At 39.5% G+C, this 288,358-nt stretch overlaps 1 protein-coding gene and 1 pseudogene across 1 annotated transcript; one reads left to right on the top strand and one right to left on the bottom strand.

The window, feature by feature from the left end:
- Positions 1-64,164: 64,164 nt before the first annotated feature.
- Positions 64,165-65,049, bottom strand: LOC106985376 (40S ribosomal protein S2-like; annotated as a pseudogene).
- An 11,549-nt stretch (positions 65,050-76,598) lies between these two features.
- HUWE1 (HECT, UBA and WWE domain containing E3 ubiquitin protein ligase 1) lies at positions 76,599-241,087 on the top strand. The gene is made up of 84 exons (XM_027053498.2): positions 76,599-78,728; positions 82,089-82,228; positions 108,013-108,081; positions 113,871-113,969; positions 114,680-114,886; positions 116,261-116,413; positions 137,370-137,432; positions 139,961-140,038; positions 141,092-141,139; positions 141,222-141,290; positions 141,896-141,995; positions 143,304-143,404; positions 143,697-143,847; positions 143,983-144,110; positions 144,705-144,845; positions 145,056-145,161; positions 146,670-146,804; positions 147,297-147,398; positions 147,887-147,967; positions 156,682-156,788; positions 156,962-157,139; positions 164,769-164,860; positions 165,465-165,676; positions 168,639-168,696; positions 169,738-169,914; positions 172,953-173,198; positions 174,197-174,330; positions 175,199-175,293; positions 185,091-185,282; positions 187,410-187,626; positions 188,035-188,157; positions 189,102-189,339; positions 189,729-189,959; positions 191,242-191,364; positions 191,863-191,958; positions 192,545-192,814; positions 194,730-194,882; positions 196,450-196,577; positions 196,804-196,885; positions 197,540-197,716; positions 198,177-198,336; positions 198,613-198,971; positions 201,839-202,034; positions 203,259-203,426; positions 204,510-204,655; positions 205,073-205,139; positions 206,114-206,328; positions 209,887-210,098; positions 210,541-210,723; positions 213,310-213,482; positions 213,836-213,984; positions 214,742-214,817; positions 215,653-215,751; positions 216,340-216,473; positions 216,661-216,829; positions 218,165-218,393; positions 219,028-219,206; positions 219,491-219,580; positions 219,740-219,894; positions 221,035-221,080; positions 223,039-223,323; positions 224,158-224,413; positions 224,614-224,744; positions 225,272-225,486; positions 225,562-225,850; positions 225,989-226,091; positions 226,841-227,387; positions 228,071-228,674; positions 229,364-229,485; positions 229,598-229,754; positions 230,999-231,131; positions 231,408-231,610; positions 232,211-232,338; positions 233,630-233,726; positions 234,278-234,433; positions 235,081-235,326; positions 235,627-235,744; positions 236,551-236,691; positions 237,634-237,921; positions 238,037-238,142; positions 238,797-238,914; positions 239,215-239,396; positions 239,685-239,875; positions 240,463-241,087. Exons 3-84 carry the CDS (start codon positions 108,037-108,039, stop codon positions 240,563-240,565), a joined length of 13,260 nt encoding a protein of 4,419 aa, XP_026909299.2. The 5' UTR covers positions 76,599-78,728; positions 82,089-82,228; positions 108,013-108,036; the 3' UTR covers positions 240,566-241,087.
- The last annotated feature ends 47,271 nt before the right edge of the window (positions 241,088-288,358 follow it).

The raw sequence follows: 288,358 nt of genomic DNA, 5'->3' as shown, positions 1-288,358 counted from the left end.
TAGAAAATCCAAGAAAATCTACACATCATTAGATCTAATAAGAAATTTCACTAGGATTTCTGGATAAAGATCAACATATAAAAATAGCACCCCTTGGGGCGCCTGGGTGGCTCAGTCGGTCAAGCATACGACTTCGGGTCAAGTCACGATCTCGTGGTTTGTGGGTTCAAGCCCCACGTGGGGCTCTGTGCTGACAGCTTGGAGCCTGGAGCCTGCTTGGGAGTCTGGTCTCCTCTCTCTGCCCATCCGCCGCTTGTGCTCTGTCTCTCTCTGTGTCTCAAAAATAAATAAACAAATGTAAAAAAAATAGCACCCTTGCCTAAGTGGTTCAGTCAGTTAAGCATAAGACTCTTAATCTCAGCTCAAATCTTGATCTCAGGGTCATGAGTTCAAGCCCCATGTTGGGCTCTGCACTGGATGTGAAGCCTACTTAAAAAAAAATAGCACCCCTATAACCAGTAATAACTATTCTAAAATGAAATTTTAAAAAGAACTCATTCACAGTGACAAGGAAACAAACCCATTCACAGTAATAAGGGGGGATAAAATGATATACCTCATGTATATGTTTTTTAATGCTGCATAATAAGTTAAAATAAATTTAGAGGCTTAAAACAGCACACACTTATTTTCTCACAGTTTCTGTGGATCAGGAGTCTGGGCACAGCTGAGATGGATCCTATGTTCAGGGTCTCACCAGAATGGAGTCAAGGTGTTGGCAGAGTCTATGGTCTCATCGTGGTCTCAGGGTCCTTTTCTAATCTTACATGGTTATTAGCAGAATTCAGTTCCTTGCTATTGTAGAGCTGAGGGCTCTAATTTCTTGCTGTCACCTGAGGCCTTGCTCTCATTTCCTAAAAGCCATCCTCAGGTACTAGCTCTGATGCCTCCTTTTTATAGCATAGCAGCTTGCTTCTTACTTCAAAGCCAGCAGGAGAATCTCATTTCAGTCTGCTATAATGGAGTCTTACATAATGTAATGTAATCATAGAAGTGACTATTCCATCACTTTTGTCACATAATGTCATCTAATCAAGGGAGCAACTATCCTATCATACTCATATCCACGTGCAAGGGAAGGTGAAGGTGATTATACAGGATATGCATACCAGGAGGTGGAAATCTTGGGGGCCATCTTAGAATTGTACCTACTCACTTAAGAATAAATATAACAAAAATTGTGGTAAATATATTTGAGAAATATATGAAACATAGGCCATCAAAAAGAACCTACTTGAATAAGTGGAGAACTATCACAAATTTTGTGTGGTAAGACTCAGTATCATAAAGCTATGAACTTTCCCTAATTAATCTCTGAATTAAGTTAAATTCTAATCCAATAGGATTTTTATGGAATTTTTCAAGCCGATTCTAAAATTCATATGGAATAGATTTGTTGAAGAATAATTATTGAGTTATGAAAAGTAATGAGGAGAAAAATTGACTTGTTTTACCAGATATCAACATTTATTTTACAGTTATAGTGATTAGAACAATGTGATTCTGGTGCAGAAATAGACAAATGGATTACTGGAAGGGAATAGAAAACCCAGAAATAAGTTCATGGAACTTAGAATATTGTAAAAGTGACATTTCAAACACTGGGGAAAGGAAAGAATAGTCAATAAATGATATTGGAACAACATATTTTTACATGGAAAAAATAAAATTTGATCACTACTTTGTATCTTACACAGAGAATAATTCTAGATGGACAAAACTCTAAATATGAAAAGCAAACTTTTAAACCTATTAGAAGAAAATATCTGAAAATGTAATATGACCTTGGAGTAGGAAAGTTTTCCTTAACCAAGTTATAAAAAGCCCAAACCATAGACAAAAAGAATTATTTTTACTTTATTAAAATTAAACCTTCTATAAAATAAAAGCATATAAATAAAATATTAAGATGGGTGCCAGTTTGGGGCGCCTGGGTGGCTCAGTTGGTTAAGCGTCCGACTTCGGCTCAGGTCATGATCTCGAAGTTCGTGGGTTTGAGCCCCACGTCGGGCTCTGGGCTGACAGCTCAGAGCCTGGAGCCTGCTTCGGATTCTATGTCTCCTTCTCTCTCTGCCCCTCCCACACTTGTGCTCTGTCTCTGTCTCTCAAAAATAAATAAATGTAAAAAAAAATTTTTTTTTAAAGATGGGTGCCAGTTTGGGAAAAGATATTTGCAACACACATAACAGACAAAAATTAAAAACTGGTATGAAGAATTCCCACAGCACAATAAGAAAAAGATGAACAAAACTCAACAGATAAAGAAACAGTATATTAAAAGTCTATTACAGAAAAGGAAAATAAAATGAAAAGATACTCAACCTCACTAAATATCAAGAAAATATTAAATAAAACAATGAAAAACCATTTCATATCCACCACACTGGCAAAAAGTTTATCTTCTGATACAGAATAGGTGGAACAGCAGAAATCCTCATGTTCTGCTATTGGAAGTGTAAATGGAGACAACCACTTTGGAAAGAATTTTGACACTATTTAATGATACACAAGGTATGTTTACCATACTACCCAGTAATTTCACTTCTAGCTAATTTCCCTAGAGAAATTCTCCAACATGTGGACAAGGAGAATGTACTAAGATGCCCATCACAGCATTGTAATAGTGTAAAACTGGATAATATGTAAATGTCCTTCAATAAATAAATGGGTAAATAAAATGTGGTACGGTCTTACAGTCAAATGCTACACAACAGCCAAAAGAAATTAACTGGATCTATGTATTATCAACACTTGACTGAAAAGAAGCAAGTTGCAATGTAATATACATCATTAACATATTATGCAATAATATATATTAAATATGTATGTACAGTCTGAAGCTTTTTTTGTAAAGTTAAAAATGCACAATACCATACTTTACTGCCTATAGAGATATACATTTATGTAAATATTATTAAATTTAATGTTTACTTATTAAATAATATTAAATTTGATACTATGAACACCAAATTCACAATAGCGTTTTTATCTGAGTAGGAATAGAGGAACAGGATTGAGGATGGGTGGACAAAGCACACTTCAACTTAATTGCTTAATTGCTTTTATCACTTTTAAAAGCATAGATTTGAAGTAGATGTGATAAAATGTTAACAATGAAGAATCCTGGGTGTATGGTTGTTTGTTATATTATTCTTTCTACTTTTCTGAATTTTTAAATTATAAAATAAAATATACCATAGAAGGAAAAATTGGAAATTCTTCCCAAATTATGCTGGCAGCCAATTCCAGGATGTCTGTGCTGAGCAGCAACCAAAAAGGTAAAGGGAATGAAAGGAAAAGGAGCTGGTATGCCCATCACCATACAGTTCCCATGCTATTCAAGTGTTCTTGTCTATTTGTAAATCTTATTAGTCCTCCCAAAGCTCAAAAAAATATAAGATGACTAATACATCATTAATATTCCTATGTGTTCTATGAAAACAAAACTGTAAGGCTCTGGGCAGCAACTTCATAAAATGTCAAATTTTATAGGAAAATAAAGTATATATGTACAGAATTATTGAAAACTTGTTGGGATGAGCACTGGTTGTTGTATGTAAGTGATAAATCAATGGGTTCTACTCCTGAAACCAATAATACACTGTATGTTAACTAACTTGAGTTTAAATAAATAAATCATGTACTTTAAGAAAACCTTGCATATTAAAACAAGATTCTCAAAGAAGGATCTGGTAGAATAGAAGCTCTTTTATCTGATGCAATTATAACTGTAGTCAATCAGCAAATGGGAAAAGTCAGTAAAGCAGAGAATCACATACATATTCATATATTAAAACTTTTACTTTAAGCTAAAACATATAAATGTACATTCATTCACCAATCTTTATTTAAGATCAAGGACTTTTCTTTGTGTATGTTCCCACTAATTGGCCTTCTTCTTCATTTTTCCTACAGAAACCATAGTTGGTGCATTATCTGTGAGTGACAGTTTTGGTTTCTTCAAAGTGGAGCAAGAACTTGAAGAGGATTCTAATGCAATCCTTTCAGAATTTTAAGAGGGGCTAATAATGTTGAATGTGCTTTCATATCCTCATTTGCCATCCCTTTTCTTGCAAAAAGAAATCTCTTCATGTGTGTTTCCGTTTAACACCCCGTTTAATACATATTGTTGGTTCATTATCATTGAACTCACAGCCAACAGCACTATAACTCACGCCCAAATGAAGCTTACCTAACATGTGTGATTCCTTTATATAAGGTATATCACAGCCTTCTTTTGCTGAGAAACACTAGACAGCATTTAAGCATTAAGCTTGGAGGCCATTTTAAACAGTAAGCCACCAACAAAAGTCACAAAAATGTGAAAAACATGGCACTAAATATACCAGAAAGAGGACACTAGTTTACAGTATGAGAATCCAAACAAAAAGTCAGAACATCATCTTGTTTGACCTCAACTAGTCACATGTACATTAGGCAACCCAAATTTTTTGCCACTGTGCTCATCCACATGTCTGCAAATAACTATGAGAGTATTGCAAGTATTGATTTCAGGGCTACATATTAATTTTAGAGAGTAAGTGAATTCACAAGTATATGATTCATGAATAATGAGAATTGACTGAATATCCAAGATCACTCCATAGGAAGTCTAATAAGGATGCCACTCCTGGCATGCCACCACTGTCAAAGGTCACTTCATGCTACTGTCAGTTCTGAGAATAATTTTTCAACATTGTGCATCTGTTTCTCTTAAGGTTCAATGATGTAACGGAAGCATATTGTGAGAAAAACCCAGGGCCCTGTCTCTTATCAAGACTCATAATAGGGGGTTGCCTGAATGGCTCAGTCAGTTAAGCGTCTGACTTCAGCCCAGGTCATGATTTCATGGTTCGTGAGTTTGAACCCTGCATCGGGCTGTATGCTGACAGCTCAGAGCCTGGAGCCTGCTTCAGATTCTGAGTCTCCCTCTTTCCCTGCCCTTCCGTCACTTGTGCTCTCTCTTGCCCTCTCTCTCTTTCCCTCAAAAATAGACATTAAAAATATATATATTTAAATTTAAAAAAATTTTAAAGACTCATAATGGGAAATGATTTTTACATACAAAGGGTGTTCTGATGTTAGATAGTACCCACAATGATAAATACTCAGTAAAGTTTATTACTTTGCTCAAAGTCTGCATACACCATACTTTCCATGTTTACAGTTTGTGTTTCAAATTGTTCCCACCTAAAATAATGCAGCTAAAGTTCCAACAACTGAAAATAGGCTCGTTCTCTCCCTAAAATGAGGGGCATCTCAAAGTCTTATCACTTATTATATCCGGCTCCAGTTCCAGAATATCTGTGTAATGTTCATCCCTCCTCCAGCTCTGATGCAATACTATCACAATATTCTGAAACTATGGTGTGAAAGCTAAAGTTCACTCTCACTACCAGCATTCCCCACATGAAGTAATGGTAAAAAAAAAAAAAAAAAAAAGAAGAAGAAAAGAAAGAAAATGGAGATTTGTTAAAATAGATTAAAACATATGTGGCATAATAAAAAATAAATTCAGGTGGAGTCTATAATTCTTGGTTTTACACTTGGTAAAGATGTAATTTGTACAAAAATAATGATACAAAGGAGAAGGGGAAACAGGAGTATATTAGTGCACAGCCTAGTTGAAATTAGGCTGGAATCAATCCAAAGTCTATTGTTTAAAATACAGGTGTTAATTGTAACTCCCAGAGAAATTACTTAGAAAATACCTCAAAAATGTAGTAAAGATGGCTCTGGTCCAAGATTGTGATTTAGGAAGACCCTAAACTCTCCTCCTCCATGGAACACACCAAATTACACCTATTTATAGAATAACGCCTCCTGAAGAACAACAGAGGGGCAACTGAACAGCTTCTGCACAAAATAAGATAGAGAGAATGGCAAAAGAGAACAGCAAGGGAGATACAGACAGGGGTGCCCACTGTATGGAATGTCCCAGGACCCCCAGATCACACTAGCCACAGATCCAGCCAGGGAACAAAAGTCATCAATCACACACAGTCTACATAGGGGAGAATCATACACAAGATCATTCCTTCAAGTTAAGGAGAAGCAGCTGTTTCATCTAATCCATAGAAAGAAACACAGAAAGTCAAGCAAAATGAGGAGACAAAGGAATATGCCTCAAAAAAAACAACACAAAACCTCAGAAAAAGAACTAAATGGAACAGAAATAAGCAATATACCTGATAAAGAATTAGGGGTGCCTGAATGGTCAGTTGCTTGAACATCCAACTCTTGATTTTGGCTCAGGTCATGATCCCAGAATCCTGGCATTGGGCTCCACACTGAGCATGGAGCCTACTTAAGGTTATCTCTCTCCCTCTGCCTCTCTCCTCCACTCATGCTCTCTGTCTCTCTAAAATAAAAAAAAAATTTAAATAATGCTCATAAAGATACTCACTGAACTATAGAGAAGAGTGGAAGAACTCAGTGAGACCTTCAATAAAGAGATAGAAAATATTTAAAAAGAATCAATTAGAGTTGATAAATGCACTAGAAATAAAAAAAAACACTAGAGGGAATCAGCAGTAGATTCATGGATGCAGAAGAACATATCAGCAATCTGGAAGATAGGGTAATGGAGAGCACCCAAGTTGAACAGCAAAAAGAGAAAAGAAATTTTTTTAATGAGGATAGGTTAACAGATTTTTTAGACAAAATCAAGCAAACATTTGCGTTATAGAGATCCCAGAAGGAGAAGAGAGACAGAAAGTGATAGAAAACTTATTTGAAGAGATAATAGCTGAAAACTCCACTAACCTAAGGAAAGAAATAGATATCCAGACTGAGGAAGCACAGAAGTCCAAACAAGGTGAACCCAAAAAGATCCACACCATCACACATAATAATTAAAATGCCAAACGTTCAACATAGAGACTTTTTTTTTAACATTTATTTATTTTTGAGAGACAGAGAGAGACAGAGTATGAGCAGGGGAGGGGCAGAGAGAGAGGGAGACACAGAATTCGAAGCAGGCTCCGGGCTCCGAGCTGTCAGCACAGAGCCCGACGCAGGGCTCGAACCCACACACTGCGAGATCATGACCTGAGCCGAAGTCGGACACTTAACCGCCTGAGCCACCCAGGCGCCCCCAACATAGAGACTTTTAAAAGCAGCAAGGGAGAAGCAAAAAGTTACCTACAAGGAAAAACCTATAAGGTTATCAGCTGACTTTTCAGCAGGAATTTTGCAAGCCAGAGGGAATGGCATAATATATTCAAAGTGTTGAAAGGAAAAATCGTATCAACAAGAATATTCTAGTTGATAAAATTATCACTCAGATTTGAAGAATGTATAGTTTCCCAGACAAACAAAAGATAAAGTTTATCACCATCAAACTAGCCTTGCACAAAATACTAAAGGTAATTTATTAAGTGCAAAAGAAATGGCCATAAATAGATATAAGAAATTCATGAATAAAAATGTGTAAAATATGATAGCATATACACAAAACATGGAGGAGGGAGTAAAAAAATAGAAAGAAGTGTTTTTTGGAACACTTACGTTTTTGAACGTAAATAACTATCATATTAATATAGACTGCTATATACTTAAGGTGCTACGTAATAACCTCATGGTAACCACAAATCCCAAACCTATAATGGATACATAAAAAAATAAAGAGGAAGAAAGCCAAACATAACACTATAGAAACTCATCAATCACAAAGAAAAAGAATGTGAGAAAAATAAAAGGAACAGAGAAGAACTACAAAAGCAATGAAAAAACACATAACAAAATATCAATACATTACTTATTGATTTAAATGAAATGGCCTACATTCTTCAATTGAATAGGGTGGAAGAATGGATAAATAAACAAGACCCATCTATATGTTGCCTACAAGAGACTCACCTTAGACCTAAAGGCACATGCAGACTGAAAGTGAAGAGATGGAAAAATATTTACCATGAAAATGGAAGCAGAAAAAGAGCCATCATAGCAATATTTATATCAGACAAAATAAAACTTGAAGAATGTAATAAGACAAAGAAGGGCATTGAATAATGATAAAAAGAACAATCCAACAAGAGGATGTAATCGTTGTAAATATCTACACACCCAACACTGGAGAATCTAAGTACATAAGGCAAATATTAACAGATATAAAAAAGAAAAAATGATAGTAATAGAATAATAGTAGGGGACTTTAACACCTCACTTACATCAGTGAATGGATCATCCAGAAAGAAAATCAACAAGGAAAGAGTGTTTTAGAAATATGCATTAGACCAAATGGCCATAACATATACAGAACAGTCCATTCAAAAACAGCAGAATGTACATTATTTTCAAGTGCACATGGTACATTCTCTATAATAGATCACACGTTAGGCCACAAAACAAGCCTCAATAAATTTAAGAAAATTGAAATCATACCATGCATCTTTTCTGACTACAACAGTATGAACCTAGAAAGAAATCACAAGAAAAAAAAAACTAGAAGAAACACAGTCACGTGGAGGCTAAACAAAATGATATTAAACCACCAATGGTGTCAGGAGAGGAATTAAGATGGTGGGGTAGTAAGGGGGGCCTACACTTGCCTCTTCATCCCTCAAACACAGCTAGATAAATGTTAAATCATTCTGAACACATGAGAAATTGATCGGAGGACTAAAGAACAAACTGCACAACCAGAGGGAAAAAAGAGGCCACATTGTGGAAGGTAGGAAGTGCATAGACGTAATCTGGTAGAAAAAATAAACACAAGTGCTACAGAGGGGAGGGAGCCCTCTCATGAAGGGAGGGTAGAAAGAGAGAGAGAGGGTGCTGTGTGCAGGAGATTGCACAAGAAAAACACTTCCCCCAAACCATTGGCTGGTAAAAGGAGAGGGGCTGATTATCACAAGTTTTTATAAGCATCAGAGCTCAAAGTCTGAAGTTTTAGAAGCCTGTGCCATCACCAGGGTGGAGCCTGGCAGGCATAGTGGTACTCCTGTCGAGAAGGAGGGCAGAGGTCTGGGAGCAGACAGTGTGGTCTCAGGATCCCCTGGGTCACACTGGGATATACAGTTCCCCTTCTTGGAGTGCATTTCAGAGAGGTGGTGTTGTCTCCAAGGGGACAAAAACTGCTGGTGGTCACTACTGAGCTGCCCCATATATTAGCATAGCATCAGAGGCACCTACTGAGGGCAGCTAACCTGGACACCAACTTTTTGCTGCACTTTACCACAAACTCCAAGCCCCTGAGCATCCATGCAACTGCCCTCCAGGGACAAAACAGCACCAGCTGCAGCTCAGTGAGACCCTCCTACAGAGGATCAGTGAGGGTCCATGCTGCACCCAGTCCCTAAAATTTGGCATTTAAAAACACAGCCAGTGTGCCTGAAATTAAAAAAAAAAGGAGTAATGCACCGCTGTTGTGTGGGCAGACAGCTCCAACACGGACAAGGTGAAGGCAGGGATCTGAGGGATCCTTGGGAAACATGAGGGGAGATTGTTCACTTTTCTGTGAGGGCTTCCTGAACAATGGCAGGTGCAAATTCCCCTCTCCTGGGATGAATGAGTGGGTTGATGCCATTTTTACCCCCCATCCATTATCTGGGACGGACTTCAGTGAGTAGAACTGCACCTACAGTGGAGGTTTGAGGTGCTTACACTTATTCCCACCCCCTGCCTTCTGCAGGCAGTTTTTTACAGGGCAAGTGTGCATGAAAGCAAGAGAAGCAGCAAGCCCTTCTCCCAGAAGACCAGCACAAACCCCCCCACACACACACACGCACCAAGTCTACTGGCCATAGAATGTTACAAAACTTCAGCTCTAGTGGAAATAGGATCTAGCCTCTTTTAACAAGCAGACCAAAACACACCTAGTTAAAACTTGCCACACACTTTACAAGGTCCAAATACTCCTCAATGCGGGCAAGGAGAAATTCTGGAAAGGACAGACCTGAGGGAAAGAGCAGCCAAAACACAACAGCAGAGTGCACACAGCATATACCAGACACACTTCCTGAAGCATCAGGCCCTGGTCAGTATATGACATCTTTTTAATATAATCATTACTCTCAGGAGCAGGAAACATAACAGTCTTTCTTAACATGCAGAAGACAGAGTTGTAGGCAAAATACCAAGATGGAAGATTTCATCCTAAAAGAAAGAACAAGAAAAAGTCGTGGCCAGGGATCTAATTGAAACAGATATAATTAATTTGCCTGATCAAGAATTTAAAGGAGCAATCATAAGGATACTAGCTGGGCTTGAGAAAAGCATACAAGACACCAGGGAGTCCCTTACAATACAGATAAAAAACCTAAAAACTAGTCAGACCACAATAAAAAATGCTATAAATGAGATGCAAAACCAACTGGATGTAATGACCACAGAATGGAAGAAGCAGATGAAGGAATACGTGATATAGAAGATCAAATTATGGAAAATAATGAAGCTGAAAAGAGGAAGGAAAGAAAAATATTGGATAACAAATGCAGACTAGGGAACTCAGAGACTCCATAAAGCATAATAAAATTTGTATCATAGGAGTACCAGAAGAAGAAGAGATGGAAAAAGAAGCAGAAGGTTTATTTGAGCAAATTATAGCTGAAAATTTCCCTGATCTTGGAAAGAAAGCACACATCCAAATCCAAGAGGCACAGAGAGATCCCATCAAAAGCAACAAAAGTAGTCCAACACCAAGATATATCATACAAAAATTTGCAAAATACAGAGATAAGGAAAACATCCTTAGAGCAGCAAAAGAAAAGAAAACCATAACTTACAAGGGAAGACAAATAAAGTTAGCAGCAGACTTATCAACAGAAACCTGGCAGGCCAGAAGGGAATGGCATGATATATTTAATGTACTGAATGGGAAAAATATGCAGCCAAGAATACTCTAGGCAGCAAGGCTGTCATTCAGAACAGAAGGAGAGATTCCCAGGCAAACAAAAGCTAAGAGTTTGTGACCTCTAAACCAGCCCTGCAAGAAATACTAAAGGGGACTCTTTGAGTGGGAAAGTAAGACCAAAAGCAACAAAGAACAGAGAAAAGAACAGAGAAAAATCTCCAGAAACAATGATTTATAGGTAATACAATGGCACTGAATTCATAACTATCAATAATCACTCTGAATGTTAATAGACTAAATGCTCCAATAAAAGGACATTGGGTATTAAAATGGATTAAAAAAACAAGACCCATATATGAGTCTGCCTACAAGAGACTCACTTTAGACCTAAAGACACATAGAGACTGAAAGTAAAGTGATAGAAAACCATTTATCATGCTAATGGATGTCAAAAGAAAAATCCAGAAAAACTGAATTTTTAAACCAAAGAGTATAACAAAAGATGAAGAAGGGCACTATATCATGATAAAGGAGTCTATCTTACAAGAAGATCTAACAATTTTAAATATTTATGCCCCCAAATTGAAAACACCCTGATATATAAAACAACTAATATGAAACATAAAGGAACTCATGGATAATAATACAATAATAGTAGGGGGATTTAACACTCCACTTATATCAATGGACAGATCATCTAGCAGAAAACAACAAGGAAACAATGTCTTTGAATGACACACTGGACCAGATACACTTAGCAGATATATTCAGAACATTTCATCCTAAAGCAACAGAATGCACATTATTTTCCAGTACACATGTGTGACATTCTCCAGAATAGATCACATACTGGGTTACAAATCAGGCTTCCAGAAGTACAAAAAGATTGAGATCATACCATGCATATTTTCTGACCACAATGATATGAAACTTGAAGCCAACCACAAGAACAAATTTGGAAAGACCACAAATACATGGAGACTAAAGAACACCCTACTAAAGAATGAATAGGTTGGCCAGGAAATTAAAGAAGACATAAAGAAATACATGGAAACAAAATGAAAACACAACAGTCCAAAACTTTTGGGATACAGCAAAAGTGGTCATAACAGAGAAGTATATAGCAATACAGGTCTACCTCAAGAAGCAAGAAAAGCTTCAAAAACATAACTTAACCTTTCACCTAAAGGAGCTAGAAAAGGAACAGCAAATGAAGCATAAAACCAGCAGAAGAAGAGAAATAATAAAGATTAGAGCAGAGATAAATAATACAGAAACAAACAAACAAATAAACAAAAAACCACAGTACAGCAGATCAGTAAAAGTAGGAGCTTGTTTTTTGAAAGAATTAATAAAATTGATAAACCCCTAGCGAGATGTATCAATAACAAAAGAGAAAGGGCCCAAATAATTACAATCATGAATTAGAAGAGATCACAACCAATACCACAGAAATACAAATAATTATAAGAGAATATTATGAAAAATTATATGCAAACAAATTGGGCAATCTGGAAGAAACGCATAAATTTTTAGAAACATATAAACCAACAAAACTGAAACAGGAAGAAATAGAAACCTTGTGCAGGCCAAAAGCCAGCAAGGAAATTGAATCAGTAACCAAAACTCTCCCAACAAACAAAACTCCTGGGCCAGATGGCTTCACAGGGGAATTCTACCAAACATTTAAGGAAAACTTAATACCTATTCTTCTCAAACTGTTCCCAAAATGGAGGAAATGGAGGAAAACTTCCAATTCATTCTATGAGGCCAGAATTATCTTGATTCCCACAAGACAAAGACCCCAATAAAAAGGACAATTAGAAGTGAATATCCCTGATGAACATAGATGCAAAAATTCTCCACGAAATACTAGTAAATCATATCCAACAGTACATTAAAATAATCATTCACCATGATCAAATGGGATTTATTCCAGGGCTGCAAGGGTGGTTCAATATTCACAAATCAATCAACGTGATACACAACATTAATAAAGGAAAGGAAAAGAATTATATGATCCTCTCATTAGACACAGAAAAATCATTTGACAAAGTACAGCATCTATTCTTGAAAAAAAAAACTTTAACAAAGTAGGGATAGATGGAACATACTTCAATATAATAAAGGCCATACACTAAAAACCCATAGCTAATATTATCCTCAATGGGAAAAAAACTGAGAGCTTTTCCTCTAAGGTTAGGAACAAGACAGGGATGCCCGCTCACAACATTGTTATTTAATATAGCACTAGAAGTCCTAACCTCGGCAATCAGAAAACCAAAAGAAATAAAAGGCTTCCAAACCAATAAAAAAGAAGTAAAACTTTCACTATTTGCAGACAACATAATACTCTATGTGGAAAATCTGAAAGACTCCACCAAACAATTGCTAGAACTGATACACAAAACCAGCAAAGTCCCAGGATACAAAATCAATGTACAGAAATTTGGCGCGTTTCTGTACACCAATAATGAAACAACAGAAAGAGAAATCAAGAAATTGGTCTCATTTATAATTGCACCAAAATCCAGAAGATACCTGAGAATAAACCTAACTAAAGTGGCAAAAGATCTGTACTCTGAAAACTATAGAACACTTATGAACAAAATTGAAGATGATACAAAGAATTGGAAAAACATTCCATGCTTATGAATTGGAAGAACAAATATTGTTAAAATGTCTATACATCCCAAAGCAATATACATATTTAATGTAATCCCTATCAAAATATCACTAGCATTTTTTACAGAGCTAGAACAAACAATCCTAAAATTTGTATGGAACCACAGAAGACCCCAAATAGCCAAAGCAATCTTGAGAAAGCAAAGCAAAGCAAAGCTGGAGGCATCACAATTCCAAACTTGAAGCTCTGTTACAAAGCTATAGTGATCAAGACAGTATGGTACTGGCACAAAAACAGACACATAGATCAATGGAACAGAATAGAAAACCCAGAAATATACCCATAACTATATGGTCAACTAATCTTTGACAGAGTGAGAAGGAATATCCAATAGATAAAAGACAGTTTCTTCAACAAATGGTGTGGGGAAAACTGGAAAGCAACATGCAAAACAATGAAACTGGACAACTTTCTTACACCATACAAAAAAATAACTTCAAAATCGATGAAAAACCTTAATGTGAGATATAAACCATCAAAATCCTAGAGGACAACACAGGCAGCAACTTCTTTGACATAGGCCGCAGCAACTTCTTACTAGACACATCTCCAGAGGCAAGGGAAAGAAAAGCAAAAATGAACTATTGGGACTTCATCAAGATGAAAAGCCTCTGCACAACAAAGGAAACAATCAACAAAACTAAAAGGCAACCCACGGAATGGGAAAAGATATTTGCAAATGATATATCTAATAAAGGGTTAGTATACAAAATCTATAAAGAACTAATCAAATTCAACACCCAAAGAACAAATAATCCAGTGAAGAAATGGGCAGAAGACATGAATAGACTTTTTTCAAAGAAGACATCCATATGGCTAACAGACACATGAAAAGATGCTCAACAGCACTCATTATCATGAAAATAGAAATCAAAACAACGAGATACCACCTCACACCTGTCAGAATGGTTAAAACTAACAACACAGTAAGCAACAGGTATTGGCGAGGATATGGAGAAAGGGGAACCCTCTTGCACTGTTGGTGGGAATGCAAACTGGTACAGCCACTCTAGAAAATGTATGTAGGTTTCTCAAAAAGCTAAAACTAGGACCACCTTATGACTCAGCAATTACACTACTATGTATTTACCCAAGGGATGCAAAAATACTGATTCAAAGGGACACACGCATCTGATGTTTATAGCATCATTATCAACAATAGTCAAATTATTGAAAGAGTCCAAATGTCCATTAACTGATGAATGGATAAAGAAGATATTGTGTTTATATATACAATGGAATATTACTCAGCCATTAGAAAGAATGAAATCTTGTGCGCCTAGGTGGCTCAGTCGGTTAAGTGTCTGACTTTGGCTCAGGTCACGATCTTGTGGTTCGTGAGTACAAGCCCCACATATGGGTTCTCTGCTGTGAGTGCAGGGCCTGCTTCATATCCTATCTCCCTCTCTCTCTGCCCCTCTGCCCACTTGCTCTCTCTCTCTCGCTCTCGCTCTCTCTCCAAAATAAATAAATAAACATTAAAAAATTAAAAAGAAAAAAAAGAAAAGATGAAATCTTGCCTTTTGGAACAACATGGAAGGAGCTAGAGAGTATTATGCTACATGGAATTAGTCAGAGAAAGACAGATACCTATGATTTCATTCATATGTAGACTATAAGAAACAAAACAGATGAACATAGGAGAAAGAAAAAAAGGAGAGAAAGGCAAACCATAAGAGACCCTTAATGACAGAGAACAAATTGAAGGTTGCTGGCGAGGAGGTGGGTGGGACACAGGCTAAATTGTGATGGATATTAAAGAGGACACTTGTGATGAACACTGTATGTTATATGTAAGTGGTGAATCACTAAATTCTACTCCTGAAACCAGTATTACACTGTATGTTAACTAAGTAGAATACAAATAAAAACTTGAAACAAGCAAACAAAAATAACCAACAACCAAATGGTCAATCAAGCAATCAAATAAGAAATTAAAAAATACATGGAAACAAATGAAAATGAAAACACAATAGTCAAAAATCTTTGGGACACAGTGAAAGTGGTTCTAGAAGGATAACATATAGTGATTCAGGCCTACTTCAAGAAACAAGAAAAGGCTCAAACTGTCTAACCTTACACCTAAAGAAACTAGAAAAAGAAGAACAGACAAAGTCAAAGATGAGTAGAATGAAGGTAATAATAAAAATCAGAACAGAAATAAATGACAGAGACTAAAACAATTTTTTAAACAAAATCAATGAAACCAAGAGCTGGGTCTTTGAAAAGATAAACAAAATTGACAAACCCTTAGCCAGACTCATGAAGAACAAAATGAGAAAGAATCCAAATAAATAAAATCAGAAACAAAAGAGGGGCAACAACTAACACCACAGAAATACAAATAATTACAAGAAAATACTTTGAAAAATTATATGCCAACAAATTGGACAACCTAGAAGAAATGGATAAATTCCTAGAAGCATATAAATAGAAAATATGGACAGGCCAATTGCTAGTAACAAAATGGAATTGTCTATTTTAAAAAACTACCAAAAAATAGAAGTTCAGGACCATATAGACACACAGATGAATTCTACCAAACATTTAAAGAAAAAATACTATGTATTTTCCTCAAACTATTACAAAGAAAAAAAAAGAAGATAAAGGAAAGCTTCCAAATATATTCTATGAGGCCAGCATTACCCTGATACCAAAACCAGACAAAGATAACAAAAATAAAGAAAACTAAAGGCCAATATCCCCGATGAACATAGATACGAAAATACTCAACAAAGTATTAGCAAACTGCATTCAACAATATATTAAAAAGTTCATTCACCACAATTGAGTGGAATTTGTTCTGGGGATGCAAAGGTGGTTCAATATTCACAAATCAATCAACATAATACACTACATCAACTAAACAAAGAATAAAAATCATATGATCAGGGGCGCATGGGTGGCTCAGTCGGTTAAGCGTCTGACTTCAGCTCAGGTCATGATCTTGCGGTCATGAGTTTGATCACCGCATAGGGCTCTGTGCTGACAGCTGAGAGCCTGGAGCCTGCTTTGGATTCTGTGTCTCCCTCTCTCTATATGCCCCCCTCCCTCCCCACATGTTCGCTCTCTCTCTCTCTCTCTCTCTCTCTCAAAAATAAACAAGCATCAAAAAATTTTTTAAAAATCATATCATTTCAATAGCTACAGAAAAAGAATTTGACAAAATTCAATATGCATTCATGATACAAACTCTCAGCAAGGAGAGAACATACCTCAATATAATAAAGGCCACACATGAAGAATCCACAAGTAATATCTTACTCAATGGAGAAAAACTGAGAACTTGTTCTGTGTATTTAAGAGTCTCTTATGGTTTGCCTCCCTCTGTTTTTATTTTTCCTTCCCTTCCCCTATGGTCATCTGTTGTGTTTCTTAAATTCCACATATGAGTGAAATCATATATTTGTCTTTCTCTGATTGACTTACTTCACTTAGTATAATACACTCTAGTTTCATCCATGCTGTTGCAAATGGCAAGATTTTATTCTTTTTGATCGCTGAGTAGTATTCCATTGTATATATCTACCACATCTTCTTTATCCATTCATCAGTTGATGGATATTTGAGCTCTTTCTATAATTTGGCTATTGTTGATAGCACTGCTATAAACATTGGGGTGCATGTGCCCCTTGAAATCAGCATTTGTGTATCCTTAGATAAATGCCTACTAGTGCAATTATTGGTTTACAAGGTGGTTCTATTTTTAATTTTGGGGTGGAACCTCCATACTGTTTTCTGAAGTGACTATGCCAGTCAACATTCCCACCAACAGTGCAAAAGGGTTCCCCTTTCTCCTCATTCTTGTCAACATCTGTTGTTTCTTGAGTTGTTAATTTTGGCCATTCTTGACAGGTGTGAGGTGGTACCTCATTGTGGTTTTGATATGTATTTCCCTGGTAATGAGTGGTGGTGAGCATCTTTTCATGTGTCTGTTAGCCATCTGGATGTCTTACTCAGAAAAGTGTCTAGCCATGTCTTCTGCCCATTTCTTAACTGGGTTATTTGTTTTTTGGGGTGTTGAATTTGATAAGTTTTTAGATTGACATAGATTTATATGTCATTTAGATTTTGGATACTAACCCTTTATCAGATATGTAATTTACAAATATCTTCTCCCATTCCATTGGTTGCCTTTTAGTTTTGTTGATTGTTTTCATCACCGTGCAGAAACTTTTTATCTTGATGTGGTCCCAATAGTTCATTTCTGGAGGTAACATTTCTTATATGAGGCCTGATGCTAAAACCAATGACATCATTAGGAAAGAAAACTATAGACCGATATCCCTTAATATAGATGCAAAAATACTCAACAAAATACTAGCAAACTGAATTTAGCAGCAAATAAAAAAGATTATACACCATGACCAAGTAGGAGTTAGTCCAGGAAGGTAAGGTTGGTTTAATATACAAAAATCAAGCAATAAAGAACAAAAGTCATATGGTCATCACAGTAGACACATAAATTCATTTGACGAAATACAACACCCTTTCATAATAAAAACATGCAGCAGACTAGGAATAAAGTGGAACTTCTTGAACCTGATAAAGGTCATTATGAAAACCCTACCTCTAATACATACATAATGGTGAAGGACTGAGTGTTTACCCCTAAGATAAAGAAAAAGACAAGGATATCTACTCTTGCCATTTCTGTTCAACATTGTACTGAAGGTGCTAGCCAGTGTAATTAGTCAACCAAAGAAACAAAAAGCATCCAGATTGAAAAGGAAGAAGTTAAACCACATGTATCATAGATGATATGATCTTGTATATAGAAAATACTGAATAATCTATAATACCATTAGAACTAATAAGCAAGTTCACCAAGGTCACAGGATACAAGATCCATATATAAAAATCAATTGTTTTTCCATATACTGGCAATAAACAATTCAAAAATAAATTAAGACAATAATTCCAGTTTTGAAAGCATCAAAAAGTATAAAATACAAAAAACTTTAACAAAGAGTGCAAGAATTACACTCTGAAAGCTATATAACGTCATTGAACGAGATTTTAAGACCTATATAAATGGAGGGGTGCCTGAATGGCTCAGTTGGTTAAGCATCCGACTTTGGCTCAGGTCATAATCTCACGGTTTGTGAATTCGAACCCTGTGTCGTGCTCTGTGCTGACAGCTCAGAGCCTGGAGCCTGCTTCAGATTCTGTGTGTGTGTGTGTGTGTGTGTGTGTGTGTGTGTGTGTCCACCTCCCCCTCCCCGTCTCTCTCTCAAAAATAAATAATTGTTAAAAAAATTTTTAATAAAATACAAAAATTTAAAAAGACCTACACAAACGGTAAGAATACTGTGAAAGATTTAATGAAGATGTCGATTTTCCTAAAATTAGGGTACATATTTAGTGAAATTCTTATCAAAATCCCAGCAAGATTTTTTTGTACATATAAACAATATTACCCTAAAATTTATATAAGTAAAGGCAAAGGAACCACAATAGTTAAAACAACTTGGAAAAAATAATAAAATAGGAGGACCCACTCCACCTGATTTCAAGACATATTACATAGCTACAATTAGCAAGACTATGTGTTATTGGTGGAAGGATAGACACATAGATCAATGGAACAGATAGAAAACCCAGAAACAGACCCACAAAAGTCCTGTCAACTTATTTTTGACAAAGATGAAAAATAAATTCAATGGAGGAAAGATAGCCTCTTCAACAAAAAGTGCTGAAGCAATAAGATATCCATAAGCAGATAGATGAACTTCTACCTAAACCTCAAACTTTATACAAAAATTAACTAAAATGGTTCATAGATTTAAATATAAAATGTAAAATTATAATCATTTTAGAAGAAAATATTGAAGAAAATCTTCAGAATCTAGGGGTTGTTGAAGTGTTCTTAGGCTTGACACAAAAAAACATGACCCATAAAAGAAAAATATCAACAAATTGGACTTTATCAAAACTTAAAACTTTTGTTCTACAAAAGAACTTGTTAAGAGGATAAAAAGACAAACTATAAATTAGGACAAATATTTTCAAACCACATATTTGATAAAGGACTTCTATCTAAAATTCATAAAGAAATCTCAAAACTCAGCAGTAAAAAATAGATAATCCAATTAGAAAATAAGCAAAAGATATGAAGAGACATTTTACTAAAAATGATATATGGATGACACATAAGCAAAGGAAAATATATTGAACAGCATCAACCATTAGACAAAAGCAAATTAAAATCATAAAGGGGTACCACTACTTACCTATTAAAACAACTAAAATAAAAAATAGTGACAAACCAAATGCTGGCAAGGATGTGGAAAAACTGGATCTCTTATGCAATCCTGTTAGAGCCACTCTCAAAATGGTAGAGCCACTCTCAAAAATAGTTTAACAGTTTATTATAAAACTAAACATGCAATTACTATGTGACTCAGGAATTGCACTCTTGGACATTTATCCCAGAAAAATGAAAACTTTTGTTCACATAAAAACCTGTACATAAACATTCATAAGCACTTTATTCCTAATGGCAAAAGTACTGGAAACAATCCAAGTATCTTTCCATGAGTGAATGGTTGAACAAATTCTGATACAGCCATATAATGGTATAATGCTCAACAATTAAATTGATATATGCAAAATATTGATGCATGGATAATGAAACAAAGTCAATACCTAGGAGTCACACACTGTATGATTCTTTTTATATCATATTCTTCAAATTACAGAATTACAGAGATGGAGAACAGATTAATGGCTGCAAAGGATTAGGGATGGTAGGGGTAAGAAACAGATGGATGTATCTATAAAGGCATAGCATCAGGGGATTATTGTGGTTATGGAATAGTACTGTGTGTTGATTGCAATGGTGGCTACACATATCTACGTACTTTATACTAATGTCATTTGGGGAAACTGAGTGAAGGGTACACTTAACCTATTTGTACTACCTTTTTAACTTCCTATGAATCTAAGTTGGTTCAAAATAAAAAGTTTCCTTAACAAACAAAAATGTTTGTTTATAAATCAGGCTGATCTTCCCTGTAACACTAAATGCCAGAAGACAATAGATCTATGTCTACAGTTTTGAATGGAAATGGCTGTGACTCCAAAATTTTATACTTAGCCAAATTGCCTTTCATATGTAAAGGAAATAGAAAGGCATGCTCAACTTCATTCATTTATTCCACAAGATATTTTGAGTTCAGGTAAGATATTCTGTACCAGGTAATATGCTAGGTGCTGGGGATAAAAAGGTAAAAATATAAATATGTTTCCTTCCCTTATAAAGCCCTCCAAAAGTATTGTGTGGTGCTTAGAATAAATTAGCACAGAAACAAATGTAGAAATACTTTAAAACTGAAATCATTTCCATAAAGAATAGAGTGCCATTATTTAGAATAATGTGGGAGAACCTAATTTAGAATGTGTGACCAGTACTATTGGTTTGCCATCCCAAATCATTCCCAGCCCCTTTCTTCTCATCACATAAACTGAGAGAGCTAAATGTTCACTTTGGCAGCCTCCTTCACAACTAAGGAGTGGGCATGGACCTGAGAAATCTGTTCTGAGGCTTCTTGGAAAGATTTCCTTTCCTGATAGAAATGCAAAGAAAACTTTTTCTTTCCTATTTTTTGATGACTGAAGCTATGGCAGACCCCTGAAGGGAATAGGTTGATAACAAAAGCCAAAACGTTTTCTGGTGTTAGGCCATTATTTTCCTGGTCCTTTGGCTAGGAGAACAGGCTTTTCTTGAAGTTTTTTTGTCTGGGCCTGTTGGCAATTCAGAGTTGGAGGCTTCTGCAGTATTCTATCCAATCAGGACATAGGGGAGGCACTAAGGAAACAAAGGGACTCACTGCTGTGTTGTTCCTCAAGTCCCAAGGTCCCTAGGCAGTTTATCTCCTTTCCACCATTCAGAGTCTTCATATGCTTGTTTGTTGCATACATCCAGCATTTATTAGTTGTAAGAGCGAAGACCTGGAAAGAATAAGCTATTCCATCTGGGAGAACTGGAAGTCCAGAAACTAGTTTAAATGTTCATTCTGGCTCTGTAGAGCCTGGCTTATATAGAGGCAAGGATAGAGCATGTACATTTATTAGGAAACTGTTGCATTGTTCCCAGACAGGTGATGGCAGTAGAATCAGATAGACACCAACAAATCTGAAATATATGTTAGAAATAGAATTAAATGGACTTGCTATCGGATTAGGAATGGGGGATAAGGAAAAGAAAGGAATCAAACAGAAATCATTTAATATCTGGCATTTTCAGAGATGGAGGAGACTGGGGCAGGGATGGCTTTCAAGAGGAGGGGAAAGGAAAGCAGCATTTTCATTTTGAACGTGTTAAATTTGAAATGTCTGTTCCAAAAAACTAGCAGAGATGTCATGTAGACATCTAGATCCTGGAAGAGTGGCCTAGGCTAGAGAATTTAAATTGGGAATCTTCAGATTAAAACCTTGGTACTAAAGAAAGTCACTTAAGGAGAACATATAGAAAGAGAAGAGAGCCAGGACCAAGTCCTGAGAAGCTCCAATATGTAGAGGCAGAAAAGTCATAAAAGAATTATAAGAAGAGGCTAGTGATGTAGGCAGCAAGCCTGCAAGTCTTCTGTGACTCTGGTGTCACAGAAGTTGAGAAAGGAAAACATTTCAAAAAGAAAGGAGTAGTAAATGGTGCCAAATCATGATGGAAACAGAAATTAGAAGTCAGCAAGGGAGCCACTGGATTTGGCAACATGGAATCCACTTGTCATATTGACAAAAGCAGTTTAAGTTGGATTATGAGGTTGGAAGCCAAATTTGAATGAACTGACGAATAAAGGGAAATTAAGAGTTGGTAACCATAAAGAAGAGCATAGACAACCATTTTTGGAGGGGTGGCTGTGAAGGAGAACAGGGATTTTCATTCATTCACTCTGCAAATAGTTACTGAATGATTAATATAGTCTGGGTATTATTCTAGGCTCTGGGAATATATCTGTGAACAAAACACAGTGGGAAAGCCCTAATGTGGAAAATTATCCGGATAAAGTTTCAAAGGAGGATTTTGAGGTTAGAAAAGCTAGAATATGTCAATAATCTACTTGAAAGAAAAATACTGTTCTGCAGAATAGTGGATAACACAAGAAGAAAAGTCCTTGAAAAGGCAAAACATTAATCATAGGCTCAGAAAATATATATCACCAGTACCTTGTGAAAATTACTTGAAAATGATCTCCAAACAATGAGGCAAAGTTAAGTTTAAGAATCAACTTCTAGGGATGCCTGGGTGGCTCAGTTAATCGTCTGAATTCTGCTCAGGTCATGATCTCACAGTTTGTGAGTTCAAGCCCCGTGTAGGGCTCTGGGCTGACAGCTTTGAGCCTAGAGCCTGCTTCAGATTCTGTGTCTTCCTCTCTCTCTGCCCCTCCCCTGCTTGTGCTCTCTTTCTCTCAAAAATAAATAAATAAACATTTAAAAAGGAATCAACTTCTAGTTTGAAAATAATAAATTTTCAACATTTATTGTGTTTTTTTCAAGCATACAGAAAAATTATAAGAATGATACATTGAACACTCATATATTCACCATCTAGATTCTATAATTAATATTTAGCTAAATTTGTTTTGTCACTATCTATAGCAACTCATACTACTTTTTTAAATTGTTTTAACATTTATTTATTTTTGAGAGAGAGACAGAGCATGAGTGGGATCAGGGCAGAGAGAGAGGGAGACACATAATCTGAAGCAAGCTCCAGGTTCTGAGCTGTCAGCACAGAGCCTGATGCGGGGCTCGAACTCATGAACCATGAGATCATGACCTGAGCTGAAGTCGGACGATTAACTGACTGAGTCACCCAGGTATCCCTCATATTACTTTTTGATGCATTTCAAAGTGCTAGAGACATCAATACACTCATCTCCAAGCACTTCAGAATGCATAAAAGGTAATGATTTCAGCACATGTGTTTAAGTCCCTTCTTTTCATAATCCCATTGAAACAACCTAAGAACTATAAAGATAGGAAAAGCTCTTTATAGGTGAACAACGAACAGATTAGAAACTTTTAAAAGCATCTACAAGACTGTCAGATAAAAGCAGTGAGTAACCTAAATTCAACTCAAAACAAAGTAGAGGTTCATGTAAGAAGTAAGAGGACTGTTCTCTCAGAAGAGCTTTGGAAATGTCCAAAGTTAGCAGCTGAGACTGGAAACAGAGGCAGGCTACAAGATAGATACAAGGGAGAAAACCAAACAACTGGGGTAACTGTTTCAGCATCCCACATGTGGACCAACTGGCTCAAGTCTGACTCCAGCCTTCATTTGCTTCAGATGGTGAGGAAAGTGGGCGGCATTACCATAGGAAGATTCTAAAATAGGTAGGTGAACCAGTTAGAGAAGGTGTGATGTGCCCCAATTAGCTGCAGGCTGTCACAATTATCATTGGCACATCAGGAACTTCCTTGCACTGTGGGCTCCCTATTTTCCATGGGAAACTGCACTTAGGACCCAATACAAGAGCTCTAAATCTCAGACAGCAGGAGCCTGAGGCGAGAGTGGAATAAAAGATCACTCTAGGGAAAAATTCAAATCAAGAGAGACATTGGGTACCACCCACCATGTTGCTGGCACATAGAATAGCTGAGGGAAAAAACTAGTCATTTGACAAAATACTTAACCTCCTTGATATATGACTACATTTTGGTAGTTCATTCCATACTCTTCATGTCTTAATTGAATTCCCCCAATACAATAAAATAAAACTACAGAAAATACAAGCTTTCAATTTTCTTGTTTGTCTAGAGTATCATCTCAGAGGGAATCTGTCTCAAATGTCAGGAAGAGACAAACATAGGCTCCCTCTTCAGAATTACCAGTCAGAGACCAGTAATGAACTTGTGAAAAAAAATTCAAAAAATTTTAGAGAGAAGACCATTCCAAGGAAATGTTTACCTTTGAGATAGACTTGATGGGATGAATAGGTGATAACTTTAGAAAATTGTAAATTAGTATTCTCAATGAGCTTTTAGAGGACATTCCATTTCTACAGAGGGAACAATCGAAGCTTAATTTCAGATGAAAAACATAATTGCTGAATTTGAAAACATAATGGTGATAGTGAACAGTACATTGGATATTGCAGCAAAAAGTCAGTTACTTAGAATAAAAGCTAAAGAAATTCTTTTATAATCTAAAAATTAAAAAAAAAGATGATGATAATGAGTCAAAAGAAAAACCACATGAAAGAATTTCATGAGTAAGGAATGAAATCCTATAAGAATCCAGAAGGAAAAGAGTAGGTTAACCACAAATGGAAAAAAATTAGGCCACCATCAGATTTCTTTTCCACATCATAAAATGTGAGAACTGAGCATTATCTATAGAGTTTAGGGGAAGCCAAAGTTGTGATCCAAGAACTCTATATCCCACCAAGTTATCGCTCATGTATGAGGGTAGAAAAAAAGACATTCCCAGATAGTCAGGGACTCAGAAGGCATACACATTTATTTCCCCCATGCCCAATCCTGCTTTGTAGAAAAAATTTTCTGTGCACAGACCATGGAAAATGTCCCCAAACACCTGGCTCTATGGACCATGCCCCAAAACTGAACATATCAGATTATTCAGAGAACTGGAAATGGGACCCTGAGAGACTGGTCAGGGAGAGAGCTCTGGGCATTTGAAGCAAAAGGTCATTTAGAGTCAAGGTGGGAATCGCCATTATTGCAAACCTGCAAGTTCAAATTATGGTGGAGCAGTGAGGCTCTGAGGGAGAGGAAGAATCTGATTTGCAGAAAGAAGCAGGAGAATGAAGTGGATCCAGAGAGAGAGAAAAAAGAAAGACAATGACTTATTTTCCTGTCTTTGGTTATGTAAAGATGCTGTTGTTTTTGTTTTATAAAACCCCTTTTTGTCATTTTTCATGTTTTATTTCTGTATTGGTTAATGTTCTTGTAGTTGAAGTAACAGAAACAAACTAGGATTAGCTTATACAAGAAAGAGGATACTTTATAAAGATGTAAGAGTGGCTTGAGAAATCCAAAGGAAAAATGAAACCAGACCTCAGGAAACAAAGTCTTAAACACCCAGGAAGTAACCTCTTTCCATCGCTAATCTCTGCTTCTCAATATATATTTGTTTCATTCTTCTCTCTCTTGTTGCCAATTGATTCTCACTGCTTCCTAGTCTACCTGTTGGGAAATGATTACCAACAGCTCTAGACTTTCCATCTCCTCCATTGTTTAAGATAGCTTTCAGACTGAGATGGGAATCTCTTAGACTCAATTCCAAGGGCTGCAGGGAAAAGGATTATTGGTTCTGTTTGGATCAGATGCCCACTCCCAGTCTAATCACATGTATCCAGGGTGATTCCCAAAATATTCCTAAGAAGTGTCGACTATAGACTATCTTATTTTATTTTTCTTTAAAATTTTTAAATGTTTATTTATTTTTGAGAAAGACAGAGACAGAGCACAAGCGGGGAAGGGCAGAGAGAGACAGGGAGACATAGAATCTGAAGCAGGCTCCAGGCTCTGAACTGTCAGCACAGAGCCTGATGCAGGTCTCGAACTCATGAGCCGTTGATCATGATCTGACCTGAGCCAAAGTCAGACGCTCAACCTACTAAGCCACCCAGGTGCCCTTAGACTATTTTAATTACAAATATGAATATGTTGGATGATAACAACTGTTGGCAAGGATGTGGAGAAATCAGAACCCTCATACATTGCTAGTGGGAATGGAAATGGTGCAACTGCTTTAAAAAACAGTTCAGCAACGTCTTAAATGGTACAGCACAGAGTTACCATATGACCCAGAAATTCCACTCCTGGGCATATAGTCAAAAGAATTGAAAACATATGCCCACATTAACACTTATACACAAATGTTCATAGCAGCATTATTCATAATAGCCCCAAAGTGGAAGAAAAACAAATGTCCACCAATTGACAAACAGATAAACAAAATGTGATATACCTATGGAATTTAACATGATTTAACCATAAAAAAGAATGAAGTATTGGTATATGATATAACATGGATAAATCTTAAAAACATGCTAAGTAACAGAAGCCAACATAAAAGGCCACATGTTGTATGATTTCATTTATATATAATGTACAGAAAAGACAAGTCTATAGAGACAAGAAGTGATTGCCAGGGTCTAGAGGAAGGAGAAGTGGGTAGTGAATGCTAAGTGGTATGGGGTTTCCTTATGGGATGAAGAAAATATTCTAGAACATTTAATACCCTGAATTAGTTATTGGTGATGGTTGCACAACCTTGTAAATACACCAAAAAATCATTAAATTGTACACTTTAAAAGGATGAATTTTTTGATATGTGAATATGTCTCAACAAAATAATTGTATGGGAAAAAATGAAAGAAACCTTTAAAAACAATGCTTATTCTTCTTTAAAAATCTGAACAATAAGGAACCCCATAAAGGAAAAAGGCAGTAGTTTTCTGATCACCTCTAAGGAGTAACCATTGTTAGCAGGTTGTTGTATATTCTCCCAGACCTTTTGTTATACATATAAAATGTACGTATACTCTCCATAAGTAAGTTTAGTGAGGTTTTTTTTTTTCTTTCACAAGGTTCAAATAGATAGAATCATACTATATGCTGTTTTAAAATTTTCTCTGCACCTTGCATGAGTTCTACATTGTGTTGACCAAAGCCTGCACTCAGTGTTGGGTAGGATGGATATGGTCCACATGCTGATGGACAGAGTGCACCCTTAGGTAGTCCTCTGGGGGTAGGAAAATTCCTTGCCTTCCAGGGGACATCAGTTGCCTGGGTACTACCTTATCTCTGCATCCCAAGGGCTTCAGCTCACACAGCTGCCCTTGTTTCATCCTTCACCCTTGGCTCTCTTTTGCTATGTTTCTATTATATCTAAATTTGGAACACCCCCTTCTTCAAGATGCCTCCACCTTTTGCTTTATTAATTTTTAAAAATTTGTTAAAGTTTATTTATTTATTTTGAGAGAGACAGAGACAACGTGAGCAGTGGAGGGACAGAGAGAGAGGGACAGGGAGAATCCCCAGCAGGCTCGGCACCATCAGAATAGAGCCTGATGCAGGGCCTGAACTCACGAAACCATGAGATCATGACCTGAGCCCAAACCGAGAGTCGGATGCTTAACGGATTGAGCCATCCAGGTGCCCCAAGATGCCTCCACCTTTTGTAGCATTTGTTGCCTGATTGTGTGATTCAAGTATTTGGTTTCCTTCATCTTTCCAATCACATTTGCCTTCTCTCTTTCACAGATTCCTCATAATTCTAGATCTTCTGGGAGTATCTATTTCAGTTTTCAAGCACCACATCTATTTATTTTAGAAATATGTAATTTCTGGGGCTCCTGGTGGCTCAGCCAGTTCAGTGTCCAACTCTTGATTTCACCTCAGGTCATGATCTCACAGTTCATGAGACTGAGCCCTGCATCAGGCTCTGTGTTGACAGCAAGGAGCCTGCTTGGGATTCTCTCTCTGTCTCCCTCAAAACAAATAAATAAACTTAAAAAAAAAAATATATATATATATATATATATATATATATATATATATATATATATATATATCTCGGGGCGCCTGGGTGGCTCAGTCGGTTAAGCGTCCGACTTCGGCTCAGGTGATGATCTTACGGTCCGTGAGTTCGAGCCCCGTGTAGGGCTCTGTGCTGACGGCTCAGAGCCTGGAGCCCGTTTCAGATTCTGTGTCTCCCTCTCTCTCTGCCCCTCCCCTGTTCATGCTCTCTCTCTGTCCCAAAAATAAATAAACGTTAAAAAATTTTATATATATATATATATAATTTCTATAATTTCCAAATAGAGTAGGAGGAAGATGCTGGATCATGTGCTTAGTCCTCCATCTTGATCTACTCTCCTTCATACTGCTTTATGACTTATCTTTTTCATTCAGCAATATATAATGGGGTATTGGTTAAGATCCCTTGATTACAAGCCACCAAACCCGATTTATTTTAACAAAATAAAAAAAGGGAATTTACTGAAAGAAGAATGAGATAACTCACAGAATCAAAGAAAAGCTTAACAACTGAACCTGAGAAAAGACAAGAACCAGGACAACTTGTAGGATCTCGGTAATCAGTTCTAATGAACAGGATGTCACTGTTGAGAGAGGTTTGCTCCTATAATAATTTTCCTATTTTTGTGTGATTACACCCAAGATTCAAGTTCTTGAGAGAGTTTTATTGGCCTAAACTAGATCACATGCTCAGTCCTTCAGCATGGTAAATAAGAGGATTTAATGGGTAGTTTCATCAAGAGTTGGTGGGTTCTTGCCCCCATATCCAACTTTGTGCTGAACCACAGTGCTTCAATGGTTCTGTGTTGAACCACAGTCCTGTGTTGAACTACGGTTGGTGGTTTCAAGCCCCATATCCAGCTTTGTGCTGACAGTGTGGAGCCTGCTTCAGATTCTCTGTCTCCCTCACTCTCTGCCCCTCCCCAACTTGCTCTCTCTCTCTTTCTCTCTCAAAAATAAATAAACATTAAAAAAGACTGATGTAATTTTTGGGATGGGATAGTTTTTCACATGAAAAAGGAGGAGTTATTACTAAAGGAAGTATACTATACAGACAAGAAACGATAGCTGCCCACCAAAGGCCCATCCTCATCTGCCCAATAACCACCTTCCTATACCTACAATTTCAAAAAATTCCCCCTTATATAATGCAACTGTTCCGTGTACAATTGAAAGCACACTCAGCCCTTTCCCCTAGAGTCAACTGAAGTCTCATCAGTTACTACACCCAGATCCAAGTCTAGGATCTCTGCATGATAACTTTCTTTCCCCACTTCCATGCTGATCCGTATATTCTGTAATCCATGGACTAAATAATAGCATTCACTATCACATCCATCACTTCTACATAGAGCAATGGAGGAGAGTTTAAAAAATATTTAAATATATGTAAATATAGACAAATGTATGTGTAAAACATGAAGTATAATATTTAAGTGAAAATGTAAATATTCATTTTTACAACTGGCCAGGAGGTTGTGGTTGGTATTTATGATTTCCCTTCCCCATTACCCATTCTAAATTTTGAGCTATTGGTGAGCCTGTCTACATGGAGTTGTTTTAGTCTTCCACTAGCTTTTACTTCTGGACACAGTAGTAGCAGAAAGTGCCCCAGAAGATTTGCTGGCAGGGGAGCAACATACTCAACCATACCCCATTGGGTAGTAGCAATCCTGTTTCACCTTGATAGAGTCAGTCATTCCAACCTAATCGGTAAGTCCCTTCCTTTTTCTGGCTTGTCTTCCCAGCAGCATGAGAAGCTTGAAATGACAACGTGGCTGTTGTCAAATATACTTCAGGGGAAGCATTCCTTTCTTCAGTATTAAAACCTCTAAACTGATAGAGTTCAAATCGCAGAAACAGGAAGCAACATTTTTACAAGTGATGCATTAAGTATAATAGTAAGAAGGATCACTCCTATTTACATCCCCTGGTTCCTTGGTCCCTGTGTTCTAGCTATGAAATAAAAGCACCATATATTTATCAGTTACTATAGAATGGCATCCTGTCTTAACAAGATGCTGCCTACCAACTGAGGCACAACTATCCTTCCCATTCTATAAAGCTAGTTGGTTTTGGTTGATGGGAAATGTGGTAACACCAGTGCACGTCAGTTCCTTGCCTGACTTTTTCTTCTGTAAGGTAAGTTTCTTGGTCAGTGACATCTTTCTATGTACCTGTCATAATGGATAAGGTATTCAATAAGCCCATGGATAGTGAAATTTGCAGAAGCACAGTGAGCAAGGGAGGTAGATATGTTTCCAGAATAATTAGACATTACAGAGACAACAAATCACTGCCTGCTCCATGAGGGAAGGGGTCTAGCATAATCAACATGCCACTGTAGCTGGTTTGTCCTCTTGAGCCATAATCCCTCATTGAAAGCTTATGACAAGCAATCTGGGTTAACAACATGGTCACTCAGCAAAGACCAATTCAAACTTAGCAGGGGGAGTTGGATTTTTGTTCATGAGTCCATTTAGCAAGTGCTGGGTTGGCTGAAAAGGGAGGTTGACTGATGTTCATAGAATGGTGCATCTTGTCCACCTGCTTATTGAGAGCCTCCTCTGTAGTTGGGTGCATTGGTGAGTATTCTAGGAGTATACAAACACTCCCAAAATCTGGGACCATTTTGAGAGTTCTGTGTGCATGTTTCTTCCTTAGATCTCTATTTCCCTTTCATTATGGAATATTTGTGGGAACACCAATTTTATTGCTTGTTAGAGCCTTGTTATATCAGAAAAAAAATAATGACAAGCAGCTTAGGTTGTATGCCTAAGGATGTTGTATGCCTAAGATCAGGTATTCAGTCTCCACCAGAGCAAACCATGATGTGCTACTAAAAAGGAGATCACTGTTTGATGAGAGGGGCACAGATTTATTCCAAACTCTTAAACATCTCAGTTGTGATTTCCCTGTCAGGGCTTTCCATAGAATCCCTTCCCATTGCACATTAAGCTGTTTGTTCCATAATGGAGATAGGGGAAAGAATCTGAATGGATTTTGGATTTTGAAATGGTTGATGTTCCCTTCCTCCAGCCAGCACCAGAGGGAGAGAGAGAGAGTGTGTGCGCTTTCTTTGGATTCTTCTCATTCTATATATAGAACCTGTGGTGGGGGAATTCCTGGATGAAAATGCAGCAATAATGCCCCTGTCACTCCCACAAGATCCATACTCTCATGCTGGCTCACACTCCAGCAATTGCCCCCAGCAATTCATCAAAACTTCTAGTTTAATGTTCTTACTTCTTGCCAGCTTTTTTCATTTTTTAATATTTTATTTATTTATTTTGAGAGAGAGAGAGAGAGAGAGAGGAGCAGGGGAGGGGCAGAGGGAGAGAGAGGGAAAGAGAGAATCCTGAGCAGCCTTCATGCTCAGCACAGAGCCTGAAGCGGACCTGACCTCAAGAACCATGAGATCATGACCTAAGCCAAAATCAAGACTTGACGCTTAACCCAAATGAGCCACCCAGGTGCCTCCAGCTTTTTCTGATAAGGGTTAAGAGTGACATCTTTCTAGCTCTCAACATCTCCAAGTTGAAACTGGACATTCATTGGAGACTGAAATTTGAATTTCATGTGATTTTCATATGTCACAAAACTTTATTCTTCCTTTGATTTTTTTCATCTCTTGAAAAATTTAAAACTACTGTTAGCTCACATCCTGTACAAAAGCAGGCAACAGGCTGGATTTGGCCCACTAGTGGTAGTTTACCAATCCTGATCTGAGGGATTTATGCTACCTTATGGTCATGTGATATGGGAAAAGGTCTACCGAGTATCTTCCAAGAAAGGTTCTGGATGTGTCCTTACTCTGAGAGGCACATAAAAAAGACAGTCCAGATTCTTCCTTTTGATGTTGCATGACTGAATGTGATACACAGAACTTGAGAAGCCACATTGCAACTGTGAAGGGACTAGCCTCAGGAAGCTGAGGGTGGCAGAACAGAAAGATAACAAGATTCTCGGGTCCTTGATGACATTGTTGAGCAGTTAAATTAACAAACACTGGAGCCATCCTACCTCATAACATATTATATAATACAATTTATCTTTAATTATATCTTTAATTATTTAATTTATTATAATTATATCTTTAATATCTTTAATTATAGGTATTTTAGAGTTATATTTTCTGTTAGACATTCTAACTAAAACAATAAGTCAAAAGTTCATGTTTTTTAGAGAGAGACAAACAAAAGAAAGACTCTTAACTATAGAGAACAAACTGATGGCTGCCAGAGTGGTGGGGTATGGGTGAAATAGATAAAGAGGATCAAGAGTACACTTACTGGGAATGCAAGCTGGTGCAGACACTCTGGAAAACAGTATATAAAGTTTCCTCAAAAAACTAAAAATAGAACTACTCTACAACCCAGCAATTGCACTACTAGGCATTTATCCACGGGATACAGGTGTGCTGTTTCAAAGAGACACATGCACCCCCATGTTTATAGCAGCACTATCAACAATAGCCAAAGTATGGAAAGAGTCCAAATGTCCATCGATGGATGAGTGGATAAAGAAGATGTGGTATATATATATATATATATATATATATATATATATATACACACACACACACACAATAGAGTATTACTCGGCAATCAAAAAGAATGAAATCTTGCCATTTGCAACTACATGGATGGAACTGGAGGGTATTATGCTAAGTGAAATTAGTCAGAGAAAGACAAAAATCATATGACTTCACTCATATGAGGACTTTAAGAGACAAAACAGATGAACATAAGGGAAGGGAAACAAAAATCATGTAAAAACAGGGAGGGGGACAAAACAGAAGAAACTCACAAATATGGAGAACAAACTGAGGATTACTGGAGGGGTTGTGGGAGGGGCGATGGGCTAAATGGGTAAAAGGCATTAAGTAATCTACTCCTGAAATCATTGTTGCACTATATGCTAACTAATTTGGATGTAAATTTTTTTAATATGAAATTTATTGTCAAATTGGTTTCCATACAACACCCAGTGCTCATCCCAACAGGTGCCCTCCTCCATACCCATCACCCACCCTCCCCTCCCTCCCACCCTCCATCAACCCTCAGTTTGTTCTCAGTTTTTAAGAGTCTCTTATGTTTGGATGTAAATTTTTAAAAATAAAACAAGTTAAAAATAAAGAAAGGAAAAGAAAAGAAAAGAAAAGAAAAGAAAAGAAAAGAAAGAAAAGAAAAGAAAAGAAAAGAAAGAAAAGAAAAAAAGAAAAGAAAAGAAAAAGAAAGTGATGTAAGGTGGTGGTTGCTGTATGAGTATAGAAGTCTTATGGAAGGTGAAGGTATTAAAAATTATATGCTTTCCTAGAATATGCCAATGACTTTTCATGCTTGTCACTTTTACCATATTGTGAAACTTTTTAGGATAAATAAATGGATTAAGTAATATGAATAAAAAAGAGTACACTTACCAAAAAAAAAAGTTCTATTATTATGATGAGCAATGAGTAATGTACAGAATTGTTAAATCACTATATTGTACACCTAAAACTAACATAACACTGTAAATATACCCGATATAAAAATAATAAATTAAAAAAATTCTTTTACTTCATCAATATATATATTATATATACATATATGATATATATGAGATATATATATATATATCTCACATCTTCTTTATCCATTCATCAATCAGTGAAAACTGGGGCTACTTCTATATCTTGGCTACTGTAAGTAATGCTGCTATAAATATAGGGGTGCACGTATCCCTTTGAATTAGGATTCTTTTATTCCTTGGGTAAATACCCAGTAGTGTGCTTGCTGGATCATAAGGTAGTTCTATTTTTAACACTTTGAGGAACATCCATACTAATTGCCACAGCGGCTGCACAAGTTTGCATTCCCACCAACTGTGCACGAGTGTTTCTTTTTCTCTACATTCTCCCCAATGACTGTTGTTTCTTGTGTTGTTGATTTTGCCCATTCTGACAGGTGTGAGGTGATGTCTCATTGTAGTTTTGATTGACATTTCCCTGATGATTAGTGATGTTGAGCCACTTTTCATGTGTCTGTTGGCCATCTGCATGTCTTCTTTGGAAAAGTATCTGTTCATGACTTCTGTCCATTTTTTATCTGGATTATTTGGTTTGTGTGTGTCAAGTTGTGTCAGTTCTTTATACATTTTGGATACTAACCCTTTATTGGATATGTCATGTGCAAAAATCTCCCATTTCCTAGGCTGCCTTTTAGTTTGTTGATTGTTTCCTTCACTGTGAAAAAGTTTTTATTTTCATCAAGTCCCAATAGTTTATTTTTGCTTTTGTTTCCCAGGCCTCAGGAGACATATCTTGAAAGAATTTGCTACAGATGATATCAGAGATTTACTGCCTATGTTCTCCTCTAAGATTTTTATGGTTTCAGGTCTCACATTTAGGTCTTTAATCCATTTTGAATTTGTTCTTATGTATGGGTGAAAGAAAGTGGTCCAGTTTCAGTATTTTGCATGTTGCTGTCCAGTTTTTCCAATAGTATTTTTTGAAGAGACTGTCCTTTTCCCATTGGATAGTCTTTCCTGCTTTGTCAAGATTAATTGACCATATAGTTGTGAGTTCACTTTTGGGTTTTCTGTTTTGTTCCATTGATCTATGTGCCTATATTTGTACCAGTATCACACAGTTTTGACTACTACAACTTTTTAAAAACATTTTAAAAGTTTATTTATTTTTGAGAGAGAGAGAAAGAGAGAGAGAGAGAGAGAGAGAGAGAGAGAGAGAGAGAGAGAGAGAACCCGAAGCAGGCTTCAGGCTCCAAGCTGTCAGCACAGAGACCAATGCGGGGCTCAAACCCACGAACTGTGACAACATGACTTGAGTGGAAGTCAGACGCTTAATCAACTGAGCCACCCAGGTACCCCCAATTACTACAGCCTTAAAATATAAGTTGAAGTCTGGAATTGTGATGCCTCCAGCTTTGTTTTCCTTTTTCAATATTGCTTTGGCTATTCAGAGTCTTCAGTGGCTCCATACAAATTTTAGGATTGTTTATTACAGCTCTGTGAAAAATGTTATTGTTATTTTGATAGGGGTTGTATTAAATGCTTAGATTGCTTTGGACAGTATAGACATTTAAACAACATTTGTTCTACCAAGCCATGAGCATTTCCATTTCTTTGTGTCATCTTCAATTTCTTTCATCAGTGTTTTATAGTTTACAGAGTACAGGTCTTTCACCTCTTTGGTTATGTGTATTCCTAGGAATCATATTACTTTTTGGTGTAATTGTAAATGGGATTCTTGTCTTCATTTTTCTTTCTGATGGTTCATTATTGGTGTATAGAAATGCAAGAGATTTCTGTACATTGATTTTGTATCCTGTGACTACTGAATTTGTAGATCAGTTCTAGCAGTTTTTTGGTGGAGTCTTTTGGGTTTTCTATATAGAGTATCATGTCATTGTCAAATGCTTCTTCCTTACTGATTGAATGCCTTGTATTTCTTTTGGTTGTCTGATTGCTGTGGCTAGGACTTCCAGTATTATGTTGAATAAAAGTGGTGAGAGTAGGGGTGCCTGGGTGGCTCAGTTGGTTAAACGTTTGACTCTTGATTTTGGCTCAGGTCAGGATCTCACGGTTCACGAGTTTGTGCTGACAGTGTGGAGCCTGCTTGGGATTCTCTCTCTCCCTCTCTCTGCCCCTCCTGTGCTCTCCCTCCCTAAAAAACAAAACAAAACAAAACAAAACTTTAAAAAACGTGGTAAGAGTAGACATCCATGTCTTGATTGTGACCTTAGAGGAAAAGCTTTCAGTTTTTCTCCATTAAGGATGATGTTAATTGTGGGGTTTTCATATATGAACTTTATTATGTTGAGGTATGTTCCCTATAAACCTATTTTGTTGAGGGTTTTTATCATGAATGGATGTTGTACTTTGTCAAATGCTTTTTTTGAGTCTATTGAAATGATCCTATGGTGCCTATCCTTTCTCTTATTGAGGTGATATATGACTTTGATTGACTTGCCTATATTGAACCCAGGAATAAATTCTACTTGATCGTGGTGAACAATTTTTTTAAATGTATTGTTGAATTTGGTTTGATAGTATTTTATTAAGAATTTTTGCATCATGGGGCGCCTGGGTGGCTCAGTTGTTGGAGATCTGACTTCAGTTCAGGTCATGATCTCGTGGTCCATGAGTTTGAGCCCTGCGTTGGGCTCTGTGCTGACAACTTGGAGCCTGGACCCTGCTTCAGATTCTGTGTCTCCCTCTCTCTCTCTCTCTCTGCCCCTCCCCCACTCATGCTCTGTCTCTCATTCTCAAAAATGAATAAATGTGAAAAAATATTTTTAAAAAAGAATTTTGCATCTATTTTCATCAGGGATATTGGCCTGTAGTTCTCTTTTTTACTGGTGTCTTTATCTGGTTTTGGTATTAGGGTACTGGGTTCATAGAATAAATTTGGAAGTTTTCCCTTTTTTCTATATTTTGGAATAGTTTAAGAAGAACAAATATTAACTCTTGTTTAAAAGTTTGGTAGAATTTGCCTGTGAAGCCACCTGGTCCTGGACTTTTGTTTGTTGGGAGTTTTTTGATTACTGACTCAAATTCTTTGCTGGTTATCAGTATGTTCAAATGTTCTATATCCTCCAGTTTCAGTTTTGGTAGTTTAAAATGTTTCTAAAAATTCATCCGTTTCTTCTATGCTATCCAATTTGTTGGCATATAGTTTTTCATAATATTCTCTTAAGATTATTTGTATTTCTGGGGCTCCTGGGTGGCTCAGTCGGTTAAGTGTCTGACTTCGGCTCAGGTCATGATCTTGCGGTTTGTGAGTTTGAGACCTGCATCGGGCTCTGTGCTGACAGTTTGGAGCCTGGAGCCTGCTTCGGATTCTGTGTCTCCTTCTCTCTCTGCCCCTCCCCCACTTGTGCTCGGTCTCTTTTTATCTATCAAAAATAAATAAATGTAAAAATTTTTTTTAAGATTATTTATATTTCTGTGGTGTTGGTTATTTCTTCTGTCTCATTTGTCATTTTATTTATTTGAGTCCTTTCTCTTTTTTCCTTGATAAATCTGCTTGGAGGTTTATCGCATATGAGAGAGGAGAAATGGATAAATTCCTAGAAACATATAACTACCAAAACTGAATCAGGAAGAAATAGAAAACTAGAACAGGCCAATAACCAGCAAAGAAATTGAATCAGTAATCAAAACTTACCCAAAAAACAAAAGTCTAGGGCCAGGTGGCTTTCCAGGGGAATTCTACCAAACTTTTAAAGAAATGTTAATACCTACTCTTCTCAAACTATTGCAAAAATTAGAAATGGAAGGAAAGCTTCCAAATTCATTCTATGAGGCCAGCATTACTATGATTCCAAAACCAAAGACGCCACTAAGACAGAGAACTACAGGGGTGCCTGGGTGTCTCAGTTGGTTAAGCATTCAACTCTTGATTTTGACTCAGGTCATGCTCTCACGGTTTGTGAGATCAAGCCCTGCATCAGGCTCTGCACTGACAGCAAGGAGCCTGCTTGGGATTCTCTCTCTCCCTCACTCTCTCTGTCTATCTCTCTCTGTGTCAAAATATATAACATCTAAACAAACAAAAAAGAGAACTACAAGCCAATATCCCTGATGAACATGTATGCAAAAATTCTCAAGAAAATACTAGCTAATCAAATCCAACAGTACATTAAAAAAAACATTCACCATGATTAAGTAGGATTTATTCCTGGGCTGCAGGGGTGGTTAAACATTCACAAATCAATCAACATGATGTGCCACATTAATAAAAGAAAAGATAATAAAGAAGTTATCAAACTCAACACCCAAAAAACAAATAATCCAGTGAAGAAATGGGCAAAAGACATGAATAGACACTTCTCCAAAGAAAACATCCAGATAGCCAACTGATACATGAAAAAATGCTCAACATCACTCATCATCAGGGAAATACAAATCAAAACCACAATGAGATATGACCTTACACCTGTAAGAATGGCTTTGGTTCAGGTCATGATCTCATAGTCTGTGGGTTTGAGTCCCACATCAGGCTCTGTGCTGACAGAATCGAGCCTGCTTGGAATTCTCTCTCTCTCTCTGTCTCTCCCTCTCTGTCTTCCCCTCCACCTCTTGAGCATGCTCTCTCTCTCTCTCTCAATAAATAAATAATCTTTTAAAAAACTCAATAATAAAAAAAGCAATTAAATAAAAAACAGGCAAATGATTTGACCAGACACTTTACCACAGAAGATATATAGATGTCAATAAGCAAATAAAAAGATACTCAAGGGGCACCTGGGTGGGTCAGTCAATTGAGCGTCCAACTATTGATTTTGGGTCAGATTATAAAACTGTAGTTCATGGGATCAGGCCCCTTGGCAGCCTCCATGCTGACAGCATGGAGCCTGCTAGGAATTCTTTCTCTCCCTCTCTCTCTCTCTCTCTGCCCTCACCCCGCTAGTGTGCGCTCTCTTCCTCTCTCTCAAAATCAATAAATAAACTTTAAAAAAAGAGACTTAAGATCATTAGCCACTAGGGAAGTGCAAATTAAAATTACGATGTGATACCACTAGTCTCTTATTAGAATGGCTAAAGTTAAAAAGACTACTAAAACCAATTGTGGAATATGTGGAGGAACTGGAACTCTCACACAATGCTAGCAGAATGTAAAGTGGTACGGCCTCTTTGGAAAACAGTTCAGTAGTCTTTTGAAATGTTAAATATACATCTGCCATATGATTCAATCATTCTTCTCCTAAGAATTTACCCTCAAAAAAAAAAAAGTATTTTCACACACGGACATGTAGAAGAGTGCTTATAGCCGCTTTATTTTTAACAGTCACCAACTAGAAATAGTCCAAAGGTCCATCAACAGGTAAATGGATGAACTAATTGTGGTACAACTATACAATGGAATTCTACTCAGCAATAAAAATGAATGAACTGGGGCGCCTGGGTGGCTCAGTCGGTTAAGTGTCCGACTTCAGCTCAGGTCACGATCTCGCGGTCCGTGAGTTCGAGCCCCGTGTCGGGCTCTGGGCTGATGGCTCAGAGCCTGGAGCCTGCTTCCGATTCTGTCTCCCTCTCTCTGTGTCCCTCCCCCATCCATGCTCTGTCTCTCTCTGTCTCAAAAATAAATAAACGTCAAAAAAATTAAAAAAAAATGAATGAACTACTGATACAACAGCATGGATGAATCCCAAAATAAAGTGCACTGAGTAAAAGAAGCCAGACAAAAAAGACTACATACTGCATGACTCCATTCCTATAAAGGGCTAGAATATGAAAGCTAATCAAGCCATAAAAGGACATGGAGGAATCTTAAATTCACTCTGCTGAGTAAAAGAAGCCAGGCCACAGAATGTATGATTCCAAATATATGACAACCCTGAAAAAGCGGAACTATGGAGTGAACAGTAAAAAGATCAGTGGTTGCCAAGGGTTTGGGGAGAGGAAGTGAGGGATGAATAGGTAGAAAACCAGGGATTCTTAGGGCAGAGAAACCATTCTGTATGATACTGTAATGGTGGATGACATTACACATTTGTCAAAACCAAGAGAACTACACAACACAGAGTGAACCCAAATGTAAACTACGGTTTTAGCTAATAGTGTTATCAATATCAGTTCAATTGTAACAAATGTACTATGCTAATGCCAAATGTTATGAATAGGGGAGAATGGGGACATAGAGGAGAGGGGGTATATGGAAACTGTATTTTCTGCACAATGTTTGTGCATACATAAAACTGCTCTAAAAAATAAAGTTTATTAATTTACTTTTAAAAAAAGAGAAAGTTCAAGCTAATCTATAGTGACAGAAACAGAGCAGTGGTTGCTAGGATAGGGGTAGAGGGAGCCAGGGTAGGTAGGAGTGATTACAAAGGGGCTAGGGAAATTTTGGTGGTGATGGATATACTCATTATATAGATTGTGTTGATGGTTTCATTGGCATACACATATGTCAAAACTTATCAAATTGTGCACTCTAAATATGTGCAGTTTATTAAATCCATTAGTTCTCAATAAAACTCTTAAAAAACTCTTGGCTTACACAAGTTAAGATGGGTTTTCTATTGCTTTTAACAATTTTTAAAATTTATTTTAAATGTTGTATTTATTTTTGAGAGAGAGTGCGAGCAAGTGGGGGGGCAGAGAGAGAGGGAGACACAGAATCCAAAGCATGATCCAGGCTCTGAGCTATCAGCACAGAGCCTGATGCGGGGCTCCAACCCACGATCTGTGAGGTCATGACCTGAGCCAAAGTAGGGCCCTCAACCGACTGAGCCACTCAGGCACCCCAACGATTTTTAAATTTTTTAATGTTTTGGAGAGACAGAGAGAGAGAGAGCACAAACAGGGGAAGGGCAGAGAGAGTAAGACACAGAATCCAAAGCAGGCTCTAGGCTCTGAGATATCAGCACAGAGCCGGAGGCAGGGCTCAAACTCACGAGCCATGAGGTCATTACCTGAGCTGAAGTCAGACACTTAACCAACTGAGCCACTGAGTTGCCCTGCTTTGTAACTAAAATTTTTGCCTGATACAATCATCATAGTTAAGCAAACTATGTCTAAATGATACATTTAACCAACCTTCAATGCACCCAGTTGCACAGTGGTAGAAGAAAAACTAAGTAGCTAAAATTAAAACTTGCATTTGAAGCAGAGAAAAGGAAATAGCACACAGCAGTTACTACTTGGCCAAAGTCCGGACTCTAGTGGGGGTAACAAGGATTCCATTCCCTCGGTACAGTACATTCTTTGATCCACCAATCTGTCTGTTCCTACCTCTGGGTCTGTCTTGGGAGAATTACCCTGGCTTATTAACCCCCTTTGTCCCGTTTGGGATTATTGGGAAGAAATCCTCTTCTTGAGGCTGTATCACTTTAATGGCACACTTTTTGTTGGCAGATTCAGTGTTTCTGAAAGTATGATACCTTATCCACCTGCACTAGAATCCCCTGTTTAAAATGCAGGCTCACCTGGGTCTCACCTCTGACCTACTGAATCATAATCACTGGGAGTATGGCCTAGAAATCTACATTTTATCAATCATTCTAGGTGATTCTTAGGTATACTGTAGTTTAAAAACATTGGTTCAAGCCTTGAATTTCTTTGTATGAAATTCTCATTTCATACAAAGGAAAGTTTAATTTAGGTTTCAATATTATTTATTCTCATATTGATAATCCCTTCTGAGAGTGTCCTAACATGGCTTCTCAAACTAGGGTCCGTGGCCTGGAGTCCCCCCTTCCCAGGGGTTCAAAAGTGTATTCTCAGTCGTTCATAAATACTTCATTTTTAAAATTTTTCTTTTGATGATAATCTAAATGCAACAATTATAATTCTAGATTTGGATGATCGCCTCATAGTAAAGTCCGGCTATATAATTTTGGTAGCCATGTTACCACTGATTTTGTTATAAAGTTGGTACCCAGGCATATTATTTCAGTTGTCAGGTGTATAATAGTGTCTGTGGCCCTCTGTCCCTAGCTAGTGATGTGCTCATATGTCCCATTCCTTGTCTCGAAGTGTAGATATAGGACTTCCTCTTTGACACAGTACAGTAGATGCCCAAGGTAACCTGAAAGCACCCCTTCAAGTGCTAGAGCTAAGGGTCTTCACACATTAGCTAGATGATAGTGATATAGGGTCTTGAGGCACAGACAGGATCTTGTTTCCATTCATGTCACAAGAGGGCAGTAAGAAGATGAGGTCCTGGGGTACAGAGAGGGCAACTGTTTTGTCATGAAGATGCCTAGGAGGCAAGATCTCAAAGAACAAAGTGATGTTTCATTCATGGGATGGATACCTTTGAGACTTAGTCCCTGGCCATGGTTTGGGTTTGGTTCCCTGGTCCAAATCAGTGTTTCTCATGACAATACTCCTCACCCATTGACAGGCCCTTCTCAGGCTATGTAACTACAGCCAGTGGCTGGTTTTCATTACCTTAAAGGATGAGTAAATGTTTTCATTTTTTCAAGATCTCAACCTAGCCTCAAGAAGGACTTCTTGCCACAATGTGTGTGTCACAATTGGAGCTCTCACAATTTACTATGCTATGCTCCCAGTAAAAATCTTTGTGTCTCCACAAGGAAAATTCATTCCCCATCCCAAGAGAAAAAGGAATGTGTCATTTTCTAAAACTGATTCAAAAATTCCCGTGTGGTGGTTTCAGAGATGATTGAATTAACAACCAACACCATCAAAGGCACAGGGTCTTCCATTCTTCTTTCTGTCTTCCTCTACTGACAGCAGATCTTTCTTCCTGGTTGCAAGGTGGCTGCAGCAGTTCTAGCATTGCATGCAGACACAGAAACGTCCTGTTAAGAAGAGGGGAGTCTCCTTCTATACATCTCCTTTTATTAGTGAGGAAACCTATTCCCAAAAGTCCCCCAATAGACTTCCCCTCAGATCCTAGGACATGATCCCCTCAGATCCTAGATCACATGCCCATACCTAAACCGATCATTGACCGGGAGAATGAGCCCATTAATGATTGGCATTGACTATTCAAGATTTCACCATCACCTCAAAAGAGGGCTGGGGTAAGGCCCCTTCCCTAAGCACATGACCACTTCAGGACTATGCCAGCAAGGAAGAAGAGAAAGAAATGAATTTAAGCAATTAGCGTCGTCTACTTTACCTACCTACCTTCAGATTTCCCTCATATGGATTGGTCCAAAGGGTGCTGCACAGGATCCCCCAGAGGTGTAGATGGGTGGGCATCTTGGTAACTGGCTGTCTCCATCTTCCCACTTGAATTCACCACCAAGCTCCCTCACACCTGATATTTTGGGTTCTGTTTCCCTCAATTTCGTACACAGCTGAATCCCTCAAAGAATTTGTTCCTACCTTCTGTTACGGATGTGGCAAGATTGTTCCCTGTCTACATTGGGGTATGTGGAGGTAGTTTTTCTAATCAGTTCCTTTATAAGCAATAAGCTATTTTGGTAGATCACTTTATCTGGACTTGACTACATTTCTGACTACACTTTGTACACAGTAATGGTACCCAAGTTACCTTAACACGTGCTAGGAAGTAGCTGTCTAGTGATGGCTCACAGAGCAGCCCCAAATTTCACAGCAGCACTCAGGCCCCTTATCCTGTCATTTCCCTTGCCTTTTCCTCTTCTTGCTTATGATGAGAGACAGTAGTAGCTAGCTTACCAACCACTACTAAGGGTATTAAGGGTAGATGAACACTGAATGAAGTTACCTGTAGTCTTGCCTCCCTCACCTATTCCAAATCAGAGATCAGTGAGCAGCTAAGTATGTTATCTAAATACAAAAAAGCAGTGGCAAATCCTATGGCATTAATTCATCCTGGTGTATTTCAGATGTGTGCCAAGAATGCCTCATATTGGTTCTACTGCATTTTCTCATCAGGCCTGAGCATCCCAAATATATCTAATATAAGTCATTTAAACCCCTCTGGTTATGGGTCTCCCCAGGGATGGTAGGGCTCAGTCCTGAACTTCTGTACCCTAGCTATTCAAAGTATTGTCGTTGGCAAATGTAAATTTAGAGGATAGCTCCTATACTGAGAATTTTAGAACAGAAACTCCCTAAAGTTATTATACATAGATTTCTTATCTTTGGCACCAAATGGCTGCTATCAGAAAATATACTCTGGTGCCTGATTTTGTCTCCAGGTGTGTTTGGGTGCATCCCATTGAGGGATCAAAGGCAATGACTTGCTGAGAAAAGTACTCTAAATTCTCTCCCTCCACCCACCACCACCACCTACTTGCTCCCAGATCACCCAAGTCATCATGCCAGGGCCTCTAAACAAGGAAGTTATATTCTAAGGCCAATACTAATTGCTTTCTCTGCCTTGTATAGGGGACTGAAACTCCTGGTCCTGCCCCCGCTCCCAACCATTAGGCAGTTCTCATTCACTCCAATCTGGCAGCAAAATATTAAGGCCCTGAGGGAAATAGAACCCTTGTTCTTTTTTTTTTTTTTTTTTTTTTTTTTTTTTGGATCACTTTCCTCAGCTCAGGGTCAGCCCACTCTGCCTTCTGCTACTCTACCCCCAAATGAGGTAGCGATGACTAACTTGGTGCCACGTGACACCAGGCAGCGCCCCCCCTAACCATCAGCCTGTACTCTGTCTCTTGCTACTCTTTTTGCGTGTACATTTGAACCCACTTCCTCTGGTTAGGGACTTACCCATCTTATGATTCTTGGAAGGAGGCAGGCTCTGACTGCCTCCACGGACTTAAGAATGCCACATTTACTCTCCCTTGCAGCTAGGGTGTTGGCACATAACCTAGACCAATCACCCTAGACTTTGTCTTAAAAGTTAGAGACTCGTAAAACTGAGTCTCTCTCTCAGGCAGCACTAGGATTCACGGCCACACAGAGCTTCCTGCAGGGAAACAGTGGTGAAAGCTACAGACTGGAGTGCTCAGAGGTGCTGCAGTGGGCTCCTCACCAGACCAGTTCTGCGATGTGGTTTGAGTGTTGTTCCTGCCTGCAAACCTACTTCTCCAGCCTGCCTGCTCGTTCTGGGAGCTGCCCAATATCCTTTTCTTTTAATATGAAATTTATTGTCAAATCGGTTTCCATACAACACCCAGTGCTCATCCCAAACGGTGCCCTCCTCAATACCCATCACCCACCCACCACTCCCTCCCACCCCCCTTCAACCCTCAGTTTATTCTCAGTTTTTAAGAGTCTCTTATGGTTTGCCTCCTTCCCTCTCTGTAACTTTTTTTTCCTCTTCCCCTCCCCATGGTATTCTGTTAAGTTTCTCAGGATCCCCATAAGAGTGAAAACATATGGTATCTGTCTTTCTCTGTATGGCTTATTTCACTTAGCATCACACTCTCCAGTTCCATCCATGTTGCTACAAAAGGCCATATTTCATTCTTTCTCATTGCCAAGTAGTATTCCATTGTATATATAAACGACAACTTCTTTATCCATTCATCGATTGATGGACATTTAGGCTCTTTCCATAATTTGGCTATTGTTGAAAGTGCTGCTATAAACATTGGGGTACAAGTGCCCCTATGAATCAGCGCTCCTGTATCCCTTGGGTAAATTCCTAGCAGTGCTATTGCTGGGTCATAGGGTAGGTCTATTTTTAATTTTTTGAGGAACCTCCACACTGTTTTCCAAAGTGGCTGCACCAGTTTGCATTCCCACCAACAGTACAAGAGGGTTCCTGTTTCTCCACATCCTCTCCAGCATCTATAGTCAATATCTTTTTAATGAATTCTTTTTCTACCTAAATCAGCCAGAGTCCAATTCTGTTGCTTGCAATCAAGGATCTGTGCTGTTACACAGCTGCCTCTCCTTCAGCAATTTGTCCTAGTTCCAAGAAGACCCCAAAGGCTTTCTTTGTCCCCAGGGAGAGTTGAAGGGGATTCTTCATAGATTTCCATTTTGTTATACATACTAAAATTATAAACAGTAAAGCTACCCACTATTGTCCCATGGTATCTAGTTTACTATCAGTGAACACATATGTTCTGAGCAATGCCAGAAAGCCCCTTTTAAAGAGATTTCGTCCTGGCAAAAGACCTTATGCTTCTTGAAATAATTAGTTTCATGATGTCCTGTACATAGTAGACCTGATCTTTGTGAACACATTATTTTGAAATGGGGATTTAAAATGTACTTTGGCAGGAAATAAATATTCAAATGTAATGAGTAAAATTGATTGTGTTTCTTTTGAGATGACGCAATAGCTGCCTGGTATTGAGCCTGCTTCTCCAGTGTGTGCTGGCAGGAAGGTTTTCAAAGTTTACCTTGGTACCTTTGAAACCTAGTAAGCGACTAGTTCCCTTTCTAAGCTCTGGGGCAGAATCTAGCCCTTAATGATAAGGCACTAACAATGTCCTCAAACCTGACCAAAATAGGGCCACACCTTGCTGGAAATTGGAATTTTAGCCATGTCAGTCTGTCTGGGAAGACAGTGGGGCCAGCCCTTCTGTCATCACTGCCAGGATCCACCTTTCCCATTTATTTCCACCTGCTGTGCCCACTTTAGGAGGGTCAAATGTGGCTGCATTGGATGTTGTACCAAAGCTGTCCCTACAGGCACTAAGCACCTGGGGCTTGAGGGGATGGATGCAAGGTTTCTGCAAGTCAAGAATATATGAGCTGGTACAGGAATTTGGGGGAATGATAGAACTGTTATATATCTTGATTATGGTGGTGGTTGTAAGACTGACTCTAGGCTCTGTCTAAACTTGTAGAACTATACACTAATAAGAGTAAATTTTATTGTATATAAGTTATAGAGAAGTTCAGGGGGTTTTTTTCTTTAAAGAATAAGAGTGCTGGAACATCTATTTTCCATATGTAAATTGTGGCTGTGCAGTAACACAGCAAGCAGGCACATGACCACCATAAAGGACAGTGCCTCCAGCTAATCTGAAAGCACTATGTGACTGTCAGTTCACACTTAAATAGCCACCTCAAACATGAACTTCTAACACTTGTGACTGACTGCACAATTTAGGGAAAGGAATTCAAATTTGTGAGGAGGTTATTGGGCATCTTTCTTTCAGGCTCCTGCTGGAAGCTGAAAGAATCTGTTCCCCTTTGTCTTGATATAGAACTATTTATTCCTAGACCCAAAAAGCTAACACCTATGTGCATAATGAAAGGCTTTGTAGGATCACCTAATGCTGAGAAAGCAATTTTCACTGAACAGCCCATAAGACCCAAATTCCCAGTAATAGGACCAACTTTCCCTAAAAGTTTTATGGAGTGGCTGGATTCCCACTATTCTGCTACTTAGTCGGTAAAGCCCTGGTCCCAATCACCTTCAGGTGCTGTGTCAACTCTTGGTTGACCTCCTATCCCAGTAGTTCTCAGCCTTGGCTGCAGTTTAGAATCACTTGATACCCAGACTACCACTCAGAGCAGTTAGGTAAGAATCTCTGGGGTGTGGGACGTAACATCAGTGCTATTTTTTTAAAAATACCTCAGGTGATGTCTCTACTTTGGAAAGGGGACATGCTAGTGGTGCCTGGGTGGCTCAGTCAGTTGAGCATCTGACTCTTGATTTCGGCTCAGGTCATGATCTCACAGTTCTTGTGTTTGAGCCCGGCGTCAGGCTCAGTGCTGATGGCATGGACTTCTCTCACACCGTCTCTGTCTGCCCCTCCCCTGCTTGTGCTCTCTCTCTCTCTCTCTCTCTCTCTCAAAATAAATAGATGAAAATGGAAAGGGGGCATCCTTCCATTTCATGGACTGGCAGAAACACAGGAAAAGGAATGTATTAGTCTGCTCAGGCCACCATAACAAAATATCTCAGACTGGGTGGCTTACACCACAGAAATTTATTTTCTCACAGTTCTAGAGGCTAGAAGTCCAAGATCAAGGTGCCAGCAAGGTTGGTTTCCCCTGAGCTCTCTTTTTGGCTTGTACATGGACACCCTCTTGCTGCCTCTTCACGAAGTGATCTCTCTGTGTCATGCGCCCTGGCATCTCTTTGTGTGTCCTCATCTCCTCTACTTATAAGGACACCAGTCAGATTAGATTAGAGTCCACCCTAATGGCCTCATTTAAAAATTTGTTTTTGTTTTTTTATTTTAATGTTTATTTTTGAGAGCAAGAGAGAGACAGAGCATGAGCGGGGGAGGGGCAGAGAGGCATCCCCCCTAGTGGCCTCATTTTAACTTAATTTCCTTTTTGAGGCACTGGGTGGCTCAGTAGGTTAAGTGTCCCACTACGGCTCAGGTCCTGATCTCGCACTCCGTGAGTTTGGGCCCCTCATCAGGCTCTGTGCTGACAGCTCAGAGCTTGGAGCCTGCTTCGAATTCTGGGTCTCCCTCTCTCTGCCCTTTCCTCACTCATGCTCTCTCTCTCTCTCTCTCTCTCTCTCTCTCTCTCTCTCTTTCTCTCTGTCAAATACAAATAAACATTAAAAAAATTAAAGGCTCTATCTCCAAATACAGTAATGTTCTGAGGTACTGAAGGTTAGGGCTTTATATGAGATGGGGATGGGGGACATAATTCAGCCTATAACAAAGGAGATCATGGTTCCTGGTAATACTCCTTAACTTTTTTAGCTTAACCTGTTGGGCTTAATAGACAAACTCATGGTACTTTGAGAGTGTGGTTGCCTGAATCAAGGGTAGGAGACTAGAATTCAACAGGCCAGTCCAGTTTCTATCTTCACAAGACAATTCTCTCAATACCAACCACTGTTTCTCTTAGGACCAATGTTGGGCACTTCTGCTTTGTCTCCAGAAGTCTCTGAGGTGGATAAGCATAGGACATTAATCAAATTAACTTCAAATTCCCTGCTGCACCCTAAGCTGTAAAGTCTATCCCTGTCATATCTCCCTACCAGATTATACCCACATTGTCTAAAACAGTTCACCAGAAGTTACATGTTCAGCCCAAATGTAGTATTAAAATGTCACAAATAATGTATCAATGTCCAAATTCTGAACAATGTGAAATTTCTCCTCTCCTGAAATTCTTAGGAGGAAAGTAAATTTCAAAATTCCGAGGAAATTTAGGTCCAAAATTATTTCCTTCCCTTTTACTATTTCTGCTCACTCTCAGCTAGAAGGGTCTCACTCTGCGGTGGGAAGAGAATGGAGGTTCCTTTGACAACTTAAACCTGGGCTGCCATCCACTGGAATAGGTGAAGTTCACTCAGGATCCCCTAAAAAGAATTAATCCAACTCCAAGATTCTCATAAATCCCATTGTGTAAGAGTTAAAAAAATTGCTTAGACACATAAGATTTTCCCATCTCCGATGCCACATGTACAACTTCAGAAGAACATAATGCAAAGAAGCAACCAGACAAAAAAATTCTGCAGAACCATCGGCCTGGTATCCTCAGCAAATCAGTATTATTAAAGATGGTCTGTGATAGATTAAAAGAGACTTAAGGGACATAAGAGCAAAATGTAATGCATGGTCTGGATTGGGTACTGCTTTGGATGAAGCAACTGCAAGGGACATTTTTAGGTCATTTGGGGAAATATAAATATGATCTTGGTGTTAAGTCAGTTGAAATTTTACTGAAATAGCAAAACAGAGGTTGATAACTAAAAAAAGAACAGGGTAATACAACAGTATATGTAGTAAGATCTCAGTTTGTTGATAAAACAAAAGCACGTATAGACACACACATGCTCATGCGCGCGCACACACACACACAGAGAGAGAGAGAGAGAGAGAGAGAGAGAGAGAGAGAGAGAAAGGAGAGATCCTGAAAACAATGCACCAGGGTCTTACAGTGGTGATTGCTGGGTAGTAGAAATTTTACTTACGTAATTATTTATCATATTTCTGCTTGTCTATATAGTCTCATTTCCTATAATGCATTGGGACTGCTTCTGTATTAATAAAATATTATTAAAAAAATTCTTAGTCACAAGCAAATCTCAGCCACTGAAGCATTGTCCCAAGCAAAATTATGATGCTAGAAAGTAGTATATAATACAGTCCAGACCCACACCGCCGTCAGAAAGCAAAGCGTATGTCTATCAGAGACAGCAATATCTGGAGGAAAGAAGAGTAACCACAGAAAACGTGAGAGAAAGAGGAAATTGTCTTGCTTTCAGTCTCAACAGGAGGCAACTTACATCGTGCTATTTGTCTAGGGTCCACAACCTTTCACTTTGAACTCTGCTGGGATTTATCAAGAGATTAACAGTAGCACTCAGTTTACCCTATGGTAGAGGATGAAGTTCCATGCATGTTTGCTGTTACCTCTCTCAGAGAGTGGCATTTGAGACAATCCTGTCTTCTTGAAAAGTTAAAAGATATTTTGCGGTGGCACCCTAGTCCTTAGGTCATCTTTGTGGCTCCTTTCCTCAACCTCTACTCTATTTGAAACCACATAATTCCCCATTTTGAACCCTGTGCTCCTGGCATCCCGCATTCCCCTAAGGATGGGCTTTTTGTGGTGACCCAGCCTCCACACTGTGAGCAGTTACAAGTAGTAAGCATGGCTCTGAGCATGGTTCAGAACCTTACTGCAGGAATTTTCTATTGCTGCGGAAACAAATTACCACAAACTTACTGGCTTAAAACACACATGCATTCTCTTACAGTTCCAGTGGTCAGACATCCCACATAAGTCTCACTGGCTGAAAATCAAGTGTTACCGGCCCCATTCCCTGTCTGCAGGCTCCAGAGGAGAATCCATTTTGTGCTCATTTGAACTGTTGGCAGAATTCAGGTTTTTAAAAAATTTTTTCAATGTTTATTTTATTTTTGAGAGAGAGAGCTGAGCAAGGGAGGGCAGAGAGAGAGAGTGAGACACAGAATCTGAAGCAGGCTCCAAGCTGCCAGCACAGAACCTGACACAGGGCTCAAACCCACAAACCGTGAGATCGTGATCTAAGCCAAAGTTGGATGATTAACTGACTGAGCCACCCGGGTGCCCCAGAGTTCAGGGTTTTTTTTGAAGTTGTTGAACAGAGGTTCCCATTTTCTTGCTAGCTACAAACTAAAGCTGACTACATTCCTTGGTTTGCAGCCCCTCCTCCACCTTCAAACTCAGCAACACTGAATCTCTCAGACCCACTTTTCCTCCACTTTTAAAGACTGGTGTGTTTAGACTGGGCTATCTCTGTTTCTGACCCCTGGAGAGCTCCTTTTTTATAGTTTTCAAGCTCAGCCATCCATTTTTTTAACTTTAAAAATATTTTATAAAACTGTGGGACAACTGTTTCAAATTTAAACTAAAGAGACATAAGATGCAATGCATGAAACTCGACTGGATACTGGTTTTTAAGAAAGCTATGAAAATTATAATAAGATATTTGTGATAGAGGATAAAGAATTTCCCAAATGGAAAGCTAAAGGACAGTTTCAAATAAGTCCCAACAGCTATATATGTCTCTGGACTACCTCATTGTCCTTGCCGACTAACAGTATATAGATTTTATAAGATGCTGTGTGTTTTTAGGCTTGTGTATTATTTAGTGTTCATTTGGAGAGAAGCTTGCTTTCTTTTTCTCCTTCAATCAGTAAGTGACCAAGTGATACTGACACTTGGTATCATGAGGCCCTGAATATTTCAGAATGTTCTGGGTGCTTGATAAAAGAGTCAGAAAGTTCAACATTAATGGAGATTGTTAAATTGGGGGGGGTGCGGAATATAACTTTAATTCACTGTTTTTATGACAGCATTTAGAATAGTGTATCAGGGTTAGAGAAAATAGGTTAAGTATATTAATAAGATCTCATGAAAACCAGGTAATAATTTTATGGGATTGGAACTATCTGCTTGAACACATGCCTTATTCTTATCTTCTTATGTTATTTTTTGAGATGACTCTTGTTATACGTTTAATTAGCTTCTTTCCTAATGTTATTACCCATGAATTCAGTAGTAATGAGAAGCTGTATACTCTGCTCCAACAATAATGCTGATATGATATTGAAAATGGCTTTCTAACTAAAAGGATTCGAGAGTCCTTGATACTTTATATAGTACAGAAGAATTCAAGATGATCATGTGATCTCTTGCTATTATCAGAAATCAAGGACACACTGAGAGGTAGCAAGATATCCTTAAAAACAACAATATGGCCATCATCTACAGAGAACTGATATAGTGACAATTTGAGCATCCAAAAGGAAATGATAATGAAAGCTAAGTGCATCTACTTTGGTGTGTGTAAAGTAATAAAGTATGATGCTTTAAAGAACACCCAAATATAAATTGTACTAGAAATAATCCTATATGCCCAATTCTCACTGTAAATATGTGGGACAAATCACTCAAATGATAAATTTGCAGTGTTTTAAGTTGTAAAACCAATACAATATCTTTCTTACATGAGGAAGTTTAAATAGACATTATGGTGAAGTGGTAATATATTTATTTTGTTTTCTTCCTACAATACACGAAGTGGTAAATTTTAGAAACATTCCCCAGTATAAATGGGTTTGTTTCATTTTATCTTTATTTATTTATTTATAAAACTATTTATTTATTTATGTAATTTATTGTCAAATTGGCTTCCATACAACATCCAGTGCTCATCCTAACAAGTGCCCTCATTTTGTCTTTATTTATATAGTCACTTAGATTTCAACTTTCTCAGTTAACAATTGTTCAGCTGCTTTCCACCTTTAAAATTTTTGTTGGTGTCTACTACTGACCTTATTTACTTCTCCTTTTCCTTAATTGTAATTTTTTTATTTGAGAGAGAAAGAGAATTAACAGGAGAGGGGCAGAGGGAGAAAGAGAGAGAGAGGAGAGAGAGAGAGAGAGAGAGAGAGAGAGAGAGAGAGAGAGAGAGAGAATCCTAAGCAGGCTCCACGCTAAGCACAGAGCCGGATTCAGAGTTCAATCCCACCACCCTGGGATCAGGACCTGAGCCAATATCAAGAGTTGGATGCTCAGCCAATGGAACCACCCAGGCACCCCTCCTTAATTGTATTTTTTGTAGAGTTGGAATGAGAAATAACAATGTAAATGAATATCCATTTAATTATGTTTAGTGTGTAAGTAAGAGGGGTTTTTTAGAAATAAAGTATTTCAATTATAAATAAAAACAGAAGCTATTAAAGACATTTTGGGGACAACCAGGGAAATCTTAATATGGCCTAGATGATATTATTAGATATTAAAATATTATTGTGAGGATACTATTGTTAATTTCCTTCGCTATGACAAAGGTTTTGTGATTATATAGGAGAATATTCTTTCAAGATGCACACTGAAGTTTTTAGGAATAATGTAAGTCAACTCACTTTCAGATGTTTCAAAAAATTAGATATATGATGATAGATAAAGCAAATATGGCATAATGTTAACAACTGAAACTGAGTGGTGAGCATAATGATATTCACTGTATTAATTTGGATTTTTCTATGCATTTGAGATTCTTCACAATTAAAAACTGGGAACATTTTACAGTAGCTTTCTAGGTATTTGAAACAGGGCTGAGGGGAGGTTTTAGCAAATGCCCAAGTCACCATCTTGATCCAGAAGCTCAGCTAAATTTTTCATATTTTAATCTGCTTCTTAGGTTGGTTACCTCTCCTTCTCTAAAGTGCACATGGCTATATTCACTAGGGTATAGGTTCAGTTTCTTGTAACAGACATACAAATTGACAGAGGCATAAATAAAGCAGAAATTTATTTCCCTTGGATGTAACAGACCAGAAGAAGGCAGTTCAGGACTAGTGTGGTAGCTGTTCTATAAGATTTTTCAGAGATTCAATCACCAGAATCGTGCTCCTAACCATATGATACAAAATGGCTCACATTTCAGCCAGTAGGATGAAGAAGGGAAGAGCTCTTACATTAAGGGCTCTATCCGAAAGTTGTACACATCATTTCCAGTCACATCCCATCCACTAATATTTAGCCACACCTAGCTGCAATGGAGAATAGGAAATGCAATCTTTAGCTGGGCAGGTATGTGCATACCTAAAAAGATAATTACCTTGAAAGAAGGTGAGAACAGATATTGAAGGACAATTAGCAATGTCTGACGCATTAGTTACTACTTTTTGAATCACAGTGCATTCCTTCCTTTTTCTTTAATTTCGGATTCAGACTCAGCCACTTGGTTTTCCTAAAAAAATCCTCTATCTTTTGTCTTGTGAAATTCATCATAGTGAAAAACAAGTACTCGAGAAATTGTGGTTAACTAAACCTATTGTGGCAATCATTTTACAATATATACATATATCAAATTATTATCATGTATGCCTTAAAGTAATAAGATGTTATATGTCCATTATATCTCAATAAAACTTGGAGGGGGAGAAATTCTGGAGCTGGCAAAAGTATCTACAGTTCAACAATTCTTGTCTACCTTCACCTTCCAGAATTGGATAATTCCACCAGAAGATATTCTCCCATTAAAATCAACATTTATTCCAGACTTAACTCAATCCATTATTTTCTTGCCTGATTTCCCTGTTGTATGTCATCTTCCCCATTTCTTTCTCTTGGAGTCCTAACCCTACACAGGTTCTAAGCTTGTGCCCACAAGGACATGTCATACTTGTTCTCCCACTCATATTTGTGTTGCCTTGAAGCTCATCTAAAATGCTTGAAGTATTTTACAATGATCCTTAGTCTCTCTTTCATAAATCTGTCCAAATTTTTGTATTCACTTAATGTTACAGTTTATAGTAGTTTTCTATTACCACAAACTTCCAGGCTTAACAATACAAATTTATTATCTCATTATTCTGTAGATCAGCAGTCCAGATTGGCCCAACTGGTTTCTCTGCTCCAGATTTCACAAGGCCAGAATCAAGGTATCGGCCAGCTGAGCTCTTACTGAGAGGCTCTGGAAGTAATCTGCTTCCAAAGCTCACTCAGGCTGTTGTTAAAATCTAGTTTTTTGCACTAGAAATTTTCTTGTTGGCAGTCAGATGGGAGTGGCCCTTAGTTTAAAGGCCTATTTCCAGTCCTTGCGCGTTGATCCTTACATCTTACACTTGGAATCTTTCTGATTTCTCCTTCTGCCATATCTCTCTTGCTGCCAGCAGTAGGTTCTTTGATTTTAAGGGCTATCATATTGGGTCTACCTGGAAAATCCAGGATAATCTCCCTGTCTTAAAGTCTGTATCCTTAATTATGTCTGCAAAATCCCTTTTGTCATGTAATACATCATATTCACAGTTTCTCAGGATTAGAGTGTAAACATCTTGGGGGAGGGGGCATTTTGCCTACTAAGCTGAAGTCTCTAAGGTCAGCTTTCAGAGAACACCTTTATATGCAAATACTTGCCCATAGCATTGTAGATCTGGACTCTCACTGGTAGAGTAATTCCAGTGTGTTTTTGTTCTCTACCTATCTCTTTTTGGTTTCTTTGGGACTCAGAAAAGCTCTCTGACCTAGTAACAATTAAAATATCTCCCTGTTGTCTAGTTACATCTTTAAAAGCTTTTAGATCTGAGTATCTCTTTTTCCCTTTCATCTCTGTTTAGCTCATTATCCAGTTTTCCTAAGATCACATTTTTCAAGACAATCCCTCTCTTTCTCCAGCTTAAATAGCATAACATTTTGTATCTTTTTCTTTCATTCTCCTACTGCTCTTGTTCTGACAGTAATGCTTATTTTTATTTTTCTAACGTTTTATTATGGGAAATTTCAAACATACACAAAATTAGAGAGATACTATAATGAACCCCTAAGAATAGTATAATGAATCACTCAGCTTCAATAATTATCGACACTTTGCCAATTTTATTTTTTTTAAGTTTTTAAAAGTTTATCTATTTATTTTGAGAGAAAGAGACAGAGAGAGCGCAAGCAGGGGAGGGGCAGAGAAAGGGAGAGACAGAATCCCAAGCAGGCTCTGTCAGCAGGACTCGAACACACAAACTGTGACATAATGACCGGAGTGGACATCAAGAGTCAGACGCTTAACCACTGAGCCACACAGGCACCCTGGCACTTTGCCAATTTTAATTCATCTATTCATACTGTTTTTCTGGAATATTTCAAAGCAAATCTCAGAAATGTCATATCACTCACACATAAATTAGAATAAAGCATTATTTTGAAGGAAATCCAGTGCCTCCTTGATTTCGCAAGCAAACCCTATTCCTAGAGATGGTGGTCTTTACATTTTTTGGTTTAGTCTTTGGAACTTTAATAATTTTAAGACTTGTTTCTTCACCTCAATACAAGAAGATGTTATAGCATAGCATATATATACTTTATATGGTAGGGGCTCCCATTTCTCTATCTATACCTTGATAAAAATCACCTGCCTTCCTAGGTTAAAACCAGAGTCTGGGTCTTTAAAATCCAAAGTCATAATCATGTTTCATGTAATTAATAAGTCCAGTGCCAACCTGACACCAGGCGGAGATGGTGGTGGTGTTGGGGGGAAAGAGGATGAGTCTAGGAGTCTGTGGACATGCCACAAAAATTCAAGAAGGCAGCTCCTCCATATTTTTTCCTTGCCTCTGTAACAAGATGCAATTCAAATCAAGATAGAGGGATGGTACTGATAGAATGTCACCTACTAAATGCAAAATATATAATGTCACTCTTTAGTACTTTGTGGTTCACATGGAATTTAGCTACTTTTGCAGTTAAAAGCCTCAGACTATAGTTCTGAGAAATAGGGAAAAACAGGAGCAAAAATGTTTTAGCCCTCTGATTGTTAAAGCTGTTTTCAACACTGTAATTAATGTAACATTGTGTGTCAATTATACTTCAAAAAACTGTTTTGAGTGAACCTAACCAAGGCCAAAATATTCTTTTCCTGATACTCCAATCCCTTTCTCAGCCACAAAAGCATGCACAGTCTGTTCTTACTAGGGTTCACTTGGTTCTACCTGCTTTTAGACACCTGCCACAGTTGTAAGGTCAAAGACCTCTAGGGCCTGTGATTTCTAAAGCTGCTGTCTATTAAAAGCAGTGGCATGTCTGCAGACACCAATCATAATGTTAACTGCTACAAACTCCCAAAGTCAATGATGAGCATGGCCAGTGCTTTCCAAGGCTTGACCTTATGGCAAAAACCAAAAAAGAAAGAAAGAAAGAGAAAGAAAAGAAAGAAAACCAGCTGCAACACATGTGCACACCGGCCACCACACTCCCACAAAGAGAACTGCTTCCCTCAAATGTTATTCTAGATCTCAAATGCCAGTCATTGCATTTGTTTCTTGAGATTTCTCAACCCAGACACCATGGGGGTACCTCTAAAGGTCCTATCTATAATCATATCACTTTCTCCCCTGAATTCCAAACTAGTTATGAAATAGACACAAGAGGGGTGCCTCGGTGGCTCAGTCAGTTAAGTGTTCGACTTCGGCTCAGGTCATGATCTCGCCATTCAGAGAGTTCGGAACCCCACATTGGGCTCTGTGCTGACAGCTCGGAACCTGGAGCCTGCTTCAGATTCTATGTCTCCCTATCTCTCTGCCCCTCCCCTGCTCGCTCTCTCTCTCTCTCTCTCTCTCTCAAAAATAAATAGAACATTAAAAAAATAAACAGACACAAAGGTCAAAGAGGGATCTGAATATTGAGATTTATTGTTGATAAGACTGATTTGGAGAATGGATCCGTGGCCTGCAGCCTGAATTGGGTTTTCAACTTTTTTATCCCAAACCTAGATTTTTGTGCCTTCCTGAGGGAATAGATGTGTCTGTGCAGCGGAGCCTTACCCCGCTAAGCTGGCCTTAGTAAGGCTTGGCCACATGGAAGGGCAGATAGGAGGACATAGCATGCTATATAGGCAAGGGAGCTCTAAAAAACATGGCAGGGAGCTTAGCAGGGGCTGAGCAATAAGCCCTCAATTAAATTTTGAAATCTCACCAATCAGTCACTGTGGGGAGGAGGTGGTGAGTGAAAGAGGTGGCGTGACACATAGTGGGGACTGGAAAGCTCTCATCCCAACACTTCTGAAAGGGCAGAAATTTCTAGTTCATGTACAGATGGAAATACTAGAAAGGGAAACATCACATAACTAATAAATATGGTCAACGGGGAAGAAGCAAGAGAAGGGCTCCTTCCCCACAAGGCCAGGGCTTTCTCCAGTGGCCAGCCTTACATACTCACTGCATGACTGGAACAAACCAGAATTCAGTAATATGTAGAAATGGGTACTCCAGTGCCCAGTAGAAACACTGGAACATACAGGTTTCGCTCCATGAACATCTCTTAAAGAGTCTTGCCTGATTACTGTGGCCATATGGGAGGGAGAGAACTTTAGAGCTAATTTAAGCCCAGTTATTGGTGGTTTGTGGTTTTTTTTTTTTTTTTTGCCCCAGATGGCAGAAGACAATCAAGTCCAAATGCAAGACAGAGAATAAAAGAGAGCTTAAAACAGAGCTTGCAAAATGGTAGCCTGCTGAACAGATCCAGTCCACAGATGTGCTTGAATTGGCCTGTAAGACTTTAAAGATCTTTTTAAGTTTATTTATTTATTTTGAGAGAGAGCGTGTGTGCACACGCGCATGAGCAGGTGAAGGGCAGAGAGAGAAGGAGAGAGGGAATCCCAAGCAGACTCCACACTGACAGTGCAGAGCCCAATGCAGGGTTCAAACTCACAAACCGTGAGATCAAGCCGTAAATTGAAATCAAGAGTCGGATGCTTAACTGACTGAGCCACCCAGGCACCCCTAAAAAGATATTTTTCAAATTAATTGTCAGCACCTAAAAATTGGTAGAGTTCATATAAAAACCCAGATTTTATGGCCTCTCTGGAAAAGTTGGAAGATTCTGGCCATGCCAATGTGCATTTCTGTATGGCAAAATCAGCTGGACAGAGTAGCCACTGCTTCTTTTAGGAAGGGGCACAGTCCCCACCTAGGCTTTTGTGTGACTTGCCTACATTTGGGTTTGTGATCTCTGATTTAAATTGACCAGCATTAGCGATTGTTTGTGATCTGAAAGAAATGCAAATCACCCATCTCTGGGAGTGTTTAATCATGTCAGAGTGAGCATTTGGCAATGTAGAGAGTGCCAAGGAGGTGTGTGCCAAGAATCTGACCATCCATCAGCAAGGGGAGGGATGAGAAGACATCTGTCTATGTAACAAGGATGAAGAAATTGTTATGAGAGGCAGGAGAAAAGGGGGCCACAGCCCGCAGTGTGGAGAAGCAGGCTAGGCTGGAGCAGGTGACAGCAGGAGTCAATTACAGCCAAGTGTTGCTAGGGTAACTCAGTCTCCATGAACAGCCTGGAGGGCCTCTGGCCCTCTCACTGCTAAGGCAGCTGATTTAGGAGGCTAGAGCTCTGAGGTCAGGGAAGCTTATGGGGGAAAAGATAAGGCTGCTGAAGCATTGTCCTGGGTTAGGGCTCCAGTCTTGGTAACAGGTACAGAGGGAGCCACAACATCCCACACAAGAGTTACTGATGGCTACTCTAAAGGCCTCTGGAATTTAGAACCATTACGTCTCCACCCTTCAGGCCACTTCTTTCCAAACTGCAGGTTGTAACTCATTGGTGGGCTATGCAATTAATTTCGTGGGACAAGATCAGCATTTAAAATTTTTTTAATGTTTATTTATTTTTGAGAGAGAGAGAGTGCGAGCAGGGGAGGGGCAGAGAGAGAGAGAGAGAGAGACAGAATCTAAAGCAGGCCCCAGGTTCGAGCTGAGCTGTCAGCACAGAGCCCAACGCGGGGCTGGAACCCATGAACCACGAGATCATGACCTGAGTCGAAGTTGATGCTTAACCGACTGAGCCACCCAGGCGCCCCCGATCAGCATTTTTAGAAACAAAACAAATGAATACAATATTTTATAATTTTCTAAATTTTTTTTGCTTAAAAATACTTAAATTCTATTTGTTTGTTTATTTATAATTTATATCCAAGTTAGTTAGCATATGGTGTAATAATAATTTCAGGGGTAGATTCCTTAATGCCCCTTACCTATTTAGCCCATCCTCCCTCCCACAACTCCTCCAGTAACCCTCTGTTCTCCATATAAAATGTTTATTTTTGAGAGAGAGAGAGAGAGAGAGAGAGAGAGCGCGCGCGCGCAAGTGGGGGAGGGGCAGAGAGCGAGGGGGACAGAGGATCTGAAGCAGGCTCTTGGCTGACAGCAGAGAGCCCGATGCGGGGCTCGAACTCAAGAATCGTGAGATCGTGATACGAGCTGAAGTCCCACGCTTAACTGACTGAGCCACCCAGGCACCCCTAAATGCAAAATTTAAACAACAGAGTGCATTACACACAGTAAATACTGTTTTGTGAAACAGTGGTTTCAGATGTATCTGAGTGTACGTGTGCATGCATGTACTGAATTGTGATGTCAAATGTTTCTTATTATGTAAATTGAGCACAAAGAAGTTTGAAAGCCTCTGTCACAGGCTACAGTCAGTCACCGTGGCCAGCTGATTGGATGTGCCTCATTTGGCATGTCTAGTGGAGCTTTTTGCTCTTTTGTTTTTGTTATTGTGAGCAAGAATGGCAGATGTAGGCCAATTATAACCTTCTAAGGAGGACTCTCTGGTATCAGAAAAAATACAGGTTATGTTGGGCCAGCTGGGAAACAGGTTTTGAGGTGTGGCTTCTCAGAAGAAGTGCAACTCCACCTGACTGCTCGAGACTGTACCCACTAGGAGTGGGAGCACTGCAGGTGATTGTGCAGGTGAAGCCAAAAGGAGAGCCTGCTCCACAGTAGTGGACCCAAATTATGCTTTTGTCGGGAATTTTCCAGGTTTTTTGCCTTAAATTTTTATTTAAATTCCAGTTAGTTAATAGATAGTGTAATATTAGTTTCAGGTGTAGAATTTAGTGATTCAATACTTCCATACAACACCCGGTGCTCATCACAAGTCCCCTCCTTAATGTCCATCACCTATTTCACCCATCCCCCACCCACCTCCCTTCTGGTAACCATCAGTTTATTCTCTACAGTTGAGAGTCTGTTTCTTGGTTTTCCTCTCTTCCCCCCACCATGTTCGTTTGTTTTGTTTCTTAAATTCCACATATGAGTGAAACCATATATTTGTCTTTCTCTGACTGACTTATTTCACTTAGCATAATACTCTGTAGCTCCACCCACGTCATTGCAAATGGCAAGATTCCATTCTTTTTTATGGGTGAGTAACATTCCATTGTGTGTGTGTGTGTGTGCGTATGTGTGTGTGTGTGTGTGTATTTATGTGTGTGTGTGTGTGTGTGTGTGTATACATACCACATCTTCTTTATCCATTCATCAGTCAATGGACATTTGGGTTCTTTCCATAATTTGGCTACTATATAGATAATGCTGTAAACATCAGGGTGCACGTATCCCTTCAAATTAGTATTTTTGCGGTTTTGGGGTAACTACCTAGTAGTGCTATTGCTGGATCACAGAGTAGTTCTATTGTTAACTTTTTGAGGAACCTCCATACTGTTTTCCAGAGTAGCTGTACCAGTTTGCATTCCCACTAACTGTGTAAAAGGGTTCCCCTTTCTCCATATCCTTGCCAACACCTGTTGTTTCCTGTGTTAATTTTAGCCATTCTGACTGGTGTGAGGTGATATTTCATTGTAGTTTTCATTTGTGTTTCCTTGATGATGAGTGATGTTGAACATCTTTTCACGTGTCTGTTAGCCATCTATATGTCTTCTTTGGAAAAATGTCTATTTATGTCTTCTGCCCATTTTTTGAATGGATTATTTGTTTTTTGGGTGTTGAGTTGTGTAAGTTCTTTATATATTTTGTATTCTAACCCTTTATCAGGTATGTCATTTGCAAATATTTTCTCCCATTCTCTGGGTTGCCTTTTAGTTTTATTGATTGTTTCCTTTGCTGTGCAGAAGCTTTTTATCTTGATGAAGTCCAAATGATTTATTTTTGCTTTTGTTTCCCTTGCCTCCAGAGACAAGAAGAAGTTGCTAGAAGTAAGAAGTTGCTACAACTGACGTAAAAGAGGTTGCTATGTTCTCTAGAATTCTGATGGTTTCCAATCTCACATTAAGGATTTTCATCCATTTTGAATTTATTTTTCTGTATGGTGTAAGAAAGTGGTCCAGTTTCATTCTTTTGCATATTGCTGTCCAGTTTTCCCAACACCATTTGTTGAAGAGACTTTCTCCCATTGCATATTCTTTTCTACTTTGTTGAAGATTAATTGACCATATAGTTGTGGGTTCATTTCTGGGTTTTTTATTCTGTTCCACTGACCTATGTGTTTGTTTTTGTGCCAGTACCATATAGTCTTGATCACTACAACTTTGTAATATAACTTGAAGTCTGAAATCATGATGCCTCCAGCTTTTCTTTTCTTTTTCAAGATTGCTTCGACTATTCAGGGTCTTTTGTGGTTCCATACAAATGTTAGGACTGTTTGTTTTAGCTCTGTGAAAAATGCTGGTGATTAATAGGGATTACATTAAACGTGTAGATTGCTTTGGGTAATACAGACATTTTAACAATATTCTTTATTTCAATCCATAAGCACGGAATGTCTTTCCATTTCTTTTTGTCAACTTCAATTTCTTTCATCAGTGCTTTATAGTTTTCAGACTACAGGTCTTTCACTTCTTTGATTAGGTTTATTCCAACATATGCTTTGGTTTTTGGTGCAATTGTAAGTGGGACTGGTTCCTTAATTTCTCTTTCTGCTAGTTCATTATTGGTGTATAGAAATGCAACAGATTTCTGTACCTTGATTTTGTATTCTGCAACTTTACTGAATTCGTGTATCAGTTTTAGCAATTTTTTGGTGCAGTCTTTGGGGTTTTCTATATAGAGTATCATGTCATCTGTAAGCAGTAGAAGTTTGACCTCTTCCTGTCTGATTTGGATGACTTTCATTTCTTTGTGTTGTCTGCTGTGGCGAGGACTTTCCAGAACCATGTTAAATAACAATGGTGACAGTGGACATCCCTGTCTTGTTCCTAACTTTAGAGGAAAAGCTCTGTTTTCCCCCCACTGAGGATGATATTAGCTGTGCATTTTTTATATATGGCCTTTATAAGGCCTTTCATATATGGCCTTTATTTCATATATGGCCATATATGACATTATTTCATATATGGCCTTTATGCATATATGAAATATGCATATTTCATATATGGCCATTATGGCCATATTATATACGTCCATTTTCATAATGGCCATTATTATTCATATATGGCCTCCCTCTATCACTACTTTGTTGAGGTTTTCTATCATGAATGAACGTTGTAGTTTTTCAAATGCTTTTTCTGCATCTATTGAGAGGATCATATGGTTCTTATCCTTTCTTTTATTAAGGTTGTGTATCACATTGACTAATTTGTGAATATTGAACCACCCCTGCAGCCCACTTGATCGTGGTGAATGATTCTTTTAATGTACTGTTGGATTTGATTTGCTATTGTTTTGTTGAGAATTTTTGCATCTACGTTCTTCAGGGATATTGGCCTGTAGTTCTCATTTTTAGTGGGATCTTTGTCTGATTTTGGAATCAGGGTAATGCTGGCCTCATAGAATGAGTTTGGAATTTTTCCTTCCTTTTCCATTTTTTGCAATAGTTTGAGAATAGGTATTAACTCTTCTTTAAATGTTTGGTAGAATTTCCCTGTGAAGCCATCTGGCCTTGGACTTTTGTTTTTTGGGAGATTTTTGATTACCAATTCAATTTCTTTGCTGGTTATCAGTCTGTTCAAGTTTTCTATTTCTTCCTGTTTCAGTTTTGGTAGTTTGTATGTGTCTAGGAATTTGTCCATTTCTCACAGGCTGTCTGATTTGTTGGCATATAGAATTTCATAATATTATAACTGTTTGTATTTCTGTGGTGTTAGTTCTTATTTCTCCTCTTTCGTTTGTGATTTTATTTATTTGGGTCCCTTCTTTTTTGTTTTTGATAAGTCTGACTAGGGGTTTATCAATTTTATTAATTTTTTCAAAGACCAGCTCCTGGTTCCATTGATCTGTTCTAATTTTTTTTTAGTTTCGGTATCATTTATTTCTGCTCTTATCTTTATAAGATAAAGATAAGATAAAGCCTTCTTCTGCTGGCTTAGGCTTCATTTGTTGTTCTATTCCTAGCTCCTTTAGATGCAAGATTAGATTATTTATTTGAGATTGTTCTTTCTTCTTGAGGTAGGTCTGTATTGCAATATACTATGGAATTTTCCAGGGTTTTTAGGAGTCACATCATTTGCATCATTGATTTTTCATGTCCCACATTGTTGGTACCCTACCCAATGGCCATCCTTCAGTTTCTCCCTCCCTGATACACCCCCATTTCTGTTGATATTTAGGGAAATCCTAGACTTCACGGGAGCTGGGATCTCAAATGAAGACCCACAAAATGTCAGCCCCCAATTTTTATTACATTCAAAAGACATCACAATTACTTAGTCAGCTTGTTATAAAAGTTTCTACATGTGTAATCTCAATTTCTGCACTTAGTTTGTCTTGGACTAGTAACCAACAGTTTGTAGATTAGCACCAGCCCAGGGGCCAGACTATGAGTGGCACTGGTCTGAGCTAACTAATCATGGTAATTCTAATTCCCTCACCAAATGATTGGTTTGGGCATGGACAAAAAACAGGGACAAGAGGGTATGTTTACTGGGGATGCCTAGGAAAATTTCTCTTAGTCTTAATAAGGGACACATGATATTTATAATCTTTCTTCCAGCCTTTTGATGTTAGTGTATGTGATGCCTGAGTAGCTACAGCTATCCTGGCGTCATAAGGTGAAGGACCAACAGGCAGAGGATAGTGGAACAAGATGGCAAGGATGAAAAATGGTTGAACAAAGCTGCAATTGTGTACTGATTCACCAGACATACCAGGTGTCATTCTAAATCTAGCTTCATTTTTTTGTATTTTTATTTTTTTTCAAGCTTCCATTCACTTTATTTTTCTTGTGAGGTGACCACAGCCAGAGCCTGGGTCCTCTGCACAGAGACTCTGGGTTGGGTCTTTACAAGACCCAGTGAATTCCTGATAGGGAGACTTGGTGAACACAGTCTCTTTCCAAAGGTCAGGCATGAGATAGCTGTAGGTCTTGGAAATGGCATCAAAAGTAGCCTTGGTGAAGTTGCCCAGGGTGGCAGTGCACCCCCGGGCTGAGGTGTAGTAGTCAATACCAGCCAGCAGCAGCAACTTCTTGGGCACAGGGACTGAGACAATGCCAGTGCCTCTCGGGGGCAGGGATGAGGTGCACCAGCACAGAGCCACAGCAACCTGTCACTTTGCATGGGACAGTGTGGGGCTTGCAGATCTTGTTCCCCCAGTAGCCTCACCACACGGGAACCATGGAAAGCTTGGACAGGATGATGGCCCCACGGATGGCAGTGGCTACCTCTTTGGAGCACTTAACACCCAGACCGACGTGTCCATTGTAATCTCCGATGGCAACAAATGCCTTGAACCTGGTTCGCTGGCCAGCGTGGGTCTGCTTTCGCAAAGGTATAATCTTTGAAACCTCGTCCTTGAGGGACACCCCCAGGAAAAAGTCAATGATCTCAGATTCCTTGATGGGCAGGGAGAAGAGATAGATCTCCTCCAGGTATTTGATCTTCATGTCCTTGACCAGGTGGCCCAGCTTGGTGATGGGGATCCACTCCTCGTTCTCAGCCTTGCCTCCATGAGCTCCGCTGCCCCGGCCCCAGCCCGGGATGCCGCTGCCTGCCGAAGCCTCCGCGGAAGCCGCCAAAGCCTCCCATTCCAGGGCCTCGGGGCCCTCCAGGGCCTCGGGGCCCTCCCCGCCCTCCAGCAGGACCGGCGTCATCCGCCATTTGGTGTTTTCCCAGAGAAGCAACTGTATTTTAATTTTAAATTAATATACAGTAAATTTGATTTTTTGTGTGTACAGTTCCATGAATTTTAATACATAGAGATTCATGTAACCACCAACATAATCAGGATACCGAATAGTTCCATCATCCCATAAAACTCCATCATGCTATTGCTTTGAAGTCACACCCTCTCTCTACTCCTAACCACTGATCTGTTCTCCATCGCTATATTTTTGTCCTTTCAAAAATGTCATATAAATGGAAGCAAACAGTACATAACATTTTGAAGTCATCTTCTTTCACTCAGTACAATGCTTCTGAGATTCATTCAAGTTCTTGCATATTCATTCCTTTTTATTGATAAGTAGTATTCCATTGGATGGACATATCACAGTTTATCCATTCATCACTTAAAGGGTATTTGGGTTGTTTCCAACTTTTGGTGATTATGAATAGAACACTTCTAAAGATTTTATGTACAGGTTTTGTGTGAACACAGGTTTTTATTTCTCTAGGGCAAATAACTAGGCTTGGCATTGCTGGGTTATACAGTAAGTATATATTTAACTTTATAAGCTGCCTGTTTTCCAGGGTGTCTATAGCATTTTGCATCCTCACCAGCAATATGAGAAAGTTCCAGATGTTTCCCTATATTTTCCTTTAAAAATCTTATAGTTTTATGATTTACATTCAGATCTGTGATCCATTCTGAGGTAATTTTGGTATTAAGTATGAGGTTTTAGTCAAAGTTCATTTCTTATATATGGATGTCCAATTGTTCTAATATCATTTGTTGAAAAGACTGTCATTTCCCCCATTGAATTCTTTGTACCTTTGTCACAAATTAATTGACCATATTTGTGTGGGTCTATTTCTGAATTCCCTATTCTGTTGCATTGTTCTATATGTCTGTCCCTTCACCAACACCACACTGTCTTGATTGCTGTAGCTATTTGGTAAGTCTTAAATTCGGGTGGTGTGACTCCTCCAAGTTTATTAATCTTTTCAAAATCATTTTGGTTATTCTACTTCCTTTACCATTCTATATGAATTTTAGACTCAACCCAACTCTATTTTACAAAAAATCTTGAGATTTTTATAGGAACTGCATTAAATCTATAGACCAACTTAGGGAGAACTGACATCTTTAATATTTTGAGTGTTCCAGTCCATAAAAAATGGTATGTTTCTCCAGTTATTTAGGTCTTTGGAAATTTCTTTCATCAGAATTTTATAGGTTTAAGCATATAGACCCTGTATATGTTTTTTTCTTTTTTAAATTTTTTTTTATTTTTGAGAGAGAGAGACAGAGCACAAGCAGGGGAGGGGCAGAGAGAGAGAGAGGGAGACACGGAATATGAAGCAGGCTATAGGCTCTGAGCTATCAGCACAGAGCCCAATGTGGGGCTTGAACCCACGAGCCATGAGATCATGACCTGAGCCAAAGTCGGATACTTAACCGATTGAGCCACCTAGGCGCCCCAAGATCCTATACATGTTAGATTTTTCCCTAAGTATTTCATTTTCTAGAGCTACTATAAATAGTACTGTTTATTGCTAGTATACAGAAATGTGATTGATATCTGTGTGTTGATCTTGTATTCGGCAACCTTGCTAAATTTACTTATTAGTTCTAGGTGTGTGTGTGTGTGTGTGTATGTGTGTGTTATTTTGGGTTGTCATCTGTAAATAGGGATGGTTTTATTCATCCCCTCTCCTTTCTTCTCCTCTCCATCCCTAACTGCCTACAGTTGAGCTGCCTAATTCAGATGAAATATAAGAGTGGAGGATAAATAGAGTTGTTATAGGTCATCTGCAAATTATTCAAGTTGCTTTGAAGTCATTCTACAGCAAGGTGACAAAAATATTACATGCAAATGATGTGATCATGTACTATGAAAAATGGTAAAGCAATAATAAAAATTTTACAATAATAAATATTACAAAAATACCAGTACTTATGTGCCAGGGACTGTTCCAATTATTGTACATAAACAAACTTTTGTAATCACAACCCTATGATGTGGGTACTATTATCCCCATCTTACAGATGTGTAAACTATAAATGGCAGAGGTGGGCACAAACCCAGGTAGTCTGGCTCCATTGCTTACACCCTTAATCATTACCCATTGGAACAGAAGTTTCTAGAAATGGACTCTACAATATCTGAGATATTAGTATGATTTCAAATGAGTAAAACATTGACTATTCAACAATTATATAGAAATAACTGGATAGCTATTGGGAAAAATTAAAGTTGGAAACCTACATTTATACTACACATCAAAATAAAACCCATATGGAACATGCATTTAAAGGTGAAAATTAAAACCATAAAGGTGCTAAAAGAAAACATAGAGAAAGAATTTTATAATCTTAAGGTGGGGAAAGGTTTTCAAGTACAGCACATAAGCCATCTATTATACATGAAATAATCAGGGGTGCCTGGGTGGCTCAGTCAGTTAAGTGAACAGCTCAGAGCCTGGAGCCTGCTTCAGATTCTGTGTCTCCCTCTCTCTCTGCCCCTTCCCCACTTGCGTTCTCTCTGTCTCTTAAAAAGAAATAAACATTAAAAAAAAGAAATAATCAGTAATTTGATTATATAAAATATTTTAAATTTGTATATTCTAAGAAATTTACAAGTTAAAAGACAAACTGAGGAAAGTATCTGTGACAGGAAGCCAAAGTGTTATTATCCACAATATAAACAGAACTATTCCAAATCAATAAGAAAATACTAAATTCAATAAAAACCTGGGCAAGCAACACAAACAGGCTACATATTTGAAAAAAGAAGAATACAAATGGCTAAGAAACAAATTAAGAGGTGTTCAATTTCACCAAAACATCAAAAACATGAAAATGAAAGCAATGACATATCACCTTGTATCAGATTAGCAATGATAAAATAAGGGAAAATACACAGCTTTGGTAAGGGTATGGGGAAAAAAACATTCTCATACTCTGGTACTAGGAATATAAATATGTATAATATCTTTGGGAGGGAGAACTGGCAATATCTATCCAGTTGCAAAATGTGCATACCCATTGCAGCAATTTCATTTCCAGGCATTTGTTTTACAGAAGTACATACGTGTACAAAGCTATTTACAAGGATGTTCATTTTAGCACTCTATAATGATGAAAGCTCAGTAACAATCCAAAGAAGCATCTACCCTATGCAAATAATTAAAAACCAGTGTATACCTTTAAATATTGACATATTAAGAAACTCATAACTGAGTGTTATCTATTTCTGAGGATTCTCAAGGGATTTCATATAGGGTGACTAAAATGGGCATAATCATAATGCTTGCCTTACAGGGTTTTTTATTCATTCAATCTTTCAAAAAATATTTATTGAAAAGATACAATTGTCAGGCACTATGATAGGTGCTGGGGTACAAATATAAACAAAAATGACATGGACCCTGCTCTTAAGAAGATCACTGTTTAGTGTAGGGTGTATGTGGGGTGTGTGTGTGTGGGCAGGGAGAAGGAACAGACCTTAATCACACAACTGTACAGTTGTCTTGGGTGCCTAGGAAGGCAAGTAGTAGAATACTATGAAAGTATTACAGGGTGCCCTGATCCAGTTTTGGGGGGTCAGGGAAGGCTTCTCTGAAGTATTTGAATTAAAAAGAAAGATAGTGATAGGCCAAGCACTTGTATAAATGCCAGCTCCAGAGATTAGTTTAAAATAATACACACACACGCGCACACACACACACACACACACACACACACACTGACATAGAAAGAATGTCAAGAATACACCAAGTCATTCATCAGTCAATGGACATTTGGGCTCCTTCCATAATTTGGCTATTGCTGACAATGCTGCTGTAAACATTGGGGTGCATGTGTACCTTGGAATTAGTATTTTTGTGATCTTTGGTAACTACCTGGTAGTGCAATTGCTGGACCATAGGGTAGTTCTAATTTTAACTTTCTGAGGAACCTCCATACTGTTTTCTAGAGTGACTGCACCAGTTTTCATTCCCACCAACAATGTAACAGAGGGGAGGTAGGTGGGAGGATGGGTTAAATATATAATGGGAATTAAGGAGTGCACTTGTGATGAGCACCAGGTATTGTATGTTAAGTGTTGAATCTCTAAATGTACACCTGAAACTAACATTACACTTTATGTTAACTAACTGGAATTTAAATTAGAACTTAAAAAATACATTAAGTCAATAAAGCAGGTTGTAAAGCATATATGGCATGATTCTCCCCTTTTTTATGGTTTAAAAAGTCCTATATTATAATACACATATGTATCAATATATAGATAGAATACAATCTGGAAGAATATAAACCATACTAACGGTTGTTAACTCTATTTGAGTAGTTTATGAGTTTGACATTCTGTAATCAGAAAAACCAATAAAGATATATATGAGGAGTGATAGCATCAACATTAGAAATATTAGTATTCAAGGCAAAATGTTTTAAAAAGGGTAAAGAGAGATACGGATAAAAGAAACTATCTACCAAGAATATCTTCTATCATAAACATACATACTGAACAATATTACATAAAAATATATGAAAACAGAAAATCAGATAAGTTATACCTTATAATGTGTATTTTTTAAACAATGCCTATACAGCACTTGCAAAAATTGATCATATACTGAGTCACAAAAGAAAGCACAATACATTTCCAATAGTAGAAACCATAAAAGTCACATTATTGGACCACAGTGCAATACAACTAACTTATAACCACAAAAACAGAAAAAAAAAGTTGAGTCACTTCAAATATCAAATAACACTTCTAAATAACTCATGGTCAAAGAATAAATCAAAACCAAAATTATAGACTAGAAATTAATAAGAATTAAAGCACTACATATTAAGGTCAAACACAGAAAAAGGTTATAACTTTAGATGCTTTTAGAAATAAATGACTGAAAATGAATAAACCACATGTTTCATGTAAGCCATTACAAAGAAAGCAGCAAAATACACTTGAGAGAACTAGAGGAATATATTAATAACTATAAAGCTGAAAATAATTATTTCTCGAGTAGAGAGTGGGGAAAATGGTGGAATAGGAAAATAAATCCAAGAAATGGTCCTTTGTAAATATCAACAAAGCAGAAAAACCTCTACGGTCTAGTTAAAAGAGAAAGAAAGAAATGCATCAAAAAATAAGACTGTTTAATTCATGGATAGATGATAGCTATGTGATAAAGCAAGTGTATTAAAACATTAATGGTAAAATGTATGTTTGTGGGTATGCAGGTATTTACTATAAGATTCTTTCAACTTTTCTATATGTTTGAAAACGTTCATAATAAAATATATGAAAATCTATTATCATCCAGAACATAAGTTTTGGGAACATTGCATTAGAAGTTTCATTAAAACCAGGGAAGAGACAAAGATACCCACTGTTACCTCTATATTTAACATTTTTCTAGAAATCAATAAAATGTAATATGTCAAGTCATTGCACATAAGAATTATAACCATGAAACAGAGGGGAATTATTTGCAGATAATATCATGATCTACCTCTAAAACTAAAGAGAGTGAAGATAAAAACCATTAGAACTGATAAAGAAGGTAGGTAGGGTCACCAGTTACAAAAAGATGTCCCATTATGCACAAAAAATATAAAGGCTACTTCCAAATAGAGGTTGTAGCGCGAAGAGATGTGTGAAAGGTGTCTTTCATGTTTTGCTCCATGCTCAGTACTTCTGTGATATTTGAATCTTTTATAACCAGAATGATTCACGTAGTTGTTTGAAAAAGGGAAAATAAATCTATGGTAGGCAGATTCCTAAAATGCTCCCTTCCTCAGATTTTCAGACTGTGAATATGATAATACCTGTGATTATGTTATATTACCTGCCAAAAGGGATTTTGCAGATGTAATTAAAGTTCCCCTTAAAATGGGGAAATTATTCTGGATTATCCCAATGGCCTTAATCTAATTGCATAAGCCTTTTAAAAGCAGAAAGCTTTCTCAGGTTAGTGGCAGAAGAGAAAGGCAGAGAGATCCTAAGCAAAAGAAGGATTCAGCATGCCACTGCTGGCTTGAAGATGGAAAGAGGTAAGTAAGGAGAAGAAAGTGTGGGTGACCTCTAGAAGGTGGGAGCATGGGGATCCTACAATGGCAAGGAACTAAATATTGACAACAGCTTGAATGAAGTTGGAAATGGATTCTTCCCCAGAGCCTCCAGATAAAAGCCAAGTCTGGAGACACCTTGATTTTGGCAATTGTTTGATCCAAAACAAAGAACTCAGACAAGCTCACCAAGACTTCTCACATACAGAACTGTGAGACAATAGGTATTATTTTAAACTGCTAAATACGTAGTGATTTGTTATGCAAAAATAGAAAACAAATACAAAATACTTTACATGTGCAAAACAATGAAATATGTAGCCTATCAAATTTTCAAAGGTTTAAAACCCTTTAATGACCCAGTCATGCAAGCAGGATGGGGAAATGACTCACCTACATGCCCCAAGGGAATGTAAATTGGTAAAATCTTTCCCAAAGTACACTGGGCCCCTAAAATGTGGATATGTTTTACTTTGTTGAAATTTATTGTAGTTGAATAAATAGTGGTGAGCAAAGATTTTTCTGAATATCCTTTACAGAACTACTTATAACAGTGGACAATTACAAACAACATGAGTGGGGCACCTGGGTGGCTCACTTGGTTGAGCGTCTGACTCTTGGTTTTGGCTCAGGTTATAATTTCACGGTTCGTGGGTTCGAGACCCATGTCAGGCTCTGTGCTGGTCATTCGGAGCCTGCTTGGGATTCCCTGTTCTCCCTCTCTCTCTGCCCCTCCCCTGCTCGCTCTCTCTCTCTCTCTCTCTCTCTCTCTCAAAATAAATGAATAAACATTAAAAAAAAAAAAAAAGAAACGGGCACCTGTGTGGGTGGCTCAGTTGGTTAAGTGTTCGACTTCAGCTCAGGTCATGATCTCAAAGGTTGTGGGTTCTAGCCCAGCATTGGGCTCTGTGTTGACAGCTCTGAGCCTGGAGCCTGCCTCAGATTCTGTGTCTCCCTCTCTCTCTGCTCCTCCCCCACTCACACTCTATCTCTCTCTTTCTCAAAAATAAATAAACATTAAAAAAAAAGAAAATATGATTATACAGCAATAGAAGACTGGTTTGTCAAATGTAATATCATACAACCATTTGATGAAGTAAACTTATGCAAATAGAAGGCCGATAGGAATTCTTATAGAACTCTACAAGCTAATTTTAGAATTCATCTGGGAAAGAAAATGCACAAGAAAAGTCAAGAAATTCGTGGGAAAAAAAGAGAGGGGCTTGCCCTAGCAGATATGAAATAATAATTTAAAGCTCAAGTGCTTAAAAAATGTGTGGTATTGATGCTCATATGGATTTTAGGACTATTGAACTGATGATTTACATTAAAACCTATGTCTATACTTAGGAATTTGGTTTTGATAAGGGGAAAAGAATGATCTGTTCAATAAATGTTTAGGGCCTAATGAAAAATACTAATAAGTAATTAATTAGTATTACAAGGGAATAATAGTCACGTATTAAGCATAATATTGTTAGAATGTTTAATGACTTAGAAAAATGTTTACCAGAAAAATTCCAGATAATTAAAGAGCTAAACATAAAAAAATCTAAAATATTACAAGGAAATACAGAACAATGTTTCTAATCTTGGAGTAGAAAGCAAGATTCAAAATGCAAAAGCCATGAAAGAAATGACTGATAAATCTGAATACACCAACTTTAAAAACATCTATGCCCAAAAAGACCCCACGAGCAAAGTTTAAAAATAAGCAGAGGTCTGCGAAAAGTTTCCCACACATGTAACAAAGATTTATATCCAGACTACATAGTTCAATAACAAGAAGCCAAATAATGCAACTGGAAAACAGATAAAAGATATGAACAGGCAAGTCACAAACCAACACAAGCAAGTAGCCCACCAACATATGAAACTATCCCTTAACCTCACTAACAATCAGCAAAATGCAAATAATAAGACATTTTTCACCCATCACATTGGCAAAATATTCAAACAATTGGTTAATATTGAGTGTGGATAAAAATTTAGGGGAATGGTTATTCTTATTCACTGCTGGTGGAGGTATAAACTGAGTCATTCTGCATGGCAATTTGGCATTAAATATTAAAATTTCAAAATGTGCTGTCTTTGAGCTATCTATTTCACTTTTCCATATTTGTCTTACAGAAATATTTTAGCATATGCACAAAAAATGTACAAGGATTTTCACTGCAGCACTGTCAATAGTAAGAAAAAATAACACTCTAATAGTAAAAAATTGAAAACAATATATATTTATCAATGGGTGACTATATCAATAGTTAACTATAGTACACTCACTCAATGGAATACTATGCAGTACATAAAATAATTGAGGTAGATTTATATACACTGACATGGAAAGATCTTCAAGCCACAGAAAGTGAATACAGCAATGAACAGAACAATACATAAAATAGGATGTCATTTATATCTTCAAAAAGGACAAAACACAAAACAAAGCTATGTATTTCTATATGTGTATATGAATCTAAGAGGAACTTTAGATTTATCTGTGTTAAGTGTTTTGCAATAATGTATTCATTCATGTGTAATTAGGAAAACCTTTGTAAAATGAAAAAAGGACAAAAAGCTAAAGAAAGGAATGTTTCATGTCATTAAAATGATGTTATAAAATAAAATAAAATTAAAATAAAATAAAATAAAATGTTATAGACAAATATTTAATTATATGGAAAATATTTACTAGGTTATTAAATAACAGCATGCCATACTTTTGTTTAAAACTATAGGGGCGCCTGGGTGGCTCAGTCAGTTAAGCATCCAACTTCAGCCCAGGTCATGATCTCGCAGTCTGTGAGTTCGAGCCCCGCGTCGGGCTCTGTGCTGACAGCTCAGAGCCTGGAGCCTGCTTCTGATTCTGTGTCTCCCTCTCTTTCTGCCCCTCCCCTACTCATGCTCTGTCTCTCTCTGTCTCAGAAATAAATAAACATTAAAAAAAACTATAAATACATATATAATGCATAGTAAAAGGCAAGGAGGACAAAACTAAAGCATTAATAGTGGTCCTCGCTAGGTGGTGAGATTACAAGTTTTTTATCTTTTGGTATTTTCTTTATGCTTTCATATATTTTCTGAATATTCTACAATAAGAAAAATAGAAGTGTGTGTGTGTGTGTGTGTGTGTGTGTAAGGGGATGCTGGTTGGAATTAAGACTATAAAAGGAGTGCAATTGCCAAGAGAACTAAAGGATGCTACAGATTGAAATGATAACGAGGATTGTGGAGGTAAGTGGGATTTTAGAATTAGGAGTTGGAAAACTAGACTTTATGGGGCCTAGGAATTAACAGTAGAAATGTAGGGGTTAGAATTAGGCATAGAGCCCATGGATTATTAGAATTAATGCAGTTGCTGTGAGAGATTGGAATTAGAGTCAAAAGCCTTACTAAATTAAAAGGTTTTTTGAAGACTATAAGCACTATTGATGAGGATATTGGAATATCCAAATAAATTGGAATTCTCACATATTTCTGGTGGGACCGTATATTGTTAAAATTGTTCTGAAAAGCCTGTCATGTGCTTGTGGGAGGAGTGACCTTTTGACCCTATCCCACTTCTACAAATTTCTCCTCGAGAAAAATCTTAGAAATATGCACATATTTAGTTATATCAAAGTTCATGTCTGAGGGCGCCTGGGTGGCGCAGTCGGTTAAGCGTCCGACTTCAGCCAGGTCACTTTCTCGCGGTCCGTGAGTTCGAGCCCCGCATCAGGCTCTGGGCTGATGGCTCGGAGCCTGGAGCCTGTTTCCGATTCTGTGTTTCCCTCTCTCTCTGCCCCTCCCCCGTTCATGCTCTGTCTCTCTCTGTCCCAAAAATTAAAAAAAAAAAAAAAAAGGTTGAAGAAAGTTCATGTCTGTATTTCTTTTAATTAAAAAAACCTAAAAGTAGAATCCTGGTTAAATAATTAACATTACAATGGAATAACATTCACCCATTAAATATTTAATGGATCAATCTCTCTGAAAAGGGGCCTCCATAAAGCAGAGATCATACACAAAATTTTATGTATAAATATTTATTTGGCAGGCAGTGGATCCATTCATCAGATTCTCAATTCGAGGCATGAACCACTGTTCTGGAGGGCTAGAATTAGAACTGGAAGGTATAATTATAGTTTTTATTTCCTCTATGTCTCAAGAGTACTTTGGATAGTGCGTTTTGTCTTTATGCTTTAAAATACTAAGTTAATACATGCTTTAAAAAAACTCAAACCTTATCGAAGTATTTAAAGTTGCGATTCAAAATTCCCCTCTTTTCACCTTCTAATCTCATTCTGCAACCCAGATGAAGCGCGATTAATAGGGGTATCTCCTACCAGATCCTTTTTAATTCCTATGCATTCACAGGTGCAGATCCTCTATAAATTCTGCCAATCGCACTACCACCCCAAATAGTACCAAGGAGAACAATAAAGAGGCTGTTTATTGAGAGCTTACTACGTGCCTGAAGTACGTGTTCTAAGGGTTTGCCGCGGGGGGTGGGGGGGAGGGATTCACTGTGGTCAGCGTCCCCGTCGTCTCCAGCCCTCCACACCGTGTCCCCGCTTGCCCTCTTGTCCCCCATTCTTCACAAGGCGGCCGGAGAGATTGTTAATTTTTAAACGTAAATCAAATCAAATCAAATCACGTCACCCTTCAGCGGCTCACATCGTGCCTCGAATCAGATCCCAATTCCTTAGCGACCCTACTACCCTCTACTGTTGGATATGCTGGACAGGGAATAAATAGCTCAGGCGCAGTCCGCTATAGGGGACTCTACTCCACCGCGGAGGGAGTGCCCTCTAGAGGGGCAGGGGCGGGGCTTCTCAAGCGGGGGGGTGGAGCCTCAGATCGGGTGTGAGGAGAGCCAGAGGGGTAGGTTTTCCGCGGAGGGCGAGCGAAGGGAGCAGGGCCGAAGCAGGGCCGCGGACCGGGCACGCTCTCGCGGGCCCCGCGGAGCTACTGCCACCGAGGTAAGCGTCTTTTCCCCGGGTCGGGGGGGGGGGGGGCGGCCTTTGCTCGCGAGGCCGTCCTCGGCTCCTCGCGGAGGGTTGTTCCCACGGGACCCTGCGCAGAGTCGCGGAGGTGGCGGCCTTGGGGAGCCAGCAGGGGAGGCTGGTGAAGGGGCCCGGCGGCCTGCCCCAGCCCTCCCTCAACCCCGCCTTCTCTCCCCTCCCCCAGGCCTTGGCAAGCGCCAGCCCAAAGCTAGCCGCATCTTCTGGGGCAGCGGGGCAGCGGCAGGCAGCGCGGCGGGAGAGCGGCTGACAGTGGGGATGCGAGGTACCGGCATTAGCTGTGGCCAAGTGGCCCTAGAGAGGGAGTAGAGGCCAGGCCTTCAGCGTTTATCTCACGGGTTCTCGGAAGGCGGCCTCAGAGGAGGGGGAAGGTGAGGGGCCGATAGGCAGGCTTCGCGGGTAACTACTAGGCGTTGTATATGTATGTTTTGGTATCTAAATGGTACTACACACACACACGCAAAAACATTCGTTTCGGCTAATTGCTTTTTAAAAACTTAATATATCTTGTAGATCTTCATATATCAAGGACTCTAAATTTATCTCATTTATAAACAGCTGCATTGTATGATTGTACTACAGTTTATTTAACCATTTCCCGATTGGTGTACATTAGCTGGTTTCCCTTTGGCGGGGGGAAGGGGGCTATTACAAGCAATGCTATAATGAATGGGTTTGTATATATACGTTTCATGCACATGTATGAGTATTTCCGTAGGAGAAATTCTTAGAAGAGTAATCGCTACTCAGTGTATATGCATTTTGAATTTTGATAGATTTGTCCAAATTGCCTTACCAAAAGGCTATACTGATTTACACTCTTTCAATGTTGTGCAATATTGCCCATTTTTCCACAGTTGTGCCAACATGAATTATTATCAATCTTTGTAATTTGGGCCAATTTGAAGCGCAAAAAATTGTATGTCATTGTTTTCATTTGCATTTCTCTGATTACCAGTGAAATTGAACATATTTTTTATTTGCCCGATTATAAAAGTAAGTAGGGAAATATAAAATATAAGCAATAAGCATTTCGAAAATTTAATATTAAAAACCCCATTCGCAATAGCAAGAAAAACGAAAAAAATACCTAGAAGTAAACTACAAAACTTTATTGAGGTATATAATAAAAGAACGTTTGCATACATGGAGAAGGGATACCATGCTTCTCGGTAGGAAGGCTCAATTTTGTAGTGATGGTAATTTTTCCTATGTTGAGTTATACAATTGATGGAATTTCAATAAATATGCCAAGTTTTTGGAACTTAATATGATTCTAAAGTTCATCCAGAAAAAAAGATGGCTAAGAAAAACCGAGAAAATATTTTAAAAGATAAGTAAAGATGGGGGTATTTGTACTACCAGCTATTAAAATGTACTCTAAAGGAACAGTATTTAAATTAGAATGGACAGAACAATGCATTAGAATAGAAAAGCCCACAAATCGAGCCAGATTGGATCCAAGATTTATTGGAGAAACATTGTTGGCTAGACGTGGAAAAACTGCCATATTAAAAACTGCAAGCACGCACCCCCCATCCCCCGCTTGAATTTTCCTTTGAGGGCAGACTCCTTTGTTTGGAGAAAACCACTTTATTGGATCTTTTGGTTATGCCAAGGTAAAGCGTCAGGAGTTAAAAATTAGTGGCTTTAGAGCTAGAACTAACGATATGAGCCTTTCGTTACATTAGGATGGATTCAGGTTAGCCTGCAGTGCGGCGATGGAAGGAGTGTGGTTATTAGGTCTTAAAAATTTTTCCCCCGATCTGATGGGCAAAAAATGTTATGTCATTGTTTTCATTTGCATTTGTGAGCTTATTGTGAGACTGAACGTCTTTCATGTTAGTCCAGGATAATATGTGACTACTGGAGGCAGGTAACAATAGGGGACCCATTGCTCCTCTTCCAGGACGCAGTTTGGTTAATTGGTACAGCTCTGTCCGGGAGCGTGAGAATAAACAGGTTGACTTTTTAAATTTTCCTTAAGCACTAGGCTCTAGACACCTTAGATCGGGGGCGGAGGCAGTTTTCAGGACATGGCCGAGATTTGGCGCTGAGCTGTGTCATCGCGAGGTTTGGCAGCCAGCTCCGCAGTGGGTCGGAAACCTCGTGGTAGGCGAGATCCCTGCAGGACGGGAGGTTCCTCCCTTCCCCCCGAAAAACTCCCAGTCATTTTCATGAAGCTCCGCCTCTCTCCTTTTTAGGAGCGTGCATTAGGTCTCGCGAGATCTCGTGTTTCCTAAAGGCGAGGCGCGGGCGGCATCCTGCAGTGAATTCGAAGGTCTCGCAGAAACTAAAACGTAATATCGCGATAGTTCTCTCGGCGCATGCGGGAGCCGGCGGCAGCGGCAGATTGGCTCCGCCCCTCGGTGCTTAGTGAGGTTGTGCGTCATTTGCTCTTCGCTTCGCGTAGGGTGAGAGCGGAACCGTAAAGACTTCGGCTTTGGTGGGAGGAGGGGTCTGGGAAGGGCTGGGCTTAGGCTTTTCCCGTCCGGTAGGAGGTTCTCGCGGGATCGTGCGGAGGCGGCCGCGGTTAGCGTACGGACTGCAGCAGCCGCGGAGGCGGCGGTAGCGTCTTCGGCTCGTGCTGTTCTTACCCGGTGAGTTCTCGCGCGAGCGGCGTTACGTCCTCGTGGGATCCGTTGGCGGTGGCGGAGGTAGCTTGGGGGAGGGGGGCAGTGACTAGGGTCGGTCCGCTTGCTGTTAAGATGGCGGCGGGAGATGATGTCTGTCCGGCCAGGACCCGAGACTGAAGTGTTGGCTGTCCGCGTTTATGACGCTTCTCAGGCACCCGACGTTAAGGAGGTGAAGGTTGGGGAAACAGTGAGGTGCCGGTAAGCCAAACCTGAGGCGAAAACCATGCCGTCTCTGTTCGGTTGAGGCGACACCATTTCCCGGGCCTCAGTCGCGTGTGGGCCCGCCTTTGCCCCACCAATCGGTTGTCGCCACTGCAGTGGGCGGGTTGGGAAGGGTGGGGGGCGGGAGACCTGGAGTTAGTTAGGGACTGGGGTTGGGGGTTAGATTGGGCGGTGGGGGGAAGGGGACCAACCTACGACGGCTGGTTCCCTTTCCACTACCTTTTTTCGGGCCTGCCTCTGTTCTCCGCCCCTTCAGCGGCCCAGATGAATCCCCTGGTTTTTCTTGAGTTGAGGTGGGTTCTACTTCCCCAACTGCCTTGGTGTTTGAACTAAGATTTAGGGGTCTAGTTTTGGTGTCTCTGACGTACTCCTCCTCCTTTTCCCCTAATTCTGTCCTCATCCACATGGATATTTGAGGATTGTATTTAAGAGGAGCTTTTCCCTGTCACCCCCACCCCAGCCCTATTAAGGAAAAGCTTAGCCAAGTTCTCTAACCTGTCCTTTCTCCCTCTTCCATTGGTCCTCTTGACGCAAGCGTTGAGTAGAGCCTTTCCCCTTTCTTGCATTTACTCCATCTTTGTGGATGGAACTGTACAGTAGCCTTCCGTTTCCTCAGGTCTTCAGATTTGTATGACCCTGATTCGAGTACACGACACTGATTTCTGCAACTTTGCAGGCTGCTCGACCACTTTTAACTCTTAGATGGAACAATGAATGGATTGGTGGTTGGATGATTGCAGATCATCTGTTCTTGGGGCTGTTAGCCTTTCCTTCCTCATTACGCTCCCCGACACCCCCGGCCCCCCGCCAGAACCCTAAAGGAAAAGCTGTGGAGGATAATCCTCCAAGAAACCAACTTTTTGTCCTTCTCTATCCCCTGCAGTCTTTCTTTGCAAGCTTGGGAACTGCCCCTTTTCCCTGCCTTCCTCTGAGTTCCTGAGTCCTCTTGGTCTGTGCACCTCTATCTTTGCTTCTGATCACCTCCTAACATGCTTCTCAATTCTTTTATACCCCTCCCCGTGTTCTTTTTTCAGGACTTCCATCCCTTAGAGAGAAGATACCCTCCTGTCAGGCTGCACTACATTTTCCCCTCCTCCATGTGCTAGAAAATAAAATAGCTTTGATTATCCTCTGACCCTCAATCATTGCCCTGTTCTACTTTTTTCTCTGCCTTTCCCCCATTCCACCATTACTGTAGACAATTCCCTATCATTTGTTTTCTTTATAGATTACATATTCACCATTGTTTTCTCTTAGGCTCCCTTAGCCTTGCATAGATTGAGGAGACACCAACATTCTCCACTCAAGGGAGGCACTGGTATGGTGGAAATAACTGTATGCTTTGGATTCACATGGGAGTTTGTGACCTTGGGCATATGACTTCAGATTCTCAGTTTTTTCATCTGTGTAATAGGGATAGTAGCGCTTTATAGGTGCTAGAATTAGTTTGTAAAGTGTCTGGCTTATGGTAGACACACAATAAATTGTAGTTAGTTTTTATTGGTGTAAGAATAGATTGTAAGATGTATCTGTGTCATAGGGTAGTTTTATGACCTGAGAAAGAAGAGATTTTTATTCCTCTAAGTTTTTAGTATATTTCTAGGCTTGTCCTATCGTTTTTGTAGTTTTTTCCTCCTTTTGGATCACACTATTTTATCTCCTTTGGTTCATGATGTTTGATTGGAATTCCCACCTGTGTTAACCTACTAGTCTAGGAATTTTAGTGCAAAATCACTATCTTGAAATGACCACTGGCCATGAGATTCCTGTCAAGAACCACATCCAGGTGTTTGCCTTTTAGAAGGGATGCCTCATCCCTTGCCTACTCCCTTCCACTGCTTCAAAGAGAGTCTGTCCTGTTGTTCGCCCAAAGATGAAATTTGTTACCATGCTTTACACAGTAAGCAAGGGAACTTCTGCCAGTTAGTTTTCAAGTGTTCATACTGCTTTTCTCCCACCTCCTTTCTTTGGTTCCTCAGATTAGTGTGGGGATCTGCTATTTGGCTTTACCTGCACAAGGCAATTCCTATCTGAGAGAATTTAGGAAAGTTGTTTGGAATACCAAGATACTTTCCCATAGTGAGTTACTGCTAGTTTTTTTTAATATACTACTCCTTGTTGTATTTTACCATGTTATATTTTCCAGCATTCTTATTAAATAGAAGTGAATGTATTCAATTTGAAGGTAGTTTTTCCTACTGTTAATATTTTGATTAGACCAATATTAAACTCAACACTTTTATCTATTACCTTGGCCGGGTGATGAGGTTTGAAATAGGAATATAATGAGGTGAAAAGTTTACCTAGGAGTAAAGATACCATAGGTAACCATCTGGTAATTAACTACGTGGGCACTAGTTTTGAGCTTTCGGGTTTGCTTTGTTCAGTTTAAAGTGCTTTGGAGGTAATAAGAGTTTTCCCTCTATTCATTGGAGGACAGGAGATCACTTTCTGTTTTGTGATATTGCCTTGGTGTTTTTTTACAGTGGGTCAAGTAATGAATCAGAAATTAACTAAACCTCAATTTGATTCTTGTTCAGAACTAGAATAAATCTGGGAATGATAATCTAGGTGTGACCTAAAAGGTTTAATTTATTCTAGGTAGATCTCAGAGAAGTGAGGAAAGAGTGGCAATACCAGTTAAAAGCTTTGTGTAAGGTTCAGTGGCACAGTTCAACCTGAGTTTCCCAGGTGTTTATCAGTTGTCTCCCAGTATGCCCAAAAAGATGTGTGAAGTTGTAAAGTAGTGTGTGGTTCTTTTCACAAAAAAAATAATAAATTTAACATTGCCTTAGTATCAGTTTACAGTGAGTATATAAAGTTTTCTATAAAGTAATTACTGTCCCCTATAATTTCGTTTGGGTTGAGGACTGAGTTGAATTTTCAGGGGGTGTTGTCTGAATGTCAGAATGGAAGAATTGGCTTGGCTTTTGGTTTTGAATTCTTATTACTGTCTAAAGCAGGTCCTTAAAAATGCAAATTGATATGTGAGGGCTATTACTTAAATAATAATTGAGTATGTTTGAACATTTATATAATGGTTAACTCCCCCACACCCTAATAAATGTGTATCTCTCTCTCCCCACCTTTTTTTTTTTGTAGGTCCTCCAGTAGTCTGATCTGAGTGGGTTAGCACTCCAGAGGAACCAGCAGACCAAGACCAACTTGGTCAGGAAGGTTCAGGAGGCTGTAGAAGTGTTGGGATTTCCCACCAGGATGAGTATGATTGGCTGTGATTTTAGGTTAGTTTTTGTAGATCTTTGGGTAGTATTTGTATTTTACTTCCTGGAATGGAGGTGGTGGTGGGGAGTGTATGTATTTCCATTCTGTAATTGAGCTACTTTGGTTTTTTTCATTATTTGGATCTGATGTGGCATTGGTTGCATATCATGTTATTGTTTAAATGAATTCTGTGTGCACATGATTTTTAAATCACCCTAAGCACCATTCAGAAAATAAAATTACAAGATACTATGTCTAATTAGTTATTTCTCAAAGAGTTATGAAAAATATCAAACATACAGAAACTGGATAGTGTAATAATCCCCCTGTGTACCCATAACCAGCTTAACAGTTGCCAACTTGTAGCGGTTCTTCTTCATCTGTACTTCTACCTACTATCCCCACCCATTATTTTGAAATAAATCCCTGCTGTCATATTTTTATTTGTAAAATATTTGTATCTCTAAAAGAAAAGGGCTCTTTAAACATAATCTCAAAACCATTATCACAACTTAAAACATTAACAATGATTTTTGAAGATATCAAATATGAAACTAATGTTCAAATTTTAGTTTGTATTAGGGTCCAAAGAAAGTCCATTTGTCACAAAGGTGGATTGATGTTTATTTCTTAAATCTGTTTTAATCTGCAGGTTCCCTCTCTCTTTTTCTGATTTATGTGTTGAAGAAATTGTTCTGCAGTTTCCCTCACATTTGGTGATTACATCCCAGCAGTGGTATCTAGCTCATTCTTACTAAGTTAAAGACCTTGGAGGACCCCCATTATAATGGGACAATGGCAGTAATCTCCTGTATCCCAGTTGGAGTTGATAGTGCTGGCCTAGGCACTATCCTGAAATAACTAGTCATGGATTCCCCTTACTGTGGTAGAGTCTGATTTAATTGATACCTGATCTCAGTTCCATGTCTTGGCCCTGCTTGCTGCTCCACATGAAAAGTAGGCCTCCTTATGGAAGAAGCTAATGTTTTCTAGATAATGACCTGACTGTGCCTTTGGGATTTTTCATGGTTTCAATTTCCTAGGTGGCTTAGTTATTTTTATACTATCTTAAAATGTTGCTTTTTATTCTTTTGATGTTGGTATCTCAGCTGCTCTGACTCATAACTTCTAAGCTATTAAGACTTAGTGGTGAGTTCTTCTGGCTAGAATAAAGTTTTTGAAATGGCAATACTAAACAATTTTTGAGAACTTTCACTTTCCTCTTGATTTTCAGCTATTAATATACAACCATGGTTTTTCTGTTGTTATTTTTCATTTTATTTCTTTTGGAAATAATGTTCTACAGCATAAAGTCGTTTAAACTGTTCATTTCTCTCTTTGTGCAGAATTGGTTATCTTGGGATCTACTGTATGTCCCTTCCATGGTCAAACCTGGGAATGGAAGTTGGCACATAAAGGCTCCAGCCAGCCTTTGACTTAAGCACAAATGTGGGCAGAACAAGGCCACTTGTGCCTACTTTTGAAATGAGAGTTATTCCAAGTTGTAGAGGCAGAGAGGATAGAGGTCATGAATGAAAGTTTTTGAGGTACTTAGATGAAATATGATTTTGAATCACCAGTGCTACGGATCAGGAGTTCAGGCTTTTCAGTTCTTCGTTCATTAATGGAGAAATCAGATCACTAGTTGAAAAGTGACCACGTAAAGAGGTAATTTCTTGGGAATTACAGCGAAGTCCATCGCATGTTGGATGTAGTGGTTAGGTATTTACTCCTGTCTTGAGTTTTCTGTAGTTACTAGGAAGTTTGAACAAGGTCACTTAAACCTTCTAATCCAGAGTTTTGAAACTGGGATAACTAGATTTTTGGAACAGAACTTTACACAGTAGGCATTGCAATGTTTGAATTGTTTCCAGAGTTCTTAACAGCTACAAGTCTTTAATGGAAGAGCTGTTGGTTTTTTCTCTTTTGTTGCGTGTTTTCAACCATGGGTTCAGAGTATTGAAATGCCAAACTTGGTTGCTTTGAAAATATTTGCCCTTCATGTTCCATGTTACCTTTCCTGCAGTTAGATTAAGTTGTTAAAATCTCATGTGTAGCTGTAACCATATTAAGCTGCTTTACAATGATCTCACCATCTATAAGGTTGATAGTCAAAGTACTTGGGCTCTGGGTGTTTGCTGTATTGTTCTCCAACTTGTTTCCTCAATGACTGGTTACCAGATGTTTATATGTTAATGTCAGGGATAATTCAGCTCTGAAGATTCTTTGGAAGCCTTCTCATTTGATGTGTCATAGGGGTTGAGTTCCTAAAACTTGATGTACTTGTTGATCAGCTTGGTCTTCTGGTTATAGAAATGTTTTCAAGTAGTGAAAGAGTGGCTCTCTATGAGTAGAACAGCTCTGGGTTTCATTTGGACTGTTAATACTGAGCATTTTCACATTTTAGTTCCCTTAAAAAGTTTTTAATTGTTTGGCTTTAAAAATTACAGTGGTGACATGGATTGATCCCAGAATGTGATTTTACAAAAGTTGGAATTTCTTTTAGCTTCTTATGAATATTGAATGGAAATTGGTATTATACATGGATTCAGTCTGGGTTGCACATTGGACTCGAGAAGTGTGAAAGTTCTTTTTCAAACCCTAGATTCTGATTGTATAGTGACTAAAAGGGACAAGGAGTAGGGAAGTTCAAATTACTCTGGAATGATCTTTTAGTATAATCATTTAGATTTTAAAGATTGGTAAATGTGAACATACTGCCATGAATTTATGTACCATCTTTAGCATAACCCAGATTTTAAGTCCTTATAATTAGATATCAGAGATAATTGCTTTGGAAATACTGGGATATTTTAACATTTGGTGGCTGCTTATGTTCTGGAATGCTTTTGCAAGATTGCTTTTTTAATGATAACATTATTTGCCTGATGATTTTCTTATTCACCTGTCTTTATAGTGAAGTGTATTTCTCCTGGTCTTTGCATTTTTTTTATCTGCTAATTCTTTATTATTGCATTCTGCCAATTGAGTTCTTATAGGTGGAAAGATCTTTCAGCATAGTGATTAAAAACATGGACTTTGGAGCCAGACTCCCTGGGTTCAAGTTCTGGCTCCATTTTTTACTAGTTGTCATCTTGTGCAAATTATTTTTTTTTAATTTTTTTTTAAGGTTTATTCATTTTTGAGACAGAGAGAGAGACAGAGCATGAATAGGGGAAGGTCAGAGAGAGAGGGAGACACAGAATCTGAAACAGGCTCCAGGCTCTGAGCTGTCAGCACAGAGCCCGACGTGGGGCTCAAACTCACGGACCGCGAGATCCTGACCTGAGCCGAAGTCGGATGCCCAACCGACTGAGCCACCCAGGCGCCCCTTGTGCAAATTATTTAACCTCTGTGCCACAGTTCTTAATCTGTAAAATGCTGATAATGTTACCTATTTCATAAGGTTTTGGAAAAGTTTAGCTGAGTTAATGCATTTAAAATGCTTAGAATAGTAGTTTTGAAACTTCAGGGAACATCAGATTCACCTAGAGGGCTTGCTGAAGTAGATGGCTGGGCTCCAACTCCAGAGGTTCTGATCCTGTAGGTCTGGGAGGGGCCTGAGACTTTGCATTTCCAGCAAGTTCCCAGGAGTTGCTGATGTTTATGGTCATGGAATCAAGGGAATAGAACAATGCTTGGCATAGTGTTAACTTTTTTCTGGACTGATTTCTCAGTCCCTGAGTAAAACACTTTACTTTCCAGTGCTGTTTAGTACTGCTTTGAGCTGGAAGCGTTTTTAAAATCCTCTGTTGCAGTGGTTCTCAAAATGTGGTCATTCAAAATGTGTGCAACAGCAGCAGCATCTGGGAGCTTGTCAGAAATGGAAATTTTTGGGCTCTATGCCAGTCTTTATTTTAAAAGTGTGTCTTGGCTTAACTGGGGTGTCTTAGACTTTTTTTTAAAACAGTTTTGTTGAGACATAATTCCCATACCATACAACTTGCCCATTTAAAGCGTATGGTGGTCTTCAGTGTTTTCATGATTGTAGAACCACTACACACCAATTTTAAAACATTTTAATCCCTAGAGGAAACCCAGTACCACCACTCATTATTTTATGTTTCTATAATTTGCCTAGTCTAGGCATATCATAGAAATAGAATCATATCATATGTAAGCAGCATTAATGTGATTAAAGTGTTTTTCTTTTATTGTAACTAATATACAAATAGGAAAAACCACCCCAAAACAAATTTATAGTGTAATAAATTATTTTAGGGCAAACACTTTTGTAACCATAACTCAAGAAATAGAACCTTGCCTGTTACCCTGTTAAGTCCATCCACCTGCCCATCCCAACCACAGAATCCAGAAAGTATCTCTCTGGAGAAAGTATCTACTGTTCTGAGTTTATAGTAATCACTTGCATTCTGTTCTGTCTTTATTATCCAAGTGTATATCCCTGGACAGTTGATTTGCTTTGTCCATTTATTTAAAACTTGATGTATTTTAAATACTTGTAACTTCCCTTTCTTTCTTCTCCTTATGCTATATCTGTTGAAGAACTCAGGCCATTTGACCTGTGGAGTTTCCCACAGACTGGATTTTGCTTATTGCCTACTCAGTGCAGTTCTTACATATTCCTCTGTCCTCTGTATTTCATGCAAATTGACAGTGGATTCAGAGGATTTTATAAATTTAGGTTCATTCCCTTTGGCAAGAATATTGGTGGTGTGTTCACAGCATTCATTAAGTTGTAATGATGTCTTGTGTTTTTTTTTTTTATATTAACAGCGATTTCTGAACATTAGTCATTGGGAATGTCAAAATGCTGATGTTCTAACTCTGTCATTTTGTTTTCATATATTAAGTGGAATAATTATAAGGTTACTCAGTGATACAGTTTGTAGGAGAAGGATAGGATTAATGATGAATTAAAAAAATTTTTTTTCTGGCCACGTATTAGTTTTGTCATGTTGGACACATTAACGTATCTGTTGCCTCATCTGGGGGAAATACATTATTTGTGGGGTTATTGGGCTTAAATGGGAAAATGTAAGTTGTTAGTACACTCTATGTGGTCAGTAGATGGTTATTTCTTTAACATACTATTTCACTTAACCCCTCCAACAGCTCAGAGATGGGCAGTCACGGTGGTGAAGTGATGGCCAGTTAGCAAAACCTGTCTGGACCCTTCAGGTCTGTGTTGGGATCATCAGTGGTGGGGAGGAAAGGGTTGTTCTTTGGTCATTTTTGGGCTGACTCTGGCCAGTGATAACTGGGTGTTAACCAGAGTAGTTTTTTCACTTTGCCACGCATTAGGAATCACATTCATATCCTCTTATCCAGTTCTTATCCAGTTCTTATCCAGTCTTATCCAGTTCTGTGGTGATGTGTAATAATACATTGGTTGTCTTTATCTCCCTATATCTACACAGCCCCCTGTGGCTCAACTTTGTTCTGTTCATGATTCTGCTGTAACCTTAGTAACCCATAATGAGTCTTCGTAATGGTCATCAGTATCACCACTGTTAACATACTTCAGTAGCACCATACACAGATTAGAAAAGAGGTAAATAGGGGCGCCTGGGTGGCGCAGTCGGTTAAGCGTCTGACTTCAGCTCAGGTCACGATCTCGCGGTCCGTGAGTTCGAGCCCCACGTCGGGCTCTGGGCTGATGGCTCAGAGCCTGGAGCCTGTTTCCGATTCTGTGTCTCCCTCTCTCTCTGCCCCTCCCCCGTTCATGCTCTGTCTCTCTCTGTCTCAAAAATAAATAAACGTTAAAAAAAAAAAAAAGAAAAGAGGTAAATATTATCCCTTTTAACATTTTATATATTCTCTGAAGTACAGCACATGGCATATAGTAAGTGTTCAGTAAATTGGAAGCCATTGTTTTTTAAATTAATGTATGTTTTTTCTTCATGTCTTAACCTCTTTTTAGTTCAGTAAGCATTTACTGAGTGTTTTTAAGTACAAGGATCTAGGGACATAAAATGAATGGTAGTTCTCTTCACTGAAGAAACTCAGTTCATTTAAGGACTGGGATGATGTTTAAAGGTCCTTAGCCTTTTCCTTTATGTTAACATTTTTTCCCTGCTTTGTCCATGCATGATATAACCTATTATATTTTAAAGCTCTCCTTAACTCTTTATCCCCAGCCTTTGAGACTGCTGATATGTGAGAAAGCCTGCAGTTGTCTTCTATGAATACTGGGTAATACCAAGAAAAACCTTTGGGTTTCAAAATGGCACATGTGATTAACACTGTGATACCAGTTTATAGTCTTCAGGTGGACCTTTAACTGGTTTCCAGTCTCCATCCTATTGCTTTGACTGTCTTCTGCGCTCTCCCTCCTCTTCCCTCCCCTCCCCCATCATTCCGCAAGATGTTTGCTGCATAAAGGTATCTATTTTTAGAGGTATTGGGTATTGGCTCCTATACCCAATTAGTGATCTATAAAGTATGTAAAGAGACCACTGTGCTTCATATAAACTAGAATTGGAGTGTGCCTCAGGTTTCATTCTCAATTATGAAATGGTAATCAAAAAGCCTGCTTCATAAGTTGCTATGAGCATTAAAGTGAGATGATGTATTAATTTCAAATGTTTAAATTGTACAGTATACTACAAACGTAAGGCCATAGCAATTTATGTAAAATAAATACTTAATAGCTATGTTACTTGGGGCAAATTACTTCATCACTGAAACAGTTTCCTCATCCTTTAAATGAGGGTGATGATATCTCAGTCACTCAGCAAATATTTGAGGACATACCCAATAATGCTAGATACTGGGGATATAGAGGCAAGCAACTGGAGGAGGGAGGGCAGCATGGTGTACCAGGGGAGAGAGACTTGTAAATCACAGTCAAAATGATCATTACAATGAGGAGGAGTGAACAAAATGTGCTATAGCAGTTTATGGGAGGGCATCAGAAAATGTCACTAAAAAATTTATTCGAGTTAAACAAGATTTGTGAAAAGTACATCATGAACTCAAAGAAATGCTGTACAAAAATGAAGTTAGTTAAATGTATCCCAAATGAATCAGTATCCACAACCATTATTTGATTTCTTCACAAGACTTGTGCTTTAGTTGTGTTTATTTCCTTAAGCTGGATTTTATGAGCTCCTCTAGGGTGGTGTTGTGTGCTCCTATAATAGGTATCCTGAAAGTACTAAGTAAAACGTTGGTTTGCGAGCATAATTCGTTCCGGAAACATGCTTGTAATCCAAAGCACTCATATATCAAAGCGAATTTCAAGAACCATTGACTCAGTTGGGATCATGTGACATTTGGTGTCACTTACATTGCAAGACATTGCTTGTTATTAAGTCAAAATTTATTGGAAAGGTGTGCTCGTCTTGTGGAACACTCACAGAAAAAGTTACTCGAAATCCAAGGTTTTACTGTACTTGCATCTAAAAGGATCTTTTTCATTCACTTATATCATTTTCTACTTTCTGTTACTGAATTAATTTAGGAAAAACTAGGAAATGTGTTATTTTGGGAAAAGATTCCTACTCCCACAAAAATATTCAGTCATCGTTAACATTTTGTTTGGTGTGTTCCCATCTTAATAAGAGTAACGGTTTAAAAGTAAGAGGAGCAGAAAATTAGGGACTGACTTTACCCAGAATAGGAACTAAAACTGTCTGGTAACAAGAAAAGATACTCAAATACCAGAATTGCAAACTAAAATGAGATACTTTTTAACCATTAGATTGGCAAAAAATAGTTAGATACTACCAGGTCATGGCAAAAATACAGGTGAGAGTATGGTCTTAGAATACTGCCACAAGTGGTATCAATTAATACAGCTATTTATACGGAGATAATTTTGGCAAGTTGCAAGATAGCATGTACTATATGGCGCTATTTATATATATTTTAAAAACTAGAGTAAACTGATTATTTGGAAGGAGTAGCCAAGGCAAACTTTAGCTTTTTCTGTAATTATTCTGTAATTATTGCATTTCTTTTTCTGAGAAATTCAAAATATACTGAAGAATACAGAGAATAATATAACAAAAACCCTTTCCCTACCCCCCTCTCCTGAGCTGATGATCATCTTTAACATTTATTTTTACCTTAGATCTTTTAATGGGGAGGTTTGATATAAGGGGAAATATTTAAGAACTTTCTCCCAGCATTCCCCTCCCTACTGCTATCTTTACCACGAATTGCTTGAATTATTATATTGTGAGAATGGTATAAATTACTCATGTAAGTAGAAATTTAAAAACTATGTGATGTTCACACTATTACTTATGTAATATTGTTTGCATACTTGTTAAAAGTTTATAAAACCCTTTAATAAGAGTACTTTGGGAATGGGATGTTACTGAGTCATTTGTTCATTTTATTGTAATTCTTGTTTGAAAATGCTTTCCTGACTTTAAGTAATGTTCCCCATGATTATAGAAGTATACATGGTTTACTATTGAAATAATACAGATAAGCACAGAAATTTCTTGCCATTCAGATGAATACTATTAGTATGTTGGTACGTAATATATTCTTCCAATGCTTTTCTTTATGTTTGAGTAGCATAAGCACACTTTTTTTCAAAAATTTATTCTTTGCAAAAATGTAATTCATAACCTTCCCTCCAACTTTTTATTGTGAAAATTTTCAAACATAAAAATGTTGAAAGACTAGCACAGTGAGCATCTATATCACCAACAGTTGTTAAAATTTGCCATATTTGATTTATATGTACACATGGGCATTTAATTTTTCTGAAGCATATGAAGTTAGAGTGACATTTCATCCTTAAATCCTTTGGCAGGCATGTCTTAATCAGGACCTGCAATGCCATTTATCACACTTAGGAAATTCGTTCTTTTTGTTAATATTATCTAGTATCCTGTCCATATTTACATTTCCTTGGTTGTCCCCAAATTGTCTTTTTTTTTTTTAGCTGTTCCCCAAACCAATATAGAAACGGTGTTTTGAAATTTGTTGTTCCCACTTAATATATTGATCTCTGTTCTGTCATAATATATACTTCTATAACATTTTTAATGGCTGGATTATATTGTGTACATGATTTATAGTTTATTAACCAACTCCCTATGTTCAAACCTTTTTAAGTCCTAGTCTTCCATGATCTTTAACAATGCTTCCTAGCACACAGTAGTCCGTTTGGTAAATAAGTGCTGAGTAAAGGAAAGAAACTCAAGAGCATCCAAATGAGAAGTCTTTGTAACATGTTTATTTCCTTAAGAAATTTCTAGAACTGGAATGCAAAACTGTAAGACTTTTGATACTTCTCAAATTGCCCTTCAGAAATATTATCCTGCATTATTCACTGTGGTATGTCTAGCATATAATCCATGTTGACTTAGAGTATGACAGCACCTCAGGGTAAGCCCTGATACATTAGTATTAGAGAAGAGCATAAATCCGGATAGATTCAGTATCCTTGCTATAGGTGGCTCTTTCCTTACATCTATACCTACTGCCATGTTTTGTGGGGGCTAGCTTGACTCCTCCAGCCTAGAGTACCTTGCAGTCCTTTGACCTAATCTGGGTATCCATTTCCAGGCTCCTCAAGTTTCCTAACTGTCTTTGCAAGGCCATCCTTAAGAGGCAGTATAGTCTGGAGAGATGCAGGTATCACTTGACAACCTTTCACATGGAGCATTTTGGTTTTTTATATTTTTATTTTTTAATTTTAGAGTGGGAGCGGGCATGAGGGGCAGAGAGAGAGAATCTCAAGCAGACTGTGCTCAGTGTGGAGGCTGATGTAGGGCTCTGTCTCACAACCGTGAGATCATGACCTGAGCCAAAGTCGGGACGCTTAACCAACTGAGCCACCCAGGTGCCCCACCAGTGACGTTAAAATGGTAGTCTTCTGGGGTGCCTGGGTGGTTCAGTCGGTTAAGTGTCCAACTTCGGCTCGGGTCATGATCTCACAGTTTGTGAGTTTGAGCCCCGCGTCAGGCTCTGTGCTGACAGCTCAGAGCTTGGAGCCTGCCTCGGATTCTGTGTCTCCCTCTCTCTCTCTGCCCCTCCCCTGCTTATGCTCTGTCTCAAAAATAAATAAAACATTAAAAAAAAATTAAAAATGGTAGTCTTCTCCAGGTCTAACAGAAGAGCTGAGAAAGAACCTGTATTTGATATTATCCATATCAAACTCATTTTTTTAAAGTTTATTTAATATTAGAGAGAGAGAGAGAGAGAGAGAGCGCGCGCGCACAAGTGGGGGAGGGGCAGAGAGAGAGGGAAACAGAATCCCAAGCAGGCTCTTTCTGCATTGTCAGCACACAGCCTGATGCAGGGCTTGAACTCATGAAACCGTGAGATCATGATCTGAGCCAAAACCAAGAGTAGGATGCTTAACTGACTGGCGCCTCATCAGACTCCTTATTTTTTAGGCTCAGGTTAGGGGAAGTGATTTGTCCAAGATACCAAATGTTGCTGCTGATTAGTGGTGGAGTTGGGTGTCAAACCCAGGTGAACCTATTTTCACTGTGCTCTATCTTTTCTTGAAACTGAACTGAATCAGTTTCTAAATATGCCAGCAGATATCATCCATAGAAGTGCAGAATAAGTGGCCCCTTCCTATAAGAAAGTTACCCCTCATAATCGGGAAATTTTAGGGAAGTAGAAAGGTAAATGAGAAAAAGCAAAGAAAGCTCAGTTTTCTTTGTCCTTTTGACTGTGGTGGCTACTTTTCAACACGGGGATCAATTTCGAGCTCTTTCATGGGACAATTCAATTTGGCTATGTGTGTTACCATGCGTATTTATGGATGCCATAAGCCTGTAGATAGGACTGGATTTCCTATTTGTAAAACTTTCAAATTAATGTTTTCTAAGCTCATCTTTTTTCCCTTTTCAAACGTTTTAAATTATAAAAGTAACGTGTTTACTGTTAAAAGATTCAAACAAAATATTTTATTTAAAAATTAGTGTCCCTGTCCTTCCCCAAATGATAGTCTTGTTTTATTCATACCACATTTCAAAAATCTTCTGACAATTGGTGTATATTCTTTTATACCTTTTAGCATTTACATACTGTGCTTATCTATTTATGTGCTATGTGTATTTTTATGTCAAAACATACAACTCAACTCCATTCTTTTTAATGGTTGCGTTGAATTTCAAAGCATGGATCTAGTATAATTTAATCACTCCCTACTGTTGAGCCTTAGAAGTAGAATTCATTCTGGGTCAGAGTGGTACCATTTAAATTTTTGATCAGTACTGCCAAAATGACCTCCAGAAAGGCTATACTGAATTACCATTCTGAGCAGCAGTGTCTTTCAGTGCCCTTTTCTCCACATATATCTGCCAAAACAAGATACTGTTGATCTTTTTAATTTTAACCAGTCTGATAAGTGAGAAATAGCACCTTCTTGCTTTGGTTAGAATTTTTGTAAGGATTAGGATGAGCAAATGTTACATCCTCTGTAAATTGCAAGTTTTTGCCCTTTTTATCTTATTTTAATGTTTTATGTATTTTGAGAGAGAGCAAGAGTACAAGTGGGGGGGGGGCAGAGAAGGGGAGAGAGAATCCCAAGCAGGCTCCACTCTGTCAGCAAAGAGCCTAATGCAGGGCTCCATCCCATGAACCATGAGATCATGACCTGAGCCAAAATTAAGAGTCAGATGCTTAACCAACTGAGCCACCCAGGTGCCCCGAGTTTGTGCCCTTTTACTTTCAGTCAGATTATCTTACTGTGTTTTGGGAGTTCTTTGTATATTAGAAATAAATTTTTTGCCAAGATTAAAAGAATATTTACATGCATTATCTTCTAATACATTTACAGTTTAGCTTTTTGTGTTTAAGTAATAATGTGAAGTAGGTGTGTGCTTTTATTTTTGTCCAAATGGTTAACGGGTAGTTCCTATTTTATCTTGGGAAAGACTATTTGGTTTTTGAATATATGTTCAGCTTAAAACTGAATTATTTGGGAAAGTGTAGTTTGTGAAAACATAAAAGTTGGAACTTGTGCCAAATAGAAAACTGGCTTGGTTACTTTTTGGTCTTTAGTTTTTGAGAATAATTCAAATTGTTCATGTTTAATATTTAACATTTGTCTTGAACTCGAAATAGTGCTTTAAGAGATTGTAATTACTTTATTTTCATTTTATATGTTTGAGGCCCAGATTATCCTAAGGTCACAAAGTTAGTTGGTGGCAGGGAATTAGAGTACCTTTGCATATTATTCATTCATTTTCAGCAAACATCTTTCGTGTTATAGACATAAATGTTTTAAAGCAGCAGATTGTTCACATTATTTGGCTTAATTAAAGGACATTGGAAATGAGTGTATGCCAGTCTGTGTGTCGTGCCATTAAATTTACTCAGCCAGTTTTGTCTATATGCTGGGATATAATTTTTTTTCTAAAAGCGTTGTTTTAAGTTTTCTTGTCAATGAACTAATTTCAGCCTCATAAAAATCCTGTGAGGTTGGAGTTATTTTATACTGAGAGGAGTTTGCTGCCCTGTTGATAATTGCTCTAATTATTGTTCTTTTAAATCATATAAAAGAATCTTGGTCTCTCTTCCTTCTAAATTCATTTGAACCAGCTCAAAATAGTTGAGATACACTTAAAATCTCTGATTCTTAAGTTGTATGGCCCAGACAGTAGTTAGTAGACTGTTTAATCTTTGGAGAACTTATAACTAACTTGAGAACGAGATCCAGAGCTGCTCGGTCTCATCAAAGTTGAGTTTAATTTTTTGGTTCATGTCAGTACTTTAATATTCTAGAGATTGATATATGCTTATTCTCTTTCATATTCAGATAACATGTAGAAAGGTTGAAAAGACCAGCTCTTCCTTGCTTTTGATTCTTTCTGTTTGTAATATCTGTCATAAGATTGTTACCCTTAGGGGCGCCTGGGTGGCTTAGTTGGTTAAGCGCCTGGCTTTGGCTCAGGTCATTGTCTCGCAGTTTGTGGGTTCAAGCCCTGCGTCAGGCTCTGTGCTGACAGCTCAGAGCCTGGAGTTTGTTTCAGATTTTGTGTCTCCCTCTCTCTGCCCCTCCCCCGCTTGATCTCTGTCGCTCGCTCTCTCAAAAATAAACATTAAAGAAAAGATTGTTGCCCTGAGATTAATCTGGAACTACAAGAACTAGAACAGGGGCGCCTGGGTGGCTCAGTTGGTTAAGCGTCTGACTCTTGGTTTCAGCTCAGGTCATGATCTCACAGTTTCATGAGTTTGAGCCCTGCATCAGGCACTGTGCTGACAGTGTGCAGCCTGCCTGGGATTCTCTCTCTCTCCTCTCTCTGCCCCTCCCCTGCTCTGTCTCTCTCTCAAAATAAATTTAAAAAATTTTTAAAATACAAATAAAAGAACTAGAGCAAAAAATAATATGGCTTATTCATTGCCAGATACAGTCCTTTGAGATAGACTATGTTGTTTATTTTACAGAGGTTACCCATTCATAGAGGTATAGGAACTTGTGTAAGATCATACAGCTAGTAAATGGAATTTAAGCCCAGTCCCATTCAACTCCCAGGCCTTTGTACTGTGCTGTTGTCCTCTACTTCATTTTGACTTTTCTTCCAGTAGTATTCCTCAATTTCTACCTTTAAACTTAAATAATCCACAATGTACGGTGGCAAGTAAATATGTTACTGAGGTCTCTTCTCTCCCCATACAGATACATCTTTTGTTAGACTATTTTTAGGCATTAAACTTAGCTTTTATTTAGAAATATACTTAATCTAGCCTTTTATTTTTTTAATTTTTTATGTTTATTTATTTTTGAAAGATAGAGACACAGCACAAGCAGGGGTGGGGCAGAGAGAGAGGGGGACACAGAATCTGAAGCAGGCTCCAGGCTCTGAGCTGTCAGCACAGAGCTCGAAGCGGGGCTCAAACTCATGAACTGCGATATCGTGACCTGAGCCAAAGTCGGATGCTCAACTGACTGAGCCACCCAGGCGCCCCTAATCTAGCCTTTTAATAGGTTTGTGCCTCTTCTACCTTTATTCAGGATATGGGACTAGAGGATTTTATCCAGGAATACAGAATTCCCTCTTACACAGAGGAGATTTAATCTTGAGAGATGCTGTATATTTCTTTGTAAATCCAGGGATATGAGACAGTTGGAGCTGAATAATGCAAAAGGGTTGGAATTCTGTTCTTCGGTTTCCTGTACTTTTTGTATTTGACAGTAGCCTATCGTGGCTTTAGAGGCAAAAAACATGCCTGTGTTTCATTAAGTGAAAGTGAAAACAATGTAGTCATTAAGCAGGCTATGTCTTGGAGATCTTTTCTGTGGGGTGATGGTTCCTAATGTTTCAGGTCATAGATCTCTTTAAGAAGCCAGTGAAAGCTATAAACTGTGTTCTCAGAAAAATACCAACATATGCAGAAACTTTCCATAGAACGTCAGAATTATTGTGGGGATCCCTTGGTATAGGACAAGAGGAAATGTTTTGATTATGTCCAAATTGCTGTGTTGTTTGTTTTTATATTTTCGTGTATATGTTGATCCAGATATAAAGCACTATGCCTGCAAAGTGATACTGGGCTAATTGTTTCACTTTTGTCGAAGCTGTACTCTGCTTTATGCAACGTGAATCTCTAAAAATCCAAATTTTTAAAAAATCAAGAGAATTGTGGTTGGTGTTATATAAGGATTTATTTTATGTATTCTGTTGCTCTCTTATAATTGTGTTTCTGGCTTTGCTTTGGCCACCAGGACGTTGTAATTTCATTGTGCATTTTCATGTACTTTTTGTTGCTTTTATGTGATCATTGCTTCTAGTTTTCCTTTTTCTCTGATTTACATTTCTGAACACCTGGCTATCTCCTAGCACCTATTGCAATGCCCTGTGTGTAGTGCATTCATACCTATATGTTGAATAGAATATATGCAGAATAAATGAATCATAAATTGGTTTCCTCAGTTGAAAATTTCACCAAGAGTGTGACTTGGATTTTTAGCTTCCTTAAACATTTACTGGATAGTCCTTCATGTATTATTCTAATAAGTGACGGTTCCTATTCTGGTGACAGTAAAGATAAATAGACACAGTCCCACTCATGCAGAACCTACCCTAGTGGGGAGACTGACATGTAAATAAAGAGGTGTGTTGATTGAGGCTATATGCAGTACACAGTGGGGGCACAAAGGAGGGAGTGATCAGTTTTACTTTGGGGAAGAGGGTATCTGAAAAGGCTTCATAGAAGTATCATTTAAGCTGAGCTCTAGGGGATATGCAGAGAGCAGCCATTTTAGCAGAAAGCACAATCTGAATCAAGGTATTAAAAGTCTTGAATGTTAGGGGAACTATAAAAAGCCTCGCATGGTTAAAGCACTGGGGAGCCAAGGGTAGTAATATGTAATGTTGTGGCCCTGGTAAGAGAGGTGAGCAGGGACCAGGTCTTGGATGCTGGGTTAGGTAAGGAGTTAGCACTTGATGATGTAGGTAGATTTTGAGTTTGAGGAGATTGCTCTGGTAGTGATGTGGAAGATAGAATGGAGGGACCTGGCAGGATAAAGTCTTAATTTAAATTTAATTTATGAGATTTTCAAACATGTACAAAAGAGAATAACATAATGAACCTGGGTGTACCTGTTACCCAGCTTCAGCAGTTATCAACACATGGCTATTCTTGCTTTATTTATACCCCATTCTTTTAAAGAAAATTCCTAAGTGAGTTACAAATAGGCAAAGCACAATTAATACTATCTAACAAAGCAGCTCTTATATCTGGCTGTGCTAGATCACCTATGTAGCTTGAGAAAAAAGTTCCCACCTCCTATTTACTGAGTCAGATACTTGTGTGGCCTGACATTTTTAGTTCTTAAAATGAGTCTCAGATGATTTTGTACAGCCAGGGTTGAGAACTCTGGATTTAATTTTTAAGTAAATTGTTTTTAAGATAATTTTTAAGCAGCTTGATTTCTGGCAGATGTTTTTTCTGAACTCACCTGAATGTTGCCTGTGGCCCTTCTGGGTGAAGTTCACCTATTAGAAAGTGGCACGCTTTTTTTATGGTTAAGTTCTTAATATTAGTTTGAATAGAGAGTATTAGTTTAAAGGCTGATGTCTTAATTTTCGGTAGATGTGGGCAAGACTGAAAGAAAACGCATTTGCATCTTTGAAATTGGATATGATGAAAAGGAAATAACTATTGTTACAATTGATCTCTTAAACCAAATCCAGCCACAAGTAAGGAAGGGGATGTGAGACAGATCAGTCTTAGAGAGTGTACTAGGATTATTCCAGAGCACTAGTTGAAAATGCATAGACAAGGAATCTCTTCCTGTCTTCCTTAATTTACATAATTTTCATGCTGGCATTACTCTTTGTTTTTTGGGTTTTTTTTTTTTTGGTCATTGTTGGGAATGCTAAGAAGGGGCTGCTTGGCATGCTGCCATTTCCTTTCTTCTGGCGAAACTGATCTGTGACTTTGGTGAGCCCTGTTTTGTTGCCTGATTTTTCTGATGCCAGTTTGTCTCTATTAAGTAATTGGGAGTAATGACCAAAAGGATAACTCTTAGATCTGCAGCTTCCCAGGGCTTTAGGGTAGAGCAAATGTAGGGGATGCATTCTCAGACACCATTCTTTTCTTTTTAATTTTTTAAAATGTTTACTTATTTTTGAGAGAGACAGAGCATGAATGGGGGAAGGGGCAGAGAGAGAGGGAGACACAGAATCCAAAGCAGGCTCTAGGCTCTAGGCTCTGAGCTATCAGCACAGAGCCCAATGCGAGGCTTGAACCCACGAACCATGAGATCATGACCTGAGCTGAAGTCGGACCCTTCACTGACTGAGCCAACCCAGGTGACCCTCTCACACCATTCTTACCTCCAGAGTCGGTATTGGAGGTTTCAGATTCCTCATCCTTGGTATCCCTGCAAGAGATTTTTTTGAGTATACTGCAGAGCAAAGATATACACTTACTTGAGGTATATAGTGTTTACAGATTTTGAAGGAGAATCAACCAGGGTAATTTCCAGATTTGTCTTGAGTGAATAAAAGCTATTTTTTGGTTGCTTTATTACTACATTTTACTATCAGTGTCCAATAAAATCTGGGTCAGCAATCCTCAGGGTCATGTTTTATTTATATGGCCAAGGATAGGGTTATTGGAGTCTATAGGAGGGGTTTGGCAGGATGGACTATGTATATAGACATTTTGTGTACTGTAGAGTTGTGGAGCAGATTTGGTTTTAATCCAGCTCTACCACTTACTGAGTATGTGGCTACTCTTGGCCTTAGTAAACTGGGAACAGTCTTCAAGTTGTTACAGCTTTATACAAGGATTAGCGATAACGCATAGTTAGGTGGTCAGTAAATATTAGCTGATGTTATTATGATGACACATGGGTTCTGTGATTATTTGTTGGATGGATATTAATATAAATAATCAGAAACTAGACTGGATGGAAATGTGCCCCCTTTAAGAAATCAGTTAATGTGCTGTCTGTGCCTTCCTAATCAAACAGTGTATAGCAGGCTGGATTTCAAGATTCACTTCACTGCTTCCTGAGATAATGGATGGTCCAGGCAGTTCTCACCTGAATTTTCTTTCAGAGACTCTTAGAGGCAAAGGCTTTTGCTTTGTGGTACATTGGAGGTTAGGGTTCTCTAAAGCATTTTTTGTTTACAAACAGCCATAATGCTTTTCCATGATTTCAAGGGGAATTTTAGGCTGACTCAGATTCAACCATACTCCCATACATGTTTGAAGCATTTCTTAACCTACCAATACTAAATCAATAAATATTGAGTGCTTGCTGTGTGCTAAACTCCAGGATTAAACAGCAGAGTGTATAGGAAAGAAGCTCCAAGAGCAGGCAGCAGCCACTCCAGGGCATTTGTTTAGATGATATTGTTCTTAATTTGATTCATGCCATTTGGAATAGGGGCCACTCTTTTCAACCTTAAGAAAAATTGTACAAAAGGAAAATTCTTACTATAAATGGATGCATGATTATAGAAAGGTTGGAAGGACCTGGAAAGCGTGAAGCATAAATAAATAAAAACCGTGTTATCATGCCACCTAGAGGCAACCACTGATAATGTATTTTTTTCTTTTATCTTGCTCTCAGGTTTGTGGGGTTTTGTGTGTATGCTTGTTTTAAACTTCCTCACCCTTGTGGCAAACATTTTGTCATTAATAGGGACGTGATAGGTACAGGGTACAATGTAAGCACATACAGAGATAGTCAAGTATTAAGAGATTGGGGAGAGGATTGTCATAATTCTCGTTAGTACTTGTGCTTTCAAAATCCATATAAGTGTTCATTATGTTAAGGTGAAATAGAGGTTTAAGGGTCCCCTACCCTCAACTTTCTTAGGGATTTTCTTTCTGTTACCTCCTCTTGCCCTCTACCTTTCAGTGACCCCATAATTCTCTCCTTGCATTTACAGCCACCTTTTCAGAAGAGTTTTCTACACATTCCATCTGTATTGCCTCGCTTTCCATTGGTTCCCTGACTCACTCCAGTCTGGCTTCCCTTCCCACCATCCCCCTGAAACTATTGTTGGTCAAGTTATCTCTACCCCCAATTTCAACATACATTTTTCGGGACATACCTCATTTCGACATTGGACACAATAGATCAGTCTGGCCATCTTTTGTCTTTCATGATAGCATAATGAACTAGTTTTGCTTCTACCTCACCAACCTCGCCTTTTCTGGTAGATTGGGGTGCCTGGGTAGCTCAGTCAGTTAAGCGTCTGACTCTTGATCTCGGCTCAGGTTATTATCTTGCCATTCGTGAGATCGAGCCTCGTGCCAGGCTCCACACTGAGAGTGTGGAGCCTTCCTGGGATTCTCTCTCCCTCTCTGCTTTCCCCCTTCCCTGCTTGTACGTGAGCTCTCTCTCTCTCTCAAAATAAACATTAAAAAAAACAGTGTTGTATCAAGTAGGAACTTAGTTCTGGGCCTCTTTCCTTCCTTCTTTTTAAGTCATCTCCAGACCCATGACTTCAAATACTGTCTATATGCTGACAGTCACAGATTTTTATTCTCAGTGTGTACTTCTTTCATGAACTTCATTCTGTAAATATTTGTCTACCTATCATGTGGAAGATGATGTGCTACATGCCAAGAGCTTAATACTGTAGAAAGTCAGACTAGTTATATTGATACTTGCTATGAGAGAAACAAGCAAGGTAGTGTAATTGAAAAATAACAGACCAGCTTTAGGTGGGTTGCTATGGGAAGCCACTTTGGGTCTTAAAGTCACTCCTTAAAGGGAACTAGCTGAGGGAAGAATAGGTGTGTTGGGGCAGAAGCATTCCAGTGGAATAGCAGTTGTAAAGGTCTAGAGGCCAGAAGGAACTTAAAGCATTCTAGAAACTAAATGGAAAGACTAAAGTGGTAGTGCAAAGAGGAGATTGGAGAGAGTTGCAGGAACTAAATCATGCCAGAGCCCTGAGACTCATGGTTAGAGTTGGGATATAATTTTAGGGAAACTGTTGAAAGGTTTTAAGCAAGGAAGTAACATGAGCTGACTTATGTTTTAAGATTATTTTTGCTGCTCTCTGGAGAATGGATTGGATGAAAGTGAGTATGGAAGTGAGATCAGTTATCCCTATTTCACAGTTGAGGAAACAGAAGTGCACAGAGGCTGATTGTCCATGCTCAAACAGTGAGTAAGTGATACAGCAGGGATTCTAACCTGGGTTTCCTGATTTTGAGCCTGTTTTCTGATCTGGTGCTTCTCAAACTTTAAATATATTAATCACCTGAAGATCTCAGGGGCGCCTGGGTGGCGCAGTCGGTGAAGTGTCCGACTTCAGCCAGGTCACGATCTCGCGGTCCATGAGTTTGAGCCCCGCGTCAGGCTCTGGGCTGATGGCTCAGAGCCTGGAGCCTGTTTCCAATTCTGTGTCTCCCTCTCTCTCTGCCCCTCCCCCGTTCATGCTCTGTCTCTCTCTGTCCCAAAAATAAATAAACGTTAAAAAAAAAAAAGATCTCATTAAAATACAGGTTGATTCTTCAGCTCTGGGTGAGATTCTACATTTTCAATAATTCTCAGATGATGTCAGTGCTGTTGATCCTTCAGCCATACTTTGAATTGTAAGGCTAACCTGCCACTATACTCAGCTGCTATTGAGCCAGCTTGGAAATTACTCCTCTCCCTTTAAGCTAATTCAGTATTGAAAGTCATTCTAAATTTTATCACCTGGAGGTGGTTACACAGAGTGAGTTGCCCTTTAAAGAGTGACTTCTCCTCAGTATATATTAAGTGAACACCCTTGCCTTGATGTAAACAAACCCTGTAAAACCAAGATTAGAAACCTCAAAGGTAAATGAAGTTAGGGGGAAAGGAGGAAGGGAAAAAAGAAATGGTTAATTAAATAGAAGTGTTAAGTAATGTATAGCTGTGGATGGTGGTTCATAATTTATTAATTTCCTTAAAGTCGATCTTTAAACCTTATTTTAGGAAGAAATCTTTATTACCTGTAAAGATTGCTTGGTGCTCAGAGTTCTGGTCTGAACCAACAAAGGCAATAGGCCATTTCCAGAGATTTGTTTAGTACTAATTTCTTTTTGTTAGAGGCTTTTTTATGTAATAGGATTTTAACTTGTTTAACTTCTAAGCATTAGGTAAAACTCATTCCCTGGTCATTAGTGTGATTTGACGGTGTCTCAGCTTCTCACATTGTGCCCCAGCTTCCTGTCTTGCAGTAATTTTCTGAATAGGATCTAACAGTGTAGAAGAATCTGTCACAAATACATGTTTTCATCTGCAGGAATTTATTGTAATAAAACTAGTAAAGTGGGGCACCTGGGCGGCTCAGTTGGTTAAGTATCCGACTTTGGTTCAGATCATGATCTCACTGTCTGTGAGTTCGAGCCCCGCATTGGGCTCTCCACTGAGCGCTCAGAGCCTGGAGTCTGCTTCGGATTCTGTCTCTCTCCTTCTCTCTGCCCCTCCCCTGCTCTCTCTCTTTTAAATAAATAAACATTAAAAAAATAAAACTAAAGCGAACAGCATGTTATTAAAGCATGGACTTGGGAGCCAAAAAGGCCTAGATTTAAATCTTGGTGCCAACTAGCTAGACAAGCCACTTAATTTCTCTGAGCTTTCGTTTTTCTATCTGTAAATGGGACAAAACTTGGTTTGAGTGGTGAGGATTGTATGAAAGACTATTATTATATGAAGACTCTAAGCAGCATGTCTCAAAGTTTGTTCTTTGGGATACTTACATTCATGGACTTCGAGTAGATAACACTTGAAAAAATTGTTCTGTGGCCTAATAAGTTTCCTTTACCCAAGGTTTCTTGGAGCCATTAGTAACGTAAGTCAGCCACCTAACTATTCTAAAGGAAAATTCCTTTTGTACTTCCATTTGTAACATTTCGCAAGTTACTGAAACCTTGTCTTCCTTCATGGAGCAAAATCATCTAAAATGCTTTAGGAAACACCAACCTGAGTATTGTCTGGCTTATAGTGAGTGCTCAAAAAATACTTTCCCTTCCCACTGTGAAACTAGCTTAGAATAACTAGGGGAAAAAAACTTTTGAAATTTTCATAATTGATGTCTCATGGACCGTGATACCTTTCTTTTTCAAACTATAGGTGTTTCTTGCAACAAAATTATATAAACAGGTTAACATTGCACTTGTTTGAGGGAACATGTGTGTTCATTCATTTGTTTTGGACTGGTTATTTAATTGGGTGCCTATCATCTGAATCTGTTTATGAAAAGTTTGGAGCCCAAACACTGGAAACTGAAAAAACACTTGCTCTCCCTGAACCTTGACAATTATGGCCTGGACTTACCCCTGTACTTTACCAATCAGATGCTCACACTTGGAACTTTTGGTGTCTAGAGCCATTGATGCAAATAACCTGAGACTGTTCAGAAATCATTCTGCCACCAGGGGTAGCTTCTAGGCATCCAGAGTCTGGTGTTGACAGTAGAGGCACCCCCAGCTAAGCTGTGCCTGTGGGAGGTCCCTTGGCTGTAGTCCTAGACTGCATAGCTTCCTTGGTTCCTCCCCATTTTCTGAATGTGGATCAGTAAGCCTTCCTGATGATACCCTGAGCTGTCTGTTATTCTTCCATTAAATCAGTTTTCTGCTTTAGTTAGCCAGAGTCTATTCTCAACCCAGGCCCTTGACTGGTACAGAATCCTAAGTCAAAACAGCTGTAGTTAAAGTGAGATGTGTGTGTGAAGATTTGCCCATGACCTCATCTACATTTTCTTAAGCCATTAAAATACTTGGAGCTAAAAAAAAAAAAATAGTTGCAGCTACAAGCTAATCCTGCTTTTGTTTTGGAGGGTTGTTTGGGTTTTTGTTGAATTTTGAGAGTTCTTTGTGTATTCTAGATATTATATATAGTTTTGAAAATATTTTCTCCCAGTGAGTTCTATAGTTTAAGTCTGATCCGTTTTTTTACTTTGCAGTCTTAAATTGAGATAATCAACATACAACATTATAATGGTTTCAGGTGTACAACATAGTGATTTGATTGTATATGTATATATAGTGTAATGATCAGAGTAAGTCTAGTTATAATTTTTTCTTGCATTGAAAAGTTTTAAGATCTGCTCTCATCAGTTTTCAAATATATAATACAGTATTAACTATAGTCACCATGCTATACATTACATCTTCATGACCTATTTGTTTTATAACCAGTTGACCACTTTCACTCATTTCACTCACTCCTGCCTCTGGCATCTAACAGTCTGTTCTCTGTGAGTTTAGTGTTTTGGGAGTTTTTTGTTTCTTGATACTCTGCATGTGAGTGAGACCATACCATATTTGTCTCCTCTGACTTATTTCACTTAGCATAATGCCTTCACGGTCTAGCCATTTGTCACAAATGTCAAGATTTCCTTCTTTTTTATGGCTGAATAATATTCGTGTGTATCCACTCATCCATCAATGGACAGTTAGGTTGTTTCCATGTCTTGGCTGTTGTGAATAATGCAGTAAACATGGGGATGCATGTCTTTTTAAGTTAGTGTTTTCATTTCCTTTGGCTAAATACTCAGAAGTGGATTGATGGATATTTTTAATGTTTTGAGGACCCTCCATACTGTTTTCCCATATTGGCTGCACCAGTTTACATTCCCACCAACAGTACACAAGGGTTTGCTTTTCTCCACAATCATCACGTTTCATTTTGAGTTAATTTTTATGTAAAGTATGTGACTTAGGTCAAAGTTCATCTTTTTGCCTATAGATGGCTACTTGCTCTGGTACCATTTGGTGATGAAACTATCCTTTGATTGAATTGCCTTTTTAAGCGTCAAAAATCAGTTGGGCATATTTGTATGAGTCTATTTCTATTCTTACTGGTATATGTGTCTGTCCACCTCCAGTACTACATATATTGTCTTGATTATTACAGGGTGGTATACATATGAATGTCATAAAATCAGAGAGAGGGATTCCTACTTTTTCAAAATTATTTTAGCTATCGTAGTTCCTTTCAGCTATTGTAGTTCCTTTGTCTTTCCATATACATTTTATAATAATCTCAGTTTATTTAAAAAAAAAGAATCTTGCTGGGATTTAGATAGGATCTGCGTTAAACCTGCATGTCAATTTGAGGGGAATTGCCATCTTTACTATGTTGACCCATCTTAATCTATGAGGATGGTATATCTCTCCATATATATAGATCTTCTTTGATTTAAAAAAAATTTTTTTAACGTTTACTTATTATCAAGAGACAGAGTGTGAGCATGGGAGGGGCAGAGAGAGAGGGAGACACAGAATCCGAAGCAGGCTCCAGGCTCTGAGCTGTCAGCACAGAGCCCGACGTGGGGCTCGAACCCACAAATGGCGAGATCATGGCCTGAGCTGAAGTCAGATGCTCAACCGACTGAGCCACCCAGGCGCCCCCTTCTTTGATTTTTTTTAAATCAACATTTTATGGTTTTCAACATACAAGTCCTGTACATGCTTCGTTAGATTTACACCTAAGTATTTCAAGTTTTGTTTTGAGCAATTGTGAGTGGTAGTGTACTTTTAGGTTTGGAGTGTATGTGTCTATTGCCAGTATATAGAAATAGATTGATTTGTGGATGTTTATCTTATATCCTGCAACTTTACTGAGATCATTTATTCTGGGAGAGGTGTTTTTGTATGTTTGGGGGATTTTATACTTAAATAATCCTTTGTCATCTGCACATAGGGAGTTTTGTTTCCTCCTTTCTGATCTGTGTACCTCTAATTTCCTTTTCTTATTGCAGTGGCTAGAACTTCCAACACTGTATTGAATAAAAGTGGTGAGAATGGACATCTTTACTTTGTTCCTAATTTTGAAGGGAAGGCATTCAGTGATTTGGGTTGTATGGTGTTGGGGCTGGCTGCTACTTCCTGCAGCAGAGTTATAGTCTTATAGCCTCCCAGCAAATGACTGCAGCCACAATAATGTGATAGCCACTTGCTTTAGGTAATGAGTATGAGAAGTTTTGTGAGAAAAATCAAAACTGAGTATAAGTAGCTCACTTACAGTTTTTACTACATGGATCGGATTGTTGCCAGAATCCTATTGGCCTCGTTTTAGATATTTTGGAAGTTGTTGGCAGCTGGCACTTGGTTCATTTTTTTTTTAGATGCTGAGGTAATTTTTTAAAAAGTAATTTGGAATCCCATATCTTAAAATGTGAACCTTAGAGGGAAAACATTTTTTTTTCTTCCAGGAGTGCATTTTAGAATATACTCTGGATGTTTGATCAGTTCTTCCTGAATGCTCATTGGTTGAAGAGATACTGACCATGTAGGCAAATAACACTTTATTTCCACACTACTGAGTATGTTGGACTAAATCTAGGCCAGAAGCTGCCTGAATTTTATACCTGTGCTTGGTCAGCTTTATATTATGACAGCCTTCTTGGGGAAGGGACACTCACCTTCAGTTACTGCTATGTAGCAAATACATTATTATCAGGAGAATCTTTGGTATATAAAGAGCTTTCAGTTCACCTCTACCTCTGTCCATGTGTCCTGGTTGCTAATGGGAGAATCCTTTATTTCTTCTTGTGCCTTGGTCAGGGCATCTTGAGGGACCTGTCTACCATGAAAGATCACGTAGGTTTATATTAGGGGTTACCCACTTTTGTGCCTTCCAAACTGAAAGATCTTAGTAAAATGATTGTGTTCTGTGCTCAGGAAATTTCTAGTGGGAGTCTTCTATCTCATTTTCTAATTAAAAATTAAAGTATTATGCTGCCTTTGTTCTTATAACACAACTAATATATTTTTATTGGTTAAAACAGTAAAAGACACAAAGATGCATTTACATAATCCTTTTGGTCAGCAGTGAGTTAACATTTTGATGCATACCCCTTCTAAGTGGTTTAGATAGGTTTATACTATTTGTTTTGTAATTTTTATTTCACCATGAACATCTTTCTGTTATATAATTGTGTGCAGTGTTTATAACAATTGTGAAATATTTCATTTTAAACCAATCCTTTTTGGGCATGTGTTCTTTTCCAATTTTTCACTATTACATATGGTCATGGAGTATAGGTTTTTATGGTTAAATATTTTGTGTATCCTTATGATTTTCTTTGGCTAAATTCCCAGAAGTAGAATTGCTAAGTTTTCCAGAAAACTGCAAGGATATGGTGAATTTTTCCATCCTGAGGTGTGTTAAAAACATTGTGATCTTTTATTTTCAATTATGAGTTTGAGAGGTTTGTTTTTAAAAAGCGCTTTAATTTTGGCTTAAATTGATTAGTCTTATGCAACATATGGATGTGGGCCAGTTTTATCTGGAGATATTCCTTATCCTTCCCTACCTCATAGCTGTGCCTGTGAGTTCGCGTAGCATCATCATAACTCCAGAGTTTTTGCTTTAAGCATTTTGCATGCTCTTCATTCTATCTTATGTCGAGCATGTAGAGCTCAAGACTGCAACTTTAAATTCTCACTTTTTTGGGGAATTTCTTTTCAGATCATAAAACAGAAAATCGAAAACATGAAAGTAGACAGGACTAAACTGAAAAAGACACCTACTGAGGCTGTAAGTATCCAAAAGTATGGTCTTATTTTTTTCATTTTAGAAAAAGTTCTTGTAGACAGTTCACCATACTGACCTTCCAAATACATCATCATTTATATATACAAAGTGCAATAAAATAGCAAGTTGTCTTGAAAAAGTCAAATTTGCTTTTGAACTTCCCTTGTTTAAAAAGGCAAATAAGCAAAAGAGAGGGAAATAAACCATTAAAAGACTCTTTAACTATAGAGAATAAACTGAGGATTTATGGAGGGGAGGTGGGTGGGGGATGGGCTATAAATGTGTGATGGGCTTTAAGGAGGGCAATTGGCATGTTGAGCACTGGGTGTTATATGTAAGTAGTGAATCACTAAATTCTACTCCTGAAACCTATATTACACTGTATGATAACTAACTAGAATTTAAATAAAACTTTGGGAAAAAGTGAATAAGCTAGTCGCCAGTGGAAAGTAAGCACTAAACTGTTGTAGCTGTATGTACCTGAAGTAGGCTCTCTGGCTGCTTTTCTTATGCACTGAAAGGCAGTATGGTATAATGGAAAGAGCAGGGGTGGATCCAAATTCTGTCTTTACTTGTGTGGTCTTTCTCAATTTTGTTTTCGAGAAAAATTAAAGTAGTAACATGTTTCTTAACTAGATTTCTTGTGGGGCCAGTGGTGTAGCTTTTTTAAATCATGGATTCTTAATCATACAGTTTAGTTTAACCTGTATTAATCTGTGTGTTGGGTGACCATGTCCTAGCAGCAGAAATCCTAGCTTCAGTCCAGTATTCTATCAGCTGTCTTAAACTGCGTTTTGAGGTTAAGAAAGTATTGCCTTGTTACGACTCTCCTGTAGACCCCGTTGTTCAAGGAGCACAAGTTTTGGAATTAGACATGAGTTTGAATCTTACTAGTTTTTGTGGCTAAGCATTTATTTGCTCACCTGGTTTTCACAGTGGTAAAACAGGGTTGATAATTCTTCCCTCCTTGGTATGAGGCAGATGCTTAGCAAAGGATTTGGCACATAATCAGTTTATTTGCTAAATACAGGTCACTTGGTTTTTAAAAACTAACTACCTGGCAAGTATCACTATGGATATCGCTCTTAACAGTTTGCTATATTTCTTCTAGTCTTTAAAAGATTATTGCATGGACATTCTCTGCCCTTTTTTGTTAAGTATTACACTGATGAGTGCGAGAAATGCTGTCTTCCCATACCCTCTCTAGCATTACAGATTATCTTTTAAATTTTTGTTAATAAGGGGGGAAAAATATTACATGGTTATAATCTGCATGCCTTAATTAAATACATTTTCAAGTTTATTGACCTTATATTGGTTGTCTGCACATGCAGTACATTTTTGTGTTTGCCGTTGAAATGTCAGGTTGTTTCTTCTTGAATGCCGTACATAATGAGTATATTCACTTTCATAGCTGTTGCAGATACATTTGATTTTGGTTTTGATGTGTTTTGGCATCTTGGATTTTTAAGTATATTTTTAATGTTTATTTTGAGTGAGAGTGCAAGGAGGAGAGGGACAAAGAGGGAGAAAGAATCCCAAGCAGGGTCCACACTGTCAGCAGAGAGCCCGATGTGGGACTCGAACCCATGAACCGCAAGACCATGACCTGAGCCAAAATCAAGTGTTAGATGCTCAACTGACTGAGTCACTCAGGCCCCCCCACTTTTAAATATATTTTTTAATGGGCATCTTGAATTTTTGACATTTATGTACTCAAATTATTTTGGAAACTAAAGAGCAAATAGAAACCTTGTCTTAAGAAGTGACACAAATTAAAACAGTAACATCAGTGTAAGAAAATAACCTAGAAAAGGATCCTAGTATTCATGTGCATAAGAACGTAACATATGATAATTGTAGGAATTATTGGTTGTAAGGGAAAGGCAATATCAGTCAAGAAATGGTTTCAGGACAATTGTTTGACTTTTGAGGGGTGGGGACTATTATACTGAAATAAATTCTAGATAAAAGTCAAATATTTTTAAAAGAAATTCACACCTAGATTATAGGTGTAAAATATAGATGGATATTTACCTAGTCTTGGATGGAGATGTCCCTTCCAAGCAATAAAGCAAAGGAGAAAAAATAATGGAAGCATAAAGTAGTATATCCAAAGTAAAAAGGCACATGACAAGCTGGGGGAAATATTTGTAACCCAGTATACAGTTGACCCTTGAGGAACCCGGTTTTGAACTGCATAGGTCTACTGATATGTGGACTTTTTCCAATAAATTCAGTACTGTAAATGTATATTTCTTATGATTTTCTTAAAAATTATAGCACTTTATTTTTTCTAGCTTTATTGTAGGAATATAGTACATAATATACACACCAAAAGAAATATGTGTTAATTGTGTATGTTATCAGTAAGGCTTCTAGTCAACAGTAGGCTATTGGTAGTTAAGGTTTTGGGGAGTCAAAAGTTACCCGTGGATTTTCTACTGCATGGGGGTTTGTCAGCACCCTTAACTCCCATGTTGTTCAGTGAACTGTAGTTAATATCTTTAGTAGCTACATCAGTAGGAGAGATGAATATCCCAATGACAAAATGGGCATAGATCATTTCAGAAAAGAACAGATTCAGTAAACTTCTAGAATAATTTAACGTTGTAGATAATCAAAGAAATGCAAATTAAAATTTTTTTTTCTTTTATTACCTAATGGATTGTTAGGGATTTGTTCTTGGGGTGACACCTATATACAAATTTCTGGCTCACAACATTTGATAGCTACTAATTAATTACTTAGGATGAACTCTTGGAATTGGAATGTTTAGATCATAGACCATACATTTTTAAGGCTTAAAGATGCCTAGTTTCCTTGAGCAACATACTCAATTCTCTGTACTGTGGTTAATACTAGATAATATTTTTAAGAAGGATATTTATTTATTTGTGCATGCATGCATGCCTTTTGATCCCTTTACCCATTTTCCTCTCCTGGCCACCTCTGGCAACCACCAGTCTATTGAGCTTGGGTTTTTATTTTGTTTTTTTGTTTTTTGAATTCTGTGTATAAGTGAGATCATAGGGTATTTGTCTTTAACTTATTTCACTTAGCTTAATGCCCTCGGAGTCCATCCATGTTGTCACAAATGGCAAGATTCTGTTCTTTTTATGGATGAATAGTATTCCACTGTATATGTATACTACATCTTCATCCATTCATTTAAGATGGACACTTAGATTGTTTCATATCTTGGCTATTGTAAATAATGTTGCAGTCAACCTGGGGCTGCATATATCCTTTCAAATTATTGTTTTATTTTCTTGAGATAAATACCCAGAAGTGGAACTGCTAGATCTTATGGTAGTTCTATTTTTAATTTTTTTGAGGAATCTCCACACTGTTTCCCATAGTGTCTGCACATGAAAGACATTTATTGATCACTTTGTATATTAGCAGCTGTGCAAAGGATTTTCCCCCTAGATTTGATATCTTTATTGGAGCAAATCAAAGTGAACCTTGGCAATTAGTACACAGCCATTGAATTGGCAAATGCTTTCTTTTGTATTGCCAGAAGGAAAATAATAATCAGTTTGTATTATTGCATTTATGCAGCAGGAACAAGATGGTAAAGATAAACTTTTGTCCCTGGTGCATTCTGCAAACTATGGACCTTGATACAGCTGATAAAACAGAACATTGTGCTGGCACATTACATTGATGCCATTAGGCTGACTGAATCTTGTGAGCAGAAAACACAAGTACCTTAGATGCCTTAGGCATTTGTGTACCAGAGAGTGCCCTTTGAAGCTTGAGGGCCTCCCACATCAGGAAAGTTTCTAGGGGTCCAGAGGTCTGGGAAATGTCAAGATTTCCCTTCTAAAGTAGAGATAAATTGCTGCACCTTGTACCATGCACCATGAAGACAGAGGAACAACGTATGAGGTTCTCTTTGGATTTTGGAAACACCATGTATCAAATATGGGCTTGGTGTTTTGATTCATTTGCTGGATAACCACTAAAGTGATAGTGAGGTCTGGATCTAGAAAAGATTCTGCAAAAGGTTCAGGCTATGATGCAAGCTGCCCTACTATGCGGACATTTTGACCTGGTAGATCCAGATGTCTGATTTAGGTGTCAGCCAAAGATGCCTCTGGCAAGCCCTGATAGGGGAAGTGCAGCTAAGATTCCTAGAATTTGGCAATACTATTACCTGCCAACAAGTATTCTGACATTCAGAAAAGCAGTTTCAGGCTTGCTACTGGAACTTGATAAAAACTGAATGCCTGATTATGAGATACCAAGTGACTATAGTATTCAAATGTTCATCATGAATTGGGTGTAATCTAACCCACAAAATCATAAAATTGGTTCTGCATAGCTGCAGATTAGATTTGAAGTGGTATATTTGATACCAAACTTCAGTAGGTTCAGAAAGCACAAGTGAACTACATGAGTAGATGGTTTAGACTCCCATGTTATGTTTATCCTGCTTCATCACCTCTCCCTCAACCTATATGACTTCAAGGAGAGGAGAGAAAAGTGCAGGCCTGGTTTATGGAAGGATTTTATGCCAAGAATTTTACATGCATTTAATCACCACAAAAATTTGAGGTAGCTTTTAATAACGCTTACTTCAGAGGGAGAAACCCCTGTTATTCCATGTTTGTTTTGGGTACTTAAGGTACCTCTAGTTTAAATCTCATGACGACATTGCTGGGTAAATAGGTGATGTTAGTTTATTTTGCAGAAGAGGATACGGAGATTCAAAGAGGTAGCTTACCAACTGTCTAATTCCAAAGCTCATACTCTTTGAAGTAGTATGCTGTGTCTCAATATTTAAACTCCTATTATGTGAAATAAGTGCTTTATGTATGTTGCAAACATTTGAGCTTCACATTACCAAGGTAGTTATTAAGTGTGTTTTCCTGGTAAGAAAACTGTGGCTGAGAGATTGGAGTAGCTCATGATCAAACAGCTTAGTAAACATCTAAGAACTGAACCCAGGTTTGTTTGGTTGCAAATCTAGGCCCATTTTCAGGATGCCATGCAAGTGTAGTCATTTCCAGCTGCCATCCATAATAGAAGACTTCTATGTCCCATTCCCTATCCTTCCTCCTCTGCTTTAAGAAACTTTACTATAAACTGTCAATCCACACCTTGTTACCTGACAAACAGGCCTTTCATCAGTTAAAGAGAGCAGGAATGTATGGCAATGGGAACCCCATAAGAATGAAGTCCCGGTGTTCAGAAGCTCTTGGCCCTCCTACAGTTAAGAGGATTTAATAGTTGTAGGAAAATATAGCCACCTTTAACTTCACCTTTAACTGTGAATTCACTAGGGCTTTTCAGTGTTCCTCTGATTTCAAGATTTCTTATCAGGTATTCTAGTTAACTTTCAGACTGTGGTACAGATTCCATTTTTTTTTATGTCTAGCTTGTTTCCTTTATTTCTGTTGTACAAGTTTATCCAAGTTAAAAATGCACAGATGGGGGCACCTAGGTGGCTCAGTCAGTTAAGCGTCTGACCTCAGTTCAGGTCATGATCTCATGGTCTGTGAGTTTGAGCCCCGTGTCATGCTCTGTGCTGACAGCTCAGAGCCTGGAGCCTGCTTCAGATTCTGTCTTCCTTTCTCTCTGCCCCTCCCCCACTCATGCTCTGTATCTCTCTCTCAAAAAAAATAAACATAATGAAAATGAACAGATGGATGGTTTTATTATAAGATTTCCTTTTAATCCCAAGCGATTGTCTGGCAAATTTCCAGTTTTCTAAATTGCTGAGTGTGTTGGCTTAAAGATTCCTTTACTCCAAAAAACCTTTTGTGAATACCTGTTTTTCTCAGCCTGCAGACTGCAGAGCCTTAATAGACAAACTCAAAGTTTGTAATGATGAGCAACTACTCTTGGAACTGCAGCAAATCAAAACATGGAACATTGGAAAGGTATGTGAACCCACACTCCCAAAAGGCAGGGCTCCCTGGACTAGTACATCATTTTGTATGTTCTGATATGGAAAGAGAAACCACAATGAGGTAGCATCATTCATCAATTAGTATCTGATAAGCTGTATGTCTACAGTTATAAGCTGTATTATCTAAGCTGTATGTCTAGTATAGCTCTAGGTCAGTAGCTTTTAGCTTACGAATAGTTACCAAGGAAATTTTGAAAGAAAATGTGAAAGGAAAAGTTTGCTAGCTGAGGGTGAGGAACATTTACACGGGTGATGATAAAGAATCTCAACCACAGAATTCCTTTAGTTTGACTGACAGTATGAGTTTGAGATAGTTAAAAGAATCTTCTTTAGATAACTCTAAAAGTGAACATTTTTGATAAAATGGATTCTGGCAGGGAGAGTCATTGTTTTGTAGACCTCAGAAGGTAGCCAGAATTCTCCCTTTAAAGACCTAGTTAGGGTGTCTACTGGTGTTTGTACATAATGTACTTTGATGGATATAACAATGATCACAGGTTTATGTGGCTCAGAGTGTGATCTTTGTCATATGGATTTCTGTACTGGTAGGGGGATTGAAGAGAAGCAAAGGTGGGAAGTGAACTTGTCTAGGTGTCCTGCTCAGCAATCCATTGTAGCAAAGTACCCACATAGTACTTCGACCTTATTCTTACATGTTCCTCTTTCTCTTCCTCTCTCCAGTGTGAGTTATATCACTGGGTGGATCTGTTGGACCGCTTTGATGGAATTCTGGCAGATGCTGGACAAACAGTGGAGAATATGTCATGGATGCTCGTGTGTGATAGGCCGGAGAGAGAACAACTAAAAATGCTTCTCTTGGCTGTGTTGAACTTCACTGCCTTGCTCATTGAGTACAGCTTTTCCCGGCATCTGTACAGTTCCATAGAGGTATGAGAGGTTCAAGCCTATGTGATCTGTTCTTAACTAGAATCACTCATATCTAGAAATAAATTGCTATTTCTCTCTGATAATTCTTTCCTTTTCATTTTGGAGCTCTGGGGTTTTCAGTGTCAAAGACAATGATAAAATTGAGAATGTAATACATATATTGAAGTATTCCTGGGAATTTGTGGGAATTGATCTTTGTTCCGCATTCATTATTAGAGCAGCCCCAAACCACTTAAACTATTGGAAATAGTTTGATTTCCTTGACACATTACTCATTGCCTAAGTGCCCTGTTGTTAGTGTTAATTTTTCTAATTCTTTGGTAAACAGAATTGAAAGGAAATGGTTTGGGAAAAGAAGTGGAATAACTGAACTAAAGTATAGCACCCAGAGTTTTAAGTGAGGAACAGATAAGCAGTCTGTTAAAGATAAAATACATTAGTTGCAAAAGGAAGACCATGGCCTTCAGGATCATCAGCAATCAGAAATACCTAGGTTTATTGCCATCTAAATGACATACTGATTTTAACACTGACTAGATGCTTAAATATATTGATAGACTTTGATTTTATTAAAAAATCAAAGCAGTCACTCTTGGGTTAATGTTGCATACACTATACTGTAACAGTCATAAGTGCCACCAGCTGTTGTTTTTTTGTTTTTGTTTAATTTTTTTTAATGTTTACTTTTGACAGAGAGAGAGAGACAGAGACAGAGACAGAGACAGAGACAGAGCATGAGCGGGGGAGGGGCAGAGAGAGAGGGAGACACAGAATCCGAAGCAGGCTCCAGGCTCTGAGCTGTCAGCATAGAGCCCGATGCAGGTCTCAAACCCACGAACTGCAAGATCATGACCTGAGCTGAAGTCAGACACTCAACCGACTGAGCCACCCAGGTGCCCCATCACCAGCTGTTGTTGATATCTTTAGCTTCCATATGGAGAACCCTACATTTTAATTCATTCTATATCTCAAAGAATACAGGAGCATAAAATTATCTTTCTTTCACAGTTCTTTTAGTCTAGCTGGAGACTTAATGTTCTTGAGTTCCACTATGTATGAAAATATCACATTTGTCTCTATTGTAATTTATTTTTCTTGTGGGGACACCTGTGCAGTTTTGAGCTGCTGCTCATGTGTTTTTGTTTTTGTTTTTGTTTTACTTTTATTGGACTTTGTGGCTTGCTGCCAGATTATAAGTTGCTTGGGAACAAGGTTGCATGTTGTAGGTGCGCAAATATTGATAAATTTTTTTGTATTGTTAAACTTCTTAATAGCTTTGTATATATTGACAAATCTATTACTACATTGGTATTTTAAGTTTTCAAGGCCTAGTGTGCCTAATACCATGAACTTGCCCTTTTTTGTTCCCTGTAGCATTTGACAACTTTATTGGCTTCCTCTGATATGCAAGTGGTGCTGGCAGTCCTTAATCTTCTGTATGTATTTAGCAAAAGATCAAACTATATCACACGCCTTGGATCTGACAAGAGAACCCCACTGCTAACCCGGCTGCAACACTTGGCAGAGGTGAGTCATAGGTAAAGAGTGGAAGGGCACAAAATTGGACCATATAGTTCCTTTCCACAGGTGTTTTTTGCATTGTCAAAATGGATAGTAATCCCTAAGTTTACTGGCCTAATTAAATGGAATTATGGGGGCCCCATTACTGAAGTTCCCCCTAAACCTAAGAAGTATTCTCAATTGTTATGAAGTAATCGTGAGAGATTTCATGAATCTCTACTCACAAAGTAGAATCTCCCTTTTTTCAAAAATGACAACTTCGTTCTGGAAAGTTCAGAATCAGATTCTACTCACGAGGGAGGTATAGTGCAATGAAAGATCTGGATTGGAGTCTTGTCTTGTCCCTGCTTATTAGTTCTGATACCAGTTTTTTCATTTGGGAATTTAGTATATCTACCTTCAGAGTAGTTTCAGAATAAAATACAAGGTATTTTGCGCTGTGCTCAGTAATTGGCTTGTGATGGTAGTAATTGTAATTGAAGGCAAAAAGAACTCTCATGTAAAAGTTCAACTCCACCAAACTATTGTCCAATGTTTCTAGACACAAGGATGATATGTACTTAGGTTTGAAAGAGGTAGCCATTGCTAAAACGTTTCGTTAGAAGAAATTGGTAAGTCTGACTTTTTAAAAGCCAATTGAATGGTTAACTCAAATAATGTAACTCAAGTTTCAGGCTATTTTTAGGTACATGATTCCTTAAAAATCATTTTTGTAGGATAGTGAATGCAACATGTATTGTCAAAATTCTAGGACATACAGAAAAGTGTAAAGAGAATATTAATCACCTGTATATAACTTACCCAGATGCAGCTTCCTTCAAAATTTGAGCATATTTTCTTACATTTGCAAATATGCATATAGAGACATGCAACCTGTTTTCTTTAACATAAGTAATTTTCTGTTATTAAAAAAATGTAAGACAGTTCAACATTGGCTACCCAAATAACAGTAAAAGGGAAAAGAAGCCATATCTCAAGTAGATGATGCTTCAAAAGCATTTGATAAAATTCAGCACATTAATAAAAACTAATATAAACTCTTAGAAATAGGAAAACAAACTTTAAATTTATGAATCATCTACCAGAAGTCATAATGGGAAAGCTGAAGCATTTCCATTGAATTCTAAAGTCAGACAAGATGCTACCTACTACTTTTGCCACTGGAATTTGTAGTAGAGGTCCTAACAAATACAAGAGAAAAGAAAGAAATGAACGATACATACTAAAAGAGAAAACTTGTTACTATATGAAGGTGATAGGTTTGAGGCTTTTGGGTTTTTTGGGGAGATAGCATAAAATTACTAGAACTAATAAAAGTACAGTGAGACAACCAAGTCAACAATCAGTGTATAGAAACAAATATCTCCTCTGTACAGTAGTAATAAACAACTAGATGATTAGAATAAAGACCTCATTCACAGGATCAACAAGTATAGTTAAACTGTATTGGGCAAAACCATACATTTAAGAGAAGATAATGTAGAAGGTTATATTGAGATATACTGGTAGGGAAGGAACTCTTAAAAACTTTAAAGCGTAAATCTTACTGTAAAAATTTGAATTTTATAATACAAAATTAAGACTTCCTTTTCAATGGAAAACATCATAATTCACTGCTATGCTAGCACTTAACTGGAGTGTAAATCAGCACACTGCTTCCTTGAATGAGAAGAACACTAGTTGACCTAAACAGTGCACCTACTGATGTGGCTAACAACATTCTGGTGCCAATTCATTTTGTCATGGACCAATCAGTACCACATTCAAACAGTTGGTGGAATAACAGCTGGTCTGTGGACAATATTAAGCAGCACTGCCAAAGATAAAACTTAGTAGTGATAGATTGAGAAGTGTTTAGCCATGTTTTAAAACTGTCAAGGGACTGTCCCTGTAGTATATTTAAGGAACTCCTCCAAATTAACGTGGATAAACAAAAGTATGGATAGATAATTCACAGAAAACTCAGCACATTAATGATGCTCCAGACTCATTAGTAATTAGAGAAATACAACTAAAGCAAGATACAGCTTTTTAAACTGTCAGATCAGCAAAAATTAGAAAACTGTGTAATGGTAAGTGCTAATAGGCATGTGAGGCTATAGGAACCCTTGACTGGTACTCCTGGTATATATCCCAAAGATATCACATTATTCCGTCAGGTAACATGTGGGAGAATATTGCATCATTGTGGCAGTAGATTGGATAAGCAAAATGGAGTTTATGCATATTGTGGACTGTGTAGCAGTTAGAAGCAGGGGACCAAATAATGCACGTAGCAACATCAGTAGCTTTTGAAAATAATGCTGAGTGAGAGGGAGTTAAAAATGTTTATTGGTAGTACCATTTCTGAAACTTAAAGATGTGCACCCAAAGCAACATACAGTTTTGAAAAAACAGAAATTAAAGGATATAGGAAGTGGTGAAAAGTGTTGTCTTTGGCAAGGAGAAAGTAATGTGTATGGGCAGTAATTGGATGGACAGATGGTGTATATAAATAAGTAAAAGAAAATAAACCTAACCAGCAGTATTTAAGATCTGTTAGAACAAAACAACCCTTACTTACAGATTTAAAAAATGATCTAAATTTGTTAGCAAAGACAGATGATGCCATTTTTTGCATGAGAAGACTCAATATAGTAGAAGCCCTCTTAGATCAAATTAGGGTTAATAGTTGGTAGGTTAATTATTGTTAAAACGTTGTTAAAGCAGAACTTTTTTTAAGTTTATTTATTTTGAGAGAAAACGTGCATGCACACGAGCAGGGGAGTGGCAGGAAAAGAGAGAATCCCAAGTGAGCTCTGCACCAGTAGCATGGTTTGTAAAGGAACTTGAATACAGAATTAGAAATTTCTATAATTTACCCCTGAATCTCTTTCCCCTAACTTGACACTATTTTTATATTTTTATATTTTATTTTTTTTAATGTTTATTTATTTTTGAGAGACAGCACAAGCAGAGGGGGTGGGCAGAGAGAGAGGTAGACACAGTACAAAGTAGGCTCCAGGCTCCGAGCTGTCAGTACAGAGCCCAATGCAGGGCGTAAACCCACAAACTGCAAGATCATGACCTGAAGTCAGACACTCAACTGAGTCACCCAGGCGCCCTGACACTACTTTTAGCATCTTGCCTTTTAGTCTTTGCCAAATATTCAGATTAGTTTTTATTTTAAGAAGATAGTTCCTTTTTCAGTTTAAATCATTGTTTTATATGGTATTTTATTTATATAAATATTTTTTGAGAGAGAGCATGCACATGTGCATGAGTGGGGAGGGGCACAAAAAGAGAGAGAATCTTAAGCAGGCTCCATGCTCAGTGCAAAGCCCAACATGGGGTTCCGTCTCATGACTGTGAGATCATGACCTGAGCCAAAATCAAGAGTCACATGCTTAACTGACTGAGCCACCCAGGTGGCCTTGTATAGTATTTTTTTTTAAATGTTTATTTTTGAGACCAAGCATGAACGGGAGAGGGTCAGAGAGAGAGGGAGACACAGAATCGGAAACAGGCTCCAGGCTCTGAGGTGTCAGCAGAGAGCCCGACGCTGGGCTCGAACTCACGGACTGTGAGATCATGACCTGAGCTGAAGTCGGACGCTTAACCAACTGAGCCACCCAGGCGCCCCTAGTATTTTAACATCCTTCTATATTCAGGTTCCTTTAGAAACTAAAATCTTGACACCATTAATTGCTCTACAGACAGCTGACATAAATGAGTTTGAAGGCCAACACCTGGCTTGGTACACTTACCGATAACTGGTGGGAGCAAAAGAGTGACTGCAGCAAGATTGCATTAGTCAATATATTTTACAGAAGGCATGGAGAATACAATTAATCTGTCAAATTGGTTAAGTAGAGGCCCTGTTAATAGCATTTACTGGAAAGCAGAAGGCACAAAAATATCTAAGAAAATACTGATAAAGAATCAGGGTCAGTTGCTGTAACAGATAACAAAATATAAAGCCATAGTAGTTTTACTTTTTTTAATTGGCATAGAAATAGACATATCTGCAGAATAAAATAGTCAGCCTCATTTATAAAGAAAAGTACAGTTGGCTGTTTGAGGGAAAAATGTGTTGTAGGTCGTTTCTTCACCCTATTCACATAAATCCTAGAAACATATTTAGGAGTAAATATAGGCAACTCTTGAACATCTTTCATGAGGAAGGATTTCCTAAGTCAAGAAACCTATAAGCCCTTTTTTAAAGTTGACAGATTTTATGTGAAAATATTAAAACTTGTGTGTAAGAATTAAAAGGCAGATGACTTCTTAAGCTGGGAAAAAATATTTGTACTGTATACAACAAAGGAATAATGTTATATAAATAGCATCTATAAATTATTAAAAATGTAGTAAGTAATCCAGTAGAAAAACATGCAAAAGTATATGAACAGACAGTTCACAGAGGAATATTAAATATTTTTAAAGAATTGGTCAAGAAAACATGAAAAGTTTACACTAGGAATAATGGGGAAATGCATATTATGTGAGGTCATTTTTAACCACTAGATTGGCAATAGTATATAGTATTAACTAGGTTGTAGGGAAACAGTACTTACAGGTACATATAAACTATTGGTGTCAAAATGTCCTTTTGTAGGGTTTGGCCACATCTTTCATTTAAAAATGTATACATTTTAGGGGTGCCTGGGTGTCCCAGTTAGTTGAGTGTCTGACTCTTGATTTCAGCTCAGGTCATGATGCTAGGATTGTAGGATTGAGCTCTCTATTGGTCTCCACTCTGACTGTGGAGCTTGCTTAAGATTCTCTGTCTCTCTCTAAGAAAATAAAAATGTATATATTTTATTTCATCCAATAGTTCTATTTTAAAGAAATGTTAGAAACATATTCAGATGTGTGCAAAAGTTATATTGAAGTATTCTTATTGCACCATTGTTTGAGAAAAATTTTTGAAATGTCATAATTAACATGGCATCAACCGATGTATGACACTAAAAAAGCTTCTCAATGAAAGGATTTCTTAGCAAGAAAACTTAGTTGAAGATCCTGTCTATAGTTTTTTAAAAGTCCAAAAGTAAAACTGTATTAGTAAAGTCCAGAAAGTTACATATCTAATTGTAAGCTCTGAAAGGGAATTGGGGGGAACGATGGTGGGTGAGTTTCACTTTTTATATTCTCTACTTTGAATGTTTTATAGCCATTGTGTATTATGTATTTTATAATTGAGAATTTGTAATGACTTTGTAGATATATTTTTAATGGCTATTATATTCCATTGTGCTATAGTTGTTAACCTGACTTAGTACCTATTATATGTAATCCTCTTAATACTCTGAAGCTAGGAATTCTTATCCTCATTTTACAGATGAAGAGTATGAGGTGTTAAGCAAAGTGAAGTGATTGCTTATAATTCCCACAACCAGGCATTGATGGAACTGGGGTTTGAAACCTGATCTATTTGCTTATATGTGCCATCCCCTTTTCAAGAGCTATACAATGTTGAATGGTTTTCAGACTTCAAAACAAGCTTTACATTTAAAGATGGAAGAACATTCTAGTTAATTTGGTATTTTGTGTAGAGCCATAACACACCTACCAGAGTTAATATCTTGCCAGATATTAATTTAGAAAGTAAAAATTAAGATGTATACTGTACTCTTACATGGCATGCATATGCAAAGTGTGGAAGTGTAGGATTTTCTTTTTTTCTTTTTTTTTTTTTTTTTTTTTGCTGTCGTTTTTGGATAGTTCAGGATTATCAGGTTCATTTCTTCCCTTGGACCATTCTATTACCAGGAAGGATTGCTTAAATGATTGCTATTACAGTATTCTCCCTGCCCCCTCACCTTATCCATGGGGGACATATTCCAAGACTCGCACTGGATGCCTGAAACTGCAGACAGTACTGACCCCATATATACTGTTTTTTTTTTTCCTGTACATACCTGTGATAAAGCTTAGTTTATAAATTAGGCACAGTAAGAGATTAACAATAACTAATAATAAAATAGAATAATTATAAGAATATACTGTAATAAAAGTTACATGAATATGGTTTTTCTGAAAATAACTTACTGTACTGTATTCAGTTTTCATCTTGTCATGATATGAGATGATAAAATGCCTATGTGATGAGATGAAGTGAGGTGAATGACTAGGCAATGTGACATAGTCATCATAATGTAGCCTTAGGCTACTGTTGACTATCTGACAGTACCTCAGAAGAAGGATCATCTTTCAGATTGCTCTTGTCTGTGGGTACCAAAAACCATGGAGAATGAAACTGCAGATACTGGGGGACTGCTGTATGTTCTTTTGTGTTTTGGACTCCTTTTACCTTTGACAGATATGCTTCCTTTTTCCTCTGAATTGGGATAATATAGAGACTGTAGATTGAAGGCTGATTTTTAAGTCCCAAACAATTCAGAATCTTGATGGGTGCAATACATTGCAGCTTTTGTTAATACATAGTGTGTGATGCTTTGTTATTACAAATAAGAGAATCTTGCAGGTTTTTGAGGGGTTAGACATAATATGCTGGGTGTTAAGTAATAATAACTATCATTACTTACACTCCCTATTAAAATTTTAAAACTTCATTTTTCTCAAATGTAAAATTCTCTAAAAATGTAACTTGTTGACATGGTTTGCTTTCTCCTACATCTTCCTTTTGAAATGTAACAGTTTTTATAACAGTGGTCTTCATAGACATTTTGGTTCATGTCTCTTCAGTTTTTAGACTGCTTTTTGAATCAATTCTTTTGTTATCCACGCCTGTGCAACAAATACATGTATTCACTTGCATGTGGTTAAGAACCTGGATTTAGAGGACCTAGAGCTCTTAACAGATCAAATTAATCTCAGTTTATGGATCTGTAAATTGGGGATTATGATCATCTACCTCCTAGATTTCAGGTATAAACTAACAGGTCATGAAACATTTAGGTTTAATGCTGATCATGTTGCAAGTACGTAATGGAAGCTATTTTTGAAGATGGTTGTCAGCACATAACTACATGATATTCCCTTTTATATTTGCTTTATTTTAAGACCATATATACATTATTTTGCACAAACCTATACATACTGTCACACAGTTTTTTTGTGCATTCTTCTTTCTCTTGGGTCATCTTCCTACAGTCTTCCTACAATCCTGTATGTATTTTATCTTCATATTATATTGACACATTGGGGGTATTTTTTTAATATGAAATTTATTATCAAATTGGTTTCTATACAACACCCAGTGCTCATCCCAAAAGGTGCCCTCCTCAATACCTATCACCCACCCTCCCCTCCTCCCACCCCCCATCAACCCTCAGTTCTCAGTTTTTAAGAGTCTCTTATGCTTTGGCTCTCTCCCTCTCTAACCTCATAGAGGGTATTTTTAAGGGTACTTTTGTCATTGAATTACAAAGGCAGGACACTTTTGCATCTAAATTTTCTTATTTAATATTTTGTTAAAATTCGCTAAATCGCTGTATAGCTATGTCATTCTTTTAAAGGTTACACAGTATTCCATAGTTTGTATGTTCTGTAATTTATACAGCTATTTCCCTATTGCATGCTCTTTTTTTTTTCCTGTTAGCAGTGATTGGTACATTAAGCAATCTTGTACTTTTACCCTTACTTACTGATAGTTTTGATTCTGTGAAAGAGTCCCAGTAATAATCCGTGTTACTTTAATTGGCCCTTACTTTATGAGTAGTGAATTTGAGCATCTTTTTTGGGCTATTAGGATTTGCTCTTGTGAATTGTCTGTTCGTTTGCCTATTTTTTTCTTAGTTTAGTGTTTTTCTGCTATAAAAGCTCTGTTGGAGATAATAGCCCTTTGTCATCTGTTAATTTTTTTCCAAATCTTCATGTTGTTTTGTTTATTGTGTTTATGTACATACTTGTTTTCAGAAATGGTTCAGAAAAAGTGTGGCATGGCTTTTAGGAAAAGTGTTGAATATCATGTTTTGGTCTTTATGAAAAATGACTGTGTATGTGGTATCTTTTCTCATGATAGGTTTTTAGTGACTCAGTTAATCCAATGATGTGGGCCAGTTGTAAATATGAACAGTGGCTAGTGAACTGCAAATGTAGGGGAAGTTCTCCAAGAAGGCTTATTGAATTGTTAAAAGCCAGTTGGTTTGGTGAAGGTCTAGTACACTGGTTTTCAAACTTGACCATGTAGCAGAGTCACTTTATTAAAACATAGATTGGTCTCCGTCCCCTGCTCACACTCCTTTACCTCTTTCCCCCTCCAGTTTTTGATTCAGTAGACCTAGGACAGGGCCCGGTAATGTGCATTGTTAACAAATTTCTAGGTGATACTAAGGCTGCTGATCCAGGGACCACACTTTGAAAACCACTGGTCTAGTCTGTCCTATTGAGTAAAGCTACAAAATCTTACTGAATTCTTACAGTTTCATCTCAAAGAACATCAAGCTTTTTCCTGATGTCTGAATACTTATTCTTTAGCAAATCCCATCTAGTGACGTGGTGTCAAATATGCCTTTATGGCATCGTTGATACAATAGTTATTTATTGGGTGTCTGCTTAATTGCTAGGATCATATGATAACACTATAGGATAGATGAGGATAATGACATTCAGAAGTTATATTATTTTCGGGAAAAGCCTATAGGCTCTTAGTCCCTGATAAAGTGTGAAATTCATTATTTGCTATTACTGTCTTAGGTGTTTGGGGTTGTTATAGCATGGTTTTTATTCCAAACCTGGGTGTCGGCCTGAGACCTGGCTCTTGAATCCACACCCAAACCTTCCAGTTGACACCATTCAAGAAGTATATAACCAGCCCTGTGCTGGATAAAACATGTTCTGTTCTTTACAAAGGTCACGTAGTAGTTGAAAAAGCAGGTATATGTGTATAATAAAAAGGACAAAGAACTAGTTGCTCTGAGTAGTACTAATAAGTACCCTAGAATTTCAAACATTCCATAGATTTACCTTGTTGGCTGCACAAGAAACTTCCTCATAATAAAATATATATGCTTGATATTTTTAAAAAATTCAGAAATCTACAGAAGATAATTTATCATGATCATGTATCCTTAGTATTTTGGTAGATTTTCTTGGACTTTATTTTATACATATTTCTTTACATAGCTGAACACATGGTATATATAATTTTATAACTTCATTTAATATACTAGCATTGGTGTTTTCCCTTGTTAATTTTGCATAATTTTGTAAGAAATGTTTCTTTGTGTTTAATATAATGGTAATATGAATGTCACATTATCACAGACTTTCATGAATCAGATTTGACTTGGCACATGGTCTTTTAAGGATTCCAGCTTATTAGGGCAAGTCATTGGTGCTTGATTTTTATTAATTACAAAACATGGGAAGAAAGATTCTGTGATGACATGAATAGTGGAAGTAATACTAAAACAATTGTGACAACAGAAGAACAAAAGGAAAATAATTGTGAAGGTGTACAGCTTTTCAAGCTTATTCTGCCTTGCAGAATTCCTTCAAGCCAATAATTCCTTGGCTTGAATCTCAGTCTCTTCTATGTGGCATCAAATGAAGATGTATTAAAAAGTGGAGTGTTGAAAGTATGAAGGTAAAAGCATTCAGAGAAAGTATAACTCCATCTTCTTTTGTTGTTTGGGTGGGCAAGGTCTTTTTGGGGATGAAACTAATACCATCAGAGAAAAAATTGATATTAAGGTATGGTTTTATATCTTCTGTAAGTGAATACTTTAAATACTGTGAAGTTATGCCATCATACGATTCTCTCTGTTTACATAACATTGCTCTTATTTGTTTGGGTTATTTTCAATATTTTTCTATTGTAAATAATGCCACAGTGAATATCTTTAATGCATCAGTATGTGGTAACAGATGCTTTTATTAAGTTCTTAATGTTGGACCTTCTAATTTACACATTCTTGTCTCATTTAATCTTGAGAAAGATGCTACAAGCATCATTTTCTCAATTCTTTTTAACAGGAATGGTTCATTTTTTTACTGTATATTTTAATGTTTATTTTTGAGAGGGGGGAGGGGCATAGAGAGAGGGAGACAGATGATCTGAAGTGGGCTCTGAGCTGACAGCAGAGAGGCTGATGCAGGACTCAAACTGCAAGATCACAACCTCAGCCAAAGTCAGATGCTCAACCAACTGAACCACCCAGGCGTACTGCATCATTTTCTCAATTTTATACATAGATTGAGGTAAAGATCAGAAAAATCTAGTAACTTGTTCTGACTGTCGAAAATGAACATCATAATAGCCAGCTGCCTTAAATCTTTCCCTTTTCACTGGTTCCTGCTATCTATATGTACCTTTGAAAAAGAAAGCAAGAGAAAGCAAGAACTTCTATTTTCCGGGGGGGTGGGGGGGAGTCAGTCTAGCTAAAGGCATGTCTATTTTTGTTGATTTTTTTTTCAAGGAACCAAATTTGGTTTACTTATATTTTCTGTTTCATTTATCTCTGCTCTAAGTTTTACTATTCTTTCTGTTTGCTGTGGGTCTAGTTCACTCTTTTTTTCCCTAGTTCCTTAAGGTGAAAGGTTAGTAATTTTAGATATTTTTTTTTTAATGTAGGCAATTATAGCTGTGAATTTCCTTGTAAGCACTGCTTTCAGGGTATCCTATAAGTTATAGTATGTCATGTTTTTATTTTCATTCATTTTGGGGAATTTTCTAATTTCTTTCCATTGTTCTGGAGAAGATACCTTTATATGATTTTATTCTTTCTAAATTTCTTGAAGCTTGTTTTGTGGTCTATCTGGGAGAATGTTTTACTTGTACATCAGAAGAAATGTGTGTTCTGTTGTGTGGATTATTATATCTGTTAGGTCTAGTTCGTCTTCTATTTTCTTGTTTATCTTTTGTCTAGTTATAAATGTTTGCCTTATGGGTTAGACTAACATCTTGATTTTTTGAGAAGTTAGTTTGAATTAATACCAACTTAGTTTTGGGGAGCCTGGGTGGTTCAGTCAGTTAAGCATCTCTTGGTTTCGGCTCAGGTTATGATCTCACTGTCTGAGAGATCGAGCCCAGTGTTGACAGCTTGGAACCTGCTTGGGATCCTCTGTCTCCCGCTCTCTCTGCCCCTTCCCCACTTGCACTCTTTACCTCAAAATAAACATTTTTTTAAATACTTAGTTTTAATAGCACACAAAAACTTTGCTCCTGTGTAGCTGTTTCCCCCACTTTGTATTGTTGTTGCCACAAATTACATCTATACGTTGTGTGCCTATCAACATAAATGTATAATTACTCTTTTATATAGTTGTCTTTTCAAGCACACGAAACAAGAGGAGTTATAAAACTAAAAATACATCAGTGCTTTTATAATTTACCTATGTAGTTGCCTTACTGGTATCTTTTATTTCTTCATATGGAGTCAAGTTACTGTCTTACGCCCTTTCATTTCAACCTGAAGGACTCCAGTTAGCATTTCTTGAATCACGTGTGCCAGCAACGCTCCCTCAGCTTTTATCTGGGAATGTCTTAATTTCTCCTACATTTTTGAAGGATAATTGTGCCAGGTCCAGAATTCTTGACTGGCAGTTCTACTCTTCTAGGACTTTGACTGTGTCTTCCCACTGTACTCTGACATCCGTGGTTTCTGATGAAAAATTAGCTATTGATCTTATTGAGGATGCCTGGTACTTGACAAGTCCTTATTCTCTTGAATTGGGATTTATAGGTCAAGTCTTTGGTCAAATATGATATGATTTTGGCCATTATTTCTTTAATTTCTCTGCTCCTCTTACTCCTTTCATTCTGGGACTCTCATTATGCATATGTTGGTACACTCGATGGAGTCCCCACATAACTCTTAGACTATACTTTTAATTTTCTTTCTTTCCACTCTTTCAACTGGGTAATGCAATTGACCTAGCTTCAGATTTATTGATTTTTTTTCACCTTCCAGAATTTATTTTTCAAATCTGTTTGTCTCACAATTTTTACAAAAGTAATACATGTTTAGTGTTAAAAATTAAGAAAACACAGAAAATTGTAAAGAAGAAAATAGCAAATAATCCTCAGTCACCATCATGTAGAAAAAATAACTGATAACGTTGTGTTTCATATGCTGCTTTTCCCCCACATAACCCATGGTATTTTCCCACACGAATTAAATATTCTTTGAAAATGTAATTTTTAAAATAGAACTACCATATGATCCAGTAATCACACTATTGGGTATTTATCGAAAGAATATGAAAACACTTAATTTGAAAGGATATATATATACACCTTTATGCTTATTGCAGCATTATTTACAACAGCCTAATGATGAAAGTAGCATGTGTCCATCAATAGATGAATAAATAAAGGTGTGTGTGTGTGTGTGTGTGTGTGTGTGTGTGTGTGTAATGGAATAATACTCAGCCGTAAAAAAATGAAATCTTGCCATTTGCAACAACATGGATGGAGCTACAGCGTATAATGCTAAGTGAAATAAATCAGAGAAAGACAAATACCATATGATTTCACTCATTTGGAATTTAAGAAACAAAACAGATGAGCAAAGGGAAAACCAAAGAACAGATGGTTGCTGGGGCGGAGGCGAAGGGATGGGTGAAATAGCTGAAGGAGATTACACTCCTTGATGAGCACAGAGTAATATATGGAATTATTGACTCTGTATTGTGTACTTGAAAGTAATTTAGCAATTATGTATGCCAACTATACTAGAAGTAAAATAAAAATGCATAAATAAAATATGTGTTGGCTTAAAGATTAAAAAAATAATAAAGTTAATTTCATTTCAGTATTTGACTGGACATTAGTCTTGGCTTCTAAACTGCCCTCCTTGTCCTCTTGAGTTTTCCATAACTGCCCTTCTATGTCTGCTTGGCCGGTACCTCCTCCTGTGCTCAGCCTCTGTCACCTGCTGTAGTTACCATTTTTTGTGGTGAGAACATTTAATATTTACTCTCAGCAACTGACAAGTATATTGTCAACTATATTGACAAGTATATTGTCGGTATTGTTAACTATAGTTACCATGCTGTACATTAGATCCCCAGATCTTCTTATCATATATAACTGGAAGTTTATACTCTTTGACCAACATCTTCCCATTTGCCCCAAGCCCCAGCCCCTGGCAACTACCATTCTGTTTCTAGGAGTTCAGCTTTTTTAGATTCCACATATAAGTGATAGGATACAGTAATTATCTTTCTCTGTCTTATTTCAATTACTAAAATACCCTCAAGGTCCATCCATGTTGTCACAAAAGGCAGGATTTCTTTCTTTCTCCTGGCTGAATATTAGTCCTGTGTTTGTCTGTGTGTGTGTGTGACATCTTTATCCATTCATCCATAGATGAACACTTAGTTTGTCACCATAGGTTGGCTGGTGTGAATGTTGCAGTTAATATAAGAGGGAAGATATCTCTTTGATGTCCTAATACCATATCTTTTGGATATATGCCCAGAATTGGGATTGCTGGATCATATAGTAGTTCTATTTTTAATTTTTTGAGGATAGCATTTCACTAGGAACTGTACCAACAGTGCATGAGGGTCTCCTTTTCTCCAAATCTTAGCCAATACTTATTTCTTAACTGTATTTTGATTCTAACAGGCATGAAGCAGTATTTCATTATGGTTGTAATTTGCATTTCCCTGATGATTAGCAGTATTGAGCACCATTTCAAATACCTGTTGGCCATTTGTATGTCTTCTTTGGGAAAATGTCTATTTAACTCCTGTGCCCATTTTAAAATCTTTTTTGTGTGTTACTGAGTTGTATGAATTATTTTAGTGTTGTGTCACTTCATTTTGCTTTTGTTACTTATGCTTTTTGGTATCCTATCCAAAAAAACTAATAATTATTACCAAGACCAGTGTCAAGGAGCTTTTCCTCTATGTTTTCTTTTTTTTTCCTAATTTTTTTTTTACATTTTGTTTATTTTTGATATACAGAGAGAGAGAGACAGAGCACAAGTGGGGGAGGGGCAGAGAGAGAGAGGGAGACACAGAATCTGAACCAGGCTCCAGGCTCTGAGCTGTCCGCACAGAGCCCGATGTGGGGCTCAAACTCACAAACGGTGAGATCATGACCTGAGCCGACGTCAGATGCCTAACTGACTGAGCCACCCAGGCGCCCCTCCTGTATGTTTTCTTTTAGGAGTTTCATGGTTTCAGGTCTCATGTTGAAGTCTTTAATCCATTTCAAGTTCATTTTTTTGAGTGGTATAAGAAAGGAATCTGTTTTCTTTTTTCTGCATTTTGTTACCCAGTTTTCCCAGCACCACTTATCAAAGAGTCTATTTTTTCCCCATTGATTATTCTTGGCTCCCTTTCAAATATTAGTTGACCATATATGTGAGGGTTTATTTCTGGGCTCTTGATTCTGTTTTGTTGGTGTATTTGTGTTTATGTCAATATCATACTGGGTCTTCTTTATTGCTATAGCTTTGTAATAATGTTTGAAATCAGGAAGTATGATACCTCTAGCTTTACAGTTCTTTCTTCCGATTGCTTTAGCTATTTGGGGTCTTTTGTGGTTCCATATAAATTTGAGGATTTTTTTTTCTATTTCTCTGAAAAATGTCATTGGACTTTTGATAGCAATTACATTGAATCTACAGGTGGCTTTGGATTGTATGGATGTTTTTTTTTTCAATTATTTTTTTAGTGTTTATTTTTGAGACACAGAACAAGAGACAGAGTGCAAGTGGGGGAGGGGCAGACAGAGGGAGACACAGACTCTGAAGCAAGCTCCAGGCTCTAAGCTATCAGCACAGAGCTTGACATGGGGCTCGAACTCAGGAACCGTGAGATCATGACCTGAGCTAAAAAGTCAAGACGCCTTAACCAACTGAGCCACCCAGGCGCCCTGAATTGTATGGATGTTTTAACAGTGTTCTTGGGATTCATGAACACAGGATATCTTTCTATTTGTGTCTTTAATTTCTTTCGTTAGCATTTTAGTTTTCAGTGTACAGTCTTTCATCTTCCTTAAATTTATTTTTTTTAATGTTTATTTTTGAGAGAGAGAGTGAGCGGTGGAGGGGGAGGGGCAGAGAGAGGGGGGCAGAGACACAGAATCCGAAGCCAGCTCCAGACTCCAAGCTAGCTGTCCCCACAGAGCCCAACATGGGGCTGGAACTCATTAACCACAAGATCATGACCTGAGCCGAAGTTGGACACCCAACCAACTGAGCCACTCAGATGCCCTCATTAAATCTATTTCTAAATATTTTACTGTTTCTGGTGCTGCCTGTTTTCTTTACTTCTTTTTCATATAGTTCATTAATGTTTAGAAATGTGACTGATTTCTATATGTTTATTTTATATTCTGCAGCTTTACTGAATTCTAACAGTTTTTTGGTGGGATTTTTTGGCTTTTTGTATACATACGATCACATCATTTGCAAATGGAGACCGTTTTATTTCTTGCTTTCCAAATTGGTTGCCTTTTATTTCTTTAATTGCCTAATTGCTCTGCTAGGACTTTTAGTACTGTATTGAATAGGAGTGTTAAGAGTGGGGATCCTTATCGTGTTCAGGATCTTGGAGAGCTTTCATCCTTTTACCATTTGATTTTGATAGTAGCTATGGGCTTGTCACATATGGCCTTTATTATGTTGAGCTGTGTTCCTTTTATATCCCTTTTGTTTTAGTTTTTATCATGAAAGGGCATTGAATTTTTGTCAAATGTTTTTTTCAGCATCTGTTGACATAATCATATGATTTTTGTCTTTTATTCTGTTATTATGGTGTATCATATTTGTTGACTTGTTTTTGTTGAACTACCCTTGCATCCCAAGGATAGATCCTACTTGAAAATGGTGTATGATCGTTTTGATGTGCTGTGCAATTTGGTTTGCTAGTATTTTGATGACAGTTTTGTGTCTTTGTCCATCAGAGATGGTGGCCTGTAGTTTTCTTCTAGTGTCCTGTTAGGGTAATTCTGGCCTCTTAAAATGAGTTGGAAGTCTGGCCTCTGCAAATTTTTGGTAAGAATTTGAGAAGAATTGGTATTACTTTTTTTTAAATGTTTGATGAATGTATTAGGGAAACCCATCTGATCCTAGGCTTTTCTGTGTTTTGATTACTGATTTAATATTCCTGCTCATTATTAGTCTGCTTAGATTTTCTATTTCTTCATTATTTACCCTTGGTAAGTTCTCTGTTTCTAGGAATTTACCCAGTTCTTAGAGGTTATCCAATTTGGCAATGTGTTCATAAGTAGTCTCTATTTTTATTATGTTTTTAAATATTCCAGTATAGTTAACATACAATGTTCTATTAGTTTAATGTGTACAGTATAGTGATTCAACAATTCTTTACATTCTCCGTGCTCATTATCAGTGTACTCTTAACCCCCACCACCTATTTCACCCATCTCCCCACCCACCTCCCCTCTGGTAACATCTGTTCCCTGTAGTGAAGAGTCTGTTTGTTGGTTTTTCTCTCTCTCTGTATTTTTCCTTTTCTTCTTTGTTTTGTTTCTTAAATTCCATATATTAGAGAAATCATAGGTAGTCTCTTAATAATCCTTTCTATCTCTGTGGTATCCATTGTAATGTGTCTTTCATTTCTGATTTTATTTAAATCTTCACTCTTATTTTCTTAGTCTAGCTAAAGTTTTGTCTATTTTGTTTATCTTCCCCCCACTCCAAAAAACACACGTCTTATTTTTATTGAGCTTTTGTATTGTTGGCTCTTTTTTTTTTTTTTGTCTCTATTTCATTTATATCTGCTGTGATCATTGTTATTTCCATCCTTCTACTAACTTTGGGCTTAGTTTGTTCTTTTTCTAGTTATAAAGTTAGGTTGTATTTGAGATCTTTCTCGTTTCTTACTGTAGTCATTTATCCCTGTAAATTTCCTCTTATAGCTTTTTTTGGTTCATCCCATAAGTTTTGATATGTTGTGTTTGCATTTTATTTTTTGTCTCAAGATATTTTTTAATTTCCCTTTTGATTTCTTTTTTTGACTCCTTGATTTTTCAGGAGTGTATTGTTTAATTTCCACATACTGTGAATTTTTCAGTTTTCCTCCTATTGATTTCTAGTTTCGTACCATTGTGGTTAGGAAAGATACTTGGTATAATTTCAGTCTTCTTAAATTTGCTAAGACTTGTTTCGTGACCTGTCATATAATCTATCTGGGAGAATGTTCTATGTGTGTTTGAGAAAAGTGTATATTCTGCTGCTGTTCAGTGAAATGTTCTGTATAGTCCTGGTAGGTCCATTGATCTAAAAAGTATAGTTCAGTAACTCAAAGGGATACATGCACCCAATGTTCCCCAATGTTTATAGCAGCATTATTTACAATAGCCAGATTATTGGCAACAGTCAAGTGTCCATCAACTGATGAATGAATAAAGATGTACGTGTGTGTACACACACACACACACACACACACACACACACAGGAATATTACCCAGCCATATAAAAGAGGAAGTCTTGCCATTTGCAACAACATGGATAGAGCTAGAGAGTATTATGCTAAGCGAAATAAGTCAGAGAAAGACAAATACCATATGATTTCACTTATATGTAGAATTTAAGAAACAAACAAACAAGCAAATGGGAAAAATAGGCAAACCAAGAAACAGACTCCTAACTATAGAGAAAAACTCCCAGAGGGGAGGTGAGTTCGGGGTGGGTTAAATAGGTGATATGGATTAAGGAGTGTACTTGTTGTGATGAGCCACCAGGTGTTGTATGGAAAGTGTTGAATCACTATATCATACACCTGAAATTAATATCATACTGTATATTTACTTGAATTTAAATAAAAACTTAAAAAAATGTACAGTTCAAGTCTAACATCTCCTTATATTCTGTCAGGGCAATCTATCCCTCATTGAAAGTAGCATGTACCATTGTTGAAAGTACCAGTCTACCATTATGTATTGTTATCTGTTTCTCCCTTTAGATGTTAGTATTTGCTTAATATATTTAGGTGTTCGAGTATTGTATGTATATAATTTACAATTGTTATATGCTCTTTGAATTGACCACTTTATAAATAATGACCTTCTTTGTCTCTTGTTACAGGTTTTGAGTAAAAGTCTATTTTGTCTGAAATAAGTATAGCTTACCCATTGGCTCTCCTTTGGTTTCTATTGCATAGAATATCTTTTTCCAACCCTTCACTTTGAGTCTGCATGTACCCTTAAAGGTGAAGTGAGTCTTTCGGAAGCTGCTGGGTCTTGTTTTTTTTTTTATCCATCTAAGTATTCCATCTGTGCCTTTTGATTGGAAAATCAGTACACCTACATTTAGAGTAATTATTAATGGGCAAAGGCAATGCCATATTAATGTTTTCAGGCTGTTTTGTATTTTCCTCGTCCTTTCTTCCTCTCTTACTAACTTCCTTTGTGAATTGGTTTTCCATAATAATATCCTTTGATTCTTTCTATTGATCTTTTTTTTTTCCAACGTTTTTTTTTTGTTTTTTTTTTTTAATTTATTTTTGGGACAGAGAGAGACAGAGCATGAACGGGGGAGGGGCAGAGAGAGAGGGAGACACAGAATCGGAAGCAGGCTCCAGGCTCTGAGCCATCAGCCCAGAGCCTGATGCGGGGCTCGAACTCACGGACTGTGAGATCGTGACCTGGCTGAAGTCAGACGCTTAACCGACTGCGCCACCCAGGCGCCCCTCTGTTGATCTTTTTTGTATCTAACTAGGTTTTTGTTTCTGGCTACAATGAGTCTTATGTAAACATCTTATAGATATAAAAGTGTATTTTAAGCTGATAACAACTTTGATTGTATACAAATATTCCACCCTTTTACTTCCTCCAAATTCATTTTATGTTTTTAATGTTCAGTTTACCTCTTTTTGTAGTGTATATTCTTTAAGAAATTATTTTAGCTTTTAATATTTTTAATACTTTTATCCTTTAACTTTTATCATCTGTGGATGATTCTTTAAGACCGTGTTCTTCTGGGGCTCCTTAGACTGGCTGCAGCTGGTTCACAGGCTACTGCAGGGTCTATAGCTGAGACCAAGGTCTGTAGGTCTATTACCCAACAGGTGGGTGAGACTCCTCCCCCATCCCTTGGCTTATGGGGCTAGGTTTCCCAACTCCAACAGAGGCACTTATGTCCATGGATGGATGCCAAATTGTTGTTGCATGGTGGCAGTGAGGTCTTATTTGGCCTTATTTGGATGCTGACATCACTGCTCATGTTCATGTTGCTATAACATTTTTTTCCCCTTTATGTGTTTCACAGTGTCTCATTTCTTTGCACACCTCATAGTTTTTTTGTTGAATAATGGATATTATTTTTTAATATGTATATTTTTTATATTTTTTATATTTTTAATATATAATTTTTAAAATATTTTTAATATTAATATTTTTAATATTATATTATTTTTAATGTTTTTAAATTATTTTAATATTTAAAAAATATTTTTAATATTATAATGTGGCTGCTCTGGAAATCAAATTCTCACTCTTTCCTAGGGCTTGTTATGGTTTGTTGTTGTTTAGTTAGACTTTTCTGAAGTGATTTCATAACTGTTTTTGTGTGGTCATTGAAGTCTGTTCTCTTAGTTTAGTGGTCAGCTAGTGGTTTGCCTTAGACTCCTGGAACAAAAAAATACATATTTTTCCCAGTCTTTGTAGGTGGGTTCTGTGTGTACGTTGGTATCTTTAGTGGCAATACTCAATATCTTCAGTACTTAACCAGGATGTTTATAACTCTGCCTTAGCCTTTACTTCTGACTTGCACAGAGCCTGATGCTCATCCAGAGGTGTGGAACTTAGGGCCTTCTCAGTTATTTTCTACAAATGTGCTTAGTTAGCCTCAGGCACACACATGGCCTTCTAGATTCCCAGGAATCTGTGGAACTTTTCCAAGTCCTTATTCTCCAAAGCATCTCATTCCCCAGCCTTTTTCCCCAAGCTTTTCACTTTGTCTGTTGTTTTATCCAATTGTATTGTATGCCTTGTCCCAGAAGTGAGGACTAATGCATTTGCCTTTGAAGGATTTCAATAAGTGCTCACCCCACCCTTGATAGCATCCGAATCAGACTAAAATAAAAATGTTTGATATCAAACACATTGAAAATGCAAGCTAGTTTATTAAGCAAGACTATATGGTCAGAGGTTTGGATTTGAAAGCCAATAATAGTGTACAATTTAGTCATTCTCCTCCAGTACCTTAGGGGCTAGTACTTGATGAGTTTTTAGACTTTGTGGAGGCAGAGTATATTTGGAGTAAGCAACATACAGTCTTCTGCTTTGCAACTTGGCAACCATGTCAAAAAGGAACTGTACAGGGGCTCCTGGGTGGCTCAGTAGATTGAGTGTTCGACTCTTGATTTCAGCTCAGGTCATGATCTCATGGTTTGCAAGATCAAGTCCCATCCTGGAGCCTCCTTGGGATTCTCTTTCTGCACCACCGCACCCCCGGCTCAAAATAAATAAACTTTAAAAAAAAAAAGGAGATATAGCATATCTGAGCATGTGATTCCTCAGTCTAGTGAAGGAGGTGAAAATGTATTTGGAAAGCAGAATACTGAAGGCCTGATGAGATAAGACTTACCTGTCAGCAAGTATGACTGCAAACATGCACAGTTCGATTATTTGCAATAGTTGCTTATGTTCTTCCCAGTCGCTATTTGATCTCATTGGAGAAATTACCTTTAGCCAGATCATCTTGCCTTGAGTCTTTTTTTTTAATGTTTGTTTATTTTTGAGAGAAAGAGCACAAGCAGGGGAGGGGCAGAGAGAGAAAGGAGAGACACAGAATCCGAAGCAGGCTCCAGGCTCTGAGCTGTCAGCACAGAGCCCGACACAGGACTCAAACTCAGAAACTGAGATTAAGACCTGAGCTAAGGTCAGTCAGACCTTAACCTGACTGAGCCACCCAGGCGCCCCTTGCCTTGAGTCTTTAGTCCTTGCTTCTATTTCTTCCTTCTCTTTGTTGGACTTTCACATTGGCTGTCTCCTTGACGCTGTGTTTCAAGCAGCCACATACTCTTTTTAAGTATTTTATATACAAGGCTACCTTAAACACTATTTTAACACTGTCTTTTTCCTTTGTTAAGAGCTGGGGTGGAAAGGAGAATGGCTTTGGACTTGCAGAATGTTGCAGAGACTTGCATATGATGGTAAGTAATTCTTGGATATGGGTATCTTGGCAGAGCTATTATTTTGAGCCTTACTTTACAATGAATATATGGAATATTAAGTTGCCACTTCAGATCAAGATCTTTGAGGAACCTGACATCAGTTAAGACAGAACACACCTTATCTAGGTGTTTGGGCCCTCATTGTGTTGGCATTTGGAAGAATTTCAGAAACACGGTGTATGTTCATACCCAGGTCTTAAGTAGAACGCTGCATTTGGTGAATCAGTTTGAAAGTGATGAGAAATCCTAGAAAGTGCATTTGCTTGCATTCTTTCACTGTAACTGTTGGAACTCTGGGGAGTGTGGTGCAGTTTTTAAGAATGGATGCTTGAGGGGCGCCTGGATGGCTCAGTCAGTTAAACATCTGACTTCAGCTCAGGTCATGATATCATGGTTTGGAGTCCGAGCCCTGCATTGGGCTATCTGTTTTCAGCATAGAGCCTGCTTTGGATCCTCTGTCCCTCTTTTCTCCGCCCCTCCCGTTTGCTTACTTGTGTGTGCTCACACGCTCTCTTGCTCTCTCACTCTCTCTCAAAATAAAATAAACTTTAAAAAATTTTAAACACACAGACAAAAAAAAAGAATGGACACTGGGAACAGTTCTGCCATGAGAGTTATTGGGGCCTTTACAATGTTACATGTGCTTTCCAAGTTTACCACTCGTGCCCTGTCCTACCTTTTTATCTGTGCTTAGATTACAAGCTTAGGCCGTCCTCCTTTCTGCTTTGATATGTTGCTTTGTGATCCCAATTTGGGATCACAATTGGGTGTGTGAAAACAATTCTATGTCAGGAAGCAACTATATTTTTTAGCAGATGTTGCTGCTTTTGTCAGATTGTCGTGTATAGGACAAATAGCTGTGATGAAATGTAGTGATTTTATTTTAGCAAGCCTTTTTCCCCTGGAGGAATGGTTCTTTTTCTGATCAAAGAAAACTACAAATTAGAACAAATTACTTTCCCATCTTAGTTGGTATATTTTCTTTAGTGTGCATTATAGGAATGAATATTGGGTAGTATGGGAAATAAGTGTTACCTAATGAGCAAAGCTACATAAATCTTAAAGAGTATTCAGTTTGGAATTCTAATTCTGAGAAAATAACATTTCATCTTTAAGTTGGTTAATTCTGAGCCTCCATTTGTGTATCAAGCTTGTTCTTTACCCCTTGGGCAAAACAGTATGATATACTCTACTAGGTTTGTATGATGCCTGTTTTGGGCCCAGCCTTTGTTAAGAAATCACACACATCCTTCTATTTATTGATATTTGGTGTATCAGTGAGACTTTGAAAAGTATGATGTATACTTTCAAAGGAATTAACATATATATACATGTTTTAAAAACTTCTAAGAATTATTGTATACAATAATTCTCCATTTCCAGAGACAACCACTGCGATTGTTTGTCTTTTTTTTTTTTTTAACATTTATTCATGTTTTAAGAGAGCACAAGCAGGGGAGGGGCAGAGAGAGAACAAGACACAGAATCCACAGCAGGCTCCAGGCTCTGAGCTTTCAGCACAGAGCCTGATGCAGGGTTTGAATTCATGAACTGCAAGATCATGACCTGAGCTAAAGTCAGACGCTTAACCAACTGAGCCACCCAGGTGTCCCATACTGCTACTGGTTTCTTTTTAGGATTCATTCTAATGTACATTCTGTTGTGGTCTTAATTTTGTTTTTGCTTTTTTAGAGTTAAAGAGGATTTGTTGCCAGGGTCTGGTTCATAGTGACTTGGTATTTACCTGTGCAGAAAGCATTTTGATATCATAGGAAGTGGTGTAGAATGATATGAAAGGGACTATTTGAAGAATTAAGAAGGTACACCAGTGAGGCATAGTTTGAATAAAATATTTCCAGAGGTGATGATGTACACTAAAATTTCCAAGAGAATGTTCTTTTCCCTTCTCGAGCTGGTACCTAGACTCTTATATTTGTTCTCCATCCTTTCTTGGATTCTTATTCATTATTGGTTGGTGGACTTGCCTCTCTTTTCCCTCTTAAGAATAGCTGCAGCCAGAATTGATCTCTTGAAAGAAAGGGCAACTGATAACTTATAAGTAAGAAATATGAAGGCATTTGGAGCCTTGGGCTTCATCCTCCTGAATATGTGTGTGTGTGTGTGTGTGTGTGTGTGTGTGTGTTTAATGTTTATTTATTTATTTTGAGAGAGAGTGTGCACGTGAGCTGTGGGGGGAAGGAGAGAGAGAATCCCAAGCAGTCTTCTTGCTATTAGCATAGAGCCCGATGTGTGGCTTGATCTCACAAACTGAGATCATGACTTGCGCCGAACTCAAGAGTCACTTAACCAGTTGATCCACCCAGGCGCCCCTGATTCTGTGTCTTATAAGACATCTGAACTCTGCTAAGAAAGGAGTAAAGGCAGTGTAGCTGCTGTGACTATACTGCTTATTCTGCTGCTACGATGATTTGGACAAGTGGTTAGGACTTGGAAGGAAGAGTGGGGGAGAAGATGGTATCTAATTCTTTCATGTGCTTTATATACAGAAATACCCACCCAGTGCAACTACACTACACTTTGAATTCTATGCAGACCCTGGGGCCGAGGTCAAAATCGAGAAAAGGGTAAGTCTCATGATAGACTTGTTCTCATAGAGTCTATCATGTACTGTAACTGGGGTTGACTTTTTCTAGGACTCCTCAGTTAAATGAGGGAACGGTTTTGAGCTACATTGCTGCCCTCCCAATTTAAATACATCTACCAGTTTCTCAGGAATAAGTGTTATTGTATGCCCTGCTCTGGTAGGTTTGGATCTTACTTATGTTGTAGCTGCCGAAAGATAGGACTCCTCTATGGTGTGTTGCCATGACGTGCATTTTTCTTCATTTCAGTTGGGAATTCCAACATGCAGTTTAAGTCTGGATAGTTATCACTCAACTTTCTCTACTTAAGCCAGTTTGCAAGAAGTCTATATATTGCTTACAGGGTACTGCTTCAATTATGTGATCATTCCATATTCTTTGAGGAAATACTAAAATTATTTTTGTTTAGAAGTAGCTTAGTGAATAAGATCTTCTTTTTGATCTATAGCATAATGAATAATCCTTATGGATTAATGACTCCTTGAAAACAGTTGTAATGCATATTTGGAGAGAGAAGCCATTTTCATGGATTTTGTCTTTGCTATGAATACATGATCTGTAGGATAAAGAAGAGAAAAAGACAAAAAAAATACAAATACAGAAAACACTGGTGGTTGCCAGAGTGGAGGTGGGTGGAAGGGTAGGTGAAGTAAATAAAGGAGATAAAGAGTACTGTGATCAGCACTAAGTAATGTGTAGAAATGCTAAATCCTTATACTGTACACTTGAAACACTATGTAAGGTACACTTCAATTTAAAAGTGACAAACTTTTTTTTAAGGAATGGGGAAGAATATGAAATGTGTCTGTGCATTATATTTTGATACTATTATCTTCAAAGAAGCTTCTTGAAAATATTCTGTATGTAAAATGGATATTTTGGGGCATTCTAAAGTTGCTTTGACTTTAAGAGCATTCAGTTAGGCTTCAGCCTAGGGTGGCATCTTGGTTTTCAGACGACTCTCTTGCAGTCTTATGGCAGGGCAAGCTGAGGTATTACAGTGACTCCTAATAACTCTCCTATCTTAAATTTCAGACGACTAGTAACACACTACATTATATTCACATAGAACAACTTGACAAGGTAAGAGGAATTTTTTACTATTGGCTAGTTTCCTAACATTCAGTTTACTTTTTGTTCCTAACCATTTTTTTTTCTAATGTAGATTTCAGAAAGCCCTTCTGAAATCATGGAATCTCTTACCAAAATGTACAGCATTCCTAAGGATAAACAGGTATGGTGGGTCCTAATAATTATCTAAAGGGTGTGGTTGTTATCCATATAGATTAATGATGTGTGCTGGGCTCAGAGACAGTATATCAGAAAGGATCATGGGTAAATTAGTTAGCCTCAGTGAGCCTTAGTTTCCTCATCTTTTATGAGGCCGACACCTACTAACTTCCTAGGTCCTTATGAGAGTTTGGGTAAAACATAAGCTGCCTTACCCACCATGTGAATCTAATAAGTGTTAGTAGCTTAACACTTTGCATGCCAAAGAAGAAAACATTTAGTTGTGTTATTTTTTTCTGTTCATTGTTATAGTAATAAAATATTTAATTTGATTAATTACAATCTGAACTCTTGCCAAATGTCTTCAGTTTGTTTCCTGTCAGTATAGTGATAGTTCTTGGCTTATGTTAGGATATTAGCAGTCTCTGAGCCTGTGTTTTGTGGCACTCATTTTGTCAGCTAGCCTCAGAGTGGAATTGTTCTGTTTGACACCTTAACAAACAGCAACAATAAACCATTTAACAAATATCCCAAGAGGTAAGATTTAACCTTCAGAAAGTATAGTCCCCTTTTTCATTGATTGCTAATTTAGGTCTTGTATCTTTACAGATGCTGTTATTTACACACATACGGCTGGCCCATGGTTTTTCTAATCACAGGAAGCGATTACAAGCTGTTCAAGCCAGGTTGCATGCTATATCTATATTAGGTAAGAGAATAGCACTGTAATTAATAGGCCCTGATTTGGCAATTTAGAGATAAATTCCTTTGAGCTTCATCTGTCCTTGATGCTGTGAGGCTTATATTGTAGTTACTTTAAGTGGCAAGTTAAATTGTAAAATTGCCAGCATTTCTAATGTTCACCATATTCATCATTCTTCAGCTCCTTAATGTTGTATTAGAAAAAGGATATAATACTTACAGACATATCACATGGGTTTAGTCTTGATTTTTGCCCTTTTCTTGTTTTGATGGGTGTTCAGGTAGCCCTCTCCCCTGGCCCCTAGTCTTCCTCTTGCCATTTCATCTTCCTCTTCTGTCCCTTCAGTGGTATAATTTTAAGTCAGAAGGTATTTGTTAAGAAGTCAATACTGTGCATTTTACTTTTACTGTAGAGTGGTAGAGTGGAAAGGACACTGGTTTTGGAATCAGTCCTGGGCTCTCATCCAGATTCTGCAAATGATTAGCTTATGGGTTATGCTTTTGGCCTCAGTTTCTTCATTTAATACTGGGACAACACTTCCCTTATAGGCTGATATAAGGATTAAATGAAAACCTATAAAGCACCTAGCATGCCAGACACATAGAAGGTATAAAATGATAGCTGCTGTTAATATTACCAGCCTTAGTACGTTATTGTCTGCTCTTTTAAACTATGAGTTCCTTGAAGTGAAATTCCTGCTTTTCACTTTGTATTCAACACCTAGCATAACTTCTGGCACATTGGTGAGTATGTTTTTGGTAAACTAAATGAATTATGTTCTAATCCCATTAGTTTGCACTTTAGGAGACTATGTCTACTGTTACTTCTGTGAGGGATTCTTTGAAAGTGGATTATAGATATTCTCAGCTTTTATTCCACAGTGACATACAAGTTTCTGACTTAGTCTATAGTTGTCCAAAATTCTTTTCTTTACAGCCTATAAAGTGTTGCCAGTGAAAAACAGAAGCACATGAAGAGACTAAAATGGAAGTCTATCTCCAGTGTACAGTAGTTGTTATATCAAGTAGTCATGTTCTAAAAAACATTAACTCTCCACATTCTTTTCATACTTCCATTTCCCCAAAATCCTTGCTCATGACAACCGATGCTAATAATAGGAGAATCTGTCACTTTGGAGGGTATTTAGGGCTTATCACTATATTTGATCAGTCCTCTAGAATTCAGTGATTCTGTCCTCCAGTGCTGATTGGAAGGGAATCTTTTCTTAGAACCAGTAGGTGCCAAAAGGTTTGTCATTGGGCAGTGGCTTGACCACTGCCTTCTTGCCTAAAGTGTTTATTTCTCCTTTTGCAGTGTATTCCAATGCCTTGCAGGAGTCCGCAAACAGTATCTTATATAATGGGTTGATAGAGGAGTTGGTAGATGTCCTTCAGATAACAGATAAGCAGCTTATGGTAAGTATTAATATTCTCCTGTGTGTGTCAGGCTTGTGTGTATTTATTTTCCTTTTGGTTTTTCCCAGGGGTTGAGAATGAATCCCAAGAGGGAAGCTTGGCTCTTTTACTTCTTCTTCTTTGGCTATTTACCTACAGAGTTAACAAGTGCTGGATTTTCAGTGTTCTCAACAGACCTCCATCTCCCCTAAACAGTCAACAGTAGAATGAGTTAAATTTTGGAATATTGTGTATTAGCAACTTGGCTCACATCCAATGTTTAGCACATCCCATTTGCCTTCTACTTTCTTAGGAGATTAAAGCCGCGTCTTTACGAACATTAACATCAATTGTCCATTTGGAGAGAACTCCCAAACTCAGCAGTATTATTGACTGTACTGGAACTGCCTCTTACCATGGATTTTTGCCTGTACTTGTGCGGAACTGCATCCAGGCCATGATTGGTAAGTTTTGATGATTGTTATTTTAGGCAGCAAGAACTTTACCCTTTTGCTCGTGAGTCTTTGTTTAACATCTTGCCAGCTTAACATCACATTCTCAGCTTGCTCTTTTTCTGTCTCTCCCAACTTCCCTTATAGATCCTTCCATGGATCCATACCCTCACCAGTTTGCCACTGCTCTCTTCTCTTTTTTATACCATCTGGCCAGCTATGATGCAGGTGGTGAAGCCTTGGTCTCCTGTGGAATGATGGAAGCCTTATTGAAGGTGCTCTACTTTTTTTAAAAAATAACATTTGTGGGGAAATGAACTAAGAGCAAGTATAGAATTACAAGTTTGGAATGGTTCACAGTGAGAGCAAACAGCATAAGAAAGCTTACCCAGAAAACGTTATCCTTAATTTTTCTAGTTTGGCATTCTAGTTATCTGTCTCATTAATAACTTTTAAGAGCAGCCATCTCCATTATTAAGAATTGATCAAAGTCCAGCATGGTGTGATAGTCAGAAGACCCCAGGTACGAGTCAAGACTAGCTACATCTTCTGATGACCTTAGGCTGTCACCCTAAAGAAAATGTATGTAAAGGTACTTTGTAAATTGTGCTATTAAGGTAATAGGCTTTAGTGTGTGTTGGGCACTAGACACCAGCTTTTTTTCTCCCTGAGTATTTTATTTAATCCTGAAAGGTAATTTAGGTCCGCATTGTCTCTGAAGGATGAGTCCCAGAAGTGATAGACTTGACAAACACCTGTTTTTTCTCCCACACCTCCCCGAGACCCTAGACTGCATGTTTCTAAAAGTATATTCACAGTTTTGTGGTTTTTTTCAGTTGATTAGCTTTGCCTCCTTTTCTCCTCGATAGGTCATAAAGTTTCTTGGCGATGAACAGGATCAGATAACGTTTGTCACCAGAGCTGTCAGAGTGGTTGACCTCATCACCAACCTGGACATGGCAGCTTTTCAATCCCATAGTGGACTTTCTATCTTCATTTATAGACTTGAGGTATTATTATATAAGGAGCACTTAACATAGACCCTACCCAGTAAGATTTGAGCCTAGGAAGTATCCTAATAACCCCGAAAGAGCCATCTTAGCCCTTTTCTGTTTTTAGAAACCAATTTTGTAATCTGCCTTTGACATTCTTTCATTATAATTATTTTTAATCTCTGATATATATGTAGGATTTTCTTACTACTTTTCCCTTGATTGTAGCATGAAGTAGATTTGTGCCGAAAAGAATGTCCATTTGTGATCAAGCCAAAGATCCAGAGACCTAGTACTACACAAGAAGGAGAAGAAATGGAAACAGATATGGATGGTAATGAACACTTATTAAGTCAGTATATTTGTGCTTGGCATTTTCCTATCATCCAACCCTAATTTTCATTCGTCCTTCTTATAAATTCTAAAGTGCACAACTGATTTGATTATGTATTTGTATAAATACAAAACAGTATTTTTCTATATAAGTGATTTGTATGTTGTTTTTCATGAGGATAATTGTAAATGGGGGAGGCACAAGTTGTTGGGAATAGAGATGGAAGGTGAAGCAGATGGTAGAGCAGCAGTAGAGCCCCTCTGTTTTATTTCAAGACTTTAATAGGTGTCTTCTAAGTATTGATTCATTATCTTCTTATTCCTGCTAAAATGTAAGTTCCATGAGATCAGGTACTGTTTTGTTCACTGCTCTATTCTTCAGCATTGCCTGATACATCGTAGGTGTTTAAATATGTGTTTGGGGAAAATAAGGAGAATGTAGACTCTAAAATGGGCTCTTTTGAAACTATCAGGCTATTTTGAGAAGGATGAGGAGAGGTGAAAAATTTGTTGAATAGGGAACATGTTTTAAATCATAAAGTCAAAAAGATAGGTGGCCTAATAGTCTTAATCTTTGGGTTCATCATCATGTGTGTGCTTTTTTTTTTTAAACCTCCCTACCCTCTCCATGCATAGTTAATGATAATAGTAATAAAAACAAAAAACTTCTCCAAAACAGCTTTCTTAGAATTTAAATTGTTATCAACCAATCCAGGTGATTCTGATGTGTTTGTAGAGAAAATTTCCTATTCAACAAAAACGGGTTACAAAATCATGAGTTGTGCTTCCATGTATATAAGTAGGCACAAATGGGAATGTTTATGTATAAAAAGATTGGAAGAGGGGCGCCTGGGTGGCTCAGTCGGTTAAGCATCTGACTTCAGCTCAGGTCATGATCTCACAGTCCGTGAGTTCGAGCTCCGCGTCGGGCTCTGTGCTGACAGCTCGGAGCCTGGAGCCTGCTTCAGATTCTGTGTCTCCCTCTCTCTCTGACCCTCCCCCATTCATGCTCTGTCTCTCTCTGTCTCAAAACTAAATAAATGTTAAAAATTAAAAAAAAAAAAAGATTGGAAGAGTATTTAAAAATGTAAACTGATTTATTGCTAATGGAGCTTTATTATATTGTACAAGTTGTAAGAAGTAATTTTGTATCATGTACTTCATTAAAATTCCAAAAAGCTCTGCCTGCTGTCTGCTACCCACCAGTAGTATATGAAATTCCATGTTTTACTTACCACTCTTTTTCCTCCCACCACATTTGGTGGGTAAGAAATATTGAAAGGGATTTCTTTTGAAGGATTGTTTTTAATTTGCATATCTTAACCCATGACGTTAAATACTTTTCTATTTGTGAAAAGTTTACATTTTTATTTTGGGTCTCAATATTCTAATCTAGTCTCCATTTTTATATCATTCATCTCACCTTAATGGGAAAAAATTTCTCAAACAATCGTTCTTTTGGTGGTGCCTTTATTCTAACTAGTTTCTTTATCATAACTTTTACTCTAGTTGCAGATGTGACTATGGAAAGTAGTCCGGGCTTATCCATCTCTATGGAGCACCGGCTAGATGTTGACTTAAGGGCATCAAGTTCCAGCAGCAGCACTAGCATCTCCTCTGGCTCTGGACCTGGCCCCCGTCCTGGTGTGTAGACAAGTAGATACATAGTCTTTCACACTGAATTACTAAACTAGTAAAGAAGGTGCTTTGGGAATAGCTTTAGTGGTATATTTTGAGGATTGCTTCTTAGGACTGTGCATGTTACTGTGCCATTTTCTTATATTAACATGTATTTCATACTTCTCCAACTGTTCACACATTGATTATTTTATCAAAGCAGCCATATCAGAACACAGATAATATCTAAAACAGGAACTGAGGATCAAAAAGTTAATCTTTTTACTTTGTGGTTTTACTTCAGGCTTTTAATTTTAGCATTAGTTTTGTGTAGGCCTCAGTGATTTACTTTCCCAATTTCAAAGCTTAGTAAGTATTCTTCCCACCATTCAGAGATGTCACTTTGAATGCTAGTGTTGATATAGTGTATATGCGTCTCTTAAAAATTTGTTCTATGTGCCTGTTCAATCTGGTCTCATGGTGAACTCAACATAATCCTCCATCTTTCTCCCTTGCCAGGAGTTCAGTGTATTCCACAAAGAGCAGCACTTCTCAAATCCATGTTAAATTTCCTCAAGAAGGCCATTCAAGACCCTGCTTTCTCAGACGGCATACGACATGGTATTTGATTTTAGATACTTTCTTGAAGGATGTTTGACTTTCTCAGAGATTAGTGATTTTGATACTTTCTGATGTTACTCTTTTTTTGTAAGACAGGCTTAAGAAAAGGCCTGCCATTTTGAATAGCCTTTAGTCATTTAGTGTCACTTTTCCTAGACCTAAGGATTCTAGCCATTTTCATAATGATTCACCTATGTTTTTCCTTTTTCAGCTTTTGACTCTGTGCTCACTTCTGGCCTGCTACTTCACTTTGTCTGTGTCTGTATTCTTTTATTCTTTGATCCACTGTTAAGAGGCTATTTCATGGACAAGGAATAAATAATAGAATGTGAGGAGGAGATAAGTAGAAACCATTAGACTGGAATCAGCACAAGAGTTTGTTTACCACAGTGGTGGTACACATAATATATTGCTCCATCAACCCTACCCATCAAACTACTCCTGGACTAATCATATTCTCCTTGATGTTCACTTTTCTTTTCTCTTAGTGATGGATGGTTCTCTCCCTACCTCCCTGAAGCACATCATCAGCAATGCAGAATACTATGGCCCATCACTCTTCCTCCTAGGTAAGTGGTGTTAATAATTGGTTATACCAAGCTGGAATGACCTGCCAGTTCTCTGTATATTTTACATTCTTGCAGGGTTTTATTGTCCACATTTGTCCACTGTGTGATTATGTATCTTTCTAGTTAGTGATGAAATAAAGATTAGAATTCAGTTTCAAATATCCATTTCTGGAATGCCAAACATACAGTATGGAAGCAATACGTTATAAACCATGTGTGATAAGTACTGTTGTACATTTGTGCCATACTTACTGCTGCAAGTGTGACTTTTTCAATGGTTAGTCCTTAATCTTGGTCCAGAAAATTCAGTCAGCATGGTTTCCATTCTTAGAATTGAATGTCAGACCCCAAAAACTCTACAGTATAGAAAATCATTTCTCACTGTAGAAAATGCAGTTTCAGAAGCTGTGGATACTTTGTATTTGTAAAAACATCTTTGCAATTTTATGTTGGCAATACTTTGAGTATTGCTGTTGTTAAAACCTCATTTTTGTTAACTGGCATTTATTGAGTGCCACATATTTAGGACAGTGTTTGAGATATTTAGCTTCTAGAATTCTCCTTAAAACTAAAGGAATGGGGACGCCTGGGTGCCTCAGTCAAGTAAGCATCCGACTCTTGATTTCCACACAGGTCATGACCCCAGGGTCCTGGGAACAAGCCCCATGTCGGGCTCTGTGCTAAGTATGGAGCCCGCTTAGGATTCTCCTATTCTCTCCCCGCCCCACCCTCTCACCTCGTCTCTCTCTCTCTCTGTCTCCCTCCCTCCCTCCCTCTCTCCCCTTCTGCCCCTCTCTCCTCATCCGCAGTCTTTCTCTAAAATACAAATGAAAGAAACTAAAGGAATGTAATGGGAAGTGTAGAAATAGAGGAAACCTCCTTGTACCAGTAACACATGTTTTTTTGATACTTTGGCATGTTTGGAGGGAGTAGTTTTGGCTACTTCAACTTGGTACTTAGTCCCCTGCTGAAGCAAATTAGGATTTTTAAATTTAAAGTTTATGTCCTATGACCTTGCTAGATTCACTTTGTAGTTTATAGTTGCTTTGTTTTTATTTTTAAAGATTTTTTTCAAGTTTATTTATTTTGAGAAGAGAGCACATGGGTGATTGGGGGAGGGGCAGAGAGAGGGAGGGAGAGAATCCCAAGCAGGCTCCATGCTCAGCACAGAGCTCACACCCTGGGATCATGACTTGAGCTGAAATCAAGAGTTGGACACTTAACCGAGCCACGCAGGCACACCCCCATAATTGCGTTGTTAATTTCTTAAGCTATTCTATACAGTTTTGTCATCTACAAATAGTTCTTTTTTTTAATTTTTTTTTTTTTTTTTTTTTTTTTTTTTTTTGCTTTTTATGTCTTCATGCATTGGCAAAGATTTCCAATACAGTGCTAAATAGAGGTGGTGAGAATGGGCCTTTTTGCTTTGTTCATGAACTCAAGGGAAAAGCATTCAGTATTTCACCATTAAGTTTGAGGTTAGCAGAAGGTTTTGTTCCTCTTTGTCAGGTTGAGGAAGTGTTTCTTTGTATTATAGCAACTCCATCTTGACATAGACTCCCTCCCAAGGTTAGGTTCATATGACAGAACTCATGACAGCAGCCTTTTGGTAAGATTGAAGATTTGTTAACACAGGTAGAGAAGTCCCAAGTCAAGATGCAGAGAAGGATGGCTCTTTCTGGGAGGAAACCCCAGAACAGAGAAAAGCCAGGTGCACAGGCATCTTATAAAGAGGAAGTTTAAAGGAGACATCAAGAGGACACATGTGGGGTGTGGGCGGGGAGCAAGTGAGGCCTCTCAGAATGACGCAGGAAGCCAGAAATGAGACTTAGAACACTAAAGCAAACATTAGTGGAGGGCAGAATTCCTTCTCTAGAGTCCTGATTCATCCCTGATGTTTGAATTAACATAGCAACCTTCCTGGATTCCTATAAATAAACTTGTACTTGAGAGGGACCAGATTTGCAAAGCCAATTTAAAATAATTAGTCCAACAATTACTGTTTTAGCTCCATAAGTGATACTACAGCCTTTCACCCCAGGCAGAAGGAGAGCCAGGAAACAAAATTAATGGGGTTTTGAGAATCTCTTGGCACATTTTTATAATATAGTTGGATGTTTAGTTCTTTTATTTTGTTGAAGTATTCTGGATACTTGAACCTGTATATTAGTCCACATGCAGCAGGAAGTCCCATTTAAGGCACAAACACCACCTTAAAATAACAGTAGATAGTTAAATGCCAATCTTTTTACCAACTATCATAGCAGCTAGACTCCTTTTTCCCTCATTAAGGGCTTCTAAGGCTTGAGGTGTTTGGTTTATATGGTCGGCCAGTTGTGCCATTGTTGAGATAGTCTCTATAAAAGGTATCTGTGTTACAGAATTAAAAACACCTAAGGTGCAGCTCAATATAATAGATAAAAAGATGGCCCAGTGCTCCCTTTTGTGGCAAAACTCGATGAAAGTGCTAGACATTCTGGTTGAAACTAGGGTACCTGGGTACTAAATGTTCATAGGACACAGGTCATCGTATGGGTTAGAAGGGAGCAGTTAATGGAGTAGAATTTATGACTTTGCTGAACAGGAGTTGTGTCATAGATCCAGTAGCCTAAGGTGGTTGGAGGGTGGAGTTTCTAGTGGCCAAATTATATCAGGGAAGACATGCAAGGGCAAAATAGTCTCAACGTAGTGGAGGGTATCATTGTGTAGACTGGATTGGTGGGGGAAGCTGGAAGGGCATGAAGGAAGTCAGTGAGGAAGCATCTGGTGAGGTTGTGAAGTCTTGTTCAACAACTATGTGCTGAAACCAACCAAATAAGGATTCTGACTCCTCCCAAATTCAGCCTCTGGCCCTTTTACCCCACTTTTATACCGAACTGTATCCCTTTTAACTTTTCTAACTGCCTTTTCTTCTCTCTCACCGTCTGTCTTAGTGCTGCCACATTTTAACGTGTTCATGTCTGCTTGTGCTCTATTCCTAGCTTAGCTGATGCCAACACTATGATGGTTATTATGGACTGCTTAACCAGAGAGGGTGGTAGGTAGTCAATATCAATACTGAAGACCTTCAAGGGGACAAGAGTTACTTATATAACTGATTGCCTGGGCTTGGGCACCTGTTAACATTGCTAGAGTTTTAGTGCTCAGGTTACATTCTCTGTTAATATTACATAAATATTGTCTGTCAGGTTGAGGAAGATGGGAAATGTTGGTACAGTTATGGTGGAGTAATGGAAAGTGAAGTGTGGGACTGTCAGATAATGGGGCTCTTGGAATGGTGACAAGTGATGTGGCCACCCATTACAGGTGCAGTTAATATTTGGGGGTGTCACCACTGAGCCTGGGACTACCAGTTGTACTGAAATCATCATCTAGGATGCTGGGTTGATAGGAGTGCTGGTCTAGCCCAAAACCTTTAACGGAAGGCTTTATATATTTGAGAAATAATTACAAAAGTGACTGAATGTCAGTATGACATTGTGTCTAGGAGTTATAGAGTAATTTCTTACAGGGAACTATAGACTGAATATCCCCAAATAATTGAGGTCATAGCATGGGCATAGAGGAGACCAAAGAGTGTGGCATTGATTGAGTTGGAATGGTAGATTCCTAGACCCAGGCCATGAGCCAAATCAGGCATTGCCAGGCCAACCAGAACCAGAATGTTCCATAATATTTTCAGATCTGTTGTGGTCTATAGGTCTTGGTGTGGTGGAAGTGCCCATTTATTATGGAAGTCACAGGTATTGTTAACCCAGATTCTATAGTGGTTTGCTGTTCGTTATCTCTCTAATAGGGTGGATTAAGAGCTAGTCCTGTTTGAGAAGGTTAGTACTGGGAACTAATCTAAGATCTTCCTTTCCTCTTTAGAAGAACCATAAAATTATAGGTGTGGGAACAGGCAGGCACCAAGACCTACATTTCCTACCAAGAGGGACTTCCAGTTAACCAACCTTTGAAACTATTATATTGGGAAAGGTCTTCAGCAAAGACCTTCTTTTTGTGGCATACAGAGTAGTCTTAGAGGGTGAAGGCCTTCAGTTTTCAGTGGATTCCTTTGTTACCTAACTCAATACAGGCACCAATCTAGCATAGGTTGCACCAGGATAAAAAAGTCTTTAAGTGAGGAGGGATTGATTCTATTTAGGTATTATAGATTCATACGTGGAAATTGTCCCTTTTGTGGCTAGAGAAGGAATAGAGAGGTCCTTGTTGAGGATTTTGTTAGGATGTCCTATGACTTAAAATGTTGACAGTTTAGGATAAGAAAAAAGTGGGCAAATAGAGACCAATTCGGTAGACCATTGTCCATTTCATAAATTTAAGAGCATGTCTGTAAGTATATTATTAGGTTTTTGTATTAGGTCTGCTGTCTGCAGGTGATAAGTTGGAAGTCCCAGGTGGTGCCTTGTTTGTACTGCCCATGCTCAGACTGAATGGATAAAATGTGTACCCACATCAGAGTCAGTGTTATCTGGATGCTAAAAAGAAACTAACATTTAATGCGGCCTATATTAAGTGTTGGTAGTAGCATGGCAGGAAGGGTAAACCAAGAACAGGCTTGTATAACACTGAATCTTTGTGAGGGCATAGTACTTGAACCAGCAGATAGGGACAGTGGCTCGATAAAATGAATTTCCTAGTCAGAGAAGGGGTGTTCACCCCTTTGTATGTATTCCCGTTGACTATGACACCAATGGCAGGACGTTGTGCAAAGATCACATTGGGAGGCTGGAGCTTGGGCCAAGGCCAGTAGCATTGGATGCTGTGGCATTTAGCCCAAATTTTAAACGTTCCGGGACTGCGATGGCTGGAGGTCTCATAGGGCCTATTGAGCCATGGGCAAGGAACAATATCTGAACTTATTTGAAAAGTATGAACAAGTCAGTCAGCTATGGCATAAGTATGAGCTTCCTCTGTGGCAGTCTTGGCATGAGTGGAGACATCAGACTTCAATTCTAATATGCAAAGTTTGAGCAGCAATATATTCCCAGTGTAGAAAGCCCTTTGGGCACCATCCTGAATGTGGTAACTTTTGAGCCCATTGACCAAAAAACCAATAAGGCCATTAGCTATCATCCAGGTGTCTATAAAAATGTGAACAATGGTCATACCTTTATTGAGGTGTGTCTTCCAGTACTAGAATGACTGCAGTCAGCTGTCTAGTTGGGCTGACTCTTGAGCCCCATCCTTTATCAGAAGCGACCTGGTCATGAGTTAGAAAGCGACAACTTTTCCAGCAGGCTCCATCACATGTAATTGGTGTTATTGCCATCTGTAACATAAATAGACTCCCTTTCTACTGGATTTCCTACTCAATAAAGGTTATGTCCCTGTGCGTTTAAGACAAAAGCCTGAGGCTGTAAGTTCACACTTTGACTTATTTTGGACCTTTTAACTGTAATTTACTTTGTCTGCTCTTCACATTTTAAAAGATGTTTGAAGTATTCAATCCACCCTTTAGTTGTTTTCGGCAGAATGATTTATTCATACAACTATTGTGCCTTTTTTATCTTAAAGAATTTTGTATGTTGACGAATTTTTTGTGACTGCCAGTGTTTTTCTTTTTTCTCAAGTCTTGTGTCTTCTGTTAATTTTTTTTCATATTCTGAGTCTTAATTTTCTTACTTTTTTTTGTAATAGTTATTCCTATATTTTATTGACATCTAAACTTTAAAAATTTCTCAGTTTATCTTCTGCCAAGCTGAATAAAATAAGACCTTCAACCTGCCTTCACCCCTTTCTCATAATTTTCTTTGTCTTCTTTTTTTAGTAACTCTTGGTTTTTCCTTTCTGATTCATTTTAATTTTGTTGGAGTGCATCTTTGGGTAATTTTTAAAGTGTTATACTTCTTTTACTTTCAGAATTTTTTAGACCTTTCTCCATTGTCTTCTAATGTTACATAGTGTAGATAACCATGATGTTAAACTGGTTCTTGTTCCTTTGTAGGTAACTTCATTTTCTCTATTCTTAGAGTTCACAAATTTCACCAGGATGTATTTCATTCTGTTTCTTTTCAGTATTCTCTCATAGCACTTGGTTAGGCCCTTTATAATATCTGAATATTTTTTTTGCTTCAGGAAAATTCCTGAATTTGGTTCCTCTTACTTACTCTCCAGGAAGCCCTATTATACAGCTAGTAAGCCTACCACATTGATCGCATGTCACTTCCTGAGAGAATTTCTCTCTATAATTTTTCAAGATGCCTACTGAATTATCAAACTTCTTGTTTGTTACAAACTTTTAAAATTTCTATTTCCTTATTCTTTTAAATTTTTATAATGTTTATTTTTGAGCGAGAGAACTAGCAGGAGTGGGGAAGGGGCAGAAAGAGAGGGAGACACAGAATCTGAAGCAGGCTCCAGGATCTGAGCTGTCAACACAGAGCCTGACATGGGGCTCAAACCCACGAACCGCAAGATCATGACCTGAGCCAAAGTTGGACACTTTACCAACTGAGCTAGCCAGGCGCCCCTCTGTTTCCTTATTCTTAAGGGACCCTTTGTCTTAACACACCATTGCTGTTTTATGGATTTTGTAGATTCTAGTTTCAATTTAATCATTAATTTTTTGAGAGTTGTCTTTCATTATTTAACTCTTAGGAGTCAGTTGCTAGGTCCCATATGGAGCCAGTTGGATTTTGTGTGTTTCCTTTTTTAAATTCTAATATTTGGTCATCTGTTAATTTTAAAAGAGGGTTTAAACTGTCAGATTGCATTAGTAGCATTATGACATAGCCTTTTAGTTAGACCTCTGGAAAATAAAAATTTGATGTCCTAGTAACCTCTAGTAGAACATTAGTTTTAGTTTATGAATACTAAATTTTAGTGACCCCTTGGAATTAAGACATTTGTAAAAAAAAAAAAAAAAAAAAAAAAAGATGATCTACGGAAGGGTGTATTATATACCAGTAGGAACCCGCAAAAGGACTTAACTTTTCCATAAGTTTATAGCCCATCACAAATCCCAAAGGCCGTTGACAGCTGTTGGTCCCCAGTAATTGTCATGTGTTTGCCATTTCAATGACATTTGGAATGGATGAGAGGTGCTCTATTCACCATCTTAAACTGATAAAATCCTTTGGTATCATTTAGATCTCAGGTATCAGCATTACAAGTTTGTTTTACACGTGGTTTATTAATATTGTATGTGTGTGCACCTCTTTGTCAGATTTTAAAATAAAAAATTTTAAATCTCGTAAAATGAGCTGGCAAGCCTTGTCTTAATGGCTCTTAGAAGGTTTAATAACACTCCCATCTAAAACTTTTGGTTCAGTGCCTTTCTGTTACTTGGTATTTTTACTTCTAAAAATTCTTGTGGCTATTGGTGTAGTCTCTTTTGCTATCATTTCTTGGGAATCAGTTTTTATGACATTTTCTTACAAAAGAAAGCATTGCATTTCACTCGTTATTAACATACAGTTTGTAAAAGAACTTTATTGTTCTGAACCCGGTTAGATCCTTTGTTTCATTGCTTACATATTGCTTGCTTTTCTTAGATTACCCATAAGTCTGTAAGCTTTTTCAGTCTTTTCAAAGGGCTAGATATTGGTTTTAATTATTCATGCTATTTGCTTGCAGTTTCACTAAATTTTGTGTTTTTTCAATTATTTCTAGCTTCACTTTTGATTATCTTTTAATGTTAATTTCTTCTTGAGCATTGATATTAGTCTTTATAGCACTTTTTTTAACATTTATTTATTTTAAGAGAGACTGAGCACAAGCAAGGGAGGGACAGAGAGACGGTAGGGACAGAGGGTCCAGAGTGGGCCCTGGGCTGACAGCAGAGAGCCCAAGGCAGGGCTCAAACTCATGAACCATGAGATCATGACCTGAGCCGAAGTCGGACACTTAACTGCCTGAGCCACCCAAGTGCCCCGACAGCACATTTAAAATATATTGTCAGAAATTGTTCAGAATAATACCTAAGAACTCTTAATAATGCTAATGGTATTTTAAAATTGGTGAAAGGCTTTTTAGAAGACATTTTGTCTATTCCATCAGTTAGGTTTATATTTACCTCAACCCAGCAAACCCCTCTCCCCAATTTTAGATATTTTTTCTGCTTAAACAAACAAAAAAGGATATGCTTTTAGGTTTATCAGTTCTCACAGTTGTGGACTAGTTTATATCCACAGAGGTTCATGTATTTAGGGGAATGGTATGCAGCCAGTCAAATTGAATGAACTACAGTGACTGGGAAAAATAAAGGAGTATGTATGATACGTATTATAATTTAGAAGAAATAGGTTATATAGCAGTATAACCTCATCGTTATAAAAATATGCTCATTAAATCTTAGTGTTTTTGTTTTTCATTTATATATTTAATACAACTACATACTTTTAAGATGAAGAGCATGATCTGGTGGTATACATAGCAAAGTGATTTCTATAATCAACCTAATTAACAAGGCATCCACATAGTTACCTTTTTTTTTTTTTTAATGTTATGAGAGTACCTGAAATCTCTCTTGGTATATTTTTCAGTATTCAGTATGGTATTCATAATTATTTTTATGCCTGTACATTGCCCATAAAAATCTTGAAGGTTTGTCACCAAATTCTTAATAGTGATCTTTTGATGAGCAGTGAAGTTTCGTTTCAGAGGCATTTCATTTGTTGTATATATTGAGTTGGTTTTTTTAAGCCTTTGGAGTTTTGTTAATACCTGTAAAGAATCTCCCACTTTCTCATATTTCTTGTCTTTTTTAGCTACTGAAGTGGTGACTGTGTTTGTATTTCAAGAACCATCACTGCTCTCCTCACTCCAGGACAATGGATTAACAGATGTCATGCTTCATGCACTACTTATCAAAGATGTGAGTCCTTTTCTCCTTTTGTGTGAAGATTGCTCTGTACGTACCCCTCCCCACAGAGGATGATACAGAGACATACACCCTACTGTCTCTTTGCAGTACCCTGGTCAAAGTTTCCTGGCATCTACATCTGAATTATTTTAGATGTCTTCAAACTCACTTTATCTTCTCTCTAGGTTCCTGCTACCCGTGAAGTCCTTGGCTCCCTCCCAAATGTATTTAGTGCACTCTGCTTGAATGCCCGAGGTCTTCAGTCATTTGTACAGTGTCAGCCTTTTGAACGTCTTTTCAAAGTTCTTCTGTCTCCAGATTACCTCCCAGCCATGCGAAGGAGGAGGAGCTCTGATCCTCTTGGTAAGTCACCAGGATTTATCTCATAATTGGTGCCAATATTTTAATTCTTTATTTATTTATTTATTTATTTATTTATTTATTTATTTATTATTTTTTTTAATAGATGAAATTTATTGTCAAATTGGTTTCCATACAACACCCAGTGCTCATCCCAAAAGGTGCCCTCTTGAATACCCATCACCTACCCTCCCCTCCCTCCCACCCCCCATCAACCCTCAGTTTGTTCTTAGTTTTTAAGAGTCTCTTCTGCTTGGGCTCTCTCCCACTCTAATGTCTTTTTTTTTCCTTCCCCTCCCCCATGGGTTTCTGCTAAGTTTCTCAGAATCCACATAAGAATGAAAACATATGGTATCTGTCTTTCTCTGTAGGGCTTATTTCACTTAGCATCACACTCTCCAGTTCCATCCACGTTGCTACAAAGGGCCATGTTTCATTCTTTCTCATTGCCACGTAGTATTCCATTGTGTATATAAACCACAATTTCTTTATCCATTCATCAGTTGATGGACATTTAGGCTTTTTCCACAATTTGGCTATTGTTGAGAGTGCTGCTATAAACATTGGGGTATAAGTGCCCCTATGCATCAGTATTCCTGTATCCCTTGGGTACATTCTTAGCAGTGCTACTGCTGGGTCATAGGGTAGGTCTATTGTTAATTTTTTCAGGAACCTCCACACTGTTTTCCAGAGCAGCTGTACCAGTTTGCATTCCCACCAACAGTGCAAGAGGGTTCCCATTTCTCCACATCCTCTCCAGCATCTATAGTCTCCTGATTTGTTCATTTTGGCCACTCTGACTGGAGTGAGGTGATATCTGAGTGTGGTTTTGATTTGTATTTCCGTGATGAGGAACGACATTGAGCATCTTTTCATGTGCCTGTTGGCCATCCAGATGTCTTCTTTAGAGAAGTGTCTATTCATGTTTTCTGCCCATTTCTTCACTGGATTATTTGTTTTTTGGGTGTGGAGTTTGGTGAGCTCTTTATAGATTTTGGATACCAGCCCTTTGTCTGATATGTCATTTGCAAATACCTTTTCCCATTCCGTTGGTTGCCTTTTAGTTTTGTGGATTGTTTACTGTGCAGAAGCGTTTTATCTTCATGAGGTCCCAATAGTTCATTTGTGCTTTTAATTCCCTTGCCTTTGGGGATGTGTCAAGTAAGAAATTGCTGCAGCTGAGGTCAGAGAGGTTTTTCCCTGCTTGCTCCTCTAGGGTTCTAGTGGTTTCCTGTCTCACATTCAGGTCCTTTATCCATTTTGAGTTTATTTTTGTGAATGGTGTAGTGGTCTAGTTTCATTCTTCTGCATGTTGCTGTCCAGTTCTCCCAACACCATGTGTTAAAGAGACTGTCTTTTTTCCATTGGCTATTCTTTCCTGCTTTGTCAAAGATTAGCTGGCCATACTTTTGTGGGTCTAGTTCTGGGGATTCTATCCTATTCCATTGGTCTGTGTGTCTGTTTTTGTGCCAATACCATGCTGTCTTGATGATTACAGCTTTGTGGTAGAGGCTAAATTCTGGGATTGTGATGCCTCCTGCTTTGGTCTTCTTCAAAATTACTTTGGCTATTCGGGCTTTTTGTGGTTCCATATGAATTTTAGGATTGCTTGTTCTAGCTCCAAGAAGAATGCTGGTGCAATTTTGATTGGGATTACATTGAATGTGTAGGTAGCTTTGGGTAGTATTGACATTTTGACAATATTTATTCTTCCAATCCATGAGCAGGGAATGTTTTTCCATTTCTTTATATCTTCTTCAATTTCCTTCATAAGCTTTCTATAGTTTTCAGCATACAGATCTTGTACATCTTTGGTTAGATTTATTCCTAGGTATTTTATGCTTCTTGGTGCAGTTGTGAATGGGATCAGTTTCTTTGTCTTTCTGTTGCTTCATTATTCGTGTATAAGAATGCAACTGATTTCTGTACATTGATTTTGTACCCTGCGACTTTGCTGAATTCATGGATCAGTTCTAGCAGACTTTTGGTGGAGTCTATCGGATTTTCCATGTATAATATCATGTCATCTGCTAAAAGTGAAAGCTTGATTTCATCTTGGCCAACTTTGATGCCTTTGATTTCCTTTTGTTGTCTGACTGCTGATGCTAGCACTTCCAACACTATGTGAAACAACAGCGGTGAGAGTGGACATCCCTGTCGTGTTCCTGATCTCAGGGGGAAAGCTCTCAGTTTTTCCCCATTGAGGATGATATTAGCGGTGGGCTTTTCATAAATGGCTTTTTTGATGTTTAAGTGTGTTCCTTCTATCCCGAAGTTCATGAGGGTTTTTATTAAGAAAGGATGCTGAATTTTGTCAAATGCTTTTTCTGCATTGGTTGACAGGGTCATATGGTTCTTTTCTTTTATTAATGTGATGTATCACGTTGATTGATTTGCGAATGTTGAACCAGCCCTGCATCCCAGGAATGAATCCCACTTGATCATGGTGAATAATTCGTGTTATAAGCTGTTGAATTCGATTTGCTAGTATCTTACTGAGAATTTTTGCATCCATATTCATCAGGGATAATTGGCCTGTAGTTCTCTTTTTTTACTGGGTCTCTGTCTGGTTTAGGAATCAGAGTAATACTGGCTTCATAGAATGAGTCTGGAAGTTTTCCTTCCCTTTCTATATTTTGGAATAGGTTGAGTAGGGTAGGTATTATCTCTGCTTTAAATGTCGGGTAGAATTCCCCAGGGAAGCCATGTGGTCCTGGACTCTTATTTCTTGGGAGGTTTTTGATAACTGATTCAGTTTCTTTGCTGGTTATGGGTCTGTTCAAGCTTTCTATTTCCTCTTGTTTGAGTTTTGGAAATGTGTGGGTATTTAGAAATTTGTCCATTTCTTCCAGGGTGTCCAGTTTGTTGGCATATAATTTTTCATCGTATTCCCTGATAATTGCTTGTATCTCTGAGGGATTGGTTGTAATAATTCCATTTTCATTCATGATTTTATCTATTTGGGTCATCTCCCTTTTGTTTTTGAGAAGCCTGGCTAGAGGTTTGTCAATTTTGTTTATTTTTTCAAAAAACCAACTCTTGGTTTCATTGATCTGCTCTACAGTTTTTTTAGATTCTCTATTGTTTGTTTCTGCTCTGATCTTTATTATCTCTCTTCTTCTGCTGAGTTAGGGGTGTCTTTGCTGCTCAGCTTCTATTTCCTTTAGGTGTGCTGTTAGATTTTGTATTTGGGATTTTTCTTGTTTCTTGAGATAGGCCTGGATTGCAATGTATTTTCCTCTCAGGACTGCCTTTACTGCATCCCAAAGTGTTTGGATTGTTGTATTTTCATTTTTGTTTGTTTCCATATATTTTTTTAATTTCTCCTCTAATTGCTTGGTTGACCCACTCATTCTTTAGTAGGGTGTTCTTTAACCTCCATGCCTTTGGAGGTTTTCCAGACTTTTTCTTGTGGTTGATTTCAAGCTTCATAGCATTGTGGTCTGAAAGTATGCATGGTATGATCTCAATTCTTGTATACTTATGAAGGGCTATTTTGTGACCCCGTATGTGATCTATTTTGGAGAATGTTCCATGTGCACTCGAGAAGAAAGTATATTCTGTTGCTTTGGGATGCAGAGTTCTAAATATATCTGTCAAGTCCATCTGATCCAGTGTATCATTCAGGGCCTTTGTTTCTTTATTGACCGTGTTGTCTAGATGATCTTTTCATTTTGTAAGTGGAGTGTTAAAGTTCCCTGCAATTACCACATTCTTATCAATAAGGTTGCTTATTTTTGTGAGTAAATCTTTTATATATTGGGGGCTCCCATAGTCGGCGCATAGATATTTATAATTGTTAGCTCTTCCTGATGGATAGTCCCTGTGATTATTATATAATGCCCTTCTTCATCTCTTGTTACAGCCTTTAATTTGAAGTCTAGTTTGTCTAAGTATGGCTACTCCAGCTTTCTTTGGAGTTCCAGTAGCATGATAGATAGTTCTCCATCCCCTCACTTTTGATCTGAAGGTGTCCTCAGGTCTAAAATGAGTCTCTTGTAGACAGCAAATAGATGGGTCTTGTTTTTTTATCCATTCTGATACCCTATGTCTTTTGGTTGGCGCATTTAGTCCATTTACATTCAGTGTTATTATAGAAAGTTATGGGTTTAGAGTCATTGTGATGTCTGTATGTTTTATGCTTGTAGAGATGTCTCTGGTACTTTGTCTCACAGGATTCCCCTTAGGATCTCTTGTAGGGCTGGTTTAGTGGTAATGAATTCCTTCAGTTTTTGTTTGGGAAGACCTTTATCTCTCCTTCTATTCTAAATGACTTGCTGGATAAAGGATTCTCGGCTGCATATTTTCTGTTCATCACATTGAAGATCTCCTGCCATTCCTTTCTGGCCTACCAAGTTTCAGCAGAGAGATCGGTTACGAGTCTTATAGGTCTCACTTTATATGTTAGAGCATATTTATCCCTTGCTGCTTTCAGAATTTTCTTTTTATCCTTGTATTGTGCTAGTTTCACTATGATATGTCGTGCAGAAGATCGATTCAAGTTACGTCTGAAGGGAGTTTTCTGTGCCTCTTGGATTTCAGTGCCTTTTTCCTTCCCCAGATCAGGGAACTTCTCAGCTATTATTTCTTCAAGTACCCCTTCGCACCGTTCCCTCTCTCTTCCTCCTGTGAAATACCTATTATGCGTAGATTATTTCTCTTTAGTGCATCACTTAGTTCTCTCATTTTCCCCTCATACTCCTGGATTTTTTTTATCTCTTTCTCAGCTTCTTCTTTTTCCCTAATTTTATCTTCTAGTTCACCTATTCTCTCCTCTGCCTCTTCATTCTGAGCTGTGTTCATCTCCATTTTATTTTGCAGCACATTAATAGCATTTTTTACCCCCTCTGGCTGTTCATTAGTCCCTTGATCTCTGTAGCAATAGATTCTCTGCCGTCCTTTATATTGTTTTCAAGCCCAGTCATTAATTTTATGACTATTCTAAATTCACTTTCTGTTATATTGTTTAAATCGTTTTTTATCAGTTCGTTAGTTGTCGTTATTTCCTGGAGGTTTTTTTGAGGGGAATTCTTCCATTTCATCATTGTGGATAGTCCCTGGAGTGGTGCGGAACTGCAGGGCACTTCCTCTGTGCTGTCTTGAATAACTTGCATTGGTGGGCAGGGCCGCATTCAGACCTGATGTCTGCCCCCAGCCCACCGCTGGGGCCACAGTCAGACTGGTGTGTACCTTCTCTTCCCCTTCTCCTAGGGGCGGGATTCACTGTTGTGTGGTATGGCCCGCCCAGGCTACTTGCACACTGCCAGGCTTGTGGTGCTGGGGATCTGGTGTATTAGCTGGGGTGGATTGGCAAGGTGCACAGGGGCGGGAGGGGCAGGCTCAGCTCACTTTTCCTTCGCTTCGGGAGGGGCCCTGTGGCACCAGGAGGGAGTCAGACCCACCGGAGGGATGGATCCGCAGAAGCACAGCGTTGGGTGTTTGCGTGGTGCAAGGAAGTTCCCTGACAGGAACTGGTTCCCTTTGGGTTTTTGGCTGGGCGATGGGTGAGGGAGATGGCCCTGGCGAGCGCCTTTGTTCCCCACCAAGCTGCGCTCTGTTGTCCGGTGCTCAACAACTCTCCCTCCCGTTGTCCTCCACCCCTCCCATTCTCCGAGCAGATCTGTTAACTTATAACCATCCAGATTTCAAGTCCCCCTTGCCGTCAGAGCACACTCCATCCTGCCCCTCCGTTTTTGCAAGCCAGACTCGGGGCCTCTGTTTTGCCGGCAGGCTGCCCCCCCGCCCTGGCTCCCTCCCGCCATTCTGTGTAGTGCGCACCGCCTCTCCGCCCTTCCTACCCTCTTCCATGGATCTCTTGTCTACACTTGGCTCTGGAGAATCCGTTCTGCTAATCTTCTGACGATTTTCTGGGTTATTTAGACAGGTGTGGGTGGAGTCTAAATGATCCGCAGGATACAGTGAGCCCAGCATCCTCCTATGTCACCATCTTCCCCTGGTGCCAAGATTTTAGATGTTAGATGGTTATCAAGCCACCAATTGGCAAGGAAGTCCTTTCTTGAACTCACGTCGTTTCTCTGGCTAGATTTGCTAAGCTTAATGGGAATTATCACTGTAATTATCGTTGTATCACTATTTACGTTGTATTGCAGGCAGAAAAGAAGACTTCATCCTTATCCTCTGCTCATATTTTCATGCTTCTCAACAGTTCAGTGTGTGTTTGTGTGTGTGTGTGTGTGTGTGTGTGTGTGTGTGTGTAAGTTCAGGGTTTTAATCTGAATTGGGACAAGTGTTGGGAAAACCAAACTTTGGCCATAGAAACTTTTTCCTTCCTAGGCCACCAAGGGGACCAGATCATGTCCCCAGGTGCCCCTGAGTGGCTCCAGATCTCTGGGTGGTGCCTCCAGGCCATATCCTCAAGCTCCAATTGGCTGCAGGTTTTGGGCTGGTCAGAAGCTAAACTGTAGTAGAGTGACTTGCAGAGACTACACCCCCTCCTCTTGGGTCAGGGCAGGAGAGGCAGTCCCAGATTCCCCTGTGGGCTCCCAGGTAGCAAGGCCTGTACTGTGCTTCTACCACAATGGGAGAACCTGGGGGAGCAAGAATTATCCAGTGAAGATCTTGGGAGCGAGGTCACTTAGGGCATGGGGTCTGACAGAGGCGGCAAAACAGAGAGAAGGAGGGTCTCCTTGGGAGTCCACATTTCCACCTGTCATCACTCTGTGCCACTGAGACACCTCAGTGACCAGAGCTTGAAAGATGCTGACGACTCTTTTCCGGTGACCTTTTAGATGTCAGCAACAAAGGAGTGGTGTTCCTCAAACTATCAACCATTCGTTATTAAATGTACGGTTATGGTGCTAGTGAGAAATGGGTATTAGGGGCAGTAGATTTCCAGGCCCACCATCTAATCTGTTGCAACAGGAGATATAAAGTCCCAAGGTGTTGCTCTCCGTGATCTTCTATTCTAATGTTCAAATCCCTACGATAGTAAGAAATTAATAGATTTTCTTCTCAGTGTATTTGAGGCCAGATTATTACAGAATAATGAGAAAGTAGGGCTCCAGAATCTAGTTTTCACAAATGTGCTTTGTGCTTTCAGCCACCACTGTAGCATTCTAGCCAATATCGTTCTTAATTGGGGCAGCCAGTGTGTTAATGGTTTTATGCTCCTCTCTCTCCCTCCCTCCTAGTTCAGACCTTGGCATTAGAGATTGCCAGAGTAGAATGTAGAATATGTGGTTATTTTTAAATGTTTTCACTAGGACCACCTGGGTGGCACAGTCGGTTGGATATCCCACTCTTGATCTCAGCTCGGGTCATGATCTCATGGTTTGTGGGTTCAAGCCTCACAATGGGCTCTACACTGATGGTGTGAAACCCGCTTGGGATTCTGTCTCTGCTTCTCTCTGGCCCTCCCCCACTTGTGTGCTCGCTCTGTCTCGCAAAATAAGTTAAAAAAAATTTTTTTAATGTTTTCGCTAGACTGATAAAGTTCCTTTTTCCTCCCCAGTGATTTGCTTTCAGAGGTTGGTGTGAATTCATTTGAGAAAGCATGGCATTAGAAAATCACAACAACCTTCTCAGTTTCTTCTTTCCTCCTCGTATTGGCAGAGAAAATAGCTCAAGCTCTATTTTCTTCAGTCTTTCTAACCGTTCATTTTTTGCTTTAAGGGGATACCGCATCTAACCTGGGGAGTGCTGTTGATGAGCTCATGAGACATCAGCCCACCCTCAAAACAGATGCAACAACTGCAATCATTAAGGTATGAAGTGATAAGGCTGACCGTGGGCATGAGAGAGCAGTTAAGGGGGAGTTTTTAAGAAAAAGCTTGGCCTACTGGAGGTCATTGGGATTCTTGGCCTATGCCTAGAAGATGATTATGTCTACCTTATTTTCTCCTTATCCTTGGGTTGGTCCTTGCCCCCCCCTCCTACCCCCAGAAAGTCACTTAAGTATTATTTTCTTCTATAGGGTATTAACAGGTTGCCAGGCTTTAGCTTCTATTTGTAAAAGCATATTAGTTTTTCTAACCTTTGTTTCTTGGTATTTTTTTTCACATTTAGTAGCCCTGCCAGTTACAGTATAGTATATGCCTGGTGCTTATGAATTAGGACTTGGAGTCAGGTTAGTCACTTAACTGCTATGTGATCCTGAACAAGTTACTTAACTTCACGAAACTTCAGTTACCTTGTGTGTAAAATAGGATTGATGACTATATTCCAGGAGTGATGTATGTTACATACATATGTCAAGATAAAGTGTTTTATGTCAGCACTTCTGTGTACAACACATAGAAAATGCTCCAAAAATGTATTAGTTGTCCCATTTCTTATTTACTAATAAATAATATTTCCTGTGTCTTTCAGTTACTTGAAGAAATTTGTAACCTTGGAAGAGACCCTAAATACATCTGTCAGAAGCCATCAATCCAGAAGGCAGATGGCACTGCCACTGCTCCTCCTCCAAGGTCTAATCATGCTGCAGAAGAGGCCTCTAGTGAGGATGAGGAGGAGGAAGAAGTACAGGCCATGCAGAGCTTTAATTCTGCCCAACAGAATGAAACTGAGCCTAATCAGCAGTAAGTTTGCAAGACAGGTCCCCTAGCCATGTGACCTTGGGCATGTCATTTTCATCCATAAAAGCTAGGGAGTTGGATTAGATCATTATAAGGTTCTTCCAGCCCTAGGAGTCTTGTTTTTCTTTCTTTGACCATTGTGTATCATTTATCCTTTCATATTTAATTGTATTGGTTGCCTTAGGAAGGTGTCCTTCTTAAAAAGTTCATGAAATTGAATCAGTTCACTATATCAAGTTGATGGGCTTCTCTCAGAGAACTTATGTTCCCATTGTTGGTATAGTATTCGTATCATTGCTTAATTGTTTGCATAAGTGAGCACATATGAAACATCCTACTTTTGAAGCCTGTCTCCTAAGAAGTCCTTAAGAATTACAGGGATTTGTTGTGGGTCTTTGTTTTTTGTTTGATTACTATCTGTTCATTCCAGATAAATCAGAAGTCTTTGGAATGTACTGTATGGTTGTAACCAGGCACAGTAGATTTTCCTTCTTATTTCTATTTAAGGTTTGTTTTATATTAAAATTGACTACCTAGATGGTGAAATGGGGATGGGGGTGGGTTTAAAGACTGCTGGCTGATAGTGGCTCTTTGAAGCTTATATTGTTCACATGCTAGGAATGAAATGTAACTATTGTAGGTATAACTCTTAGGGGTGTGATCCCTCTGGACTGTCATGCATTTATTCATTTAATAAGTGCTCTTTTGGTTTATAAATAACTAGTTCTGAGAAAAGCAGGAATGTTTTAGGTGTGGATATGAATGGGTTTAGGCTAGTGTTGAAGGATTGCTGGGAACTTAAGAGAAAATTATGGTCGAGTAGATAGAAGGAGTGAAGGCCTAGACTCAAATTGGTGCCTTTTTACAACTCTAGGAAGTAATGAGCCTGTTGGTATGAGTTTTTGTTTTCTTTTTGAGGAGAGGCATTAACCACTAAGTACTGTACATTGCTTTGTTGAGCAGATGTCTTACCCTTGTCTGAGAAGGCAACTCTACCTTCATTCTAACAGCATCTTCTATTTTGATTAAAATGTTCTCTTTCTGGAAGAGGAGGACACCTGAAAGAAAGCAAGACTTCACATGCAAAGGAGTCAGAATCAGTGCTTCCTTGCCACATCCTTGATTGTCTGCCACCCTGCTGGGATATGATTTCCTTTCCTGGCTACAAAACAAGAGAAGGATTTCTTAAACTTGAGAGGTGGGAGGGTGGTTTTGAGTGAAGCTGGGCATGTTCATCTGCATATAATGTTTTCTCTGCCTGGACATCTTACACCTTAGATCTAACATGCCCAGATTTCAAGCTGTCATAGTAAATTGACATTTTCTCATGGCCTCATGTTTTTTCACTCCATGCTTTTCTTAGGATATGTGTCACCGTGTTATAGCCATATTTATCCCCATCCGCAGATTATCTTATCTCCTTCTTTTCTATCTACCAAATTCCTGCAAAGCCAGCTCAGATGTCTCATTCTTAAAGGAGCTTTTCCTTTTTTTACCTCCAAAGGGGGAGTTGATCATGTTTACTATTCTTGCATGATGTTTTCAGCCTGGAAGCCAAAAGATGAAGATAGTGAAAAAAAGTGGTTACCAGTTTGCTCCTAGATGTGGATTAAGAACCATTATTGGTTTGTTTTCTCTCTCATTCTCCTCCCTAACTTCCATCTAGCAAATGAGGGAAGTACCTGGGTCCCATTTCATAATATTACTTTGGCTCTTTGCCATTACCGTTGTTTTTTTACAAAGGGACAGGTGTTTCATCTGGGCTAGAACCACACCTGCACTCCTTAGCTGTAGAGATGGATCTCTAGGTTCTTTCCCAGGAGGTACAGTCAGGCTGGGGTGGGTGATTACTGTAAGTAGGGATTGCTGTAGTGGTTGAGGAGGAACTTTATAGTCAAGGAAAAGTTGCAGTCTTCCCATGGAATCATTTCACTCCTGGCTTATAGACACCTCCCCCTCCCCCCTTTGTAGTAAGTTCTTCCCTGTATTCTTCAAATATCCTTGTCAAACTCTAGCTCTAGGTATGTCATCACTGAAGCCACTATCTAGTCTGCATTTTGATGTCTGGTAAATCTTTATTTACATCTTGAGGACTATTAACTTCTTGCCAGTTTTCTTGCCCTCTCTCTCCCCCCACCTCTCCCTTCTTTTATTTCTGCCCTTTACCCAAATGTCTTCAAGGGCCTATATCCAGAATGCTCCCTATTCGACTGAAGTTTTGACCCTTCCTAGGGTTCATCTTTGAGGTAAATTGTGTTTCATTTTAATAGATATTGTGGGTTTCCCCTTTTGTTTCTTGCAAAAGCCAAGATTGGGCTTAAAGGCTTCGTTTCCTGCAGCTATGGCATTACTGCCAGCCGCCTTGTCTGTGGTGCAGCATTTAAGTATTTGAAGCAAAAGACCTGATCACAGGTTTTGGATATTTCAGGGATTGTTGTGATACAAGTATAAATAGTTAGGGAAGGAGGGTTTGGGTGTTGGCTTCATCTTTGATTAACTGTTCTGAATGGTTTGTCAATCTAAGCATGGAATTTTGAACAAAATTAAATTCCATTTCCTGCCGTCTATTGTAACTTTAAACCTGATGCAAGAACATGGTAAGATGTTGTATTTGTTTCTTTGCCTAGCTCCTATCTTTAAGCAAATGTGTCAGTAGTCTCAGTCGAACTTATTGTTTTCATACCGATGAATTCCTCCTATGATAGTTTGCCTAAGATAGGATAGTTTCTTTTGAGATATGTGCACATGCTGAGTTTGTTAAGGCCTGGTTTTTTCTTTTGTGCTCTCAACCTAGGCAGGCTAGAAAAGCTAGCTTCAGATTTGATTTCAGTTTTTTCTTTTTCCTTGTGCTGTACTAAAGACTAACTTAAAGAAAGAACCTAGAATTTCGTGCTGTTTCCCTTTCCTTTGTTTTCTTGCACTAGTATTGCGAATTTGTGTAACTCACTCTTTTCTCCCTTAACAGGGTTGTTGGTACAGAAGAACGTATTCCTATTCCCCTCATGGATTACATCCTTAATGTGGTAAGATTCATGGTAGGGAAAACTGAGTAAAGGTGTGTGTTATTCTGGAAAACGTGTGGGATTACCAAATAGTCCAGTGATTTTTACATTTATTTTCACTGGAGCCTTTACAGTGCAGAACAGTGGGCAAAGATGTGCAAACCTTGTTCTGTGAGACTGGTTTGCCAAAAATGGACAACACTCTTCCCCTTTTTTAGATACTCCCAATTTTCTGTTCATTGCTACTATTCCCAATTGGAATCCAAGCAGAAGAGTGGGATTTGTTAGGCCAGTCCAGTATTATGTTCTATGAATATGTCCAACATATATTTTTTTCCCATTATTTGCTAGATTTCCCATTAATTTCTCTTTTGTATAAAAAAATAGTAACGTGACGTTTCGTTTTAACTTCCCATGTGTCTCAAAAAAAGTAAAGAGTTTGAATTTTCCCAGAATTATTTCTCTATAAGGGGAAGCCCACTTAGCAATTATTCTAGCCCACTAAGCACTTCCAAGACTTCCAGAGATGGTATCTTTGGAAGAGATGTGCCTGTGTGTTTGTTGCCCACATTTTACTTTGTTACCCTTAAAAAATGCTTTGTTTGGTCCAAACCACTCTTCCAGAGTTCTAGTTTTCATTTGTATTAATAGGCACATTGAGGGAAAGTATCCATTTTTGCTTCCAGGGGAGAGGTAATGCACTGTCACACTAGGAGCAAATTAAGAGAATTAGATCTGATTTTGCCACTAATTCATGGGTGTGGCTCTGAGCAAGTCATTTATCCTCTCTATGCTCTCAAATTATATAACTTTAGGTAGCCAAAAAGGTAGATTGGGGAGAAGTAATTATTCGTATTTGTGGTGTTTGTTTTTTGTTTTTTGTGGGTGTTTTTGGTAGATGTTTAGGGTCCATATCATCTCTATACTTACTTACCTGAGGTTTTGGTATCTTAGAAAATACTGATTACATGAATACAAGGCTACCCCTGTTCTTACTCCAAGCTGGCCTTTTAGTTCCAGGTGTTAGTCTCTAACATTTTCTTTTTCATTTTCATTACCTAGATGAAATTTGTGGAATCTATTCTGAGCAACAATACAACAGATGACCACTGCCAGGAATTTGTGAATCAGAAAGGACTCTTGCCTTTGGTCACCATTTTGGGTCTTCCCAATCTGCCCATTGATTTTCCTACATCTGCGGCCTGTCAGGCTGTTGCAGGTGTCTGCAAATCCATATTGGTAAGAGCATCTGGCTAAATATTTTCATTTCTTTTTAGAAATCAATTTTGCAGTACTTCTGTATACATGTTTTTATTGTGGTCTCCCTTTACCTACAACCAAAAAATAATGAAGAAATTTGTGGTTATGTGCTACAGGTGAATTTTGTGCCTAATAAATAGTGTGTCACATCATTTCTCATTGAAAAGTTGAAGTTGTTTATTGTTCCTAGGTTTGGTACGTAGTTCTAACATTTGAGTTTATTGGAAGAGAAAGTATATCTTCAAGAATGTTTTGGAGCTGGGTTTTATTATGTCATCCTTTCTCATAGATGCTTTTAACACAATCTGGTATTGTTTAGTTAATGTAGTTTTTTTTCCTTTTTCAAGATTGTTCAAGTTTTGCCAAGAAATTAAGTGCTTTATTTTTTTTAAATAGTGGTAAAATACACAGCACATGATATTTACCACTTTAACCATTTTTAACTGTATGGTTCGGTAGTGTTAAGTACATTCACATTGTTGCAAACCAATCTCCAGAAGTTTTTTATCTTGCAAAACTGAAATTCTGTACTCATTAAATTACAACTCTGCATTCCCCTTGCCCTCCCAGCCCATGGTAAATTTGTTCTACTTTCTGTCACTCTGAATTTGACTGTTCTAGGTACCTCATGTAATTCATAAGCTGTTTGTCTTTCTGTGGTTGGCTTATTTTGCATAGCATAATGTCTTCAAGATTCACCCATGTTGTAGCATATGTCAGAATTTCCTTTCTTTTTATGGCTCTATTATATGTGTAAGCCACATTTTGTTTATCCATTCGTTCACTGATAAACATTTGGGCTACTTCGACCTTTTGGCTATTTTGAATACTGCTGAAATGAACACGGGTGTGCCTGTATTTCTTCAAGACTGTGTGTGTGTGTGTGTGTGTGTGTGTGTGTGTGTGTGTGTGTGTGTGTGTTGAGAACACTTAAGATCTATTCTCAGCAAATTTCAAGTATATAATATAGTATTAACTATAGACACCATGCTTATATTAAATCTCCAGAACTTATTCATAACTGAAAATTTGCCCTTTGACCAACATCTCCACATTTCCCCCCAGCCCCTGGCAACCATCATTCTGCTCTCTGGTTCTTTGAATTTAACTTGTTTAGATCCCACATAAAAGTGTGATAATACTCAAGACTCCTTTCAGTTCTTTTGGTTATACACTCAGAAGTAGGATTGGTGGACTATATGGTAGTTCAATTTTTAATTTTTCAAGGAACCACCATACTGTTTTTCATAGCTCCACCATTTCACATTCTGACCAACAATGCACAGGGGTTCCAATTTCTCTGCATCCTCACCAACACTTGTTAATTTTCTTTTTCTTTGTTTCTCCTTGATAGTAGCCAACCTAGTAGGTATAAGTGCAACCTCATGGTTTCAGTGTGCATCTTTCTAATGATTAGTGATGTTGAGTATCTTTTTATGTGCTTATTGGCCATTTGTGTATCTTTGGAGAGATGTCTCCTCAAGTCCTTTGCCCATTTTTTAGTGGGGTTTGATTCTTGTTGAGTTGTAGGAGTTCTTTATATATTCTGGTTACTCCTTATCAGATAAATGATTCGCAATATTTTCTCCCACTCTATGGGTTGCCTTTTACCTCTGTTAATAGTGTACTTTGATGCACAAAAGCTTTCAATTCTGATGAAATCCATTTTATCTTTTTTTCCTGCCATTGCTGTGCTTTTGATGTCAAATCTAAAAAACCATTGCCAAATCCAGTGTCACACAGCTTTTACACTATGGCTCCTTTTAGGTGTTTTTATATTTTTAGCTGCTACCTTCAGGTCTTTGATCTATTTTGAGTAATTTTTTCATATGGTGTAAAGTAAGGCCCAACTTCATTCTTTTGCATGTAGATACCCAGTTTTCCCACCACTATTTGTTGAAAAGCCTGTTCTTTCTCTTGCACCTTTGTCTTGACACCCTTATCAAAAATCATTTGACTGTAGATGTAAGGGTTTATTTTTGGGCGTTACTCTATTCTGTTGGTCTTAAAGTCTGTCTTTATGCCAGAACCACATTTTTATTACTGTAGCTTTGTGATAAGTTTGGAAATCAGGAAGTTTGAGATCTACAACTTTGTTCTTTTTCAAGATAGTTATATCTATTTGGGGTCCCATGAGATTCTTCTTAAGGATTTTAAGAGAGAGATTTCTATTTCTTACCCCCACCCAAAGGCCATTGACCTTTTCATAGGGACTGCATTAAATCTATGAAGTTCCTTTATTAGCTGGATTGTGCAATGGCAAGTAATTGCTGCTAAAAATCAGTAATCCAGTTGCTTATGGACTTGGAAGGGTCCATAATTGTGACATAGCTGTAATTAATGTTTTGTTTTGCTTTACTCTTTGCAATATTTAATTAAGTGCTGTTCATAAGAGAGAGAGGAAAAGGGGCTGTGATCCATCTTTATCCTACCTCTAAGATACTGTGTGAGAATGGATAGATGTGTTTAAAGCTACAGGAAAGACACTTAAGTTCTCCTGTCTTTGGATGACACAATTTTCTGTGGACTCAAAAAGCAAATTACAAGGGCCATATAATCTTGAGTCGTCTCATAAAAAAGGAGATTGCCTAGCTGATACCTATTCTAGAATCACCTCTTATTTTAGGAAAAGAACAGTTGTAATACCGGTTTACTTCCATGCTTTGGAACCTTGCCTAATATTGCTCCCTATTGAGAAAAATTTGTAATTAATCACATAGTGTGGAGTCCTTCCTGTAACAGTATTTCAGTTTAGCCATCACAAGCTTTTAAATATGATTGGCTTACCACATTTGAAAGCCTCTCATTTGAGAGAAGTAAAATGTTTCTTTAGGAGGCATTTAGGTATGTCCTACCTGCATTCATATTTTGGCTCTGCCATTTACCCAGATGGGAGACCATGGCCAGGTTTGAAATTTGTGAGACTTGTCTTGCACTTCTTCCATTGTGACTATTAAAGACATGATGCATGTGAAATTCATTGTACATTAATGATTTAATTATTATTCTTGTTTCAGACACTGTCACATGAACCCAAAGTTCTTCAGGAGGGTCTCCTTCAGTTGGACTCCATCCTTTCATCCTTGGAGCCGTTACACCGACCAATTGAATCCCCTGGGGGCTCAGTGTTATTGCGAGAACTGGCTTGTGCTGGCAATGTTGCTGATGCTACCCTCTCAGCTCAGGCCACACCTCTACTGCATGCACTTACTGCTGCCCACGCCTACATCATGATGTTTGTTCATACTTGCAGAGTTGGACAGGTAAGAACTAGGGGTGAGCAAGTTGGTTTAAAGCTGGTAAAATACCTGTGGCATATACTGGGCATCTTACTGTGCTTAGAAGCAGTTCTACCTGGGCTAGCTGCTAAAAGAACAGATTTTTTTTCAGTGAGTAATATAGGTTTATGTTTCAGGTTGCTGTCTAGTTTCGCTTTGCCTTAGTATTTTTTTTTTCATTAGAATTTGGGTTACCATATAATTTGTTTTCTGAATTGGATTTTGTTGAGAGGAAAAGAGGTTGCTATAAATAATGGGCAGCTATATAGGCCAACTGGCAAGCCTCAATTGGGTGCTTATCTGGCCTTAATTGTTTCCCAATCTTTCTACAAATGCATATAGGCCTAATAATGGGATGGCAAGAAAGAAATTTGACCACAGAACATTTAAGTCAGTGGTAATTAACAGATTAATAAAGATTACTTAAATATCAAACCCTATGCCTGCCATCCGTGTGAGGTTCCTCTTGTGGTTCCAGAAACACAGTGTGTTTTTGTGTGCTCACAGTTTTACAGCCTTTAGTTCTCAAGTATTCAGTTCTAAAGATTAATGATGTAATGTTTCAGCACCCCTGTTCTATGCCTTTGAGCAGGAGTATATTCTTTGGATCAAATCAAATGAAAAGCACAGGTATAAACTATTTAGAAAACAATTCAACTGCATTACAAAGCTTAGGGATTTATTTTCATGACTTTTTATTAAATTAAATAAAATTCATGTGAAATGTTCCCTTCAAGAAATTAAATCAAACGTTTATTGAAATTAAGAAATAAGAGGAAAATAACAAGCTCCCTACCACCTAAAAAAAATTAGAAGGCTGTCAATGAATGAATCTACAGAACTGTTTCTTTAGAAGGTTGCACATGACTGTTGTCTTTCACTTTCCAAGAAAGCAATGAGAAGAAAATGAGAAGGGATGTTAGACACAGACAAATGTTGAGGAGGGCATCCCAAAGATCAGCTTCTGTTTACTTTGATTGCAGAGTGAAATTCGTTCCATCTCCGTAAACCAGTGGGGTTCTCAGTTGGGTCTGAGTGTTCTGAGCAAGCTGAGCCAGTTATACTGTTCCCTGGTGTGGGAAAGCACTGTTCTTCTCTCCCTGTGTACCCCAAACAGGTAAGGGAATGGTCATCTCTTTATTATCTTTGTCTTTCCTAACAGAGAAACTAAGTTCAATTATCCTGGAGGATTGTTTTGGTCAAGGATAGAAGGCTATTAGTAAAGAGTTCAGAGGGTTCCTTATCTGTCTTAGTGCATTCAGGCTGCTGTAACATAATGCCACAGACTGGATCCTTATAAACAGAATTTTATTGTTTGTTCATAGTTCTGGAAACTGGAAGTCTGAGGCTGTGGTGCTGGCATGGTTGAGTGAGGGTCCTTTTCTGGGTTGTAGACTTTTAATTGTTTTTATCTTCACATGGTGGAAGGGACTAGGAATCTTTCTAGAGCGTCTTTTATGCTTGGTCCCATTAATTTTATGCTTGCTTGCTTGCTTGCTTGCTTGTTTGTTTATTTATTTATTTATTTATTTATTTATTTATTTAATGCTTAGTCCCATTCATGAGGGTTCTCCCTCAAGATGTAAGAACTTCCCAAAGGCCTTATCGACTAATACCATCACATTGGGCATTAGGATTTTAACATACGATTTTGAGGGGACACAAATGTTCAGTCCATAGTATTGTCCTTCCCATTTACCAGCCTGGGGGCTTGCTTATAAATGTATTATCTTCTACATCTTTGATCTTATGTCCTTATTATGCAGTGTCAGCATGATAGGTATTTTAAATTTGTTACCCAAATCCAAAGAGTTGATTTCAAAACCTTGTTGAGTGCTACCTCAGGAACTTGATCATTGCAGATACCCTATTAGGTTAACTTACCTGTTACAGGGAGGATAGTGTCAGTCAAGCAGATTAGGAACCAAGCATAACTTTAAAAATGAGCTATGAGTTCTTTTTGCTCATGGTTTGTCTTGTTGCAGCCTACCATCTGGGTGTGAATTTGGCCAGGCGGACATGCAGAAACTGGTTCCAAAGGATGAGAAGGCAGGTACGACCCAGGGCGGAAAAAGATCAGGTAACCAAGAAACCAAAATCTTAGCCATTAATTCTCCTGAATTCTGTCTCTGTGTCTTTATAGGTGACTGTGTGTGTGTGTGTGTGTGTGTGTGTGTGTGTGTGTGTGTGTGTGTGTGTGTGAAAATTTAGTTACCTCTGTTTTCCTTAGTCCTCAATTTTTTTTCCTTTCATTTTTATTTTAAAATTATTTTCACTCATTTTCTCTATAAAATGTATATACACATAATGGTAAAAATTATGGGATGTAGTAGAAAGAACAATTACTCATACTTGTATCACAAATAATATTTTGGAAGTATCTACCTGATCTTTCCCCTTGGGGATACATTTTATTAACATAGTTGAGATTATCTTAGAGGTAATATTTTAGATCTCTTTTCACTTGACATTAAGTGCCATGTAAAGAAAGGGTTTGTGAAGTAACCATTCCCTGTTAAGTTTCTAATGGACTATTTTTAAAAATGAGTATCTTTTTATATAGTTTTCTGTAAAGGGAAGATTAATTCCTAGAAGTTACTGTATCAAAGTGTATGGTGGGACTCTAATTTGTGTATGCATACTTATCAGAAGCTTAATTTCCCTGCTTAAAGATGGCAAATGATTGTCTTAAGTGACTGTGGAACACTTTAGAACCACACTGCTCAATATGGTAGCCACTAGCCATGTGTGGAATGTTGAACACTCATAAGGTAGCCAGTACAGCTAAAAAATTGAATTTTTTTCTTCCTCTTTTGCTCTCCCTCCCTGTTTTTTTAAATGTTTATTTTTGAAAGAGAGAGCATGAGGGGAGGACAGAGGATCTGAAGCAGGCTCCGCATTGACCACAGGGAGCCTGATGCAGGGCTCAAGCTCAACAAACCATGAGATGTTGACCTGAGCCACCCAGGTGTCCCCCCCCCCCCCCAATCTTTCTTCTTCCCCTTTCTATCTTCCCTCTTGCTCTTTTTTTTTCTTTATTTCCTCTTACAAGGGGAGGGTATTATGTTTTGAATTGTGTCTCCCCACCCCACCTACACAAAAAAACTATGTTGAAGCACTAAACCCCAAGCACCTCAAGATGTGACTTTATTTGGAAATAGGGTTGCTAAACATGTAGTTGAGATTATATAGATTGGATGGAGAAAACTGAATTCTTAATTTTTGTTAGTTTCAGTATAACAACTATTACTGTGTTCAGTTGTTAGAAGGCTTCTAAGTATGTTTAGAACAACTTCGGTATGTGAATGTATTTTTTTTTTTCAACTAAATTCTGTGAAAGCGGTACCTGGGTGGTTCAGTCAGTTAAGTGTCTGACTCTTGATCTCAGCTCAGCTCTTGATCTCAGGGTCATGACTTTAAGCCCCAGGGTGGGCTCCACGCTGGGCATGCATCCTACGTGTGTGTGTGTGTGTGTGTGTGTGTGTATACATACACATACACACATATATTCATACATTGCATAAAATGTATGAAATAAATGTAGATCAGCTATTTCTATGAAAATATAATGTCCAAATTGAGATGTATTCTAAACGTATTTATAGATACCTGGTTTTTAAAAATTACTGAGTATAAAAACTTAACAATTTTTATATATGATTATATGTTGAAAAATAAAAATTCAATAAATTGGGTTAAACAGTATATTAAAAATTATCTGTTTGGGGCGCCTGGATGGCTCAGTCAGTTAAGCATCCGACTTCGGCTCAGGTCATGATCTTAAAATTCGTGAGTTTGAGCCTTGCACTGGGTTCTGTGCTGACAGCTCAGAACCTGGAGCCGGCTTCAGATTCTGTGTCTCCCTCTCTCTCTGCTTTTCTCTCTCTTTCTCTCTCTCTCTCTCAAAAATGAATATTAAAAAATTTTTAAATTTTTTTTAATGTTTTTATTTATTTTTGAGCCCGAGAGAGACAGAGCATGAGCAGGGGAGGGGCAGAGAGAGAGGGAGACACGGAATCTGAAGCAGGCTCCAGGCTCTGAGCTGTCAGCACAGAGCCCGATGCAGTGCTCGAACCCACGGACCGTAAGATCATGACCTGAGCTGAAGGTGGATTCTTAACCAACTGAGCCACCCAGGCGCCCCAACATTAAAAAATTTTTTTTAAATTATGTTTTTAATTTTTAATGTGGCTACTAGAAAATTTAAAATTATATGTGGCTCACACATATATGGACAGGGCTATTTTGTTTTAAAATTTTTCTTTTATATTTGTTAAAAGTTTTTATTTTAATTCCAGTAGGTTAACATGAAGTGTTGTATTAGCTTCAGTTCTATAGTATAGTGATTCAACAATTCCATACATCACCTGGACAAGCTCATCAGGACAAGTACACTCCTTAATCCCCATTGCCTATATAACCCCTTCCCCAACCCCTCCCCTCTGGTAATGATCATTTCTGTATAATTGTTTCTTGGTTTGTCTCACTCTCTTTTTTCCCCTTTTGCTCATTTGTTCTGTTCCTTAAATTCCACATAGGAGTGAAATCATACAGTGTTTGTCTTTGACTTGTTTTGCTTAGCATTATACTAAGTACATCCACATCCTTGCAAATGGCAAGATTTCATTCTTTTTTATGGTTGAAGAACATTCCATTTTCATATGTGCCACTTTTTCTTTATCCATTTATCAGTCAGTGAACACTTGGTCTGTTTCCATATCTTGGCTATTGTAAATAATGCTAGTTTAAACATAGGGGTGCATGTATCCCTTTGAATTAGTGTTTTTGCATTCTTTGGATAACTACCTAGTAGCGCAATTGCTGAATTGTAGGGTAGTTCTATTTTTAACTTTCTGAGGAACCTCCATACTATTTTCCAAAGTGACTGCACCAATTTCCATTCCCACCAGCAGTGAAAATGGGTTCCTTTTTTTCTACATCCTCACCAGCACCTTTTGTTTCTTGTGGCTTTGATTTTAGCCATTCTGACAGGTCTGAGGTGATAGCTCAATGTAGTTTTGATTTGCATTTCCCTGATGGTGAGTGATGATGAACATCCTGTGTTTTTTTGCCATCTCTATACTTTCTTTGGAAAAATATCTGTTCATGTCTTCTGCCCATTTTTTGGTTGGATTATATGTTTTTTGGGTGTTGAGTTGTAGAAGTAAGTTGTTTGTATATTTTGGATAGTAACGCTTTATCAGATACGTCATTTGCAAATACTTTCTCACGTGCTGTAGGCTACTTTTTAATTTTGTTGTTTTCCTTTACTGTGCAGAAGATTTTTATTTTGATGTAGTCCCAATAGTATATTTTTGCTTTTGTTTCCCTTGCCTTAGGAGACATATCTGGAAAATGTTACTATGGCTGATGTCATAGAGGTTACAGCCTGTGTTCTCTTCTAGGGCTTTTATAGATGCAGGTCTCACATTTAGGTCTTTGACCCATTTTGAATTTATTTTTGTGTATGGTGTAAGAAAGTGGTCCAGTTTCATTCTTTGACATCTTGTCCATTTTTCCTTACAGCATTTGTTGAAGAGACCATCTTATTCCTATTGTATATTCTTTCCTGCTTTGACAAAATGAGTTGACCATATAGTTGTGTCTATTTCTGGATTTTCTTTGCTGTTCCGTTGATCTGTGTGTCTGGTTTTTTTTTTTTTGCCAGTACCATACAGTTTTCGATAACTGCAGCTTTATATTATAACTTGAAGTCTGAAAATGTGATGCCTCCAGCTTTGTTTTTTTTTTTTTTCAAGGTTTCTTTGGCTATTGGGGGTCTTTTGTGTTTCCATACAAATTTTAGGATTGTTTGTTGTGATTCTGTAAAAATTCCTGCTGGTATTTTGATAGGATTGCATTAAGTGTATAGGTTGCTTTGGGAAGTATAGACATTTTAATAATATTTGTTCTTCCAATCCATGAGCACGGAATGTCTTTCCATTTCTTTGTGTTCTCTTCAATTTCTTTCATCAGTGTTTTAGAGTACCGCTGTGGTTCAGTTTATTCCTAGAGTATGTTATTTTTGGTGCATTTGTGAATGGGATTGTTCTTAATTTCTCTTTCTCTTCATTATTGGTGTATAGAAATGCACCAGATTTCTGTATGTTGATTTTGTGTCCTGTGACTTTACTGAATATGTATATCCGTTCTAGCATTTTTTAGTGGAGTCTTTAGGGTTTTCTATATTATAGTATTATGTCATCTAGAAATAGGGAAAATTTCACTTCTTCCTTACTTTTGGATGTCTTTTATTTCTTTTTCTTGTCTGATTCCTGTGGCTAGGACTTCGAGTGATGTGATGAATAAAAGTGATAAGAGTGGGCATCCTTGTCTTATTCTTGATCTTAAAAGAAAAGCTCTCAGTTTTCCCCATTCAGGATGATGTGAGCTTTGTTTTTCATATGTGGCCTTTATTATGTTTAGGTATATTTCCTCTAAACCTACTTTGTTGGTTTTTTTTTTTATCATGAATAGATACTGTTCTTTGTCGTACTTTTTCTGCATCTTCTTGAAATTATCTTATGATTCTTATCCTTTCTCTTACTGATTTGATATATCACATTGATCGATTTGCAAATATTGAACCACCCTTACAACCCGGGAATAAATACTACTTGATCATGGTGAATGTTTTTTTAATATACTGTTGAATTTGGTTTGCTAGGAGTTTATTGAGGGCTTTTGCATCTGTGTTCATCAGGGATAGTGACCTGTAGTTCTCTCGTTCAGTGGTGTCTTGATCTGGTATTGGTATCAGGGTAATGCTGGCCTCATAAAAAGAATTTAGAAGTTTTCTTTCCCTTTATATTTTTTGGAATAGTTTGAGATGAATAGGAATTAAGTCTTCTTTGATTTAATGTTTGGTAGAATTCGCCTGTGAAGCCATCCAGTCCTGGACTTCTGTTTGCTGGGAGTTTATTGATTACTGACTCCGTTTCTTTGCTGGTTATCAGTCTGTTCAAATTTTCTATTTCCTCCTGTTTCAGTTTTGGTAGTTTATATGTTTCTAAGTATTTGTCCATTTCTTCTGGGTTGTCCACTTTGTTAGCATATGGTTTTTCATAACATTCTCATGATTTTTTGTATTTCTGTGGTGTTGGTTGTTATTTCTCCTCTCTCATTGGTGATTTTATTTTTGTCCTTTCTCTTTACTGAGGATTAAAGAACCAGCTGCAGTTATCATTCATCTGTTCTGTTGTGTTTTTTTTAGTTCTAGATCATTTCTACTCTAATCTTTATTATTTCCTTCCTTCTGCTGGCTTTAGGTTTTGGTTGTTTTTCCAGCTCTTTTTGGTGTAGGTTGTTTGAGATTTCTTGCTTGTTGAGGTAGGCCTATATTGCTAAATATTTCCCTCTTAGAACTGTCTTTGCTGCATCCCAGAGATTTTGGACCATTGTGTTTTTCATTTGTTTCCATGTACTTTTCAAATTTCTTCTTTGATTTCATGGTTGACCCATTTGTTGTTTAGTAGCATGTTGTTTAACCTCCACGTATTTGTGGTCTTTCCAGATTTTTAAAAAATGTTTACTTATTTTGAGACAGCATATGCAAGTGAGGGAGGGATAGACAGAATCCCAAGCAGGCTCCGTGCTGTCAGCACAGATGTGGGGGCTCCATCTCAAAAACCCTGAGATCATGACCTGAGCTGAAATCAAGAGTTGGACACTTAAACCAACTGACCCACTCAGGCGCCCCTCAGATTTTTTCTTGTGGTTGACTTATGTTGTCATAGCATTGTGGTCAGAAAAGATGCATGGTATGACTTCAATCTTCTTAAATTTGTTGAAGCTAGTTTTCTGGACTAATGTGTGATCTGTTCTGTAGACTGTTCCATATATAATTGAAAAGAATGTGTATGTGTTATTTTGCTATTTTGTTTCAGGATGGAATGTTTTGAATATATCTGTTAAATCCATGTGGTCCAGTGTGTCATTCAAAGTCCTTGTTACCTTGTTGATTCCCTGTTTAGATGATCAGTCCATTAATGTAAGTGGGTGTGTTAAAGTCCCCTACTATTATTGTATTACTATCAATTAGTTCCTTTATGTTTGTTATCAACTGTATTGTGTATTTGGGTGCTCCTTTGTGAGTGCATATTCACAATTGTTACAGTTTTTTGTTGGATTGTCCCTTTTATTATTATATAATGTCCTCCTTTGTCTCAGTCTTTGTTTTAAAGCCTATTTTGTCCAGTATAAGTGTTGCTATTCTGACTTTCTTTTGACAACCATTTGCATGATAGATGATTCTCCAGCCCCTCGAATTCCACTTGCAGGTGTCTTTAGGTCTAACATGAGTCTCTTAGGCAGGATGGGTCTTGCTTTTTTATCCATATTGTCACTGTGTGTCTTTTGATTGCAGTGTTTAGTCCATTTACATTCAAAGTAATTATTGATAGATATGTAATGCCATTTTGTTACTTGTTTTGTGCTTGTTTCTGAAATTTTCTGATCCTTTCTTATCTTTCATGGTTTGCTATTTTCTTTAGTGATCTATTTAGATTTCTTTCTCTTTATTCTTTGAATATTTTTAGTGGTTTTTGATAGATGGTTACCATGATGTTCGTATATAACTTCTTTTGCATATAGCAGTCTATATTAGTTGGTTGTGGTTTAAGTTTGAACCCATTCTTCTCTCCCCATGTTTTAGGTATTTGTTGTTACATTTTATATCCTTTTTTGTGAGTTCCTTGATATTGTCACTTTTTTTAATTAAAAATTTTTTAATGTTTGTTTTTTGAGAGAGAGACAGAGCGAGCAGGGGAGGGGCAGAGAGAGAGAGAGAGGGAGACACAGAATCTGATGCAGGCTCCAGGCTCTGAGCTCTCATTGCAAAGCCTAATGTAGGGCTTGAACTCGCAAACCACAAGATCATGACCTGAGCCAAAGTCAGACACTTAACTGACTGAGCCACCCAGGCACCCCGATATTGTCACTTTTGATCTCTCCTTTCTACTCAGAGTCCTCTTTACTATTTCTTACAGGGCTGCTTTAGTGTTTGTGAACTCCTTTAGTTTTTGTCTGGGAAACTCTTTATCTCTACTTCTGTTCTGAATTATAACCTTGCTGAATAAACTATTCCTGACCACAGATTTTTTTCCCATTCAACACTTTGAATATTTCATGCCATGCCCTTCTGGTTTACCAAGTTTCTGCTGAAAAATCTGCTTGCCTTCTGGGTTTTCCCTCATAGGTTACCAACTTTTTTTGTCTTGCTGTTTTTTGATTCTTCTCTTTATCACTATATTTTGCACATTTATTTCTTTTTTTCTTCCTGCTTTTCAGTTTTTTTCTTTATCATTGTATTTTGCAAAATTAATCACAGTGTCTTTGTGTTCATCTGCTTTTGTTGATTCTGTTGGGGCTTCTCTGTGCCTCATGAATCTGCATATCTTGTTTCCTTCCCCAGATTAGGGAAGTTTCCAGCTATTATTTCTTCAAATAAATTTTCTACCCCCCTTTCTCTCTCTTCTGGGTCTCCTTGTAGTAATGAATGCTATGTTTTGTGGACTCAGTGAGTTCGATGGGTCTATTTTCATGTGCATATTTCCCAGCTCGCATGCGCGAGCTGGGAGAGGGGAAGAGGGAAAGAGAATCTTAAGCAGACTCTTGCTCAGCGAGGAGCCCAATGCAGGGCTCGATCCTATGAGCCTGGGATCATGACCTGAGCTGAAATCAAGAGTTGAACACTCAGCTGACTGAGCCACATTAGGTGCCCACAGCCCCTCTGGTTTTTAAAGCCAAACGTTATGGGAATTAATCTCCTCTTGTGAGTTTCCTGGTGCGAGTGCCTGTTTCCCTACCCTCTCTGCACCCTACTCCCTCCCTTCTGTGGGCAGCCTCCCTCGGCCTTTCTGACCTTCCTAACCTCTCAGATGCAGCTGCTTCTCTATATTTAGTTGTGGAGTCTGTTCTGCTGGTCTTCGAATTGCTCTTCAGTTTATTGACTTGGATGTGGATGATATCTAGTTGTAAACGTGGGAGTAGATGATTTCAGGGCCGTCCTACTCTGCCATCTTTTAGGCATTTAAGTAATCTCTACATCCAGTGTGGGGCTTGAACTCACAACCCCGAGATCAAGAGTTGCATGCACTTCCAACCAAGCCAGCCAACCAAGCACCCCTGTACAATGGTATTTTAGAGAATAGCTTTTATGTTATATCACAATAAAAGTTCCAAATTGCAATAAGCATAAATTATACACAATTTTCAGATTCTAATGCAACAAACCTAAAATTAATAAAAGCAACTTTTGGGGCACCTGGATGGCTCAGTTGGTTAAGCATCCGGCTTCAGCTTGGGTCGTGATCTCTCAGTTTGTGGGTTCCAGCCCCGTGTTGGGCTCCGTACTGACAGCTCAGAGCCTGGAGCCTGCTTCAGATTCTGTCTCTCCCTCTCTCTGCCCCTCCCCCACTCGTGCTCTGTCTCTCAAAGATCAAGAAACCTTAAAATTTTTTAATTAAAAAAAATAAAGGCAACTTTCTGGAAAGTTTTTTTTTTTAATTTTTTTAATGTTTATTTACTTTTGAGATAGAGACAGAGTGTGAGTTTGTGGAACTCGAACTCATGGACTGCGAGATTATGACCTGAGCTGAAGTCGGACGCTTAACCGACTGAGCCACTCAGGTGCCCCTGGAAACTTTTTTCCCCTATATTCTGCAACAGGGAAGAAATTAATTTGGTGGACTATTAAGAAAACAGTGAAGACAGTTCCATATATAAAAACCCATAAGATATGCTTACAAATTGTACTGAGTTTAAACGTAGGGAAAATGCTTAAGGAATAAAGGCATAACTCAACCAAATAAGGAGTTACACAATAGCTAGTTATTATGGGGGAGGGGAGAGCACTAATAAAACAAACACAAACCTTTGGCCCATTTAAATTTGGAGAGGGACGCCTGGGTGGCTCAGTAGGTTGAAGCATCCAACTCTTGATTTTGGCTCAGGTCATGATCTCACAGTTAGATTGAGCCCCGCTTTGGGCTCCATGTTGAAAATGCTTAGGATAATCTCACTCTCTTTCTGCCCCTCTCCCCTACTCGCTGACTCTCTAAAATAAAAAAATAATAAAGTATTAATAAATTCGGAGAAAGAGGACCAAACCAAAAATTAGAACCTCGAATTTAGTCAAATACACCAAATTTTGACTCAAAGAAACTAAAATAATTTACTAGGAAGGATATATGAACAAAATTAGACTCTGTCAAAGAATTGCTTCACCTAACAATCTGGATATATTTTTTTTCTAACAATTTCTTTTACATATTTAACAAAGATGACTCCCATTTCCACAGGGTTTCTTAGAACATTACAAAAAAAACTTGGTGATGTGTTTTATTAACGTTTGTCTAAAGCTGATTATTAGATCTAAGAGCACACATATCCCCACCAAAAAAGAAAAAGATTACACCTCACATTCATATGCAAAAATCTTATATGCTAGAAAATGTATTTCTCCAGTGGTAATTTATGATATTTAATTTGAGTTTATTAGCAAGCCATGAAATTCAAACAGGGTATTCACCTTGACAGCATTGGTTGGGGCAGGGAGGGTGCACCACTCATATTGTAGTCTGTGTGAATGGTGCCCCTGTGTCATGCAGTACCTAGTCTTAGAAGGTAGCCCTGTTTTAAGACAGTTCATATGCTCTCACTGGAAAATGTCAGTATTAGCTACTTAGAAGGGCTTCAAGGAGAGGAGCATGTTAGTACAGTTTTGTTTTGTTTTTCTTTTTCTATTTCAGATTTAGGAAGTTATGGAAACTTAAAGTGTAACAAGCACCATGGGTAGCTATTTCTTGTGACTTCAGAACAAGGAACCAGGTAAGTGACAACTCAACATGGTCTTACTGCTTTCCTCTGTGTCTACAGATGGGGAACAGGATGGAACAGCTGCAAGTATGGATGCTTCTACCCAGGGCTTATTAGAAGGCATTGGGCTTGATGGTGATACATTGGCTCCCATGGAGACAGATGAACCTACTGCTTCAGATTCTAAGGGCAAATCTAAAATCACACCTGCTATGGCTGCCAGAATCAAGCAAATCAAGCCTTTATTGTCAGGTGAGTGATTTTTTTCTTTCTACTCCCTTTTCTGGGTTTCAGAGCTTTAACCAGTTCTCAGACAAATTCAGTTGATATGGCTGCGTTGTTTCCTTTAAGGAACTTTTCAACTTTGGTGACTTATTTTCAGGTGTACTTAATACAATATCTGCTATGTGATAGGCTTTGTACTAAGTGCTAGGGATACAGGCATAAGAGACTCGCTTCTTGAAAGCTATGTCTACCCCTCCTTGTCTTTAATTCCTTCCTACCTATTCATCAACTACTGCAAATGGCTTCTACTCCTACCATTCCACTGAAATGTCTCATTAGTAACCTATTGCTAAGTCCATTGGATACTCTTCAGCTCCTTTCTCACTTTTTTGCAGGATGATAGTTGGCCCACCACCTCAAAATACTCTTTTCTTGGCTTCTGTGGTATGAAACTGTCCTATTTTCCTGTTACTTGTGTGGCTACTCCACCCAGTCTCCTTTTCCTTTCTCTGTCCCTTAAACATAGCTGGCAAGTGACATGGTTGATTCATGTTTTAATAATGTAAATTTGGCAGCTCTGTGGAGACCACATTAACATGATACAAGACTGCATTAAAGATGTGCACGGATCTTTGTCTTCTTTTGCCTCTTAATGTCAGTGTTTAAGGAACCTATTTTGTATGTTCCTCAATATTTACCTCTTTCTGACACCTTAATGTAGAGGAAAGTGAAGACATAACTCCTGGGAATCTGGAGCTGTGCCCCAAAACAAGCAGAAAATGGACTTTGGTTATTCTGTTTATTATTTTTAACTCCCTTGAATTTTACATTCTGTTCTAATTTGTTTACTTCTACTCGTTTTAATTTGAAAATCTACCACCACAAACCCCATATTGAAGGTAAATTGACCAAGAAGGTGCTCATGGTTTACCTCTACTTTCTTTGCTAGACCTTTTGGACAACTCTGACCTTAGAAAAATCTGGGGTTTATTTGTGGGCCCGGCCCATGCTTTTAATGTCTATTTATCTGTGGCTACTGGCCTTTTATCTTCTTTTCTTATCCTTGCTAACAACCTTTGAGCCACTTTGCTATTTGTTCACCTGAAGGTGAAACAAAGTGCAGTCTTAGGTTTGAATGCATTGGTTTTTCAGAGTCTGGGCATACCCAGCATCCAGCCAAGCAGTGCAAGTATCTGTACCACTTAATATTAGGAAATCCTAATTCGGATGGATTAAGAAGAAGAAAGTCATATTCCTTTTTTCTTAGGCTGTTTAACTCAGCTTACTAAGTTTTGGGTATGATATGTACTGCCAGCTCTAGTAGAGCCTATTTTTCACAGTGCATTGTTGTACACAAGAGATTTTACTTTGACTCAGATCTAACCTTTCTTAACTCTGGATCATGATGAAATGTTTGTTTTAGAAATTCTATAGCAGTATTTTCATTTATGATTTTGAGTAATATTGTAGAACAAAAATACAGAGAAATGGTTTAAGAAAAGCAAAGAAACACCCAAATAGAATATGTTTGGCCATGTTTCCTTTCCCTTTTTCTATTTTCAAACATGAGTTTGGATTCTACTCTTTGGTTCAACAACGTATACCAAAAAGCATCCTACAAGAATGAAAATTTGAAATACTTACAATCTACCTAACACCTTAAGAAAGGCATTTATAAAATTGTTAAGCTTTTCATAGCAATCTTTTTTCCTTTGGGGATCATACATTTAATGTTGTGATCAGACAATATATAGTATATCTGATGTTCTTTCCTTGTCCAAATTGTTAACGGTTTTGCTATGTTTAAAGTTCTGTAGGCATTTTAAGTGATTCCATAACCCAGTAGATGTATTCATTTACTTAACTGGTTCATGTTGCTTTTTCTACAAAGACGGTTTCCATTAATATCTACTTTAACAATGTGTTTATCTTGTCTTTCACATATATAATGAGTGCCAACATACTTCTCTGTTGCCTTCAAAAGAGGCATTTATTCTCTGGAACTTCCTTTTTGGATTGTCAGATGTAGAAACAAATCCAGGTGTTTGTGTGGGAGGAAGTGGTCGATCATAAAAATATATCGTCAGTAATGTCAGTTATAATGAAACCATTCTGAGAGTACTCTCATGCCTTATTTTGACTTTTGGGTTCCAGCTTCCTCCAGATTAGGCCGAGCACTTGCTGAACTATTTGGACTCCTTGTTAAACTTTGCGTGGGGTCTCCTGTCCGCCAGAGAAGGAGCCATCATGCTGCCAGCACCACCACAGCACCGACACCTGCTGCTCGATCCACAGCTTCAGCCCTCACTAAGCTCCTCACAAAGGGCTTATCTTGGCAACCTCCACCATATACACCTACTCCCCGCTTCAGGTGAGATTCTGCTTGAGATACAGAATCAAATTCATTGCTTTTCTACTTAAATGGAGAGTGAACCACTGAACTAGAGGACTTGAAAGGTCCCCTGTTAACTATAGATGTGTAGCCTACATGCAGTTTAATGTACTGTCTTGGTTTTTCTTAGTCTAGAATATAGAGATTTTTCAAGTATTTATAATCAAACTATATTTCAGTAACCTTGTATTTTTTCCTAGGTGTAAAAATCATCACCTTTTTTGCTTTAGAAATTTTAACAACCAGACTAGCCACCCACCTGAATTCCAGTCAGTCTCTCAGTCACTTCAGTACAATGTTAAATTTTACTCTAGGCTTCTACATGAATTTTCCTACTACTTCTGTGAATGCTTCAGAGAAGTCTAAAATTTTTTTCCCCTCTTTCAGGCTGACATTCTTCATCTGTTCCGTTGGTTTTACATCTCCAATGCTGTTTGATGAGAGGAAATATCCTTACCACCTCATGCTGCAGAAATTTCTCTGCTCTGGAGGCCACAATGCTCTTTTTGAGTAAGAATCAAGTTGTTTCATAGAGAAGCATTTTTTGGAGTTTGGTCTTTCTGTGTGCCTTAGCACACAACTTTCTACATCACCTGTCCTGTGACCCTGAGATACATAGAGACAGCCATTAGTTACACCCTTTTACATTCTGGGAACTAGACATATTTGTCTGTCTTCTTGGAGGTTGGGATTCACCCTTAGAGGTGTTCATAAGGGTCTCTGCTTTTTCTCATTTGGTTTTTAGTGCTTGGTACATATTTTTCTAATAGACTTGTCTTTTTCTATTGTTTCTCTGACTGATAATTTTTCTCCTTCTCTTAGTCTGAAGATTCTAAGCTGAATTTCACTTTTTTATCGAAGTATAGTTGACATATAGTTTTCTGTTTGTTTCAGGTGTACAACATTATGATTTGATGGTTTTGTGCATTATGCAGTTTTCATCCCAATAAGTGTAGTTACCATCTGTCACCATACAAAGTTATTATAATGTTATTAGCTTCATTCCCTATGCCACAGTTTTCATTTCTGTGAAGTGCTTGTGTTTTATAACTAAGTTTGTACTTCTTAATCCCCTTCACCTATTTTACCCATTCCCCTACTCCCTTCCCTTCTGGTAACCACTTTTGTTTTTTTGTTTGTTCAGTTTGGCTTTGAAAAGTAAAGCTAAAAGTGGTAATCATTTTGCAGTCTGTATGTGTATCAAATCATCACATTGTATACCTTGAACTTACATATGTTATATGTCAGTAATACCCCAATAAATCTGGAGTAAACCCTCCTCCCCAAAAAAGATAAAGCTAATAAATATTGGATAGATTAGCAGCTGTAGCTCTAAGAGGAGGGACGTGTAGTGCCAGTGTAGATACTGGGAACCTTCTGAATGACCCCCCCCCCCCCCCCGCCATCTACAATACTAATACTCTCTGTATATACTTTTTCTTTTTTGAATTTAGAACTTTCAACTGGGCTCTGTCCATGGGAGGCAAAGTTCCTGTTGCTGAGGGATTAGAACATTCAGATTTACCTGATGGCACAGGAGAATTCCTAGATGCCTGGCTAATGCTAGTGGAGAAGATGGTGAATCCCACCACGGTGCTTGAATCTCCACATTCACTGCCTGCCAAATTGCCTGGAGGCGTCCAGAACTTCCCACAATTCAGTGCCCTCCGCTTCCTTGTGGTAACTCAGAAAGTGAGTATTGAGCATTCTGAAACCAAGACAAATTTCTCATGCTGATTAGGTAGCTCTCCTTCTTTTTGGTCCTTAATGAAATAACTTGATTGTTGGAGAACCATTGGATCATACTCCCAGATAAGGGCTGCCTTACAGAAGAGGGGGATAGAGACCATTGGAGAATATGCTGTGGTGTAAATATTTGAACTGTAAACTTGAGATTGGTTCTTTAGATTGGGTTCAATGCTCCTTCTGTGTGCTTCTTCATGCCCCCTCAGTACTGACCAAGGATTTTGTTGTTGGCACTGACCTTTTGTGGAAAGACTTTCCCATAAGTCCTTGACTTACTCCTCCAGTAGCTTTGAATTGAGATAGAATGATCACGCAGCTTTTCAAATGATTTCTAGGCAGCCTTTACTTGCATCAAGAACCTTTGGAACCGGAAACCCCTGAAGGTATATGGTGGGCGAATGGCTGAGTCCATGCTGGCCATCCTATGCCACATTCTCCGAGGAGAACCTGTGATTCGAGAGAGACTAAGCAAAGAGAAGGAGGGGTCTCGAGGAGAAGAGGACACAGGGCAAGAAGAAGGTGGCTCTCGCCGGGAACCTCAAGTCAACCAGCAGCAACTGCAACAGGTAGGGTCCTAGCCTCCCACTCCAGGGCCTAGGCTTTGCACCTGATAGAGTATACTGCTTGTGGGTTTTCTAAGTTTACATGCCACTGAGTGCCTGGTCCTCTTAGATAGGAGATACGTTTAAATTTGTTCCCTCTTAGCATTTCTTTTTTCTCCTGAGAAAGCTGGAGTGTAATTTTCATGCTCCTAACAGGTAAAAGATTTGTGTCCTCCCAAGCATGTTGTTAAGTATTAAAACTTTTTTACAGTATTCTCAATAGGCTGTGGCTGCCATGTTCTTTGGACACAAACTGTTCTCAGCTACTTTCTCATTAATCTGTAGAGGGAAAGGGTAGGGGTATCGTGACCCAAATTTATTCTCCAACAGAGCTCTCTGAAACCTTATCTACAAAACTTTTGTTTGTTGTCTTTAAGTAAATATATAAACCACATTTTGAAAATTGGAGGCTAGAAGCAGACTGAGGAGGCTCTACAATCCTGACAACTCAGTATCACGGAGCATTTAGCATATTCCTCTGGGAATTTATGTGTGTATGCGTGCTCTCTTTATGTCTAGAGTCCTTTTTAAATACAAATATGTCTTTTAAATATACATATATAACTATTAAATGATCACTTTAAGAAAATTTGGAAATACAACAAAATATTTTTAAAGGCATTCGTAATGTCAGCAGAAAAGATGGGTTTTCATCACTTGATTTTATGTCTAATTAACATCATACAGTATGTAGAATTGTACTGCTGTCATTAAGAAAATGGGTGATTTTTTAGCTTCCTATCATTCTTTTATTACTGGATGTTAATCCTCTTATTTGATGTTGTAAATCAGTGGTGTATAGTTTCTTTTTGTACATATCTTTCTGTACATCTCATGATTATTTCCTAGTAATAAAATGTCTGGGTCAGTTTCTCAGGCTCTTGTTCTGTTGCCAGTTTGTTTTCCAGAAGAGTGGGGATCCATTTTTGCTTCTGTGTATGAATCTCAATCTGTGAATTAGAGTGATCCTGTTCATGGTAATAAACATCTAGCCCCGTTTTCTTAGAGGATAGAATTGAGAATCACCTTGGCTCCCTGCCCCAATGTGTAGCTCTGATGTTTGAATGCTGTGGAAGCACCAAATGGAAAGGATTGTTTATTTACTTAACTGCCTTAGCTTATTACTGTTCTCAGTTCATATGAAGTTAGAAAACCTTGTTTTCATCTTGGAAGGGTTTCTACCTTTTAAAAATGTATTTGAATTTCTCTTTTATTGTGGTTCTGAGATCCTGCATTCTTTTTGTAGCTCATGGACATGGGCTTCACAAGGGAACATGCCATGGAGGCCCTCTTGAACACCAGCACCATGGAGCAGGCCACAGAGTACCTTCTAACCCACCCTCCCCCAATCATGGGAGGAGTTGTTCGAGTAAGTTGGCTTAGCAGTTGTAATTTTCTAGGGCATTGGTTTGGCTGCTGCTATGTTTTTTCTTCTGTTGTGTTTCCATCATTGGTCTTCCCTTCTATAAACTACTTGTCATTTTCAGACTTCTGCATGCCAGTATTTTTGTTTTGTGATAACACTGTTCTAGAATGTAATAAGCAGAAGCTTCCTATCTCCCAGCCATGTAAATTACTGGACTTTTTTTTGCAGAAGAACTCTTAGTATCCACAGTCAGGAAGCAATAGAAGAAATGCTTTTCTGAAATGCAGACTAGGTAGTCACATTGAAGTCCCCTTCCTATGCTTAATTTCATTGTGATTTCCCCTCTTTGGTTTTGTAGCAACCAGGTAAGCCTAGGATTTGAATTTAGAGAGCAGCATTCAGGGCACCTTCTCTTTTTCTCTAAAGCTTGAGCACAGGATGTCTGATTTCTTGTGAGTTGTTATGTGTTTTGTTGCTGGATTTTCTGTTGCTTCTCTGTAGGATCTGAGTATGTCGGAAGAGGACCAGATGATGAGAGCAATTGCCATGTCTCTAGGACAGGATATCCCAATGGATCAAAGAGCGGAATCACCTGAGGTAACTAGGACATAGGACATCCAAAAGGGTCTGACAACATTAATCTTTACTGTTTTTATGAACATTCTGCTACTACTGCAATGTAATTGGTGGAATTAATGTCTAAAGAAACGTCATGAGAGTATTCATTCATCCCAACCTTGCCATCACTGATCTACATTGTACTGACCTGAAGCTAAGTGAGGCAGATGAAATGTTAACCTTTACTGTCAAATAAGAGACCCAAAATATACCTGGTAATTAGGCCAATCTTGGCTTGTCTGTTCTTAAATAACAATTGCTTCAGTTTACTTAGACTGGCAGAGAATGCAGGACCATTTCTCCAGGTGATTTTCTTGGGAGGGTGTGATACAGGATGCTGCAAATAAATTTGCAATGCTTTGGGAGTTAGAAGTGTCTTTCTCTGCTTTTCCTGTCTTGCCTTAGCCTTTGTGGCTGCCCTCATGAATAATTGCCACGCCTAAGAACATATCTCCTGCTTGAGGAGAAAGGTAGTAGGTATTCAGTATGGTAGGGCCAGTACATTTTTAGAGTATTCTGTCTTCACCTCTCCCATATGCTATCATTCTTCCTTCCCCGCCTCCAGGAAGTTGCTTGTCGGAAGGAGGAGGAGGAACGGAAAGCTCGGGAAAAGCAGGAGGAGGAAGAAGCTAAATGTCTAGAGAAGTTCCAGGATGCTGATCCATTGGAACAAGATGAGCTCCACACTTTCACAGATACCATGTTGCCAGGCTGCTTTCACCTTCTTGATGAGCTGCCGGACACAGTATACCGGGTGTGTGATCTGATCATGACCGCAATCAAACGTAATGGAGCTGACTATCGAGACATGATTCTGAAGCAAGTAGTCAATCAGGTGAGCTCTCCAGGAGCCAGAAGAAAGGAGTGTGTGAAGTGGTTTTTTTGCCATCCATCAAAATCTGATTTATTATTATTTTTTTAAATAAAACTGTTGGCTTGGGGCTTGGAGGGTTTTGTTTTGTTTTTGCATTTTGCCTGATATGGATATATTCTCTTTGAATTCTTTAGATCTGGTAATCTTGCTGTTTCTTGAGTGTTCCCTGCAAAAAGTGAATAAACTACTTAACAAAAAAAATACCTTTTCAAGGAAAAAACAAAGCTTTCTTTTTCTAGGCATCTCCTCTGAAATTCATCCAAAACGTTCCAAATGTGTCTCACTCTTGAGCCAAGTTAGTCCCCTTGGACTAACCGTGAATAAATGTTTTATTTTCCCTCTCCTATGCAACCACTTTGACAAGTCCCCATCCTGATTAATAGTTGTGACCTGATATTTGTCTTCTTTTAAAGTGTTTTTCTTTATTATGAAATTAACGTGTACTAGTTACATGAAAAGGATAAGAAATAACCCTGAATCCCCACACAAAAAGATAGTTAATATTTTAGTCCTATTTACCTTTTTTTTTTTAACTGTTCATGTTTTTAAATCATTGGAATCTTCTTTTGTATATTTTTTTAAGTCAAGAGAGCAGAGGAAGAAATCAAAAAGTGATTTATGTGGGGTGCCTGGGTGGCTCAGTCAGTTAGGCATCTGATTTCAGCTCAGTTCATGATCTCATGGTGTGTGGGTTCAAGCCCCGTGTCGGGCTCTGTGCTGACAGCTCAGAGCCTGTAGCCTGCTTCAGATTCTGTGTCTCCCTCTCTCTCTGTCCCTCCCCGCCTCATGTTCTGTCTCTCTCTGTCTCTGAAAAATGAATAAACCTTAAAAAAATGTTTTTTTAAGTGATATATGTAAACATAATAATTTTAGTGTATGGAGATAGCACAAAAGTAAAAGGAGAACTGGGTAAACCTTTTTCCCAAGATAGGATCTAGGTTTAGTTATCTTTTATATTAAGAGCTTATAGAAATGGTTTTAAGAAAACTAAAACCTAGAAAACAGCAATTATGTCAAATTTATAAGAAATTGAACATGCAGACTAAAGACCAACATTTCTAACATTCTGGTTTATTTTTGTTTTTAATGGTAATTCTGTGGCAATTGTAGTAAAAGATTGTTGATGGAAATGTAAGTTGGAGAACCTTTGGGGTTGACTTACATGCACCAGAAATTAAAAATGTTTTTAATTTTTTTTGTTTATTTTTGAGAGAGAGACTGTGCCTGAGTGAGGAAGGACAGAGAGGGAGGGAGACACAGAATCCAAAGCAGGCTCCAGGCTTCAGGCTCCACGCTGTTAATGCAAAGCCCAACACGGGACTCGAATTCAGTGAACCATGAGATCAGGACCTGAGCTGAAGTCAGATGCTTAACCAACTGAGTCACCCAGGCACCCCTAGATTTTTTTTTTAATGTTAATTTTTGAGAGAGACAGAGTGTGAGCGGGGAAGGGGCAGAGAGAGAGAGGGAGACAAAGAATCTGAAACAGGCTCCAGGCTCTGAGATATTCACACAGAGCCTGACGCAGGGCTCTAACTCAGGGACCATGAGATCATGACTTGAGCCAAAGTTGGACACTTAACTTAGTGAGCCACCCAGGCACCCAGAAATTTTTTAAATATTCATTTCCTTTAAGTTAAAATTGAGGCTTCTTGTAATCTAGCCTAAGAAACTCCTCTTTTTAGAAGCAATCCTTTCATAGCATGCATCTTTTGATACACTAAATCCCTTTAGTTAACATTTTATTATTCACTCATCCTTCTTCAGCAAATGTGTTGGGAGTGGAGGGAGTGTTTTATAAGGTTAAGGATGTTTTAACAAACCTTCCATACTCTATCTACAGTTACCTGACTTGGCCACTTCTCTGCTTTTCTAGGTGTGGGAAGCTGCTGATGTGTTGATCAAAGCTGCTCTTCCCCTGACAACGAGTGACACAAAAACTGTGTCAGAGTGGATCAGTCAGATGGCCACCCTGCCCCAAGCCTCCAATTTAGCTACTAGAATCTTGCTTTTAACACTGCTTTTTGAGGTAAGATTTAGATCTTTTGGTTCCTGTAATTCATCATTAAAGAACTATAAAACACCTACCATTTGAGACCTTCAAGAAGGTAGAATTGTAAGACATGATCTCTTCATTTCATGAGCCCACAGTGTCCGATAGGCTATAAGACATATAATTAAGTACAGTATGCAGTGTTCTGTGCCACATGAATAGTATAAAGAATTTTCTCTGAGTTCAGGAGGAGGGCACATGTATCACTTCTGGCTAATGAGGGAAGAGCTTCTCAGAACAAGTGTTAATTAATTGAATCATGTCTTAGAGGATTTGGGGGGTGGTAGTTATAAGGTTTTTAGAATGACTATCCCAGTACAGTTGTGGGATAGTTTGGCCTCTCTGAGGAAACCTAACTGGTAGACAAAAGGTGGGGTCAGATGTGGAAATTGGATGATGGGCATCAGATAGAATCTGATTCTTCCTTCATACTTGGTCAATCAACAGATTATTTTAAGCAAGAGAATGGCCAGGACATGTTCTTGTTTCATCCTACATAGGAATTAGGAGGCAACTGACCTTGAACAAGTGACTCTTCATTTGTAGGTCAGGCTTAACAGTAAAACCTGAACTTAACGGAGTAAACCCTTTACAAGAACTCAGGAGATTAAGTCCAGTGTATGTGTCAAATTGTGTGTTTACAGTCTTGGGGTTTTCCTTTTTTGATGGAAGTGGTAATTCTTATTATAGCACTTGTGAATAAATAACTTTTGGGAAGGATTGCAAAGTACTGGATGCAGGGTCCCCAATAACATTATAATACAGATGTAAATCACTCATGAATCTCCCCCCCCTTTTAAAAATCACAAGTAACAGTCTTTAATTTTTTTCTACTCCTTTTTTATGCATTTAAAATAATTAGGATCAGACCATTTTAAAAAAGAAAATTCTGTATTTTGTTCTCTCGGTATTATGAATATTTTCCATGTCATGTATACATTCCATCTTTTGGATGTCCCCTAGTTTAAGTAATTGCCTATTGGACATTTAAATTACTTCCAGTGCAGCCCCTATAAAGGAACTACTTTATAGTGTAGCACCTGTAGGGGAACTACTAACTAACTGTTGCTATGTTTAATTATTCCATCTTCCTGGAAAGAATATAAAGGTTCTCTGTAAATCAGAAGCTTTTCAACTTCAACATAATTAAGATTATATTTCCTAGATGGTAATCCTTAATGATAATGATATTAATGATCCTAATAACAGCTTCTGTATAAGTACATACTAATGTGCCAGGAAATGCGTTGGGCATTAGAGTGAACAAGTATACACACACACACACACACACACACACACACACTTCATTTAATCCCCACAATTAACATTCGAAGTAGAAATTATTGCTTCCTATGACCCCTGAGGGTCTAAACACTGAAGGCCTAGAGAATTTAAGTAACTCAGATCACACAGCTAGTAGGTGGTAGAGGTGGAATTTTAATTCAGCAGTTCTCTTAGTGTTCAGCTTTGTGTTTTCCTATACTGTGCCAATCCTTAATGGTGAATAGAAGTTGTATTTATTTTTTTTTTTTTGGCCAATTAGGAGTTGAAGCTACCTTGTGCCTGGGTCGTTGAATCTAGTGGCATCCTTAATGTCCTAATCAAACTCTTGGAAGTGGTTCAACCCTGCCTACAGGCCGCCAAGGAGCAAAAAGAGGTCCAGACCCCGAAGTGAGTGATCTTGTATCTCACCTGGTTTCATTTCTGTTCCTCTCAGACTTGGGCCCTATAGCTCAGGCCCTAAATCAAGCACTTTTCTAGAGCATGTATGGGGCAAATCTTGTGTACCTTTTGTGGTTTGAAAATAGATGAGGTGCCTAATAAAATCACGTTAAGTTTTCCCATATTGTACAGGTTTTCTGGCTTGCCCAAAGTAAATCATTTCTTTCTTTTTTAGGTGGATCACCCCCGTGTTGCTCCTGATAGATTTCTATGAGAAGACAGCCATCTCTTCAAAAAGGAGAGCCCAAATGACTAAGGTATATAATACATAGTTGACAAAACTGCTTAGCCTCTTGAGGTAAGAATAGACCAGAAGAGAATATGGTAGAGTAGTAAAGAATGAATGGAAAGCTGCCTGATCACGACCTAAATCTCTTGAGGGATCTCAGTAGCTATATTTTTCTTCTGAATGGCGAGTTAAAATTATTTTTTATGGAGCTTCTGGGTGAAGGACCCTAGAACTTACCTGGAAGAAAATGTTAAAGGAGTGTGCTATCTCCAGAGGAGAGAGTGGCTTCTATATGAAGGACTGAGTGTGCAGCAATTCCTACAAAAGCCAAGTGCTTTTTATACAAAAATTATATAGGCCACATTATCTCAGTGCCTTCTCAGAAACAGAAATTTGGTTCCTGTACATTTGAACTAATGTTTCCCATTTGTGGAAAACAGTTGGAAACAAAAGAAAAGCAGAGGATTGCAGGACAAGGGTGTAGAGGTCTTCATGCTTACGGAAGGGATCAGGAATGTGAGAATTAATGTATACAAAAAACTTCTCTTGGTTCTCAAAATTCTACTAAATGTTCACAGTATTCTTTCTTTTTCCTGGTTAGCTTTAGCAGTGAACAGTTACTGTTTCTTCTAACAACCAAACTTGTAGAAAATACAAAGAAATTTTTTGTTTTTGTATTTAGTATCTACAGTCCAACAACAACAACTGGCGCTGGTTTGATGACCGCTCTGGGCGTTGGTGTAGTTACAGTGCAAGCAACAACAGCACTATTGATTCTGCCTGGAAATCTGGAGAGACGAGTGTGCGTTTCACTGCAGGCCGAAGAAGATACACTGTCCAGTTCACTACAATGGTGCAGGTACGTGCTCACTCAGTGCTGTAAACTTCTTTGAAAAGAGGGAAGATGCTGAGTATGCCTTTTGGTTTGCTTCTTCCTGAACCAGACGTCCTGACATGTGTTACAAGAAGCGCTATTACCACTACTAAATTCGGTATAGCTGACAGAGAATGGAGTCTTCCTAAAGTCATTAGTTAGACCGTGAGTCTGTTGTTTATGGCAATTTGATACTGTTCCAACCAGAAATGATTTTAAGTGTTAGGGATGGTATATACTCTATTGGAAAGTTTCCAGTTTGTTATAGGGCCTTGTGTATGCTGCTTTACTTTTGGGGACCTTCAGGCTTTCTCTCTGTAGGTGATAAGGATGGGAAAAGTTGCCAGGGTTCCTTCCTATTGCAGCATTTTACCTGGGAGTTCCAGCCCCTCTTATAGTTTCCTTTTCTTTTGTAGAGCTGTTCTTTGTCTTCTTGAATTTCTAGGTTAATGAGGAAACAGGGAATCGGCGCCCTGTGATGCTGACTCTCCTGAGGGTACCACGGCTGAATAAAAACTCAAAAAATAGCAATGGACAGGAACTAGAGAAGACGCTGGAAGAAAGCAAAGAAATGGATATCAAACGTAAAGAAAATAAACCCAGTGGTATGGACCTTCAGTTTTGAATCTTTCAAGGAGTGTTACATAAAGCTTCATGTGCCTTTATGGCTTAAGTTTTGGCCAATTTTATCATGAGTGATTTCTTACCCATCATATTGCTTGGTGACTTAAAGATACACAGTCCCTTTTATCTGGTCCTAGAATTGGTGTTTGGTATATTTTTTAATAGAGACAAACCCAAGTGCTTGACCTAGCTATGCAGGAGAGACATGGAAGGAAATGTCAAATTAAACTTCTGAACTCTTACTTTCTCATTTGTAGATACTCCTTTGGCCCTAGAGAGTACAAATACTGAAAAGGAGACGAGCCTGGAAGAAACAAAAATTGGGGAGATCCTGATCCAGGGCCTGACAGAGGATATGGTGACTGTTTTAATCCGGGCCTGTGTGAGCATGCTAGGAGTCCCTGTAGACCCAGACACTTTGCATGCCACCCTTCGTCTCTGCCTGAGACTCACCCGAGACCACAAATACGACATGATGTTTGCAGAGCTAAAGAGTACCCGCATGATCTTGAATTTGACCCAGAGTTCAGGCTTCAATGGGTTTACCCCCCTGGTCACCCTTCTTTTAAGACATATCATTGAGGATCCCTGCACCCTCCGTCATACCATGGAAAAGGTGAGTCTTTTTGATGTCAGAAGCTGGTTTAGCTTTATATCATACCTTTGTTCTCCTTGATCTTAGATACATTTCTGGTTTTTCATAGGGTATATAACTAGATACACAAACTATATGTTTTGTACAGCAAACTTTCCCAGCTGTGTGCTCAAGTGCTTGCTTACATATGAAAGATCGTCCCATTGAATGATTTTTTTTTTAACTAGAAAATAACATTTTCTGTCCTTAACATTTACTACAGTAATAAATCTTACCTATAAAGTCCTCTTTGGCAGTATAGGTTTTTTGAACCAAAAACTGTTAATGAGGAACTGGGATACCTTTCACCAAGTATATGTGTTAAAGTTGATTCCCTTATAGGAGTATTTCTCATGTATTCACCTGTGAGCACATTTTCCAAACACTATTTTGGAGTTGTAAAAGTAGTAAAGTTTTGGGAATATTATAATAGGCCAGACACTTTAATAAGCATTTGCAGATACCCGTTGTGCAGATTGGAAAATTAAGACGTTTATATGTTTATTTTAGGAAACACAAAGCAGTGGAAAAAATGACAAAGTAATTAGAAAAGAGAAAAATGTTTATGGGGCACATGGGTGGCTCAGGTCATGATCTCGCAGTTCATAAGTTCCAGCTCTGCATCAGGCTGCCTGCTGTCAGCACAGAGCCTGCTTCACATCCTCTGTCCCCTTTTCTCTCTTCCCCTTCCCCACTCACGCACATTCTCTCTCAAAAATAAATTTTTTAAAACATGAAAAAAATTTTGTAACGTCAACATAAGACCTCAAAGGGGAGAAGTAGGGAGGACAAATGTCTTATTTCCTCCTATTAATTCTTTGTCAACAGTCATCATGTGAATGTTATTGGACTTCCATTTTCCTCTCTTGGGACACTGTTTCCTACATTTATAATTAGTGTTGCAATTTGCATTTTTGTGCATGGTTTTGTCACATTTAAGGTTTGTTTTTCTCAGAGATTCCTAGAAATTGGGTGAAAACGTATGAGTATTTTTTAACTTGCTTGCCAAAAAGGTGGAACCACTTTATACTTCTGTGTGTATGAGTATACATCTCGCATTCATTCACCCAGCCTATTTGATTTCATCTGACAGGAGCAAAATCAAAAGAAGGAACACTATTAAAAACAGCATATATACTGATCCAGGGCAAGAGACAGCCCAACAGGGAAGAAACAGCTACATACAGATAGAATTCTGACTTAAAAACAAAATATTTAAAACGTTTAACGTTTATACAACTTAAAAAATGCTAGGAAGGGGCACTGGGGTTGGCTCGCATCTGACTCTTGATTTCCGCTCAGGTCATGATCTTATGGTTTGTGATTTAAAGCCCTGCATTGGGCTCTGTGCTGACAGTGTGGAGCCTGCTTGGGGTTCTCTCTTTCTCCCTCTCTTTGCCCCTCCCCTGCTCAGTCTCTCTCTCTCAAAATAAATAAAACTTCAATTTTTTTTAAATGCTAAGGGGGCGCCTAGGTGACTAAGTCGGTTAAGCGTCTAACTCTTGATTTCAGCGCAGGTCATGATCTCATGGTTTGTGGGTTTAGGCGCCACGTCAGGCTCTGTGCTAGCAGTTGTGGAGCCTGCTTGGGATTCTGTCTGTCTCTCTCTCTCTGCCCCTCCCCTGCTCACTCGCTCTCACAATAAATTAATAAACATTTTTAAAAAATTTAATGCCTGGAAAATACAGGTTCTTGTTGGATAAGAGCTTTCTAAGCTTAATTGTATTTAGGATTATGAGGAGGAAAGGAAGATCAGTGGCAGTTTTAATGTATCAAGTTGGCAAAATGTAAATGCTTGATAATATCCATTGAAGGTATGGGTATGGACAACCAGGCATACTCTTACTTTTTTGGTAGGAGTGGAAATTGGTGCAGCCACATTGGAGGGCAATTTGGTACTGTCAGTTTGAGATATTCTTTGACCTAGAAATTCTATGACTAGGAATTTATTTGATAATTAAAGTCAAGTATGCCAAGGTACATATACAAGAATGTTCACTATAGAAGAAACTGGAGATCTAATGTCCAGCAGAGGACTGGATAACTAAATTACAGCACATTCTTTATAGTGAAATTAGACTTTTCAGTATTTAAAAAATGAGAGTTTAGGATTATAGCTTTACAGGCAAGATATTGGGGTTAATATGTTCAACTAAAGAGATGACTGATTTGTTAAGGAAAGCATTAAGGTTCCAAAAGATGTTTGTGAACATAGTTCACAAAGGAATGATAATGGAAAATACGGTAGTTATTTTCTTTATACCTTCTTGTATTTTCTATTGATTAATGAGTCCTTTTGTGAAGACCAAAAGCATAATGTGTAAGCCCTATAGTTTCAGAGCAAGCCATCTGTAAATAGTTCAGTATTTCCTGTGTCTAAGACTGATTATTGACTTTGAGGCATAAAGAAACGTTTAATTTCGTTCTTAAACACTGAGTGGATATTGGTATTGCATATTTTTAGAGTTTGAACCATTCTGGTTTAAAATTGGGACAGCATTTGGGAAGGCTAGGAGCTGGCACTTACGTGTGAGGGCTATAATTTAGATGATCAGTGGTCTAGATACATTTCCCAATTTCTATAAAGATAACATGCCATCTGTTATAATAATTGATAGTTTTGGGATGTGCTGGATTCTGTAACTTTTTATAAGCCACATATTTTGAATCAGGAAGGAATGGGACTTAAAAGACCCAAGTGCATCTTTTCCCAAAAACCTAAAACTATCATCCAGTGTCTTGAGGCAGAGTTTGGATAGTATTTTAATCCTTGGTAACTCTTCCTTGAATGCAATTGGAGTTTTAGAAAGTGGTCATTAATCCACATTGCTTCTTCCTTTCTTTACTAGGTGGTTCGCTCAGCAGCTACAAGTGGAGCTGGTAGCACTACCTCTGGTGTTGTATCTGGCAGCCTTGGTTCTCGGGAGATCAATTATATCCTTCGTGTCCTGGGGCCAGCTGCATGCCGCAATCCAGACATTTTCACTGAAGTAGCCAATTGCTGTATCCGCATTGCCCTTCCAGCCCCTCGAGGCTCAGGAACTGGTGAGTTTCTCCCCTTCTCCTGGCCTTTGAGACATTGAAGTCTATGGCCTAGTATAACCCCAGAGATAACTTGGAAAGCTTCCTTAAGCAAGTGTTGGGACATGTGGGCCAGCTCAGAGGTACTTCAATATTTCTTATGTCTGTCTGTCTATCTTACTTGCCCTGTGGTAATCCCTGCCAGAGACACCAAGGACTCATTTGGTCTAGTCCTTGCCCTCAAAGAATTTGTCTTAGTGTGACAACAGAGTGTGAATGGTTTACAGATAAAGTGGTAATTGAGGGACAAGTGGACATGTGACTCACATGGTACAGTAGGAAGTACACTGTATCATCAGTGTGTTCTTGCCCAAAATGTTTGGCCCATATTTAATTATGAGGAAGCAATTAAATGCAAATTTTGAGACATTCTATAAGACAGCTCACCTGCACTCTACAAAAATATTAATGTCATAAAGGGAAAAAAAATGCAAGGTTCTCCTAGATGATGAAACTAGAAAGAACTACCAACCATGATGGGACTCTGGACCCAGGTAAAGAGATTTGGAGAAATTTGAATACTGTATATTAGATGATTATATCTGTGTTAAATGCCTTGGGTGTTAATGATGGTATTATGGTTATGTAGAAAAATATCTTTGATCTTAGCATCTAGATGAAAAGCATATGGGTGCTTTACTAACCTTTCAACTTTTCTGTAGGGTTGTGGAGGGAGAGTTGTGTTTTGTTTTGTTTTGTTTTTTAATAAAATGTTGGGAAGGGAGCTAGTTATTTTTGGAAGCCCCCAGATATGTGCCTGACCTCCTGTGCTGGGCATGTCTCCTGTATGATCTCATTTAATCCTCAAATTTTAGGAATGAAAAAAGAATAATTTTAGGAGTGAGAAAATTAAGGTTTGTTGAAGTAATCTGGCCAGTGATCCTGTAACAGAACTGGATTTCAAAACCAAGTCTCCCCCAACTGCAAAGCCTATACTCTTTTTACTATTTGGTACTGCTGTAATAAATTCTGTGGGATTTAGGGAAAGTAAAAGCTAGATTTCCTAGTAGGCTACTTGAACGTTGTTTGGAAATGGCCTTTTGTCCCAAGCATGTGTGTTTATACAAACCCCCTTCTGAGTTTTTATTAGTAATCAAGTATAGGTACTGGTTATGAGTCTTTATCAGTAATCAAGTATAGGTACTGGTTCACTGTTGACTGATTTTTCTCTTTCTGACTTTGGCTTAGCTTCAGATGATGAATTTGAGAATCTTAGAATTAAAGGTCCTAATGCTGTACAGCTAGTGAAGACGACCCCTTTGAAGCCCTCACCTCTGCCTGTCATTCCTGATACCATCAAGGAAGTGATCTATGATATGCTGAATGCCCTGGCTGCATACCATGCTCCAGAGGAAGGTATGTATCTAGTCTACTTCAGGAGGCCGGGCACTTTGCCTGGATCTCTCAACCAACTTATGGCATAGTGAGCACTCCTTGTGTGCCCATGTGCACTTCTCTGAAAAAACCAGTGGTCATACATTATGACAGATGGCAAGGTAGTGGTGAGTCTTAAAGCAAGGCATCTGACCTTGTGGGGGTGACCTATAGGAAGGTTTCTTAGAACAAGTGGTTTCTGAAATAAGTCTTGAATGATAAGAATGAGAATGCTGACATATGAGAGTCTATCCCATACAGAGGGAAGAATGAACAAAGATTAAAGAGGAGATAATGGCATCTTGTGGGCAGGAAAATTTATACCAAAAAGTCTCTAATGTTTTCATTCTCTTTGTTGCTAAAACATCTTTGTTTCCAAAAAAACTGGGATCAGTATTAGAAGGTGTGATTAGGCTTCCTGACCTTTGAGACCACCATCCCAATCTACCTTTATTCCTAGTTAAGGTGCTGCTTGTAAGTACTGGTAAAGTCATGAGTGAATTAATTGGAACTTAAGATTGCATTCCAGTCATATCCTTCAGGATTTTATTTAGGACATACTTAATTGATAGGTCCCACAGAATTGCCAAAAATTGGTGAATATAATCTTTAATTAAGTCAAAATATGAGTCTTTGGTGCTTTTCATCTATTGAGCACTTTGATCCATATAGAGCTTCTTGCTTCTACAACCATAGAACCTTTATTCTACCTCACATATCAGCCCCACCCCCCAAAATAATTTAGCTTATATAGCTAGGGTAACCATTTATTGATCTCTGTTGCACTAGGTATAATACCAAGTATGTTCATTTAAGCTTAGTTGTGAAGCTGAGGAAAGTGAGAAAAATAAGTAAATTGCTTGTGGTCACAAAACTAGTTAGTAAAACAATGAGGCTTTCAGCCATGCTCTCTTGGTCATAACTACGTTTCTCCTCTTAAGTGAAAGTCTAGCCACATCACTATGTAAATAGTCATAGTAAGTGAAGTGAAATTGACCAAGCTGCCAAATAGGCATTAGCATTGCATAGTTATTAATGAGTTTTGTTTTGTTTTTGTTTTTCTAGCAGAGAAATCTGATCCTAAACCTGGGGGTATGACCCAAGAGGTTGGCCAGCTCCTGCAAGACATGGGTGATGATGTATACCAGCAGTACCGGTCACTTACTCGTCAGGGCAGTGACTTTGATGCACAGTCAGGTTTTTCCATTAATGTAAGTCAATTCCAACCTCCTGTCTTCCTTCTCGCTTTCTGATACCTACGTGTTCTCCATATTTAAGGTTATGCCAGGGAAATTTCAAAGGTATTAATTTTGATGTATCTGTAAATTATCTGTTACCTAAGATTGAAGATAAATTTGGGGTATCCCTGGGATTTTTCTCTCTTTGGATTGGAAATATTAAATTCATTTTTCATTCTCATTGTCCCTTGTACGTGCCCCCAATCTTCCAGTCACTGTTTATAATGATAGCTTCCCACAGATTATAGTATGTACGGAGTGAAGATGGTTAAAAGATCAGCCACAGGGAGTCTGTAGCATTCGTAATGAGTACCCTGGGAAGGGTTCCTACCATTTAGAGACAACTGTCTCTGAAATTAATAATGGCTCAGGGGTATTCTTCCTCCATAGAGTCAGGTCTTTGCTGCAGATGGTACCTCCACTGAGACTTCCACATCTGGGACATCCCAAGGAGAAGGTAATGGTTTACTTTTCTCCCTCTTTTGTTGTTACTTTCTTGAGAGAACAAAGAAACTGTGGGTGTCCTGGGCAGGGGATATGGGAATACAGGCATAATTGTCACATTTACTTGTCTAAGTGAACTTTTCTCAAGGGTGAGCTCCATGTTTTATAAGTAAAGGATTTCTCTATGCTAAAATTAGTAGAACTGTGACTTACCTAACAAAGTAATGGTTGCTGTGGTGAGATCTTTTAGATCTACTCTTTAAACCACCACATATATTTCTTATGGTGGGTTTTATGCTGGCGTATAGAGCTTTGGTGCCAGTGACATAATTCTAGCCATAAACCTTGCATGGTGGATTCTAGCAGTGTTACCAGAGCCCATTGGCTACTTAGTCAACAATTAGAGAAATGTCACATGGAAACAACTCTAAGGATACCTTCCAAGAGATGCTGCTTCTTGGATAGGAAAGATCTTTGAGATCTAACCAAGGAGATACCATACTTAATATAACTGCTGGAATGGAGGCATGCTGGGATAAGGTACAGTGGGCACATGTACCCACTATGTCTCTGTATTCCTGGATGAGACAGGAAAGTATTTATGGAGGAGATCAGAATTTGAATTAAGTTAGATAAGTAAATGTGTGCCAGGGAGACATGTGGGAAGGAAAGGTAAAAGGGGGTACATAAGGCGTCTTTGGAGAACTCTTAGTACAGTATTTCTGGAGTGCAAAATTTTGTATAAAAGGAGGGAAATGGCAGAAGATATGTGAACAGTTGGGCAAAGCCTCCCTGCTGCACCATATCCACAGATTATATCTGAGACCTGTCATCCTATGTGTCCTTCCACTGCATTATGAGGAGGACATTCCATTTGTATCAGTGACCTAAAGTGGAATAGAAGTAGTATTCTCTTTCCACATAAGGCTTGATGTTTGCCAGTATTTCAGTGTGAAATTGAACCAGTGTTTGACTCTTTCTGAACAGCATCAACTCCAGAAGAGTCTCGTGATGGGAAGAAAGATAAAGAAGGGGACCGAGCCTCTGAGGAAGGCAAGCAGAAGGGCAAGGGCAGCAAACCTTTAATGCCCACCTCCACTATTCTCCGTCTTCTGGCAGAGTTGGTGAGGTCCTATGTTGGTATCGCTACTCTGATTGCCAACTACAGCTACACTGTGGGCCAGTCTGAGCTGATTAAAGAGGTAATATTTCTAGTCTGTTTAAGATTTGATACTGTCATCATTTGGATACAAATGTGTCAGACAGTTTGCTAGGAACCTGCACATGTTAGCCCAATGTTGAGAGGCAGAGGCCTCTTAGACACGTTAAAGAAGCTAGGCTTTTCCCCATGATGCAGAGCTATCGGGCTCATTACAGGGAGTGAGTTTGTGCCATTTGTTAATTTGTTTGCAGAAAATCACTTGTTCTGCAGTGTAAAGACTGCAAAACGCAAGATTTGGAGTCAGACCAATTAGGAATCTGATGTAGATAGCAATCTAGTAATGCAGGATCTTGGTGAAGTTGTTGGGAAAAAAATGGGTGAGTTGAAGAGATGTTTTAAAGGTAGAAATGGATCTTTGGAAAATAAAAACAAAATCAAGGATTCCGATGTTTCTTGTTTTATGTTTTTCTATTCCTTTTATGTTAGAAGAAATGGCTTGAAGAGAAAATGTGTAATTTGAAAGGTATCTGTGGTTTGTCTACATAAGGGTGTCTAGGGGACAGTAGAATAAGCCAAATAGACAAAATGGCTGTTTATCTTCCAGATATACTCACACCTGTGCAAAGACACCTGATATGGTAATAGTATTGGTAACATAGAACATAAGGAAAGCCTAAATGTTTATCAGAGCTGTGGGAAAGAAATGTCTTGATATGGAATTATCTTCAGGTTAGATTTTTCAAATGAGAGGGCACTTTAAGAAACTAGATCATGTTCCCATATACATAAAAGGGGTGCCCAAGGAGATTTTTTTCAAAAAGGGAACCTTGTTTGGGAGGTTATATTTTAATTTCATGGTTAGTAAGCAGTAAATGGTCTGAGAGTAGAGTAGGGGCATTAATGTTGCAGGCAAAGAATATGAAATCAGCTGCCATTTTTAAGCTAGTTTTACTTTAATCTGAGTTTTTTAAAATACATACAAAAATATGCAATTCCTGAATGAGTCGTTAGTTTTTCTTGGATGACTATTACCCAAATTAAAACATTAAAAACTCCACAAAAGCTTACCCCTTCATGTCTTTCTACAGCTCCCCCTCCCTTTTAAACTTCCATAATGTCAACCATTATCTTGAGTTCTGTTGTCATAGATTGGTTTTGCACTTTATATAAATAGAATCATACAGTGTATATTCCTTTGTTTGCAATATCCATTTTTGTGTGTGGTAGTAGTTTATTTGCTGTATAGGATTCCATTGTGTGAATGTAACACATTCTTGTCCATTCTAGTGCTAATAGACAATTGGGTAGTTTTCCATTTTACAGGTATTGAAAGTAGTGTTGCTACAGTCCATTCTTATATATGTCTTGGTGAACGTATACAGTTGACTCTCGAACAACGCAGGGATATTAAGGGTGCTGACACCTCCTTCCCCTCTCCTCACGTATGTAGTTGAAAATCTGCATAAACTGTTGACTCCCCCAAATATTTTACTAATATCCTCCTGTTGACCAGAAACTTTACCAATATCATAAACACTCCATTAACACATATTTTGTATGGTTACATATATTAGAGGGAGAAAAATGTTATTACCCCTGAGAAAAAATAAAATTGTAATTTCTGCTTGGATCACTAATTCTTAGATTGTTGCAACTTTGAGCTGAAACTCTTAAATACAAATTTGCTTGTTCACAATTTTTTTTAATTAAATAGAAAAAACAATTTAATCAAAACTATTTAATTTCAAATGAAAAGGCAGTAAGGGAAATAAAGACTTGCTAATGGTTTCAGTAAAAAAAAATTGTAAGGTAGAGAAAATGTATTTACAGTATGGCACCAATATATTGAAAAAAAATCTGCATATAAGTGGACCCACACAGTTCAAATCCGTGTTATTCAAGGATAAACTGGATTGTTTCTATTAGGTGTTAACATGCCTAAGGAGTAGAATTGCTGGTCTCTTCAGCTTTAGCAAATGGCACCAAAAGTTTTCCAGAGTGGTTGTGTCCATTTATATTATTACCAAGCACAGCATATGGTATGCTTGCCATACCTCCTTGCCAACACTTGGTATTTTCTTATTTTTCATTTTAGCTGTTCTGGTGGATTACTACAAATCCACTAGATTTTGCATTATGGTTAAAATATCCTTTTCTGTATTGGCTATTTGGATATTCTCCTGTGAGGTGTCCAAGTCTTATATTCTTGTTCTCTACTGAATTTTTTACATATTCTAGATACAAGTCCTTTGTGGAGTTATGTATACTAAATATACATTAGGCTTTTATTTCAAAGCTTTTACTCATTATGCCAGTTGTAGTTAATATAAGCATTCCTTGTGGAATAAGACATTTAATTGCAAATTTATTAAGTATCTATTATGTGTCACATGACCTTGTGGTACTGGGTACTCCTAGGTGATTTACAAATACTGTTGATTAATCCTTACCTCAGCACTAGAAGGTTGTTGGTATTGCTCCCCTTAATAGAGAAGTAGAGAAGGCTCAGAAAGGTTAGTAACTTGTTCAAGGCCAAACTGCAGAGTAACAGGATTAGAATTGGAATCCAGGTCTCTGGTTATAAATCCAAGTCTTTTACTACATCACCCTGCTTTCCCAAATTGCAAAGCTTTTTTTCCAGTTTTTACTAATAATGTTACATAACATATTTACACAATTTTGTATTTTATTCAGTACTGGGGAATTTTTATTTCTAATAGTTCCATCTTAACCTAGCCACCGTATCTAATTTTCCAGACTCTAGAATTCTTCAGTGCAGTTTTTATTGAGGCAAAATTTATATAAAATCAAGCATTTTAAAGTGTACCGTTGAGTGGCATTTGGTACATTCAGTGTTATACAGCCATCCTTTCTAATTAACTCCAAAATTTTGATCCAATATCTGCTTAAATGACAATAGAACTAAGTTTCTTTCTAATATAAAGAATTATCAGGACAGAAGTCCTTGTTAGAAGGAACAAGTGTCACGTAATTTCTTTCCCTTGTTGGGCCTTTTTTTGCTATTTACTTTGCATTAAATATTCTTGCATATCTATCTGTGGCTGTGCTGTTTCTCTTTTAAATGCCTATTTTTAGCCTAGGGTCCTTAGCACATTATAGGTATCAGTAAACATTACAACTTAATTGAATACGTGAAGGCATTATAGCACTTAATTATGAACAAGATTTGAATCCTTGCCATTGGTTAAGTTCTTTGCACAGGCCCTGTTTCTTTGGGCCTCATATTACCCATCTGTCAGAATGGGAAAATACTGAACTTGCCTTAACTGTTCTATAGGTTTACTGTGAACAGTTCTTTTAAATACCACACATAAAAATGTTTTGAGAAATATCAAGTAACCTATAAATGAAAATGTGTAAACTAGTGAGAAATGAGTGGAGTTTAAAAGCATAAAATCTGGATTTGCTCACTTAGTTTGTACTTTCAAACCTTGGTTTTCTCATCTGTAAAGTGGACCTGATAATCACTGACTGGGTGACTTGAAGGATCAACTTTGTGTATGTGTACCTTGTTGATGTGCAAACAATATGGCATAATTATGCTTGTGAGTAAATGTCATAATTAATGATTTTTCAGGACTGCAGTGTGCTAGCCTTTGTTCTGGACCACCTCCTCCCACATACCCAGAATGCAGAAGACAAGGACACACCTGCCCTGGCCCGCCTATTCCTCGCAAGCCTAGCTGCTGCAGGGAGTGGCACAGATGCCCAAGTAGCCCTTGTGAATGAAGTAAAAGCAGCTCTGGGACGGGCACTGGCTATGGCTGAGAGTACAGAGAAACATGCCAGGTAAAACCCATGCCTGACCTAGTGCTGATAATCAGTAGCATCTCCTTACTCCATTCTTGGCCTGTGGGATTCCTAGCACTTGAACAAGAGTTCTGGTCACACTGGCACTGTATATTCTCTGGTCCTCTCAAATAGTTCTAGTGCCTCAAAATACCTAGAGAACTGATTACATTTGGAGGAGGGTAAACAGCTTAGAACAAAGGGATGTTGTCATTATAGTTCTGATATCTTCAAGAAATTGAGCAGATTATTCAGTCTTATTTTTTAAATTATGTGTAAAGAAAATTAAGAATGCTACCACTCGGAGTGAGCTCTCACCTGTTTAAATGTTACTTCCAGAAGGAAACACAGGGCACCAGGAGGGTTATCTGAGGCCGATTAGTTTAAGACTCCTAAGAATGGGCAGTATTCATATGATAGAGGTGTCAAACTTCTCTCCCAGGCTTCAAGCAGTGATGTGTATCATCAGTACTATCATGGAGTCCTGCCCCTCAACGTCCAGCTTCTACAGCAGTGCCACAGCCAAGACCCAGCACAATGGCATGAACAACATTATTCGACTCTTCCTGAAGAAAGGACTGGTTAATGACCTGGCAAGAGTGCCTCATAGCCTGGACCTGTCCAGGTAAAATTATTCCTGAACTCCAGCTGCAGGCTTTTGCCCTCTCTTTAATCATGCTGCTTTTATTTCTTCATTTGCTTGTGTTTCATGTATCCTCACCAGAATCAGTAGTGAGCCACTGGTGTGATAGGAAAAGTTTGGGTATAGGTGGGAACCTGAGTTCTTAGTATTGTGGTTTTTAAGTAAGGCACTTGCCTTTCTTTAGACCTTAGTTTTCTCATTTGCTTCAAACTCAAGAGTTGGACTGTATCAGTAATTTTTTCCCCAAGATTCCCCCATCTTAATTAAAAGTAACCTTTTATTATAAGATTATATGTATATCATGAAAAATGCAGATGAGCAAAAGTAAATACTGGGTTTCTACCACCAGATATCACTGTTACTTTACTGCATTCTTCGATGGTTTTTTCATATACATACAAAATGTGTTTTTTACTAAAATGATATTATATATGCTGTTGTATAATCTAGGTTGGTTAGGGTTTTTTGTTTTTCCAGTTATAAATCTCTACCTTGCTTTTATAAGTAAATTTTCATCATATATAACACCCAAATCCATATTCAGGAATTTTTGTCTGAACCAGAATCTAGTTACAGACCTTGCATTACATCTAGCTATATCCTCTGAATCTGTTATTCTAACACAGAATCTTAATTAATTTTTTAATTTTCATTTTATTTCTGCTAATGACACTAACTTGTTAAGGTGACCAGGCCTGCTGTCTTGCTGGAATGTTTTGCCTTCTAGATTTGGTCCATTTGGTTCAATGCAGTGTCATTTAACTTGTTCCTTTACTCCCTGTTTTCTGTTAACTTCTAATTAGAGCTAGAGGCTTAATGGAGCAATTTGAAATTATTGGTTAGGATATATCATAAATGAGGTGTATCTCATATTCCATCATGGGGAGACACATCTCTTTGAACTGTCATTAATAATCATGATAAAATTGACTTACTCTAGAGTAGAGTACTGTTAAATTTCCCCCCTTCTTATTAGAAAGTAGCCTATATTACTGTTTTGGTGCTATATAAATGTCTGGTTTCCTATCAGCCGTATACCTAATTAATGATCTTAACACCAACTGATAATCCTTTCCTGTGTCAGTTTTTTTGGGGATTATCAATGACTTTTCTAATTTCTGTCATTCCTTCGACATTATTAGCTGGCATTTTTCTGTGACAGCCTCAGTTCAAGGGGGAGAGTCTGGTTACCCTGAAATACAGTTCCTACTTAAGAGGCAGGATAAAAACTTAATTTTTTTTCTTAAGTCACTAATTTTTAGAGTAAAGTCAAAATAGATTTAATCACCACCTCAAATGCAACTTTTCTCTGGTTTTTCTGTTTTTATTGATTTTTTTTTTAAGCCAGTGATTGAATTATTTGGATCTCTGCAGTCATTATTCTTTTCCATTACACCTTTGGCCCATGGGGCCTCTTCAAGTTGATTTTTGTCCTCTTGATACAAGCTCATTAATTTTTTAAAAACATTTAAAAATTTTAGACTCACAGTGTAATGAGCACCATATGTTTCATGTAGATTAACCAGTGGTTATCATTCTGTCCTATTTGCTTTAGTTCCTCCTCTCCTTCCCTCTTTTAGGAGCAGAGTCATTTGAAGTTCGTTGCAGACAACATGATGCTTAACCTCTGAATACTTTAGCATGTGTCTCCTAAGAATAAACATTCCTATACGTGGCTAGAATATCGTCACATCTAAGAAATTTTACCATTGATATAATAGGATTCAACATGTAGTTCATATTCCAATATCCCCAGTTATTCCAAGTATGTCTTTATAGCTTGGGAGAGAGCGTTTTAATCCAGCATCCAGTGAGCATCACTAATTGCATCTGATGTTATGTGTATCTTGTTTTTTTATGACAGTTGACTATTTTGAAGATTCTGGAAGGCGCCAAATGTCTCATAGAATATTCCATAACCTGAATTTGTCTAATTGCTTCCTTATGGCTAGGTTCAGGTTAAACTTCTGGCATGAATACTACTACATGGGTGATATTTGCCCTTGGTGCATCACATCAGGAGACACATAATGCTAATTTGTCCCATTATTGGTGATGCTAAGTTTGATCACATAAACATTAGCTTTCCCTTTTGTACTTAATAAATGTTTTATGGGTGATGCTTTGAGTTCATATGAAGATTACATGAATATCTTGTGCCCTGAAGATTTTTAACTCAGTAGGTTAGCATTTATTGGTGATCCCTGCCTGGATCGCTTACATTGCTGTTCGAAAAGTGAGGATTTCTGATTTTCTCGTTCCTGTTTATTAGCAGGCATTCTTTTATAATGAAGATTTCCTTCTGCTTATGTTTGTATCCCTGTGGCTGCAGTTTCTTTTTATATTTAATATGGTATAATCCACTACCGTCATTATTTTTTATTCTCAGATTTGGCCTGTGGTAATGACCCCATCAATTTTTTAAAGCCTTCTGGCACAACAAGATGTTCCAGGCTCACCTTGTACCCCCCATGCCCCATCCCCTGGAATCAGTTGTTACTCTGATGAGCCTTGGTTCCTTTTAGTGCAGGTTTCTGTGCTAAGTCCGTCTCTGTATCTTTACCTCAGTCCAAACATGGCCAACACAGTCAATGCTGCTTTGAAGCCTTTGGAAACACTTTCCCGGATTGTGAACCAGCCTAGTAGCCTTTTTGGCAGCAAGAGTGCTTCTAGCAAGAGCAAGTCTGAGCAGGATGCCCAAGGAGCTGCCCAGGACTCCAATAGCAACCAGCAGGACCCAGGTAGGGAATTAGAGCCAATGGACTGGAGAGCAGGCTGGGTGGGCATAGTTAGTTTATGGGCATGGCATCACAACTCTTCTGGCTTGGTATTGTTTCCCTGGGAAATTGCTGGCCTTATAGAGATCTGTCATAGTGGCGTGGGAATCTGCCCCACAAAGAATTCCTTAAAATTGCAGCCTTATTTGGCTATCCTCACACGTAGCCTTGTCTTTTCCTTTGTCACCCATTCATTTTTTCTCTGAGAACTTGTAAACTTGCCCAGGGAAGGGACCTTATTGTCTTCCATGCTTGCCTCGTGGTGCCCTGCATATAGGCACCCTTTGATTATTTTGCTGGTTGGTTGATTGTTTCAGGCGAGCCTGGGGAAGCAGAAGTGCAGGAGGAGGATCATGATGTCACTCAGACAGAGGTGGCAGATGGGGATATCATGGATGGGGAGGCTGAAACCGACTCAGTGGTGATTGCTGGGCAGCCTGAGGTGCTCAGTTCACAAGAGATGCAGGTAGGGAGGCAGATCACCCAGCATACCCCTTTTGCGGCGCTAAACAGAATCCCCAAGTGGTGTGGGTGGGTGAGTACCTTAGATCCTTGCCTCAGTGCTGTCTGCTTTGCACAGGAGCACAGATGATATGCTTAGTAGATGTTCAGTAAATGTGTTTGAATTGTATTAAATGAGAGGTGGGGATAAGGCCAGAATGCCATCCATGTACTATGAAATGGAATGGATCCCAGCAGGAATCCCAGACTTAGGCACAGGTGAAATGTGGATGTAGAAAACTGGCCTGAGCCCTTTGGGCCCAAGGTCTTTGATTTATTTGGCGCTGGTCATTAATGGAAACTCCTTAATATCACTGTTGTGCCTATAGCACCAGGTCTCACTGGAGCCATTCAAATAACTATTTTCTAAAGACCCTAAAGAAAGCATTGTGATTTCTGGAGCTGGTAGCAGTTGTAAGAAATGGGGCGTACAGTCCTAAGCTGCTAGCTCTGAGGAGATCTGCATGTATTTCTGGATAGTATAAAGACTCGCCTGGTCTGAGATAACTGGGATGAACCCATTTGAAGGACAGTCTGAGTGTGGATTGACAGCACATGGTAGTTTCTGTGCTCTTAGCACCAAATGTGTGGTGTTTATGCAACATTCTCTGTCACACGTTATCCTGGAAATATGTACTCCCTTGCTGGCTTTTTTTAGGGTTTCCGTGCTAGCGCAATGATAGACTTGTGTGCATCCATATATATGTTCTATTTCTCTCCAGGTTGAGAATGAGCTGGAGGACCTGATAGATGAGTTGCTTGAGAGGGATGGCGGATCTGGGAACAGTACAATTATAGGTGAGAGCCCCAGAACTGAGTATAGCCTTTACCTTTGCCTCAGTCTCTCTTGGGAGGACCCTTTTTCTCATCATCTGCTTGCTCAGCTCTGCCTAAGGGCTCATAGCCAGCCTAGATTGCTGCTTGTCTTGATGTTGACGATCTTACAGATGAGAAATTCACAAACCATCTACAGACCTGTGGCGGATCTGAAGTGTTGCATTTGTGGGGGAGGTGGAGGGGGTGGCCATCAGTATAAATGATACATCAGGCACATCAAGAGTGTTTTTTATTCATGGAATCCTAGAGGAGGCTGTAGAGCCTGTAGGGTGAGAAAGTGCTTTCCTTGCAGTTCTTTAGCAAAATCCAGGGGCTTTCCGCCTCTGAGTCTCAGTAGTGTAAAAAGTGTGATCATTCCCTAAGGGTGGCCCGTTTTTACAACTCAAACGGAAAACGGCAAAGGTACCCTACTGTCACCTGGCTCCAAGGGTCTATGTGTTACTTGTTTTTATTTTATTGATGAAGGAAATCAAAGGATAAACGGAAGTAGACATGTATTCTTAAATTTGACAAGACTTTTCACACCCATTATCCTCTGTGGTTTCACAATTAGTGGGATTGGCAGAGCAGATGTGATCATCCCATTTTACAGATGAGGAAACTGAGACTCAGACAGGTAAAGTGACTGGCCAAGCTCACCTAGCTAGTCGACAGCAGAGAACCTAGGTCTTCTCCCTCATCCAAAAAAAAAAAAAAAGTGGATATCTGCTGGGTGTACATAGCTACTTTAGACGCACCCAATCTGGAAAGGGAAGTCCTCTGTTGTTCAGTGAAGGCTCTGCTCTGTAACCTTCAGTGAGCAGAAGTGGAGAGGATGAATCACAAGAGGACGTGCTGATGGATGAAGCTCCTTCCAACCTCAGCCAAGCTTCCACCTTGCAGGCCAACCGAGAAGGTGAGAGTGCCGAGGCCAGAAAGGCCTCCCTTCTTGCCCTGCACGTCTGACAGACACTACACTAGGGTTTTCCTGGAGGCAGCTGCCCACATGTGCAGAATAAGGAAGCATCTGTCTGCATGCGCTGACATATATCATCCACTTTATATTCAGCCAGTTTTTCAAATAACATGTTACTACTGCTTACCCAAAAGTTTGTCACTTCTTACTTGGTTCGCTTTCTTCTCACCCACCTGCTATCATCGCTCCAGATTCCCTCTTACCAACAGGATGCAGTCAGTAGCAAAGTAGAGCTGGAAAGGCAAGGGGGCACCAGCAGACTTGGCCAAGTCCTAGACCATGGCTCCTGAAGCACCACCCTATAGCCAGCCTCCACATTCAGCCACCCTGCTCAGCGTGTTGATGCATTGATTGGCACTCTCAGGAAATCAGGGCTGGCTCACTAAGTCTGTACATCACCCCAGATCTGGTTCTTCCTCTCCTAGAGTCAGATACCCCATCGCCTTCCCACTCAATCTGCCGGCCTGCCACAGTAGCCTGTTTGCTAGCTGCTCAGTATAGTCCTCCAATGTGCTCCCTTTGTTTTAGATTCCATGAATATCCTGGACCCTGAGGATGAGGAGGAGCACACTCAGGAAGAGGACAGCAGTGGCAGTAACGAGGATGAGGATGATAGTCAGGATGAAGAGGAGGAGGAGGAGGAAGATGAGGAAGATGATCAGGTGAGGGGGGACTGTGTTTGGGTTGGTTCAGACAACCTCTTCCATGGGAACACAGAGCTGGAGAAAACCAACAGTCTGGGTTGCTAGCCTCAGCGCCTCCCTCCCTCATGTGCAAATGTGGCCATGACATCAGACTTCAGAAAACCCTTACCTCCAGCAATTCTCCATCTCCTATTTTCCCCTTAAGGAGGATGATGAAGGTGAAGAGGGAGATGAAGACGATGACGACGATGGCTCTGAAATGGAATTGGATGAGGATTACCCTGATATGAACGCTTCTCCCTTGGTCCGATTTGAGCGCTTTGACCGGGAGGATGATCTCATCATTGAGTTTGACAACATGTTCTCCAGTGCTAGTAAGATACAGGGGCTCAGCTGGGTTTTATCTCTTGATTCTTATACCCTTCTTTAGGGTAAACCAAGCAGTGAACCAGAGCAGCTATCAATCTGATACAGACAGCACTTCTTTTCCTATGCTGACTTCCTGGGGCAAGGGATATCTGAATCCATCTCTCAATAAATGTATACTTAGAAGAAAGAATTGTGAGAGGCTGCTTTTTGTTCTCTCCACCTCAGTAAACAGGCAGCCATTTTAGAGCCTGGACAACTTGATGATTTGCTTGAATTTTTTTTTTTTTAAGTGAGACCAAGGCTGACTGCATCACGCACCCATGTGCACACTACAGTGACAGGGCAATCAATTCTTATGTCTGTAACACTGGATCTTGAGAGTTTGAATGAACACCTTTGAGCTCGGCATTGGGGAGTAGATTTGAGCACATTCACTCTGTTCATCAAGGACGCATCTTTTCGGAGGAGAGAGTGAATCTCTTTCCTTCTCCTCTATCAACGTCAAAGTTCACTTTTAGCATCTAGTTCTTAAAATCAAGCTGTCTTGAGAAGGCAGGTCTTGACCCCAAATCACAAGCATGGTATAGCAGAAAATACTGAACTGTGCTGGTCTGTTGTCTTGGCCAAGTAGTCTCTTACCTCTTTGAGCCTCAGTTTGTCACCTGTAAATGAAAAGTTTTTTTTTTGAAAATGGGTTGTATTACATAATTTTCAAGGTGCCTTCTATTCTGTGATTTTTTTTTTACATTTTTGTGATTTCTGTCAGTCTTCCTTACGTTGAGCCTCCCTTCATTTAGTAAATCAAATTGAACAAATGTTTGAGGATGCCTACTAAGAATACAGCAGTGAAAAAGAAAACGGTCCCTTTCCCTCAAAGGAGCTTATGGTCTATTAGGAATCATAAGTAAGCAGGCATTACACTGTAGTATGGTAAGAAAGCCCAGAGTAAAGGGTTATTAAGCCAATCTGTAGAATCTGAGCAAGTGACATCTGGGCCAAAAACAAAAGAGCAAGTATAAAGAAGGGGGAGAGGATTGGAGTCTTCAAGGTGGAGGGAGTAGCATGTTTCTGAGGGGTCTAAAAGCATCACTGTGGCTGTAGTGTGGAAAATGGATTGGGAGAAGGTACTAGTTAGGAGACTGTTGCAATATCTAGGTAAGAGATGGTGGTATAAGCTATGGTAGTGTCGGTGATTATACATGAGGCATGGGAATGAGGGAGAAAGGACAAAGCTCAGGTTTCCGTGTGAGGAAGTAAGGCCCAGGAGACATGGCTCTGGTTGAACAACCTTGGAAGAAATTTCTTTTTGACACTGACCCCTTTACATATTGTCCTTGCAGCAGACATCCCCCCATCCCCAGGAAATATCCCTACCACTCACCCACTGATGGTACGCCATGCAGACCACAGTTCTCTGACGCTGGGCAGTGGCTCCTCCACAACACGTCTCACCCAGGGCATCGGGCGCAGTCAGAGAACCCTAAGGCAGCTGACAGCCAATACAGGCCACACCATTCATGTTCATTACCCTGGGAATCGCCAGCCCAACCCTCCTCTTATACTCCAGAGGTGAGTTACATTTGTCCCATTTCTTTTTGGGTTATATGTGCAGCCTTCTGGAGAATACCAGATTGTATCTTTTTGCTTCAGTGTCCTATGTATACATTCAACAGTCAGTGAATCATTTCATATGTCAAGCACTTAACACTTTAAATATAGACATGATGGGACTTCTGCCTTCAGGCTTAGAGTGTAGTGAGAAGAAAGGACATAATAATCCATGTACAGGCAACAGTGGGTATACAAGAGAGATATTATATCCTAACACAATTCCTGGAGTTATCAGTGACACTCACTGTACAAGGAACTATGGAATATTATGTGACCTCAACCCAAATAAAGTTCACAGACAGATGGAATGGTTAGAAAGATAACTAAGATTTATGCTTAGTGGGGCACCTGGCTGGCTCAGGCGGAGGAGCATTCGACTCTTGATCTCAGGGTCTTGAGTTAGAGCCCTGCATTGCGTGTGGAGATTTACCTAAATAAATAAGACTTTAAAAAAAAAAGATTTATGCTTAAGTATGATCAAGTCTATATAATAGCATTAAGCATTTCCTAGAGGTTACAGAAAGGATCACAACAACAGTTGCAAGACCCCTATGGATTACAGTGACCATGGCACTCCACCATCACCCTACAGGTTGCTTGGTCCTTCTGCTGCTGCTGACATCCTTCAGCTGAGCAGCAGCCTTCCCCTACAAAGCCGAGGCCGAGCCCGCCTCCTCGTGGGCAACGATGATGTCCACATTATTGCCAGATCTGATGATGAGCTGCTGGATGACTTTTTCCATGACCAGAGCACAGCTACCAGTCAAGCAGGCAAGTTTGGTGAAAAGGGAGGATACATAGAGTTTTTCGCCTTCTACTTTTTCCCTGCTGAGGGAAAGGAGAACATTATCTGCCCTGCCTAGAGAAACCACATATTATAGGGGCAGAACCACTTGATAATTTAGCCAAGTTCAAAACTTTTACTATCTCTGGATACCTGTGATGTGCCAAACCTTGTGATAAGACATTGGGTCTTGTTAGAAAAATATGGCAATTTTTGCATCAGATGACATGTGACCAGGCCAGGAATCTCATTCTCTTTTGTTCCCTCACAGGGACCCTGTCCAGCATCCCCACAGCCCTAACCCGCTGGACAGAGGAATGCAAAGTTCTTGATGCTGAGAGCATGCATGACTGTGTTTCAGGTATGTGGTAGCTTGGTTATCTGAGCAGTAGTGAGCCTTCCACAGCTAGGATGAGTGCATGGGAGAATGTTGCCCTCATTCTCTGGCCACAAGCTCTGCCTCTTGGCTTCCTTCCTCACCTCCCCTGAGCAACCTCTGATCTTTGTTTCTGTGATCCAGTTGTTAAAGTGCCCATTGTCAATCACCTGGAATTCCTGAGGGATGAGGAGCTGGAAGAAAGGAGGGAGAAACGGAGGAAACAGTTGGCTGAGGAAGAAACAAAGATAACTGACAAAGGCAAAGAAGATAAGGAGAACAGAGATCAGAGTGCACAGGTGATTTGCAAGGGCTGGGAGGATTCATCTTTGGCTATGTCTGCCTTTACTTTCATGTGGTTTTGGCATACACATAGCACCAGTCATTGAAGAATCCTGGGATGTTCACATTGAACTTGAGAAATGATTCATTCCAAATTCACCATACATTCACATGTTTTTTAGGAAAAAGAATTCAAACCCAGAGGGAAAATTATTTCTCCATTGTCTCTCACTGGGGAAAACTGGAGAAAGAACCAGAGTGGCTCCTGACTTACCAGTCACACTGTGTAATCTCTACCTTCAGTGACTGCAGCTAGATTAGAAGAATGAATTTGATTATGCCCATGCTCTTGGGGGTTCAATTCCACTTCATTCTCTGAGGATTGACTTAACAAGTGTGGGGGCAACCTTACCAAGATGGCCCCATTCCATCATTTAAATAAGTTAGGCTTAGGTTTCGGCTTCAGATCAGGAAATGTTCCTTCCCTGAACCCCATAACCACATGTCATTTCTAAGGCTTGATTTTTCATTTTGATTTAGAAAGAAGCTACTGGTTTAGAAGTTTTGGGGACTTTAAACAATATTAGCTTTAAAATATATGAAGTAAAAGCTAACAGAAATACAAAGAAATTAGAAGACTTGAGTTGAAAGACTGTCCCATTCAGCAGTTAAGGTATTAGGTTAAGGATATCAAAATGTTCAGTTAGGATAACAAGCTTGACCTAACAAATAACTTTGTATGGAAGTTTTGCTTGATATAAACAATAACATTGTTTCAAACATGTGAAAAGGGATAGAAAATCAGTAAGCCTGGTATATGATTTAAGAAGCTGGAGTAGACAAAATGAGCCCAAGGAAGGGAAATAAAGAGAGGTGAAACTTCTTGCTGGCCTCACAATTGTGTTTAGCTCATGTCCTATGCCAAGCCCAGCTCACTCTTCAGTCAGCCCTCTGGAAGTCCCCCCTGTCCCCAAGCCATCCTTGAACACAAGTATGTATTAGAGAAATTGGAGATACATTTGCTCACTAAAGTGCTCATCTTCATCCAGGTCATTGAACTCCTAGGTGGCTTATGTTGGAACTGGTGGCTATTATAGTTGACCCCTATCTTAATGTGCTTGCAAAGTCCCACATGGATCTGTCTCTTCTCTTTCCAGTGTACTGCATCTAAGACCAGTGACTCCACCGAACAGAACCTCTCAGGTAACTCTGCCCGCCTTTTTACCTTCTTGCTAATTGGTTGGCTCTTTTTCCTGACCCAAGTAGCTGGCCCAGGTGGGCTGAAGATGAATGAACACTGGTGCTCTGTGGGATGAGGTAGTAGATTGTATAGTTTTAGGGTCATACCCCATCTTGGAGATAACTATACAGTCTACTGTCTTTCCCACGGCGGTACACTTCCCCTCCGACGTGCTCTGTTTAGGTTCTCGCTCTGATCTTGCTGTGCTGCATTCTGGCATGTATAGCAAGGCCATGTGTCCTGCCCCCTTTGGTGACCACCATGGTGTGGTGCTTCATGAGAATACCTGATGGCGGTAGTTCCCAAATGCCAGTCCTTAGTGGAAATGAACAAAGTAAAGAGGGATCGGGGTGCCTCAGTCAGTTAAGTGTCCAACTTCTGCTCAGGTCGTGATCTCATGGTCTGTGGGTTCGAGCCCTGTGTCGGGCTCTGTGCTGATAGCCTGGAGCGTGCTTCGGATTCTGTGTCTCCCTCTCTCTTTGATCCTCCCTTAACTCATGCTCTCTCTTTCTCTCTCAAAAATAAACATTAAAAAAAAATTTAGGGGTGCCTAGGTGGCTCAGTCAGTTAAGCGTCTGACTTTGGCTCAGGTCATGATCTTGCAGTTCACGAGTTCAAGCCATACATCAGGCTCTGTGCTGACAGCTCAGAGCCTGGAGCCAGCTTCCAATTCTTTCTCCCTCTCTCTCTCTCTCTCTCTCTCTCTCTCTCTGCCCCTTCCCTGCTCGCTTTCTGTCTCTCTCTGTCTCAAAAATAAACATTTAAAAAAATTTTTTTTAATTTAAAAAGTAAAGAAGCTTTATTTAAAAAAAAACTAAAGAGGGATTAATGAGTTTTTCAGAAAGCTAAATTTATTCAATTTAAAGAAATTATGTCCTTTCTAGGTCTTTGGTATCAAAATATTTTTATTAAGTGATATTGACGGGATTCTTTTTTATTTGGCTAAACTAAAAGTTGGTAATCCTATGTTAGTCTCTTCTTATTTTTTCCTTTTTGTATAAACTTTGTGGGTCTGGAATCTAAAAGTCTAATACAGGTATTATCTTGAGCAATCTGCTTTTGGGGAAGGTAGCTCTGTGGGTTAAATGGTATTACTGCTGTAAGTTTCGTATTCCTCCTTCTAATCTTAATGTCAGTAGCTATTTCATGATTTTAGTAACTGGTCCGTGTGGTATTAGGTCTCTCCCCCCACCCCATCTCCTCAGAATTTTCCTCTGCTTTCCTATACCTTCTGTCTCCTTTGGCATTTGAGTTGCAAAATGATTATACTAAAGACTATTGTATTTTTTTTTAAAGCAGTGAAAGTGGGTGGTAGGTGTCCTGGTCCCTTTAATGAAAGAAAGGTCTTTGAAAAGGTCTGTCATCAGGAAAAATGGCCTTTTGCCTGCTGCCCTTGCTAGAGGATTCTGCTCATGCCGGGGTGAGGTAGTAAGTTGTATTGTTGTGGGGTAGGGATTTTAGGCCCCAATTAGAAGATAACTATACAACTTACTACTTTCCCTGGTGTGTGGCATATTCATACTTAGTCTTGGCACTGTTGCCTCCATCAGAGTTGTAGATATTCCTTGGATAATCAGGACCGGGGGAAAAAAAGGGAGGTGGAAGGGAATAGGTGATATTTAGGGTGAGGCAAATATCATTATAAAGTGACTTGAACTCTTTCCCCTTCCACCCAGGACACAGAAAGATTTAATTCTTAGGATCTACAAAGATTCAGATCTCCATTTCTTGAGACTAAGATAGCACTGTGCCTTAGCCCTCATCCTGGGTATACCAGACCAGCCACAAGCTGTTCCTAGGAACGGTCATAGCCCGGGGGTGGGCAGGGGTACTTGTCAGGCCACTTGTGCTGATTAAGTGGTTCCCTGGGTTCTTGGCTGATTGCCCCTTAACACCCCCATTGTCATTCTTTCCGAGAAAGATGGGACTCCTATGCCTGACAGCTACCCAACAACCCCATCTTCAACCGATGCAGCAACATCTGAGTCCAAGGAGACCCCTGTCGCTCTGCAGCCCTCACAACAACAAACACTCCCACCCCCACCAGCCTTGGGAGACATTCCTCAAGAGCTGCAGTCCCCAGCTGGTGAAGGGGCAAGCTCTACACAGCTATTGATGCCCGTAGAGCCAGAGGAACTAGGTCCCACAAGGCCAAGTGGAGAAGCAGAAACGACTCAGATGGAGTTGTCCCCAGCTCCCACTATAAGTGAGTAGAATTTCAAGGTTTTGCCGGGGTGGGGGGGGGGGGCAGGAGGGTATAGGGGTGGAGAATGGACATCTTTGTAGTTTCTCTTTACTTTTCTTAGAGAAATAATAGAAGCTCAAATTCTCAAAGAGTATGTTCTCACCTTGCACATTAGCTTTCCTAAAGTTGAGGTTTCTTCTCTGTGTCTTCAAGTGATAATATATCTGAGTGTCTAATGATACAAGTGATGATGCCAGCAGTTTATTGAGGTAATCAAACAACCCTCCTGGGACACCTGGGTGGCTCAGTCAGAAGAGCATGCAGAAACAACCCTCTAAAGTAGGCAGTGTTATCTCCATGAATAAACTGAAACTCACATGAAATATTAGCCCAAGATCACTCAGTAAGTGGTTGAGCTGAGATTAAAATCCAGATCTGGGTGATTTTAAAGCTTGCTCTGCTTCAGTATCCTTCAGGGATGGCAAGCATCTGACCCCACACACATATAGCTCTCCCATCCTGGCAGACACCATTTATATCATGGCACTGTTTCCCACTGGTTTAAAATGGGGCCTCAAAATTCTTCTCAGCAGTGTTCCAGCAGGATGAATTGAAACCTAATTACTATTCCTGCTGTATACCATGCTGCCTATGATGTGCTCTGGAAAAGTCTTAAGGTGTAGGAGTTTTTTCCTTCAAGGAACATTGTTTATTTAGATAAACAGTACCAACACGCATGTATAAATGTTGCCTGCAGGGAATCTGAAAGTGACAGGCTCCCTTAATCTGGCTGCATCTTAATTCAGCCCCCTCTTCTAGGCAGAGATCTAACCTCTCCATGTGACTTCCTCCTAGCCTCTCTTTCCCCAGAGAGAGCTGAAGATTCTGATGCACTGACAGCTGTCAGCAGTCAACTGGAAGGCTCTCCCATGGACACCAGTAGCCTGGCTTCCTGTACCCTAGAGGAAGCTGTGGGTGACACCTCAGCAGCTGGCAGTTCTGAGCAGCCCACAGTAGGCAGCTCCACTCCTGGGGATGCCCCACCAGTTGTCACAGAAGTGCAAGGCAGGGGTGATGGGTCAGGGGAACCTGCCCCACCCCCTGAGGACAGGTAAGTACTGTGTACAGAGCAAGAAGAGGGCAGGATGTGATGACGGGTCTTTCAAGCCACATGTAGACTTGTTAGCTACTGCATACACTTGGTGCATTAGGGAGGTCAACATAGCTTCTATGAGAAAGGGATATTGTAGGAGTGTTTTCTAAATAGGAAAGCATTAATACAAAAAATAACCTGAAATTTATTTTTTTCAGCTCTCCCCCTGCATCCTCTGAGAGTTCTTCCACCAGAGATTCTGCTGTGGCCATTTCTGGAGCAGATTCCCGGGGAATTCTAGAAGAGCCACTGCCTTCAACAAGCAGTGAAGAAGAAGATCCCCTTGCAGGTGAGCTCCATGTGCGCTGAGGCCACCCAGGGGTTGTTTAGGCTTCTTTTAGCCTTTGGCATGGAAATGGCCCACCAGTCAAACAGTTCCATTTGGAAGGCGGCATACACATGGGAGGAGGACTTAGCGGTAAGGGTGTGTTAATGCTGCATGATAGGATGAGCCCAGGCTTTGGAGTCAAACAGATCTTAGCTCAGGTTCCTCCCTCTGCAGCGACCTACCTTCAGAACCTGGGGGCATCACTTAACTTCTCTGATTCTCATTGATAATGAGGCAGTAATAATAGTTACATTGTAGGGTCTTTATAAAGATTAAGTGACAGTGTACACACAGAATCTGGCATATAACAAGTGCTATTCTGAGCCTAGGGAAGGTGAGTGGGCCTTCTGTGTGTCCTCTGTCTTTTGTGTGCAGTGAGGACAAACAAAGCTCATTTCCCACAAGCAAGGCCCTGAGTTTCTTTACTCAAGTACATCTTAAGCATCGGTAGAGGTGCGAGTTCCTTCACATCTTGCACCTCCCCTCAGGTATCAGTCTACCCGAAGGTGTGGACCCCTCTTTCCTGGCTGCTCTGCCTGATGACATTCGCCGGGAAGTCCTGCAGAACCAGCTGGGCATTCGTCCACCAACTCGGACTGCCCCTTCAGCAAATAACTCAGCTCCTGCAGTGGTGGGGAATCCTGGTGTGACTGAAGTGAGCCCTGAGTTCTTGGCCGCCCTGCCTCCAGCTATCCAAGAGGAAGTATGTGAGCAGGGAGCTGGTGGGACCAGGCTGCTTGGTTGTGGGTGTGCCCCATTGACATCTTCTGCTCTATAGGTGCTGGCGCAGCAAAGAGCTGAGCAACAGCGACGGGAACTGGCACAGAATGCTAGCTCAGACACCCCCATGGACCCTGTGACCTTCATCCAGACCCTACCCTCAGACCTGCGCCGTAGTGTCCTAGAGGACATGGAGGATAGTGTGTTGGCTGTGATGCCACCTGACATTGCAGCTGAGGCTCAAGCCCTGAGGCGAGAACAAGAAGCCCGGCAGCGACAACTCATGCATGAGCGGCTCTTTGGCCACAGTAGCACCTCTGCACTCTCTGCCATTCTCCGAAGCCCGGGTACAGAGGGAGGCAAGTGGGAGGGCTCTGAAATGTTTGAATTTGTATACACAAGGCTCTGTTGTTGCCCTTTGTGTTACTCGGACCCGGCATACTACCCGCCTCCCTAGTTTCAGTTTCCTATTTCTTTTCTTCCAGCTTTCACCAGTCGCCTCAGTGGCAACCGTGGAGTTCAGTACACTCGCCTTGCTGTGCAGAGGGGCGGCACCTTTCAAATGGGGGGTAGCAGCAGCCATAACAGGTACCTTTGTCTTTTTTCACCTTGCCATATCATCTCTCCCATATACTGCCAGTCCAACGTCCTTAATTTACAGGTAGAGAGACTCAGTGACCTCTCTAGCTGTTGCCTTGAATGAGTGGGGAGCCAAATCTTTGGACTCGCCTTCAGAAAGCCACACTTCGGGGTTGGTGTAGCTACTGTAAACCATAATCACAAAGTAAGGCAGGCTGGCAGCAGGTTGTGGTATAAGGAAAGCCATTTGCCTAGAGATTGTAATATCTAGGCCACAGAAGAAGAGGAGTTCATTACTACCCAGGCTGAAGCAGACTGTACCCAACATGCCAAAATGTAAAGGGAGTGATCAGTCTCTATGAGGCAGGCAGGCAACCCCCTAGTAGTCTAGAGAAGGCAGAAATAAACATTATTTTTAAGACTTCAAGTGCAATCCAATTTTACCAATTGATGATACAGACATCGTGTGATGTAAGGCAAGTCACTTAACCTATTTGAGCCTCTTGTTCATCACCTCAAAAATGGGCAATTCTTTAGTCTTCTGAGCAGCCCCGTACCAGCTGGTATGGACATTGTAGAGTGCTTGGTACCCAGTGGGCACACAAGAGGGCAGCTCTTATTATTAAGAGCCCTTAGACTTAGGCACTTCTCCTTCTTATGCCTCCTTGGAGGTATGCAGCTCATCCCCCTTACCCAGGCCTTTTACCTAATCCCAGCATTCTAGCTACGTGTTACCCAGAAACTATGCTCTGTTCCAGGCCTTCTGGCAGTAATGTAGACACTCTCCTCCGCCTCCGAGGACGACTCCTCCTGGACCACGAAGCCCTATCCTGTCTCCTGGTCCTACTTTTCGTGGATGAGCCAAAGCTTAATACAAGCCGTCTACACCGAGTACTGAGAAATCTCTGCTACCATGCCCAGACTCGCCACTGGGTCATCCGCAGCCTGCTGTCCATTTTGCAGCGTAGCAGTGAGAGTGAGCTGTGCATTGAAACACCCAAGCTCTCCTCAAGTGAGGAGAAGGGCAAAAAGTCAAGCAAGAGCTGTGGGTCAAGCAGCCATGAACACCGGCCCCTGGACCTCCTACACAAGATGGAGTCTAAGAGCTCCAACCAGCTTTCCTGGCTCTCAGTATCTATGGACGCAGCCCTAGGCTGCAGGACTAATATATTCCAGATTCAACGTTCAGGGGGTCGCAAACATACCGAGAAACATGCAAGCAGTGGCTCCACTGTCCACATCCACCCCCAGGCTGCTCCTGTTGTCTGCAGACATGTTCTGGACACGCTCATTCAGTTGGCCAAGGTGAGGAGCTTGAACCCAACCAACTCTTGGGGAAGAGGGATGGCAGTCACAGCCTAGATGAAATCTGAACTCTGAGAGAGCAAGTAGGTCTTTCTTCACCGTTAGTGCTGAGGCCTGTATTGTTTCTGAGAGTTGTCAAGTGAATTTTGTGGGGTTCTTTTTACTTTTTGCAATTTTTGTGCATTATTTCGTTATCAAAACAACTTTCAGTAATCTGTATGATTGCCATTTTACACATGAAGAAGCTGGGGTACAGAAATTTTTAGTGGCTTTGTCACGTGGCTAGTAAGTGATGGAGCTGGACCTAGAACTTAGTTCAGTTTTCTTTTTAATAATCATTGATGCCATTTGTTGAAGGCCTGCCTTGTGCCAGGCACTGTGCAGAAATACATTATCTCCTTTTATCTCAACAATTTTTCAATGCAGCATAGGTGTGCTCCCCATTTCATAAATACACAGACTGACGCTCAGAAGTTAGCTAATCATCTCCCTTCAAAGCCCTTGTTTGTTTCTCTGGGCCACTTCACCATCAGTTAGATAAAACTCCTGTATGACATCTCTCCCATGTCACCAAAGCTATCCAAAGGAGTAGAGAGTCTAGGAACCAGTTGTCTTTCCTTGTCAAGAAGACATATTTTCTCTGTGCACCCCCTAGATCAAGCATGTCCTTCTCTTGCCGGCAGGTATTTCCCAGCCACTTTACACAGCAGCGGACCAAAGAAACAAACTGTGAGAGCGATCGGGAGAGGGGCAGTAAGCAGGCCTGCAGCCCATGCTCTTCACAGTCCACCAGCAGTGGCATTTGCACAGACTTCTGGGACTTATTGGTAAAACTGGACAACATGAATGTCAGCCGGAAAGGCAAGAACTCCGTGAAGTCAGTGCCAGTGAGCGCTGGTGGTGAGGGGGAAACCTCCCCATACAGCCTCGAGGCCTCTCCCCTGGGGCAGCTCATGAACATGTTGTCACACCCAGTCATCCGCCGGAGCTCTCTCTTAACTGAGAAACTCCTCAGACTCCTTTCTCTCATCTCAATTGCTCTCCCAGAAAACAAAGTATCGGAAGCACAGGCTAATTCTGGCAGCAGTGCTTCCTCCACCACTGTTGCCACCTCAACCACATCTACCACCACTACCACTGCCGCCTCCAGCACGCCCACTCCCCCTGCTGCAACCACCCCTGTCACTTCTGCTCCAGCTCTGGTTATTGCCACGGCTATATCCACCATTGCCGTAGCTGCTTCGACCACGGTGACTACCCCCACGACTGCTACCACTACTGTTTCAAGTAAGTGTGGATGTAGGCTGGAAGCCTGGGGTGTGTACACCCACCTCACCCCTCACTCCCCCATCCAGGTATTACTCCCTAAATGATAGCAGTCAGCTTGGTTTGTGTTTGTGAGAGCCAGAGGCATTCATTCTTGACCTCATCAGTCCCAATTCACTCTCTCCATCCTTTTCCTCCCCACACCCATCCATCCACCCACACAGACACTCATAAAGACCAGCAGGCATTCACTGAATGTGGCTTCCCTAGGCTAAGCACCAAAAGGAGGGGAGAGAGAGAAAGTCCCTATTTTCAAAGAACTCCCAACCTTTCCATCCTGGTTGAAGGAGCCAGTTCTCAGGAAAGAGTTCAAGAACAGGCAGGACACCATGTGAATCAGGGTAGACTAGCCAAGCTGTCCTAGGAAGTAAAGGGAATGAGCCCTACAGCAGACTAGTAAGAATTATTTGAAGAAGATTTTGAGGAAGGGGCTCAATGGTAGGGAAACAGTTGAGAAATGTTTGGGATTATCACTTTAGAAGGTACAGTCCTGAGACTCCTTGACAAACTGAGTCATTGGGATTTGGCTTTGGTGGGTGGCTTTTCTTTTTCACTACTTTCCCGTATTGAAGCCCTGGATGATTTAGTGATTTCTTGGTTCTGGCCTGTGAGTTTTAGAGGCTTACAGTATTTCATCTGTTTCCTCAAAGCTTCTACAACTACTAAGGCCAGCAAATCTCCAGCAAAGGTGGGTGATGGGGGCAGCAGCAGTGCAGACTTTAAGATGGTATCCTCTGGCCTCACGGAAAACCAGCTACAGCTCTCTGTGGAGGTGAGTCCAGGCTCTTCTGAATTCCCAAGACTGGGGGAGAAAAGGTAAGTGGGAGTAGATAAAGTTTTAATTCTTAAGTTGAGGCTCACCCCTTCTCTTTTCTTTTTCCCAGGTGTTGACGTCACACTCTTGTTCTGAAGAAGGTCTGGAAGATGCAGCAAATGTATTACTACAGCTCTCTCGGGGGGACCCTGCAACCCGGGACACTGTTCTCAAGCTGCTACTGAATGGAGCTCGCCATCTGGGCTATACTCTTTGTAAACAGATAGGTAATAACAGGAGTAAAACGTCTTGTCTTTCTGAAACCTTCCACTGAGGTGTCCCCTCTTTATGGAAGCCTTCCCCGAATCCCCAGGTTGAATCAAACTCCTTCCGCTTGTGTAGCATAGCCCCCTATACTCTTCGTCTATTGCAACACTGATTAATACTGGGTTGTCATCTGTTTTCCTCTGCTCAGTTGTTCATGGAGAGCAAGGCTGAGCTTTTCTCTATATTGCCAGTGCCCGGCACGTGGCATGTAATCCATGCTTATTAGTAAAGGAAAACAATCATGTATAGGACCAGCAGTGCTCTTTCTTCCACTTCTACATTCTGGGCACTTGTAGGAGTCCTATGATGAACCTGCCTAGGCAACTTCACCACCTCAGAGATGCACCTGCACTTAGGTTAGGCTCAAGAATTGAGAGTCCAAATGGTACCCTCTGCCTTTGTGTACTTGTGAGGGTACAAAAGTTCTAAGAACACTTGGAAATTGTTTCGTTTCAATCTTCCTTCCTGTTGTTACCAAGAGAAAACTAAAACCCAGGTTGATGAAGCAATTGAATTGACGAGTAGAGCCAGGTTTTCTTTCAGCATAGAGAGCCTGTTTGCTCTCTCCCACTCCCATCCCAATCATGGCTCTCCCTAGATTTTGGTTACCTGGTTAGTTCTCTCCTCACAAATGTGCCTGGGGCTTAGGTGATAGGGGTGTTAATTAAACTGTTATGACCCAGGATGTTATGTTCTTTGCTACATGAGAACTATAAGGTTCTTTCGGGAGGAATTTGGCCACAGTCTGACCTTTCTTGACTGCTACCATTCAACACCCATGGGCCAGGCAGTGTCCTAGGCACTCTCCTGCAGTTCTTTCCTTATCCTTAAAATAGCCTTGTGAGATTAGTCTCATTATTAAGATGGATAAGTAAACTGGGAGAAGGAGCTAAGCAGTTTGCCTGAGATCACCACAAAAACCTCAGAAGTTCAAAATGTATACAGGCTCCCAAACCGATACTTTTTGTTCTCTGTACTGATCTGCATTTCATGTAGATTGTACAGATTCTTGAGGCAGGGTAAATCGGTAGTCTCTGGATGGTTGATCCATGAACACACATAGGTGAACAGCAAAATTCTGCTCACTCCAGATTCTCTGCAGCTGAGCAAAGACAATAGCCTGGTAGGTTTCTTGCAAAGGTTTGGCTTTCAGCTGCTTCACTAGGGAAGTCTGAACACTTGCTGGCTCCTCTACTTGACCTAGGTACCCTTCTGGCTGAGTTACGGGAATATAACCTAGAACAGCAACGGCGAGCCCAGTGTGAGACCCTCTCTCCTGATGGCCTACCTGAGGAGCAGCCACAGACCACCAAGCTGAAAGGCAAAATGCAGAGCAGGTGGGTGGTAGCCACTCATTTGGCTATGGGGCCAAAATCTGGGATATTCTAAAAGGTGGCTCTTGCTGGTTTCCTGGTTTGTTTGGTTTTTTTCTCCCCCCTCTCTGGGCAGATTTCTTTATCTGTCCTATACATACCTGACCCTATTTTTTTCCCACTGTGGGATTTCCTTTGGAGATTCTTTAACCCTCTAGTCAACACCAAAAAGCCCTGCTCACTCTGGATGTTTGTGCTTTGATGCTGTCAATATACGCAAGCCACCTCTACACTGTCCAGGTTTGACATGGCTGAGAATGTGGTAATTGTGGCATCTCAGAAGCGACCTCTGGGTGGCCGGGAGCTCCAGCTGCCTTCTATGTCCATGTTGACATCCAAGACATCTACCCAGAAGTTCTTCTTGAGGGTACTGCAGGTCATCATCCAGCTCCGGGACGACACACGCCGAGCTAACAAGAAAGCCAAGCAGACAGGCAGGCTAGGTATGGAACTGGAGTGTCCAGTTGAGGGTCAGGGTTGGTGGTGGTGAACTCAGAGTCCCTGGAGGGCAGGACCTAATGTCATGTCTCCATCCTGCTTGAACTTTCCAAAAAAGGAAATGATGATACTTTGCTAGAATGTTGATGGCTGCATTCTGTATCTCACTCAAGCTGTCTGCATAGGAAATTCATTAGGGCAAGTGAGAATTAAAGGGGAGTGGAAATCTGGCAAAGAAATTGGGGGCAGATCTTTCACTGAATAAGGTTTAAGTCACCGTGTCTCCGTTCTGCTTCTTGGCTCACTCCTGACTAAAACTTTGCAGCCATGTTGCCTCAGCCATGGCCTGCCAAATCCTACCTTTCTTCCTGTCCCACAGAACCTTCTCTACCTGCTACTGTCCATCTGTGTACCACCATGTCCCCTGCCCTTACTTGTAATGGTAGCTCTTAGTGCCTGGTGATGAGCACTGTGTAGCTGCCTGAGCTAAATAAAGCTCAGAGACTTCAGCAGGATGCCCTGTGGCAGCCCAGGTGATGGGAGAGAGAATATTGGGCATTCTCTTTCTACATTTTATATCTTGCCTTTCTTTTTCTTTCTCCCAGGTTCCTCCGGTTTAGGCTCAGCTAGCAGCATCCAGGCAGCTGTTCGGCAGCTGGAGGCTGAGGCTGATGCCATTATACAAATGGTACGTGAGGGTCAAAGGGCGCGGAGACAGCAACAAGCAGCAACGGTTAGCATGATGCCTGTGGCCCCTCATTCATTTGTCTCTCTCCCCTCCCCACCACATCGTCAGTGGGGTTTCACTGCCCTTACCTTGTATGCTTTTGCATTAAGTTTGCTGTATGAATGCTTCTGGACAACAGGGTTACTTTCTGTTGGTGTTTTCTCTACTGTTTGTTCATTGTTTTGTTGGTTTGGTTTGGATTGATAATGATTTAAAGCTTGGCCATCATACCCCACTCCCAGCTATCCAGTCAATAGTGGCGCTTTTGCATACTGCATAATGCTAAGTGTCTGAGTTCTGAGGGGCTGTGGAATAAAGATTTTTCAGTCTCCTGGAATAATGCAGATACATCAGAAATCCAGCCCTTGAAATTCTCCCAAGCTTGGTCTACGTCCCACAGCCTCTTCTAGGCTATGGCTGGTCCATCTACCCTGGCCTCTGCTTCTGTTTTCCATACTCTCTTGGTACCTTGGCACCTAGGCACTCAGTCACTTTTAGGAAGAAACCCTGAGGTTTCTAGATAGCCAACTCATTGTTGGGATCCCAGCACAGAGTGGCTGCAGGAAAAGCCTGGCATCATGTATGTATGCTGTGGCACTCTCATTGTTTTCCTGTTCTTGAAACATGCAAGTCACCTTCCCAAGATCCAGGAAATAAAGGTATCCTGAGGCTTGGTTTTTCTTTACGTATAATTACTATTCTACAGTATGATTTCATTGAGCATGCTGGGAACGTCCTAGAATTTGCGGGCTGTGACTCCCAACAAGGGAGAAAGGGAAAACAGCTATTATTATGAAGTACTTTTTTCTGCCCCGTCTTTCCCACACCCGATAGGGTAGATGTTGGCTTTGTGAATAATGCCACCCATCAAAGGCTTTCCCTTATTATTTCCCCTTTTCTGAGCAAACAGAAACAGAGAGCCAAACTTACAGTCTGTTCACTTGAGTTTTATATGTAGATACGCATATATGTAATCTGTCCCCAGAAGAAGTCTTCCAAGTCTGTATCCAGAAGGCTGGTGTCTGACTAGATATAGGTCAAGAGTAGAGTGGAGGCAATGCAGGAATCTAAGGAGCTTTTCGGAAAAGCTTGCTAGCTCAGGGTGGAGGACAGCAAAGGAGGTGGGAAGGCCATTCTTTTGTTCTGGAAAGCCACAGGGTTTTCTGACCAAATATATAGGAAACCTCTTTCCAAACTTAGTATGTGTGAGAATGGGTAGAAACAGCCTCTAGCCTCTCCCTGAGGAAAGCAGAGTTGCATTGCACCCTTTATGTGACTTTGTCTCCCTTTTATCCAGTCGGAGTCAAGCCAGTCAGAGGCCTCTGTCCGGAGGGAGGAGTCACCCATGGATGTGGACCAGCCATCTCCCGGTGCTCAGGATACTCCGTCCATCGGTCAGTACTACTTCCTGTTTCCAGTGCACCAAAAGAGCCAGTCTTCATGAAGTGTCTGCTGGGTCGCCTGCTCTCTACATATATAAGCTCTGTTTTCCAGTTCCACTGAACGCTGGTTTTTGTAAACTTTAATAAGTTTTTACCAACGAAGATCAATATCACCATCTCACGCCCTTATTAGAGATTCGTAGCATACACTACAATTCCTGGAGTTAAGAAACTGTGATGTGATGTTAGATGTGGAGACAGCACGTGTTTCAGTTGTGGCTCCCCCATTTAGTGACTGGTACCTGAAGCAATGCTCTTGGCTTCAGTTTCCTTGAATGTGACTCTTGCAAGTGAGAAACCAAATTTTTTATTGTATTAATTTTATTTAAATTTAAATTTCATCCAGTGTAGGATTAGAGCTTACTTCCAGATGTCACTCAGTATTACTTAGTAGCCGGTGAGCCAGTCTACTTGATCTAATGGCCTGCACGGCTGGTCTGGGAAAAAGCTAAATGGAGGAAATACTTCAAAGGCTTTCTGTCTCTCTTCTGTGTGGCCTGTAGGCTCAGATGGAACCTCACAAGGGGAGAAGGAGAAGGAGGAGAGGCCACCTGAGTTACCCCTGCTCAGTGAGCAGCTGAGCTTGGACGAGCTATGGGACATGCTGGGAGAGTGTCTAAAGGAACTGGAGGAATCCCATGACCAGCATGCGGTGCTAGGTGAGTTGTGGCCTTTGGGCCAAGGTCCCAACCCACTGATCTGCTCTGGGCCCTTTCTGCCAGCTTAACTTTCTTCCTTCCAGATCACCCCCTCACTGTCTCTGAAATGAGAATTCAAAGGAGAATTCAAATTCTGTCACTTTAGTATCAGAAAAAAAAGATTTGCCTTCTTTTTTAGTAGCTGGTACCTTTCACTTTTTAGACCAGGGGAATCTTTATAACTGGTAGCCTATTCCATTTTTTTTTTTTAATTTTTTTTAACGTTTATTTATTTTTGAGACAGAGAGAGACACAGCACAAACAGGGGAGGGTCAGAGAGAGAGGGAGACACAGAATCCGAAACAGGCTCCAGGCTCTGAGCTGTCAGCACAGAGCCCGATGTGGGGCTCGAACTCACGGACCGCGAGATCATGACCTGAGCCGAAGTCGGACACGTAACCAACTGAGCCACCCAGGCGCCCCTCCATTTTTCTTTAGTTTCAAGGAGGCTCAGACTTCTTCCGTGGCTTCATTTTTCTTTGTTACCATTGTATTTCTCCTGCAGGTTTTCAGTATTTCTTCCATACTGTACTTCTGTAATTTGATCATGAAGGAAAAGAGGTTTGTATGTTGAAGTTTCAAAACTTCCCTATCATTCCTACCCCCAGTGCTACAGCCAGCCGTCGAGGCCTTCTTCCTGGTCCATGCCACAGAGCGAGAGAGCAAGCCTCCTGTCCGAGACACCCGTGAGAGCCAGCTGGCACACATCAAGGACGAGCCTCCTCCACTCTCCCCTGCCCCCTTAACCCCAGCCACTCCTTCCTCCCTTGACCCATTCTTCTCCAGGGAGCCCTCGTCTATGCACATCTCCTCAAGCCTGCCCCCTGACACGCAGAAGTTCCTTCGCTTTGCAGGTACAGGGAACTCTTAGGCCTCCAGCGTAGAAGGATTCATTTTTACAGGGTCATTTCATACATTTTATTCTTAGCTGTTTCATGGGGGAGAGGGATGGGACTGAGAGAGGGTGGGGGGGGGGTGGCTGGGTGGGTAGGGGGAGAAAGAGAATGAAGCTAGTGAGGGTAGGGACCGGATCTGGAAGCCCTTTTGTGCCACACTTTTTTCTCTGAAATAAGAAAGTTGCTGGTTGGTTGGCTATCATGTAGTCTTCTGGGAACCAGGACGTGCTGATTCCTGCTGTCCCTTTCTCCCCACAGAGACTCACCGCACTGTGTTAAACCAGATCCTACGGCAGTCCACCACCCACCTCGCTGATGGACCTTTTGCTGTCCTGGTAGACTACATTCGTGTCCTCGACTTTGATGTCAAGCGCAAGTATGTGCCCTGGAGGCTGTGGGGATGGGAACTTTTCAAATGCTATCTTCTCTCCAAGAAAGGAGCCAAAATTCCTCCCGAAGGAGTGTTTTCAGAGAAAGAAGTTTCCATTGGTGGCAGCCCTTGGAAATGGTGCTGGGCGGGAGGGAAGAGATTCATCTGTGTCTCTGACAGTCATTATACCTAAATACTCCCTGGTCTTCTCCATCCTTCCTCAGAGAAGTGCAAAACCTTTATTTAATCACATGACTCCTAAAGTTCCATTCCATCCTTTAGGGTAATACAGGAGGTGCAGGTAGCCATAGTATACTTACAGCATGGCTCAGCAGAAATTCTCTGCCACAGACTCTGTGGGCCTTTATTCGGTGGAGATGGGAAAAATTTAGAGTTGGTAATGAATAACCTGCCTCTCCAAACTACTGGGCACTTCCCCAGGGGAACATGTCGGGAGCAAGGATCAAAGTGTTGGGAGGATGGGAGGACCATCACTGTGGGTCTTCATCCTAATCAAGATCAAGCAAACAGGGGGCGCCTGGGTGGCTCAGTCAGTTGAGCATCTGACTTTGGCTCAGGTCAGGATCTCGTGGTTTGTGAGTTAGAGCCCCGTGTGGGGTCTGTGCTGACAGCTCGGAGCCTGGAGCCTGCTTTGGGTTCTGTGTCTCCCTCTCTCTCTGCCCCTCCCCTGCTCATGCTCTCTTTCTCTTTCTCTTTCACTCTTGAAAATAAATAAACATAAAAAAAAAGATCAAGCAAACAGAAGTTTGCTCTGCCACCCCCAATCCTATTTTCCTTTTCTATCTCCCAAGATATTTCCGCCAAGAGCTAGAACGTTTGGATGAGGGGCTTCGGAAAGAAGACATGGCTGTGCACGTCCGCCGTGATCATGTGTTTGAAGATTCCTATCGTGAACTGCACCGGAAATCCCCTGAAGAAATGAAGAATCGATTGTAAGAGCCCATAAGAGAGAAAAGAGGATGGGAGGGTGGAGCAACTTCCTACATGGTAGTGAAGGCTTACTTAAGCACCAGATGTGCCCAGGAACTGAGGGAGGTGCTGCCCTCCCCAGCAGGAATTCCAAATAGGAACCTGGTATAGATAGTCTCACTGAGCTGTCTTCTGTCTTCTCGGTCTGGTCTCAGAAGACTGGTCTGATGCTGGCTAGGCTGGCCTTTGGGATGAGCTACGCAACAAATCCCAGAGCGAAGAGTCTTTGGCATTTATAAGGATAAACCTGATGGCTTCACAGAGAGCTTTCTCTGTTGTTACATTAGGAATGGGAAGACTGCTGAGCAGATGGTATCCTGGCTTCAGGGAGACCACACTTGCATGAGTGGCTCCTCACCAAATTGGTAATTGTTCACTGGTGATTCTGAAGCCACCTAGAAGAGATCAGCAGTTTAATGCCAGCGAGATGAAAGACCTGTTGGGAGTAGTTTGACGCTCCTGAGCTCAGGAACTTGATTCCTCCTCTCCCTCGTGGCATGGGTTCCCCATCCATGTAATCATATAGGAAGTCAGAGACACTTCTGAGACAGACTGGGCCCTGCTCCTCCACCACCAAATCCTTAACAGATATCAGCCTGATCAGCCCTCTCTGACACCGCTGGATTCCTCCTCTCCCTGCTTTCCCTAAGTGAGGCCCTCATTTAAGCCTCTATACCTTTCCTGTTGATGAACCTTTACTGATAATTCAGGACTTCTTTTCTGTCGATGCATTTTTTTTTGTCCCAGATCCCTACCCTTGGGCTTTCCTGGCACTCTGTATTCACTTCTGTTCTCTGATCCTGTACTCCCCAGCCATTGCTTCACTCACTCACTCGGGTCATACTACATAAATGAATGGATTTGTCCTGGGCTTTCTGCACATCTGTTTCTGGTCTCTTACGCAGGTATATAGTGTTTGAAGGAGAAGAAGGGCAGGATGCTGGAGGGCTCCTACGGGAGTGGTATATGATCATCTCTCGGGAGATGTTTAATCCTATGTATGCCTTGTTCCGTACCTCACCCGGTGACCGGGTCACCTACACCATCAACCCATCTTCCCACTGCAACCCCAACCACCTCAGCTACTTCAAGTTTGTTGGACGCATTGTGGCCAAAGCTGTATATGACAACCGCCTCCTGGAGTGCTATTTTACTCGGTCCTTCTACAAACACATCTTGGGCAAGTCTGTCAGGTGAGGATGTGGCAAAGGATCCACATTCTCTTTTGACAGGTTCTTTTCTTGTGTCCCACCCCCATGCTTCTCTCCTGCACCCTAACCCATGGTGACCCTGATCATGTTTTTCTAGATATACGGATATGGAGAGTGAAGATTACCACTTCTACCAGGGCCTGGTTTATCTGCTGGAAAATGATGTCTCCACACTAGGTTATGACCTCACCTTCAGCACTGAGGTAGGTCAAGAAATTGTCACCACAGCACATTCTAGCTAGTCCAGGAAACCCATTATGGGGCCACCCTTGAACTGGGATTGGATAATCTCTTATGCTTAAGGAAGCATCTCAACTTTTAAGTCCCATGCTCCATTCCCCATCCAGCAATGAGCAGTGCAGTGAGCAGTGGGTATTTATATGAGACATCACAAACAGAAAGACCAGGATTTGTAAAACAATTCAAGTTCCTAGTTTCCTCTTTATTTATATACATATGTATGTATGTATATATGTATTTAAAGCCTCCAATTCCATATGTTTCATTTCCAGAAGTAGTTCATTGTAGAAAAATTGTATAAATAAATATCAAAGTTAGTCTTCCTCCAAATTGTTTTTCATACAGATTGTACCGTATCATATTACACATGTTAATCATGCCTTTTCCCTTTTACCATTGACAATTTCCTTATTTTCAGTCTCTATGTGTTTTGAGGCCAAACCCTTGGCTTTTCTCTATTACAAAGTTATGAGCTCCTGAGAAAAGATACTTTTTTATGACCTTGCTTCATCTCTCTGCCCAGGACATGGCAAAGATTTTACATATTCCCAGGTAGCTATATAAATCCCATCCTGGACCAAGCCTGGTATGAATGATTGGTGTTTTGGGTGTTCCAGGTCCAAGAGTTTGGAGTCTGTGAAGTTCGTGACCTCAAACCTAATGGGGCCAACATCTTGGTAACAGAAGAGAATAAGAAGGAGTATGTACACCTGGTGTGCCAGATGAGAATGACAGGTAGGGGAAATGTCCCTTATACTCCTTGTTGCTCATATGGGAAGAGGTCAGGCCTCACTCATTTCACAGATACTGTTTTTTCTCTTCCCCTATGCCAGCCACAAATCCCAGCCAGAGTCCAAACACCTGACCAAAAAATATTTCCCTTAATTCACCCTATACAGGGGCCCAGAAACAGTGTTAGGTGAGGCAGGTATACCATTCACAATCCTAGTTGCAGCTGGAGCCAGATTGAGGACCTCTGACCTCTAACAGTTGTGTGAGTTTAGATGCCACATGGCTTGTTGGTTCTCTCCCCAGGAGCCATCCGTAAACAGCTGGCAGCTTTCTTAGAAGGCTTCTATGAGATCATTCCAAAGCGCCTCATTTCTATCTTCACTGAGCAGGAGTTAGAGCTACTCATATCAGGACTGCCCACAATTGACATTGATGATTTGAAATCCAACACTGAATACCACAAGTACCAGTCCAACTCTATTCAGGTGAGCTGCTACTGGCATCTTTCTCCTATCCCTAAGCAGTGCTAGTTTGTATGACACCACATAAACCAGTACTCTTTGGGGGCATGAAGGGGGTATAGGTGGCAGCTTACTTACACCTAACTCTTCATCCTTCTAGAATATGTTTTCAGGTGATGTTTTTGCTCATCTTATGAATGGAGGAACTGAAGCCCATTTCATGGAAGGGACTTGCCTAAGATTTCAAATCCTATCCCCCCTCTTTCCAAGAGCTCTCTACCTAACACAGGCTTCTTGTGTCCTTTCCCACAGATCCAGTGGTTCTGGAGAGCATTGCGTTCTTTCGACCAAGCTGACCGTGCCAAGTTCCTCCAGTTTGTCACGGGTACTTCCAAAGTGCCCTTGCAAGGCTTTGCTGCCCTTGAAGGTATGAATGGCATTCAGAAGTTTCAGATCCATCGAGATGACAGGTCCACAGATCGCCTGCCTTCAGCTCACACATGGTAAGAGGAAGGATTTGTTCCCTGTTTTAAGCATTCATGATTGAGCTTGCATATTTGCTGCTTCTAGGCCCCTACCCAAGGGCAGGAACCCAAATCTGGCCCCAGCAATGCTAGACCTTGGGGTAGCTCACAGTTTGGTAGTTTTGTGGAAAAGGTGATGTTTGAGATGAGAAGCTGGCCCAGATTCACAGTAGGTTGGGGAGACATTGCAGGTCAACACTGCCACATGAGAGCACAGTGTACTCCAGGGCTCAGTTGGAACAAGAGGTTGCAGGCAACAGAAGGCTGAATAACTCAGCAGAGGTTGGATCACCAGTGACCCCAAACGCATCCTTGGAGCTTGCACATTAGCCCATAGGCAAGGCTGTGGTGTTTAAGGAGTGACAGGGTCAGATTTACATTTTAGGTGCCTCATGGCCAGTATTGGGGCCAGATTAGAAAAGGGCAGAGCAGGCTAGGATAAGACTGCAAGTCTTCAAGAAGTGAGGAGTAGGTTCCCTTAGGGAGGACATGTCAGTGGGCACCATGGGAACACAGGGATTTGGTTATAATCTTTTGTCACAAACTGATTTTTCTTCTTTCCCTAGTTTTAATCAGCTGGACCTGCCTGCCTATGAGAGCTTTGAGAAGCTCCGCCACATGCTACTATTGGCCATCCAGGAGTGCTCTGAAGGCTTTGGGCTGGCCTAATAAGGCTCTGCCCACCACTGTGGGGTTTTTCTATCATTGTTGGACCTGGGAATGGGGGGAAATGAAAACAAAAAAGAACCCGAAAGAAAATGTCAAAAACCAATAAATGAAATCCATCAACTCACCATGTGTGTGTCCCAGCTTCCCCAGCGCATACCCATTGCCCCTCTCCTGCTCATTTTCTCTCCCTCTCCCTTTTCCTCACCTCCTCCTCCCTGTTCCATGCCGTCCATGATCCCCAGCCCATGTGTTAAAAAGGCATTAGCCTTTGCAGGGACCTGTTTGTCCCAACTGTTTGAACAGTGTGCTCCTCAGATTCTGTGTTCAGAAGGATTTGCTGCATTGAGACTTGAAACCTTTGGATAGGGGAAAAAATTATATATATATATATTTTTTTGTTCTGTTTGCATTTCTTAATTTGTGCTTGGAATGTGTTGATGTGCACAGCTAATGATTCAATGCGAGACAAGATTGGCGTCTGTGTTGTGGAGGTTTCAAATAAAGAGCACTCTTCATAACTCACTTTTCACAATGGAGTTTTTTTCAAACTTAAAAGAAACAACTCTTGAGCACATGCTAGACATCTGGAGAAAAGATGCAAATGGACTCCAGAAAACCATCTCTGCCACCACTACTGGTGCATTTTCCTTCTTCAAAGGCGGTTTCCCAGTTATCAGGAGAGATCAGCAGCCACCAGGAATTGAGGGAAGCATGTTTTTTAGAATGGGACCTGCACTTGAGGGCGGTGATGGTGTTACAGATTGCAGCCAAGGACAAAGCATCACCTTGCTTGAGGGGAACAAACCAGGTTTTAAGAAACATTCTGAGAACTCAACCCAACCAACAGTTCTGTTTGGTGAGCCTTTATAACAGCCTCAAGTCTAGAGCTCAGTTTGAAATTTTGATTTCATTTAATACTTTAGTTTATTTCTAACAAATTTCAATAAGCAAGTAATTTGACTAGCTTTCCAGAAGAACAGTCTTCCCATCCTTTTTAGTTTTGTTTCGTCATCTGCCAGTCTGTTCACAGATCACCCAATAGTCTCTTGTGGTTTTTACTCCATCCAGCAGTTACAGCTGATCGAAGGACTTTGGTTCCAGCCTTCAAAGAAAAAAATAATAAAGGTTTAGTTAGAAAAACAACCCCGAGTAATGCTTGCTTTGTGTGGTTTTTCTCATTTTCTGGAGGTCCTATTTCATAAAGATTTTCCCCTTAAGCTGATCCCCCTTGGCCCTGATGCAAATGGCTGCTAGATATTTTCTCCCTTTTTTAAATTGACACTTAACCTTTGCCTCATCTGGCTGACACCTGAGAAGACAGATGAATTGGCCCTGTCCCTGCTACTGAGATTCTAGTCCAAGGAGAAGGAGACTGAGTAGTTCTGTGACAGATGTAGGAAGGGGTCCCCAGGTTCCCAGAGAAGTACCTGACCTAGCCTGGAAGATCAGGGAAGGCTTTCCATTGTCAGCCACTCGACTTGAATCCCAAGGCTGGGAGTCAAGATTAAGAAGGCGAGATTAATCTAGGTCAAGGCAGTAGGAGTCCAATTGACACAACTTAAGCAAAGGATGGTGGTGGCCTAAGATGAGGCTGGGAGTCCAGCAGGGCTTTGAAATGAAAAGAATAAGCAGAAATATGGTAGAATTGATAAATAAGCTTAAGAACTGATTCTTGGAGCACCTGGGTGGCTCAGTCAGTTTAAGTGTCCGACTTCAGCTCAGGTCATGATCTCACGGTTCTTGAGTTCGAGCCCTGTGCCAGGCTCTGTGCCGATAGCTTGGAGCCTGGAGCTGCTTCGGGTTCTGTGTCTCCCTCTCTCTCTCTCTGCCACACCCCCACTCTCACTCTGTCTCTCAAAAATAAACATTAAAAAAATTTGTTAAAAACTGATTCTTGGAAAAAATCAAAGAATAAACCTCTAACATTTAAATTGGAGAGGTACAAGGTTTGGGAGTTGGGTATGGAGGCTGGGAGTACAGATGGAATAACCCTGAAAAACAAAAACATCTAATTCAGTGGCATACTACAGAAACCTAATGGGACCCCAAGTATGATTTGCTTTTGGGATATGTGTGTGGTGTAATATTTATCACCTCAATGTCAGTCAAATAAAAAAATCCTGTCGATGCAAGGCATTTGCTAAAAATTATTACTGGTAACTTAAAAGTAAAGACAGTACCTTGATGAGGTTGCCTTAGACCAACAGCCAACATCACGCTGGAAGCATAATGTGGCCAGTCACCACTATCAACACTTTACACCAGTTCTAACCAGTTCAATAAAGCAGAAAATGAGGTATAACTGTTGAGAAACTTACAAAGAGAACCACAAGTTGTTAGAACTTAAAATTGACTCCCAACAAGAGGACTACTTAACAATGAACAAAGCATTCACCCGTGTAAACATTTATTGTCCAACACGCATGAGTAGGTAATAAATTCATACAGTGGAATTCTGTGTAGCAGTAAAAATATCCATTGAATTTATCAACATGCACAATCTTGACAAGTATGAGACCTGTTTAAAAGTCACAAAACTACTACATGGCATACATACCAAGAGCGTGAAAAACTACATCTGTATACGTAAAAAGTATGAAAATCCATGCAGAAGTATGACAAAGTACTGCACAGTGTTCAGGATAAGTTATGGGGGACAGGGAGATGCAGTTTGGGACGGATAATTACACAGCCTCAACTATGTTGGTGATGTTTTATTTCTTAGGCTGGGTGGTGCTAGACAACGTGGGTGTTCCTTACAATGCTATCTGTTATAATACTTTATAACATCTGAAATATTTCGTAGTTTTTTGAGATAGACAATTTACTATATTTCACGATGAATTTGAGTTAGGCAGCAGGGGAGTCTGTAACAGGCCTAATTCTACATGAAGGCTAATTAATAGCTGCTTTCTTGATACGATTAAACAAACAGGTCTCTTTTTGCCCCCTAGTAATTCCCACTGATCTGCCTGTGCATTATGATTACCATGGGTTGTTTCCTTATTAAAATAGTCCTCTTTTAATTATAGGGTGACCATGTACTTTGTCATCCAAAGTTAGACAATTTTAAGAATAAAAAGGATGCTATCAATAATTATGCTGGGCCACAGGCGCAAACCAGATAAACTGGAACATATGGTTCTATGTTTAGGATGTGTATCTGCCTTGGCTGGGGAGAGAATTATTACCCATAATAAACATAAAATATTATTGAGCACTTACCATGTGCTGACAATACTGAGAAGGCCGTGCTTTCCAAAAACTTACTGAAGGGAAGGAGGCAGGTGTTAGGAAAGTACAGGGGGCAGTGGGCACACAGAGACTTAACAGGCAGGGGTAGCAAGATTAAACATTTTCTCAAGTACAAGCAATAACCAGAGAACATAACAAGAAATAGATTATCTTCACAATGATAACAAAATACCCAAGAATAACCTTAAGAAGGAGTGTTTAGGACTCATGAAAAAAAAATGGCAAAACTCACAAGCATAAAAAAGCAAATGAAGACTATCAATTTACATAAAAATGCAAGTATAGCTGGCTTTGAGACTTTGGGGGACAAACTGACATGCTAAGCAAGATGGGAGTTGAAATAGACCTGGCAGAATGGATTCAGCCATGAATATTCAGCATGCTGTGGGCTGTAAAAAAAAAAAAAGAAGAAGAAGAAGTGCCAAGAGCCAGTTACAGAGGAATAGCTTTGTCAAGGTTAGGAAACTTGCCTAAGTATTGGGAAGGTAAAAGATAAAATTTTGCCTTTTAGTTTTGTTGTTTGTTTCCTTCACTGTGCAGAAGCTTTTTATCTTGATGAGGTCCCAATAGTTCAGGTTTGCTTTTGTTTCCCTTGCCTTCAGTGACATGGCTAGTAAGAAGTTGCCATGGCCAAGGTCAAAGAGGTTGCTGCCCGTGTTCTCTGGGATTCTGACATCCAAAGACCAAACAACTCAGGTAAGAAATGGGAAAAAGACATGATAGACACTTCCAAAGAAGACATCCAGATGGCTAACAGACACATGAAAAGATGCTCAACATCACTCATAATCAGGGAAATACAAATCAAACCCACAGTGAGAAACCACCTCAATGGTTAACATTAACAAGAAACAACAGGTGTTGGCAAGGATGCAGAGAAAGAGGAACCTTCTTGCACTGTTGGTGGGAATGCAAACTGGTGCAGCCACTCTGGAGAAGAGTATGGAGGTTCCTCAAGAAACTAAAAATAGAACTACCCTATGACCCAGCAATTATACTATTAGGTATTTACCCAAAGGATACAAAAATACATATTCAAAGGGGTAGATGCACCCCGAAGTTTATAGCAGCATTATCAACAATAGCCAAAACTATGGAGAGAGCCCAAATGTCCATCGATTGATGAATGGATAAAGAAGATGGGGTGTGTGTGTGTGTGTACATATATATATACATATACATACATATAATGGAATATTAGCCATCAAAAAGAATGAAATCTTGCCATTTGCAATGACATGGATGGAGCTAGAATGTGTTATGCTAAACAAAATAAGTCAATCAGAGAAAGACAAATACCATATGATTTCACTCATGTGGAATTTAAGAAACAAAACAGATGAGCACATGGGAAGGGGGGTGAAGAAAAGAGACGGAAACAAACCACAAGAGACTTTTGATGATAGAGAACAAACTGAGGGTTGATGGAGGGAGGTGGGTGGGGATGAGCCAGATGGGCGATGGATATTAAAAAGAACACTTGTGATGAGCACTGGGTGTTGTATGTAAGTGATGAATCATTGAATTCTACTCCTGAAACCAGTCTTTCACAGTATGTTAACTTAAATTTAAATTTAAAAAAATACAAATTTTGCTCTACACTTCACATAAATAAGTTCCAAATGGAAGAGTCAAGCATGAGAAATATGAACTTATTCTTTAAAGCACACAATGAAAATATGAGCAAATAATAACCGATAGGGATATGGAAAATCTAAGGCTAAAATCTATAAGAGACATCATAATGGAAAAGACTGATATATTTGACTACTAAAATGTTGGCAACACTGTGAACAGAATTAAAAAGCAATAACAATTTATGGGGCGCCTGGGTGGCTCAGTCAGTTGAGTGTCTGACTCTTGATCTCAGCTTAGGTCACTATCTCATGGTTCGTGAGTTCAAGCCCCACATTGGGCTCTGCACTGGCATTGCAGAGCCTGCTTGGGATTCTCTCTGCCCCTCCCCTGCCCTCTCTTTCTCTCTCTCAAAAAATAAACTAAAAAAAAATTAAAAAATAAAAAAAGCAATGACAATCTAGGAAAAAATATGTCTCTAACAGACAATGGGTTAATCATATGTATATATATATATATATATATATATATATATATATATATATAGTGTGTGTGTGTGTGTGTATATATAGTGTATTATGTGTTTATATGTTTAAATATATTAAAATATATATATTATGGGGTACCTGGGTGGCTCAGTTGGTTGAGCATCCAACTTTGGCTCGGGTCATGATCTCGTGGTTTGTGAGCCTGCTTCAGATTCTGTGTCTCCCTCTCTCTCTGCCCCTCCCTCTGCTCATTCTGTCTCTCTCTCCTCTCTCTCTCTCAAAAATAAACATTAAAAAAGTTAAAATATATATATATATACATATATATATATACATATATATATATACATATATATATAAAACTTACAAATCACTAAGAAACAAACTCCCCAACAGAAACACATACAAGTACATGAAAGGTGATTCACAAAAGAAGAAATATAAATGAGCAATAAGCATATAAAAATGCTTACCTCTGTGATAATTATTACCACCTCTGTAATAATCAAAGATCCATTAAAAGCGCAATGGAAACCACTTACCAAATTAAAATATAAGATGGTTACCAGAAGGGATGTGGGGTTGGGGTGGGGCACAGCAGGGTGGGGGTGGGGTGCGCACGTGGAATGAGTTAAGCAGGTGATGGAAATTAAGGAGTGCAAGTTCATGATGAGCACCAGATGTTGTATGGAAGTGTTGAATCACTATATTGTACACCTGAAACTAATGTAACATTGTATATAACACACATATACACACACACACTCATATAAAGTTTTTACATTAATTCCAGTTAACACAGGTGGGAGAGAATGTGAAGAAACGGGTACTGTTGTATAGTACGGAGAAACTGGCACCACCTTTCTGATGTGTAGTTTTGTAATGTCTACCGAGAAAGAGAAAAGCAGCCCCTGACTTCTGGGAGCAGTCTGGCCTGATTGACATTCACAGTTAGGCTTTAATGTTTTCCCATTGAACATAAACAATTTCACAGAATATCAACATCAGAGAAGGTCATTCTGTAACCATTGGATTAAGACAAAATTGAGGGGCGCCTGAGTGGTTCAGTCAGTTGAGCATCCAACTCTTGATTTCAGCTCAGGTCATGACCTCAGTGTTCATGAGTTCGAGCCCCACATTGAGCTGTGTACTGACAGTGCAGAGCCTGCTTTGGATTCTCTCTCTCTCTCTCTCTCTCTCTCTCTCTCTGTCCCTCTTCTGCTTGCTCTCTCTCTCTCAAAATAAATAAAAATAAACTTTAAAAAAAAAGACAAAATTGAAACCACTTCAAAATCATGTCTGAACACAGACAAAATGTCAGAGACATTGTCTAAACCACAGAAATCACCCAACATCCCCTATCCTGATTAATGAGTGACTGCTTTCTTTTTTTTTTTTTTAGCCAATTACAGTTTTAGCCTCTTTCTAGTCCTCTCTATAGAGAAGATGTAGTAGCATACCCAATCATAAAATTACCCCCACTTCTGGATACTATTCAATCTAGACCAAATTTTCACTTTTTTGAATTGTCCCCAAATCACCTGCCCAAATCCTATGATACATCTTTCCTCTGAGATACCCCACAGACCCCATGTTGTGTGTTCTCCCTCACTACCAACTTTCTTGACTCAGGGCAGGTTCATGCTCCTGCACTTTAGCTACAGGGGCACTGACACAATGAAGAACCTCAAAATATGCACAATAAGGTGCCAAATGATATGTATCCTATACTCCTGTTAATGCTTTTTAATATTTACAAATTCAAATGGAAATTGGCAGCCCAAACTCTTTGGCTTGCCGACAACATGGTGAGTGTGTGCGTAGGGGGGGTGGGGGGTGGAGGGGGGGATGTTAATGTGAATGGTTTGGGTGGACCACAACATTGAGGCCCCACAGCCTCCACCACTCATTACACTTCTATCCTCCTGCTTTGTTCATTGAACAAACATTTATTGAGCATGTGCTGTGTGTCAGGCTAGGGATGCAAGCAGTGAACACTTGAGACATAAATTCGTGCTAACATGAAGCTGACATTCTAATGTGGAAGGCAGACAATAAACACATATATCAGGGAGTGAGTGACGTATTTTCTTTTCTGAAGACAAATACAGATGTAAAAAGAGAGTTGAGGGGGGGGAGGCTATTTTAGCTGAGGTGGTCAGAGGAAGGCGTCTCTGAAGAGATGATATTTAAGCTCAGAAGACCTGCCTGAAAGGAGCAAGAGTATAAGCCATCGGAGTATCTCAAGGAATAGTGTTCCAGGCAGAGGGAACAGCCAGTGTAAATGCTCCGAAGTGGGAATTTGCATGGCATCTAGAAGGAAGACCAGTGGGGTTCTAGAGAGGTGAGTGATGGGAAGTGTCCTAAGAGTTGAGGTCAGAGAGACAGGGGCCAAATCCCAGGCTTTAACTCTGAGTTAGGTGGGAACTACCAAAGGGAATATATTGCATAGAAGAGATGTGACGCAGACCTCTCTACTGCAGGTGAAGAGTAGGTGGGAGGGGCCAGCGTGGAGGCCGGGGAAGTCTGAGGAGGCTGCTGCTGCCCTCTTCCAGGCGGGACACAAGTCACCGGCGAGGACTCTGAAAAAGTCATTAATAGGCTTACGCAGGCTTAGGTGAAACAAAGCATTGTTAACGGGAAAGGAGACTGAGGGCCTAAGGTAAGCCAGAGCCACCTCTGAATAATGATGATGGTGATGATGATGATGATGATTTCCTTGTCTATTTTTCACCGTGAGCATGTGTTTCTACAATTGAAAATAAATAGCCTAGTTCCAGTGGGCACGCCCTGCCCACTCCCCTCTCAGACGAAATCTCTAGGATCTAGAAGAGCCCCACCCAGCCTTGCGCGCCACTGCAGGAAAGTCTCGCCCAACTCTTCTGAGTTTGCTGGGGGCTTGCCTGGTTTAAACACTGAAAATCCCACCTCCCGGGCGAACCAGGACAGTTGGTCACCCTCTCCAAGCAAACTTGCTCCTCGGCCACTGAGGACGGAAGCCGGGCGTCAAGCCCCGCCCCAGCGCGACCTCCAGCCAATGGCGGAGCGGGATGTGGAGCTCAGGCGCTCTCTGCCCGGCAACCCCAGCGCCTACCAGAAGCAGCTCAGCCGGAGGCCCCACGCCTAGACCGCCGTCCCCTAGCCCCTCCTCCTGGAAAATTAGTGGGTGTGACTCTGGGTTTGTGTAACAGGACGACTTAGGGGAGGGGACATTGTTACTGTGTTGGGGAGATTGCGTGTGGTCTAACTGCAAGTGATCGTGTGACACTGCGTGTGCACTGCTGTAACCGAATGGGCTCGTGGGGGCTAACTGTGCACTGTCGTTCCAAAAGTGGATGCGTGACGGTGTGACCGCGCGTGGCCCTGGTTTGGTGCCTTGAGTTGTGGTGCTTGGGTTGTTAAATAACAAAAATTTAACCGAGTAAATTTTAATGATCTAATTGGCTTTATTAATCCATTCATGAATCGGGCAGCATCCCATCTAACCAAGTAGAGGGAAGCCCCAAAGGCTTACAGAAAGAGAAAGGTTTTTAAAGGCAGGACAAGGAAGTCATAAACAGAAAAAAGGATTATTTGGGATGAAGTCACTTCCTTTGGGGGAAAAGGGGTCTTATTAGGTGGATGACCTCATTTTCCTTTTGGAGACTGAGAAGGAAGTCCCATGTGGCAGATTACTTTTTTGGTGCTGACCAGAAAATTCCTGAGTGGTTGGTTAAGACTACATGTCTGGGGCGGGGGCGCCTGGGTGGCTCAGTCGGTTAAGCGTCTGACCTCGGCTCAGGTCATGACCTCACGGGTCCGTGAGTTCCAGCCCCCAGTCGGGCTCTATGCTGACAGCTCAGAGCCTGGAGCCTGCTTCGCTGTGTCTCCCTCTCTCTCTGACCCTCCTCTGTTCATGCTCTGTCTCTCTCTGTCTCAAAAATAAATAAATGTTAAAAAAGATTTTTAAAAGACTACATGTCTGGGGGAGGTTGAAACTACAATTAGGTTAGGTATTAAGCCCCAATTTGGTGACTTGGCCTAGCATAAATGACTCCATTTGGGTCCTGTGGTTTCCTTTTTAATAGTTTCCCCCGTTTGATCAGACTGTCAGCTTAATTTAGAGATGTGATCAAAATTTAAGGAATTAGAACTACTCCCAGCTTTCACTCTGAAGTTCTTGCAGTTGTTTCTCCTTTTGTGTGGTATCCACAGGTCTTAACCTTTGTGATGTTCACAAGTCATGGTTTTGGGGTCACAGTCTTTAAGTTGGTCATTCTCTTAGTCCCTTTTCTGACACCCCAGTCTCAGGAAGATAATTTGCTTGGCATGAGCAGCTACAAACACGCATTTCAAGCTCTTGAGAGAATACAATGCATTGGGGAGATTATTATGATTATAACGAGCAGGAGAATTTCCAGTGTTTGGAATGCACTTTGGAGTGATGGTCCCCAAGACCCAAACCACTCAAATAAGTGAAAGAAAGACCCTGCTGAAGGAATCCCCTTTTTAAGCCAAGTGGCTTGCTCCAGGATCTTATGCAATTGTTTCAACTTCCCCAGGGACACCTGGGTGGCTCAGTTGGTTAAGTGTCCCACTGGTGACTTTGGCTCAGGTCTTGATCTCACGGTTCATGAGTAAGCCCCACCCCCGGCTCTGCGCTGACAGAGAGGAACCTGCTCAGGATTCTCTCTCTCTCCTCCTCTCTCTCTCTGCCCCTCCCCCACTTGCTCTCTCTCTTTCTCTTGAAATAAATAAGTAAACATTAAAAAAAAAAAGAAGCGTTAATCCAAATTCGGCAGGTGGTGTTGGCCACAGCACAGACACCTCCTTACTCAGCTAAAAGATAGTCAAGGGCTATCCTTATTATCAAGAACTACTTTGGCTAGAGAGTCTAAGGATCTTTTTAGGGCAACTATTGTCTTAGCAACAGAATCTACAATATCTTCAAGAGTTAAGGAGGGGGTCCTGATCATAGCCTCATTTACATTTGTTCCTAGCCAGAGAAGGAGGGCCCTGGTTCAGTGAATTCTGAGTCATTGAAAACCTCCTGGTAAGTCCTTTCTAACTCAATGATGTAAATACAGGAGAGTTGACCAATGATGTGTCTTAGTTCAGTTGTGGAAAGTTAGGGGCACAGTTAGAAAACCTAAAAGGCATTGATAGGTTACATGCCAGCCATCTAGGCATTCATAAACCCATAGAGAATGACAGACAAAGACAAACCCTGTCTTTGCACAGAGCATTCCCATTTAGGGTGATACTGTTAACAGACTCACCCACAGGGATTCCTGCATTTACTCACTCAAGCCAGCGGTCAGTCAGGTTTTCAGTTCTTATGGGGAAGAGAATCCCTGAGCCTGAAATAGTCGTTCTAAATGCTTTGCAAAGATGGGCGCTGCTGGGGAGATCTCAGTGAGTGGGGAGTAGAGTAGGTCTGATCTAGATAATCATGGGAATGTGGGGGTGCAAGTGTACTAAGATTTATGGAGGTAGTTGTGTCAAATTGGGTGTGTACATTTATAATTAGAGAAAGGTAAAAACAAGGCACTGGATGTTCTGGCCATAAAAGGGGCTCCTGGGTGGTTCAGTTGGTTAAGTGTTCAACTTCGGCTCAGGTCATGATCTCGCAGTTTGTAAGTTCGAGCCCCGCATCAGGCTCTGCGCTGACAGCTTGGAGCCTGGAGCCTGCGTCGAATTCTGTGTCTCCCTCTTTCTCAAAAATAAATAAGGGTTGATGGGGGGTGGGGGAGAGGGGAAAGTGGGTGATGGGCATGGAGGAGGGCACTTGTTGGGATGAGCACTGGGTGTTTTATGGAAACCAATTTGACAATAAATTATATTTTAAAATATAATAAAATAAATAAATAAACATTAAAAAATTTGTTTTAGAAGTTGAGCTCAGTAAAAGACTTCTAAGGGTGGGGTGTGGTTGACTGTAGTTTGAAGTGACATAGGAATAGAAATTGGCCACAGGGAGGACCAGGGGGTCTCTAGCATCATGAGTAGACTGCTATCTTGGATGACAAATCCAGCAATCTGAAAGGTTACTGCTCCTCTTAGCAATGACCTAGGAAATACAGATGAGGGCATTATGTTTCCTGGCCAATGCCAGTAAAGGAAAGGGAAAAAACGAGAAAGGGCTTCATGTTTAAAGTAGGAAGTCTTGGGGTGCCTGGGTGGCGCAGTCGGTTAAGCGTCCGACTTCAGCCAGGTCACGATCTCGCGATCCGGGAGTTCGAGCCCCGCGTCAGGCTCTGGGCTGATGGCTCAGAGCCTGGAGCCTGTTTCCGATTCTGTGTCTCCCTCTCTCTCTGCCCCTCCCCCGTTCATGCTCTGTCTCTCTCTGTCCCAAAAATAAATAAACGTTGAAAAAAAATTACAAAAAATAAAAATAAAGGTAGGAAGTCTTGATTTGATGTCTTTTTTCTTTTTTTTCACCCTCTCTTTTTTTTTTTTTTGCTTGTTTGTTTGCTTGTTTTTCCTTACTTTTTGGTCTGATGTCTTGAGCAGAAGCAGTCTACCCCAATGTCAGCTACTTCTCTTCCTTGTCAGTTTGTGGGGGGTTTTTTGTTTTTTGTTTTTTCTTCCTTGACAATTTGCTTTGGAGGCCTCCAGACTGCACAGGATCAGCTTTCAGGTGAAACCTTCTTTAGTGTGAGGTGTGTATGTACCCCAGGCTCAATGCCTTCTAGTTCTGCAGTAATATCAGTGGTCAGGAGCACTTGGTAAGGCCCCTCCCAATGGGGCTGGAGGGCTGTCTTCCTCTGATGACATTTCCAGAATACCCAATCACCAGGCTCTAGGCTGGGACCTTTGAATTGGGATATGGGAAAACTTCTTTAACCTGTTGATAGGCTTGAGCATAAGACATTAAGGACTTACAGTAGCTGGCCATACTAGCTTGAGATAAGGGATCAGCAGAAGGTTTATGGCAATAAACACTGGTCTGCTAGTGACTATCTTGTATGGAGTGAGATTATGATTTCCAAAGGGGGTGCTACAAATAGTCAGCAAGACCAAAGACGGTACCTTAGGCCAAGGGAGTCTGGTAGTTTCCACAAATTTAGATATTTTAAGTTTGAGGATCTCTTTAGTTCACTTGACCTTGCCTGATGACTGAGGGTGATAGGACAGTGATAATTCCAAGAAGTTTGCAAGGTTTTTTGTTAAAGCTTGTATGATTTGCCCAATGAAGTGGGTTCCTCCATCCCTGGAGATCATGGAAGGTATAACCCAAGTGGAAAACGCATTTAACAGTGTCTTTGCCACTGTTAGGGGATCAGCCCTGTGGCAGGGGAATGCTTCAATCCATCCAGTAAAACACACATACAGTAACAAGAACATATTGATACCTTCATATTAAGTGGCTGCTGAATGAAGTACAACTGCAGGTGTTCAAAGGGTCCAGAGGAAGGTCTGAGGCCTCAGGGAACAAAAACTCTTTTTCCAAGACGATAGACCTAACAAGTCAGACATTGGTGATAAACTGTTTTTGCAGTTTTATAGAAGTCTCCCCACCAATGTCTATTTCCAATTTAAGTCATCTTAAATGCACCAGAGTAGGTGAAGGAATGTAAAAACTGAAAAACGGGGTTTGCCAGGGAGCTGGGAGGAACTAAGTAGCCATCTGGGGTTTCCCATAGCCCTGACCATTTAATTCACATTGTTTGCCCATCTTAATTTCTCTGATTCTGACTGTGGCCATGTTGTAAGGACATCAGGATGGCAAAATTCTGGCATTGAGGGCATCCCAGTAAAAGTCTAGCAGAAGCAGAATGAACTTCATCCACTTGTGCCACAACCTTTACAGATTCTGTTGTGGCTGACTTTGCATGAGAGTCAGCCAGGGCATTTCCCTGATACTCAGGTTCAGTCCTTTCAGTGTGAGCCTCAATTTTATTTTTTTTAAGTTTATTTATTTATTTATTTTGAAAGAGAGAGAGAGAGAGAGAGAGAATCCCAAGCAGGCTCCGCGCTGTCAGTGCAGAACGCAATGTGGGGTTTGATCCCACGAACCATGAGATCACAACCTGAGCCAAAACCAAGAGTCATATGTTTAACCGACTCAGCCACCCAGGTGCCCTGAGCCTCAAGTTTAATGACAGCAATTACAGAAGGTAGAGAATAGCAGTGAGAAGGCCATTTACTTGCCCACTTTTCATTGGGCTCCCAGAGGATGTAAGAAAACTCCTTTGTTTCCATAACATCCCCAAATCATGGATAACCCCAAAGACATGCTGGTTATCAGTATAAATATTAACAGTTTGTCCTGATAACTGGCATGCTCTGGTAAGGGCACAGAGCTCTGCTCGTTGGGCTGATTTAGCTTGGGGAAGTTTCCCTTTTTGAGTAGCTCATATCGAATAGTAATAGTATAACCAGCCTGGAAATTCCCTTTTTCATGTCTACAGTATGACCTGTCCACAAACAAGATTAAATCAGGATGAGTTAAAAGGGTGTCTCATAAATCAGGATGCAATGCAATGAAATGGGATGTTATCACCTCGCAGTCACGGGGCTTGCCTTCATTGGGCAGGCGTAGTAGTGTAGCAGGATTAAGGGTGTTGCAATGTTTAAGATGTAGATGAGGTGGTAGAAGCAGGAGGATCCCATAGGAGGTTAATCTGCTTGTAGAGAAAATGGTTTAGTCAATTCAGAATTAAGAAAACTTTGTACAGAATGAGGAGTTTGTAAATAGACATGATTTTTTAGAGTTAGATCCTCTGAGGCTTCTATTAACTTCACATCTGTGTCTATAGCCTTAAGACTGCTGGAACAGGTGCAAACAAGTGAAGCGAGTTGTGTGCTGTAATAGGCAATAGGCATATGTTCATTACCCAGTTCTTGCGTGAGCATTTCCAAGGGCTTCACTATCCCTTTCTTGCACAAATAAGGTGAAAGGTTTTGAGTAGGTCAGGTAGCCCTAAGACAAACAGTTCTTGTAGCACTTGTTTTAGGCTCTTGAAGGCCTGCTCATGTTTATCTTCCCAAGGAAGGGGCTCAAGGACTGAAATTTGAGTAAGTTCATACAGTGGAGAAGCTAACAGAGAAAAATTAGGAGCCATAATCTGCAATTGCCAGTCAAGCCCAGAAACCCATGAAGTTTTTGCTTGTGGGCCTAGGAAATCCCTGCATTAGTTTAATTCTTTTTGGAAATAGCTGACTTCCTTCAGCGCTTAGATTATGACCTAGGTAATGAACAGAACTTAAAGACAATTTGCAATTTTTCCTTAGAGACTTTATGTCCCTTTTCAGCTAACTGTTGTAGCAAGTAAATGGAATCCTTTATGGATGCTTCTTTGGTAATTGAGCACAGCAAGAAATCATCTACATATTGTAAAAGGCTCAATTTCCTGGGGAATTGGAGGGTACTTAAATCTTGGTGTAGCACTTGGGAGAAATAAGAAGGGGCCTCAGTGAGCCCTTGAGGCATAACTGTCCAGGTATATTGTCAATCGTCCCAAGTAAAGGCAAACAGATATTGGCTGTTGGGGTCTACAGGGAAGCTAACAGATGCTGAACAAAGGTCTACAGCAATGAACCATTTGAGTCTAGTGGGACTTGTAACAGAAAGGTGTTCAGGTTTGGGACAACTGGGAAATGGGGAATAACTATCTTGTTAATAGCTCTCAAATCCTGGACAAATCACCATCCCCACCCATTAGGTTTAGGACCTATGGGTGTGTTACAGAGGCTAGTACAGAGAATGATTAGCCCCTGGGGGATCAGGTCTTACACTATGGGTGTGAAGTTTGGCCTCGGACTTTAATGGATGTTGAGGTGATTTAGAAAGAGGTTTAGTTATGTCTATTTGAATTTTTATAGGCTCTGCACTTTTTATTCTTTCAGTGTCTGTATTAGAAGTAGCCCACAGATTTGGGGGCACTTCGATTAAAATCAGGGTACTTTTGTTAGAAGTCTTCCTCTTCTATGTCAAGGACAAATTGTAAGAAATATAAAGGATCGGGCTTGCAGGTGACTGGATGGCTGAACTGGTTAAGCATCCAATTCTTTATTTCAGCTCAGGTCATGATCTCACAGTTCGTGAGATCGAGTCCCACGTCGGGCTCTGCACTGATGGTGTGGAGCCTGCTTGGGATTCTCTCTCTCCCTCTCTCTCTCTCTGTCCCTCCCCTCCCCTGCTCACACACACACACACTCTCTCTCCTTCAAAATAAATAAATAAACATTTTTTAAAAAAAGATCGGCTTGAGTTGGTGAGTAAATTCCAAGAGGAGGTCTCCATTGGAGGCAAAACATATTAGCCCTTTTAATTTACAGAGATCTCTACCTAATAGGTTGACTAAGGCTGCATCTCAGCAAAAAAGAATGTTTCTCAGTGAAGTGTCCCAGAGTTATTTGTATTGGTTGAGATATAAACTCTCTCTGAATTTTATTAGATACCCTCACTATGGAAACCTCCTTATTACTCCAAGGGATTTGTCCTGTGATCGTGGAGTTTAAGGTAGAAAAGCATAACTCTGCTATCAACTAGAATTTGGCACAGTTTCCCATTAATTTTAATTTTAGTTTCCTCTTGGCTGTTTAAGGGAATTATTGTTAATACTTTACCAGAGAACCCCTTGAAGTCCCATCAGCTGTGGGAGGACACCATGTGGGGGCCTTCCTTTGGAGGTACATATAAGGGCCTTCAGGAAAAATTTGCATAGGACCTTTGATGACAATCTCTTTTCCAGTGTCCCAGGTGATTACAGCTGAGACTTGGATCCTTGAGCCAGTGTCTTGATGCTGTACCCCTAGGAGGGTGCAATTTGAGAGGCCCACATGTTATTTTATGTCTCTGGCCTTGGGGCTGCTGTAACTATAAGGCTAATAGCTTGGCAGATTATTGTTTGTGGTCTTGCTCCAAGGCTCTTCTAAAATGCTCAGCTATGGTCATGAGTTCAGTCAGGCCAGTGGCCTCCCGTCCTGTTTTCTGTCTTTTTACCAATCCACTAATTTCAGGAGATAATCCACTTACAAATAGAGCAGGCTGGGTGACCTTATTTATTGTATGGAACCCCAAATGCTGTAGAAAGAAGGCTTCTAAACAGGCTTTAAAGTCTGCCACTGATTCACCTTCTTTTTGTTTGCAAGTTTGTATAATAACCGATCAGTGTGGGCAAGGAAGACCCTAGGAATGGCTTGTAAGGGTTCAGGTGCCATTTTGCGAGATTTTTCCAGTCTCTGAGATGTTGAAGGTCCAGGATATTGAATATCATCCTCGGGGTTTTACCATCTTGCTTCCTGCATCCATTTCTGGGCTTTACCAGGTCCTACCAGCATGTGTACAAGCTGATAAAGAGCGGGCAGCCTGTGTTTTGTTTTACATAACCCCTTGTGTCTTTAATTTTTCATTAGCCTTCTGTGATGAATCTCTTAATGAAGCTATTTTGGAATATTGAAGTCTTTTGGAGACTTCTGCATACCAGTTAAAACAGGTATCTCATTCTGTTTGTTTAATTTGGGATCTCTTGCCTTCAAGTGTACTTTGTATATGAACAATCTTGTCTAATTGGAACATTCCCTGTAATGCCCATTGTAATTCTAGGTTGCTTTTAGAAAGATTTTGCCATTTTACTAGATATCTGCCGCTTCAGGGACTATAGTTTTTAGACATAAGCAGGTGTGCCTGAAGGTAGCACACTCAACTCTCAAAATTTAAAGGATCTCACTTCAATTAGCCAGACCTTTGGGTTTCTCAGAGCCAAACCAATGCCTAAGAAGGACATGACATGAGGTTTGGAATTGTGGGGTGTTTTACAGTGTACCTTGTTGTAAAGAAGTTTTCTTAAGGTTGGCGAGTATCACTCTAACCCATTCTGTGACTAACTTATCCTATCAGGGCAGTTTACTTGAGGTGCCAAGTGCTTAAACAACCTTTAAATGTTTGACCCATGCCCACCAATGTTTGAGACTTTTTTTTTTAATTCCAAGATTCCCGTTAGCAACTAGGCTTTATTTAAAATACAATTTTACTGACCTGAGGCCTTGTACTGTACCCAGCCCAGCTTAAATCAGACCCAGTCTGATCCTGGACCCCATCTAGTTTTTAAGCCAGACCCAGTCCAACTCAGTCCAGTAACCTACAACAGTTCCGAATGTGGAATCTGGGGACTGGGGACAGGATTGAGGTTTTTCAGTCAAAATAGGGAACTGTGGAAAGCAAATTAATATTGGGAGCTCAACATAAAGAAAATGGAGCTCAGAACTGAAAGAAACTTACCAAAGGCCCTTGGAAACAGGGAGAAACAGAGAACTCAAGAGCTCACAGGCACCACACCTATGTTTCTCATTGTCCCCAAATGCTGTCAGAAGTTCACTTTGGATCCTGATGCTGCCACCAAATCTGTTCAATAACAAAAACTCAATCAAGTAAACTTTAAAGATCTAATTGGCCATATTAATCCATTCATGAATCATATAGCATCTCATCTAGCAAGTAGAGGGGAGCTCCAAAGGGCCACAGAAAGGGAAAGGTTTTTAAAGGCAAGACAAGGAAGTCAGAAACAGAAAAGGGGATTGTTTGGGGTGCGGTGACCTCCTTTGGGGGAAAAGGGGTCGTATTAGGTAGATTACCTCATTTTCCTTTTGGGAATAGAGAAGGCCCATGTGACAGGTTACCTTATCGGGGCTGACCAGAAAATTCCTGGCTGACTGGTTAAGACTACATGTCTGGGAGAGGTTGAAACTACAACTAGGTTAGGTATTAAGCCCCAGTTTGGTGACTTGGCCTAGCGTAAGTGACTCCATTTTGCGCCTGTGGTTTCCTTTTTAACAGTGTGAGTGTCAGTCAGTATTTGACATGAAAGAGTGGCCATCAGTGAGTGTGTTTGTGTTTCTGTGTGTGTGTGTGTGTGTGTGTGTGTGTGTGTGTGTGAGAGAGAGAGAGAGAGAGAGAGAGAGAGAGAGAGAGAGAGAGAGACTGTGTGAGCACATGTCTGCATGGAATTGCCTCTGAGTTTGGAACTAGCTTTCTTATAGCCAAAAATTTTCTCTGTGTATCCCTGGGTCTCTCTGGGCTTGTGTGTACTTGCATAGTAGTCAGGCCATAGGTTCTGGAATTAGACAAACTAGCCTGGGTACAGATCCTGGCTCTGACACTGGCTAAGGTTCAAGGTTATTGAACAAAGTATTGAACCTCCCTGTTCCTCAGTTTCCTCATCTGTAAAACACGAATCCTAATCATTTCTATTTGGTGGAGCATAAGATGAAACAATACTTATCTGGTGCTCAACACAGTGCCTGGCCCATAAGAAGCATTGGATAAACATTTGCTCATATTAACATGTGACTGTACCTGCAGGAGTGTGCACTTGTGATTCTGCCGGCATTTCAGAGATCATGCATTTATGCATGACTCTTATGGGTTTCATCAGTTTAAGAAATATTAATTTGGCACCTCCTAGATACCAGGCACTAGACACTGCATATGCAGTTATGAAAAAAAAAAAAAAAACAGCCATAAGCCCCTGCCTTCAGTCAACTACCACATTCGGGATCTGACCACACTGACCACTTTTAACACTACAGATACACTTACTTATTGATGTACAAAATTGCGTGGGCACAAATATATTGCAGGAAAGATTATCTAAATCAGTGGTGACTAGTTACACCTATTGTAGTCCATCCTCATGATGCTATTTAGGCCTCTTCTATTTCTTGACTCTATTCTGTTCCATTGATCTATTTGTCTATCTTGATTCCAATACCATGCTGTTTTGATTACTGTAACTTTATTTTATTTTTTTTAAGTAGGCTCCACACCCAATGTGGGGCTTGAACTCATGACCCTAAGATCAAGAGTCGTATGCTCTGGTAATGAGGAGTTCCAACATGGCAGAGAAATAGGGGGATCCTTACGTCCCATGTCTCTCAAACAAAGAAGTGTAGAAGCCAAAGGGCTTTGAACACAAGAGCCTGGGAGGAAAAGAGACTGAATCTACTAGGAAGAAAATGAGAAAGCTGGAAAAAAGATAGGTAGGTAACTGCGAACTGGGGGAGATAAAAAAAAAAAAAAGTCCACATGGGCACAGAGGGGAGGGACCCCCTTCTGCGGAGAGACAAAGGGAAGAGAAAGAGTGGCTAGGGAAGTGCAGAACCATATCTAGACATGTAAAAGACTTCGGACTAAGAGTCCGCTCTACTGACTGAGCTACCCAGGCACCCCTGACTGCTGTAACTTTGTAAGAAGCCTTGAAATCAGGTAGTGTTAGGCCCTCCAATTTTGTTCCTCTCTTATAATGTTGTTTTGGCTATTCTAGATACTTTGCATAGGAATTTTATAAAAAGCTTGTCAATTTTTACCCACCCCTCCAAAAAACATCTCCTGGTATTTTGATTAGGATGTCATTGTATCTATAGATTAATTTGTGGATAACTGACATTGCAGCAATATTGAGTATTTCAGTCCATGAACATGGTATATCTCTCCATCTATGTTGCTCTTCTTTAATTTCCAGTGCTTCCCAGTGTAAAGCATTTGCAAGTCTTTGGTAAATTTTCCCCCAAGTATTTCACCTTTTTATGGTATTGTATTTTGTACTTCAATTTCTGACCATTCATTGATAGTATATAGAAATACAATTTTTTTCTATTAAACATGTATCCTGCAATCTAGCTAAACTCACTTATTAGTTCCAGTAGGTTTTTTTTTGTAGATTCTACAGGATTTTCTGCATAGGTAATCATGTTGTGTGCAAGTAAAAACAGTTTTACTTCTTTTCCAGTCAGTCTGACTTTTATTTATTTTTCTTGCCTTATTGCCCTGGCTAGACCCTCCAGCACAATGTTAAACAGAAATGGTGGGAGTAGGCATCCTTCCTTGACTTTTTTTTTTCTTTTAATGTTTATTTATTTCTGAGACAGAGACAGAGCATGAGTGGGAGAGGGGCAGAGAGAGAGGGAGACACAGAATCTGAAGCAGGCTCCAGGCTCTGAGCTGTCAGCACAGAGCTTGATGCGGGGCTCGAACTCACAAACAGTGAGATCATGACCTAAGTCAAAGTCGGACGCTCAATCGACTGAGCCACCCAGGCGCCCCATTCCTTGACTTTTTCTGATCTTAGGGTGAAAACACTCTACATTTTACCTTTAAGAATGAAATTAGATTTAAAAGAAGAATGAAATTAGACGTAGGTTGTATGTAGATACTCTGTATCAGGTTGAAGAAACCCCCAAACTCCTAATTTTGTAAGAGATTGTTTTTTGTTTCTTCTTTTTTTAAGTCACAGATGGATGTTAGGTTTTGTCAATGTTTTTACTTGTGTCAGTTGAGATGATCATATATTTTTGCTTTATTAGTCCATTAATATGATGAGTTACACTGATTGGATTTCAAGTGTTAAACCAACCTTGTATTCTTAGGATTAAACCCTACTTGGTCATGATATACAATCCTTTTTATATATTATGTTGGATTTGATTTACTCAAATTTTGTTTAAAACTTGCATATCTACGTTTACGAGGGATATTTGATCTGTAGCTTTCTTTCCTCATAATATCCTTTTTGTAACAAAGATTTTACTTTTACAGCAGTTTTATTTATTTATGTTTTTATTTTAGAGAGAAAGAGTACCCAAGCAGGGGAGAGGGGCAGAGGAAGAAAGAGAGAGAATCCTAAGCAGGCTCCACACTCAGCATGGAGCCCAATGTGGGGCTCGATCCCACAACTGCAAGATCATGACCTGAGCCAAAATCAAGAGTCAGACGCTCAACCAACTGAGCCACCAGGCTCCCTTACCAGTTTTAGACTCATAGCAAAATTGAGCAGAAAGTATGGATATTTCCCATGTAACCTTCCACCCCTACACATGAATAGATTCCCTCATTATCAAAATCTTGTACTAGGTGGTACATTTGTTATAACTTATGAACCTACATTAACACATCCTAATCACCCAAAGTCCATAGTTTACATTAGAGTTTACTTGTGGTGTTGTATATTCTATAGGTTTGAAAAATATGTAATGACATATATCCATTATAATGGATAGTTTCACTACCCTAAAAATCCTCTGTGCTCTGCTTATTCTTTCCTCCCTCCCTTTCCCTAACCCCTGGCAACCACTGATCTCCAGTTTTGTCTGTCTCCAGTTTTGTCTTTTCCAGAATGTCATATAGTTGGAACCATATAATATACAGCCTTTTCGAATCAGCTGCTTTTACTTAGTCATATGTATTTAAGGTTCTTCCATGTCTTTTCATGGATTGATAGCTCTTTTCTACTTAGCATTGAATTCTATTCCATTGTCTGGATGTGCCACAGTTTGTTTATCCATTCACCTACTGAAGGACATCTTCGTTGCTTTCAAGTTTGGGCAATTATAAATAAAGCTGCTACAAATATCCATGTGCAGATTTTTTAAAAAATTTTTTTTATGTTTTATTTTATTTTTGAGAGAGACAAAGGAAGAGTGTGAGTGAGGGAGGGGCACAGAAAGAGGGAGACACAGAATGTGAAGCAGGCTCCAGGCTTCAAGCCTGCAGCAGAGGGCCCGACGCGGGGCTCGAACTCACGAACCGTGAGATCATGACCTAAGTCAAAGTCGGACGCTTAACCAACTGAGCCACCCAGGCGCCCCTCCATGTGCAGATTTTTGTGTGGACACAGTTTTCAAATTCCTTTAGGTAAACATACCAAGGAACATGACTGCTGGATGATATGGTGAGAGTATGTTTAGTTTTGTAAGAAACTGCCAAACTTTCAAAGTGGCTGTACCATTTTGCATTCCCACTCGCAATGCACGAAAATTCCTCTTGCTTTGTATCCTAACCAGCATTTGGTGGTGTCAGCATTCAGAATTTTGGCCACTCTGATAGGTATGTAGTAGTATCTCCTTGCTGTTTACATTTGTATTTCTCTAATGACATAGGATATGGAGCATCTTTTCATATGCTCATTTGCCACCTGATATCTTTTTTGGTGAGGTGCCTGTTGAGGTTTTTGGCCCATTTTTATATTGAGTTGTTACTTTTCTTACTATGGAGTTTTAAGAATTCTTTTTTTTTTTTAATTTTTTTCAACGTTTATTTATTTTTGAGACAGAGAGAGACAGAGCATGAACGGGGGAGGGGCAGAGAGAGAGGGAGACACAGAATCGGAAGCAGGCTCCAGGCTCCGAGCCATCAGCCCAGAGCCCGACGCGGGGCTCGAACTCACGGACCGCGAGATCGTGACCTGGCTGAAGTCGGACACTTAACCGACTGCGCCACCCAGGCGCCCCAAGAATTCTTTTATAAGTACATTTTTTAATGTTTTTATTTTTGAGAGAGAGAGAGAGAATGCGAGCAGGGGTGGGGGCACAGAGAAAGGGGGACAGAGGATCTGAAGCAGGCTTTGCCCTGATAGCAGTGAGCCTGATGTGGGGTCCAAACTCGTGAACCTTGAGATCATGACCTGAGCTGAAGTCGGACACTCAACTGAGCCACCCAGGTACCCTGAGTTTTAAGAATTCTTTATATATTTTGGATAACAGTCCTCTATCAGATAGGTCGTTTCAAATATTTTCTCTCAGTTTGCGGCTGATCTTTTCATTCTCCTGTCTTCTACAGAACAGAAATTTTTAAATTTTAACAAAGTCCAGCTTATCAATTCTTCCTTTCATGGATCATGTCTTTGGCATTATATCTAAAGAGTTATTGCCAATCCCAAGATTATCTTGATTTTCTCCTGTGGTATCTTTTAGGAGATTTATAGTTTTGCATTTTATGTTTGGGATTGTGATCCATTTTGAATTAATATTTGTGAAGGGTATAAGGTTGGTATCTGGATTCCTTTTTTGGCATGTGGGTGTCAAGTTGTTCCAGCACCATTTTTTTGGTAGTAAGAACACTTAATATGAGATCTACCCTGTTAACAAATTTTTAAAAGTACAATGCATTATTGTTGACTATATAGGTACAGCATTGTACAGCAGCTCTCTAGAGCTTATCCATCTTATTTGACTGAATCTTTATGCCAATTGATCAGTAACTCCCCATTTCCCTCTTACTCCAACCCTTGACAACTACCATTCCATTCTGTGATTCTATGAATTTGACTATTTTGGATACCTCATATGAGTAGAATCATGTAGTATTTGTCTTTCTGTGACTGACTTATTTCGCTTAGCATATTGTTATCAAGTTTCATCCATGTTGTTGCATATTGCATATTTTCCTTCTTTTTTAAGGCTGAATAAATAGTATTCCATTGTATATATTTACATTTTCTTTACCTATTCATTAATTAATGGATGCTTATGTTGTTTCTGTATCTTGGCTATTGTGAATACTGCTGCAATTAACACAGGGATGCTTATATCCCTTTGAGATCCTGATTTCAATTTTTTTGGAGATATAACCAGAAGTGGAATTGCTGGATCATATGATAATTCTATTTTTCATTTTTTGAGGAACCCCAATACTGTTCCATAGTGGCTGCACCATTTTGTATTCCCACCATCAGTGTGCAAGGGTTCTAATTTCTCCATATCTTTGCCAATTGTTTGTTTGTTTGTTTGTTTGTTTGTTTGTTTTTAAAGTAATCTCCACACTCAGTATGGGGCTTGAACTCATGGCCCTGAGATCAAGAGTCACATGCTCTACCAACTGAGCCCGCCAGGTGCCCTCCCCCTTTTTAAATAATAGCTATCCTGACAGGTGCCAGCACCTGTTGAAAGATTATCTTTGTCCCCTTGTATTACATTTGCTCCTTTGTCAAAGATCAGTTGATTATGTTTATGTGGATCTATTTCTGAGCTCTCTCTTCTATTCCATTGATCTAGGTCTATTCTTTTGGTAATACCATGCTGGCTTATATACTGTAGCTTTATAGTAAGTCTTAAAGTTGGGTAGTATCAGTCCTCCTACTCTGTTCTCCTTCAATCAATATTGAATGTTGGCCACTGTGGTCTTTTGTCTCTCTATTATACATTTTACAATCAGTGTGTTGATATCCATGAAATAACTTGCTGGGATTTCTTTGTCTGATTAGGTATCACGATTAGAATAATGCTGAACTCATAGAATATGTTGGGAAGTGTTCCCACCCTGTGTTAGGCAAATTTCTATGATGGCCCCCAAGATTCCCAGTCTCTGGTATACACATACCTTCTCCTAGTTATTTAGTTAAACATGAATCTAGTTACTGCTGTTAAGGAAGTTTGAAGATGTAACTGTCCAAAATCAAAAGCACTAGAAACATTTGACACACTGTTGCTGGCTTGAAGACCTGGGGGTGGGGGTCACATGGCAAAGAATACAGTGGCCTCTGGGAGAAAAGAGTAGCCTCAGCTGATTGCCCACAAGAAAGTGGGATCCTCCATCCTACAACTGCAAGGAACTCAATTTTGCCAACAAGAATGAGCTTGGAAGCATTTTTCCCCAGAGCCTCCAGACAAGAACTTAGTGTGGCCAGCATCTTGATTGCAGCCTAGTTATACCCTGAGCAGAGAGCCCAGTCATGTTGTGCTGGGCTTCTGACCTACAGAAACCGAGATAATAAATGAATATTGATTGAAGCCATTAAGTTTGTAGTAGTCTGTTATGCAGCAATAGAAAATTAATATATTTCTTTTCTATATCCTTGAACAGTTTGTATACAACTACTATTATTTCTTCCTTAACTGGTCAAATAGAATGCCCAGTGAGGCTATCTGGCATGGGATTTTCTTTATGGAAACGTCTTTAACTATGAAATAAATTTCTTTAAAGACATATGGCTATTCAGGTTGTATTTTTTCTGGAGTGAGCTTGGTAGCTTGTGTCTTTTAAGGAATGTGTCTATTTTATCTAAATTGTCAAATTTGTGAGTATAAAACTCTTTATAACATCCCTTTATTATTATCTCAATTTCTGTAGGATTTATAGTGTTGTCCCATATCTTACTCCTGATATTAGTTATTTGGGTATTCTCTCTCTTTTCCCTCCTCATTCTGGCTAGAGGTTTGTAAATTTTATTAATCTTCCCAAAAAGCCAGCTATTGGTTTCTTTGATTTTCTCTATTGTTTTTCTGTTTTCTACTTGTGATTCCTGCTCTTATCTTTGTTATTTCCTTTTTCTGCTTATTTTGGGTTTAATTTCCTCTTTTTATCATAATTTCTTGAGCTGAGGTCATTGGTTTGAGACTATTCTTTTTTAATATAAGCGTTTAATGCTACAAATTTCTTTCTAAGCACTGATTTTGCTGGATTCCATAAATTTTGATAAATTATATTTTCATTTTAATTCCATTCAGAATACTTTCTAATTTTCCTTATGATTTCTTCTTTGACCCCTGGTGTGTTATTTGTCAATTTATTGCCTCTCAACTTCAAATTCACCCTTTCTGCCTGCTCTGTGATAATGGAGCATATTTTACCTATTTTTCCTTTGCCAGCTAGCACTGAAGGTTTCTCAGTACAGGGTGCTAGAGAGATATTGCAAGAGAAAAAGAGGTTTCCTTCCTGATTCCTGTGTGCTTGCTTGGCAGTCTCCTTCTACATCACTTTTTCTAGCATCAGACTCCTGCAGTGCTCACAACTTTTCTAGTGCCTGGTCCTCACAGTACATGATGGCCAGTAGCACCCAGTGATCAGCAGCTTTTTGCTCCCCCTAGCACTTAACTCTCAGGCATTTTGGTAGCAAGCTGAGTGCTTCTGGATTCTGCAGCTTCCCCAGGGCCTGGCTCCTTAGGTGCACAGAGGCCAGCAGCACTCCGTGAATCCCATGGCAGGCAGATTTATGGCAAGTTCCAGAGGATAGATTTCCAGCAAGTTCCACCAGTGCAGCACCACAGTGACTTCTCTGCCATTCAATGAGCTATAGTCATGCCTCTCCAACAAAATCTGGATCTCAGTCCCAGGGCATTGTACTTCACCCTAGAGGTAGTGATTACTTGTTTTTTTGAGGGGGGAGAAGGCAAGCTGGGGAGAGGGGCAGAGGGAGAGAGAGAGAGAGAGAATCTTTAGCAGGCTCACACTGAGCGTGGAGCCCAATGTGGGGCTTAATCCCATGACTCTGGGATCATGACATGAATTGAAATCAAGAGTTGGACACTCAACAGACTGAGCCACCCAGGCGACCTAGTGACTACTTCTTATATCTGCTATTCCTGTATTCCTTAGAGTTCTCTTTACATCCTCCTAGCCAACCTCTCATTATTCTTATCCCTGTTATAGGTAATTCCTTATATTAACTTACCCTGTTCAAATTACTGTGTCATTCCTCTTTACAGATAGGACTCAGGCTGATACCAATAGTGTCTGTCTGTCACCAAGAGTGGTCCCAGGAAACAAACCTGCAGAGATGAGACTTTGGGTTTGGTTTGTCACACCTCTGGGCTTGAGCACAGTGCCTACCAATGAGAAATGGATGCTAGTAATCCATGGCATACAGTAGCATCATGATTAATCAATCTATGGTTAATTATGATGAAATGTCAACTGAAGCACATCCTTGGAAGCCTAAATGGCTGCTGCATTTGACCATTATGGCAATAATAATGGCTGGCAATAAAGACTCAGATGTGGGATGGATTATTTTGAGTGCACTGAGCACTTACAAAGAGAAATGACAAGCTTAGGCCCATTAATTTCTCAGCTCAAGCCACAGTCTAAGAACCAGAGAGCTTTCATGATGCCTAAAAAGATGCTTTTAGTTATTGTAGCTACAGGGCTAATATTGCTGAAAATAAAATACAATATTTAACTGTAGGGGTTGTTGAATTGCAATGACAACTGAATTCACAGTCTCGGCAAGCTTCTCATGTGAAAGTTAGGGCACTGACTGGCAAAAAATGGGATCCTGAAATTGGAATGGTAACATCAGTTTGGTTCCAGATGACACTGACAATCTTGAACTACCAAGTTATTCTGAGCCTCCCTTACTAATGGAAGTAGCTTGCCCTTCAGTGTCTGAGCCTAGCCTTTCTCTCCTTGAAAATACTGTAAAAAACGTGGTCCAAATGCCTTGAAAGGGGATGATGATTCTCCTCAAGACCAATAACAACCACCCCCTATTGCTGATAGAACCATAACTAAGGTCAGCACGTTCCGGGGGAACAAGTACATGCTATGACCAAGGAGAAAACAGCTTATATACCAAAAGAATTGTAAGACTTTGATGGTGTATATTGGCCAAAGCCTTGGATATCAGTGCAGAAGCAGATTCTAAAGGATGTTAGATGAATGAGGGCATAATTCATTGATATTGGTACACTTACTAGAGATTCTGGATTTAATGTGTCAGCACATGCAGCTGAAGGTGGCTCTAAGAGCTTACTTCGTTGATTAACTGAAACTGGGACTCTTTGTGGCCCACATTAATGAGGTTGAGATGCCAGAGGTGCCCTGGCATGATATACAGGAGGGAACCCACAAGCTTAGGGTGATAGGAATATTGGACAGAATTTATCATGGATGGCCTGCATACAACCCCTATGTTCCATGAAGAGGCTCAGAAGACACCTCATTCACTAAGACATTAAGCAATCCATTAATGGGGCCTGTAGGTGGCTTAGTCAGTTGAGTGTCAGGTTCTTGATTTCAGCTCAGATCATGATCTTGGGGTCATGAAATTGAGCCCTGCCTTGGGCTCTGCACTGGGCATGGAGCCTGCTTGAGATTCATTCATTCTCTCTCTCTCTCCCTCCCCTACCTCACTCCCTCCCCCTCTCTCTGCCCCTCCCCTGCTCATGCTCTCTCTCTCTAAAGAAAAAAAAATCCATTAGTGAGAGGAACACCTGCATCCTTGGAAGCTCTGTGGTTGTCTTCCTTGCATGCCAGGTATGACTTCAGGGAAGAATGACCCTGATTGCAATCCAGAGATCATCAGGGCTGCCTGTCCAGTCATAGGCCCAGAGTACAAGGGCTCTGTGGACAGAACGGTTTCAAAGGAGGAGGTGTTGGCATATTGCCCAACACTGCCTCACATGGTGGTGGGTTCTGTTCCTGCACTCAATACCAAGCTCGCCAGCTACCTCAGGTGCAGCTCTGGCAGCCCAAGATGGCATGGGCTGCACCATGGGGACATGGTGCCTCCACCTAGATTTCAAAGGACCAGGCCTCCAGGCAGAGCTTCAAGCTGAGGACCCCAGCCAGGTGAACCATGGGGCCCTAGCAGAGAACTGCCTGGGGGCCAGATGCCCAAAGCCTTAGGGGCCCAACTCATGCCCAGCAAAGCTGTGGAGTAAACCTGCCACCATGTGCCTCTCTCCAGTGTGTCCGGAAGGTAGGACCTCCACCCCAATGGGCCTGGAGAGCAGAGCATCCAGCCAAAGAGGAATATTCTTTTTTTAAAAAACTTTTGTTGAGAGTCCAGGGAAATTTACTTTTTAAAAATGTTTATTTTTTGCACCAAGAAGCATAAAATACCTAAAAATAAACTTAACCAAAGATGTAACAGATCTGTATGCTGAAAACTATAGAAAGCTTATGAAGGAAATTGAAGAAGATATAAAGAACTGGAAAGACATTCCCTGCTCATGGATTGGAAGAATAAATATTGTCAAAATGTCAATACTACCCAAAGCTATCTACACATTCAATGCAATCCCAATCAAAATTGCACCAGCATTCTTCTCGAAACTAGAACAAGCAATCCTAAAATTCATATGGAACCACAAAAGGCCCCGAATAGCCAAAGTAATTTTGAAGAAGAAGACCAAAGCAGGAGGCATCACAATCCCAGACTTTAGCCTCTACTACAAAGCTGTCATCATCAAGACAGCATGGTATTGGCACAAAAACAGACACATAGACCAATGGAATAGAATAGAAACCCCAGAACTAGACCCACAAACGTATGGCCAACTAATCTTTGACAAAGCAGGAAAGAAGATCCAATGGAAAAAAGACAGTCTCTTTAACAAATGGTGCTGGGAGAACTGGACAGCAACATGCAGAAGGTTGAAACTAGACCACTTTCTCACACCATTCACAAAAATAAACTCAAAATGGATAAAGGACCTGAATGTGAGACAGGAAACCATCAAAACCCTAGAGGAGAAAGCAGGAAAAGACCTCTCTGACCTCAGCCGTAGCAATCTCTTACTCGACACATCCCCAAAGGCAAGGGAATTAAAAGCAAAAATGAATTACTGGGACCTTATGAAGATAAAAAGCTTCTGCACAGCAAAGGAAACAACCAACAAAACTAAAAGGCAACCAACGGAATGGGAAAAGATATTTGCAAATGACATATCGGACAAAGGGCTAGTATCCAAATCTATAAAGAGCTCACCAAACTCCATACCCGAAAAACAAATAACCCAGTGAAGAAATGGGCAGAAAGCATGAATAGACACTTCTCTAAAGAAGACATCTGGATGGCCAACAGGCACATGAAAAGATGCTCAACGTCGTTCCTTATCAGAGAAATACAAATCAAAACCACACTCAGATATCACCTCACGCCAGAGTGGCCAAAATGAACAAATCAGGAGACTATAGATGCTGGCGAGGATGTGGAGAAACGGGAACCCTCTTGCACTGTTGGTGGGAATGCAAATTGGTGCAGCCACTCTGGAAAACAGTGTGGAGGTTCCTCAGAAAATTAAAAATAGTTCTACCTTATGACCCAGCCATCGCACTGCTAGGAATTTACCCAAGGGATACAGGAGTACTGATGCATAGGGGCACTTGTACCCTAATGTTTATAGCAGCACTCTCAACAATAGCCAAATTATGGAAAGAGCCTAAATGTCCAACAACTGATGAATGGATAAAGAAATTGTGGTTTATATACACAATGGAGTACTACATGGCAATGAGAAAGAACGAAATATGGCCCTTTGTAGCAACGTGGACGGAACTGGAGAGTGTGATGCTAAGTGAAATAAGCCATACAGAGAAAGACAGATACCATATGTTTTCACTCTTATGTGGATCCTGAGAGACTTAACAGAAACCCATGGGGGAGGGGAAGGAAAAAAAAAAAAGAGGTTAAAGTGGGAGAGAGCCAAAGCATAAGAGACTCTTAAAAACTGAGAACAAACTGAGGGTTGATGGGGGGTGGGAGGGAAGGGAGGGTGGGTGATGGGTATTAAGGAGGGCATCTTTTGGGATGAGCACTGGGTGTTGTATGGAAACCAATTTAACAATAAATTTCATATATTGAAAAAAAAGAAAAGAAAAAAATAAAAATATTTATTTTTGAGAGAGAGGGAAAGCACAAGGGTGGAAGAGGCAGAGAAAGAGATGGGGATACACAGAATCTGAAGCAGGCTCCAGTCTCTGAGTTGTCAGCCCAGAGCCTGACATGGGGCTCAAACCCACAAACCTTGAGATCATGACCTGAGCTGAAGTCAGACACTTAACCAACTGAGCCACTCAGGCACCCCTAAAGAGGAATATTTTTGAGCCTTAAGGTCTAACAGAATTTGCCCGTTGAATTTTGGACTTGCGCAGACCATGTCACTCCTTCCTTTTCTCCCATTTCTCCCTTTTGGAATGGCAATGTCTATCCTGTGCTTGTGCCAAAACTAAATTTTGGAAGTACATGACTTGCTGGGTTCACAGTTGGAGAGCAATTTGCCTCAGGATGAATCATACCTTGAATCTCATTCATATCTGATTTAGATAATATTTTGATGAGGCTTTTAGATTTTAGAGTTGATGCTGAGATGAGTCAAGACTTTTGGGATTATTGGGTTGGAATGAGTGTATTTTGCATGTTAAGTGGACATGAATTTGGGGGGGGGCCAGGGGGAGAATGCTATACCCTTAATGTACCTCCCCAATTCATATGTTGAAACCTAACCCCCAGTGTGATGGTATTAGGAGGTGGAGCCTTTGGGGGGTGATTAGGTCATGAGGGTGGAGCCCTCAAGAATGGAATTAATGCCCTTAAAAAAAACTCCAGAGAGATCCCTTCTACCATGTGAGGACACAGTAAGAAGACAGCCATCTATGAACCAGGAAGCATGTCTCAACAGACACTGAATCTGCAAGTGCCTTATTTGGACTTCCCAGCCTCCAGAGCTGTGAGAAGTAAATGTTGTTTCTAACCTACTCAATCTATTATATTCTGTTCGAACTGCCTGAATACATTAAGACAAGCTCTCTGGTTTCAACGGGGATGATGGCTTCCCAGAAAAGTAGAGGCCAAGTGGCAACACTTAACTGCCAAAGACAAGGTAGGAACATCTACCATAAAGGGCAGCATAAATGTATAGGCAAACTGATCATGATGTCCCTAGGAATGAAACAGATGAATGGCCTACTAGAATATTGCTAATTTATATAAGTTCTAGATCTAGTAGCCAGAAATCTGACTCAAGTCACCACAGTGGAGAGTCAGCCTCTTGCTGTTTTCAGTCTGAAGTCAATTCACAGACCCAGAGCACTTTGACTGAAGGGAAGGGCAGGTTCCCTTGAGGAAGGAACATGCACCATTGCTGTAAGAACATACCACAAATCTTCCTCCAAGCCTTCCCCCAAGGGACCTGTGGCCAGTTAATAGAGTGAATGTGCATTGAGGAAAATGAAATACCCAGACTTTATGAGGATTCCTAGGCACTGGCTCTGAATTGACACTAATTCCTAGGGACCCAAAATGCCACTGTGGCCCAAGAAAGTGGGGGCTTCACTTTTACTTTACAAAGTGATGGTCAGGTGATAGAATTTTACCTCAATTCCCCTTGAGCCCAGTTGGTCTAGTAACCCACCTTGTGGTTATTTCCCTGGTTCCTAAATTTATTATTAGAATAAACATACTTAGAAACTGGCATAATCCCCACATCAGTTTGCTGTTAATAATGAGGGCCATTATGGTAAGAAGGGACTAAGTGAAAGTGAACTTCCTCTCCCTTTAACGTTAGTAAACCAAACATAACACATCCCCAGGAGAATGCAGAGATTAGTATCACCATAAAAGACTTTAAAAAGTAGATGTGGTGATACTTATCCTGTCTCCATTTAACTCACCGGTTTGGCCTGTGTAGAAGTCAGCTGAATCTTGGATAATGACTACAGACTATCATAAATTTAATTGGGTGGTGGGATGCCAGGGTGACTCAGTGGGTTCAGGGTCTGACTCTTGATTTCAGCTCAGGTCGTGATCTCGTGGTTCATGAGATTGGGCCTCATATCGGGCTCTGTGCTGACAACTGAAGCCTGCTTGGGATTCTCTCTCTCCCTCTCTCTCTGCCCCTCCCTTGCTTGCATGTGCATGTGCACTTTCAAAATAAATAAATAAACTTAAAAAAATTAACCAGGTGGTGACTCCAATTGTAGCTGCTATTCCAAATACAGTGTATTTACTGGAATTGTTCAATATAACTCCTGGAACTTGGTATGCAGGTATTGGCTTGGCTAATGACTTTTTCTCCATACTAAATTTCAAGGACTACCAGAAACCATTTGCTTTAACTGCCGAGAACAACAGTATAACCTGGGGGCATCTGGCTGGCTCAGCTGGTAGAGCATACAACTATTTTTTAAACATGTTTATTTATTTTTGAGAGCCAGAGAGAGGGGGACACAGAGGATCCAATGCAGACTCTGCGCTGACAGCAGAGAGCCCAATGTGGGGCTTGAGCTCATGAACCATGAGCTCATGACCTGAGCTGAAGTTGGATGGTTAACCAACTGAGCCACCCAGGCACCCCAAGCATGTGACTCTTGATCTCAGGGTTGTGAGTTTAAGCCCCAGGTTGGGCATGGAGCTACTTAAGAAAGAAAGAAAGAAAGAAAGAAAGAAAGAAAGAAAGAAAAGAAAAGAACAGCAGTTTGTCTCAGGGATACATCAAGTCTCCTGGTGTCTGCCACAATATAGTCTGCAGAAATCTTAATCATCTTGACACTCAACAAAACATCACACTGGGCTGCTACATTGATGAAATGCTGATTGGATCCGGTGAAAAGGAAGTATCAAGTACCTTAGATGCCTTAATAAGAATGAAAAGGTTGGTGTGATAGTTAATTTTATAACATTGACTTGGCTGGGCTTGTGCCCACATATTTGGTCAAATATTGTTCTAAGATGTTCTGTGAAGGTGTTTTTTGGATAAGATTAACACTTAGATTGGTGGACTTTGAGTAAAGCAGATCATCCTCTATAACGTGGGTGGGCCTCATATAATCAGTCAAAGGACTGACTAGACCAAAGACTGACTTCCCCTGAGCAAGAAGTAATTCTGCCAGCAGATGGCCTTCAAACTTGAACTTCAACGCTGGCTCTTCCCTGAGTCTCCAGCCTGCCAGCTCACCCTGCAGATTGTAGACTTGCTAGCCTCCATAATAATGTGAGTCAGTTCCTTAAAATAAATCTCTCTCCAATATATACGCATCCTATTCATTCTCTTTCATTGGAGAACACTGACAAATATAGTTGGGTATAAACCCCACAAACATTCAGGGACCTACCACCTCGGTGAAGTTTCTAGGGGTTAAATGGTCTGGAGTATGTTGAAAAGTTCCCTCTGAGGTGAAAGACAAGTTGCTACACTTCATACCTCCTACCATAAATAAAGAGGTATAACCCTTGTGCTTTGTCTGAATGTTTATGTCCCCTGAAATTCACATGTTGAAATCCTAATGTCCAATGTGAAGGTATTAGGAGGTGCTTTGAATGTGCTTAGGTCATGAAGGTGGGGCCCTCATAAATGGGATTAGTGCTCTTATGAAAGAGACCTCCCAGAGTTCCCTCTCACCTTCTCACCTCTCATTTTCTCACCTCTCACCTTCTACATGTGAGGTTACAGTGAGAAGTGAGCTATCAGCAAGGAAGCAGGCCCTTACCACACATCAAATCTGCTAGTGCCATGATCTTGGACTTCCAGCCTTCAGAATTGGGAGACAGAAATGTTTGTGGCTTATAAGTCACCCAGCCTGTGATATTTTGTTATAGAAGCCCAAATGGATTTAGATGTCTTGGTAGGCTTCTTTAGATTTTGGAAGCAACATTTCAGTATGCTACTTTGAACCCATCTACAGAGTTGCCCACACAGTTTCCAGTTTTGAATGGGACCAGAGCAAGCTAAAGCTCTGCAGCTTCAGTACAAGCTCCTCTTCAGTTGAAACCTTATGATCCAGCAGATCCATTGGCACTCGAAGTGTCTGTGACAAATAAGAATGCCGTATGACAAGCTGGCAAGGAAAAAGTCAAACTTTCAATCTTTGCAGATGATATGATACTCTATGTGGAAAACCTGAAAGACTCCACCAAAAACCTACCAGAACTGACATACAAATTCAACAAAATCATAGGATATGAAATCAACATACAGAAATTGGTTGCACTTCTATACACCAATAATGAAGCAGCAGAAAGAGAAATCAAGGAATTGATCCTGTTTACAACTGCACCAAAAACTATAAGATATGTATGAATAAACCTAACCAAAGAGGCAAAAGATCTGTACACTGAAAACTATAGAATTGAAATGAAAGAAATTTGTGGGTTTGAGACCCGTGTCGGGCTCTGTGCTGACAGCTCGGAGCCTGGAGCCTGCTTTGGATTCTGTATCTCCCTCTGTCTCTGTTCCTCCCCTGCTCTCACTCGGTCTCTCTCTATCTCTCAAAAATAAATAAAAGATTTTTTTAAAATTAAAAAAAATTGAAGGAGACGCACAAAAAAATAGAAAAACATTCCATGCTCATGGATTAGAAGAACAAATATTGTTAAAATGTCAATACTGCCCAAAACAATCTACACATCAATGCAACCCCTATCAATATAACACCAGCATTCTTCACAGAGCTACAACAAACAATTCAAAAATTGGTATGGAACCAGAAAAGACCCCAAATATCCAAAGTCATGTTGAAAAAGAAAACCAAAGCTGGAGGCATCCCAATCCTGGAATTCAAGCTGTATTACAAAGCTGTAATCATCAAGACAGTATGGTACTGGCATAAAAATAGACACATGGATTAATGTAACAGAATAGAACCCAGAAATGGATCCACAAATGTATGTGGCCAACTAATCTTCAACAAAGCAGGAAAGATTATCCAATGGAAAAAAGACAGTCTCTTCAGCAAATGGTGTTGGGAAAACTGGACAGTGACATGCACAAGAATGAAACTGAACCACTTTCTTACACCATAAACAAAAATAAATTCAAAATGGATGAAGGACCTAAATGTGAGACAGGAAACCATCAAAATCCTAGAGGAGAAAACAGGCAACAACCTCTTTGACTAGTCTCATTAGGCTGTCATAACAACAAAACACCATAGACTGGGTCACTTAAACAACAGAAATGTATTTCTCACAGTTCTGGAGGCTAAGAAGTTCCAAAATTTGAGTGCAGGCTGATTTAGTTCCTACTAAGATCTCTCTCCATGGCTTGCAAACAGCCATCTTCTTGCTCATGTAACAGAGAGAAAGGCTCTTTTTACAAGGGCACTAATCCTATCATGAGGACTCCACCCTCATGACCTAATTGTCTTCCAAAGGCCTCATCTCTAAATACCATCACACTGTGGGTTAGGGTTTCAACATATAAATTTTGGGGGACACAATTCAGTCCATAGAAGCCCATGAACAAAGTGGTGAGGGTGGGAACTATGCCTGGGCTCAACAATATGGGCTTCTCTATACTGAGGATGGTATGGTTAATGCTATTGCTGAGTACCTAATCTGCCATCAAACAGAGATGAAAACTGAGTCCCTGGAATGGCACTATTCCTTTTGGGAACCAACCTGGTGGCAGGTTGATTATTTTGGACCTCCTCCATCATGGAAGGAGACAGAGATTCATCTTCACAGGAATAGACACATTTTCTAGATATGCTTTTCCCTTTCCCACCCGTAATGCTTGTGCCAACACCACCATCTGCGGACTCTTTTGCACAGCATTGTATCTGATCCAGAAACTCATTTCACAGCAAAGGAAATGTAGCAATGGGTTCATGTCTATGGAATTAAGTGGTCTTACCACATACTATACCATCTGGAAGCAGCTGGCTTAATTGAAAGGTGGAATGGCTTTGAAGATTCAGTTATGATGCTAGTTAAAAAACAACACCTTGAAAGGATAAGATTCTGTTTTATAGGACAGAGTATGCACTTTGAATAGAGACCATTACATGGTGCCATCTCCCCCATGACCAGTATAAATGGGTCCTGAAATCAAGGGGTAAGAGTAGGAATGGCCCCTCTCACTATTGTATCTAATAACCCACGCATAGAATTTTTGCTTCCCATCATAGCAACTTTGAGCTCTGCTAGTTTGGAAGTCTAAGCCCCTGTGGTGGTTAATTTTATGTGTCAACTTGACTGAGGCATGGGATACCCAGATAACTGACTAAATATTATTCTAGGTGCGCCTATGAGAATATTTCTGAATGAGATTAACATTTGAATTGGTATACTGAGTAAAGTTGATTGCCTCCCCAATGTGAGTGGGCCTCATCCAGTCCACTGAAGGCCTGAAAACAACAAAAGGGCTGAGTAACAGAGAATTCACTCTTTCTTTGCCTGACTGGCTGTCTTTCAGCTAGGACATCAGTCTTCTTCTGTCTTCAGACTCGGACTGGAACTACACCATTGGCTCTCCTGGTTCTCAGACATTTGGACTGGGACTGGAACTATACCATTAGCTCTATATACTACATACTATGTACTATATACTACACCATCTCTGCTGGCTGCAGATCTTGAGCCTTCTCACCCTCCATAATCTCATGAGCCAATTCCTTGTAATACATCTCTTTATATATAAATATATCCTGTTGGTTCTGTTTTCTCTGAAGAACACTGACTAATACAGATTTTGGTGCCAGGAGTGGGGTTAGATGAACAGAGTGTTAAGGATGAGTTTTCTAAATTGGGTCTGGAGTTTCTGGAGTTGGCTCTCTAATCTGATTAAATTTAAAGATGCTACTGACTCAATTTCCAGTATAAAGAGAGCACTGATGAAAATGGATATATTTTCTAAAGAGAAAATATATCCATTGGATCGTCCTAATCAACCGCTTATAAGAAAGAGCTGAGTGATAGTGTATATGAGACTTTGAAACATTTTTTGAAAACTAACAAAAATAATTAGATTGGCCGGTTGCTCCTAATATTGCTGGACAAAGTAGAGGAAGAAAAGGATGAGCTCAGAGATTTGAATTCTCAGCTTAAGCACCATATAAATGACCTAAGATCTAGGTGTGCCCTGAAGGAGACCCTTATCTCCTATAGCTGGAGAGCTAAGATTATTGAAAATCAAATGCAGACTCTCACCCTGCAATTGGCTGAATTACAATGCAAACTGAATTTGTAGTCTTGCAGGGTGTCTACTGTTAAAGTGAGGGCATTGAAGGGGAAGGATGAGGGTCCTGTAAATTGGAATGGGTATGGGTGGGAAGACCCTAATGAAGCTGGAGACATTGTCCTCTACATTTTGGTGATTCTTTGCCAGTGGAAGAAGCCTCCACTAGGGGGCACAACAACAGCTCCACTGAATTGGAAGCTGAGCTATTTTGGGCTCCTATGCCAATGAAACTACAGGCAAATAAAAGTGGGGGGAGGTAGAGTTAATTCACTGGTTGTAGTGACTGATTTTCATTACCAAGGGGAAATCAGGTTGCTGTTACACAATGGAGGCAAGGAAGACTATGCCTGCAACTCAGGATTATCTGGGATGCCTCTTAGTACTACCATGCCCAATAGTAAAAGTTAATGGAGAACTAAAGTAATTCACAACAGACAGGATGATGGAGGACTCAGACACTGTAGAAATGAAAGTTTGAGTCATTCCATTAGGTTAAAAAAAAAAGAGTACCTGAGTTGCTGGAGGAAGGCAGGGGAAATACAGAATTGGTAGTGGAAGAAGAAAGCCACAGATGACAATTACAGCTTCATGATCAATTACAGAAATGAGTACTATTGTAGCTTTGCCTATTTTCTTTTTGCTTGTTATATTTATGTGTTTATGTATATGCTAGCAATTTAGGCTATTTTATTTTTCTCTCTCTTTCCCATTTTTATTTTATATACAAATAGTTGTTGGAAGTTAATCTTACAATTTAGTCTTTCAATATTAGAATATCAGTGGACTGTGACTAAATTTGAGGAATAATTAACACAGGCAACAATGGATACAATTACTCTTGAGACTATGTGTCTTATTTTGGGGAGTGACAACTTCCTCTTTTATGAGAAGGAGAGCTATACATTGTTTTGTTGTATAAAAATTCAATTATGTGTAGAGGGGTGCACACATAAGCTGAGTAGTCAAAGGGGTAGACTGTGCCAGTTGCTGATTTTTCCTCGTGGCTTCAAATTCACTCTTTATGCTTGCTCTGTGAAAATGGATCTGGCCCATTTAAATTCTACTCCCAAAGCCAATATTTCACTGAATGTTAACTAGCTAAAATTTAAATAAATAAAAAAAATTTTTGAAAAAAATTTTTTTCTTTTGCCAGCTGGCCCTGAAGCTTTGCCAGTAGAGGGCACTGGAGAGACATTGCAAGAAGTAAAACGGTTTTTCTTCCTGGCTCTGTTGTGCCCACTCAGCAGTTTCCCGCACCATACACAGCTTTCTCCAGCACCAGGGTCCTAAAGCACTCTCAGATTCTCCAGTGCCTGGCTCCTGCAGTACATGGTGACCACCAGCACCCAATGGCCATCAGATTCTCTCTGAAATCCCCCATCATATGGGTTAGTAGTGATTTGCTTCTGGTATTTGAAATACTCACAGCTTCATTTTCCAGTTTTTGTGATGCACTGCAAGCAGCAGTGCCCAGTGGCCAGCAACCTCTCCTGGCACCTTCCCTCAGGTAGTTTTGTAGCAGAATGCCTCTGATGACATAGCTCCCCATGAACAGCCTTCTTTGGCCTCCTAGAGCGTGGATTTCTGGCAAGTTCCAAAAAGCAGATTTTGAGCAAGTTCCACCATTCAATGAGCCACAACCATATTCTCTCTAGCAAGTACTGGATCTCGGCTCTGAGTTTTGGGGGATGTAGCAGGGTCTTCTTTGGGTGTGGTATTTCAGCCATGCTCATTCTTTCCTTTACCTTCTTGAATATATGGATTATATTTATAAAAGCTGCTTTAATGTTTTTTGTCTATGGGTTCTCTCATCTGGGTCATTTTCTATAGATTATTTTTCTCCTCCTTATGGGTTGTATTTTCCTGCTTCTTTGCATGACTGATAATCTATTATTGGATGCCAGACATTGTAAATTTTACCTTGTTGAGTGCTGAATTTGGGGGGGTATTTAAACATGGTGAGGGGTTGTTCTGGGACACATTTAATCAATGTGATCCTTTTGAAGCATGCTTTTAGGTTTTTAAAGCTGGACCTAAACTGTCTTTAGTTCAGAGCTAATTTGATAGTCTAGAGCTAACTTGGTACTGAGGCAATACCCTTCTGAGTCCTTTATTCAATGCTTCATAAGAGGTTTTTCCACTCAAACTGGTTTGGAGATGAACTACCTCTGAGGACTGTTCCTCTGATCCTCTTCAGTAGACTTTTCCTGGCCTCAGGCAGTATCTTCACATACATTTGCTGATCAGTATTTGGTTGAAGACTTGAAGGGAACCCTCTGTAGATCTCCAAAGGAGGTTTCTCTCTCTGTGAAGCTTCCTCCTCCATAGTACTCTGCCCAGTTCTGTGAATTCTAGCTGTTGTTAACCTCCACAAACTCTTACTATGTCTTCTAAACTCAAGAAGATCACCAGGCTCTTCTTGAGTCCCTCCCACACCCCACATGGCACCTGAAAATTCTCTCCAGGGAGTCATATGGTTCAACTATCTGTTTACCTTCTCTCAGGAATCACGGTCCCATGTATCCTGTTGTCTAATCTCTAGAAACCACTGTTCCATATATCTTATCTGGTTTTTCAGTTGTTTAAAGGAGAAGAGTGAATCTGATCCCGTTTACTTTACCATGGCTGGAAACAGAGATCCCAAAACCCTCTTTTCTGACCCATCTGAGACACTAGAACTCACATTTGATTATCACCAGAATCCCTACATCCTCAGCCTCCTCACTGAAGGTTGAATTTACCTTCTTGCTCCAATGGGAACCTGAATCTTGCTGGACAATACTGCAGCTCTCTCAAGCAGTAAATTCTCTCCCATAGCTCTCATACCATTGATCCAGGAGGCACAGGTGTTCTCCTTGAACTTCATGCACAACCCCAAACCATGTTCCTTCCCTCCTCAGGAAGTCCCCCAGCTCCTTTGAGACACAAACATCAGGTTATATGGCCCTCTGTGCATCTTTGTTCGTCATCTGCTGAGCCCCTCATCACTCCCCTTTGGGTTTTGAGGACATTTTCCTGGCTCACTGTGACACTCTCCAATACCTCTCTTGTCCAGAATCTTGGTGGTTTCAAAACCCAAACTGACGGTGGATTCGAAATACACATTCCAACCACCTAGTAATTCTCTGTGAAATCAGTTGGGTGTCCTACAATTCAATTCAATTCTAATACTATCTGCCTACAGATAGAGTCAGATCCCACAGGTTAAGGGCTCAGTCCTATAAGACTGCCCCACCCCCAAATCCAGATGCCAGTCACAAGTCCAGGTTGTCACCTGGAAGAGATGCATAGGGAAAGGTAGGTGGGAAGAGACACTGAGTTTCCATGTCCTTTCTGGGCACACCACTCTCTCAACACCTCCACACCTTGTTCATCAACCCCAAAGCTCTATAGACCTTCTACTTTGAGGATTTTATGGAGGATTCATCATGTAGGCACAATCAATCATTAACTCCATTTTTATCCCTTTTCCCTTCTCAAGAAAATGGAGGGATGGGGCTGAAAATTCCAAGTTTCTAATCATGGTTTAGTTTTGCCAATGACCAGCCCTCATCCAGGAGCCATCCAGGAGCCCACCCAGAATCACTTCATTAGAACAAAAGACACTCCTTCTATCACACAGGAAATTACAAGGGTTTCAGGAGGCTTGCATCAGGAACCAGGGATAGAGACTAATATATATTTTCTACTATCTCACAGACTTCAACATATGTATTTTGAGGGACACAAAAAATTCAGCCTATAGCACAAAACAAGGAGGAAATACTCACAATTACAGTCCTCGGTTCTGTAACTGGTCATATGCTTGTAGCTGGTATTTACAACCACCTTCTTCCACTATCTATTCTGTATTCCTTCCCTTTGCTCTCAGCAAGCACCTCAGCTGGTTGTGATTCTTTATTGGTTGGGTAACCTGAACCTTCATTCCTGAAGGGTCTGGGCCATTAGCACTCCTACTTGGATTGGGTTGTTGTAGTTTTTCATTGTAATCACAGAGCACTGTAACACTAATAGACACCTTAAGGAATCCCCTGTATTCCATACGTACTCTTCCTTTTTGTTTTTCTTTAAGTTAGTTAGTTTAAGTAATCTCGACACCCAATGTGGGGACTCAAACTCACAACCCCTGAGATCAAGAGTCACATGCTCTTTTGACTAAGCCAGCCAGGCTTCCGCAGACATACTCTTCCTTGTCTCTATCGTGGAGCAGCAGTCCAATTTCCCCTGAGTAGTCAGGATCAGTCACCCCAGCAAGCACAGTAACTCCCTTCTTTACTTGTTGATTCAGAGGTATGAGGAGCCCAAAGTGTCCAGGTGACACCAGTTCAGTGTAGTCATTGTTGTGTCTCCTGGTGGAAGCATTCCTCCTTTTGGAAACAAGACTTCTAGGCCCTCAGAGCATAAGGTCATGGGAACAGGAAGCACCCTGTGGCCAAGTCAAATTGACATATAAAATTAACCATCACATCCTTCAACCCCATTAGCACCTAGAATCTATTGACTCTATTACCTTTTCACTGTTCCATACCTCTTTCATGTCCCCACTTCCTAACCTACCCAGCTTAAATTCTATAGTCCATAATTGTGATTTATCTGTTTAATTGTCCCTCTCTCACTTCATTTAATTCACTCAAGCCTAGCTCCTAATGAAATCATGGGTCCAGGCAGTGATCACTAATGGTTGCTACATCCCAAAAAGAGACACACTGGATATCATTGGTTGTGCCTGATGATATCCTTTTCTGTGTGCCTGTCTCGGACAATGTGTTTTAAGAAAATTTCTATGGCTTGTTATAGGTATGTGCGATTCCAGTCTGCATGCTCCTTTGTTTCTCAGTCAGTATCTTTGTGAGTGTGTACCTGTGTGACTGTGTCTGCACAGGTCTGGTTTGGTATCACCGTATGTTAGCTTGTGTGGGCTCTGCCTCTGTCTGTACTCATGGACTTTGTCTATGCATGCATAGGTCTCTATGTGGCTTGTATCTCTTTGTGAGTGACTGAAAATCACTATACTCAGTGTCTCTGGGTGATTCTGTCTGTATGTGTCTCTGTTTGCTGTTGCCATATGTCAGAATATGTGTGCCTATATCTGTGTTTGTGCTGTGTGTCTGTGTGTGTGTAAGTCATGCATGGTCACTGTATGTGGATGTCTCTGGGTGACCCAGGGGCTGTACCTGTGCTGGCCCCTTCTTATGTGTCTGTGCCTCTGACTAAAAAAGGGGGTGGAGGGGGATGAAAAGGGAGTGGGAGCAAAAAGACTCTGATTTAAAATCTCCCCTCCCACTCTCATAAGCCAAGGCCATCTTGCAGTCTCAGGCATATACTATAGGGGTCAGGTCTTCTGCTGGGTGGGAAGCACCTGCCATCTGCAACCAAGGCTCTCCCCAGATGCAGGAGGGGCCTCCCCTGGGGAGGAAGAAAAGAAAAGAAAGGGGCAGGAAGGTGAGGTGGTCCCTTGGTACCCTTCAAAGTGTCCAGGAATACTCCACCTCCCTGTCCACATCCCCTCCCTTCCCCCCACCCATTCTAACCTTGACTTACCCTCAATTCTTAATTTTATGCCAGCCCTACCCCCAGCAGAGTCACTGAAATGCCATACACCTATACCTACCTTCTGGGCCCATGACCCTTTCCACCACCATCTGCACTTGCCCCACTCCAAAAGAACCTTTTCCCTCACTTCTCCCTCTGTGCTACCAGACTGAGCCATGCTGGAATGTGTGCCTGGCAAAAACACAAGCATTTCTGCCCTTATTGGATCCTTGTCACTAGCAAAGCTTATTTCCAAATCAGGACCTGTATTGTGTTGTGTTGTGTTGTACTGTATTGTATTGTATTTAATATTTACTTTACCATTACTTATTTTATTTTATTTTATTTTATTTTATTTTATTTTAGTAGGATGCATGCCCAGTGCACAGCCAATGAGGGGCTTGAACTCACGACCCTGAGATCAAGACCTAAGCTGAGATCAAGAGTCAGACACTTAACCAATTAAGCCAGCCACCCCCAACTCAGGATCTTTACACTGTCTTCTGCCTGGAACACCCATTCTCCCATATCAATGTACAACTGGCTCCTTCAGGTCATCATTCCAGTCTCAGGTCCTGTGTCACCGCAGAAAGGCTTTCCCTGATCACCACTGGTAAGTACTAGCCCTGCTTCATTTCCTTCAGGGCATTCATCACCTCCTGACATAATGTACTGATTTGTTTGTTAACTGTTTGCTGTCTCTGCCAGAATGGCAGTTTCCCTGGGGCAGGAGTTCATGTCTGTTTTGCTCACCATGGTTTCCCTAGCACCTAGAACAGTATAGGTGCTCAATAAAGAATTGGTTGGATGAATTAAAAAATATCTTGGTGTTAGATATGGGCCCTAATCTCCCCTACCCCCTACTGTGGGCCTGGATGCTAATGGCTCTAACAGAGGGCAGGATGAAGCAGGCTGAAGGTGAAGTCACAGAACCAGTTAGGTCAAGGGCATTCAGCTAACCTGCACCTGGCAGTTCTCATGCTGGGCACACTCCCTGCACCCAGCCTTGGTTCCTAGGGATCTCACACCTGGAGGGCTGGGTAGGGCCTTTGCCCTAACTATGCCAGCTCAGATCAGCAACATGGAAATTTTGTCCATCTGAAAAGCCTCTGGTGGCCTGGGGTGAGGAGCAGACCTACAGTCCTTCTGCGGGGGGGGGGGGGGGGGGGGGGGTGTCCCTCTGCTCTCTCCCCCTTCCCCTGGCCCTGAAAGTGTCAGAAATGGCGGGCTTCTCAGAGTGCCCAGATTCCCACCCTGGCTCTGAGGTGAATAGTTGCATTCATTTATAGTTTATCCTTCCTGGGTTTCTTTCTTTGCAAAAATGAGCAGATATATGTCTATATTCTTATTTCTTCTTCTTTATCATAAAAAAGATAACACTTTCTTTTTAGAACCCAATAGAAAATTTCCTACCCAAAGCAATCTACACATTTAACACAATCCCTACCAAAATACCACCAGCATTTTTTTCCAGAGTTAGAACAAATAATCCTAAAATTTGTATGGAACCACAAAAGACCCTGAATAGCCAAAGAAATACTGGAAAAGAAAAACAAAACTGGAGGCATCATGATTCCCGATTTCAAGCTATATTACAAAGCTGTAGTCATCAAAACAGTATGGTATAGGCACAAAAACAGACACATTGATCAATGGGACAGAATAGAGAACCCAGAAATGAACCCACAATTATATGGTCAACTAATCTTTGACAAAGCAGGAAAGAATATCCAATGGAAAAAAGACAGTCTCTTCATTAAATGGTGTTTGGGAAAACTGGACAGCAACATGCACAAGAATGAAACTGGACCACTTTTTTATAGCATACACAAAATAAATTCAAAATGAATGGAAGACCTAAATGTGAGATAGAAGACCATCAAAATCCTAGAGGAGAAAACGGGTATCAACCTCTTTGACCTCAGCCTCAGCAACTTCTTACTAGACATGTTTCCAGAGGCAAGGGAAACAAAAGCAAAAATGAACTACTGGGACCTCATCAAGATAAAAAAAACTTGTGCACAGCGAAGGAAAAAATCAACAAAAGTAAAAGGCAACTGACAGAATGGGAGAAGATATTTGCAAATGACATATCTGATAAAGGGTTAGTATCCAAAATCTATAAAGAACTTATCAAACTCAACACCCAAAAAACAAATATCCTTCCATGGGGGGCCCAGAGCTGGGATGGAGCAGGAGTTAAAAAGTGAAGATGAAAGGTAGTAAGGTCCATCTCAAAGTCGAGCTTTTCTAGATACTGAGAGTCTTAAGCTGAGCCTCACCCAGGAAGAGGCTCTAGTAATACAGAAAACAAAAGACAAAATAAACTGGATTTCATCAAAATTGAAAACTTTTGTGCATCAAAAGACATCGTCAAGAAAATGAAAAGACAACCTACAGGAGAAAATATTTGTAAACTATGTATCTGATATATATTCAGAATATGTAAAGAACTCTTACAATTCAACAACAAAAAGAAAAACATTTTTTAAATGGGCAAAGGGTTTAAATATTTCTCCAAAGATATACAAATGGCCAGGAAGCACACAAAAAGATGCTTAACACCATTCATCACTAGGAAAATACAAATCAAACCCACGGTGAGATATCATCCCCACTAGGATGGCTATAATACAAACAAACAAACAAACAAACAAACAAGTGTAGGCAAGAATGTGGAAAAATTGGAGCCCTTATGCACTGCTGGTAGAAATGAAAAATGGTTCAGCCACTGTGGAAACAGTTTGGAAGTTCCTCAAAAAGCTAAACAGAATTAACCACAATTCCAGTAATTCCACTGCTAGGTAGACACCCAAAAGAACTGAAAACTGGTACTCAACAAATACATGTACACACATCTTCATGGCATTACTATTCACAATAGCCAAAAGGTGGAAGCAGCCGCCCATAGGTCCATCAACAGATGAATGGATAAACAAAATGTGTTTTTTCCATATATACAATGGAATATTATTCAGTCATAAGAAGGTATGAAGTACATGATACATACTACAGGGTGGATTAATCTTGAAAACATTATGTGAAAGAAGCCACACACAAAAGGTCACATATTGTAATAGGTAAATCCATTGACATAGAACACAGATTGGTGGTTGTCAGAAGCTGGGAGGGGCAAGGGGGTAGAATGGGGAGAAACTGCCTAACGGGTACAGGGTTTCCCTTTGGGGGTGATGGAAACGTTTTGGAGCTAGACAGAGGTGGTGACTATACAATATTGTGAATATACTAACTGCCACTGAATTTCTCGCTTTATGATAATTATCGTAACATTCTAAAAAGCAAAAAAGAAGAAACAGGAGAAGAAGAAAAAAGGGAAAGATGGTGTGATCCAACTCTCTGATGGGGCCTGAGAGAGTGAGTTTTCCTTCAGACATTTTTTCCAGCTTTATTGAGGTATAATTGACATATAACACACTGTATAAGTCTAAGGGGTACAATGTGTTGATTTGATATGCATATATATTGTGACATGCTTATCACAAAAAGGTTAATGTGCCTCCTTTACCTCACATAATTACCATCTTGTTGTTGTTGCTGTTGTGTATTGTTATGATGAGAACATTAAAGCTCTATTCTCATAGCAACTTTCAAGTGTACAATGCAGTGTTGTCACCACATTGTACATTAGATCCCTGGAATTTATTCATCTTATAACTGCAAGTTTGTACCCTTTGGCCTTTAAACGTTTTTATCACAGTAATTCATGAGCCTGGGAATAAGTCCCACAGTCCCATGAGGCTTTTGGCGAAAAGCAGATTTCTGTCTGCCCCTCCCACCCCCATATTGCAGCCCCAAAGACAACTATTTTTACCTCTTCAACTTCATTTTGGTTTTAGTTCTTCCAGTGATTTCTGCCATAACTCTAGACCAGCACTGTCCAATAAAACATTCTGATTGATGGAAATGTTCTATATTTCCACTGTCCAATACAGTAGCCACTAGACACATATGGCTATTGAGCACATAAATGTGGCAAGTATAGGGGTGCCTGGGTGGCTCTGTAGGTTGAGTGTCTGACTCTTGATATCGGCTGGGGTCTTGATTCCAGGTCATGAGATCAAACCCCATGTCAGGCTCTATGCTGAGCATGGAGCCTGCTTGCGATTCTCTCTCTCTCTCTCTCTCTCTCTCTCTCTCTCTACCTCTCTCTCTCTCTCCATCCCTCCCTCTGCCCCTCCCTCCTTCTGCCCCTCCCCTGCACGGTCTCTCTCGGTCTAAAATAAAACAATTTTTTAAAAATTAAAAATTAAAAAAATGTGGCAAGTGTAACTGAAAAACTGAAGTTTTATTTTTTATTGTGGTAAAATACATAAAATAATAACAAAATAACATGAAATTTATCATCTTAACCATTTTTAAGCATACAGCTCAGTAGTATTAAGTACATTGCATTGCTCTGCAACCATCACCACCATGTATCTCCAGAACACTTTTCCTCTCTCTTGCAAAACTAAAACTCTGCAATTAATCATTCCTCATCCATTTCTTTGTGTTGCCTTCAGTTTCTTTCATCAACATTTTATAGTTTTCAGAATACAGGTCTTTCACCTCTTTGGTTAAGTTTATTCCGAGGTGTTTTATTATTTTTGGTGTAATTTTCAATGGGATTGTTTTCTTAATATTTCTTTCTGCTGCTTCATTATTATTGTGTAGAAATGCAACAGATTTCTGTGCATTGATTTTGTATCTTATGACTTTACTGAATTCATTGATCAGTTCTAGTAGTTTTTGATGGATTCTTTAGGGTTTTATGAATTGAATATCA

This window comes from Acinonyx jubatus, chromosome X, assembly GCF_027475565.1.
Source record: "Acinonyx jubatus isolate Ajub_Pintada_27869175 chromosome X, VMU_Ajub_asm_v1.0, whole genome shotgun sequence".
NCBI lineage: Eukaryota > Metazoa > Chordata > Mammalia > Carnivora > Felidae > Acinonyx > Acinonyx jubatus.
The sequence above is the reverse complement of the archived record's forward strand: the minus strand, read 5'-3'. Positions and strand labels throughout refer to the sequence as shown.

Coding starts and splice junctions, on each gene's coding strand:
- HUWE1 (XM_027053498.2), top strand. CDS start 108,037: ATGAAAGTAGACAGGACTAAACTGAAAAAGACACCTACTGAGGCT. Junction 191,959..192,544: donor AAAGAGCGGAATCACCTGAG/GTAACTAGGACA, acceptor CCCCGCCTCCAG/GAAGTTGCTTGTCGGAAGGA. Junction 198,972..201,838: donor TCCGTCATACCATGGAAAAG/GTGAGTCTTTTT, acceptor TTTCTTTACTAG/GTGGTTCGCTCAGCAGCTAC.